General features: G+C 47.2%; 1 protein-coding gene and 2 pseudogenes across 2 annotated transcripts; 2 read left to right on the forward strand and 1 right to left on the reverse strand.

Moving 5' to 3' along the window:
• The first annotated feature begins 32,445 nt into the window (after positions 1-32,445).
• PKD2 (polycystin 2, transient receptor potential cation channel) lies at positions 32,446-240,782 on the forward strand. Of its 2 annotated transcripts, none has more exons than XM_063916973.1 (15): positions 32,446-33,159; positions 107,459-107,572; positions 119,427-119,560; positions 157,336-157,586; positions 158,920-159,144; positions 159,735-159,963; positions 168,783-168,953; positions 180,875-181,056; positions 182,447-182,567; positions 183,530-183,628; positions 213,393-213,514; positions 213,960-214,077; positions 233,848-234,011; positions 235,482-235,629; positions 236,852-240,782. In XM_063916973.1, exons 1-15 carry the CDS (start codon positions 32,604-32,606, stop codon positions 237,089-237,091), a joined length of 2,874 nt encoding a protein of 957 aa, XP_063773043.1. In that variant the 5' UTR covers positions 32,446-32,603; the 3' UTR covers positions 237,092-240,782. The 2 variants fall into 2 exon arrangements, with proteins under 2 accessions (XP_063773043.1, XP_063773052.1); XM_063916982.1 differs by having other exon boundaries at positions 233,851-234,011.
• LOC134944867 (5S ribosomal RNA) lies at positions 50,969-51,087 on the reverse strand (annotated as a pseudogene).
• On the forward strand, positions 53,657-53,775 carry LOC134944870 (5S ribosomal RNA; annotated as a pseudogene).
• Positions 240,783-288,358: the final 47,576 nt, after the last annotated feature.

Here is a 288,358-nt window from a genome sequence, read left to right on the forward strand (position 1 = left end):
GGTCGTCATACAATAGCCCTAAAGATTTCAAAAAGGCGTCTACAGACGATAAGGCCGGATCGTCTGTCTTTAAACCAAAAGCCCAGGTCTGAGGATCCCCCTGAAGCAGAGAAATTATAATTCCAACCCGCTGAGCCTCCGTACCTGAGGAAACTGGTCTTAAACGAAAATACAGTTTACAAGACTCTTTAAAATTAAAAAACTGTTTTCTATCCCCAGAAAAACGGTCAGGCAGATGCATTTTTGGTTCAGGGATGACCCTCGGGGAAGTCCGTAACAGATCTTCCTGTGAGCTTACCCGGAGGGACAGATCCTGAACCATCTGGGTAAGTTCCTGAATCTGACTAACCAAAAACTGGCCAGGATTTGGCCCAACACTGGTGGGATTCATGAGGCCGACAAAATTCTCCCAACTGGATAAGTGAAAAAATTAACTCCTGTTGAAAATTTTTTTCTTTTGTCTGGCCGGTGATAATGTTACGATTCCTGTACTCCAGACTGGAGAAGATCTTATGGCAGAGATCTGAGTACAGGAATGAAATACAGGTTGTGGGAGCTGGAGAGCCTAGTAACCCCTGGCGCCCTAACTCCGTTGTCTCGCCCGTGTTATCAGAAATCCCCTGCGAGACTATGGTTGCTTGAGCCCATGGCAGCCGCGTTTGAAGGGCGGATTATGTCTGCCCAACCCCGATGCCCCCGCAGGTCTTAATGGGAGACAAGGGGAAGTCCGAGACAGGGTGATAACAAGGGGCCCTCTGACTAAGCAACCAAGCTAGGGGTTACAAGCTAACTAAACTAAATCAAAAGGTATGTGCGGACTAGCCGCCAGGGAAAAGGACAACCAAAGATCCACGGATCCGACACTCCTATCCGGCACCGCTGGACACCAGAGTGGATCTTGTGGAAGCGGAATCCTCCGCAAAGCTCCAGAACTCAAAATAAACACAATAATAAATAGTAGCGGACAAGCCGCAACACACGGCTGCGCCGCGACTCACGAACGCCACCAGATGTTAAAGGTGCTCGATCAGACTCCAGGAACAGATGGTAACTTCCGAGTACAGGATCACTGAGAACAGGAACAAACGAACAGACCGGGACTGGGAACTCTCTCTGCAGCAGAATCAGGCAAACAGGAAGCTATCACCGGCGTCTGTGAGGAGTCCTGGGAGTGCTTTTAACAGAGAGTCTTCCAATCAGCTGTTTGGAGGCTGATTGGATTAAATGCCATGCAGCTGACAAGCTGCATGGCCAGGGAAACAGATGAGTGATAATTACAACATGATGTGCAGCTGCATGCTACACAGCCAGGAAACCAGTGATGATATAAACTTAGACCCAGCAACGGGGAACACGATCCGACAGTGGCGTCCCCGTTGCTAGGCGCCGGCCGCACTGACGAGCGGACCCTCGGCGCCTAACAACAACCTTCAGGTAATGACACACATAGTCGATAGGGAATACAGGCACAGATATCAGCAATCACATATTCCCCCATTCATGTATCATTAACTAAAATGTGCTTCCCCATTTTGTTACAACCACAGCCGAAAAGAGCTCGGTAAAGTTTGACAGCCCATCCACAGACCCGTACCACGGGATAAGAAGGAATTCAAATGTATACTTCGCAATACCTCGAAGCTTGATTTAAAACACGTACGGCACGATGATACATGACCCCCCAAACATGGATTCATACACACATGCTTCTGCTATCTCACTAGGTCATACCCTTTTTCCTACCTTCTCCTCTCCTCCCTTACCCAATCATGGAAATGTATTTACACTTGACATATATTTTTCTCGTTTTGAAATGTTTTAGGAAGTGGCAGTTATTGTTGACTGCCAAAGGGTGGACTGTCAAAGTCAGAAAAATATCACTATGCACACTGCCATATTTGCACTTCATACATGTCCGCTCTGCGCATGCGTACGCTCTCCCGTGCGTGCGCATACCCGCTGTTACGTGCACCCGCAGGCGCACGGGATGTGCATTTACGGTAGAGTTTATGTGTGCGTAGCGTGCGACTCAATCGTTACATATTTTAACCATATAATGTATTTTGTAGATCATGGTCCCTTTGATAGATTCTGAAAGTTTAGTTAATGTAGCATGTTCATGGACAGAGAGATCCCTCTTTGTCTGATACAAAGGGTCAGACAAGGATCATACAGTGGTGTTTAGTATCCATCGGAAGAGTATTTAATTAGCAATATTCCGGTGTTGGTTTGAAGCAGATTAATCGCTCGTGCGAATAGTTATGGACATAAGAAGTTTATGTCCATTTACTATTATTTGCACTTACTTATCCATGCGGCGGGAAACCTAGTTTCCCACCCACCTGAGCAGTTGGAAATGGTCTCAGCCCACCTGTATGAATCAACCTATGACCTCTTGTTTTAGTGCGAAGACGAATTCCTGTGTCCAATGAACAATGAGATTGTAGGGACCATTGAATTGTATTGTGTGTGGGGCATAAATAGACAAGCCGATCACATCCAGCTCTCACTCTTCAACGGTTCTCATTGCTGATAATCGGGAGCTGGATGTCCAGAGGCGCATGCGATCGTTCCCCTTTGTGCGTAAGTTTTTCTCCGCAATCATATTGTCTTTCTTGTTATTGTGAGCCATATCTCTCTCTCTTCTCTTTCTCTCTCGTTTCTCTTATATAGTTATTGTATTTCATGTGTAGTTGTCTGGTTAGGTAGTCTATGTTATATTGGTAGTGTATGACTTGTATTGTATTATTCTTTTTGAACGTTCATTCATTTCCTTAAAAGGCGTTAGACCCTTAGACCGGTATTGTGTGTTCATTATATCGCAGTGGGTAATAGGAGCGTCTCTATCGCTCAAACAGCTTTAGTGTAAACCAGCTTACACTGTGTTGCATTTTCACCTTATCACTACAAAAGGGTTTACAGTATAAGAATATCATTTCTGTGTGTTACATTCAAGGTCTACTGATTGTTATCTTGTGAGCGTCTGCGCCGCTCGTGATCTCCTCGTGGTCTCGAGCGTCCGCTACGCTGATAGCGTAGCATTACGGTAGTCGCTCACCTATAGTGTGCCCGATACCAACAGCGTATTCTCGCGAGCGTTTGTGTCGCTCGAGCGGCTCGCTCCCGATACAGCGTCCGCTACGCTAAGAGCGCACCCTTACGGTACCTCGTGCGCCGGTTGCGTACAGTGTTTCTTAACCTCTGTATAGTGTGTTAAATAGGATAAAAATTTGGCTTTATCTAGTCGGCAGCCTATAGCGTGCCTGCCTGTGATCCCTTGGCCGTAAGCGAACGTGACGCTCGAGCGTCTCGACTACGGCTAAGCGATTGTTACGCAACGTGCGTACCCTTACGGTATACCATACGTAAATAGCGTACTGTGTTCTTTGACCTCTTAAAGGGTTTTAAGTAAGATAAATATTTCGCTTTATCACTACATTCTATACCTGTGGTGCATTTTAGTTTTGCAGTTTGCTGACAGTGTCCACCAGTATACTATATATACTTATTGCAGTACGGTAGGCCACTGCTGTACCTACCTCTGTGTCGTCATCCATTAAGTATACTATCCATCTACATTCTATACCCGTGGTGCATTTTAGTTTTGCAGTTTGCTGACAGTGTCCACCAGTATACTATATATAGCAGTACAGTAGGCCACTGCTGTACCTACCTCTGTGTCGTCACTCGTCATCCATTAAGTATACTATCCATCTACATTCTATACCTGTGGTGCATTTTAGTTTTGCAGTTTGCTGACAGTGTCCACCAGTATACTATATATAGCATTACGGTAGGCCACTGCTGTACCTACCTCTGTGTCGTCACTCGTCATCCATTAAGTATACTATCCATCTACATTCTATACCTGTGGTGCATTTTAGTTTTGCAGTTTGCTGACAGTGTCCACCAGTATACTATATATAGCAGTACGGTAGGCCACTGCTGTACCTACCTCTGTGTCGTCACTCGTCATCCATTAAGTATACTATCCATCTACATTCTATACCTGTGGTGCATTTTAGTTTTGCAGTTTGCTGACAGTGTCCACCAGTATACTATATATAGCAGTACGGTAGGCCACTGCTGTACCTACCTCTGTGTCGTCATCCATTAAGTATACTATCCATCTACATTCTATACCTGTGGTGCATTTTAGTTTTGCAGTTTGCTGACAGTGTCCACCAGTATACTATATATAGCAGTACGGTAGGCCACTGCTGTACCTACCTCTGTGTCGTCACTCGTCATCCATTAAGTATACTATCAATCTACATTCTATACCTGTGGTGCATTTTAGTTTTGCAGTTTGCTGACAGTGTCCACCAGTATACTATATATAGCAGTACGGTAGGCCACTGCTGTACCTACCTCTGTGTCGTCATCCATTAAGTATACTATCCATCTACATTCTATACCTGTGGTGCATTTTAGTTTTGCAGTTTGCTGACAGTGTCCACCAGTATACTATATATAGCAGTACGGTAGGCCACTGCTGTACCTACCTCTGTGTCGTCATCTATTAAGTATACTATCCATCTACATTCTATACCTGTGGTGCATTTTAGTTTTGCAGTTTGCTGACACAGTGTCCACCAGTATACTATATATAGCAGTACGGTAGGCCACTGCTGTACCTACCTCTGTGTCGTCACTCGTCATCCATTAAGTATACTATCCCTCTACATTCTATACCTGTGGTGCATTTTACTTTTGCAGTTTGCTGACAGTGTCCACCAGTATACTATATATAGCAGTACAGTAGGCCACTGCTGTACCTACCTCTGTGTCGTCACTCGTCATCCATTAAGTATACTATCCATCTACATTCTATACCTGTGGTGCATTTTAGTTTTGCAGTTTGCTGACAGTGTCCACCAGTATACTATATATAGCAGTACGGTAGGCCACTGCTGTACCTACCTCTGTGTCGTCACTCGTCATCCATTAAGTATACTATCCATCTACATTCTATACCTGTGGTGCATTTTAGCTTTGCAGTTTGCTGACAGTGTCCACCAGTATACTATATATAGCAGTACGGTAGGCCACTGCTGTACCTACCTCTGTGTCGTCACTCGTCATCCATTAAGTATACTATCCATCTACATTCTATACCTGTGGTGCATTTTAGTTTTGCAGTTTGCTGACAGTGTCCACCAGTATACTATATATAGCAGCACGGTAGGCCACTGCTGTACCTACCTCTGTGTCGTCACTCGTCATCCATTAAGTATACTATCCATCTACATTCTATACCTGTGGTGCATTTTAGTTTTGCAGTTTGCTGACAGTGTCCACCAGTATACTATATATAGCAGTACTGTAGGCCACTGCTGTACCTACCTCTGTGTCGTCATCCATTAAGTATACTATCCATCTACATTATATACCTGTTGTGCATTTTAGTTTTGCAGTTTGCTGACAGTGTCCACCAGTATACTATATATAGCAGTACGGTAGGCCACTGCTGTACCTACCTCTGTGTCGTCATCCATTAAGTATACTATCCATCTACATTCTATACCTGTGGTGCATTTTAGTTTTGCAGTTTGCTGACAGTGTCCACCAGTATACTATATATAGCAGTACGGTAGGCCACTGCTGTACCTACCTCTGTGTCATCATCCATTAAGTATACTATTCATCTACATTCTATAACTGTGGTGCATTTTAGTTTTGCAGTTTGCTGACAGTGTCCACCAGTATACTATATATAGCAGTACGGTAGGCCACTGCTGTACCTACCTCTGTGTCGTCACTCGTCATCCATTAAGTATACTATCCATCTACATTCTATACCTGTGGTGCATTTTAGTTTTGCAGTTTGCTGACACAGTGTCCACCAGTATACTATATATAGCAGTACGGTAGGCCACTGCTGTACCTACCTCTGTGTCGTCACTCGTCATCCATTAAGTATACTATCCATCTACATTCTATACCTGTGGTGCATTTTAGTTTTGCAGTTTGCTGACACAGTGTCCACCAGTATACTATATATAGCAGTACGGTAGGCCACTGCTGTACCTACCTCTGTGTCGTCACTCGTCATCCATTAAGTATACTATCCATCTACATTCTATACCTGTGGTGCATTTTAGTTTTGCAGTTTGCTGACACAGTGTCCACCAGTATACTATATATAGCAGTACGGTAGGCCACTGCTGTACCTACCTCTGTGTCGTCACTTGTCATCCATTAAGTATACTATCCATCTACATTCTATACCTGTGGTGCATTTTAGTTGTGCGCAGTAAATATAGTAGTAGGCCATTGCTATTGATACTGGCATATAATTCCACACATTAAAAAATGGAGAACAAAAATGTGGAGGTTAAAATAGGGAAAGATCAAGATCCACTTCCACCTCGTGCTGAAGCTGCTGCCACTAGTCATGGCCGAGACGATGAAATGCCATCAACGTCGTCTGCCAAGGCTGATGCCCAATGTCATAGTAGAGAGCATGTAAAATCCAAAACACAAAAGTTCAGTAAAATGACCCAAAAATCAAAATTAAAAGCGTCTGAGGAGAAGCGTAAACTTGCCAATATGCCATTTACGACACGGAGTGGCAAGGAACGGCTGAGGCCCTGGCCTATGTTCATGGCTAGTGGTTCAGCTTCACATGAGGATGGAAGCACTCATCCTCTCGCTAGAAAAAAGAAAAGACTTAAACTGGCAAAAGCACAGCAAAGAACTGTGCGTTCTTCTAAATCACAAATCCCCAAGGAGAGTCCAATTGTGTCGGTTGCGATGCCTGACCTTCCCAACACTGGACGGGAAGAGCTTGCGCCTTCCACCATTTGCACGCCCCCTGCAAGTGCTGGAAGGAGCACCCGCAGTCTCAGTTCCTGATAGTCAAATTGAAGATGTCACTGTTGAAGTACACCAGGATGAGGATATGGGTGTTGCTGGCGCTGGGGAGGAAATTGACAAGGAGGATTCTGATGGTGAGGTGGTTTGTTTAAGTCAGGCACCCGGGGAGACACCTGTTGTCCGTGGGAGGAATATGGCCATTGACATGCCTGGTCAAAATACAAAAAAAATCAGCTCTTCGGTGTGGAATTATTTCAACACAAATGCGGACAACAGGTGTCAAGCCGTGTGTTGCCTTTGTCAAGCTGTAATAAGTAGGGATAAGGACGTTAACCACCTCGGAACATCCTCCCTTATACGTTACCTGGTCCGCATTCATCATAAGTCAGTGACAAGTTCAAAAACTTTGGGTGACAGCGGAAGCAGTCCACTGACCACTAAATCCCTTCCTCTTGTAACCAAGCTCCTGCAAACCACACCACCAACTCCCTCAGTGTCAATTTCCTCCTTACCCAGGAAAGCCAATAGTCCTGCAGACCATGTCACTGGCAAGTCTGACGAGTCCTCTCCTGCCTGGGATTCCTCCGATGCATCCTTGAGTGTAACGCCTACTGCTGCTGGCGCTGCTGTTGTTGCTGCTGGGAGTCAATCGTCATCCAAGAGGGGAAGTCGGAAGACCACTTGTACTACTTCCAGTAAGCAATTGACTGTCCAACAGTCCTTTGCGAGGAAGATGAAATATCACAGCAGTCATCCGGCTGCAAAGCAGATAACTCAGGCCTTGGCAGCCTGGGCGGTGAGAAACGTGGTTCCGGTATCCATCGTTAATTCAGAGGCAACTATAGACTTGATTGAGGTACTGTGTCCCCGATACCAAATACCATCTAGGTTCCATTTCTCTAGGCAGGCGATACCGAAAATGTACACAGACCTCAGATAAAGACTCACAAGTGTCCTAAAAAATGCAGTTGTACCCAATGTCCACTTAACCACGGACATGTGGACAAGTGGAGCAGGGCAGACTCAGGACTATATGACTGTGACAGCCCACTGGGTAGATGTATTGCCTCCCGCAGCAAGAACAGCAGCGGCGGCACCAGCAGCAGCATCTCGCAAACGCCAAGTCGTTCCTAGGCAGGCTACGCTTTGTATCACCGCTTTCCATAAGAGGCACACAGCTGACAACCTCTTACGGGAACTGAGGAAGATCATCGCAGAATGGCTTACCCCAATTGGACTCTCCTGGGGATTTGTGACATCGGACAACGCCAGCAATATTGTGCGTGCATTACATCTGGGCAAATTCCAGCACGTCCCATGTTTTGCACATACATTGAATTTGGTGGTGCAGAATTATTTAAAAAACGACAGGGGCGTGCAAGAGATGCTGTCGGTGGCCCGAAAAATTGCGGGCCACTTTCGGCATTCAGGCACCGCGTACAGAAGACTGGAGCACCACCAAACATTCCTGAACCTGCCCTGCCATCATCTGAAGCAAGAGGTGGTGGTAACGAGGTGGAATTCAACCCTCTATATGTTTCAGAGGATGGAGGAGCAGCAAAAGGCCATTCAAGCCTATACATCTGCCCACGATATAGGCAAAGGAGGGGGAATGCACCTGACTCAAGCGCAGTGGAGAATTATTTCAACGTTGTGCAAGGTTCTGCAACCCTTTGAACTTGCCACACGTGAAGTCAGTTCAGACACTGCCAGCCTGAGTCAGGTCATTCCCCTCATCAGGCTTTTGCAGAAGAAGCTGGAGACATTGAAGGAGGACCTAAAACAGAGCGATTCCGCTAGGCATGTGGGACTTGTGGATGGAGCCCTTCATTCGCTTAACCAGGATTCACGGGTGGTCAATCTGTTGAAATCAGAGCACTACATTTTGGCCACCGTGCTCGATCCTAGATTTAAAACCTATGTTGTATCTCTCTTTCTGGCAGACACAAGTCTGCAGAGGTTCAAAGACCTGCTGGTGAGAAAGTTGTCAAGTCAAGCGGAACGTGACCCGTCAACATCTCCTCCTTCACATTCTCCCGCAACTGGGGGTGCGAGGAAAAGGCTAAGAATTCCAAGCCCACCCGCTGGCGGTGATGCAGGGCAGTCTGGAGCGAGTGCTGACATCTGGTCCGGACTGAAGGACCTGCCAATGATTACTGACATGTCGTCTACTGTCACTGCATATGATTCTCTCACCATGGAAAGAATGGTGGAGGATTATATGAGTGACCGCATCCAAGTAGGCACGTCAGACAAGTAGGTACGTATACTGGCAGGAAAAAGAGGCAATTTGGAGGCCCTTGCACAAACTGGCTTTATTCTACCTAAGTTGCCCTCCCTCCAGTGTGTACTCCGAAAGAGTGTTTAGTGCAGCCGCTCACCTTGTCAGCAATCGGCGTACGAGGTTACTTCCAGAAAATGTGGAGAAGATGATGTTCATCAAAATGAATTATAATCAATTCCTCCGTGGAGACATTCACCAGCAGCAATTGCCTCCAGAAAGTACACGGGGACCTGAGATGGTGGATTCCAGTGGGGACGAATTAATAATCTGTGAGGAGGGGGATGTACACAGTGAAAGGGGTGAGGAATCGGAGGATGATGATGAGGTGGACATCTTGCCTCTGTAGAGCCAGTTTGTGCAAGGAGAGATTGATTGCTTCTTTTTTGGTGGGGGCCCAAACCAACCAGTCATTTCAGTCACAGTCGTGTGGCAGACCCTGTCGCTGAAATGATGGGTTCGTTAAAGTGTGCATGTCCTGTTTATACAACATAAGGGTGGGTGGGAGGGCCCAAGGACAATTCCATCTTGCAGCTCTTTTTTCTTTAATTTTTCTTTGCATCATGTGCTGTTTGGGGACAATTTTTTTGAAGTGCCATCCTGCCTGACACTGCAGTGCCACTCCTAGATGTGCCAGGTGTTTGTGTCGGCCACTTGTGTCGCTTAGCTTAGTCACACAGCCACCTTGGTGCGCCTCTTTTTTTCTTTGCATCATGTGCTGTTTGGGGACAATTTTTTGGAAGTGCCATCCTGTTTTGATTGACACTGCAATGCCACTCCTAGATGGGCCAGGTGTTTGTGTCGGCCACTTGTGTCGCTTAGCTTAGTCACACAGCGACCTTGGTGCGCCTCTTTTTTTCTTTGCATCATGTGCTGTTTGGGGACAATTTTTTGGAAGTGCCATCCTATTTTGATTGACACTGCAGTGCCACTCCTAGATGGGCCAGGTGTTTGTGTCGGCCACTTGTGTCGCTTAGCTTAGTCACACAGCCACCTTGGTGCGCCTCTTTTTTTCTTTGCATCATGTGCTGTTTGGGGACAATTTTTTGGAAGTGCCATCCTGTCTTGATTGACACTGCAGTGCCACTCCTAGATGGGCCAGGTGTTTGTGTCGGCCACTTGTGTCGCTTAGCTTAGTCAAACAGCCACCTTGGTGCGCCTCTTTTTTTCTTTGCATCATGTGCTGTTTGGGGACTATTTTTTAAATCGGCCATCCTGTCTGACACTGCAGTGCCACTCCTAGATGGGCCAGGTGTTTGTGTCGGCCACTTGGGTCGCTTAGCTTAGTCATCCAGCGACCTTGGTGCAAATTGTAGGACTAAAAATAATATTGTGAGGTGTGAGGTGTTCAGAATAGACTGGAAATGAGTGGAAATTATGGTAATTGAGGTTAATAATACTATGGGATCAAAATGACCCCCAAATTCTATGATTTAAGCTGTTTTTTAGGGGTTTTTGAAAAAAAACACCCTAATCCAAAACACACCTGAATCCGACAAAAAATTTTCGGTGAGGTTTTGCCAAAACGCGTCCGAATCCAAAACACGGCCGCGGAACCGAATCCAAAACCAAAACACAAAACCCGAAAAATTTCCGGTGCACATCACTAGTTTTAAGGGCAATATTCACCAACAGTAGCGGATCTTGCCACGGGCAAGCAGGACTTTTGCCCGGGGGCGCTGCCTTCCGGAGGGCGCCGCACCATGGCAAGATCCGCTACTGTTTGGCAGTGCCCCCGCTGTGTCCTTAGACCTCTAGTGTCTATCTATGCTGTGCTATGGGAGAGACGTCATGACGTCTCTCCCATAGATCCGAGGAGAGGAGCGGCGCCGGCGGAGGTCTGCAGCGATCGGGAATCAGGAGCGGGGATAGTAAGTATTCATTTTTTATTTATTTATTTTATTTTTGTAAGCGGCGCTACTGTACAGGGGGCACAAATGGGGGCACAACTCTACAGTAGAGATGAGCGCCTGAAATTTTTCGGGTTTTGTGTTTTGGTTTTGGGTTCGGTTCCGCGGCCGTGTTTTGGGTTCGACCGCGTTTTGGCAAAACCTCACCGAATTTTTTTTTGTCGGATTCGGGTGTGTTTTGGATTCGGGTGTTTTTTTCAAAAAACCCTAAAAAACAGCTTAAATCATAGAATTTGGGGGTCATTTTGATCCCATATTATTATTAACCTCAAAAACCATAATTTCCACTCATTTTCAGTCTATTCTGAATACCTCACACCTCACAATATTATTTTTAGTCCTAAAATTTGCACCGAGGTCGCTGGATGACTAAGCTAAGCGACCCTAGTGGCCGACACAAACACCTGGCCCATCTAGGAGTGGCACTGCAGTGTCACGCAGGATGTCCCTTCCAAAAAACCCTCCCCAAACAGCACATGACGCAAAGAAAAAAAGAGGCGCAATGAGGTAGCTGTGTGAGTAAGATTAGCGACCCTAGTGGCCGACACAAACACCGGGCCCATTTAGGAGTGGCACTGCAGTGTCACGCAGGATGTCCCTTCCAAAAAACCCTCCCCAAACAGCACATGACGCAAAGAAAAAAAGAGGCGCAATGAGGTAGCTGTGTGAGTAAGATTAGCGACCGTAGTGGCCGACACAAACACCGGGCCCATTTAGGAGTGGCACTGCAGTGTCACGCAGGATGTCCCTTCCAAAAAACCCTCCCCAAACAGCACATGACGCAAAGAAAAAAAGAGGCGCAATGAGGTAGCTGACTGTGTGAGTAAGATAAGCGACCCTAGTGGCCGACACAAACACCGGGCCCATTTAGGAGTGGCACTGCAGTGTCACGCAGGATGTCCCTTCCAAAAAACCCTCCCCAAACAGCACATGACGCAAAGAAAAATAAAAGAAAAAAGAGGTGCAAGATGGAATTGTCCTTGGGCCCTCCCACCCACCCTTATGTTGTATAAACAAAACAGGACATGCACACTTTAACCAACCCATCATTTCAGTGACAGGGTCTGCCACACGACTGTGACTGATATGACGGGTTGGTTTGGACCCCCCCCAAAAAAGAAGCAATTAATCTCTCCTTGCACAAACTGGCTCTACAGAGGCAAGATGTCCACCTCATCATCATCCTCCGATATATCACCGTGTACATCCCCCTCCTCACAGATTATCAATTCGTCCCCACTGGAATCCACCATCTCAGCTCCCTGTGTACTTTGTGGAGGCAATTGCTGCTGGTCAATGTCTCCGCGGAGGAATTGATTATAATTCATTTTAATGAACATCATCTTCTCCACATTTTCTGGATGTAACCTCGTACGCCGATTGCTGACAAGGTGAGCGGCGGCACTAAACACTCTTTCGGAGTACACACTTGTGGGAGGGCAACTTAGGTAGAATAAAGCCAGTTTGTGCAAGGGCCTCCAAATTGCCTCTTTTTCCTGCCAGTATAAGTACGGACTGTGTGACGTGCCTACTTGGATGCGGTCACTCATATAATCCTCCACCATTCTTTCAATGTTGAGAGAATCATATGCAGTGACAGTAGACGACATGTCCGTAATCGTTGTCAGGTCCTTCAGTCCGGACCAGATGTCAGCATCAGCAGTCGCTCCAGACTGCCCTGCATCACCGCCAGCGGGTGGGCTCGGAATTCTGAGCCTTTTCCTCGCACCCCCAGTTGCGGGAGAATGTGAAGGAGGAGATGTTGACAGGTCGCGTTCCGCTTGACTTGACAATTTTGTCACCAGCAGGTCTTTGCACCCCAGCAGACTTGTGTCTGCCGGAAAGAGAGATCCAAGGTAGGTTTTAAATCTAGGATCGAGCACGGTGGCCAAAATGTAGTGCTCTGATTTCAACAGATTGACCACCCGTGAATCCTTGTTAAGCGAATTAAGGGCTGCATCCACAAGTCCCACATGCCTAGCGGAATCGCTCCCTTTTAGCTCCTTCTTCAATGCCTCCAGCTTCTTCTGCAAAAGCCTGATGAGGGGAATGACCTGACTCAGGCTGGCAGTGTCTGAACTGACTTCACGTGTGGCAAGTTCAAAGGGCATCAGAACCTTGCACAACGTTGAAATCATTCTCCACTGCACTTGAGACAGGTGCATTCCACCTCCTATATCGTGCTCAATTGTATAGGCTTGAATGGCCTTTTGCTGCTCCTCCAACCTCTGAAGCATATAGAGGGTTGAATTCCACCTCGTTACCACTTCTTGCTTCAGATGATGGCAGGGCAGGTTCAGTAGTTTTTGGTGGTGCTCCAGTCTTCTGTACGTGGTGCCTGTACGCCGAAAGTGTCCCGCAATTCTTCTGGCCACCGACAGCATCTCTTGCACGCCCTTGTCGTTTTTTAAAAAATTCTGCACCACCAAATTCAAGGTATGTGCAAAACATGGGACGTGCTGGAATTTGCCCATATTTAATGCACACACAATATTGCTGGCGTTGTCCGATGCCACAAATCCACAGGAGAGTCCAATTGGGGTAAGCCATTCTGCGATGATCTTCCTCAGTTGCCGTAAGAGGTTTTCAGCTGTGTGCGTATTCTGGAAAGCGGTGATACAAAGCGTAGCCTGCCTAGGAAAGAGTTGGCGTTTGCGAGATGCTGCTACTGGTGCCGCCGCTGCTGTTCTTGCGGCGGGAGTCCATACATCTACCCAGTGGGCTGTCACAGTCATATAGTCCTGACCCTGCCCTGCTCCACTTGTCCACATGTCCGTGGTTAAGTGGACATTGGGTACAACTGCATTTTTTAGGACACTGGTGAGTCTTTTTCTGACGTCCGTGTACATTCTCGGTATCGCCTTCCTACAGAAGTGGAACCTAGATGGTATTTGGTAACGGGGGCACACTGCCTCAATAAATTGTCTAGTTCCCTGTGAACTAACGGCGGATACCGGACGCACGTCTAACACCAACATAGTTGTCAAGGACTCAGTTATCCGCTTTGCAACAGGATGACTGCTGTGATATTTCATTTTCCTCGCAAAGGACTGTTGGACAGTCAATTGCTTACTGGAAGTAGTACAAGTGGGCTTACGACTTCCCCTCTGGGATGACCATCGACTCCCAGCAGCAACAACAGCAGCGCCAGCAGCAGTAGGCGTTACACAAGGATGCATCGGAGGAATCCCAGGCAGGAGAGGACTCGTCAGAATTGCCAGTGACATGGCCTGCAGGACTATTGGCATTCCTGGGGAAGGAGGAAATTGACACTGAGGGAGTTGGTGGGGTGGTTTGCGTGAGCTTGGTTACAAGAGGAAGGGATTTACTGGTCAGTGGACTGCTTCCGCTGTCGGCCCAAGTTTTTGAACTTGTCACTGACTTATTATGAATGCGCTGCAGGTGACGTATAAGGGAGGATGTTCCGAGGTGGTTAACGTCCTTACCCCTACTTATTACAGCTTGACAAAGGGAACACACGGCTTGACACCTGTTGTCCGCATTTCTGGTGAAATAATTCCACACCGAAGAGCTGATTTTTTTGGTATTTTCACCAGGCATGTCAACGGCCCTATTCCTCCCACGGACAACAGGTGTCTCCCCGGGTGCCTGACTTAAACAAACCACCTCACCATCAGAATCCTCCTTGTCAATTTCCTCCCCAGCGCCAGCAACACCCATATCCTCCTCATCCTGGTGTACTTCAACACTGACATCTTCAATCTGACTATCAGGAACTGGACTGCGGGTGCTCCTTCCAGCACTTGCAGGGGGCGTGCAAATGGTGGAAGGCGCATGCTCTTCACGTCCAGTGTTGGGAAGGTCAGGCATCGCAACCGACACAATTGGACTCTCCTTGTGGATTTGGGATTTCGAAGAACGCACAGTTCTTTGCGGTGCTACTGCTTTTGCCAGCTTGAGTCTTTTCATTTTTCTAGCGAGAGGCTGAATGCCTCCATCCTCATGTGAAGCTGAACCACTAGCCATGAACATAGGCCAGGGCCTCAGCCGTTCCTTGCCACTCCGTGTGGTAAATGGCATATTGGCAAGTTTACGCTTCTCCTCCGACAATTTTATTTTAGGTTTTGGAGTCCTTTTTTTACTGATATTTGGTGTTTTGGATTTGACATGCTCTGTACTATGACATTGGGCATCGGCCTTGGCAGACGACGTTGCTGGCATTTCATCGTCTCGGCCATGACTAGTGGCAGCAGCTTCAGCACGAGGTGGAAGTGGATCTTGATCTTTCCCTAATTTTGGAACCTCAACATTTTTGTTCTCCATATTTTAATAGGCACAACTAAAAGGCACCTCAGGTAAACAATGGAGATGGATGGATACTAGTATACAATTATGGATGGACTGCTGAGTGCCGACACAGAGGTAGCTACAGCTGTGGACTACCATACTGTACTGTGTCTGCTGCTAATATAGACTGGTTGATAAAGAGATGTAGTAGTAGTATGTATGTACAAAGAAGAAAGAAAAAAAAAAACACGGGTAGGTGGTATACAATTATGGACGGACTGCCGAGTGCCGACACAGAGGTAGCTACAGCCGTGGACTACCGTACTGTACTGTGTCTGCTGCTAATATAGACTGGTTGATAAAGAGATGTAGTAGTAGTAGTATGTATGTATAAAGAAGAAAGAAAAAAAAACCACGGGTAGGTGGTATACAATTATGGACGGACTGCCCAGTGCCGACACAGAGGTAGCTACAGCCGTGGACTACCGTACTGTACTGTGTCTGCTGCTAATATAGACTGGTTGATAAAGAGATGTAGTAGTAGTATGTATGTATAAAGAAGAAAGAAAAAAAAACCACGGGTAGGTGGTATACAATTATGGACGGACTGCCCAGTGCCGACACAGAGGTAGCTACAGCCGTGGACTACCGTACTGTACTGTGTCTGCTGCTAATATAGACTGGTTGATAAAGAGATGTAGTAGTAGTAGTATGTATGTATAAAGAAGAAAGAAAAAAAAACCACGGGTAGGTGGTATACAATTATGGACGGACTGCCCAGTGCCGACACAGAGGTAGCTACAGCCGTGGACTACCGTACTGTACTGTGTCTGCTGCTAATATAGACTGGTTGATAAAGAGATGTAGTAGTAGTAGTATGTATGTATGTATAAAGAAGAAAGAAAAAAAAACCACGGGTAGGTGGTATACAATTATGGACGGACTGCCGAGTGCCGACACAGAGGTAGCTACAGCCGTGAACTACCGTACTGTGTCTGCTGCGACTGGATGATAAATAATGATATAAAAAATATATATATATCACTACTGCAGCCGGACAGGTATATATTATATAATGACGGACCTGCTGGACACTGTCTGTCAGCAGAATGAGTTTTTTATAGAATAAAAAAAAAACACCACACAAGTGAAGTCACACGACGAGTGTTTAACTTTTTCAGGCAATCACAATATAGTATACTATACTACTAACTATACTGGTGGTCAGTGTGGTCAGGTCACTGGTCAGTCACACTGGCAGTGGCACTCCTGCAGCAAAAGTGTGCTCTGTTTAATTTTAATAATAATATGTACTCCTGGCTCCTGCTATAACCTATAACTGGCACTGCAGTGCTCCCCAGTCTCCCCCACAATTATAAGATGTGTGAGCTGAGCACAGTCAGATATATACATAGATGATGCAGCACACTGGGCTGAGCAGTGCACACAGATATGGTATGTGACTGAGTCACTGTGTATCATTTTTTTCAGGCAGAGAACGGATATATTAAATAAAACTGCACTGTCTGGTGGTCACTGTGGTCAGTCACTAGTAAACTCTGCACTCTCTACAGTTCTACAGTACTCCTAATCTCCAGTAAATCAGGTCAATCTCTCTCTCTCTCTCTTCTAATCTAAATGGAGAGGACGCCAGCCACGTCCTCTCCCTATCAATCTCAATGCACGTGTGAAAATGGCGGCGACGCGCGGCTCCTTATATAGAATCCGAGTCTCGCGAGAATCCGACAGCGTCATGATGACGTTCGGGCGCGCTCGGGTTAACCGAGCAAGGCGGGAAGATCCGAGTCGCTCGGACCCGTGAAAAAAAACATGAAGTTCGTGCGGGTTCGGATTCAGAGAAACCGAACCCGCTCATCTCTACTCTACAGGGGGCGTAACTGACCACGCCCCTGTATGAAGCCACGCCCCTATTTTCGCCCGGGGCGCCACAAGGGCTAGAACCGGCCCTGTACACCAATCGCTGCCATACTAATTTAGCATCCAGCTTGATGTGAGTAGTATCAGTGGATACTAGAACACCGGAATATATTCAACATTGCTATGGTTCATGTGTGCAGACCTGTAACTACCTGGGTGCCAATTGATACTTGCCCACTGTGCATATGCACTGTGGGTGCTCCATCTGGCAGCACCACCTGCATGGCCGCTTTATCTAGTGTCACTCACCGCCACCCGTGGTCACCAGTTCGCGCCACCTGCCTTCCGCCACTGCAGGCCTTATGTGGTGTGCGCTCTGCTGCTGAGCGCACCCACTACAAGTTGCACAAGCTAGCGCTGCCGCCATTTAGCCTTCTCCGAGTACCCGGGCTGGCACAGATGCTCCGCCTCGGACTCCCCCCCACTCCCCCTAGCATGGTTGTATCGGGTCACTTTGCCGGTCTCTGCCCCCCTTTCACACAGAGTAGCAGATTACTGGGTCAATTTGCGGATCAAAACGGGTATTTCGTCTGTGTGAAAGGTCAACCCAGATTGAAATTCCCGGGTCTCCAACCCTGGTAAATTCCTGGGTCGAATTCCTGGGAATTTTAACCTGGGTTGACTCTTTCACACAGAAAAAGGACCCGTGTATTTCGGCAAATTACCGGGTAGAACTTCTTCACCCAGGAATTTGCCTCTCTGTCTGAAACTGGTATGAATGCTCTTTATCCTGGCACTAACATACTTGGGGGTACGGAAGCGAATTCTTGGATCAAGATTTTTATCCCAGGATTAGAGGTAGCAATTCTGGGTTTCTGGGATTAGTTAAATTAAAAAATGTTTCAGACCATGGGCAGGATGTAATGAAGTTTGAGTTGGACGGAGGTGCGGGTTCCCGGTCGAACATAGGGGGTAATTCAGACCTGATTGTAGCAGCAAATTTGTTAGGAATTGGGAAAAACCATGGGGGTCATTCCGAGTTGTTCGCTCGCAAGCTGCTTTTAGCAGCTTTGCACACGCTAAGACGCCGCCTACTGGGAGTGAATCTTAGCTTATCAAAATTGCGAACGAAAGGTTCGCAATATTGCGAAAAGACATCTCTGTGCAGTTTCTGAGTAGCTCGAGACTTACTCTGCCAGTGCGATCAGTTCAGTCCTTGTCGTTCCTGGTTTGACGTCACAAACACACCCAGCGTTCGGCCAGACACTCCTCCGTTTCTCCAGCCACTCCCGAGTTTTTCCCAGAAACGGTAGCGTTTTTTCACACACTCCCATAAAACGGCCAGTTTCCACCCAGAAACACCCACTTCCTGTCAATCACATTACGATCACCAGAACGAAGAAAAAACCTCGTAATGCCGTGAGTAAAATACCTAACTGCATAGCAAATTTACTTGGCGCAGTCGCACTGCGGACTTTGCGCATGCGCATTAGCGACTAAACGCTCCGTTGCGAAAAAAAAATAACGAGCGAACAACTCGGAATGACCCCCCATGTGCACTGCAGGTGGGACAGATATAACATTTGCAGAGAGAGTTAGATTTGGGTGGGGTGTGTTCAAACTGAAATCTAAATTGCAGTGTAAAAATAAAGCAGCCAGTATTTATCCTGCACAGAAACAAAATAACCCACCAAAATCTAACTCTCTCTACAAATGTTATATCTGCCACACCTGCACTGCACATGGGGGGTCATTCCGACCCGTTCGCACGCTGCTGTTTTTCACAGCGGTGCGAACGGGTCGGTTCTGTGCATGCCCGGAGGCCGCAATGCGCAGGCGTGTCGTTGCTCGTTGGGCAACGACAAAAAGAAAGCGTTCGCTTCCGCGATCGCAAGAAGACTGACAGGAGGAAGGCATTCTGGGGCATCAAACTTACCGTTTTCTGGGAGTGGTGAGTCCAACGCAAGCGTGTCCAGGCGTTAATGTAAGGGTGGCGACGCGGTGTAGTGCCTGCTGCCGTGCAGGTGTACCGCACTCCTTACCTCCAGTTGCTTTCCTCGTTCCCGACCGCGGGTTCGCTTCGTCTGGCGAAATCCTTCCTTATGACCTCAAGACGGGGACTCGGCCTGGAGGGTCGACGGCTAGAGGAGAAAGAGACACTATTACCGTGTGCCCACTCCTTCCACGACGGGGGAAGAAAGGCACACCGGGGTGGCCGTGACGTTCACCGGTTAGGTGAATGTCATCACTGGCCTGCGGGCCTCAGCCACCCAAACGTCACCTACTCGGCACTTGCGCACCTAGGTGAAAGCGAGTCCGCTAGGCCTAGCGGGATCTCGCAAACCGGCGCTCAACACGGACCAAGACACAGACTCACACATAGTATACTCACACTGGCACTCTTGTCAGCTTGCTTGCCGCGAGTCGCTGTTTCTGGAAAGAGAATGACAGCAGCCTCCCTACAAACTAATAAATGGCAAACAACGGAACTGAGCCAATTTACTATAATCTCTAAACAGTACAACTTGGTTAGCTACTTCACCTAACTCCAGCAAACAGTACAAGCAAATACAGGGTGACAGAATGACAATAGCACGAAATGTCAATTACCTCTCTAGTCCAGTCTGGTCAAGATTCAGCTGCTTCGCGCCTGGAGGATAATTGCCGGTGCAACCCAATTCCCTACGGGGGGCGCCGCTCACTCTAGAGTCACGGAATCGACCGTGGGAGGCCAGGCAGTCTCTCCACAGTTCCTCCGGACCCCCAAAGTGGTGACGGCGTGCCAACCCCGGACTAGAGCTCCCTACAGCAGAGATCACAACCCAATCCTATCCTTACCGTGGCCTACTGTTGATATTACCCCTCGGGCCTAATGCCCGCCTACCTAGGGCCACAATGCCTGCCTTTCAGGTGGGAGGTAGTCTTGGCCTAATGCCAAGACTACTTATACCAGTTGTGGCCTCCTTCCTCCTAACTGTGCCACAGGCCTAGTGCCTGACTGCAGCCTCAGGCCTAGTGCCTGCCTGCCAAGTGGGGTGTAGACTTGGCCTAATACCAAGTCTACTTATGCTGGTTGTGGACTCCTTCCTCCTGTGCCACAGGCCTTGTGCCTGACTGTAGCCTCAGGCCTAGTGCCTGCCTGCCAAGTGGAAGTGGGGTGTAGACTTGGCCAAATACCAAGTCTACTTATGCTGGTTGTAGACTCCCTCCTAACTGGGCCACAGGCCTAGTGCCTGGCTGTAGCCTCAGGCCTAGTGCCTGCCTACCAAGTGGGGTGAAATAGTAATCCTGGCCTAATGCCAGGATTACTTATTTGTGCGGGGCCCCTCTTCTCCTACCTGCTGCTCGGGCCTATTGCCCGTCTGTGGCCACAGGCCTACTGCCTGACACCCTGGTGGGGGGAGTATACGCTCGACACGAGGCCGCTTACCCTGGTCGTAGGGAGAGGCTGCAGGGGGGAGCTTCGTTAGCTCTTTTGCTACCCACACACTGCAGCACTCTCCGCCAGACCTCCGCGCTGGATCCCGGGCTCCGCTTCCTCTTCTTTCCGCTGCCGCTTCTTCCGCCGTCGCCGGGCCTTCTTCCGACGTCTTCTTCTCTTCTGGAGCTCTTCACCGCTCCGTCTCCGGCGCCCGACTGACCGCTCCCGCTCCGCAGCATCTGTTATATGACGCTGGGAGGGGGCGGAGCTATGACACAACGAGCCCTGATTGGCTCGTCGCGGCCCGTTCCTATTGGCTGACCGGGCACGAGCCGCGATTGGCTCACGCCCGGCGCCAAATTCAAATGCCCGCAATGCGATTGGAGGGGCTTGAATCCCAGCGGATGCAAGCCCCTCCGTGCCGGAAGCGCGCCGCGACGTCACTTCCCGCCACGTACCGCCGCTGCCTGCCCGGGGAAGACGGAGGTAAGAGACCTCCTTCATTCCCCCAGCCTGGTGCCCGCTCACATTTGCAGGGCCAGTGTCTGACGTCAATTCCGGGACCGGACAGGCTGAATACATTGCAGCGGGTAAGTTGAAAGCTACTCAGAAACTGCACAAAATGTTTTTGCATAGCATGGCTGCACAAGCGTTCGCAGACTTGCTATGCAAAAAAAAACCCCTCCCCCATAGGTGGCGTCTAGTTGATCGCACGGGCAGCAAAAAGTTGCTACGTGTGATCAACTCGGAATGACCCCCATGGTTTTGCCCAACTGCTAACAAATTTGCTGCTACGATGAGGTCTGAATTACCCCCTTAGACTTTTTTAATGTGGCAATCATTTACAAGGCATGGTCTTGCCATGTACATGACTGGCGCTTTAAAAATGTCAGAGTTCAGCCGGGAACACGCAGCTCCAGCCAACTCGGACTTCATTACATCCGGCCCCATGACAGAAACCTCGATATCCTCCACAGCGAGTGCTAAATTAACTTCCGGTTTTGGCAGCACTGGGCTCTTCTGGTGGCTCAAATGCGGCCTGGGCCACGACACATAAATGTCAATGTGACAGCATAGGGACAATGAATGTTTTCTTTTTTTCCTGTGGGGGACAATGAGTGTGGTTTTTCTATAGAAAATGGACAGAAAAATAATAATTTCATGGTACAATTCAATCTCTAGAATCCTGTGAATTGAGTTTAAAAAAAAAGAAACCAAAACGAATCCCAGGAATACAAAAATGAGGCGAGTTTGGGGTTTATACTATGGAGGATATTTGTTAGAAAGAGGGAGGTACCCTTTAGGGGCCTATTTATCAAATGATATTTGCAGGATGTTCCCCAAAAATGTACCATGGAGGGACATGCTGCAGTCCTGCCATTTCCAACGGCTCCAGCTCCCTCTCCTCCACCCCTGGTGATGCATGTGACCATCCGATGGAACCGAAATTAGGAAGCAGTATGATGGCATTACACTATCATGCTGTTACCATCTCTTTGCCTGGGATGTCTCTTATCGCGTGAAAATATTAATTTCACTTTGTGAATTTACGTGAAAAAATAGGATTTTAATACCTAACGGTAAATCCTTTTCTCGTAGTCCATAAGGGATATTGGGAGAAACTAGTACGATGGGGTATAGACGGGGTCCAAAGGAGCCAGTGCACTTTACATTTCTTCAACAGGGTGTGCTGGCTCCTCCCCTCTATGCCTCCTCCCACAGGCAGTTATAGGTAAAAACGTGCCCAAAGGAGAAAGGACATATATTAGAGAAGGAACATGATAACAAAGGGTGGTGAGATTTACACACCAGCACACCACAAACATAAAACAACCAGCAACGGCCGGTAACAACAACAGCAACAGCTGAACAGGTAACTATAGAACAAGAACCTACAGAAAAGTAAACGCACTGACGCGGGCGCCGAATATCCCTTATGGACTATGAGAAAAGGATTTACCGGTAGGTATTAAAATCCTATTTTCTCTAGCATCCATAATGGATATTGGGGGAAACTAGTAAGATGGGGACATCCCAAAGCTTCCAGAACGGGCGGGAATGCGGAGACTGCTGCAGCACCGCCTGCCCAAACTGTGTATCCTCTTTGGCCACGGTATCAAACTTGTAGAACTTCACAAAGGTGTTCTTCCCCGACCAGCTAGCAGCTTGGCATAATTGCAAGGCCGAGACTCCACGGGCAGCAGCCCAGGAAGTGCCCACTGATCTTGTAGAGTGGGCCGTGAGAGACTTAGGAACAGATAAGGCTGCCGACACATAGGCCTGTTGGATAGTAAGCCGAATACAACAAGCAATGGACTACTTTGAAGCAGTGCAACCCTTTTTCTGCGCATCATAGAGCACGAACAAGGAATCCGTTTTTCTGACCCAAGCCATGCCCTTGACATAGATCCTCAAAGCACGCACAGCATCCAAAGCCTCCGGAGGAGCAGAAGCGTCAGAAGCGGATGGAACCACAATAGGTTGATTCAGATGAAACGCGGAGACAACCTTCGACAGGAACTTCTGTCTAGTCTGGAGCTCTGTTCTGTCCTCGTAAAAGACCAAGAACGGACTTTTACACGATAAGGCCCCCAATTCTGAGACACAATGGAGCAGAAGCAAGGGCCAGTAACATCACCGTCTTCCACGTGAGGTACTTGTCTTCCACTCTCATAGTAGGTTCAAACCAGGAGGACTGTAGAAATATTAATACTACATCAATATCCCAGGGTGCCGTAGGGGGCACAAAAGGTGGTTGTATGCAGAGTACTCCTTGCAAGAAGGTCTGAATTTCCGGCAACACTGCCAATTTCTACTGGAAGAAAATGGAGAGGGCTGAAATCTGGACCTTAATAAAACCCAGACGTAAGCCCTTATCCACACCAGCCTACAGGAAATGTAGAAAACGTCCCAAGTGAAACTATGCAGGCAGATACTTGCGTTCCTTGCACCAAGATACATATCTCCTCCAGATATGATGATAGTGTTTTGACGTCACAGGTTTCCTGGCCTTAACCATGGTAGCAATAAACTTCTTGGAAAGGCCTTTATGAGCTAGGATGTTCCGCCCATCCTCCATGCCGTCAAACGAAGTCTCATATGTCCAGGTAGATGAACGGTCCTTGCTGAAGATCTCTTCTGAGTGGTAGAGGCCAAGGCTCTTCGATGGCCATGTCCAGAAGATCCACGTACCATGCCCTCCGAGGCCAGTCCGTGGCAATCAGAATTGCCTGAACACCCTGATTTCTGATGTGCACCCTTGGGAGCAATGGAATTGGAGGAAACAGGTAGACCAGCCGGTACGGCCAAAGCGACGCTAGTGCGTCCACTGCCCTCGTCTGAGGGTCCCTGGTGCGTGAGCAATGCCAGGGAAGTTTCTTGTTGGGACGAGAAGCCATCATGTCTATATGTGGGCAACCCCACCGGTTGATGATCTGCTAGAACACCAGATGGTGGAGCCCCCACTCCCCTGGTGGAGTTCGTAACGACTCAGGAAGTCCGCCTCCCAGTTGTCCACACCTAGAATGAAGATTGCTGACAGTGCTCTTGCATTTATTTCCGCCCAGATGAGTATCCTTAACACCTCTCACATGCAGGATCTGCTGTTTGTCCCTCCTTGTCGATATACGCCACAGATGTGGCGTTGTCCAACTGTACCTGGATTGCGTGATCCATGAGCAGAGGAGAGGCCTGAAGCAGGGCATTGTAGATCACCCGAAGTTCCAGAATGTTGATCAGAAGGAGGGCCTCGTGGGCTGACCACCAGCCTGGGAAATGCACCCCCTGAGTAACAGCTCCCCATCCCCATAGACTGGCATCCGTTGTGAGGAGGGTCCAATCCTGAATCCCGAAACTCCGGCCTTCCAGGAGATTGGAGGCCTGTAGCTACCACAGGTAGGGAAATCCTGGCCTGAGGTGACAGCTGAATCATCCGGTGCATCTGTAGGTGTGATCCGGACCACTTGCTCAGGAGATCCAACTGAAACGTTCTGGCATGGAACCTCCCATACTGGATCGCCTTGTATGAGGCAACCATCTTTCCTAACAATCTTATGCAAAGATGTATGGACACTTGAGTAGGTCGGAGCACCATGCGGATCATCTCCTGAAGAGTTTTCGCCTTGTCCTCTGGGAGAAATAGCTTCTGGGCCACAGTATCCAGTAACATCCCCAGGAACAGGAGCCTCTGAGTCAGCTCCAGATGGGACTTCTGCAAGTTGAGGATCCACCCATGGTCTAACAGAAGATGGATGGTGCGGTCGATATGGAGCAACAAAAGCTCCCTGGATCTTGCCTTTATCAGAAGGCCATCCAAATACGGGACCACATTGACCCCCTGGACCCGGAGTTGAAACATCATCTCCGCCATCACCTTCGTGAATACCCTCGGGGCTGTAAACAGGCCAAAGGGCAGAGCCTGGAACTGGAAGTGAACGTCCAGCAGGGCAAACTGCAGGTACGCCTGATGAGGCGGCCAAATCGGAATATGGAGATAGGCGTCCTTGATATCCAAGGAAACCATGAATTCCTGTTCCTCCATGCCCACAATCACTGCTCGCAGGGATTCCATTTTGAACTTGAAGACCCTCAAATAAGGATTCAAGGATTTCAGATTCAAAATGGGCCTGACCAAACCGTTCGGCTTCGGCACCACTAACAGGTTTGAGTAAAACCCCTTGCCGCGTTGCGGTAGTGGTACTGGAACAATGACGTGGGACTGGTTTCAACTTTTGGATAGCCAGTTGCAACGTAACCTGCATATCCTCCAAAGCTGGTAAGCTTGATTTGAAAAATTGTTGGGGGAAGTACTGTCAAACTCCCGCTTGTAGCCCTGAGAAACGAGCTCTCTGACCCAGGCATCCTGTCAGAAGGTCTCCCAGATGCGGCTAAAGTGACGCAGTCGTGCTCCCACCTCGAGGTCCCCTTGTGGTGGGTACCGTCATGCTGAGACCTTAGTGGAAGCAGAACTGGTGGACTGTTCCTGAGAACTGGTACTTGCAGGTTTTCTGGATTTACCTCTGGTGCCTCTAGCTGCATTAGAGGCACCTCTGGCCTTTGATTGAAATGTATGAGACCGAAAGGACTGGACAGACGGCCCCGTATAGGAGCATCTTGCCAGTGGGACCCCAGAGGGGAGAAACGTGGATTTCCCAGCCGCAACTTTGGAAATCCAGGTATCCAGTTCAACCCCAAAAAGCCATTCCCCAGAAAAGGGGAGGGATTCCGCATTATGTTTGGATTCTGCGTCCGCAATCCACTGATGCAACCACAAGGCTCTGTGCTCCGACACTGCCATGGCAGACGTCCGAGCATTGATGTTCCCCATCTCCTTGAGGGAATCACAGAGGACATGGGTAGTGTCCTGAATGTGCTTCAGGAGGGTTACTATAGTAACTAAGGGCATATCCCCCGAGAGGCCCCCTTGAATCTGCTTGGCTCAAGAATGAATAGCATGGGTCATCCAGCAATCCGCAATGACCGGTCTTTGTGAAAGGCCAGCTGCAGTGTATATAGATTTTAGGGTAGTCTCAATCTTCCGATCCCCTGAATCCTTCATAATAAAGAAGCCCGGGGCAGGCAGCACCGCCTTCTTAGATGAGAGACTGAGACATCCACCCCAGGGGGTTCCTCCCAACATTTTCTACTTTCAGGAGCAAATGGGAAAGTGCGCATAAACTTTTTGGACACTTGGAATTTTTTGTCTGGATTTTTCTAGGCCTGCTTGAATAAGTCATCTAACTCTGGAGAATCAGGGAAAGTGACATTGGGCTTGTTTTGGACAAAGAAAAATGACTGCTGTGATGCCGCGTCCTCTAGAGGGAGCTTTAACACATCCCTTATAGCCAAAATGAGGGGTTCAATACCCTGAGCAGCATCGGGATCCCCACTAACGGGATCCAGGTCATCCCCATCACCTTGTATATCATCATCTGTATCAGAGAGTAGAGCAGGTAATCCACGCTTCTGTGGACCTGCATGAGAGAGGGGGGGCTGTGCTGCATCTTCCTTAGCAGCTAAATCTGCAACAGCTTGTTGTAGTAGCTGAGTCTTCTGCACATTAGCAGTGAGCTGGAAAGACATATCTGACATCATAGTCTTAAGAGATCCTAACCAGTGGGGCTCTGGACCCTCTCCCCCAACCCCTTCACTGATTTGTGAAGGTTGACTGCATTGTTCACTGGAAACAGAATCATTAGATAATGGAGAGAATTTGGTCTGACATACACTGCACAGCTTGTGTTTACCCATTTCTCACAGTAAGCACAATAACATACACATACACACAGACAGTTATAATGCAAGCCCGCTCTACTGTATGTGAGAGGAGACACAGAGAAGAGAGGATACCAGCACACCCTGAGCTGTACATCCCCAGTGAGGCTGTCAGCTTTCAAAACACAGTAAACATTAACAATTTTTGTCCTACAGAGGATCAGGATAGTGTACACAAGCGGCTCTCCTCCCTTGCTACACCCTGTACTAGTTTTCCAGCGTGTCTTGTGAGGCAGGAAGCGCTGTGTGTGTGCTGTAGATGGCTGCAGTAAGCAGAGGAAGGCGCCAAAACACCTCAGGTCCCGCTCTGAGTTAGGCAAGTGTGTATGTAAGAACTGCGCTAATTATACCATGCAGCCCGGTAAGCTGGTTGCTGCTAATGAACTATTGGTGGGTGTACTACAAGAACCCCACCCTGAAGAGAATACAATTTAAAAAAAGGATGGTTCAGCGCATTCCTAGCTTGTTCAATATGTGTATTAAGGTTATATAAGAAATTTTGTAATGCCTATATTATGCAGATATAAGGGTTATACAAAATATGGACATAAAATCAATCACGTGTTGTGTAAAAATTATAATATATATATTTATTTATAAATTGATCAATGACATTTGATGATTAAAAATGATGGATTAAGTACCGGTACAAAACTCACAAACATATAACACATAAAACAAAAGACATACAGATAATGACGACAGGACCCTGTGGGTACACTGAAAGCGGTTTACCCCACTGGGAAATGTATGATTTACTGGGCTGGAGTGTTAATTGCCACTAAATTTATGCATGTCCTTATTTGATATATTATCCGCTTTAAAATTGGAGTAATTCAATGATATGCATAAGGTTTTAAATGCACAAAGTCCGCTTTAAAACTGGAGTACTTCAATTATATGCATACGATTTTAAATGCACAAAGTCTTCCTGTCGTTCTCACTGCCGCACAGCTGTTAATACTCACTCTACTGCACTTCAGTAGTGAGAGTGCTGGCTGGGAAGGAGTAAAAGTCGTCCTACCGTTTCACAGTGGATTTCCCTTTAGAGGTTCCTGCACGGAACAAACCAGTCACTTGGTTGCTGCCGTAGCCGCGGTATAGCGGTGGTGCAACGGATCCCGCTCTGCACAGCCCCACGGAAGCAAGTAACCAGAGAGCTACGGGGACGGGACGTCTGCCGGCAGACGAGCACCACCGCTATATGACAGCAACCAAGTGACTGGTTTGTTCCGGGTATTTACATCCAAATCAGGTAGGAACAGTGTAGAAATTACAACGGTTTCTATATGTAAATACCCTCAAATTAAAGCGGAAAGTCTGCAGTTAAAGCACATCTTGTTTGTTTCGTTTCAAATCTATTGTGGTGGTGTATAGAGCCTAAAATATGAGAATTATGTCGATGTCCCAATATTTATGGACCTGACTGAAATATATATATATATATATACATATATATATATATATATATATATATATATATATACACACTGCTCAAATAAATAAAGGGAACACTAAAATAACACATCCTAGATCTGACTGAATGAAATATTCTTACATAGTCGAATGTGCTGACAACAAAATCACACAAAAATTATCAATGGAAATCAAATTTATTAACCTATGGAGGTCTGGATTTGGAGTCACACTCAAAATTAAAGTGGAAAAACACACTACAGGCTGATCCAACTTTGATGTAATGTCCTTAAAACAAGTCAAAATGAGGCTCAGTAGTTTGTGTGGCCTCCACGTGCCTGTATGACCTCCCTTCAACGCCTGGGTATGCTCCTGATGAGGTGGTGGTTGGTCTCCTGAGGGATCTCCTCCCAGACCTGGACTAAAGCATCCGCCAACTCCTGTACAGTCTGTGGTGCAACGTGACGTTGGTGGATGGAGCGAGACATGATGTCCCAGATGTGCTCAATTGGATTCAGGTCTGGGGAATGGGCGGGCTAGTCCATAGCATCAATGCCTTCATCTTGCAGGAACTGCTGACACACTCCAGCCACATGAGGTCTAGCATTGTCTTGCATTAGGAGGAACCCAGGGCCAACCGCACCAGCATATGGTCTCACAAGGGGTCTGAGGATCTCATCTCGGTACCTAATGGCAGTCAGGCTACCTCTGGCGAGCACATGGAGGGCTGTGCGGCCCCCGAAAGAAATGCCACCCCACACCATTACTGACCCACTGCCAAACCGGTCATGCTGGAGGATGTTGCAGGCAGCAGAACGTTCTCCCTGGCGTCTCCAGACTCTGTCACGTCTGTCACATGTGCTCAGTGAGAACCTGCTTTCATCTGTGAAGAGCACAGGGCGCCAGTGGCGAATTTGACAATCCTGGTGTTCTCTGGCAAATGCCAAACGTCCTGCACGGTGTTGGGCTGTAAGCACAACCCCCACCTGTGGACGTCGGGCCCTCATACCACCCTCATGGAGTCTGTTTCTGATCGTTTGAGTAGACGCATGCACATTTGTGGCTTGCTGGAGGTCATTTTGCAGGGCTCTGGCAATGCTCCTCCTGTTTCTCCTTGCACAAAGGCGGAGGTAGCGGTCCTGCTGCTGGGTTGTTGCCCTCCTACGGCCTCCTCCAAGTCTCCTGATGTACTGGCCTGTCTCCTGGTAGCGCCTCCATGCTCTGGACACTACGCTGACAGACACAGCAAACCTTCTTGCCACAGCTCGCATTGATGTGCCATCCTGGATGAGCTGCACTACCTGAGCCACTTGTGTGGGTTGTAGACTCTGTCTCATGCTACCACTAGAGTGAAAGCACCGCCAGTTTTCAAAAGTGACCAAAACATCAGCCATAAAGCATAGGAGCTGAGAAGTGGTCTGTGGTCACCACCTGCAGAACAACTCCTTTATTGGGGGTGTCTTACTAATTGCCTATAATTTCCACCTGTTGTCTATTCCATTTGCACAACAGCATGTGAATTGATTGTCAATCAGTGTTGCTTCCTAAGTGGACAGTTTGATTTCACAGAAGTGTGATTGACTTGGAGTTACAATGTGTTGTTTAAGTGTTCCCTTTATTTTTTTTGAGCAGTGTATCAGGGACGTGCAGTCAGGGGAGGCAGGGGAGGCAGTGCCTCCCCTGTCATTAATGAGTAAGATAATACAAAGAAGATGCATATGACACATATTCTGTGTCATATGTATCTTCTTAATATTATTCTTAGGATTGCTCCCCTCTGTATGTGTTTGGGAGGCACCGATCGTGGTGCCTCCCGTTGTCACTGGGGAAAGTATGGGGAGCGGGGGGCGGGCACGGGCGGGGACTAGCCTTGGGCTGTAAAAGCCCATTGAAAATATATGGGAAAGCGGCACCATTAGAGGTGCCGCTTTCATACAGGGACGTGCTTTCAACCTATGAAAGCACGTCCCTGTCAGTGAGGCCACAGTGATTGGCCAGCGGATCCGTCACTGGATCCGCTGTCAATCACTGTGTGGGCGACGCTGGCGGAGGAGGTGCGGGCGGCTGGATGCGGTGATGGTGCGGGCGGCGGGATGCGGCGGTGGTGCGGGCGGCGGCGGTGCGGGTTGCGGCGGCGGTGGAAATGTACCTTTATCCAGCAGAGTTTGGCAGCGGAGCGGTTCCAGTTTCAAAAATGGCGCCTCAGCGTCATTTTTGAAATTCAAGATGGCCGCTGCGAGCCAATCACGGCTCGCCGCGTCATCGCCCCGCCCCCTCGGCTGACTTATATAAGTCAGCGCGAGGCGGAGGAGAGTCAGTCCAACGGCAGAGGAGGAGCTGTGAAGAGCTCCTGAAGAAAGAAGACGCCGCAAGTCCTGGCTGGGCGGCGGCTATGCAAAAGAGCTTAGCAGCCGCCGCCCACCAGGTGAAGAAGACGCTGGAAGCCCTGGGGAGGTGGCGCCCCCCACAGGTGAAGACGCCGGAAGCCCTGGGAAGGCGGCGGCCACGCAAAAGAGCTTAAAGTCCGCCGCCCCAAGGTGAAGGTCCGGTTTAATAAAGCTTATTTTCAAGACGTGTGGTGTTTTTATTTTAATATTTTCTTTACAGGTGGACTACAGGTGCCAGCGGGCCCTTTATGTCCGGGCATGCTGGCATTTGTGGTTCTCCAAGTGCCAGCATGCTGGGGCAGGCTTGCTGGGACCTGTAGGCTACCTGTAAAGAACAATATTACTATTCTTTGCAGGTGGACTACAGGTGCCAGCAGGCCCTTTATGTCCGGGCATGCTGGCACTTGTGGTTCTCCAAGTGCCAGCATGCTGGGGCAGGCTTGCTGGGACCTGTAGGCCACCTGTAAAGAACAATATTAACACAATGAACCCCGCACCCACCGCCACCAGGGGTGCGGGGCATAGCACTGGGCTATCAGCCCAGTGCTGGTTATTGCTCGGGAGGGGGGACCCCATTTTTATTTTTTGGGGTTCCCACTTTCCGAGGAATTCCAACCCTGGGCTGACTGGCTGGGGGGGCAGATTAATGTTATGGCAGGGGGACCCCACACTGAGTGTCTCCCCTGCTATGGCATTACTCCCCCTGGCTGGTTCTGCCTAGTGCTGGTTTTACTGATGTGTCGGGGGACCACACTTTTTTTTTTTTTTTTTTCGGGGGGCGGGGGGGGGGGGGGGGGTTGGAGGGCTTGTTAGCTGCCAGTGCCTCCCCAACCAGTGATCTCACCGCACGTCACTGCAGTGTATATATATATATATATATATATATATATTGTACCACACGATAATGACGAGGCGGCACTCAGAGTCTTGTAAAGTGACAAAAAACTGTATTGGTGCAGAGATCAACGTTTCGGGGTTTCCCCCTTCGTCAGGATAAATTTTATCCTGACGAAGGGGGAAACCCCGAAACGTTGATCTCTGCACCAATACAGTTTTTTGTCACTTTACAAGACTCTGAGTGCCGCCTCGTCATTATCGTGTGGTATAATACTAAGGGCATCAACCCTGGAGGAGGGCACCTGAGCAAGCCAGCCCCATAGCAGGGGATGAGCCGAGTGCCGGAGCGAAACTTTAGATATATATATATATATCTATCTTGACTTCCCTGTACTGTATGTCTTCCCTCTGCACTGTATGTAATAGGACAAAACATGTATTGATTTGTGGTTAACCATTATGATACAAATTGATTGCTATTGTAGCAGTTCCCCCAGAGGTTGTGATGGGTGACCTATCTGTAGTAACCAAGAGCTCTTGTAAAGGAACCAAGGTTATTTGCACTGTTACCTAGTAACCACCCAAACAAACATGTTTCCTGCATTCCCCACACATTGAGAAGACCCTGAGTCAGTGTTTTGCCCAACAGGAAAATAGACAACTACCAAAAATCTTTTTTTTTGGGTATGGATACAGCAGGTGTCTGTGTAAAGTTATTTTTGCACATAATATTCAAATATTAACCTGGTCAAGTTAATTATGAAATGGGTGTTTATTTAAACTGCAGAAACCCTGGGCTTGGCTTTGTCCTGCGTGTGGCCAGTCTAGGTTGGAGTATTAGATTATATATTAAGAGAGAGAGTAAAGGAGGGTGCAGGGGTTAAACTTTGGAAAGTTTCTTGTAGTTGTAAAGAGGAGGGGGGGGGGGGGTACAGTGCCAAGCTGGGAGCTCACACATAGGAGGGGAACATTGCATAGCGGATCTGTGCGAGGGAGGAGGAGGGCGGAGATTACAGGAAGGAAACGCAAAAAAGACCCTAAAGAAAACTAAAAAGTGTCTATAGTAAAATGGCTGCCGGGATTGGGGGGAAGGACTGCCAGAGTGTCGCGGTACCCCCTCGCCCCGCTGCAGCATGGTGAACCCTAGCAAAGTGAAGCCTCAGCCGCCGCCGGAGCTGGAGGGAGAGGAGAGGAAGAGAAGGAAGAAGCGGGATCAGCCAGAGAGAGTAGTGCCAGCCGCATCCTCCCCCAGCCTGCAACCGCCCCAAGCCATGCTAGAGATGGATACTTTGCCCAGGCAGGAACTACCCCCTGCCCAAGCCCCCACGCTGCCCCCTGGGGGATCTACTCCCTCGCCGCTATCCTCCTGCTCCCGTCAGGCGTGGAGCAGGGACAACCCGGGCTTTGAGGCTGAGGAGGACGGGATGGAGGAAGAGGAGGACGGGGAGGAGGGCATGGTGGTGGAGATGGATGTGGAGTGGCACCCCTCTGCTGGGCCTGGCAGGAGGTCTTCCTCCTTGGTGTCCTCCAGCAGTGGTGGCAGTACCGGGCTGGTGGGATATCATCATGATCCAAATGGCCAGGGACAGCGTGGGCGCCGGAGAAGGGGGGACCCTGGCAGACCTGGCCCGGGCGCTGAGCAGTCTCCAGGACAGGACGGGGTTGGCAGAATCCTGCACACGCTGAGAGGTGAGAGGGGCACCTGCGCACAGTTATGTATGATGTGTGTCATGTAAGTATATGCAGCAGCAGGTGGTAAGGCACTCTTGTGTCTGGTCTCCCTACAGTCTGCATGTATAATGGAGAATAATCATTTTATTTCTTAATCCATGTCAATCACATTATTATTATTATTATTTTATTTTATTTTTTTGAGAGAAAAGTTTTGTATATAGTGCTGTGGAAATGTGTGTCTTACAGCTGTAGACAAAACATTGTAGTTTATAGGAAAAAAATAATTTATATACGATGGACGCAATATGCCTTTCCGATACAGCAAATCGCACCCATCTACATCACAAGTTTTGCATCACACCCCATAGAGATGGGCAGGAAAACCTGGGATGCCAGGCATCACGGTGCTGAATTTTATCTTCCTTAAAAGATTTTAACAGTGCTTTATAGAGGGTATTTACCTGAAAGTATAGGAATTACGTTTTTTTTTTTTTTTTTTTAAATTACTATTATTGGTTAATATTCTTTTGGAGTACACCTGTGTCTGTGTGTGGATCATTAGATCGACAGTGTCTAGGTCGACCACTATAGGTCAACAAAGAAAAACAAACGTTAAAAGTAGGCGCAAACACTATAAATGAGTCCTTACATAAGTCTCCTTATGAACAGACAGGAGTGAGATCTTGGGTTAGTGTATGCTTCGTGTTCTTGGATCCCTTGTCCACACAGCTTCAATGATATAGAGTGCTTCTTTTTCTCAATAAAGAAGAAGAGGTCATAGTGCAGATCACTTTTCACAGGGATAACATATATATTTTACACAGAACACTCACAAAATTCATAAAACAACAAGCATGTAACCACTGCCAGTGGGAAGAAAAGGGGTGCTGATATGGGATATCTTCTAGTTATCCTCCCAAGATGGCACAAGGGGAAGCACCGGAGGTTCCGGACACCACAACGGTACCAGGGAAGTCGAAGTACCAGGATCAGTCCACCCACAGTCCAGAGATCAGCTAGCACCACCTGCTTAGTTGGCTGCATTCACATAATAGGCAGCGCATTTGTACAATAACTTCTTTGCACACTATAGGTCGACAGTCACTAGGTCAGCAGGGTTGGAAGGTCAACAGGGTTTCTATGTTGACATGTGCTAGGTCAAAAGGTCGACGTGAGGTTGTTTTTTTGGGGGGTTTTGTGTCGTTTTCTTCGTAGAGTGACCGGGAACCCCAATTAGTGCACCGTGTCCCCTCGCATGGCTCGTGAGCTTCAGCCAAGGTGCCTTGCTTCGCTCGGCACAGATTACCGTTCCAATCGTAGTCCACGTGGATCGTTAAGTATGAAAAATTTCAAAAAAGGGATAACGTGAAAAAATCATGTCGACCTTTTGACCTGTCGCCTTAGCACATGTTGACCTTCCAACCCTGTCGACCTTCCAACCCTGTTGACTTAGTGACTGTCGAACTATAGTGGTCGACCTAAACATTATCGACCTAGACCGTGTCGATCTTCAGACCGGATCTCCTGTGTCTACAAACTGGTAGGTTTTACTTTTGGAAGTATGAATGAAGAAATATGTCTTTATTTTGTGTGCGTTATGTAGGAGTAGAACAGGAAAAATTTGAAGTTTTGCTTTTTATATATGGATACTACTTGTGTCCTTTTACCAGGTATTACATCATTATAAGGTCTTTTAGTTAAATATATATTTTTTTATTTACCCTGGCGCTACTTGTCTTCTTTGTACAACATGGACCGGATGTAATAGCGCCGAGTTAGTTTTTTTTTAAAGGGGCAATTAAGTACAAGGCATGTACTTTAAAAAAAAAAAAAAAAAAAAAAAGGCAGAGTTCGGCCGGAAACCCGTATGGCCATCGAAATCAGATGCTATTGCATCCGGCCCAATATCTATTTTCACCAAGCCTTTGGGTAGAACTGGGGATAGGGCAGCTGTTGGATGAAGCTCTTAAGAGCAGGGCGTTCACCACACGATCCGTGGATTGGAGCGACATGTCGGGTACATTGTGTAGTGTGTACTCATGATATGTGCGTTCCCAGGGCCAACCAGGAATGAGACTAGGTCGCTAGTGTCCTTCCTGGTTGGCCCTGCAGCAGGGGCAACAGGGGATGTCGCTAGCGATGATATGCTGCTGAATGCAGCATATCACATGGCTCCCACAGTCGGACCTGGCATCGGCAAATGTGTGTGCATTTGCTGCATTCTGTGTCCTGTCGCCTGTCAGATCGGCTGGGTGCAATGGCGTAGCTACCATAGGTGCAGGGAGTGCAGCTGCTTTAGGGCCCAGAGCTGAGAGGGGCCACCTTCCCTATCACAGTTACATGTATTATATACAAGGGCGTAACTACCATAGGTGCAGGGAGAGCAGCTTCTATGGGGCCCAGAGCTGAGAGGAGCCACCTACCCTATCACATTGACATGTATTATATACAAGGGCGCAGCTACCATAGGTGCAGGGAGTGCAGCTGCTATGGGGCCCAGAGCTGAGAGGAGCCACCTTCCCTATCACAGTTACATGTATTATATACAAGGGCGCAGCTACCATAGGTGCAGGGAGTGCAGCTGCTATGGGGCCCAGAGCTGAGAGGAGCCACCTTCCCTATCACAGTTACATGTATTATATACAAGGGCGCAGCTACCATAGGTGCAGGGAGTGCAGCTGCTATGGGGCCCAGAGCTGAGAGGAGCCACCTTCCCTATCACAGTTACATGTATTATATACAAGGGCGCACCTACCATAGGTGCAGGGAGTGCAGCTGCTATGGGGCCCAGAGCTGAGAGGAGCCACCTTCCCTAGCACAGTTACATGTATTATATACAAGGGTGTAACTACCATAGGTGCAGGGAGTGCAGCTTCTATGGGGCTCAAAGCTGAGAGGTGCCACCTTCCCTGTCACAGTGACATGTGTTATATACAAGGGTGTAACTACCATAGGTGCAGGGAGTGCAGCTTCTATGGGGCTGAGAGGAGCCACCTTCCCTAGCACAGTTACATGTATTATACACAAGGGCGTAGCTACCATAGGTGCAGGGAGTGCAGCTGCTATAGGGCTCAGAGCTGAGAGGTGCCACCTTCCATGTCACAGTTACACCATTGGGTGATAGATAGGGGTCCTTACAAACTTTAGCCATGGGGCCTTCAATATATATATAGTTATTCCCCTTGACCTGCTCATTGTATTGCGGTATAATATGAATTGGAGGGCATTATGTTACATAATATGTACTGGGGCACTGTAATGTGGCACAATATGAAGTGGAGGCACTGTATGACATAATGTGAATTGGGGGGTACTGTGTTGCATAATGTGTACTGGCAGCCCTATAGGGTGACATTGGGCCTAATTCAGATCTGATCGCAGCAGCAAATGTGTTCGCTAACGGGCAAAAGCATGTGCACTGCAGGGGGAACAGATACAACGTGCAGAGAGAGTTAGATTTGTGGGAAGTCCTTTTCAAGTGAGATCAGGATCTAGTCCTCTTCCCTCACACTAAATGGTTGATTTAAGTAGCCTCTGGAGTGACATCCAATGGTTTTGCGTGTAACGCCTCAGAAGATATTTTCTGCTGGAAGCATATAGAGGTGTGCAATGTGAACTGGCGATGGCAAATTTCGGCTAGTTGTAAGTTGCTGTTATTGACTGTGACTATACTGAATGAGTTAAGATGCTTAATAACACAAGTTACTAGGTACTAAAAGTGAAATCCCCCCCACTGTTGGGAGTAATGTCACAGAGCATCCGGAAAGTATTCACAATGCTTCACTTTTTCCACATTTTGTTATGTTACAGCCTTATTCCAAACTGGAATAAATTCATTTTCCCCTCAAAATTCTACACACAATACCCCATAATAACAATGTAAATTATTATTATTTTTTTAGATTTTTTGCTAATTTATTACAAATAAAAAACAAAGAAATCACACGTACATAAGTATTCATAGCCTTTGCTTAATACTTTGTTGATGCACCTTTGGCAGCAATTACAGCCTCAAGTCTTTTTGAATATGATGCCACAATCTTAGCACACCTACAGTATCTTTGGCCAGTTTCGCCCATTCCTCTTTGCAGCACCCCTCAAGCTCAATCAGATTCAAGTCTGGGCTCTGACTGGGAAACTCAAGGACATTCACAGAGTTGTCCTAAAGCCACTCCTTTTGATATCTTAAATAATAAGGAGAGAGCGCGGATACATTTAGCATAAAAATGTAATTCACATATATAAAAAACAAAAAGATTAATGAATAATTGACACCTCCCGTGGAGACTTATATCACTGTCCGTTAGAAGTCCAAAGATTGAATAAAGAAGGCTTAAGAGCCAAGTATCAACGAGTCATAAATATATATGGATCCTCTAATAATGTTTGTTACACCAACAGGTGCTTGGTTTGTTAAATGTGCCACAATGTATCACAGCAGGACTGCAAACATTTGCCCTTAGGGCAGTGGTTTCCAAACTTTTTTGAATCACGGCGCCCTAGAATATCAGAATTTTCTTCACGGCACCCCTAGGCCAAAAATTTCTTATTGAGAAATTAAGAAAGAAATATTATGTTAAGTAGATCGTGTTTATATGTCATCCTTAAGGTCAGTTATGTGGTGAGGGACAAGATTTGCTTCTGTTTGGCCACATATTTTATGACTGCCAGCCACCAGCACTGGTTTTGCCTATTATATTGACCATGAATAATTTGAATTGGTCCTGGACTACCAACCCAGGGCACCCCTGCAAGTGTCTCGAGGCACCCCAGGGAGCCACGGCACACAGTTTGGGAACCTCTGCCTTAGGGTGTGTACGCACGGTGAGATCCCTGCTATGTTCGATTTTGACTTTGCGATTTCCCTTGAACTCCCCCAGAGCCCAGATAGCACAGATAGGACAGATTTTGACCATCTGTGCTTGAGATTTTGTCTATGTATGATATTGACTAAGTGCCAATTTTGACTATACTTTGTACCAGATAGTACACTAGATAGACTGTGCAGGCAAGTCAGTCTTGACTATCTAGCCTTACGATACGGACCCCATGGGAGCCCGCATCGGGATCGAATATGTATCGCAAGCTGCCTAGCACCATGAGATATGCACTAACTTTTCATAAGATTTTGACTATATAGTCAAAATCCCACAGATTTATCTCACCGTGTGTACACACCCTTACAGATAGTTGGTTAATGCTCATTGCTGCTGGAGATATTTACAGACCTCCTATCATTGGAGTTAGCGGTGTTAATCAGTGTTCCCCACAGGCAATCGATATGCATGGTGAGCCGTGACCGCACTGCCATACGTCTCCGGCGGCGGAGCGAAGCCTGATGTGTAGACCGGGGAGGAGAGAGGTGTACAGGCTGCTCAGGTAAAGGTGGTTAGCGTGATCCAATGAAGAGTCGGACTCCACGTAGGAAGGGCCTTGACTCGTTTCTCCGCTGTGCCCACAATGCGGTTTTCTCTGACGTCCTAGTGGATGCTGGGAACTCCGTAAGGACCATGGGGAATAGACGGGCTCCGCAGGAGACTGGGCACTCTTAAAAGAAAGATTAGGTACTATATCTGGTGTGCACTGAATCCTCCCTCTATGCCCCTCCTCCAGACCTTAGTTAGAATCTGTGCCCGGCCAGAGCTGGATGCACCTAGTGGGCTCTCCTGAGCTCACTAGAAAAGAAAGTATTTGTTAGGTTTTTTATTTTCACTGAGATCTGCTGGCAACAGACTCACTGCTACGAGGGACTGAGGGGAGAGAAGCAAACCTACCTGCTTGCAGCTAGCTTGTGCTTGTAAGGCTACTGGACACCATTAGCTCCAGAGGGTTCGAACACAGGGCCCGACCTCGATCGTCCGTTCCCGGAGCCGCGCCGCCGTCCCCCTTGCAGAGCCAGAAGACGGAAGATAAAGATGAAAAACGGCGGCTGAAGACTCCTGTCTTCATTAAGGTAGCGCACAGCACTGCAGCTGTGCGCCATTGCTCCCATAGCACACCACACACTCCGGTCACTGTTTGGTGCAGGGCGCTGGGGGGGGGGGCGCCCTGGGCAGCAATTAGTTTACCTTTTGGCACAAATAGCACATAATACAGTGTATAACACTGTATATGTGCAAAAAAATCCTGCCATTAACATTATAAAAAGCGGGAGAAGCCCGCCGCCGAGGGGGGGGGTGGGGCTATCTTTCTCAGCACAGCCAGCGCCATTTTCTCTTCACGGCTCCGCTGGAAGAACGCTCCCCAGGCTCTCCCCTGCAGTATCCAGTACAACAAGGGTAAAAAAGAGAGGGGGGGCACATAAATTTCGGCGCAAATTGGTGTTAAAAAGCAGCTATTGGGAAAAATCACTCAGTATAGTGAAAATCCCTGTGTTATATAGCGCTGTGGTGTGTGCTGGCATACTCTCTCTCTGTCTCCCCAAAGGACTTTGTGGGGTCCTGTCCTCAGTCAGAGCATTCCCTGTGTGTGCGCGGTGTGTCGGTACGGCTGTGTCGACATGTTTGATGAGAAGGGCTACGTGGAGGAGGAGCAGGAGCCGATAAGTGTGATGTCGCCCCCTACGGGGCCGACACCGGAGTGGATGGATATGTGGAAGGTATTAACCGACAGTGTCAACTCTTTACATAAAAGGTTTGATGACGTAACAGCCTTGAAACAGCCGGCATCTCAGCCCGCGCCTGCCCAGGCGTCTCAGAGGCCATCAGGGGCTCAAAAACGCCCGCTAGCTCAGATGGCAGACACAGATGTCGACACAGAGTCTGACTCCAGTGTAGACGAGGATGAGACAAATGTACAGTCCACAAGGGCCATCCGATGCATGATTACGGCAATGAAAAATGTGTTGCACATTTCTGACATTAACCCGGTTACCACTAAAAAGGGTATTAAGGCCCTCATTCCGAGTTGTTCGCTCGCAAGCCGTTTTTTGCAGCTTTGCACACGCTAAGCCTACGCCTACTGGGAGTGAATCTTAGCATAGTAAAATTGCGAACGATGTATTCGCAATATTGCGATTACACACCTCGTAGCAGTTTCTGAGTAGCTTCAGACTTACTCGGCATCTGCGATCAGTTCAGTGCTTGTCGTTCCTGGTTTGACGTCACAAACACACCCAGCGTTCGCCCAGACACTCCTCCGTTTCTCCGGCCACTCCTGCGTTTTTTCCGGAAACGGTAGCTTTTTTTCCCACACGCCCATAAAACTACCTGTTTCCGCCCAGTAACGCCCATTTCCTGTCAATCACATTACGATCGCCAGAACGATGAAAAAGCCGTGAGTAAAATTCCTAACTGCATAGCAAATTTACTTGGCGCAGTCGCACTGCGGACATTGCGCATTAAGCGGAAAATCGCTGCGATGCGAAGATTTTTACCGAGCGAACAACTCGGAATGACCCCCTATGTTTGGGGAGAAAAAGCAGCCAGTGACTTTTCCCCCATCTGATGAATTAAATGAGTTGTGTGAGGAAGCGTGGTGTTCCCCTGATATGAAACTAGTGATTTCTAAGAGGTTACTGATGGCGTACCCTTTCCCGCCAACGGATAGGTTACGCTGGGAGACATCCCCTAGGGTGGACAAGGCGCTCACACGATTATCGAAAAGGGTGGCACTGCCGTCTCAGGATACGGCCGCCCTAAAGGAGCCTGCAGATAGAAAGCAGGAGGCTATCCTGAAGTCTGCATATACACACTCAGGTACTATACTGAGACCTGCTATTGCTTCAGCATGGATGTGTAGTGCTGCAGCAGCATGGTCTGATATCCTGTCAGACAACATTGATACCCTCGACAGGGATGCTCTTTTGCTAACCATAGAGCATATAAAGGACGTAGTCTTGTATATGAGAGATGCACAGAGGGACATTTGCCGGCTGGCATCTAGAATTAATGCAATGTCCATTTCTGCCAGGAGAGTATTATGGACTCGGCAGTGGACAGGTGATGCTGATTCTAAAAGGCACATGGAGGTTTTGCCTTATAAGGGTGAGGAATTGTTTGGGGACGGTCTCTCGGACCTCGTATCCACAGCAACAGCTGGGAAGTCGACTTTTTTACCTCGGGTTCCCTTACAGCCTAAGCAAGCACCGTATTATCAAGTACAGTCCTTTCGGCCTCAGAAAGGCAAGCGGGTCAGAGGCGCATCCTTTCTGCCCAGAGGCAGGGGTAGAGGAAAAAAGCTGCACCAGACAGCCAGTCCCCAGGAACAAAAATCCTCCCCTGCTTCCACTAAGTCCACCGCATGACGCTGGGGCTCCACAGGTGGAGCCAGGTGCGGTGGGGGCGCGTCTCCGGAACTTCAGCGACCAGTGGGTTCGCTCACAGGTGGATCTCTGGGTTCTACAAGTGGTATCTCAGGGATACATGCTGGAGTGCGAGGCGACTCCCCCTCGCCGTTACCTCAAATCAGCCTTGCCAGCGGCTCCCAGGGAAAGGGAGGTAGTGCTGGCGGCTATTCACAAGCTGTACCTTCAGCAGGTGATAATCAAGGTTCCCCTCCTTCAACAGGGACGGGGTTACTATTCCACAATGTTTGTGGTACCGAAACCAGACGGTTCGGTGAGACCTATTCTAAATTTAAAATCCTTGAACACTTATGTAAGGAAGTTCAAGTTCAAAATGGAATCGCTCAGGGCGGTTATTGCAAGCCTGGAAGAGGGGGATTTTATGGTGTCGCTGGACATCAAGGACGCTTATCTGCATGTCCCCATTTACCCACCTCACCAGGAGTACCTCAGGTTTGTGGTACAGGACTGTCATTACCAATTCCAGACGTTGCCGTTTGGTCTGTCCACGGCACCGAGGGTATTTACCAAGGTAATGGCCGAAATGATGATACTCCTTCGGAAGAAGGGAGTTATAATTATCCCGTACTTGGACGATCTCCTTATAAAGGCGAGGTCCAAGGAGCAGTTGTTAGTCAACGTAGCACTATCTCGGGAAGTGCTGCAACAGCACGGCTGGATTCTGAATATCCCAAAGTCGCAGCTGATTCCTGTGACGTGTCTGCTGTTCTTGGGCATGATTCTGGAGAACAGAAGAAGGTGTTTCTCCCGCTGGAGAAGGCCCAGGAATTGTCATCTCTGGTCAGGGACCTCCTGAAACCAAAACAGGTGTCGGTGCATCACTGCACGCGAGTCCTGGGAAAGATGGTAGCTTCTTACGAAATTCCCTTCGGCAGGTTCCATGCAAGGATCTTTCAGTGGGATCTGTTAGACAAGTGGTGCGGATCGCATCTTCAGATGCATCGGCTGATCACCCTGTCCCCGAGGGCCAGGGTGTCTCTGCTGTGGTGGCTGCAGAGTGCTCATCTTCTCGAGGGCCGCAGATTCGGCATACAGGACTGGGTCCTGGTGACCACAGACGCAAGCCTCCGAGGTTGGGGGGCAGTCACGCAGGGAAGGAACTTCCAAGGACAGTGGTCAAGTCAGGAGACTTCCCTTCACATAAATATTCTGGAACTAAGGGCCATTTACAACGCCCTGAGTCGAGCAGAACCCCTGCTTCAAAACCAACCGTTGCTGATTCAGTCAGACAACATCACGGCGGTCGCCCATGTAAACCGACAGGGCGGCACAAGAAGCAGGATGGCAATGGCAGAAGCCACAAGGATTCTTCGATGGGCGGAGAATCACGTGTTGGCACTGTCAGCAGTGTTCATTCCGGAAGTGGACAACTGGAAAGCAGACTTCCTCAGCAGGCACGACCTCCACCCGGGAGAGTGGGGACTTCATCCAGAAGTCTTCACGCTGATTGTGAATTGTTGGGAACGGCCACAGGTAGACATGATGGCGTCCCGTCTCAACAAAAAGCAAAAAAAATATTGCGCCAGGTCAAGAGACCCTCAGGCGATAGCTGTGGACGCACTAGTGACACCGTGGGTGTACCAGTCGGTTTATGTGTTCCCTCCTCTTCCTCTCATACCCAAGGTACTGAGGATTGTAAGAAAGAGAGGAGTAAGAACTATACTCATCGTTCCGGATTGGCCAAGACGAACTTGGTACCCAGAACTACAAGAAATTATCTCAGAGGACCCATGGCCTCTGCCTCTCAGACAGGGCCTGTTACAGCAGGGGCCCTGTCTGTTCCAAGACTTACCGCGGCTGCGTTTGACGGCATGGCGGTTGAACGCCGGATCCTAACGGAAAAGGGTATTCCAGATGAAGCTTCCTACAGTCAGGAGTAACTATGGGCCTAAAATTAGGATCCATTAAGGTCCAGATTTCGGCCCTATCTATTTTCTTTCAAAAAGAACTGGCTTCACTGCCTGAAGTTCAGATGTTTGTTAAGGGAGTGCTGTATATTCAGCCCCTTTTGTGCCTCCAGTGGCACCTTGGGATCTTAACGTTGTGTTGGATTTCCTGAAATCCCACTGGTTTGAGCTACTTAAGACCGTGGAGCTAAAATATCTCACGTGGAAAGTGGTCATGCTATTGGCCTTAGCTTCGGCTAGGCGTGTGTCAGAATTGGCGGCTTTGTCGTTTAAAAGCCCTTATCTGATCTTCCATATGGACAGGGCAGAATTGAGGACTCGTCCCCAATTTCTCCCTAAGGTGGTATCAGCGTTTAATTTGAACCAACCTATTGTGGTACCTGCGGCTACTAGGGACTTGGAGGACTCCAAGTTACTAGATGTAGTCAGGGCTTTGAAAATATATGTAGCCAGGACGGCTGGAGTCAGGAAAACTGACTCGCTGTTTATCCTGCATGCGCCCAACAAGCTGGGTGCTCCTGCTTCAAAGCAAACTATTGCGCGCTGGATCTGTAGCACGATTCAGCAAGCTCATTCTGCGGCAGGATTGCCGCATCCTAAATCAGTAAAAGCCCATTCCACAAGGAAGGTGGGCTCTTCTTGGGCGGCTGCCCGAGGGGTCTTGGCTTTACAGCTTTGCCGAGCTGCTACTTGGTCGGGTTCAAACACATTTGCTAAGTTCTACAAGTTTGATACCCTGGCTGAGGAGGACCTTGCCTTTGCTCGTTCGTTGCTGCAGAGTCATCCGCACTCTCCCGCCCGTTTGGGAGCTTTGGTATAATCCCCATGGTCCTTACGGAGTTCCCAGCATCCACTAGGACGTCAGAGAAAAGAAGAATTTACTTACCGGTAATTCTATTTCTCGTAGTCCGTAGTGGATGCTGGGCGCCCGTCCCAAGTGCGGACTCTCTGCAATACATGTATATAGTTATTGCTTAACTAAAGGGTTATTGTTATGAGCCATCTGTTACTGAGGCTCAGTTGTTGTTCATACTGTTAACTGGGTATGGTTATCACGAGTTGTACAGTGTGATTGGTGTGGCTGGTATGAGTCTTACCCTGGATTCCAAATCCTTTCCTAGTAATGTCAGCTCTTCCGGGCACAGTTTCCCTAACTGAGGTCTGGAGGAGGGGCATAGAGGGAGGAGCCAGTGCACACCAGATATAGTACCTAATCTTTCCTGCGGAGCCCGTCTATACCCCATGGTCCTTCCGGAGTACCCAGCATCCACTACGGACTACGAGAAATAGAATTACCGGTAAGTAAATTCTTATTTTGTCAGCACTTTGGAATAAGGCTGTAACATAACAAAATGTGGAAAAAGTAAAGGGCTGTGAATACTTTCTGGATGCACTGTATGTAGCTCTAACACCGCAGACATTTAAACTCCTATTAGATATACATAACACTAGATCTAATAGTGGGCCTAATTCAAACCGATCGCTGCACCAACAGCGATCGCACTCTGAAGCCCTAAGTGTTGTGTGTAAGCGCAGTGGCCGCACTGCACGTGCGCACCCAGTGATTGACAGGCAGAGGCAGTTGCGGGGCGGGAGTTGCGTGCCAACGGCATTAGAAGGAGGACATGGTCCGTTGCCGGGGCTGGCCGTGGTGGCTGTGTGACGTCTGCGACCCAGAGCGTGGTGGGTGCGAAAGCATTGCCGCCGTGCGATGCTTTCACACCTGTGTGGGGGAGGGGGGGGGGTATAGGGCCCGCATGTCAGAGAATCTGATAGTAGATGTGCTAAATTTAGCACATCTACGATCTGCACTGCATCATCCCCAGTGTTTTTATAAGTGGATATTTGACCTGGACCTCCCCACGTTTCAAAAGGACCTCCACATGGGAAGAAATCCTGCTTCTGTTATATTTACATTAGTTTTCCTAGCAACCTTGCTGCACTGATTGTGCTCGTGCTGTGGCACTTCCACATAATGGCTGTGAGCAAATTGAATGTTGTGAACCAAATCAGTGTCACTGGCAGAAGGCTGTGTTTGCAGTATACACAACCTGCAGCTAGTTTTGGTAATGCTGCCCACCTTTTCTGTTAGGAGTTAACTATCTTATGAAATCGTACGCTATATTTGAGAATGGAAAGCACAGAGGTGCAGATGTATTAAGCCCGGAGAAGTGATAAAGCGGTGTTAAGTGCAAGGTGATAACGCACCAGCCAATCAGCTGGTAGAAGAGTGGTAGAAAGCCTGAATATAGTACTTTTCTGCTGATCTGCCGTTTTCAATGCATTTGGGATCAGTTAATCCGATGCCTGCACAATATTCAGAGCAAGACTGTTCCTGTCCTGTTTCTTCTAGGACAACATGTGAGCAATTTCTTACTAAATACACATTAATCACTTATCTGAACAAACCCTCAATAAATGTTACATGCTATCTAACATATGGAACACATCAGGGAAAAATGTTAACAGGTGTCAAAACCCATAGCAACCAGTTATAAATTTTGTTTTTCCAACAAATTGTGAGGTCATAGGTGAATCTGTTTTAAACCAATCTGAACTTGCTCTCACAGCAATCGCTGCCATTACCATAACATATCCCTCATGTCCAATAAAGTATGTAGCAGAGCTAAATCCTTTTGTTTTTGTTCAATCAGTAGCCAAGATGGATTTAGGAAAAATTAGGAGACCACTTGTAAGAGAATAACATGTTCTTCCATTGCTCAGTAGCTCATCATACTTACCACACCAGGTTGCACACTGGCTTGAGACATATGGAGCTCTTTAAAAAAGAAAATGACTATTTACAGTATTGTTTTATTTTTGAGAGCGTCTAAAGGTGGGTACACTACACACTAGACAATGTGCTCGATGAGCGACGTTGCCTACTGTTTCCCCTCCCGGGCCGGGCTGCCCGACGGCGGACATACACACTGTACGATATCACTAATGATATTGCACAGTGACTTCATGCCGAGGCCGGCCGGAGCATGCAGTTTTGGACGATGAGTCCAAATTGAGCTGCATGGACGGCCGAGACCCAGGGTCGTTAACGACTTGCGGGGCCGCACATCGCACTGCGGCATACGCACTTAGCGATAAAGTAAACAACATCGCTCAGGAAGAGTCAAAATGAGCGATGTCGTTTACTTTATCGCTAAGTGTGTACCCACATTTAGTTTACGTTTGTGGTTATACCTGTCTATGGTTGCCTAGGGTTCAGTATGATTTACCGATGGACACAATACTGAAGGTCATTATCCTGACAGCCATTGACCTACAGTCAAAATACTGACATGGTCAAAATACCGACATTCATTATACCAACATGTTCAAAATGCTGACATAGTCCGAATACCGACATTTGAACTGCTGACTTGTCAAAATACAGACATGGGTTTTTCTTTCTTTCTTTTTTTTGTCAGTGTCGACATAGGTTGACATGGACACCGTCTAAGTCGGGCATGTCCAAACTGCGGCCCTCCAGCTGTTGTGAAACTACACATCCCAGCATGTCCTGACACAGTTTTGCTGTCAGAGAATGCTAAAGCTGTGTCATGGCATGCTGGGATGTGTAGTTTCACAACAGCTGGAGGGCCGCAGTTTGGACAAGCCTGGTCTAAGTGTACCATGTCCCCTCGCATGCTTCGGGCACGGTGCCTCGCTATGCTTGGCACACTATAATATTCCCCCTCCAGATCCACTGGGATAGTATGGAAAGTATGAACAAATCTATTTTGAGGCAAAAATTGCTTAAAAATGCATGTCGGCATTTTAACATATCGGCATTTCAAATGTCTTTTCTCTAACGTCCTAGTGGATGCTGGGGACTCCAGAAGGACCATGGGGAATAGACAGGCGCCGCAGGAGACTGGGCACTCTAAGAAAGATTTAGTACTACTGGTGTGCACTGGCTCCTCCCTCTATGCCCCTCCTCCAGACCTCAGTTAGAATCTGTGCCCGGCCAGAGCTGGGTGCTTTTAGTGGGCTCTCCTGAGCTTGCTAATAAGAAAGTATTTTAGTTAGGTTTTTTATTTTCAGAGAGCTTCTGCTGGCAACAGACTCTCTGCTACGAGGGACTGAGGGGAGAGAAGCAAACCTACTAACTGCGGCTAGGTTGCGCTTCTTAGGCTACTGGACACCATTAGCTCCAGAGGGTTCGAACACAGGATCTTAACCTTGGTCGTCCGTTCCCGGAGCCGCGCCGCCGTCCCCCTCGCAGAGCCAGAAGACAGAAGCCGGCAGAAGCAAGAAGACATCGAAATCGGCGGCAGAAGACTCCTGTCTTCACATGAGGTAGCGCACAGCACTGCAGCTGTGCGCCATTGCTCCCACACTAACCCACACACTCCGGTCACTGTAGGGTGCAGGGGGGGGGCGCCCTGGGCAGCAATTAAGTACCTCCTGGCAAAAGCAGCATATATCCAGTTGGACACTGTTACATGCATGAGCCCAAGCCATTAATTTTACACAAAATCGCGGGAGAAGCCTGCTGCTGAGGGGGCGGGGCCTTCTTCCTCAGCACTCACCAGCACCATTTTCTCTCCACAGCTCCGCTGAGAGGAAGCTCCCCAGGCTCTCCCCTGCACGATAGACAGGGTGAAAAAGAGAGGGGGGGCACATAAATTTGGCGTAAAAACAATATATACAGCAGCTACTGGGTTAACACTAAGTTACTGTGTGATTCCTGGGTCATATAGCTCTGGGGTGTGTGCTGGCATACTATCTCTCTGTCTCTCCAAAGGGCCTTGTGGGGGAACTGTCTTCAATTAGAGCATTCCCTGTGTGTGTGGTGTGTCGGTACGTGTGTGTCGACATGTCTGAGGTAAAAGGCTCCCCTAAGGAGGAGATGGAGCAAATATGTGTGAGAGAGGGTGTCTCCGTCGACAACGCCGACACCTGTTTGGATATGTGTAAGCGCTGAGGTGAAATTATTGCACAAAAGATTAGAGAACAGACAGGAAATCTACCCATGTCTGTCCCTGTGTCACAGAGACCTTCAGAGTCTCACAATGCTCACTATCCAAAATAATAAACACTGATATCGACACGGAGTTTGTCTCCAGTGTCGACTACGATAATGCAAAGTTACAGCCAAGATGGCTGAAAGGTATTCAATATATGATTATTGTAATAAAAGATGATTTGCATATCACTGATGACTCATTTGTCCCTGACACAAGGGTACACATGTTAAGGGGAAGAAAGCTGAGGTAAATTTCCCTCCTCTCATGAGGAAAAAGAGCGAGAATCTCCAGACAAGAGACTGCAGCTTCCCACAAAAAATTCTCAGGCAGTATCCTTTCCCCACTAGGGCCAGGATGTGTTGGGAATCTTCCCCTAGGGTGTCCTGTTTGCACAGAAGGTAGCACTAGCTATTCTCAGGGATCCTGCAGATAGCGTGCACATTCTAGTATACTACTCAGACCGGCGATTGTGTCGCATGTCGGCATGGGTTTATAGCGCTGTGGCAGCGTGGACAGGTACCTTATCAGCAGAGATTGAGACCCTAGTATGCATATAACACCAGCATGTTCCTGGAAAAACTCAGGAACCCAGGTAACCTTCCCCCCTCATTTTGGCTCTGTACATGCGATGTCAGTAGCCTATACACAAATATTCCACATGCCAGGGGACTACAGGCTGTTCAAACACTCATTTCCAACAACCCCCACTATGAAGGTCCAGAAATATCCTTTTCTCTAATGTCCTAAGTGGATGCTGGGACTCCGTAAGGACCATGGGGAATAGCGGCTCCGCTGGAGACTGGGCACAAAAGTAAAAGCTTGAACTAGCTGGTGTGCACTGGCTCCTCCCCCTATGACCCTCCTCCAAGCCTCAGTTAGATTTTTGTGCCCGAACGAGAAGGGTGCATGCTAGGTGGCTCTCCTGAGCTGCTTAGAGTAAAAGTTTATTTTAGGTTTTTTATTTTCAGTGAGTCCTGCTGGCAACAGGCTCACTGCATCGTGGGACTAAGGGGAGAAGAAACGAACTCACCTGCGTGCAGAGTGGATTGGGTTTCTTAGGCTACTGGACATTAGCTCCAGAGGGACGATCACAGGTTCAGCCTGGATGGGTCCCGGAGCCGCGCCGCCGGCCCCCTTACAGAGCCAGAAGAACGAAGAGGTCCGGTGAAATCGGCGGCAGAAGACGTTCCTGTCTTCAACTAAGGTAGCGCACAGCACTGCAGCTGTGCGCCATTGCTCTCAGCACACTTCACACTCCGGTCACTGAGGGTGCAGGGCGCTGGGGGGGAGCGCCCTGAGACGCAATAAAAACAGAAATACCTTAGGATGGCAAAAGAAATACATCACATATAGCTCCTGGGCTATATGGATGTATTTAACCCCTGCCAGTTTTCCAGAAAAAAAGGGCGGAGCCTATCTCCTCAGCACACAAGCGCCATTTTCCCTCACAGTTCCGCTGGAAGGACGGCTCCCTGACTCTCCCCTGCAGTCCCTACAGAATCAGGGTAAAAACGAGAGAGGGGGGGCACTATTGGCAGCTAAATTATAAACAGCAGCTATAAAAGGGAGTAACACTTATATAAGGTTATCCCTATATATATATATATATAGCGCTCTGGTGTGTGCTGGCAAACTCTCCCTCTGTCTCCCCAAAGGGCTAGTGGGGTCCTGTCCTCTATCAGAGCATTCCCTGTGTGTGTGCTGGGTGTCGGTACGATTGTGTCGACATGTATGAGGAGGAAAATCATGTGGAAGCAGAGCAATTGCCTGTATTAGTGATGTCACCCCCTAGGGAGTCGACACCTGACTGGATGGTTGTATTTAAAGAACTACGTGACAATGTCAGCACTTTACAAAAAACTGTTGACGACATGAGACAGCCGACAAATCAATTAGTGCCTGTCCAGGCGTCTCAGACACCGTCAGGGGCGATAAAACGCCCGTTACCTCAGTGGGTCGACACAGACCCAGACACGGATACTGAGTCCAGTGTCGACGGTGAGGAGACAAACGTAATGTCCAGTAGGGCCACACGTTACATGATCACGGCAATGAAGGAGGCATTGAACATTTCTGACACTACAAGTACCACAAAGAAGGGTATTATGTGGGGAGTGAAAAAACTACCAGTAGCTTTTCCTGAGTCAGATGAATTAAATGAGGTGTGTGATAAAGCGTGGGTTTCCCCCGATAAAAAATTGCTAATTTCTAATAAATTATTGGCACTATACCCTTTCCCCAAAAGGGAGAGAAGAAGACTCTTTTGTGGGTGCACTCTTGTATGTTTAAGAGGTCTCAGAAGAGACAATAAGTAAAGATTATAAATGAATTTTTAAATATAACTTTTATTAACAATAATTGATAAAATAGTAGAGTTTACTGTCAAAAATTGGAGGTAGGGGTGGGGGGAAGGGTGGGGGGGAGTTGGGGAAAAGAAAGGGGGAACACAGAACTAATTAATTACAGTGTAAATACTGAATATTGTTCTGGAATGCCTGGGTGCGATAATAACAGCTGGAGACCCTGAAAATTGAAGCGTTTTTATTCTCTCATGAGCGATGATGAGGAGACAGATGGGATGATTAAAGATAGAATGAGCAAGATGAATCTGCTGTCAGTGTTAGACGCTGAGCAAAACCGTCCAGGAATTTCTACTAAACTGAGTATTCCTCGAGAGTCTCCCACTCGAGTACTGACCCAGCCCTACACTGCTTAGCTTCCAAGATCGGAAGGATTCGGGCGTTACCAGTGTGGTATGATAGTAGAAAAAATATTAGATATCGAGGGCTCGAGAATCACTGATGAGAGTTCACGAAAATGGAGAAATAAGAGAAAAGAAAAGACAAGAGAATGGGTGGAGGAGGAAAATAGGGGATCTGCTGCCACCGTTAGACCGGGATAATTACCCCTGAATCAGTGGTGAGAGTCCTGAAGATAGTATAAAGTGAGGAAAAGGAAACGATACTGATAGGTAAAAATTTTTTGAGATTGGTTGATAGACAATGGGCTGCTTGATTGCAGGATGCTGATAGTACCTATGATAAAGGTACTAGGTGTGATAAAAAGCAATTTGTACACAATTAGCAGTCAAATAAATTGATTAGACCCATACATCACCATCAATTTGCTACTATCAGATTATTACAATTATACCAAAATGGTATCAGGTGGAAAAAGAAGGAGAAAATTAACAACAATTTCTTATTTGTGTTCCGCTGTATGCAGAGCTGCAGAAATACTATATAATATGATTGCAAGATGCTGATAGTACCTATGATAAAGGTACTTGGTGTGATAAAGAGCAATTGTACACAATTAGCAGATAATTAAATTGATTGGAACCATGCATCACCATCAATTTGATGCTGACAGATTATTGCACATTGTACCAAAATGGTATCAGGTGAAAAGAGAAAGAGATAATGAACAACAGTTGATTATACAGAGCTGCAGCAATGCTATATAATACGCAGTATAGAGGATAGTGATAAATTGCTCAGCCAAATGATTAGATCAATATTAATGACTGAAAATAAAGGTTTAAACAGTATCCTATGTGGTATTAAGCCGCTAAATGCCGACTATCTGTAAAACGGGTACTTGCAAAAAACAGCTTGATGAATGCTATTATCAAATATAAATATGCAAAAAGATGCTGATATTGAGCAGATATTACCCGGAATTGTATGGAACGATCAGTCACTAATATGAGCAGGATACTTTCTGAGTGCGGAATGTCCGTGTCAAAGTCCAGGCAAATTGAAGATGCAGGATACACTGGTTCCCAGGAGCTGAGCAGTTCGTTTATAGCCGCACTGCCGATCAAAGTACCTGATGTATTGTGGAGACGTGGTCAGGTTGGCTGAGGAGAAGAGAGACACAATGTTCCTGGTCCCATCGCGGCAGTATCTAGCGGCGGCGGGTTGATGCAGCGGCTGCTGGGGAAAGAGCGGCTCGTGGTTCAGGATGTCCGGAATCAGCTGTCACACCCAGGCAGTGGGGGTAGGGAACGGAAAACTAGTTTCACCCGTTCACCGGGCTTGATCACTTCCTGTGTGATCAAGCCCGGTGAACGGGTGAAACTAGTTTTCCGTTCCCTACCCCCACTGCCTGGGTGTGACAGCTGATTCCGGACATCCTGAACCACGAGCCGCTCTTTCCCCAGCAGCCGCTGCATCAACCCGCCGCCGCTAGATACTGCCGCGATGGGACCAGGAACATTGTGTCTCTCTTCTCCTCAGCCAACCTGACCACGTCTCCACAATACATCAGGTACTTTGATCGGCAGTGCGGCTATAAACGAACTGCTCAGCTCCTGGGAACCAGTGTATCCTGCATCTTCAATTTGCCTGGACTTTGACACGGACATTCCGCACTCAGAAAGTATCCTGCTCATATTAGTGACTGATCGTTCCATACAATTCCGGGTAATATCTGCTCAATATCAGCATCTTTTTGCATATTTATATTTGATAATAGCATTCATCAAGCTGTTTTTTGCAAGTACCCGTTTTACAGATAGTCGGCATTTAGCGGCTTAATACCACATAGGATACTGTTTAAACCTTTATTTTCAGTCATTAATATTGATCTAATCATTTGGCTGAGCAATTTATCACTATCCTCTATACTGCGTATTATATAGCATTGCTGCAGCTCTGTATAATCAACTGTTGTTCATTATCTCTTTCTCTTTTCACCTGATACCATTTTGGTACAATGTGCAATAATCTGTCAGCATCAAATTGATGGTGATGCATGGTTCCAATCAATTTAATTATCTGCTAATTGTGTACAATTGCTCTTTATCACACCAAGTACCTTTATCATAGGTACTATCAGCATCTTGCAATCATATTATATAGTATTTCTGCAGCTCTGCATACAGCGGAACACAAATAAGAAATTGTTGTTAATTTTCTCCTTCTTTTTCCACCTGATACCATTTTGGTATAATTGTAATAATCTGATAGTAGCAAATTGATGGTGATGTATGGGTCTAATCAATTTATTTGACTGCTAATTGTGTACAAATTGCTTTTTATCACACCTAGTACCTTTATCATAGGTACTATCAGCATCCTGCAATCAAGCAGCCCATTGTCTATCAACCAATCTCAAAAAATTTTTACCTATCAGTATCGTTTCCTTTTCCTCACTTTATACTATCTTCAGGACTCTCACCACTGATTCAGGGGTAATTATCCCGGTCTAACGGTGGCAGCAGATCCCCTATTTTCCTCCTCCACCCATTCTCTTGTCTTTTCTTTTCTCTTATTTCTCCATTTTCGTGAACTCTCATCAGTGATTCTCGAGCCCTCGATATCTAATATTTTTTCTACTATCATACCACACTGGTAACGCCCGAATCCTTCCGATCTTGGAAGCTAAGCAGTGTAGGGCTGGGTCAGTACTCGAGTGGGAGACTCTCGAGGAATACTCAGTTTAGTAGAAATTCCTGGACGGTTTTGCTCAGCGTCTAACACTGACAGCAGATTCATCTTGCTCATTCTATCTTTAATCATCCCATCTGTCTCCTCATCATCGCTCATGAGAGAATAAAAACGCTTCAATTTTCAGGGTCTCCAGCTGTTATTATCGCACCCAGGCATTCCAGAACAATATTCAGTATTTACACTGTAATTAATTAGTTCTGTGTTCCCCCTTTCTTTTCCCCAACTCCCCCCCACCCTTCCCCCCACCCCTACCTCCAATTTTTGACAGTAAACTCTACTATTTTATCAATTATTGTTAATAAAAGTTATATTTAAAAATTCATTTATAATCTTTACTTATTGTCTCTTCTGAGACCTCTTAAACATACAAGAGTGCACCCACAAAAGAGTCTTCTTCTCTCCCTTTTGTTGTATGTCTTACCACTGACTCAGGGTGCACCACCAAACTCAAGATAACATTAGAAAACTCAGATTTTCTCGTTGTATTATGTATTTTGGTTCTAACAATATCTATTAGATACCTTACCATTCTCCAGTGCGGTATACCCCCAATACATTCAACTATACCCTTTCCCGCCAGAGGTTAGGGCGCGTTGGGAAACACCCCCTAGAGTAGATAAAGCGCTCACACGTTTATCTAAACAAGTAGCGTTACCGTCTCCTGATACGGCCGCCCTCAAAGAACCAGCGGATAGAAGGCTGGAAAATATCCTGAAGGGTATATACACACATACTGGTGTTATACTGCGACCAGCAATCGCATCAGCCTGGATGTGCAGTGCTGGAGTTGCGTGGTCGGATTCCCTGACTGAAAATATTGATACCCTGGATAGGGACAGTATATTACTAACTATAGAGCATTTGAAGGATGCATTACTATATATGCGTGATGCACAGAGGGATATTTGCACCCTGGCATCAAGAGTGAGTGCTATGTCCATTTCTGCCAGAAGAGCGTTATGGACGCGACAGTGGTCAGGGGATGCGGATTCCAAACGGCATATGGAAGTATTGCCGTTTAAAGGGGAGGAGTTATTTGGGGCCGGTCTATCGGACCTGGTGGCCACGGCAACGGCCGGAAAGTCCACCTTTTTACCCCAGGTCACCTCTCAGCAGAAAAAGACACCGTCTTTTCAAACTCAGTCCTTTCGTTCCCATAAGTACAGGCGGGCAAAAGGCCACTCATTTCTGCCCCGGGGCAGAGGAAGAGGAAAAAGACTGCACCAGGCAGCCTCTTCCCAGGAGCAGAAGCCCTCCTCTGCTTCTGCCAAGTCTTCAGCATGACGCTGGGGCTTTACAAGTGGACACGGTGAGGGCCCGTCTCAAAAATTTCAACGCGCAGTGGGCTCACTCGCAAGTGGACCCCTGGATTCTGCAGGTAGTATCACAGGGGTACAAACTGGAATTCGAGACGTCTCCCCCTCGCCGGTTCCTGAAGTCTGCTCTACCAAAGTCTCCCTCCGACAGGGAGGCAGTTTTGGAAGCCATTCACAAGCTGTATTCCCAGCAGGTGATAATCAAGGTACCTCTCCTACAACAGGGAAAGGGGTATTATTCCACGCTGTTTGTGGTACCGAAGCCGGACGGCTCGGTGAGACCAATTTTAAATCTAAAATCCTTGAACACTTACATAAAGAGGTTCAAATTCAAGATGGAGTCACTCAGAGCAGTGATAGCAAACCTGGAAGAAGGGGACTATATGGTGTCTCTGGACATCAAAGATGCTTATCTCCACGTCCCAATCTACCCTTCTCACCAAGGGTACCTCAGGTTTGTAGTACAAAACTGTCATTATCAGTTTCAGACGCTGCCGTTTGGATTGTCCACGGCACCTCGGGTCTTTACCAAGGTAATGGCCGAAATGATGATTCTTCTTCGAAGAAAAGGCGTTTTAATTATCCCTTACTTGGACGATCTCCTGATAAGGGCACGGTCCAGGGAACAGTTAGAAGTCGGAGTAGCACTATCTCAGTTAGTGTTACGTCAGCACGGGTGGATTCTAAATATTCCAAAATCGCAGCTGATTCCAACGACACGTCTCCTGTTCCTAGGAATGATTCTGGACACAGTCCAGAAAAAGGTGTTTCTCCCAGAGGAGAAGGCCAGGGAGTTATCCGAGCTAGTCAGGAATCTCCTAAAACCAGGCCAGGTGTCAGTGCATCAGTGCACGAGGGTCCTGGGAAAAATGGTGGCTTCTTACGAAGCGATTCCATTCGGAAGATTCCATGCAAGAACGTTTCAGTGGGATCTTCTGGACAAATGGTCCGGATCGCATCTTCAGATGCATCAGCGGATAACCCTGTCGCCAAGGACAAGGGTGTCTCTTCTGTGGTGGCTGCAGAGTGCTCATCTACTAGAGGGCCGCAGATTCGGCATTCAGGATTGGATCCTGGTGACCACAGATGCCAGCCTGAGAGGCTGGGAAGCAGTCACACACGGACAAAATTTCCAGGGCTTGTGGTCAAGCATGGAAACATCTCTTCATATAAACATTCTGGAACTAAGGGCCATTTACAATGCCATAAGTCAAGCAAAACCCCTGCTTCAGGGTCAGGCGGTATTGATCCAATCGGACAACATCACGTCAGTCGCCCACGTAAACAGACAGGGCGGCACGAGAAGCAGGAGGGCGATGGCAGAAGCTGCAAGGATTCTTCGCTGGGCGGAGAATCATGTGATAGCACTGTCAGCAGTGTTCATTCCGGGAGTGGACAACTGGGAAGCGGACTTCCTCAGCAGACACGACCTTCACCCGGGGGAGTGGGGACTTCATCCAGAAGTCTTCCAAGAGATGGTAAACCGTTGGGAAAAACCAAAGGTGGACATGATGGCGTCCCGTCTCAACAAAAAACTAGACAGATATTGCGCCAGGTCAAGGGACCCTCAGGCAATAGCGGTGGACGCTCTGGTAACACCATGGGTGTACCAGTCAGTGTATGTGTTCCCTCCTCTGCCTCTCATACCAAAAGTACTGAGAATCATAAAAAGGAGAGGAGTAAGAACTATACTCGTGGTTCCGGATTGGCCAAGAAGGACTTGGTACCCGGAACTTCAAGAGATGCTCACGGAGGACCCGTGGCCTCTACCTCTAAGAAAGGACCTGCTCCAGCAGGGACCTTGTCTGTTCCAAGACTTACCGCGGCTGCGTTTGACGGCATGGCGGTTGAACGCCGGATCCTAAAGGAAAAAGGCATTCCAGAAGAAGTCATCCCTACCCTGATAAAGGCCAGGAAGGATGTAACCGCGAAACATTATCACCGCATTTGGCGAAAATATGTTGCGTGGTGTGAGGCCAAAGAGGCCCCTACAGAGGAATTTCAACTGGGTCGCTTCCTACATTTCCTGCAAACAAGACTGTCTATGGGCCTAAAATTAGGGTCCATTAAGGTTCAAATTTCGGCCCTGTCGATTTTCTTCCAAAAAGAACTGGCTTCAGTGCCTGAAGTCCAGACGTTTGTCAAAGGGGTACTGCATATACAGCCTCCTTTTGTGCCCCCGGTGGCACCTTGGGATCTCAATGTGGTTTTGGGATTCCTAAAATCACATTGGTTTGAACCACTCACCACTGTGGAATTAAAATATCTCACATGGAAGGTGGTAATGCTGTTAGCCCTGGCTTCAGCCAGGCGTGTCTCAGAATTGGCGGCTTTATCTTATAAAAGCCCTTACCTGATTTTTCACACGGATAGGGCAGAATTGAGGACTCGTCCTCAATTTCTCCCAAAGGTGGTTTCATCGTTTCACGTGAACCAGCCTATTGTGGTGCCTGCGGCTACTAGGGACTTGGAGGACTCCAAGTTACTGGACGTAGTCAGGGCCCTGAAAATATATATTTCCAGGACGGCTGGAGTCAGGAAATCTGACTCGCTGTTTATCCTGTATGCACCCAACAAGCTGGGTGCTCCTGCTTCTAAGCAGACGATTGCTCGTTGGATTTGTAGTACAATTCAGCTTGCACATTCTGTGGCAGGCCTGCCACAGCCAAAATCTGTAAAAGCCCATTCCACAAGGAAGGTGGGCTCATCTTGGGCGGCTGCCCGAGGGGTCTCGGCTTTACAACTTTGCCGAGCAGCTACTTGGTCAGGGGCAAACACGTTTGCTAAATTCTACAAATTTGATACCCTGGCTGAGGAGGACCTGGAGTTCTCTCATTCGGTGCTGCTGAGTCATCCGCACTCTCCCGCCCGTTTGGGAGCTTTGGTATAATCCCCATGGTCCTTACGGAGTCCCAGCATCCACTTAGGACGTTAGAGAAAATAAGAATTTACTTACCGATAATTCTATTTCTCATAGTCCGTAGTGGATGCTGGGCGCCCATCCCAAGTGCGGATTGTCTGCAATACTTGTATATAGTTATTGTTACAAAATTCGGGTTATTATTGTTGTGAGCCATCTTTTCAGAGGCTCCTTCGTTTATCATACTGTTAACTGGGTTCAGATCACAGGTTGTACGGTGTGATTGGTGTGGCTGGTATGAGTCTTACCCGGGATTCAATATCCTTCCTTATTATGTACGCTCGTCCGGGCACAGTATCCTAACTGAGGCTTGGAGGAGGGTCATAGGGGGAGGAGCCAGTGCACACCAGCTAGTTCAAGCTTTTACTTTTGTGCCCAGTCTCCTGCGGAGCCGCTATTCCCCATGGTCCTTACGGAGTCCCAGCATCCACTACGGACTATGAGAAATAGAATTATCGGTAAGTAAATTCTTATTTTTTCTCTCATTATTGGAACTGACTCTCACAAAAAAAAATTTTTTGTTCAACAACGAGTTCTACTTGCAGGAACTCTGCTGCGCTATGGGTTCTGCGGCCGCTCCGGTGTACGCCAATGCTTTCATGTTCACCGTAGAACAATACCTGTTCTTCGATGTAGATGAGTCTAGAGGCAAGATAGCCTTCTACACTCGCTACATCGACGATATCTTTTATGATATGGACGGGATCCAAACAGCAATTTATCTCCATGATGGAGGAAGTTAACATACGGGACACTAACATCAAATTTACATATGAGATCCAGGAGCATAACATACATTTCTCTAACGTCCTAAGTGGATGCTGGGGACTCCGTAAGGACCATGGGGAATAGCGGCTCCGCAGGAGACTGGGCACATCTAAAGAAAGCTTTAGGACTAACTGGTGTGCACTGGCTCCTCCCCCTATGACCCTCCTCCAAGCCTCAGTTAGATTTCTGTGCCCGACGAGAAGGGTGCACACTAGGGGCTCTCCTGAGCTTCTTAGTGAAAGTTTTAGTTTAGGTTTGTTATTTTCAGTGAGACCTGCTGGCAACAGGCTCACTGCATCGAGGGACTAAGGGGAGAAGAAGCGAACTCACCTGCGTGCAGAGTGGATTGGGCTTCTTGGCTACTGGACATTAGCTCCAGAGGGACGATCACAGGCCCAGCCTGGATGGGTCCCGGAGCCGCGCCGCCGGCCCCCTTACAGAGCCAGAAGAGCGAAGAGGTCCGGAAAAATCGGCGGCAGAAGACGTTCCTGTCTTCAATAAGGTAGCGCACAGCACTGCAGCTGTGCGCCATTGCTCTCAGCACACTTCATACTCCGGTCACTGAGGGTGCAGGACGCTGGGGGGGGGGGCGCCCTGAGACGCAATAAAACATGATAAAAATACCTTACATGGCAAAAAATACATCACATATAGCTCCTGGGCTATATGGATGCATTTAACCCCTGCCAGAATATACAGAAAAACGGGAGATAAGGCCGCCGAAAAGGGGGCGGAGCCTATCTCCTCAGCACACTGGCGCCATTTTCCCTCACAGCTCAGTTGGAGGGAAGCTCCCTGGCTCTTCCCTGCAGTCACTACACTACAGAAAGGGTTAAAAAAAGAGAGGGGGGCACTAATTAGGCGCAGTATTAAAACATACAGCAGCTATAAGGGGAAAAACACTTATATAAGGTTATCCCTGTATATATATATATAGCGCTCTGGTGTGTGCTGGCATACTCTCCCTCTGTCTCCCCAAAGGGCTAGTGGGGTCCTGTCCTCTATCAGAGCATTCCCTGTGTGTGTGCTGTGTGTCGGTACGTTTGTGTCGACATGTATGAGGAGAAAAATGATGTGGAGACGGAGCAGAGTGTCTGTAACAGTGATGTCACCACCTAGGGGGTCGACACCTGAGTGGATGTACTGTTGAAAATTACGTGACAGTGTCAGCTCTGTATAAAAAAACAGTGGTTGACATGAGACAGCCGGCTACTCAGCTTGTGCCTGTCCAGACGTCTCATAGGCCGTCAGGGGCTCTAAAGCGCCCGTTACCTCAGATGGCAGATACAGACGCCGACACGGATACTGACTCCTGTGTCGACGGTGAAGAGACAACCGTGATTTCCAGTAGGGCCACACGTTACATGATTGAGACAATGGAAAATGTTTTATACATTTCTGATAATACGAGTACCACCAAAAAGGGGTATTATGTTCGGTGAGGGAAAAACTACCTGTAGTTTTCCTGAATCTGAGAAATAAAATGAGGTGTGTGATGATGCGTGGGTTTCCCCCCGATAACAATTGATAATTTCTTAAGTATTGGTGTATACCCTTTCCCGCCAGAGGTTAGGGTGCGTTGGGAAACACCCCCTAGGGGGGATAAGGCGCTCACACGCTTGTAAGAACAAGGGCTCTACCCTCTCATGATATGGCCGCCCTAAAGGATCCTGCTGATAGAAAGCAGGAGGGTATCCAAAAATGTATTCACACACATACTGGTGTTATACTGCGACCAGCAATCGCCTCAGCCTGGAGGTGCAGTGCTGGGTTGGCATGGTCGGATTCCCTGACTGGAAATATTGATATCCTAGATAAGGATAGTATATTTTCTCTATCGTCCTAAGTGGATGCTGGGGTTCCTGAAAGGACCATGGGGAATAGCGGCTCCGCAGGAGACAGGGCACAAAAAAGTAAAGCTTTACTAGGTCAGGTGGTGTGCACTGGCTCCTCCCCCCATGACCCTCCTCCAGACTCCAGTTAGATTTTGTGCCCGAACGAGAAGGGTGCAATCTAGGTGGCTCTCCTAAAGAGCTGCTTAGAGAAAGTTTAGTTTAGGTTTTTTTCTTTACAGTGAGTCCTGCTGGCAACAGGATCACTGCAACGTGGGACTTAGGGGGAAAGTAGTAAACTCACCTGCATGCAGAGTGGATTTGCTGCTTGGCTACTGGACACCATTAGCTCCAGAGGGATCGAACACAGGCCCAGCCGTGGAGTCCGGTCCCGGAGCCGCGCCGCCGACCCCCTTGCAGATGCTGAAGCGTGAAGAGGTCCGGAAACCGGCGGCTGAAGACTCCTCAGTCTTCATAAGGTAGCGCACAGCACTGCAGCTGTGCGCCATTTTCCTCTCAGCACACTTCACTGGGCAGTCACTGAGGGTGCAGAGCGCTGGGGGGGGGCGCTCTGAGAGGCAAATATAAACCTTATACAAGGCTAAAAATACCTCACATATAGCCCATAGGGGCTATATGGAGATATTTAACCCCTGCCTGACTGGAAAAATAGCGGGAGAAGAACCCGCCGAAAAAGGGGCGGGGCCTATCTCCTCAGCACACGGCGCCATTTTCTGTCACAGCTCCGCTGGTCAGAACGGCTCCCAGGTCTCTCCCCTGCACTGCACTACAGAAACAGGGTAAAACAGAGAGGGGGGGCACATTAATGGCTATATATATATATATATTAAAGCAGCTATAAGGGAGCACTTAATATAAGGATATCCCTTGTATATATAGCGCTTTGTGGTGTGTGCTGGCAGACTCTCCCTCTGTCTCCCCAAAAGGGCTAGTGGGTCCTGTCTTCATTAGAGCATTCCCTGTGAGTTTGCGGTGTGTGTCGGTACGTGGTGTCGACATGTATGAGGACGATATTGGTGTGGAGGCGTAGCAATTGCCAAATATGCAGATGTCACCCCCCAGGGGGTCGACACCAGAATGGATGCCTTTATTTGTGGAATTACGTGATGGTTTATCTTCCCTTAAACAGTCAGTTGAGGACATGAGGCGGCCGGACAATCAATTAATGCCTGTCCAGGCGCCTCAAACACCGTCAGGGGCTGTAAAACGCCCTTTGCCTCAGTCGGTCGACACAGACCCAGACACGGGCACTGATTCCAGTGACGACGGTAGAAATTCAAACGTATTTTCCAGTAGGGCCACACGTTATATGATTTTGGCAATGAAGGAGACGTTACATTTAGCTGATACTACAGATACCGTAAAACAGGGTATTATGTATGGTGTGAAAAAACTACAAACAGTTTTTCCTGAATCAGAAGAATTAAATGACGTGTGTGATGAAGCGTGGGTTGCTCCTGATAAAAAGTTGATAATTTCAAAAAAGTTATTGGCATTATACCCTTTCCCGCCAGAGGTTAGGGCGCGCTGGGAAACACCCCCTAAGGTGGACAAGGCGCTCACACGCTTATCCAAACAAGTGGCGTTACCCTCTCCTGAGACGGCCGCACTTAAGGATCCATCAGATAGAAAGATGGAAGTTATTCAAAAGAATATATACACACATGCAGGTGTTATACTACGACCAGCTATAGCAACTGCCTGGATGTGCAGTGCTGGAGTAGTTTGGTCAGAATCCCTGATTGAAAATATTGATACCCTAGATAGGGACAATGTTTTACTGTCGTTAGAACAAATAAAGGATGCATTTATCTATATGCGTGATGCACAGAGGGATATTTGCACACTGGCATCTCGGGTGAGTGCTATGTCCATTTCAGCCAGAAGAGCCTTATGGACACGACAGTGGACAGGCGATGCGGATTCAAAACGTCACATGGAGGTTTTGCCGTATAAAGGGGAGGAGTTATTTGGAGTTGGTCTATCAGACTTGGTGGCCACGGCTACTGCCGGGAAATCCACTTTTTTACCTCAAGTCACTCCCCAACAGAGAAAGGCACCGACCTTTCAACCGCAGCCTTTTCGCTCCTACAAAAATAAGAGAGCAAAGGGCTTGTCGTACCTGCCACGAGGCAGAGGAAGAGGGAAGAGACACCAACAGGCAGCTCCTTCCCAGGAACAGAAGCCCTCCCCGGCTCCTGCAAAAACCTCAGCATGACGCTGGGGCCTCTCAAGCGGACTCGGGGACAGTGGGGGGCCGTCTCAAAAATTACAGCGCGCAGTGGGCTCACTCGCAGGTAGACCCCTGGATCCTGCAGATAATATCTCAGGGGTACAGGTTGGAATTAGAGACGGATCCTCCTCATCGTTTCCTGAAGTCTGCCTTACCAACCGTCTCTTCCGAAAGGGAGAGGGTGTTGGAAGCCATTCACAAGCTGTACGCTCAGCAGGTGATAGTCAAAGTACCCCTATTACAACAAGGAAAGGGGTATTATTCCACTCTATTTGTGGTACCGAAGCCGGATGGCTCGGTAAGGCCTATTCTAAATCTGAAGTCCTTGAACCTCTACATAAAAAAGTTCAAGTTCAAGATGGAGTCACTCAGAGCAGTGATAGCGAACCTGGAAGAAGGGGACTTTATGGTATCCTTGGACATCAAGGATGCGTATCTACACGTTCCGATTTACCCCGCACACCAGGGGTACCTCAGGTTCATTGTTCAAAACTGTCACTATCAGTTTCAGACGCTGCCGTTCGGATTGTCCACGGCGCCTCGGGTCTTTACCAAGGTAATGGCCGAGATGATGATTCTTCTTCGAAGAAAAGGCGTATTAGTTATCCCATACTTGGACGATCTCCTAATAAGGGCAAGGTCCAGAGAACAGCTGGAGACAGCTTTAGCACTATCTCAAGAGGTGCTAAGACAACACGGGTGGATTCTGAATATTCCAAAATCCCATTTAATCCGACAACTCGTCTGCTGTTCCTAGGAATGATTCTGGACACGGTTCAGAAAAAGGTTTTCCTTCCAGAGGAAAAAGCCAAGGAGTTATCCGATCTGGTCAGGAACCTCCTAAAACCAGGAAAAGTGTCAGTACATCAATGCACAAGAGTCCTGGGAAAAATGGTGGCTTCTTACGAAGCAATTCCATTCGGCAGATTCCATGCAAGAATATTCCAAAGGGATCTGTTGGACAAATGGTCAGGGTCGCATCTGCAGATGCACCTGCGAATAACCCTGTCACCAAAGACAAGGGTGTCACTTCTGTGGTGGTTGCAGAAGGCTCACCTATTAGAAGGCCGCAGATTCGGCATTCAGGATTGGATCCTGGTGACCACGGACGCCAGCCTGAGAGGCTGGGGAGCAGTCACACAAGGAAGAAACTTCCAGGGAGTATGGACGAGTCTGGAAAAGTCTCTTCACATAAACATTCTGGAACTAAGAGCAATCTACAATGCTCTAAGCCAGGCGGAACTTCTCCTGCAAGGAAAGCCGGTGTTGATTCAGTCGGACAACATCACGGCGGTCGCCCATGTAAACAGGCAGGGCGGCACAAGAAGCAGGAGTGCAATGGCAGAAGCTGCCAAGATTCTTCGCTGGGCGGAGAATCACGTGATAGCACTGTCAGCAGTGTTCATCCCGGGCGTGGACAACTGGGAAGCAGACTTCCTCAGCAGACACGATCTTCATCCGGGAGAGTGGGGTCTACATCCAGAAGTCTTCAACATGTTAATAGACCGTTGGGAAAGACCAATTGTAGACATGATGGCGTCTCGCCTCAACAAGAAACTGGACAAATATTGCGCCAGGTCAAGAGATCCACAGGCAATAGCTGTGGACGCACTGGTAACTCCTTGGGTGTACCAGTCAGTGTATGTGTTTCCTCCTCTGCCGCTCATACCAAAGGTATTGAAGATCATACGGCAAAGAAGAGTAAGAACAATACTAGTGGTTCCGGATTGGCCGAGAAGGACTTGGTATCCGGAACTTCAAGAGATGCTCACGGACGAACCGTGGCCTCTACCTCTGAGAAGGGACCTGCTACAGCAGGGTCCCTGTCTTTTTCAAGACTTACCGCGGCTGCGTTTGACGGCATGGCGGTTGAACGCCAGATCCTAAAAGGGAAAGGCATTCCAGAAGAAGTCATTCCTACCTTGATTAAGGCACGGAAGGAAGTCACCGTGAAACATTATCACCGCATTTGGCGAAAATATGTAGCGTGGTGCGAGGATCGGAGGGTTCCGACGGAGGAATTCCAACTGGGTCGTTTCCTACATTTCCTGCAATCAGGATTATCTATGGGTCTCAAATTGGGATCCATTAAGGTTCAAATTTCGGCCCTGTCAATATTCTTCCAAAAAGAATTGGCCTCTGTCCCTGAGGTCCAGACTTTTGTCAAGGGAGTACTGCATATACAGCCTCCTGTGGTGCCTCCGGTGGCACCGTGGGATCTAAATGTAGTTTTAGATTTCCTCAAATCCCATTGGTTTGAACCATTGAAAAAGGTGGATTTGAAATATCTCACATTGAAAGTGACTATGTTACTAGCCCTGGCCTCTGCCAGGAGAGTATCTGAATTGGCGGCTTTATCTTATAAAAGTCCTTATCTAATCTTCCATTCGGATAGGGCAGAACTGCGGACTCGTCCGCATTTTCTCCCTAAAGTGGTATCAGCATTTCATCTGAACCAACCTATTGTGGTGCCTGCGGCCACTAGCGACTTGGAGGACTCCAAGTTGTTGGACGTTGTCAGAGCCTTAAAAATATACATTGCAAGGACGGCTGGAGTCAGAAAATCTGACTCGCTGTTTATATTGTATGCACCCAACAAGTTGGGCGCACCTGCTTCTAAGCAGTCGATTGCTCGTTGGATTTGTAACACAATTCAACTTGCACATTCTGTGGCAGGCCTGCCACAGCCTAAAACTGTAAAAGCCCACTCCACAAGGAAGGTGGGCTCATCTTGGGCGGCTGCCCGAGGGGTCTCGGCATTACAACTCTGCCGAGCAGCTACGTGGTCGGGGGAGAACACGTTTGTAAAATTTTACAAATTTGATACCCTGGCAAAGGAGGACCTGGAGTTCTCTCATTCGGTGCTGCAGAGTCATCCGCACTCTCCCGCCCGTTTGGGAGCTTTGGTATAATCCCCATGGTCCTTTCAGGAACCCCAGCATCCACTTAGGACGATAGAGAAAATAAGAATTTACTTACCGATAATTCTATTTCTCGGAGTCCGTAGTGGATGCTGGGCGCCCATCCCAAGTGCGGATTATCTGCAATACTTGTACATAGTTATTGTTAACTAATTCGGGTTATTGTTAAGGAGCCATCTTTAAGAGGCCCTTTCTGTTGTCATACTGTTAACTGGGTTTAGATCACAAGTTGTACGGTGTGATTGGTGTGGCTGGTATGAGTCTTACCCGGGATTCAAAATGCCTCCCTTATTGTGTATGCTCGTCCGGGCACAGTACCTAACTGGAGTCTGGAGGAGGGTCATGGGGGGAGGAGCCAGTGCACACCACCTGACCTAGTAAAGCTTTACTTTTTTGTGCCCTGTCTCCTGCGGAGCCGCTATTCCCCATGGTCCTTTCAGGAACCCCAGCATCCACTACGGACTCCGAGAAATAGAATTATCGGTAAGTAAATTCTTATTATTGCCTATAGAGCATTTAAAAGATGCATTTCTATATATGCATGATGCACAGCGGAATATTTGCCGACTGGCATCAAGTATAAGTGCGTTGTCCAATTCTACCAGTAAAATGGTCAGGTGATGCGGATTCCAAACGGCATTTGGAAGTATTGCCTTTGAAAAGGGACATTTGGGGTCGGTCTTTTAGACCTGGTGGCCACGGCAACAACTGGGAAATCCACGTTTGTACCCCAGGTCGCCTCTAAAAATAAGACGCCGTATTATCAGGCGCAGTCCTTTGTTGGCAAGCGGACAAAAGGTTCCTCTTTTCTGCTCGTGACAGAGGGAGAGGAAAAAGGCTGAAGAGATTAGCCAGTTCCCAGGAACAGAAACCCTTTCCCGCCTCTGCCAAGCCCTCAGTATGACGCTAGGGCCTTACAAGCTCAGGCACGGTGGGGGCCCGTTCTCAATGAATTTCAGTGCGCAGTGGGCTCACTCGCAAGTAGACCCCTGGATCCTTCAGGTAAAATCTCAAGGGTACATATTGGAATTCGAGACGTCTCCCCCTCGCCGTTTCCAAAAGTCGGCTTTACCGACGTCTCCCTCTGACAGGGAGGCAGTTTTGGAAGCCATTCACAAGCTGTATTCCCAGCAGGTGATAATCAAGGTACCCCTCCTGCAACAGGGAACGGGGTATTTTTCCACACTATTGTGGTACCGAAGCCAGACGGCTCGGTGAGACCGATTCTAAATCTAAAATCTTTGAACACTTACATACAGAGGTTCAAATTCAAGATTGAGTCACTCAGAGCAGTGATTGCGAACCTGGAAGAAGGGGACTACATGATGTCTCGGGACATCAAGGATGCTTACCTTCATGTCAAAATTTACCCTTCTCACCAAGGGTACCTCAGGTTATGGTACAGAACTGTCACTATCAGTTCAGACGCTGCCGTAGGGATGGTCCACGGCACCCCGGGTCTTTACCAAGGTAATGGCCGAAATGATATCCCTTCGAAGGAAGGGAATTTTAGTTATCCCTTACTTGGACGATTCCCTGATAAGGGTAAGATCCAGGGAACAGTTGGAAGTCGGTGTAGCACTATCTCAGGTAGTGTTGCGGCAGCACGATTGGATTCTCAATATTCCAAAATCGCAGCTGGTTCCGACGACTTGTCTTCTGTTTCCTAGGGATGTTCCTGGACACAGTCCAGAAAAAAAGGTGTTTCTCCCGGAAGAGAAAGCCAGGGAGCTATCCGAGCTAGTCAGGAACCTCCTAAAACCGAACCAAGTCTCAGTGCATCAATGCACAAGGGTTCTGGGTAAAAATGGTGGCTTCCTACGAAGCAATCCCATTCGTTAGATTCCACGCAAGAACTTTCCAGTGGAACCTACTGGACAAATGGTCCGGGTCGCATTTTCAGATGCATCAGCGGATAACCCTGTCACCAAGGACAAGGGTATCCATCCTGTGGTGGTTGCAGAGTGCTCATCTTCTAGAGGGCCGCAGATTCGGCATTCAGGACTGGGTCCTGGTGACCACGGATGCCAGCCTGCGAGGCTGGGGAGCAGTCACACAGGGAAGGAATATCCAGGGCTTAGGGTCAAGCCTGGATACATCACTTCACATAAATATCCTGAAGCTAAGGGCCATTTACAATGCTCTAAGCTTCGCAAGACCTCTGCTTCAAGGTCAGCCGGTGTTGATCCAGTCGGACAACATCATGGCAGTCACCCACGTAAACAGACAGGGTGGCACAAGAAGCAGGAGGGCAATGGCAGAAGCTGCAGGGATTCTTCGCTGGGCGGAAAATCATGTGATAGCACTGTCAACAGTATTCATTCCGGGAGTGGACAACTGGGAAGCAGACTTCCTCAGCACGACCTCCACCCGGGAGAGTGGGGACTTCACCCAGAAGTCGTCCACATGATTAAAAAACTCGACAGGTATTGCGCCAGGTCAAGAGACCCTCAGGCAATAGTTGTAGACGCTCTGGTAACACCGTGGGTGTACCAGTCAGTGTATGTGTTCCCTCCTCTGCCTCTCATACCCAAGGTACTGAGATTGATAAGATGGAGAGGAGAAAGCACTATATTCGTGGCTCCGGATTGGCCAAGAAGGACTTGGTAACCGGAACTTCAAGAGATGCTCACGGAAGATCCGTGGCCTCTACCTCTAAGAAGGGACCTGCTCCAGCAAGGACCCTGTCTGTTCCAAGACTTACCGCGGCTGCGTTTGACGGCATGCCGGTTGAACACCGGATCCTGAAGGAAAAAAGGCATTCCGGATGAAGTCATCCATATCCTGATCTAAAGCCAGGAAGGATGTAACCGCAAAAACATTATCACCGCAATTGGCGAAAATATGTTGCGTAGTGCGAGGCCAGTAAGGCCCGACGGAGGAAATTCAACTGGGTCGATTCCTAAATTTCCTGCAAACAGGAGTGTCTATGGGCCTGAAATTGGGGTCCATTAAGGTTCAGATTTCGGCCCTGTCAATTTTCTTCCAAAAAATAACTAGCTTCAGTCCCTGAAGTTTAGACGTTTGTAAAAGGGGTACTGCATATACAGCCTCCTTTTGTGCCTCCAGTGGCAATTTGGGATCTCAATGTAGTTTGGGTTCCAAAAGTCACATTGGTTTGAACCACTTAAATCTGTGGAGTTAAAATATCTCACATGGAAAGTGGTCATGCTGTTGGCCCTGGCCTGGGCCAGGCGCGTGTCAGAATTGGCGGCTTTATCCTGTAAAAGCCCTTATCTGATTTTCCATTCGGACAGGGCGGAATTGAGGACTCGTCCTCAGTTTCTCCCTAAGGTGGTTCCAGCGTTTTCACCTGAACCAACCTATTGTGGTGCCTGCGGGTACTAGGGACTTGGAGGAATCCAAGTTGCTGGATGTTGTCAGGGCCCTGAAAATATTTCCCGGACGGCTGGAGTCAGGAAATCTGACTCGCTGTTTATCCTGTATGCACCCAACAAGCTGGGTGCTCCTGCTTCTAAGCAGACTATTGCTCGTTGGATTTGTAGTACAATTCAGCTTGCACATTCTGTGGCAGGCCTGCCACAGCTAAAATCTGTAAAAGCCCGTTCCACAAGGAAAGTGGGCTCATCTTGGGCGGCTGCCCGAGGGGTCTCGGCTTTACAACTTTGCCGAGCAGCTACTTGGTCAAGGGCAAACACGTTTGCTAAATTCTACAAATTTGATACCCTGGCTGAGGAGGACCTGGAGTTCTCTCATTCGGTGCTGCAGAGTCATCCGCACTCTCCCGCCCGTTTGGGAGCTTTGGTATAATCCCCATGGTCCTTACGGAGTCCCCAGCATTCACTTAGGACGTTAGAGAAAATAAGAATTTACTTACCGATAATTCTATTTCTCATAGTCCGTAGTGGATGCTGGGCGCCCATCCCAAGTGCGGATTGTCTGCAATACTTGTACATAGTTATTGTTACAAAAATCGGGTTATTATTGTTGGGAGCCATCTTTTCAGAGGCTCCTCTGTTATCATACTGTTAACTGGGTTCAGATCACAAGTTATACGGTGTGATTGGTGTGGCTGGTATGAGTCTTACCCGGGATTCAAAATCCTTCCTTATTGTGTACGCTCGTCCGGGCACAGTATCCTAACTGAGGCTTGGAGGAGGGTCATAGGGGGAGGAGCCAGTGCACACCAGTTAGTCCTAAAGCTTTCTTTAGATGTGCCCAGTCTCCTGCGGAGCCGCTATTCCCCATGGTCCTTACGGAGTCCCCAGCATCCACTACGGACTATGAGAAATAGAATTATCGGTAAGTAAATTCTTATTTTCCTGGATGTCAATGTTAGTCATGATAATGAAACATTACAAACCTCCTTATACAGTAAACCAACTGACTGCAACAATTTATTGCTATCCTCCAGCCATCATCCTACCACCCTGAAGATGGGGCTTCCATACTCACAGTTCTTAAGAGTCCGACGAATATGCAGCAATCAGGAAGATGAATCTCAACAGATGAACATTATGACAAAAAAATTTCTACAAAGGGGATATCCTAATTCCCTTTTAATCAGAGCAAGACAGCGAGCAATCGAAGCGCCTAAAATGGTTAATACCGCCAAAGAAAGAAATAACAAAACAGCCCAATCCATTGCCTATGTCAACACTTTCTCTACAGCCACTAATCACTTGATTTCACGCGATTTTGGCCGATGGTACAGAACGATCGTGATCTACCCGCCCTTAAGGGGACCCCGTTACTACCCTGTTAGACACGGGGACGCAACATCAAGGACCGTATAATTCATACAGACATCTCCAATTTCACATCGACCACTGTCCCACATTTCCTGAGTAAAAAACAGGCAATTACAAATGCCTAGGGTGCACAACATGCCTTTATCGGAAACTGGCGACTCCATCTTACACCCACATTCCGGAGAAAGAATTAAAATTAATAAGGTCCTAACCTGTACATCTAAATACGTAATTTACTGCATCCGTTGCCCCTGTGACCTACTGTACATCGGAAAAACCACCTGTCAGTTCCGAGAAAGAATGGCACAGCATAGAAGTGCCATTAAACTCATATTAGAGGGAAAACAAATAGACCAACCAGCGGCCAAGCACTTTAAGTCGGCCAGACACACGCTGTCTGCCCTGCGATATAAAATGCTTGACCAAATCACGGAGACCAAACGGGGGGGCGACAGAGCAAGAGCCCTGCTCCAGCTAGAGGCACGCTGGATATACCGTTTAAACACTGTAGTTCCCCATGGACTAAATGAATTGATGACCCTTAATTGTTTTATCTAGCTACAGCTTTCATTTGGTTACTGCATTTATATTGTCTCCAACATGTAATCACTGTCACAGCCTACTTTGCAGCGTAAATACCAATAACGCACAGTTATTTTCTAATATTAGGCTGCTATATTTCAGTTATCTAAGGTTCTATCAAGCTTTTGTTTTCTGTTGTCAGGGTAACCTTGGTAACGGGTTCTATCCTGTCTCACTCTTTCACACGTCACACGTCTATCATTGGGAGGAACGGAACTGATGACGTGATGGCAGTTTCCAGCGGCCGCCCGGCCAACACGCTAGCACGGTGTCTTCTTTATCTATAAAGGTATGTTTTCACATGTATGTACTTTATGCCTGACGACGACTTTCATTAAATCGAAACGTAGCTTTACCTTGTTTCCAGTATATGATTGAGTTGAAGTCTCACGAGTGCCGCCTACCAACCGCTACACACTATCCCTATATATATATATATATATATATATATATATATATATATATATAGAGAGAGAGAGAGATCTATATGTATATATAGAGAGAGATCTATATGTATATATATATATATATATATATATATATATATTAAAGATGCTGTCTTAAGTGATAGATATATATATATAAAACATGCCCAAAGAGACATGAGTATACTGGGTCCTAGAGTCAAAGCTATGTCGATTTCTGCTTTACGTGTCCTGTAGAATATGCAAGGGACAGATGATGCCGACTTAAGAGGCATGTGGAAGGCTGAGGATTGTGTGGAGAAGGGTTCTCGGACCTGGTCTACACAGCTATAGCTGGTAATTCTGATATTTTGCCTTATATTCCTGCACAGCCTAGGAAAGCACGACATTATCAAATGCAGCCTTTTGAATAAAGAAACAAGAAAGTCCGAGGTGCGTCCTTTCTTGCCAGAGGCGGGGGCACAGGAAAGAAGCTGCACAACACAGCTAGTTCCCAGGAACAGAAGTCCTCCCCGGCCTCTACAAAAATCCACCGCAAGGCGAAGCTAGGCCCGGTGGGGGCACGCCTTCGTCAGTTCAGCCACAAGTGGGTTCACTCACTGTTAGATCCCTGGGCAATAGATATTGTGTCTCAGGGATACAAGCTGGACTTTGAGAAGATGCCCCCTCACCGACGGCCCTGCCGGCTTCCCCCCACGAGAGGGAAACAGTGTTAACTGCAATTCATAAATTGTATCTTCAACAGGTGGTGGTCAAGATTCCCCTCCTTCAACAAGGAGGGGGTTATTATTCGACCATGTTGTAGTCCCGAAACCAGACGGTTCGGTCGGACCCATATTGAATTTAAAATCCCTGAACATATACCTGAAAGGGTTCAAGTTCAAGATGGAATCGCTAAGAGCGGTTATTGCAAGCCTGAAAGGGGGAGATTTTATGGTGACTCGGGACATAAAGGATGCATACCTTCATGTCCCCATTTATCCACCTCATCAGGCGTACCTCAGAATTGCGGTACGGGATGGTCATTACCAATTTCAGACGTTGCCGTTTGGTCTCTCCACAGCCTTGAGAATATTCACCAATGTAATGGCGGAAACGATTGTGCTCCTGCGGAAGCAAGGTGTCACTATTATCACGTACTTGGACGATCTCCTCATAAAAGCGAGATCAAGAGAGCAGTTGCTGAACAGCGTATCACTTTCTCTGGAAGTGAAACGGCAACACGGCTGGATTCTATATATTCCAAAGTCGCAGTTGGTTCTTACAGCTCATCTGCCTCTCCTAGGCATGATCCTAGACACAGACCAGAAAAGGGTTTATCTCCCGATAGAGAGAGCTCAGAAGCTCGTGACACTGGTCAGGAATCTATTAAAACCAAAACAGGTGTCAGTGCATCACTGCACTCGAGTCCTGGGAAGGAGGGTGGCATCATTCGAGGCCATTCCCTTCGGCAGGTTCCATAGGTGGACCTTCCAATGGGACTTACTGGACAAGTGGTCCGGATCACATCTTCGGATGCATCGGTTAATCACCCTATCCCCCAGAGCCAGGGTGTCTCTCCTGTGGTGATTGCAGAGTGCTCACCTTCTCGAAGGTCGCAGATTCGGCATTCAGGACTGGGTCCTGGTGACCACGGATGCAAGCCTCCGAGGGTGGGGGGCAGTCACACAGGGAAGAAATTTCCAAGGGCTGTGGTCAAGGCAGGAGACTTGCCTTCACATCAATATCCTGGAACTAAGGGCCATATACAACGCCCTAAGTCAAGCGGAGACCCTGCTTCGCGACCAACCGGTTCTGATCCAGTCAGACCGCAGTGGCTCATGTAAACCGCCAAGGCGGCACAAGGAGCGGGGTGGCGATGGTTGAAGCCACCAGAATTCTTCGCTTGGCGGAGAATCACGTAAGCGCACTGTCAGCAGTGTTCATTCCGGGAGTGGACAACTGGGAAGCGGACTTCCTCAGCAGGCATGACCTCCACCCGGGAGAGTGGGGACTTCATCAGGAAGTCTTCACGCAGATTGCAAATCGATGGGAACTGCCACAGGTGGACATGATGGCGTCCCGCCTCAACAAAAAGCTAAAAAGGTATTGCGCCAGGTCAAGGGACCCTCAGGCGATAGCTGTGGACGCACTAGTAACACCGTGGGTGTTCCAGTCGGTCTATGTGTTTCCTCCTCTTCCTCTCATACCAAAGGTGCTGAGAATTGTAAGAAAAAGAGGAGTGAGAACAATACTCATTGTTCCGGATTGGCCAAGAAGGACTTGGTACCCGGAACTGCAAGAAATGCTCACAGAGGACCCATGGCCTCTGCCTCTCAGACAGGACCTGTTGCAACAAGGGCCCTGTCTGTTTCAAGACTTACCGCGGCTGCGTTTGACGGCATGGCGGTTGAACGCCGGATCCTAGCGGAAAAAGGCATTCCGGATGAAGTTATTCCTACGCTGATAAAGGCTAGGAAGGACGTGACAGCAAAGCATTATCACCGTATATGGCGAAAATATGTTGCTTGGTGTGAGGCCATGAAGGCCTCTACAGAGGAATTCCAGCTGGGTCGATTCCTGCACTTCCTGCAGTCAGGAGTGACTATGGGCCTAAAATTAGGGTCCATAAAGGTCCAGATTTCGGCCCTATCCATTTTCTTTCAAAAAGAACTGGCTTCACTGCCTGAGGTTCAGACGTTTGTTAAGGGAGTGCTGCATTTTCAGCCCCCTTTTGTGCCACCGGTGGCACCTTGGGATCTTAATGTGGTGTTGGGTTTCCTGAAATACCACTGGTTTGAGCCACTTAAGACTGTGGAGCTAAAGTATCTCACGTGGAAAGTGGTCATGCTGTTGGCCTTAGCTCCGGCTAGGCGTGTGTCAGAATTGGCGGCTTTGTCATGTAAAAGCCCCTATCTGGTTTTCCATATGGACAGGGCAGAATTGCGGACTCGTCCGCAATTTCTGCCAAAGGTGGTGTCATCTTTTCATTTGAACCAACCTATTGTGGTGCCTGCGGCTACATGTGACTTGGAGGATTCCAAGCTGTTTGACGTAGTCCGGGCTTTGAAGATTTAGGTAACCAGAACGGCTGGAGTCAGAAAGACTGACTCACTGTTTATCCTGTATGCATCCAACAAGCTGGGTGCTCCTGCTTCAAAGCAAACTATTGCTCGCTGGATCTGTAACACGATTCAGCAGGCTCATTCTGCGGCTGGATTGCCGCATCCAAAATTAGTGAAAGCCAATTCCACAAGGAAGGTGGGCTCTTCTTGGGCGGCTGCCCGAGGGGTCTCGGCATTACGGCTTTGCCGAGCTGCTACTTGGTCGGGTTCAAACACCTTTGCAAAATTCTACAAGTTTGATACCCTGGCTGAGGAGGACCTTGTGTTTGCCCATTCGGTGCTGCAGAGTCATCCGCACTCTTCCGCCCGTTTGGGAGCTTTGGTATAATCCCCATGGTCCTTACGGAGTCCCCAGCATCCACTAGGACGTTAGCGAAAATAAGATTTTACTCACCGGTAAATCTATTTCTCGTAGTCCGTAGTGGATGCTGGGCGCCCGTCCCAAGTGTGGACTTTCTGCAATACGTGTATTTAGTTATTGCTTAATAAAGGGTTATCTTATGTTGGCATCCATTGGTTGATGCTCTGTTGTTTGTTCATACTGTTAACTGGGTAAGTTTATCACAAGTTATACGGTGTGATTGGTGTGGCTGGTATGAGTCTTACCCTGGGTTCCAAAATCCTTTCCTTGTAATGTCAGCTCTTCCGGGCACAGTTTCCTTAACTGAGGTTTGGAGGAGGGGCATAGAGGGAGGAGCCAGTGCACACCAGTAGTACCTAATCTTTCTTAGAGTACCCAGTCTCCTGCGGAGCCCGTCTATTCCCCATGGTCCTTACGGAGTTCCCAGCATCCACTACGGACTACGAGAAATAGATTTACCGGTGCGTAAAATCTTATTTATTCTATGTTGGCATTTTGAACATGTCCGCATAATAAATGTCAATATTTTGGCTGCCGGGATTATGACAGTCGGTATTGTGTCCGTCGGTAAATCAACTGCTACCCGCCTTTTTGTGTGCCTGGACTTAAACCACTTTTCATGTTTTCCTTGTTCAGGAAATGCAGACATTTCTACTCCTATGTCATTTATCGACTGACCTTAATCTTGAAGATCTGCTATTAAACCATTTAAAAACAGAAAAAAAATGCAACCTGTTAAAACTCTAATACAGGTTGAGTATCCCATATCCAAATATTCCGAAATACGGACTTTTTTGAGTGAGAGTGAGATAGTGAAACCTTTGTTTTTTGATGGCTCAATGTACACAAACTTTGTTTAATACACAAAGTTATTAATAATATTGTATTAAATGACCTTCAGGCTGTGTGTATAAGGGGTATATGAAACATAAATGAATTGTGTGAATGTAGACACACTTTGTTTAATTTACAAAGTTATAAAAAATATTGGCTAAAATGACCTTCAGGCTGTGTGTATAAGGTGTATATGAAACATAAATGCATTCTGTGCTTAGACTTGGGTCCCATCACCATGATACCTCATTATGGTATACAATTATTCCAAAATACGGAAAAATCCCATATCCAAAATACCTCTGGTCCCAAGCATTTTGGATAAGGGAGACTCAACCTGTATTGCTTTAGTAAAATACTTTTAACTACTTAGGGGTGTATTCAATACCTGTCGTATCCTTTCCAACGGAAAGGATCCAACAGGTCAGCATTCAATGCCTTAAGAACTGAGGGGGTTATTATGGTTACATCGCTAAGCGATGCAGTCGCAATAGCCCCGTCTGCAGCTCTAGTGCGCACGCGCAGGTACCATCCCACGCATGCATTAGCAGCCAATGCGACCTGATCGCATTGGCTGCGAACATCTCTGCATGATTGACAGGCAGAGTGCTCGTGGGGCGGGTGGGAGGCGGTGACTGAGTGTTTTGGGGTGGGTTGGCGGCATTTTCGGGGCAGCTGCGGGACGTCACAAGCAGCCACTCTGATCAAGAATAGGGCAGCAGACGGCCTGCATATACAGCCTAGCTGCGATTGCAGGGGGCCGTCCACAGTCGCTGTGACCGCTGTCCATCATGCGATAGAAAGGATTGCAGATTCTGCTTTTTAGAAGAATCTGCACCTGAGTTTGGGAAATCCTGTGCTACACCATTCCCATAATTATATGATGAAACATAAATGTGCCTTACAGGGTTAAAACAATATAGATGTGAACTATATACACACAAAGCTATGTGGAGAACAAATCCCTAAATTCTGATTCTAAATCCACGTTATGCCGGATTATGGGTGATATATTCAGCGGCATCCCAACGTTTTTCCCTCCAGCCCCCCACCGCCTTATCCCAAACCTCCCAGCAGAATATCTCCCATAGCCTGACTGAGCCCTCCGGCAGTCTAACTCCGCCCCCCACAGCACCAGAACCCCCTGCAGCCTAACTCTACCCCACAGCTTAATTGAGCCCTCCCGCAGTCTGACTGAGCCCACCAGCAGCCTAACTCCCTCTGGTGCCTGATGTGTCCGGAAGTTGTACCTGTACTAAATACAACTGTGTCATGAGCAGAATCATTGCTGTATCTAAACACTTTCCAGAATCAGTACTGGTCACTGAAAAGGCCACTCAGGGAAATCTTACACAACATGAATGTGGTAATGCAATTCTACAAATGGTTTAGTAGTGCAAACCCTTGAATTGCACATTATCTGTGTGTATTATACTTTAATGTAGGTGCTATATTATAATTGTCTGCATTATGGCTTACTGAAGGTGCTATAATCTGTATTATGGATCCATGAATGAAAGATTGTGTTGTGCAGATGTGCTTATTGTTTTTATTGTCATTATGGATATTAGCTCAAAGCTCATTCAGATTTTAGGACTGATGATATGAGGGTTTGCTGTAGTTTTCCATTATATATTTGCATTCCACAAAACCAGTTACAGTATCCAGCCAAGTGTACAGTACTTGGCCTTCTGCATTACTTTGTCGTGAGTAATGAGCTCATGGTAGATCATGTGATGCATTATTCTTGTATATACCGCTGGTATTTTATTATGTATTAAAGGAAACCTTTCGTATTTTAAATAGCGTATTAATCCAACCACCTTGTAGATTAGTGAGAATGAGGCATACAACATAGCCATATATAGCGCACCATGGACTTTACAGCTAAGCTGCTCCATGTGTCCAGCCACACACTTTTGTACAAAATATTCCTCTTAAATAAATCACTGAGGTGACAAAAGTACAACGCATGGGTGCTCCGGATACTGCCACTAGCATTGCGTGTAGTTGCTGTGTGCGTCTCCGGTGCTAACCTGGGTAACAAATGGCAAAAAATTGGAGTGGTGTGGTAACAAAAGGGCGCTACCTAGTAGCTCATATATAACACATTTAATCCAGAAATAAAATAAAATACATGACATACATTAAAATAGGAATAGGTGTCCCATCAAAATATTGGTACAAGTTGGCATTGTACAAGCAAGGAGTCATACCAGAAAGGTTGAAGGGGAGCTGCAGGTCACGATGGAGTGCAGAGTAGTCCGGACTTACCCTGCACAAGCTCCCAGTCCTTACACGGCAAAATCTCTTGTGGTGTACCTGGAGGTGCTGTAGCCGACACGTTTCAGAACTTTGATGTTCCTTTTTCAAGGCATATGGTCCACGCCCCCTCCGAGGGGAAAAATGTGGCCAGCCCGTGAGGGACACTCTGCGCTCGCTGTCGGGATACCGCCTGTCAGTCTTATGACCGCCGGGATCCTGACCATCAGAATCCCATACTAAACCCCTTCAAGTATAGCACATGAGCGGACATGAGAACCTATGTATGCACATTTATCAGCGCCACTTGTTTCCAAACTGGGCATGTATAAGCATCACATAATGCCATTCTAGTATTGTGTTGTTTTCTTTTTCACAAAAAGTTTAGTTTGTACAGTGTCATAAATTGACAATGGATCTAAGTGCCTATGTCAGGCTATGGTTGTGCTATGCAAAAATACGGGTTCATAGGAGAAATCAATGTAGTGATAACCCCAGTTTCTGCAGTAAACTACAGAAAAAAGGTGTTATTGTTTCATCATAAATAGAGGGGACTATTTACTAAGCCTCGTATGGAGATAAAGTGGACGGAGATAAAGCACCAGCCAATCAGCTCCTAACTGACTTGTCACAGGCTGGGTTTGTAAAATGACGGTTTGGAGCCGATTGGCTGGTACTTTATCTCCGTCTACTTTACCTCCATCCAAACCTTAGTAAATAAACCCCAGAGCCCTTAATGCTCCTTTGTCATTGTGTGTAGAATTCTGGTCTAGTGTGTAGGGTACACACTAGACCAGAGGATCTCAAACGCGGTCCTCAAGGCACCCCAACGGTCAGGTTTTAGGTATGTCCATGGCTGAGCACAGAATGGTTAAATCAAATTGCCTAAGGTGCTAATTAAGTCACCTGTGGCCAGGCATAGATATACTTAAAACCTGGACCGTTGGGCACCTTGAAAAAGTTGTGTGAACACAACGAAACGCGTTGGTGTGAGCTGCTCCCCTGTATCACTTTCTGTACTTACAATACTTGGAGATCTGAGGACCTGAACCAAGCCCTTCATGGACTTTTGTTGGAGGTACACCATCTCAACTGAGGACACTGTCTTTCTACCACCATACCAAGGAACTGCAATACTGCGGAGTGTTGAGCCGCTTAACAACCCTTGGATACACCTGTGGTAACTATTGTCTACTTCAGACTACCAATTTGGTCCATCTGGACCTAGAAGGGGACTGTATTATAGGAACAGGTCCTATTATCTCCTCCATTCTCAGACAAATGTGATTGGGAGTAACGTTTTATACCCTTTTCAAGGGTTTTTTTCCATTCATTTTATCTATTTCATATGGATGTTTTATTGAATTTTATTATGAATTAAACATGTATATTATTGACCTGCTCATCTCATATATGACCGCTTAGCGCTGATTATATATTTGTTTGGACCGTTGGGGTGCCTTGAAGACCACATTTGAGAACCTTTGCACTAGAAGACACAGGGGTCTATTTACTAAGCATTGGAGTAGATAAAGTCGAAGGCGATAAAGTTCCAGCCAATCTGCCATGTCACAGACTGGGTTTGAAAAATGACAGTTAGCATCTGGTTGGCTGGTACTTTATCTCCGTCCACTTTATCTCCATCTAAGGCTAAGTAAATAGACCCCATAGTGGACATTTTATCATTTTGAGTTGAATTTGAATGACAAATCGTCCACATCGTCTAGTGCAGGCATTCCCAACTTCAGTCTTCAAGGCACACTAACAGTGCAGGTTTTAGTGATATACAGGCTTCAGCTCAGATGGTTAAATCAAAAATAACAGAGGTAACTGTAAGAACATGCGCTATGTGCGTTTTGCACATAGCGCAAGTTATATCCCGCTGTTACCGCTTCCCCTGAATGTAAGAAGCGGCTCTCAGCTGGGATTTAAAGAATGCACACAGCGCATTCAACAGTATCATCTGCCGCGCTAGGAAGGTGGTGGCTACCTTATGTATCACGGCTGAGATGGCTCTTTGCCTCACGTTAATCCCCCAGGTCACATCGCCAGGTCGGGGCTGGCGCTGCAGCACTGTTGCTGCTTTGATGTGTGTTTTTTTTTTTTTTTTTATAAAAGTTTGACAGCCCACGGCGTCCCTGCGCATGCGCCGGGTCATGTTGCCGGGAGCTGGGGCGATGGCGCATGCGCAGAGCCTGAGCGAACGGCACTAGGAAGCAGTGAGCTTCCTCACACAGCCTAATCGCGCATGTGCTGGAGGCCGCCAGTGGCGCATGCAAGAAGAAGGAAAGAAGTGCGCATGCGCAGAAAGCCAGTGGCAGCGATACCATCCCAGCCGATGTGGAAGGTGCACTATCACGGGATAGGTAAGATAACGCCCTCCCACATCGGCTGCCACACATGTAATACATTGTGGCGCAGAGTCCGGCCATATCACCACGATAATGTGGTGATACGGCCCCAGGCATATAACGTCCGTTAGGACGTTTTTCATACATCTCCCTCAACGTCACTTATGCTCATTCCTGAATATCACCAAAACCTGGACTGTCAGTGTGCCTTGAGGACCGCGACTGGGAATGCCTGGTCTAGTGTGTACCCAGCTAAACTCTCGCGTGCAGATTGTAGGCTTCTTAGCTATTCCACATGCCATTGGACTGAAACAAGCTCTAACTGCTGCTGGTAATCTGTAGGGTGGAGCTGCAGTCAGACAAGCCAAATATAGAATTTACTAATATTTAACATAGTTTGAATATTATCTGCCATTTATAAGATTTACTTGCTTAATGTTGTGTATCTTTCACAGTGTTAAATTAAATAAGTTAGTGCTTCCCCGGTCATGTATGGAACAGTGATGAGCACAGAAATTATTTTTGCTTATAATAGTTACATTTATCTTATCGTCGGTGGCCCTCAGATTGTTAAACTTCACGGTGATCTTGTTGCAGAGCTTCTAATTTCCATTTCACCATGTATTAGATTCCTTGCACATACCCATGTAATCAGTAATAGTGGTGCACGGCATGCATGCGGTGAGAATGAGGCATCCATATGTGGCTGAGGTGAAGGGCTTCCCTGTAGGTAACCACTTTTTGTTTTATTTGTTTGATTGGCGTGTTAGATTCTAGTTGTGCCTGCAATTCTGATGTGATACAGGAAGTGATGAGAACACTGGCTGGAGGGGTCATTTTTTTTGTACCACCTCTCCGGCAAATTGTCCAACAATGAATTCTGGCGCTTTACAATGATGAGCAGTGAAGCAGTAGGTGTGATAGTGTGTAAATACTTCTACACAAATAGTGAAAATTATGTGATTATGGTTCATTCAGGGGTTAATAAAAAATTTATATAAATTTCTCTATCATACATAAGGGATACTGGGGACACTTAGTACGATGGGGTATAGACAGGGTCCAAAGGAGTCGGTGCACTTTAAATTTCTTCAACAGGGTGTGGTGGCTCCTCCCCTCTATGCCCTCCCTCATAGCTCGGTTCTAAGTGCGGCATGATCACGGGGCCAGCATACGGCATCCCTTGGGGTGATCCCACATCCCCCCCTGTGTAAACTGGTCAGCGGTTGTGAAAATAGGTGTTGGTCCCTCATTTTACACACAATGGGAACTTTTGCCAGTATAAATATACATGTAGCTCCAGCGCCATTGCAAGGGGCGGAGCTTCTTCAGAGCAAGACCAGCGGTTTCCTGGCACCATTTCCTGCACTCTCAGCGTCATTTCCTGCACTCTCAGTGGACTGCCAGCTCCTCCAAGTGATTCTCCACGGCCAGACACTGGTACAGGGGTCTAGTTAAGGGGAAGAGCCTGCTGTTGGACCCTTGTATTAGGCTTCTCACGCACTGTACATCTAATTGCCTCTCTTCTAACCCTCAGTCAGGCGCAGCTGGCCTGACAGGCGCCGCAAAGCTGTTCTTGCTCCCCTCTCCACCCCAAGGGGGTGCAGGGGCCTGTCCCTTCTAGTACCTTCCTATCTCTAGGTATTGTTCAAAACCCCCCTAGTCGGTTTTCCCGCCGCCTGCGTGGAGTGCAGTAGTGACCCTCCTGGCCTCTCAGGCACACTACGCCCAAACTCCTCCGACTTTTGAAGGCTCGTTTCTCTGGCAGGGTCCACAGGTTATCCACAGGACAACAATGGGATATGATGAAAAAACTGCGGATTTGCACCAATCGGTCAAAGCTTTCCGGCCTCCCAGCATGCAACGGGCCCGTCCATATAGCCCCGCCTCCTTTCTCAGGCAAATCAGTTTTTTGTTTGGTGCGGTAGGAGCCGGACCATGGTCAGATGGCTGCTGGTTTTTAGCAGCCCTAAGCTTTATTTTATTTTTATAGTCTTACTATTTTTCTGAGCAATCTTTCTAAACAGCGTCTTATACATACCTTAGAAAATGTCGCTCCAACAACTCTCCACCGGGTTGCGACAACGCTTACCCACGAGTACAGTGCTGTTTCGGCGGGCATCTGTGTCGGATATACTAGCAGGTCCAGCAGACATTACCAGGACGGGCCGGAGTACGGGGAGAAGGTAAGGCATCGGTTCTGCTTAGAAGGGGAATACGGACACAGCCGCACTGTTTTGGGAGGGGACTACCAAACAGTCGCTGACGCGGCTGCCACCTCGGGTGCACCAGCGATAGGCCTTAGGGACCATAGGCTCCAGGGATAGTATGAGGCCGTGATCCCTAGGGTTGATGTCAGCACTGGGAAGTCAGACGCTCTCCTGGTCGCCCCTCCCCCCGGTTCATAACCAGTTTCCTCCGAGTCTCCCGCCATGAACTGTTTCCCGCTTCCGTCTCACGCTGTACACGAAGGGGACCCAGTCGCAGCATAGGCGGCTGTGTGACTGGTGCGTCTATGTTCACTGAGCGTCTGTGTTAATAAAGGTCCATGGAGCGGCAGTGTATACTAGTAGCGTCTGGATCCACTCAGCATTCGCTAACGTATTGATCTGTCCTGGAAGCGAGAATACAGCACTAAGTCTCTACCTTTTTGAGTATGAATAGTTAGATAAGTGCCTATTGCATATGAGTCTGTATACATTTACTGTTTCTTTCGCAATGCATCTGAATACGGTAGAACTGTTTAAACATGATTCAGTAATATGTTCTCCTACATACTTGAAATGTAGTTGTAATTGTTGATGTGCTCATATTGCTTATTATACTATTGTATATCATGTGACTGACTGCTAGTGTGATTGCTGACTTTACTATATTCTGTCAGTTTTGTTCTATTCTGATCCTCAATGCTGGTGAATGGGTAGGGTCGGATTGTATGTCACTTTAAAAAGCTTAAAGTGATTACAGTCACAAATTGTGTAGTACACTGTGGAAGTGTTGATTATTTATCATGTCTAAGAGCTGCAAAGGTGAGGAAAATACACTCACAGCAACACCAACACTCATATCATGTTTGTCTTGCAAAGCAGTGTTATCCTCTCAGGATCTGGTTCAGGATGGTTTGTTTGCAAATTGATTTAGCTATCACCAGGGATTCTTGAAAAATACAAGGCAGATTCAGGTGCAGGTTGATCCACCTTGGGCTATGTTTGCACAGACTTTATCCAGTATAGCTGAAAAGATAATTCCTCCAACTCCTGTACCGGGGATAGGTTACACGATTAACCCTTACATGCAGCTTCCCACCTGTGGTGAATCATTTCCAGCAGCTGCCTCTCAAAAGAAACAGGCTGATAAGCCGGTGGTAAGTAAATCTTCATCCTCACAGGCTACACATGGTTCAGATGAGGATTCATCCGAGGATGAAAGCTCAATTAATTCTACTTCGGCATACGAAGAGGAGGAGGAAGGTCTCAGCTCAGTGGATATAGCGGAGTTAATTAAAGCAATGAAAGCCATTCTATCCCTAGAGGATTCAGCGGAGCCTGTGTTAAAAACCAAGGCACCTGTGTTTAAACGTCCCAAAACAGTTAAGACTGAGTTTCCAGGGTCAGATCAGCTGACGGAAATTATGGAAGAGGCTTGGGCTACACCTAATAAGAAGTTTAGAATTCCTAAGAAATGGAATTCCAATTATCCTCTTCCAGCTGTGGATTGTTTAAAAAGGGAGGTGACTCCTAAAGTACGCATGTGATTCGATTTATGCGAAAATTTGCATTACCTTTGCTTTCAACATCATTAAATGATGTCATGGATAGGAGAGTGGATGGTTTCCTAAAAAAACATTTTTTTTCATGTCTGGGGCAGTCATGAGGCCAGCCATGGCTTCAGCTTGGATGGCAAAGGCAGTGGCTGCCTTGGCTGATGCATTTTTAGGAGGATTTTTCAATAGCATCTAGAGAGCAAAAATACCATATAGCACATATAAGACAGACTGCAATGTTCTTGGAAGAAGCAGCATTGAATATGGGTACTATTGCCTCCAGGGCATCAGCTTCAACAATAGTTGCTCGTAGAGCAGTTTGGCTATGTACGTGGAAAGCTGATTCAGAATCTAAGAAGGTTTTGGAATCTTTGCCCTTTTCTGGAGATATTCTTTTTGGTAAAGAATTGACAAATATATTGGAGTCAGAAGCAGACTCTAAAAAAGAAAAGTTTACTTCCACATAAAATTTCAAATCTAAGGTTCCGGCTTTTCGGCCCTTTCGATCTAAAAGGAAAAGCTAAAGGTAAAAGTGATAGCAGGCAGTCCCAGTACAACAAGTCTGGTAAGACTAAAAAGCATTGGGCTACCAGAGGACCGGTTGGTAAGACAGATAAGCCATCAGCCTGATGGTGAGGGACTCCACCTGGGGGATCCCAGGGTGGGGGGCCGACTTTTTCAGCTTGCACAGATCTGGCAGCAGTCTACAACAGATGCCTGGGTGCAGGAAGCTGTATCTCTAGGTTATGCTTTTGCCTTCAAGAAGCACCCTACTAGTTCAGAAATTGCTACAGTCAGGAGTAGTCATTCCAGTTCCTCATGCACAACGAGGACAGTGGTTTTACTCCAGCCTGTTTAGTTCAGAAGCCAAATGGGTAATTTCAGCCCATTCTCTGAACAAATACATTTGGGTACCTCTGTTTCACATGGAGACATTACGTTCCATCATTTTGGCCATGGAGCCAGGGGATTATATGGTATCCCTGGATATACAGGATGCTTACCTACATGTTCCTATAGCACTGTCCTATCAGTGCTATCTCAGGTTTGCTATCCTCCAACAGCATTTTCAGTTCCAGGCCCTACCTTTTGGGTTAGCCACAGCCCCCAGAGTATTTACCAAGATTATAGTGGTAATGGCAGCTTATCTCCGCCAGCAGGGGATTAGAATTTTTCCATACCTCTACGATCTTTTAATCCTGGCACAGTTGCAGGAATTGCTCCTATGTCATCTGCAACAGACAATGACGTGTCTGCAGAAGCACGGGTGGCTCATATAATGGGCAAAATTGTCTCTGGTTCTGTCACAGCATATGACTCACTTGGGGGCTAAACTGGATTCAAGTCTTCAGAGAGTAATGTTACCTCTAAACAAGATATCCAAGGTTCAGTCAAGGATTCAGGACTTGTTACACAGTCAAAAGGTATCCATTCACGCAGCAATGCGTGTGATGGGTTTGATGGTGTCAACAATCGACATGGTGGAGTATGCACAATTCCACTCGAGGCCTCTGCAGCGTCTGATTCTTGCCAAATGGAATAGGTTGCATCAGATGATAAAAACACAGACTATGATTCTTACGATAGAAGTAAGAAGGTCATTAGCCTGGTGGCTACAGCCATCCCAACTGGACAAGGGGAGACCCTTTTGGATATCAGATTGGGAAATTATGACGACAGATACCAATCTCCAGGGCTGGGGAGCAGTGTCAGGAAGGTTGTGTTTCCAGGGGCAATGGACCAAGGAAGAAGGTTGCCTGCCAATAAATATATTAGAACTTCGGGCCATATACATGGCACTGATTCAGGCAAAGGACATTCTTCAGGGAAAACCAGTCCAGATCCGCTCGGACAATGCGACGGCAGTAGCTTACCTCAACCATCAGGGAGGAACTTGCAGCTGAAAAGCGATGAAGGAGGTAAGTCACATACTAAAGTGGGCAGAACTTCATCATCCAGCCTTGTCCGCAGTGTTCCTTCCGGGAGTTCTAAACTGGGAAGCGGACTTTCTCAGTCGACACACCATTCAGGCAAGCGAATGGGCTCTGCACCCTGAGGTTTTCCAGACTCTAGTAGACAAGTGGGGTTTGCCAGAGATGGATCTCATGGCGTCCCGTCTGAACAACAAAGTTATCGCATACGGGTCAAGAACAAAGGATCCCAGAGCGATCTTTGTGGATGCCCTGTGTCACAACTGAGGGCCTGAGCTGACGGGAGGCAGCCTCAGTTGTAGGGGCTGAGATGTACCGGAACCTGGGAGGTTGTATCAGACCCCTGGACATGTAAGTAACATGAATAATAACTGCCCGTAGGCGTGACCACGACAACTTAGATAAAAGTCAATGATGTTTATTATGACAACTCCGCAACACAGCAGCAGTAAAAGAAAACGTAAAAGTCAGCAAAGAATAAATACAGTTCCTGGGTACTACAGGATGGCAGGAGCCACAGGGCACTGGTAGTGTGAGATAGTTCTTATGATCTTCTAGATGGAAAGTCCTTACCAGGCCTGACTGTAGCAATGGAGATAACCCAGGATTGTGCCAGCTGGTGTTCCAGGAAAAGCTGGGTTGCTGAAGATAAAACAGCTGCTGTGGATACTGGCTGGAACCAGACTGTTGTTAGCACGGAGTGGATACTGGCTGGAACCAGTTAAATAATAAATGAACTTGGGAGCGATGAAATATGAACTGAAATGTAGAACTTGAGAGCGGAGAAATAATAATACCGGTGGAGAGTGGTAAAGTGTAGAAAGGACACCGGCCCTTTAAGGGAAGCTGTACTCTGCTGGAAGCTGAGCTGGAAGCAGGTAATGTTGTAGCTGGAAACAGATGAATCCACAATGGATTGGAGAGTCAGGCTACACCGCAGGTGGAATGCTGGTGCGGGTCTCTATGGTGGAAGTCTTGAGACAGGAGCTGGAACCTGGAAGACAATCACAGGAGAGAGACAAACAGGAACTAGGTTTGACAACCAAAGCACTGACGCCTTCCTTGCTCAGGCACAGTGTATTTATACCTGCAGCAAGGAAGGGATTGGCTAGGCAATTATGCAGATTATCAATACTGAGAACAGATTGGTGGAAATGATCAGCTGACAGAATCCAAGATGGCTGCGCCCATGCAGACACTTGGAGGGAAGTTTGGTTTGTAATCCATGTGGTAATGAAAACAGTAATGGCGGCGCCGGCCACCGGAGACAGGAGGCGCCAGGCTGACAGATGCACATCCAACCACGCGGACACAGCGGAGGCCGCGGCTGACGTAATCGCCACTCAGACACTCTGCGTGCAGAAGTTCAGGGACGGCGGCGGAGGCCGCGGGAGACGCCATGCCAGGTGTAATATGGCGTTTACTGTGACAGCGTCCCAGAGTGACAGGAGAGGATACAGGAATGTACACATCAGGATACCAGATGGGATCCGGTCCTGGAGCGCTGAGCCAGCCTTAGGAGGCATCTGATGGGTAAGAAATGGCGTCCAGATACCCGGATCGTGACACCCTGTTGGTGAGATGGGACTTTCATCTGGCTTATGTGTTTCCTCCAATCACCCTATTACCCAGGGTGGTGAGAAAGATAAAGCAAGGGAAAGGTGCCGTGATACTAATAGCTCCGGCTTGGCCCAGAAGGCATTGGTACACAGATCTGCAGAGAATGTCGATGGATACTCCACTTCTGCTCCCTCAACGTCCAGATCTACTGATCCAGGGTCCTTGTTATCACAGACATCTCGATTGACTGTCTTTGATGGCGTGGCTCTTGAAACCTCTATCCTGAAGTCGATGATTCTCACAACAGGTAATTCAAACTATGCTCAGAGCAAGGAAACCTTCCTCAGCTCGCATTTATCACAGAATATGGCAAACCTATATTTATTGGTGCAGTGAATGGAAAATGGACCCTAAGTCTTTGAGTTTCCAGGGTCTTAGCATTCCTTCAGGCAGGAATTGATAAAGGTTTGAAGGTGGCTTCCTTGAGAGTGCAAGTGTCAGCATTGACTGTATGGTTCCAAAAGAAAATTGCCAACTTACAGGATGTGTATACTTTTTTCCAGGGAATGCTGCGCATTCAACCTCCTTTTTGTTCCTCCTACAGTGCCTTGGGACTTAAGTCTAGTCCTGAAAGCCCATCAAGTTTCCCCATTTGAACCACTTAATAAAGTGAATCTTAAATGGTTGACAGCTAAAGTTCTCTTTCTACTGGCTATGGCGTCGGCTAGAAGAGTATCCGATTTAGTGGCATTATCATGTCGTTCCCCATTTCTGATTTTTTTTTTTTACCCAGATAAAGCAGTTCTCAGAACTAGATCTGGGTATCTTCCGAAGGTGGTGTCTAAATTCACCATTAATGAAGAAATTGTAGTCCCGGCTTTCCAGGTACCGGGCCTTTCTGCGGGAGATGCATCGCTGGACATGGTCCGTGCATTAAGGATTTACATGGATCGTACCAGTGCCATCGGAAAGACAGATTCTCTTGTCACTCTCTACGGATTTCAAATGAGAGGATGGCCTGCTAATAGGCAGACACTGGCAAGATGGCTTCGGATGACGATTTCAGATGCATATTCTCAAGCTGATCTCCCTGTTCCGGCTAATGTCTCTGCTCACTCTACTTGTAAGGTAGGTCTATCATGGGCAGCACAACGTGGTGCTTCAGCAGAACAGATATGTAAGGCAGCCACATGGTCTTCCGTTAACACATTCATTAGACATTATGCCATGGATACCTTTGCGCCTCATGACGCTGAATTCGGGCGAAGGATTCTCCTGTCCAATCAGGAGCGTCCCCACCACTAAATTGCTTTGGGAAATCCCATTGTTATCCTGTGGATAACCTGTGGACCCTGCCGGAGAAATATACGTTATGGTAAGAACTTACTGTTGATAACGGTATTTCTCCTAAGTCCACAGGATCCACAGGGATCCCACCCTGACTCACCTGATTCGAGGATCCTTTTACTCACTAACCTCTTCCTTCCTTCTTGTATGGAAGGGTGTGCATGTGTGTTCTTATCGCTTGATTAGGGCTAATCTATGATGCTGCTGCCTTGAGCTATCGAATACAACTGATTTGCCTGAGCCAGGAGGCGGGGATATATGGACGGGCCCGTTGCATGCTGGGAGGCTGGAAAGCTTTGACCGATTGGTGCAAATCCGCTGTCGCTTCATCATATTCCATTGTTATCCTGTGGACTTAGGAGAAATACCGTTATCAACGGTAAGTTCTTACCATAACGTATATTTTTCCTTTTATTTTCATCTATTGTTTATTTTGCTCAATTTATTAATGAAAAGTACAAAGGTTGTGGATATTTTGCGGAAATATGTAACCTCTCAGGCACACTGCGCCCAAACTTATACTCATGTTCATGTTTGCTCTTTTTTGCTTCAGATTTTCTGCTGAAATGGCCGTAAAACCTGTGATTCCTCTCTCTGTAAGTCCTAATGAAGGTCACTGATCACTTTAAGAGCGTTAGAATTGAGTTAATTAGGTGCTAATGATGATTTTCTAACAGGCGCCTGAGCCAGGGAGTCCCAGAGGTGCGCCTGACGGAGGGTTAACTGTACAATTGTTAGTTTCAGGCTGTGTGCTGGTTCCTCCTCTCTGAGTCTCTCCACACATACTGGGCTAGGCAGACTTGCTTGTACTTGTGTCTCTGTGTATGTGTGTGAATGTAAATATCTTCTGTCAGCATGGTGACTATTTGTCACACCAGGTTTTCCCCTCCCCTGCAGATTCTCTTGTGTGTGAACAGTGTAGTCAGCCTTCACAAGGTAGTGGGGCTTCTGGGGGTGATTTCAATCTGAGGAGGAGGTGCCAGAGGTGGAAGAAGGGGAGGAGCTGGAATCTAATACTGAGTTAGATGATTCCTCTGCTGCACAGGGTGTAGACTCACTTATCATTGCAATAAGGAATGTCCTAAATATTCCTGGGAATGAGGCAGACGTGCAGCAATCCTTTTTCTCTGCACAGAAAAAGGTGCAGGTCACATTTCCTTACTCAAAGGAACTAGATGATCTTTTCAGGGAGTCATGGGCTACTTTTGACAAGAAATTCCAAGTGTCAAAACAATGGGTGGCCTTTCCTTTTGCTCAGGAGGGGTGAAAGGTCTGGGAAACTCCACCTGCTGTTGATGCGTCTGTCAAAAAAGACAGTACTGCCAGTTCCAGGGGCTATGGCCTTAAAGGAACCCGCAGTCAGGAAAATAGAGACAACCTTAAAATCTATTTATGTTGCAGCAGGGGCCTCTTAAAGACCTGTTATTGCAGGTTGTTGGGTGACTCACACCATACATACTTGGGCTGGTAACCTTCAGGAGAGCTTCACTCGGAATAAGTCCCTGGCTGATATGGGGACGTTGATTCAGCACATCCAAGAATCTGCCCGCTTCCTCTGTGATACCATCAAAGGAATTAGCATTATAAATGCCCGTACCTCTACCATGGTGGTTTCTGCACGCAGAGCGTTGTGGTTGCATCAGTGGGTGGCGGACACGGAGTCTAAAAGGAGTGTCAAGAAGGAACAATATATACAGCGCTTAGGAAAACTGGATATGGAAAAACCAAACAATATATTTTATTGTATAGAATTTGTTGCAACACTTAATCTAAAACTTCATAGATGTACATCAGATATATAAAAGAAATTTATATGCATAAAAGAAATATATATATATATATATATATATGTTTAAAAATTTGGGCAAGCACAGCAATTAGTCTGGTATATTACCATGCAGGAAGTTGAGCAGTCAGTTGGTGTGTATACTCCAAGGAACTTATGCCACAGTTCTGGGGGCAATTTACAATGCTGACAGATGAAAGTCCACAGAATTTCTTAGGACAGACCTTTGCTTTGTTCCGAGCAGCAACCCAGTCCTATTTGAAGCTTGGTCTCCTATGTTGTTAGTGGATGTCTGTCGAATCCCCGTTTTGGCTTGTATACGGACTTCTAGGCTTTTCCAGATATAAGGTAGTGGAGTCTGTAGTGCCCAACTTCTCTTAACCAACGCGTTTCGCTGTACCAACAGCTTTATCAAGGTATGTGAGCTGTAGAAGTGCCCTTTTCTCTATCGTCCTAGTGGATGCTGGGGTTCCTGAAAGGACCATGGGGAATAGCGGCTCCGCAGGAGACAGGGCACAAAAAGTAAAGCTTTTCCAGATCAGGTGGTGTGCACTGGCTCCTCCCCCTATGACCCTCCTCCAGACTCCAGTTAGATTTTTGTGCCCGGCCGAGAAGGGTGCAATCTAGGTGGCTCTCCTAAAGAGCTGCTTAGAAAAAGTTTAGCTAGGTTTTTTATTTTACAGTGATTCCTGCTGGCAACAGGATCACTGCAGCGAGGGACTGAGGGGAGAAGGAGTCAACTCACCTGCGTGCAGGATGGATTGGCTTCTTGGCTACTGGACATCAAGCTCCAGAGGGACGATCACAGGTACAGCCTGGATGGTCACCGGAGCCGCGCCGCCGGCCCCCTTGCAGATGCTGAAGTCAGAAGAGGTCCAGAATCGGCGGCTGAAGACTCCTGCAGTCTTCTAAAGGTAGCGCACAGCACTGCAGCTGTGCGCCATTTTCCTCTCAGCACACTTCACACGGCAGTCACTGAGGGTGCAGGGCGCTGGGAGGGGGGCGCCCTGGGAGGCAAATGTAACCTATATAAAGGCTAAAAATACCTCACATATAGCCCCCAGAGGCTATATGGAGATATTTAACCCCTGCCTGATTTCTCTAAATAGCGGGAGACGAGCCCGCCAGAAAAGGGGCGGGGCCTATCTCCTCAGCACACGGCGCCATTTCCTCTCACAGCTCCGCTGGTCAGGACGGCTCCCAAGTCTCTCCCCTGCACTGCACTACAGAAACAGGGTAAAACAGAGAGGGGGGGCAAATTTATGGCGATATTTTGATATAACAAAGCAGCTATAAGGGAGCACTTATTATAAGGCTATCCCTGATATATATATATAGCGCTTTTGGTGTGTGCTGGCAAACTCTCCCTCTGTCTCCCCAAAGGGCTAGTGGGTCCTGTCTTCGTTAGGAGCATTCCCTGTGTGTCTGCTGTGTGTCGGTACGTGTGTGTCGACATGTATGAGGACGATATTGGCGTGGAGGCGGAGCAATTGCCAAATATGAGGATGTCACCCCCTAGGGAGTCGACACCAGAATGGATGCCTCTATTTATGGAACTACGGGATAGTGTCAACACGCTAAAGCAGTCGTTTGACCACATGAGACGGCCGGACAATCAATTAGTGCCTGTCCAGGCGACTCAAACACCGTCAGGGGCTGTGAAACGCCCTTTGCCTCAGTCGGTCGACACAGACCCAGACACAGGCGATGACTCCAGTGGTGACGGTGACGAATCAACCGTATTTTCCAGTAGGGCCACACGTTATATGATTTTGGCAATGAAGGAGGCGTTACATTTAGCTGATACTACAGGTACCACTAAACAGGGTATTATGTGGGGTGTGAAAAAACTACCTATAGTTTTTCCTGAATCAGAAGAATTAAATGACGTGTGTAATGAAGCGTGGGTTGCCCCTGATAAAAAGCTGATAATTTCAAAGAAATTACTGGCATTATACCCTTTCCCGCCAGAGGTTAGGGAGCGCTGGGAAACACCTCCTAGGGTGGACAAGGCGCTAACACGCTTATCTAAACAAGTGGCGTTACCCTCTCCTGAGACGGCCGCACTTAAAGATCCATCAGATAGGAGGATGGAAAATATCCAAAAAAGTATATACACACATACAGGTGTTATACTACGACCAGCTATAGCGACTGCCTGGATGTGCAGTGCTGGGGTAGTTTGGTCAGAGTCCCTGATTGAAAATATTGATACCCTGGACAGGGACAATATTTTACTGTCGTTAGAACAAATAAAGGATGCATTTCTTTATATGCGTGATGCACAGAGGGATATCTGCACACTGGCATCACGGGTAAGTGCTATGTCCATTTCGGCCAGAAGAGCTTTATGGACGCGACAGTGGACAGGCGATGCGGATTCAAAACGGCATATGGAAGTTTTGCAGTATAAAGGGGAGGAGTTATTTGGAGTCGGTCTATCAGATTTGGTGGCCACGGCTACAGCCGGGAAATCCACCTTTCTACCTCAAGTCACTCCCCAACAGAAAAAGGCACCGACCTTTCAACCGCAGCCCTTTCGTTCCTTTAAAAATAAGAGAGCAAAGGGCTATTCATATCTGCCACGAGGCAGAGGTCGAGGGAAGAGACAGCAACAGGCAGCTCCTTCCCAGGATCAGAAGCCCTCCCCGGCTTCTACAAAAGCCTCAGCATGACGCTGGGGCTTCTCAAGCGGACTCGGGGACGGTGGGGGGTCGTCTCAAAAATTACAGCGCGCAGTGGGCTCACTCGCAAGTAGATCCCTGGATCCTGCAGATAATATCTCAGGGGTACAGGTTGGAATTAGAGACAGATCCACCTCGCCGTTTCCTGAAGTCTGCTTTACCAACGTCCCCCTCCGAAAGGGAGACGATTTTGGAAGCCATTCACAAGCTGTACTCTCAGCAGGTGATAGTCAAGGTACCTCTTCTGCAACAAGGGAAGGGGTATTATTCCATTCTTTTTGTGGTACCGAAGCCGGATGGCTCGGTAAGGCCTATTCTAAATCTGAAGTCCTTGAACCTGTACATAAAGAAGTTCAAGTTCAAGATGGAGTCACTCAGAGCAGTGATAGCGAACCTGGAAGAGGGGGACTTTATGGTATCCTTGGACATCAAGGATGCGTATCTCCACGTTCCAATTTACCCCTCACACCAGGGGTACCTCAGGTTCGTTGTACAAAACTGTCACTATCAGTTTCAGACGCTGCCGTTCGGATTGTCCACGGCACCTCGGGTCTTTACAAAGGTAATGGCCGAGATGATGATTCTTCTTCGAAGAAAAGGCGTATTAATTATCCCATACTTGGACGATCTCCTAATAAGGGCAAGGTCCAGAGAACAGCTAGAGATGGGATTAGCACTGTCTCAAGAAGTGCTAAAACAGCACGGGTGGATTCTGAATATTCCAAAATCCCAGTTAATGCCGACAACTCGTCTGCTGTTCCTAGGGATGATTCTGGACACGGTTCAGAAAAAGGTTTTTCTCCCGGAGGAAAAAGCCAAGGAGTTATCCGAGCTTGTCAGGAACCTCCTAAAACCAGGAAAGGTGTCTGTACATCAATGCACAAGAGTCCTGGGAAAAATGGTGGCTTCTTACGAAGCAATTCCATTCGGCAGATTCCACGCAAGAATTTTCCAAAGGGATCTGTTGGACAAATGGTCAGGGTCGCATCTTCAGATGCACCTACGGATAACCCTGTCTCCAAGGACAAGGGTGTCTCTTCTGTGGTGGTTGCAGAGTCCTCATCTATTGGAGGGCCGCAGATTCGGCATACAGGATTGGATCCTGGTGACCACGGACGCCAGCCTGAGAGGCTGGGGAGCAGTCACACAAGGAAGAAACTTCCAGGGAGTATGGACGAGCCTGGAAACGTCTCTTCACATAAACATTCTGGAACTAAGAGCAATATACAATGCTCTAAGCCAGGCAGAACCTCTGCTTCAAGGAAAACCGGTGTTGATCCAGTCGGACAACATCACGGCAGTCGCCCATGTGAACAGACAGGGCGGCACAAGAAGCAGGAGTGCAATGGCAGAAGCTGCAAGGATTCTTCGCTGGGCAGAGAATCATGTGATAGCACGGTCAGCAGTGTTCATCCCGGGAGTGGACAACTGGGAAGCAGACTTCCTCAGCAGACACGATCTTCACCCGGGAGAGTGGGGACTTCATCCAGAAGTCTTCCACATGCTGGTAACCCGTTGGGAAAGACCAATGGTGGACATGATGGCGTCTCGCCTCAACAAAAAACTGGACAGGTATTGCGCCAGGTCAAGAGATCCGCAGGCAATAGCTGTGGACGCGCTGGTAACGCCTTGGGTGTACCAGTCGGTGTATGTGTTTCCTCCTCTGCCTCTCATACCAAAAGTATTGAGAATTATACGGCAAAGAGGCGTGAGAACGATACTAGTAGTTCCGGATTGGCCAAGAAGGACTTGGTACCCGGAACTTCAAGAGATGATCACGGAAGATCCGTGGCCTCTACCTCTAAGGAGGGACTTGCTTCAGCAGGGTCCCTGTCTGTTTCAAGACTTACCGCGGCTGCGTTTGACGGCATGGCGGTTGAACGCCGGATCCTAAAGGAAAAAGGCATGCCGGAAGAAGTCATTCCTACTTTGATTAAAGCAAGGAAGGAAGTAACCGTGCAACATTATCACCGAATTTGGCGAAAATATGTTGCGTGGTGCGAAGATCGGAGTGCTCCGACGGAGGAATTTCAACTGGGTCGATTCCTACATTTCCTGCAATCAGGATTGTCTATGGGTCTCAAATTGGGATCTATTAAGGTTCAAATTTCGGCCCTGTCGATTTTCTTTCAAAAAGAATTGGCTTCAGTCCCTGAAGTCCAGACCTTTGTTAAGGGAGTGCTGCATATACAGCCTCCTGTGGTGCCTCCAGTGGCACCGTGGGATCTCAATGTGGTTTTGGAATTTCTAAAATCTCATTGGTTTGAACCACTAAAAAAGGTGGATTTGAAATATCTCACATGGAAAGTGACCATGCTTCTAGCCCTGGCTTCGGCCAGGAGAGTGTCAGAACTGGCAGCTTTATCTTACAAAAGCCCATATCTGATTTTCCATTCGGACAGGGCAGAACTGCGGACTCGTCCGCATTTTCTCCCTAAGGTGGTGTCAGCATTTCATCTGAACCAGCCTATTGTAGTGCCTGCGGCTACAAGTGACTTGGAGGACTCCAAGTTACTGGACGTTGTCAGAGCATTAAAAATATATATTGCAAGGACAGCTGGAGTCAGAAAATCTGACTCGTTGTTTATATTGTATGCACCCAACAAGATGGGTGCTCCTGCGTCTAAGCAGACGATTGCTCGTTGGATCTGTAGCACAATCCAACTTGCACATTCTGTGGCTGGCCTGCCACAGCCTAAATCTGTAAAGGCCCACTCCACAAGGAAGGTGGGCTCATCTTGGGCGGCTGCCCGAGGGGTCTCGGCATTACAACTCTGCCGAGCAGCTACGTGGTCAGGGGAGAACACGTTTGTAAAATTTTACAAATTTGATACTCTGGCTAAGGAGGACCTGGAGTTCTCTCATTCGGTGCTGCAGAGTCATCCGCACTCTCCCGCCCGTTTGGGAGCTTTGGTATAATCCCCATGGTCCTTTCAGGAACCCCAGCATCCACTAGGACGATAGAGAAAATAAGATTTTACTTACCGATAAATCTATTTCTCGGAGTCCGTAGTGGATGCTGGGCGCCCATCCCAAGTGCGGATTATCTGCAATAATTGTACATAGTTATTGTTAACTAATTCGGGTTATTGTTGAAGGAAGCCATCTTTCAGAGGCTCCGCTGTTATCATACTGTTAACTGGGTTTAGATCACAAGTTGTACGGTGTGATTGGTGTGGCTGGTATGAGTCTTACCCGGGATTCAAAATCCTCCCTTATTGTGTACGCTCGTCCGGGCACAGTACCTAACTGGAGTCTGGAGGAGGGTCATAGGGGGAGGAGCCAGTGCACACCACCTGATCTGGAAAAGCTTTACTTTTTGTGCCCTGTCTCCTGCGGAGCCGCTATTCCCCATGGTCCTTTCAGGAACCCCAGCATCCACTACGGACTCCGAGAAATAGATTTATCGGTAAGTAAAATCTTATTTTTAAAGGATATAGTTGAAATCTGTATTAGGTCAAATGTTTTCGGGGATACAACCCCTTCCTCAGGACCACACTAGTCTAAAAGGAGTGTGGAAGCCTTTTCCTTCACAGGTGATTTGTTGGTTGTTCGGAGGTGAATTAGATACCTGGATTTCGAAGGCTACTGCTGGAAAATCCACGTACCTCCCCTCTGCTGCTCTACCGGCTAGACGTTCTTACACTGGGCCTTCACTGCAGTCCTTTCAGACAGCGCGCTTTAAGGGTAAGGCAAGAGGTGCATCAAATGCGGCACGAGGCTCCAGAGGTAAGTCACGTAAACCTGCCACCACCAGGTTTCAGAGCTGACGCTCTGGTCCTATCTCCTCAAATCCCTCCGCATGACGGTGTCCCTCCGCTCCAGGGGGATCTCAGGGTGGGAGCTCATCTGAGATTCTTCAGCTCCATTTGGAACGGCTCCTGCCAGGATGCCTGGGTAAAAGACCTGATCTCCCAGGGCTACAAACTGTAGTTTGAAAGTTCTCCGCCTCACAGGTTTTTCAAGTTGGGTTTACCGGCTTCAGAAACCATGCGCTTCACGCTACAAGAGGCCATTCAAAAGTTAGCCCAAACCCAGGTCATTGTTCCTGTGCCACTTCAGCAACAAGGCGAGGGATACTATTTCATCCTTTTTGTGGTACCAAAACTGGACGGTTCAGTAAGGCCCATTTTGACCCTCAAATCGTTAAACCCATATCTGCGGATTTTCCGGTTCAAAATGGAGTCTCTGAGAGCAGTGATCTCTGGTCTGGAGGAGGGGGAGTTCTTGGCCTCTCTAGACATAAAGGACGCTTACCTCCATTTTCCCATATGGCCGCCTCATCAGGCCTTCCTCAGGCTTGCTCTGTTGGAGGAACACTACCAGTTCCAGGCGCTACCCTTCGTCCTATCCACGGTCCCAAGGGTCTTCACCAAAGTAATGGCGGAAATGATGTTCCAACTTAGGATTCAGGGAGTGAACATTGTCCCCTACCTGGACGATCTGCTGATCAAAGCAAGATCAAAGGAAATTCTGCTGGACAGCATCTGCCGCACGACATCCCTGTTGTCACACCACGGTTGGATTCTGAATTTTCAAAAATCCTACCTGGAGCCAAACCAGCATCTCCAGTTCTTTGGAATGATCCTGTACACTGTGGCTTAGAAGGTCTTTCTTCCTGCAGACAAGGTGAAGGCACTTCAGGAGTTGGTTTGGGGTGGTTCTGCAGCCAAACAGGGTCTCTGTACATCTTTGCACCCGTCTGTTGGGAAAGATGGTAGCCTCCTTCGAGGCCATTCAATTTGGCAGATTCCATGCAAGGATATTCCAACTGAATCTCCTGAAGAATTGGTTGAGTGATGGTTACGACCCTCCAACCTCTTGGAGGGGCGGAGCTTCGGGATCCAGGATTGGATTCTCTTGACCACGGACGCGAGCCTTCCAGGCTGGGGAGCTGTCACCCAAGGAGCTCAGTTTCAGGGCAGGTGGTCAAGCCTCGAAGCCTGCCTTCCTATATACATACTGGAACTCAGAGCGATATACAATGCTCTGCTGCAGGCTTCTCATCTGCTCCAAGGTCAAGCCATTCAGGTTCAATCAGACAATGCTACGGCACTGGCTTATGTCAATCAGCAAGGAGGGACGAAAAGCAGGGCCTGCATGCGGGAGGTATCCAAGATTCTCCTCTGGGTAGAGAGAAATGCAAGGGCGGTAGCGGCCATATTCATTCCAAGAGTAGACAACTGGGAGGCAGACTTCCTCAGTCATCACGACCTACACCAAGGAGAGGGGGGTCTCCACCCGCAAGTATTTAGACTGATAACAGATTGGTGGAGCTGTCCGCAGATCGATCTGATGGCCTCTCGGCTCAACAACAAGCTTCAGTGCTATTGTTCCAGGACAAGGGACCCTCTGGCAGCAACATTGGACGCGCTGTTAACGCCATGGTTTTACCGGTTGGTGTACCTGCTTCCTCGGATTCCGTATCTCCCCAGGGTTCTAAAAAGAATCAGAAGAGTGGGCGTTCAGGCAGTTCTCATTGACCCCAACTGGCCTCGTAGGGTTTGGTACGCAAATCTTCTGGCCATGGCAATAGAGGACCCCTGACCCCAGCCACTTCGGGAGGATCTTCTTCTGCATCTACCCAAACTTACGGTAGCTTCGTTTAACGGCATGGCGGTTGAGCGGAACCTTCTAGCTGAGAAGGGAATTCCGGGTAAGGTTATTACCACCGTGATTCAAGCCAGGAAAGCTGTCACGTCGAAGCATTACCACCATATCTGGAAACTATACATCTCCTGGTCTGAGGGACGAAAATATCCACCTGCGTATTTCAAGCTGGGACGCTTTGTGCGTTTCTTACAGGCTGGTGTGGATATAGGCCTAAGGTTGGGCTCTATTAAGGTTCAGAATTCGGCCTTGTCCATTTTCTTTCAGAAAAAAATGGCTGCTTTGCCTGAGGTACAGATGTTCCTGCAGGGTTTCCTTCACATCCAGACTTCTTTTGTGCCACCCATGGCACCTAGGGATCTAAAAGTGGTTCTGACCTTTCTACAGTCCTCTTGGTTTGAACCTCTGATGTCGGTAGAGGCCAAGTACCTTACGTGGAAGACGGTCATGCTCCTTACCTTGGCTTCCGCCAGGCGGGTTTCAGAACTTGGCGCTTTGTCCTGTAGGAGTCCCTACCTGGTCTTTCATAAGGACAGAGCGGAACTCAGGACTCGACAACAGTTCCTGCCTAAGGTGGCTTCTTCATTCCACCTTAATCTGCCTATTGTTTTTCTGGTGGCCTCGGCCACTTCCTCAATTCCTGAGTTTTTGGATGTGGTGCGAGCCCTGTGGATTTAAGTCAAGAGGACTGCTGCTGTCCGAAAATCGGATTCCCTCTTTGTTTTGTATAATGCTCCCAAAAAGGGTTGTCCTGCTCCAAAGCAGTCTATTGCCCGTTGGATTAGACTTACTATTCAACAGGCCTACGCTTCGGCGGCCTTGCCTATTCCTCGATCTGTCAAGGCCCACTTTACCAGGTCTGTGGGATCTTTCTTGGCGGCTGCCCGTGGTGTCTCAGCCTTGTAATTGTGCTGGGCCTCTACCTTGTCGGGGACAAACACGTTTGTAAAGTTCTACAGGTTTGATACCCTGGCTACAGAGGATGTCCAGTGTGTCCATCGTACTAAGTGTCCCCAGTATCCCTTATGGATTATACCTTTCTCATGCGTCCTAGAGGATGCTGGGGACACCATTAGAAACATGGGGTATAGACGGGATCCGCAGGAGACATGGGCACTTTAAGACTTTGAAAGGGGTGTGAACTGGCTCCTCCCTCCTGCAGACTCCAGTTTTAGAATTGTGCCCAGTGAGACTGGACGCACTAAGGGGAGCTCTACTGAGTTTTATTTTCAGGTAGGCTGCTGGCAACAGTCTCCCTGCTTCGTGGGACTTAGGGGAGAGAAGTATGACCCACTTCCAGTGAGTTCAAGGGCTCTGCTTCTGGCTACAGGACACCATTAGCTCCTGAGGGTTTGATCGCTGGGTACGCTCAGATGCTCGCTCCCACAGCCTGCCGTCACCCCCTTTCAGAGCCAGAAGTCAGAAGACAGGTGTGTAACCGAAGAAAAGAAGACTTCCCTTCAGTAACGGCATTTGCAGAGGTACCGTGCAGCGAGCAGATGCTGCGCGCCAAGCTCCCACTCACACTGCACTGTAGGGTGCAGGGCGCGGGGGTGGAGGGGGGGGGGGGTTGGGCTCCATGGGCAGCTGAAAACAATCCTCATAAGCACACTGGCAAGAGGGGACATTAGTGCCGCGGCACTGTCCCAACCCCCGCCAGTATAAATATAGAAAAAAGCGGGACTGAAGCGCGCCATGACGGGGGCGGAGCTTCTTCCTCACTGCTCACGGCGCCATTTCCTCTCCACAAGCTGCAGAGACGCTGGTCCCCCACACACACTGACAAGTACCAGGGGTGCAAAACGGAGGGGGGAGGCATATAAGTGGTGCAATATATATACATTATAATTATATATATATATACATATACATACATACATACATACATACATACATACATACACATATATATATATATATACACATATATATATATATATATATATATACACATGTGTGTATGTATATGTATGTGTGTATATATATATATATATATATATATATATATATACACACATATATATATATATATATATATATATATGTGTGAGTGTGTGTGTATATATATATATATATATATATCTCTACATATATATATATATATATATATATATATATATACATACACATATGTCGGGAAGACAGAACGAGCCTTTAAAGAAAGGATGGCAGCACATCGTAGCTCCATAAAAGCAGCCATCCTTAAAGGGGATAGCGAGCAGCCGGTAGCCCGACACTTTAGTCGAGCTAAACATCCATTAAGTATGCTGAGATATAGGATGATTGACCACATACCCCCCTTAATCAGAGGTGGCAATAGATCATTAAAATTAATGCAGCGTGAGTCAGAATGGATTTTTAGACTAGATACACTTAGCCCCAAGGGGCTCAACGAACATCTTGGCCAAAGTCAGGTCCCATTAGGGTCACAAAAATGTACGTTGGCCCAATTGGCAGACACTGATACCGACACGGACACTGTTTCCAGTGTCGACTATAGCGATTCCAGGTTAGACCCAAAATTGGCAAAGAGCATTCAGTACATGATTGTGGCGTTTAAAGATGTGTTACATTTCACTGAGGACCCAGCTATCCCTGATAAAAGGGTCTGTATGTATAAAGAAAGGAAACCTGAAATAACGTTTCCTCCCTCTCATGAACTGAACACCCTATTTGAAAAAGTTTGGGAAGGTCCTGACAAAAAGTTTCAGATTCCCAAAAGAATTATGGCAGCTTATCCGTTTCCCTCGACGGATAGGGAAAAGTGGGAGTCACCCCCCCACTGTGGACAAGGCCTTGTCTCGTTTGTCTAAGAAGGTGGCTCTCCCGTCACCTGACACGGCGACCCTTAAGGATCCTGCGGATCGTAAACAAGAAACTACGTTGAAGTCCATTTATGTGACCACGGGTACACTACTCCGACTTGTCATTGCGTCTGCGTGGGTAAGTAGTGCTATCGAAAAGTGGGCAGATAACTTGGTATCTGATATAGATACCCTAGATAGGGATAGCATCCTCTTGTCGCTGGGTTATATCAAGGACGCTGCAGCATACCTTAAGGAAGCTGCGGGAGATATTGGTCTTTTGGGATCAAAGGCCAATGCCATGGCTGTCTCAGCTAGGCGTGCGTTGTGGATTCACCAATGGAATGCTGATGCTGACTCCAAGAAAAGTATGGAATCTCTACCATATAAAGGTAAGGCCTTATTTGGAGACTGCCTTGATGATTTGGTGTCTACGGCTACCGCGGGTAAGTCCTCCTTTTTACCTTATGTTCCTCCACAACAAAAGAAAACGCACCATTATCAGATGCAGTCCTTTCGGCCCAATAAATTCGGAAAGGGCCAGGGTTCTTGCTACTAGAGGAAGGGGAAGAGGTAAACGATCACCAGCCTTGTCGGGCTCCCAGGAGCAGAAGTCCTCCAAGGCTTCGACCAATTCCACCGCATGACGTTGGGGCTCCTAGGCGGGAGTCCGCACTGGTGGGGGCCCGTCTAAAACTATTGTCAGTTTTGGGTTCGCTCGAACTTAGACCCTTGGATTTTACAAATAGTATCCCATGGGTACAAGCTGGAGTTTCAAGACGTCCCCCCTCGCCGTTTTTTCAAATCTGCCTTACCGGCTTCTCTTCCCGACAGGGAGGTAGTTTGCGACGCAATTCAAAAATTGTGTCAAAATAAAGTTATCATCAAGGTTCCCCAGTCACAACAGGGAGAAGGTTTTTATTCAAGCCTGTTTGTGGTCCCGAAGCCGGACGGCTCGGTCAGACCAATCCTAAACCTGAAATCCCTGAATTTCTACCTAAAGAGATTCAAATTGAAGATGGAGTCTCTCCGAGCAGTGATCTCCAGTCTGGAGTTAGGGGATTTTATGGTGTCGGTGGACATAAAAGATGCCTACTTACATGTTCCCATTTATCCTCCGCATCAGGCTTACCTGAGATTTGCAATTCAGGATTGTCATTACCAGTTTCAAAAGTTGCCGTTTGGTCTATCCACGGCTCCGAGGATTTTCACCAAAGTAATGGCGGAAATGATGGTTCTCCTTCGCAAACAAGGAGTCACAATTATCCCATAATTGGACGATCTACTGATAAAGGCGAGATCCAGGGACCAATTGGTCCAAAACGTTGCACTATCCATGACAGTTCTTCAAGAACATGGTTGGCTCCTAAACTTGCCAAAATCACAGTTGATTCAGACGACGCGGTTGTCGTTTTTGGGAATGATATTGGACACAAAACTACAGAGAGTCTTTCTTCCTGTGGAAAAAGCTCTGGAAATTCAGAGTCTGGTCAAACAAATTCTGAAACCCAACAAGAGTGTCGATCCATCAATGCATTCGGTTGCTGGGAAAGATGGTTGCGGCCTACGAGGCCATTCAGTTTGTCAGGTTCCATGCCAGAGTGTTCCAGTGGGACCTGTTGGACAAGTGGTCCGGGTCCCATCTACACATGCACCAGAGGATAATCCTGTCTTCCAAGACCAGGGTATCACTCCTGTGGTGGCTGCACAGCTCTCACCTCCTAGAGGGGCGCAGGTTCGGGGTACAGGACTGGATCCTAATGACCACGGATGCAAGCCTCCAAGGCTGCGGGGCAGTCACAATGGGAGAAAACTTCCAAGGGAGATGGTCAAGTCAGGAAACTTGTCTCCACATAAATGTTCTGGAGCTAAGGGCCATTTACAACGGCTTACTACAAGCGGGACATCTTCTTCGAGATCTGCCGGTACTGATCCAGTCGGACAGTCTAACAGCGGTAGCGTACATAAACCGTCAGGGCGGAACGAAAAGCAGAGCGGCGATGGCAGAAGCCACAAGGATTTTCCGTTGGGCGGAAAACTATACAAGCGCTCTGTCGGCAATCTTCATTCCAGGAGTGGACAACTGGAAAGCAGACTTCCTCAGCAGACACGATCTCCATCCAGGAGAGTGGGGCCTCCACCAAGAAGTCTTTGCAGAGGTGACAGGGCGTTGGGGAATTCCTCAAGTAGACATGATGGCTTCTCGTATTGTTCCAGGTCAAGGGACCCTCAAGCCATTGCAGTGGATGCTCTCGTGACACCGTGGGTGTTTCAGTCGGTGTATGTATTCCCTCCACTTCCTCTCATTCCAAAAGTTCTCAAGATCATAAGAAGAACAAAGATCCGAGCGATCCTCAATGTTCCAGACTGGCCAAGGAGGGCTTGGTATCCAGATCTTCAGGAATTACTCATAGGAGATCCCTGGCCTCTTCCTCTGCGCGAGGACCTGTTACAACAGGGGCCGTGCGTGTATCAGGACTTACCGCGGCTACGTTTGACGGCGTGGCAGTTGAATGCAAAATCCTAGCCCGTAAGGGTATTCCCAGTGAAGTCATTCCCACACTTATTCAGGCTAGAAAAGAGGTAACGTCTATACATTACCACCGTATTTGGAGAAAATATGTGTCTTCTTGTGAATCCAAGAAGGCTCCTACGGAAGAGTTTCACCTAGGACGGTTTCTCTATTTTCTACAAGCAGGTGTGGATGCGGGCCTAAAATTGGGCTCAATCAAGGTTCAGATTTCAGCCTTATCGATTTTCTTTCTTAAACAATTAGCCTCCCTTCCAGAAGTTCAGACTTTCGTGAAGGGCGTATTGCACATCCAACCTCCATTTGTGCCTCCAGTGGCACCATGGGATCTAAATGTGGTGTTGCAATTCCTTCAATCACATTGGTTTGAACCTTTACGGAAGCTGGAGTTAAAATTCCTCACTTGGAAAGTGGTCATCCTGTTGGCCTTGGCATCTGCAAGGCGGGTGTCTGAGTTGGCGGCCTTGTCTCACAAGAGCCCTTATTTGATCTTCCATGAAGATAGAGCTGAATTGAGGACACGTCAGCAATTTTTACCGAAGGTGGTTTCCTCTTTCCACATAAACCAACATATCGTGGTACCTGTGGCTACTGACGCCTTCGTTGAGTCAAAATCTCTGGATGTGGTCAGATCTTTGAAGATTTATGTCGCCAGAACGGCTAAGATTAGGAAAACAGAAGCTCTGTTTGTCCTGTATGCTCCCAACAAGGTTGGGTGTCCTGCTTCTAAGCAGACCATTGCACGCTGGATCTGTAACATGATTCAGCAGGCCCATTCCACGGCTGGATTGCCATTACCGGAATCGGTGAAGGCCCATTCCACTAGGAAGGTGGGCTCATCCTGGGTGGCGGCCCGGGAGGTCTCGGCATTGCAACTTTGCTGAGCAGCTACTTGGTTGGGGTCAAACACTTTTGCAAAGTTCTACAAGTTTGACACCTTGGACGATGAAGACCTTAAGTTCGGTCAATCGGTGCTGCAGAGTTGTCCGCACTCTCCCGCCCGTTCTAGAGCTTTGGTATAACCCCATAGTTCGAATGGTGTCCCCAGCATCCTCTAGGACGTATGAGAAAATAGGATTTTAATACCTACTGGTAAATCCTTTTCTCTTAGTCCGTAGAGGATGCTGGGCGCCCGTCCCGGTGTGTACTGTATCTGCAGTTAATAGTTATGGTTACACATATGTTGTGTTACGTTTATTGTCAGCCTGTTGCTGCAATTGTTCATGCCGTTGTCCTGTGTTCTGTTGAATGCCATGTTCTGCGGCATGGTTGAGGTGTGAGCTGGTATGAATCTCAGCAAGAAAAAACAGTATAGCAAATACTGGGCGCTGATAATAATTACAATGATGTTGAATATCAATGATTTAGGACTGCTGCTTCACCCAGAGGTCACTGCCAACCTCACAAACAAATACACAAAGATATATACAAAAATAATGAAGCGCTGTCCAAATCAATATATATTTAAAACATGTAACATTTAATTAACAATTACAAGACAAACATGAATCACACGGCCGGTGTTTGTTCTGATATCACTTAAAACATATATAATATATGCGGTAAATAATGTAGCCACTCCGGAATAATTATGCTTAATTGGTGGGCTGAATGTTAGTAGCCATTAGCATGCCATAATGGAAAGCGAAGAAAGTTTAAAAGCATGAAACTCTTTCAGCTGATAATTTGATTATGGTTCAAAGCTTGAAATTTGTTAGTAGCAAGCGTATTAGTGCAGGAATCTCCTTGCTTAATTGTAACAATTGCAGACAGTTTTTAGTATATTATTGTACTTATCGGTCCAGCGTGGCCACGCTAAACAAACAGCAGCTCGGCGTGTCTTCAGACCGTAGTGTGGTTTAGCCGGGGTGACGTCTCACTCCTTGTACTCCAGCCAGGTCCTCACGCTTGCGGTGCTGGTTGTAAGCAACAATTGATCCCAGCCGAGGATAGCACTCCTCTAACGCGTTTCCCTGCCTTTGTGCAGCTCGGCGGCTTCTTCAGAGAGAATAAATTTGTCAGCCTGTTGCTGCAATTGTTCATGCCGTTGTCCTGTGTTCTGTTGAATGCCATGTTCTGCGGCATGGTTGAGGTGTGAGCTGGTATGAATCTCACCTTAGTTTAACAATAAATCCTTTCCTGGAAATGTCCGTCTCCCTGGGCACAGTTCCTATAACTGGAGTCTGGAGTAGGGGCATAGAGGGAGGAGCCAGTTCACACCCCTTTCAACGTCTTAAAGTGCCCCTGTCTCCTGCGGATCCCGTCTATACCCCATGGTTCTAATGGTGTCCCCAGCATCCTCTACGGACTAAGAGAAAAGGATTTACTGGTAGGTATTAAAATCCTATTTTCCTGCAAGTTATTGTTCTTGTGTGAAGTTGTTTACATCAGCTGTTGCTGTTTCTTGTTTCACTAGCTGTTATTGGTATGTTTGATCTGATGTGTGCTGGTTCGTTAATCTCACCACTAGTTGTAGACTGAGCTGTGAGGGAGGTCATAGAGGGGAGGAGCCAGCACACCCTGTTGAAGAAATTTAAAGTGCACCGGCTCCTTTGGGCCCCATCTATACCCCATCGTATTAAGTGTCCCCAGTATCCCTTATGGATTACGAGAAAAGGATTTACCGGTAGGTAATTAAAATCCTTTTTTTTACAATGATATGATTTATTCTCTGTCAGTGTTAGTAAATCAGAGGTTAATATAGCTGAGGTTTCTGAAGGTCTAACATCATACAAATATCTGTAGATTGTATGCATACATCTATAATTGGTAATCCTTGGCACTAGTCACGTGTCATTGATAACTTCTAGCTGCATAACGAAGAGTGAGAAATCAAGCGTCTCCCCACAGTCATGTTTCATATACAGGTGTGTTAATTCTTATTCAGTTTAATGGGATTATTATTACTTACTGCTAAACTGAGATTTCATTTATAGCCGTATTTGAATAAATGTATTTAGGAAAACTCCTAAAAGGGTCATAAAAACCAATTAGCATTTATGTTTATCTCAATCTCATTTTACAGGTCTTTGGGGTACAAGATATACAGAGGATCGTATAACTACGAGAGAGAAATATCTCAAGAGTGTTCTCCGCGAGTTAGTCACTTATGCTGTGTTTCTCCTCATTTTATGTATTTGTAAGTACCTCCCTGTCTATTTCTAATTCATTACCCAAACTAGGTATTGCAGTTCTGGATGTAATTAGTATGATCAGTTTTTAAAATATACAGAAAAAAAATATACATCTATGTTTATTAGCCCACTAAGGGGTCTATTCATGAAGCAGAGAAAAATGTGGAGAAGTGAGCCAGTGGAGAAGTTGCACATGGCAACCAATCAGTGTTGAGTTAACATTTATAAAGTGCATTCTATAAAATTATACGTAGCAGCTGATTGGTTGGCATGGGCAACTTCTGCACCTGCTCACTTCTCCACACTTTTCACTTCTTCATGAATAGAACCCTCAAAGGGGTTGTTCACTCTAGGTCTAAAGACAGGGACATATCCTGCAGCAAAGGTTTCTCAATCAAACTCATTGTAGATCATCTTCTAGTCTCTGAATGACTTTTATGGAGCTCAATGTAACCGCTTCCATAGAGCACTGTAGCAAAGGTATGGCTGGACAGTCTGCCAGTAACGGCAGAAAACCATGGTGGTAATTCAGACCTGATCACTGTGCTGCTAAATTTGCGGTCCTGCGATCAGATAGTCGCCGCCCAATCGCATGTATACACCGTGCTAAAAAGATCCCTCAGCCAGCTAGCGGACAGCTGCAAATCCTCTCGCACCTCACTCACCATCAAATGATTTTACCAGTGTGTGCAGCCCAGGACTTACTCCTACAGTGCAATGAGAACAGGCTGATCGGGTCCGGATCTGACGTCACACCCCCCTCCTTGAAAACGCTTGGGAACACCTGCGTTTTCCCGGACACACCCAGTACGGTCAATTACCACCCACAAACGGCATCTACCGGTCAATCACCTTGCGAACGCCCCTGTGATTGAAAATTTTTGCACCAGCCTGTCGCTATTCGGTGATGCCTGTTGTTGTTTGGCGACGCGTGTGTGCATTGCGGCGCATGCGCAGTCTATGGATAATTGCGAAAACGCACAGCAGCAATCGGGTCTGAATCGGGACCCATGTGCACTGCAGGTGGGGCAGGTATAACATTTGCAGAGAGAGTTAGATTTGGGTGAGTTATTTTGTCTCTGTGCAGGGTAAATACTGGCTGCTTTATTTTTACACTGCAATTTAGATTTCAGTTTGAACACAGCCCACCCAAATCTAACTCTCTCTGCACATGTTACATATGCCCCACCTGCACTGCACATGGTTTTGTCCATTAGAAAAAAAAATTCTGCTGTAGTCAGGTCTGAATTAAGCCCTGTGACTCACATAAGAACGCATTCTCCTTCACAGCAGCATTAGCCGCCTCCTGTACCCGGAAGGAGGACGGGGAGGCAGACCACTATAGGAATGGCACACCGACCTCTCAGCACTGTGAGCTGTCATATAGACAGCGCCCAGCGCTGCAGCTGTTGGCTCTTCCACACACAGGCATTTTGGGTGAGTGCAGACCATGTGCCTGCACGGGAAATGCGCAGTGTGCAGGGCACCACCTGCACTACCCTAGTTACAACCCAGTGCGATACACATGTTGCTGTAAAACCCTTGTTACTCCTAACTCCTAAAACCCTTACTCTTCATATTTATATTCCAAAGAAAACACACGTATGCATAAGATAAAGTAGCAGCAGATTATCAAACAGAGCACTAGCTTTTTGACAGCATGGCAGTTTATTCCATTTTAGCCAACTCCTACATGTTTGTAGGCAAGATTGGCGTCAGAGAGGCCATGTCAGTAGGATCCTGTCATACTAATGCAGAAAGTCTGCAGTGCCTAAATACCTCTATATGAATTAAAATACCTGCCTACATACCACAAGTTTATTTACAGTTTTTTATATTAAGATTTGTCATTATTCTCTATTCTGCATTAAGTGATCAGAAACAGGATTTAAATCACCATACAATTACATTCATATATCCAGTGTTAACGTCCTGATCAGCAGGGTTGGTATCCTATGTTCATGTGAAGGCCAGCTACACAATAAGCATACTGAGCTTTAAAACTGCCTAAATGCCACTTACAGTACTTTTATGGGGATTTGTGCCTTCATGCTTCACTACACTGCAGGGATTTCTCTATTGAAATAAAATTTACAAGGGCCAGTGTGAAGCATTTGTGACTGTGTCGCCTGCATAGTGATTCTGGGAACCAAGGTCTTGGTCTGTAGAGCAAACACTATTAGACTTACCATTCTTACAAGTAAGATTCCTCTACTAGATGTTAAAGAGTAATCTAATTATCTGACCAAAGAAAAACAATATAGATAGAGTGCGCTGTCAACGGCAGCCTGTACAGGGAAGGTCAGTTCCCTTGATTATATGTAAAAAAAGAAGAAATAAGTACTGGCGCCGGCTGAAAGTCAGATATATCAAACAGCTGAGTCAATAGGTAAATTAAAAAATGATTATTTTTAATAAACTTTCATGAAGGAGATATCCTACTCCTTAAGTGTTTAAAACAATTGCAAAAGCACAATAGGAATTTAAAATGCCACAGGTACCCCTCCAAACACAGTGTCCACAGTCCCTGGCTAGGACAAAAAATCCACAATTGCCCACAAGTTCATTGGGTTGAAAGTATATTTTACCAGACGTATTTCCGGATGGTATCCCCTAGGTCTCCTGTGCAAATGGAGACCAGGTGGCAGATGGGGGCAAGTCCGAGTCTGTGAAGAACTTGTGTCGGAATTTAATCCAGTGGAGGCTGTCAGGTCCAGATATCGCCAGGGTGTGGATGAGGGTTCTGGTACTTGTGGTTCTGCAGGAAAGGACCAACGCATTTCACTGGTCTAATGGGTGCCAGCTTACTCAGGAGCACCCATTAGACCAGCGAAACGCGTTGGTCCTTTCCTGCAGAACCACAAGTACCAGAACCCTCATCCACACCCTGGCGATATCTGGACCTGACAGCCTCCACTGGATTAAATTCCGACACAAGTTCTTCACAGACTCGGACTTGCCCCCATCTGCCACCTGGTCTCCATTTGCACAGGAGACCTAGGGGATACCATCCGGAAATACGTCTGGTAAAATATACTTTCAACCCAATGAACTTGTGGGCAATTGTGGATTTTTTGTCCTAGCCAGGGACTGTGGACACTGTGTTTGGAGGGGTACCTGTGGCATTTTAAATTCCCATTGTGCTTTGCAATTGTTTTAAACACTTAAGGAGTAGGATATCTCCTTCATGAAAGTTTATTAAAAATAATCATTTTTTAATTTACCTATTGATTCAGCTGTTTAATCTAATTATCTGACCTGTTTAAGGTTTACCTGTCATCCATATGTAAAAAACAAAAGGACAAAATATATCTCATTACCTTTTCTTTAATGCACCCAGTTGCTGCTCGATTAGTAATTAACTCCTTCGCTGCTGAAGGTTTTCTCACCCTTGTGCTGAGGTCATATTCGATGTTATCGCTCGTTACATTCCAACATCAAAATCTCTGATTTTCATATGTGATACCCGCACAAATTATCCCTGTAATTGAAAGTACAAGAAAGACATTGTGGTTTCGCTATTAATCCACCTCTAAAATAGTAAAAATTAGGATTCTGCCATATGTGTATGTTTTGACAAAAATTCTGCACTTGAAATGATAATGCTTTTTTTTTTTTCCCCCCCCCGCTATTTTGATTTAAACACCTACTATATGTAGGGAGAATATTGTAGCCCAACAAGGCAACCCATTTTTCTCTGACGTCCTAAGTGGATGCTGGGGACTCCGTCAGGACCATGGGGAATAGCGGCTCCGCAGGAGACAGGGCACAAAAGTAAAAGCTTTAGGATCAGGTGGTGTGCACTGGCTCCTCCCCCTATGACCCTCCTCCAAGCCTCAGTTAGGTTTTTGTGCCCGGCCGAGAAGGGTGCAATCTAGGTGGCTCTCCTAAAGAGCTGCTTAGAGTAAAAGTTTTGTTAGGTTTTTTATTTTCAGTGAGTCCTGCTGGCAACAGGCTCACTGCAACGAGGGACTTAGGGGAGAAGAAGTGAACTCACCTGCGTGCAGGATGGATTGGCTTCTTAGGCTACTGGACACTAGCTCCAGAGGGACGATCACAGGTACAGCCTGGATGGGTCACCGGAGCCGCGCCGCCGACCCCCTTGCAGTTGCTGAAGAGAGAAGAGGTCCAGAAATCGGCGGCTGAAGACTTCTCAGTCTTCATGAGGTAGCGCACAGCACTGCAGCTGTGCGCCATTGCTCTCAGCACACTTCACACCAACGGTCACTGAGGGTGCAGGGCGCTTGGGGGGGCGCCCTGGGCAGCAATGAAAGTACCTATGCTGGCTAAAAATACATCACATATAGCCCCTGGGGGCTATATGGATGTATTTAACCCCTGCCAGGTTGTCAGAAAAACGGGAGAAGAAGCCCGCCGAAAAGGGGGCGGGGCCTATTCTCCTCAGCACACAGCGCCATTTTCCTACACAGCTCCGCTGCTAGGAAGGCTCCCAGGCTCTCCCCTGCACTGCACTACAGAAACAGGGTTAAAACAGAGAGGGGGGGCACTTATTTGGCGATATTATTATATATTAAGATGCTATAAGGGAAAACACTTATATAAGGTTGTCCCTGTATAATATAGCGTTTTGGTGTGTGCTGGCAAACTCTCCCTCTGTCTCCCCAAAGGGCTAGTGGGGTCCTGTCCTCTATCAGAGCATTCCCTGTGTGTGTGCTGTGTGTCGGTACGTGTGTGTCGACATGTATGAGGACGATGTTGGTGAGGAGGCGGAGCAATTGCCTGTAATGGTGATGTCACTCTCTAGGGAGTCGACACCGGAATGGATGGCTTATTTAGGGAATTACGTGATAATGTCAACACGCTGCAAGGCGGTTGACGACATGAGACGGCCGGCAAACCAATTAGTACCTGTCCAGGCGTCTCAAACACCGTCAGGGGCTTTAAAACGCCCATTTACCTCAGTCGGTCGACACAGACACGGACACTGACTCCAGTGTCGACGGTGAAGAAACAAACGTATTTTCCATTTGGGCCACACGTTACATGTTAAGGGAAATGAAGGAGGTGTTACATATTTCTGATACTACAAGTACCACAAAAGAGGGTATTATGTGGGGTGTGAAAAAACTACCTGTAGTTTTTCCTGAATCAGATAAATTAAATGAAGTGTGTGATGATGCGTGGGTTTCCCCCGATAGAAAATTATTGGCGTTATACCCTTTCCCGCCAGAAGTTAGGGCGCGTTGGGAAACGCCCCTTAGGGTGGATAAGGCGCTCACACGCTTATCAAAACAAGTGGCGTTACCGTCTCCAGATACGGCCGCCCTCAAGGAGCCAGCTGATAGGAGGCTGGAAAATATCCTAAAAAGTATATACACACATACTGGTGTTATACTGCGACCAGCGATCGCCTCAGCCTGGATGTGCAGCGCTGGGGTGGCTTGGTCGGATTCCCTGACTGAAAATATTGATACCCTTGACAGGGACAGTATTTTATTGACTATAGAGCATTTAAAGGATGCATTTCTATATATGCGAGATGCACAGAGGGATATTTGCACTCTGGCATCAAGAGTAAGTGCGATGTCCATATCTGCCAGAAGATGTTTATGGACACGACAGTGGTCAGGTGATGCAGATTCCAAACGGCACATGGAAGTATTGCCGTATAAAGGGGAGGAGTTATTTGGGGTCGGTCCATCGGACCTGGTGGCCACGGCAACAGCTGGAAAATCCACCTTTTTTACCCCAAGTCACATCTCAGCAGAAAAAGACACCGTCTTTTCAGCCTCAGTCCTTTCGTCCCCATAAGGGCAAGCAGGCAAAAGGCCAGTCATATCTGCCCAGGGATAGAGGAAAGGGAAGAAGACTGCAGCAGGCAGCCCATTCCCAGGAACAGAAGCCCTCCACCGCTTTTGCCAAGTCCTCAGCATGACGCTGGGGCCGTACAAGCGGACTCAGGTGCGGTGGGGGGTCGTCTCAAGAGTTTCAGCGCGCAGTGGGCTCACTCGCAAGTGGACCCCTGGATCCTACAAGTAGTATCCCAGGGGTACAGATTGGAAATTCGAGACGTCTCCCCCTCGCAGGTTCCTGAAGTCTGCTTTACCAACGTCTCCCTCCGACAGGGAGGCAGTATTGGAAACAATTCACAAGCTGTATTCCCAGCAGGTGATAATCAAAGTACCCCTCCTACAACAAGGAAAGGGGTATTATTCCACACTATATTGTGGTACTGAAGCCAGACGGCTCGGTGAGACCTATTCTAAATCTGAAATATTTGAACACTTACATACAAAGGTTCAAATCAAGATGGAGTCACTCAGAGCAGTGATAGCGAACCAGGAAGAAGGGGACTATATGGTGTCCCTGGACATCAAGGATGCTTACCTCCATGTCCCAATTTGCCCTTCTCACCAAGGGTACCTCAGGTTCGTGGTACAAAACTGTCACTATCAGTTTCAGACGCTGCCGTTTGGATTGTCCACGGCACCCCGGGTCTTTACCAAGGTAATGGCCGAAATGATGATTCTTCTTCAAAGAAAAGGCGTCTTAATTATCCCTTACTTGGACGATCTCCTGATAAGGGCAAGGTCCAGAGAACAGTTGGAGGTCGGAGTAGCACTATCTCAAGTAGTTCTACGACAGCACGGGTGGATTCTAAATATTCCAAAATCGCAGCTGTCTCCGACGACACGTCTGCTGTTCCTAGGGATGATTCTGGACACAGTCCAGAAAAAGGTGTTTCTCCCGGAGGAGAAAGCCAGGGAGTTATCCGAGCTAGTCAGGAACCTCCTAAAACCAGGAAAAGTGTCAGTGCATCATTGCACAAGGGTCCTGGGAAAAATGGTGGCTTCTTACGAAGCGATTCCATTCGGCAGATTTCACGCAAGAACTTTTCAGTGGGATCTGCTGGAAAAATGGTCCGGATCGCATCTTCAGATGCATCAGCGGATAACCCTGTCTCCAAGGATAAGGGTGTCTCTTCTGTGGTGGCTGCAGAGTGCTCATCTACTAAAGGGCCACAGATTCGGCATTCAGGACTGGGTCCTGGTGACCACGGATGCCAGCCTGAAAGGCTGGGGAGCAGTCACACAAGGAAAAAATTTCCAGGGAGTGTGATCAAGTCTGGAGACTTCTCTCCACATAAATATACTGGAGCTAAGAGCAATTTACAATGCTCTAAGCTTAGCAAGACCTCTGCTTCAAGGTCAGCCGGTATTGATCCAGTGGGACAACATCACGGCAGTCGCCCACGTAAGCAGACAGGGCGGCACAAGAAGCAGGAGGGCAATGGCAGAAACTGCAAGGATTCTTCGCTGGGCGGAAAATCATGTGATAGCACTGTCAGCAGTGTTCATTCCGGGAGTGGACAACTGGGAAGCAGACTTCCTCAGCACGACCTCCACCCGGGAGAGTGGGGACTTCATCGGGAAGTCTTCCACATGATTGTGAACCGTTGGGAAAGACCAAAGGTGGACATGATGGCGTCCCGCCTGAACAAAAAACTGGACAGGTATTGCGCCAGGTCAAGAGACCCTCAGGCAATAGCTGTGGACGCTCTGGTAACACCGTGGGTGTACCAGTCGGTGTATGTGTTCCCTCCTCTGCTTCTCATACCTAAGGTACTGAGAATTATAAGACGTAGAGGAGTAAGAACTATACTCGTGGCTCCGGATTGGCCAAGAAGGACTTGGTACCCGGAACTTCAAGAGATGCTCACAGAGGACTCATGGCCTCTGCCGCTAAGAAGGGACTTGCTTCAGCAAGTACCATGTCTGTTCCAAGACTTACCGCGGCTGCGTTTGACGGCATGGCGGTTGAACGCCGGATCCTAAGGGAAAAAGGCATTCCGGAAGAGGTCATTCCTACCCTGGTCAAAGCCAGGAAGGAGGTGACCGCACAACATTATCACCACATGTGGCGAAAATATGTTGCGTGGTGTGAGGCCAGGAAGGCCCCACGAAGAAATTTCAACTCGGTCGATTCCTGCATTTCCTGCAAACAGGAGTGTCTATGGGCCTCAAATTGGGGTCCATTAAGGTTCAAATTTCGGCCCTGTCGATTTTCTTCCAGAAAGAATTGGCTTCAGTTCCTGAAGTCCAGAAGTTTGTCAAGGGAGTACTGCATATACAACCCCCTTTTGTGCCTCCAGTGGCACTGTGGGATCTCAACGTAGTTCTGGGATTCCTCAAATCACATTGGTTTAAACCGCTCAAATCTGTGGATTTGAAATATCTCACATGGAACGTGACCATGATGTTGGCCCTGGCCTCGGCCAGGCGAGTGTCAGAATTGGCGGCTTTGTCTCACAAAAGCCCATATCTGATTGTCCATTCGGACAGGGCAGAGCTGCGGACTCGTCCCTAGTTTCTCCCTAAGGTGGTGTCAGCGTTTCACCTGAACCAGCTTATTTTGGTACCTGCGGCTACTAGGGACTTGGAGGACTCCAAGTTGCTAGATGTTGTCAGGGCCCTGAAAATATAGGTTTCCAGGACGGCTGGAGTCAGGAAAACTGACTTGCTGTTATCCTGTATGCACCCAACAAACTGGGTGCTCTTGCTTCTAAGCAGACGATTGCTAGTTGGATGTGTAGTACAATTCAGCTTGCACATTCTGTGGCAGGCCTGCCACAGCCAAAATATGTAAATGCCCATTCCACAAGGAAGGGGGCTCATCTTGGGCGGCTGCCCGAGGGGTCTCGGCTTTACAACTTTGCCGAGCTGCTACTTGGTCAGGGGCACACCCTGGCTGAGGAGGACCTGGAGTTCTCTCACTCGGTGCTGCAGAGTCATCCGCACTCTCCCGCCCGTTTGGGAGCTTTGGTATAATCCCCATGGTCCTGACGGAGTCCCCAGCATCCACTTAGGACGTCAGAGAAAATAAGAATTTACTTACCGATAATTCTATTTCTCGTAGTCCGTAGTGGATGCTGGGCGCCCATCCCAAGTGCGGATTGTCTGCAATACTTGTACATAGTTATTGTTACAAAAATCGGGTTATTATTGTTGTGAGCCATCTTTTCAGAGGCTCCGCTGTTATCATGCTGTTAACTGGGTTCAGATCACAGGTTGTACAGTGTGATTGGTGTGGCTGGTATGAGTCTTACCCGGGATTCAAAATCCTTCCTTATTGTGTACGCTCGTCCGGGCACAGTATCCTAACTGAGGCTTGGAGGAGGGTCATAGGGGGAGGAGCCAGTGCACACCACCTGATCCTAAAGCTTTTACTTTTGTGCCCTGTCTCCTGCGGAGCCGCTATTCCCCATGGTCCTGACGGAGTCCCCAGCATCCACTACGGACTACGAGAAATAGAATTATCGGTAAGTAAATTCTTATTTTTAAACTAGACTATCTACCACATTAAATGTGTGCCCACTTTTTTGTTTAACGTAAGATAGGGTGGATAAGGGCTTTAGATCACCCCCATCTATGGAAAAAAATTTGTGTACTGTCTCAATTATTGTCTGGTGATAAGGAGACACATAATTTGTAAGCCAGGGTGCCCCCATTTATGTGTGGGCCAGTATGGGGTTGATAGGGTACAATGTGCCTACCCCCACCTATGGAAAACTATTTTGTTCCGTAGTGCTGGGCGATATTATTTGGTGATCACCAGGCAATAGCTGCCAATGGTACAACTAATTTGAAAGTGGGAACTTCCCTCTTTTATATGTGAGTGACTACATATTTACAGGTGTAATTACGGTGGTGATAGGGCACTAATAGTGCACTCTCACCCATGTATGCGAAAATCCTCTATTTTCTGTAGTGCAAGGTAAAATTGTCCGGTGTGCATAGGTGATCACCTTACGATACGTACTAAGGGGGCCTATCATTTGACAGAAGGGACTGCCCTCTTGCCAAAATGGGTGCCCCTAATTTTATGGATGCCAGGTTGAGGGAAGAGCTTTCCCCATAACTGGACTTGATGATTTTTTTAATTTTTTTTTTGAAGTGCAGGGTGTGATCAGTGTTTTCTCCAGGTGTACAAAGGGACTTCCTGCTCTGGCATGGTGGCTGACAGGGTTCCCTATCTGTGTGGAAAAGGTTCAGCACCTCGATGTGGAGGACTGGTGAGGCTCATCCTCTGCAGTCTAGCTGTACATCCGGAGGACAAACCACACTTGCTAAATATCTCCTCCTCTTTTATTTGGTATTTGCATTACAGAACAACTAAAAACAATAAAGAGTGACATATTATTAACTGAATTAACTTAAACAGTTTCTGAAGAAATGGCTAACAATCTATAGATTATATTTAAACTGACCATTTGCAGAATTTAAGCTAATCTAGTAATATCTAACAGAAATGAGCTGTTGTTCCCCCTTAAAACATGTCTTCCTAAGTACTTATGCACTGGGTGTTTGCAGAGTACAAATGTAAGTGCTAGCATGAAGCAATGGAAAGGCGAAGAACTAAAAATGGAAAAAAGCAGCAGGCAGTGAAAATGGAAAATGCTGGTAATAGTCAGAGGCTTCTTCTGAAAAGCAGGAGAACATGAACTCCACTATTGTAACATTTCTAAATATTATAATTTTGGGTATTTCAAAAAGCAGCACCGTAAAGCTAATGCTATTTAGCAAACTTTTATGCGGGGTCTAAACTTGCTGCTGATTTGATGCTTGTGCCTAAAATGAAATATAAATGTTTGCCATTTAGTGTTTGGCTTGTCTGATAAAGAAGTCTGCTAGCGGTAAGCTGCATTTCGGGCATCACTGTGAGAACATATGGCAGAGATGCCATCACAGGCGTCACTTTGAGAACATATGGCAGAGATGCCATCTCAGGCGTCACTTTGAGAACATATGGCAGAGATGCCATCTCAGGCGTCACTTTGAGAACATATGGCAGAGATGCCATCACAGGCATCACTTTGAGAACATATGGCAGAGATGCCATCTCAGGCGTCCCTTTGAGAACATATGGCAGAGATGCTTACATACAGATGAGTCCGTTTACATCTAGCCTCCCTGCACGTTAAACAACCCTTCTAGTCATACCATAGATGTGAATACGTTGCATCTTCTGCAAAGAAAGACTCCCGACGCTATTGGATTTGAACCTGACCTTTCAGCTCACTCATGCCAGGCATCTCCTGCTACGTGGCATATTGAGACAAAATGTATGAGGACCCATCTGTACTAATGCCCAGATTTAGCAAACCTTGGACAGTGATAAATATCACGGCGATAAAGTCAGCTCCTAACTGATCAGGAGACCGCCAGTCACAATACCGACTGCTACATCCCGCCCCACTCTAAATCCCGACAGTCTGCATGCCGACTAGTAGGGACTATTCCCACTCGTGGGTGTCCACAACACCCATAGAGTGGGAATAGTCGTCACCGTGCCCGCAGCGTAGCGAGCGAAGTGAGCCTGCAAGGGGCTTCATTGCGCTCACACCCCTTCCGGCATTCTGCTGCCAGGATCCCACGGTCGGTATGCTGACCACCGAGATCCCCAGCGCCGGTAAGGCATACCCAACCCGCAGCCACCCTTACATCACAAATTGTGCCGAGACGTATCACTAGGCGTAATCTCTTGCATATTATTATGTATCCAATGGCATACCGCTGTCACTGCAGTGTTGTTACTAGGCATTTCAGCTGTCATTTTCGGTAACTACCGCTACTAGGGGATTCCTAGGCATTCCCCTGATGTTTTGCTGGTCTAATGCTATAACTACTACTGTTGACATATTGTTAGAGCTAAATGTTTGCACATTGCTGGTAATTTACAGTTTTCATGCAGCTGCTGCTAGTCTGTTGCTCCCTACTGATATTAGTATATTAGGTAAAACAAATTGGAAAAGCTATGTGTGACCATGTTGGCTAGGAGCCCCTGGCTCTGAGTGACTTCTCTATGGAAATGTGCAATTCAATGTTTTTCTTATTGCAGTAACATATGGAATGGTGACTTTAAGCATGTTTTACTATACAAAGGCTATGACCCAGCTTTTCCTGGATACACCTGTTTCAAAGACTGAGAAGACCAATTTCAAAACATTAATGACAATGGATGACTTCTGGAAGGTGAAGTACTGCACATTGTGTAAAGACTAAGGGGGATGCATGGCACTTTTAAACGTGCTGTTAATTTGCTCTTGTATATCAGTTGTGTGGGGGTTGTGGTGGTCTATGATTTTGTGTGAATGAGGAATCGGTAAGCAGGAGGTAATCATTAAGCTGGAGGACCTTCTAGGAGACTGATGGGTTTGTGCAGCGTTATTCAGTAGCAGTGCAGTGTTTAGATTGTCATCTGCTGTACTCCTAGGGTGCAGATGGGTAATCTATCAATTTCTTAAAGCCTATCATTGCTAGTGATCTTACATCACTGTTTTCCATCATGCAGTAACTTACTCGGCAATGCTTGCCAGACCTCCCACCATACCATCAGACCACCTTAAATGCCCATCAAATCTCTCCACTTAACACCTCCTCTCTATAAGACCCTGGTATGCATTGGTGTATCTATAATGTAAGCAATGTGCGCGGTGCACACAGACTCCTTGGTCCACGGGGACCACACTACACACCACTGATACTTACCTCTCTGGAGTCCCATTGCAGCCAGCGCTGCAGACAAAAATCACCAGAGAAAATGGCTCAGTGACCATTTCACCGGTGATTAGCCCATGCACAATAGAGATGTTCTCGGGAACAAGGCGCAGGCACCATTTTCCTGGAGACCTGCGCATGTGCAGTATACTCTGGCAAAAAGGCAGAGTCTACAGCACTGCCAGAGAGGGGGCCCACACGGAGCCTGCATGCGGGCCTCTTCTCTCTTAAAACGCCCCTACTGGTGTATCTATCATTTGATTCATATCCATCAAGGCCCCAAAAAGCTCCCATTATTTTTTGTTTGGCTTAAAAAAAAATCTATAATTGTCTTTCTCTGATTTTTTTATTTTTTTTATTTTGTCTGGTTTTTGGCCTTTGTTTTATTTTTTAAGATTATAATTATTAGAATAGATCTAAAAATGCATAATATAAGTTTTTGATCAGTTTAAACATGGTTTACATGTAAATAACACATTAATTTCTCTGACGTCCTAGTGGATGCTGGGACTCCGTCAGGACCATGGGGAATAGCGGCTCCGCAGGAGACAGGGCACAAAATTTAAAAGTTTGACCACTAGGTGGTGTGTACTGGCTCCTCCCCCTATGACCCTCCTCCAAGCCTCAGTTAGGTTTTTGTGCCCGTCCGAGCAGGGTGCAATCTAGGTGGCTCTCCTAAAGAGCTGCTTAGAAAAAGTTTGTTAGGTTTTTTATTTTCAGTGAGTCCTGCTGGCAACAGGCTCACTGCAACGAGGGACTTAGGGGAGAAGAAGTGAACTCACCTGCGTGCAGGATGGATTTGCTTCTTAGGCTACTGGACACTAGCTCCAGAGGGACGATCACAGGTACAGCCTGGATGGGTCACCGGAGCCGCGCCGCCGACCCCCTTGCAGATGCCGAATAGAGAAGAGGTCCAGAAACCGGCGGCAGAAGACGTCTCAGTCTTCATGAGGTAGCGCACAGCACTGCAGCTGTGCGCCATTGCTCTCCGCACACTTCACACCAGCGGTCACTGAGGGTGCAGGGCGCTGGGGGGGGCGCCCTGGGCAGCAATGTAATATACCTATTCTGGCTAAAATATATCACATATAGCCCCTGGGGCTATATGGATGTATTTAGCCCCTGCCAGGTTCCAAAAAAACCGGGAGAAGAAGCCCGCCGAAAAGGGGGCGGGGCCTATTCTCCTCAGCACACAGCGCCATTTTCCTGCCCAGCTCCGCTGCGAGGAAGGCTCCCAGGACTCTCCCCTGCACTGCACTACAGAAACAGGGTAAAAACAGAGAGGGGGGGCACTTATTGGCGATATTTATAATATTTGAGCTGCTATAAAGGGAACACACTTATTAAGGTTGTCCCTATATATATTTATAGCGCTTGGGTGTGTGCTGGCAAACTCTCCCTCTGTCTCCCCAAAGGGCTAGTGGGGTCCTGTCTTCTATCAGAGCATTCCCTGTGTGTCTGCTGTGTGTCGGTACGTGTGTGTCGACATGTATGAGGACGATGTTGGCGTGGAGGCGGAGCAATTGCCTGTATTGGTGATGTCACCCCCTAGGGAGTCGACACCAGAATGGATGGCTTTGTTTATGGAATTACGGGATAGTGTCAGCACGCTACAAAAGTCGGTTGACGACATAAGACAGCCGGCAAACCAGTTAGTACCTGTCCAGGCGTCTCAGACACCGTCAGGGGCTGTAAAACGCCCTTTACCTCAGTCGGTCGACACAGACCCAGACACTGACACTGAATCCAGTGTCGACGGTGAAGAAACAAACGTATTTTCCAGTAGGGCCACACGTTATATGATCACGGCAATGAAGGAGGCTTTGCATATCTCTGATACTGCAAGTACCACAAAAAGGGGTATTATGTGGGGTGTGAAAAAACTACCGATAGTTTTTCCTGAATCAGAGGAACTGAATGAAGTGTGTGATGAAGCGTGGGTTACCCCAGATAGAAAACTGCTAATTTCAAAGAAGTTATTGGCATTATACCCTTTCCCGCCAGAGGTTAGGGCGCGCTGGGAAACACCTCCTAGGGTGGATAAGGCGCTCACACGCTTATCAAAGCAAGTGGCGTTACCGTCTCCTGATACGGCCGCCCTCAAGGATCCAGCTGATAGGAGGCTGGAGAATACATTAAAAAGTATATACACACATACGGGTGTTGTACTGAGACCAGCAATCGCCTCAGCCTGGATGTGCAGTGCTGGCGTGGCTTGGTCGGAGTCACTGTCTGAAAATATTGATACCCTGGATAGGGACAGTATTTTACTGACTATAGAGCAGTTAAAGGATGCATTTCTTTATATGCGAGATGCACAGAGAGATATTTGCACTCTGGCATCAAGAGTAAGTGCGATGTCCATATCTGCCAGAAGAAGTTTATGGACGCGCCAGTGGTCAGGTGATGCGGATTCCAAACGACATATGAAAGTATTGCCGTATAAGGGGGAGGAATTATTTGGGGTCGGTCTATCGGATCTGGTGGCCACGGCAACGGCCGGAAAATCCACCTTTTTACCCCAGGTCACCTCCCAGCAGAAAAAGCCGCAGTCCTTTCGTTCCTATAAGAACAAACGAGCAAAAGGACATTCCTATTTGCCCCGAGGCAAAGGAAAGGGTAAGAGACTGCAACAAGCAGCTCCTTCCCAGGAGCAGAAGCCCTCCCCGGCTTCTACAAAGGCGTCAGCATGACGCTGGGACCTTACAAGCAGACTCAGGGGCGGTGGGGGGTCGCCTCAAACATTTCAGCGCACAGTGGGCTCACTCGCAGGTGGACCCCTGGATCCTGCAGGTAGTATCTCAGGGTTACAGGTTGGAATTCGAGAAGTCCCCTCCTCGCCGTTTCCTAAAGTCTGCTTTGCCAACGTCTCCCTCCGACAGGGCGACGGTATTGGTGGCCATTCACAAGCTGTATTCTCAGCAGGTGATAGTCAAGGTACCCCTCATACAACAGGGACAGGGGTATTACTCCACGCTATTTGTGGTACCGAAGCCGGACGGCTCGGTAAGACCGATTCTAAATCTAAAATCTCTGAACCTGTACATACAAAAATTCAAGTTCAAGATGGAGTCACTCAGAGCAGTGATAGCGAATCTGGAAGAAGGGGATTTTATGGTGTCCTTGGACATCAAGGATGCTTACCTTCATGTTCCAATTTGTCCTTCACACCAAGGGTACCTCAGGTTCGTGGTCCAAAACTGTCATTATCAGTTTCAGACGCTGCCGTTTGGATTGTCCACGGCACCCCGGGTCTTTACCAAGGTAATGGCCGAAATGATGATCCTTCTTCGAAGAGAAGGCGTCTTAATTATCCCTTACTTGGACGATCTCCTGATAAGGGCAAGATCCAGAGAACAGCTGGAGGTCGGAGTAGCACTAACCCAAGTAGTGCTCCAACAACACGGGTGGATTCTGAATTTTCCAAAATCCCAACTGATCCCGACGACACGTCTGTTGTTCCTAGGGATGATTCTGGACACTGTTCAGAAAAAGGTATTTCTTCCGGAGGAGAAAGCCAGGGAGTTATCCGATCTAGTCAGGAACCTCCTAAAACCAGAAAAAGTATCTGTGCATCAATGCACAAGAGTCCTGGGAAAAATGGTAGCTTCTTACGAAGCGATTCCATTCGGCAGATTCCATGCACGAACTTTTCAGTGGGATCTGCTGGACAAATGGTCCGGATCGCATCTGCAGATGCATCAGCGGATAAAATTGTCCACAAGGACAAGAGTGTCTCTGCTATGGTGGTTGCAGAGTGCTCATCTGTTAGAGGGCCGCAGATTCGGCATACAGAACTGGGTCCTAGTGACCACGGATGCCAGCCTGAGAGGCTGGGGAGCGGTCACACAGGGAAGAAACTTCCAGGGCGTGTGGTCAAGCCTGGAGACGTCTCTTCACATAAATATACTGGAGCTAAGAGCAATCTACAATGCTCTAAGCCTGGCAAAACCTCTGCTTCAGGGTCAGCCGGTGTTGATTCAGTCGGACAACATCACGGCAGTCGCCCACGTAAACAGGGCGGCACAAGAAGCAGGAGGGCAATGGCAGAAGCTGCAAGGATTCTCCGCTGGGCAGAAAATCATGTGTTAGCACTGTCAGCTGTGTTCATCCCGGGAGTGGACAACTGGGAAGCAGACTTCCTCAGCAGACACGATCTGCACCCGGGAGAGTGGGGACTTCATCCAGAAGTCTTCCACATGATTGTGGTCCATTGGGAAAGACCAATGGTGGACATGATGGCGTCCCGCCTCAACAAAAAACTGGACAGGTATTGCGCCAGGTCAAGAGACCCTCAGGCAATAGCTGTAGACGCTCTGGTAACACCATGGGTGTACCAGTCAGTGTATGTGTTTCCTCCTCTGCCTCTCATACCAAAAGTACTGAGAATTATACGGCAAAGGGGAGTAAGAACGGGAATTTCAACTGGGTCGATTCCTACATTTCCTGCAAACAGGATTGTCTATGGGCCTCAAATTAGGGTCCATTAAGGTTCAAATTTCGGCCCTGTCGATTTTCTTTCAGAAAGAATTGGCTTCAGTTCCTGAAGTCCAGACTTTTGTAAAAGGAGTACTACATATACAGCCCCCGGTTGTGCCCCCAGTGGCACCGTGGGATCTTAATGTAGTTTTGGATTTTCTCAAATCCCATTGGTTTGAGCCACTCAAATCGGTGGATTTGAAATATCTTACATGGAAAGTAACCATGCTACTGGCCCTGGCTTCAGCCAGGAGAGTGTCAGAATTGGCGGCTTTATCGTATAAAAGCCCATATCTGATTTTCCATTCGGACAGGGCAGAACTGCGGACGCGTCCTCACTTTCTGCCTAAGGTGGTTTCAGCGTTTCACCTGAACCAGCCTATTGTGGTGCCTGCGGCTACTAGCGATTTGGAGGATTCCAAGTTGCTGGACGTTGTCAGAGCATTGAAAATATATATTTCAAGGACGGCTGGAGTCAGAAAATCTGACTCGCTGTTTATACTGTATGCACCCAACAAGCTGGGTGCTCCTGCTTCTAAGCAGACGATTGCTCGTTGGATTTGTAGCACAATTCAACTTGCACATTCTGTGGCAGGCCTGCCACAGCCTAAATCTGTCAAGGCCCATTCCACAAGGAAGGTGGGCTCATCTTGGGCGGCTGCCCGAGGGGTCTCGGCATTACAACTCTGCCGAGCAGCTACGTGGTCAGGGGAGAACACGTTTGTAAAATTCTACAAATTTGATACCCTGGCTAAGGAGGACCTGGAGTTCTCTCATTCGGTGCTGCAGAGTCACCCGCACTCTCCCGCCCGTTTGGGAGCTTTGGTATAATCCCCATGGTCCTGACGGAGTCCCCAGCATCCACTAGGACGTCAGAGAAAATAAGATTTTACTTACCGATAAATCTATTTCTCGTAGTCCGTAGTGGATGCTGGGCGCCCATCCCAAGTGCGGATTGTCTCCAATACTTGTACATAGTTATTGTTACAAAAAAATCGGGTTGTTATTGTTGTGAGCCGTCTGTTCAGAGGCTCCTACGTTTGTCATACTGTTAACTGGGTTCAGATCACAAGTTGTACGGTGTGATTGGTGTGGCTGGTATGAGTCTTACCCGGGATTCAAAATCCTTCCTTATTGTGTACGCTCGTCCGGGCACAGTATCCTAACTGAGGCTTGGAGGAGGGTCATAGGGGGAGGAGCCAGTACACACCACCTAGTGGTCAAACTTTTAAAGTTTGTGCCCTGTCTCCTGCGGAGCCGCTATTCCCCATGGTCCTGACGGAGTCCCAGCATCCACTACGGACTACGAGAAATAGATTTATCGGTAAGTAAAATCGTATTTTAAATGCACAAACAAGCAACTAATAATACGTTATACTTTCTTTTAACAAAACACAGATTCCAGAAGACTTGGGTTTCAAAATATCTCTTTTTGTGGTAACATTTGCTTGCAAAAAAACAAATCTCCCAAAAAGTTTACAGATTTTCTGGATGACAATCTATACCCCTTTCACACTGCCAATGCCGGATCCCACCCGGGAATTGGAAACGAGTCCTTCCCGGGTGGTATCCGGCATTGGTCGTTGCTGCTGGCTTCCCTGACCCGGCATTATGCAGGGCCAGTTTCCATAGCGGCAGGAGGGGGGGGGGGGGGGGGAGATGAGATCATCTCCGCGCCGCCTCTCCCTGTTGTAGTGAACGGTCCTGGGTCGCATCGACCTGGGAACCCGTTTACGCTGCCATTGACCCGGTATTCAACCCGAGTATAACACTGCTTTATTCCTGGGTTGAAGTGCTGGGTCAGACAACCTGGGATTTCGACTATGGCGCTTTCACACCGCACGTCGATCCGACAATATGCCGGGGCGATACCGGGTTATTTGTGCGGTGTGAAAGGGGTGTTACACTTGCACAATTTGTCCCAGTCAGTATTTTTATTGTTAAAGCTCTTAAAATACTTTTTTCAAATTATACATCATGATTGGTCTTAAGATTAAAAAAAAAGAAAACAAAAAATACATAATGCATGCTTAAGTATTTAGGCCCTCATTCAGTAAAGGACACAAATGAGCAATTTTTGAGCATTTGCGCATGCACAGCAGCCGCAGAGCACGTTCGCGGCCATGCGAACACTGTGATTGACCGGGGGGGGGGGGGGGTGTTGGGATGGCGATGCTGCGTTGGGAGGGAGTGGTCCGGACAGTGAAGGCATGTCTAGGGGCATCAACAAGCATGGCAGCGGTCCGGGTGCGCGGTTCGCCTGTTTCCCATTCCGCAATACGATTGAATTAATGATCGCACCGTTGGCGGTGATTAGCATGCTAGGCGGCCCCCAGCATGAGATCGCAAGAAGTAGCAAATGCTGCTATTTGGCAGAATCAGCTACTCAGGCTGGATAGGGGCCTTAATATCTGTGCTGTGCATGCTCCAAGTTTACACAGATGAAAGCTATTTCTCTAACAGTTGACTTTCAATTAGCATCTACCTGTTCAGCATTAAAAAAAAGGCAGCTTTTATGGATAAAAAAAAAATCTGAAGGAAAGCTGTGGATTTGAAGACAAGAGAGCATTCTAAGAATATTAAAGATAATGGGGTTTATGTACTAAGCTTTGGAGAGAGATAAAGTACCAACCAATCAGCTCCTAACTGTCATTTTTCAAACACAGCCTGTAACATGGCAGTTGGGAGCTGTTAATCTGGTATTTCTCTAACGTCCTAGTGGATGCTGGGGACTCCGAAAGGACCATGGGGAATAGCGGCTCCGCAGGAGACTGGGCACAAAAGTAAAAAGCTTTAGGACTACCTGGTGTGCTGGCTCCTCCCCCTATGACCCTCCTCCAAGCCTCAGTTAAGATTTTGTGCCCGAACGAGAAGGGTGCAATCTAGGTGGCTCTCCTGAGCTGCTTAGAGTAAAAGTTTAAATAGGTTTTTTTATTTTCAGTGAGACCTGCTGGCAACAGGCTCACTGCATCGAGGGACTAAGGGGAGAAGAAGCGAACTCACCTGCGTGCAGAGTGGATTGGGCTTCTTAGGCTACTGGACATTAGCTCCAGAGGGACGATCACAGGCCCAGCCATGGATGGGTCCCGGAGCCGCGCCGCCGTCCCCCTTACAGAGCCAGAAGACTGAAGAGGTCCGGAAAATCGGCGGCAGAAGACGTCCTGTCTTCACTAAGGTAGCGCACAGCACCGCAGCTGTGCGCCATTGCTCTCAGCACACTTCACACTCCGGTCACTGAGGGTGCAGGGCGCTGGGGGGGGGCGCCCTGAGACACAATAAAAACAACTTTTTGGCAAAAAATACATCACATATAGCTCCTGGGCTATATGGATGTATTTAACCCCTGCCTATTTTTACATAAAAAAGCGGGAGAAAGGCCGCCGAAAAAGGGGCGGAGCCTATCTCAGCACACTGGCGCCATTTTTTCCTCACAGCTCCGTTGGAGGAAGGCTCCCTGACTCTCCCCTGCAGTCCTGCACTACAGAAACAGGGTAAAACAAGAGAGGGGGGGGCACTAAATTGGCATATAAATATATACAGCAGCTATATTAGGGAAAAACACTTATATAAGGTTATCCCTGTATATATATAGCGCTCTGGTGTGTGCTGGCAAACTCTCCCTCTGTCTCCCCAAAGGGCTAGTGGGGTCCTGTCCTCTATCAGAGCATTCCCTGTGTGTGTGCTGTGTGTCGGTACGTTGTGTCGACATGTATGAGGAGGAAAATGGTGTGGAGGCGGAGCAATTGCCTTTGTTAGTGATGTCGCCCCCTAGGGAGTCGACACCTGACTGGATGGTCTTATGGAAAGAATTACGTGATAGTGTCAGCACTTTACAAAAGACTGTTGACGACATGAGACAGCCAGCAAATCAGTTAATACCTGTACAGGCGTCTCAAACACCGTCAGGGGCTCTAAAGCGCCCGTTACCTCAGGTCGATACAGACACGGACACTGACTCCAGTGTCGACGGTGAGGAAACAAACGTATTTTCCAGTAGGGCCACACGTTACATGATCACGGCAATGAAGGAGGTTTTGAACATTTCTGATACTACAAGTACCACAAAAAAGGGTATTATGTGGGGTGTGAAAAAACTACCCGTAGTTTTTCCCGAATCAGATGAATTAAATGAGGTGTGTGATGAAGCGTGGGTTTCCCCCGATAAAAAACTGCTAATTTCTAAAAAGTTATTGGCATTATACCCTTTCCCGCCAGAGGTTAGGGCGCGTTGGGAAACACCCCCTAGCGTAGATAAGGCGCTCACACACTTATCAAAACAAGTGGCGTTACCGTCCCCTGATACGGCCGCCCTCAAGAAACCAGCTGATAGGAAGCTGGAAAATATCCTTAAAAGTATATACACACATACTGGTATTATACTGCGACCAGCAATCGCCTCAGCCTGGATGTGCAGTGCTGGGGTGGCTTGGTCGGATTCCCTGACTGAAAATATTGATACCCTGGACAGGGACAATATATTATTGACTATAGAGCATTTAAAGGATGCATTTCTATATATGCGAGATGCACAGAGGGATATTTGCACTCTGGCATCAAGAGTAAGTGCGATGTCCATTTCTGCCAGAAGAGGATTATGGACGCGACAGTGGTCAGGGGATGCGGATTCCAAACGGCATATGGAAGTATTGCCGTATAAAGAGGAGGAGTTATTTGGGGTCGGTCTATCGAACCTGGTGGCCACGGCAACGGCTGGAAAATCCACCTTTTTACCCCAAGTCACCTCGCAGCAGAAAAAGATACCGTCTTTTCAGGCTCAGTCCTTTTGTCCCCATAAGGGCAAGCGGGCAAAAGGCCACTCATATCTGCCCCGGGGCAGAGGAAGGGGAAAAAGACTGCAGCAGACAGCCTCTTCCCACGAACAGAAGCCCTCCCCCGCTTCTGCCAAGTCCTCAGCATGACGCTGGGGCCTTACAAGCAGACTCAGGCATGGTGGGGGCCCGTCTCAAGAATTTCAGCGCGCAGTGGGCTCACTCGCAAGTGGACCCCTGGATCCTGCAGGTAGTATCTCAGGGGTACAAATTGGAATTCGAGACGTCTCCCCCTCGTCGGTTCCTGAAGTCTGCTTTACCAACGTCTCCCCCCGACAGGGAGGCGGTATTGGAAGCCATTCACAAGCTGTATTCCCAGCAGGTGATAATCAAGGTACCCCTCCTACAACAGGGAAAGGGGTATTATTCCACGCTGTTTGTGGTACCGAAGCCGGACGGCTCGGTGAGACCCATTTTAAATCTGAAATCCTTGAACACTTACATAAAAAGGTTCAAGTTCAAGATGGAGTCACTCAGAGCAGTGATAGCGAACCTGGAAGAAGGGGACTATATGGTGTCTCTGGACATCAAGGATGCTTACCTCCATGTCCCAATTTGCCCTTCTCACCAAGGGTACCTCGGGTTTGTGGTACAGAACTGTCACTATCAGTTTCAGACGCTGCCGTTTGGATTGTCCACGGCACCCCGGGTCTTTACCAAGGTAATGGCCGAAATGATGATTCTTCTTCGAAGAAAAGGCGTCTTAATTATCCCTTACTTGGACGATCTCCTGATAAGGGCAAGGTCCAGAGAACAGTTAGAGGTCGGAGTAGCACTATCTCAAGTAGTACTACGACAGCACGGATGGATTCTAAATATTCCAAAATCGCAGCTGATTCCGACGACACGTCTGCTGTTCCTAGGGATTATTCTGGACACAGTACAGAAAAAGGTGTTTCTCCCGGAGGAGAAGGCCAAGGAGTTATCAGACCTAGTCAGGAACCTCCTAAGACCAGGCCAAGTGTCAGTACATCAATGCACAAGGGTCCTGGGAAAGATGGTGGCTTCTTACGAAGCGTTTCCATTCGGCAGATTCCACGCAAGAACTTTTCAGTGGGATCTGCTGGACAAATGGTCCGGATCGCATCTTCAAATGCATCAGCGGATAACCCTGTCTCCAAGGACAAGGGTGTCTCTCCTGTGGTGGTTACAGAGTGCTCATCTCCTAGAGGGCCGCAGATTCGGCATTCAGGATTGGGTCCTGGTGACCACGGATGCCAGCCTGAGAGGCTGGGGAGCAGTCACACAGGGAAGAAATTTCCAGGGCTTGTGGTCAAGCATGGAAACGTCACTTCACATAAATATCCTGGAACTAAGGGCCATTTACAATGCCCTAAGTCAGGCAAGACCTCTGCTTCAGGGTCAGCCGGTGTTGATCCAGTCGGACAACATCACGGCAGTCGCCCACGTAAACAGACAGGGCGGCACAAGAAGCAGGAGGGCAATGATGGAAGTGGCAAGGATTCTTCGCTGGGCGGAGAATCATGTGATAGCACTGTCAGCAGTGTTCATTCCGGGAGTGGACAACTGGGAAGCAGACTTCCTCAGCAGACACGATCTTCACCCGGGGGAGTGGGGACTTCACCCAGAAGTCTTCCACATGATTGTGAACCGTTGGGAAAAACCAAAGGTGGACATGATGGCGTCCCGCCTCAACAAAAAACTGGACAGATATTGCGCCAGGTCAAGGGGCCCTCAGGCAATAGCTGTGGACGCTCTGGTAACACCGTGGGTGTACCAGTCAGTGTATGTGTTCCCTCCTCTTCCTCTCATACCAAAAGTACTGAGAATCATAAGAAGGAGAGGAGTAAAGACTATACTCGTGGCTCCGGATTGGCCAAGAAGGACTTGGTACCCGGAAATTCAAGAGATGCTCACGGAAGACCCGTGGCCTCTACCTCTAAGAAAGGACCTGCTCCAGCAGGGACCATGTCTGTTCCAAGACTTACCGCGGCTGCGTTTGACGGCATGGCGGTTGAACGCCGGATCCTGAAGGAAAAAGGCATTCCGGATGAAGTCATCCCTACCCTGATCAAAGCCAGGAAGGATGTAACCGTACAACATTATCACCGTATTTGGCGTAAATATGTTGCGTGGTGCGAGGCCAGGAAGGCCCCTACAGAGGAATTTCAACTGGGTCGTTTCCTGCATTTCCTGCAAACAGGACTGTCTATGGGCCTCAAATTAGGGTCCATTAAGGTTCAAATTTCGGCCCTGTCAATATTCTTCCAAAAAGAACTGGCTTCTGTTCCTGAAGTTCAGACGTTTGTCAAGGGAGTACTGCATATACACAGCCTCCTTTTGTGCTTCCAGTGGCACCTTGGGATCTCAATGTAGTTTTGGGATTTCTAAAATCACATTGGTTTGAACCACTCACCACTGTGGACTTAAAATATCTCACATGGAAAGTGGTAATGCTGTTAGCCCTGGCTTCAGCCAGGCGTGTCTCAGAATTGGCGGCTTTATCCTATAAAAGCCCTTACCTAATTTTTCATACGGACAGGGCAGAATTGAGGACTCGTCCTCAATTTCTCCCTAAGGTGGTTTCAGCTTTTCACTTAAACCAGCCTATTGTGGTGCCTGCGGCTACTAGGGACTTGGAGGATTCCAAGTTGCTGGACGTAGTCAGGGCCCTGAAAATATATGTTTCCAGGACGGCTGGAGTCAGAAAATCTGATTCGCTGTTTATCCTGTATGCACCCAACAAGCTGGGTGCTCCTGCTTCTAAGCAGACGATTGCTCGTTGGATTTGTAGTACAATTCAGCTTGCACATTCTGTGGCAGGCCTGCCACAGCCAAAATCTGTAAAAGCCCATTCCACACGGAAAGTGGGCTCATCTTGGGCGGCTGCCCGAGGGGTCTCGGCTTTACAACTTTGCCGAGCAGCTACTTGGTCAGGGGCAAACACGTTTGCTAAATTCTACAAATTTGATACCCTGGCTGAGGAGGACCTGGAGTTCTCTCATTCGGTGCTGCAGAGTCATCCGCACTCTCCCGCCCGTTTGGGAGCTTTGGTATAATCCCCATGGTCCTTTCGGAGTCCCCAGCATCCACTAGGACGTTAGAGAAAATAAGAATTTACTTACCGATAATTCTATTTCTCATAGTCCGTAGTGGATGCTGGGCGCCCATCCCAAGTGCGGATTGTCTGCATTACTTGTACATAGTTATTGTTACAAAAATCGGGTTATTGTTATTGTGAGCCATCTTTTCGGAGGCTCCTTCTGTTATCATGCTGTTAACTGGGTTCAGATCACAAGTTGTACGGTGTGATTGGTGTATCTGGTATGAGTCTTACCCGGGATTCAAAATCCTTCCTTATTGTGTACGCTCGTCCGGGCACAGTATCCTAACTGAGGCTTGGAGGAGGGTCATAGGGGGAGGAGCCAGTGCACACCAGGTAGTCCTAAAGCTTTTTACTTTTGTGCCCAGTCTCCTGCGGAGCCGCTATTCCCCATGGTCCTTTCGGAGTCCCCAGCATCCACTACGGACTATGAGAAATAGAATTATCGGTAAGTAAATTCTTATTTTTATGCCTGTCCACTTTGCCATCATTCACATTGACATCATTGACATACATTCTATCAGTATTTTCACTTCTTTCTCTCTGCGTGTTGCAGCTATCTATTGTCCACCTGGGCAAACTATTTCTGGAACGTTTTTTCTGCCTGGCCCCCTCACTTCCTATCCTCTGACATCCCCATCATAGATGAAAGATGAATCTTCACTAGCAAGATAAATAATATTCAAAACTAAAATTAAAACTATCACATTTAAGTCATTTCGGACAGTTTACAGTTTGGCTGCGCTGCCGAAATGGTTTGTAGACTTAGACTACAATAGTTTGCTGAGAGCAAAAAACAAAAAGACTCTTTTGGGAGCACTCTTAAATATAACAGTGATCCAAAAATAATGATGAAATCGTAAACAGAAAAAGTGTAGAGGGTTTAAAATCTAACTTTTATTAATCTGCCGTAAAATTGCTTAAGTAGCCACTAGCATACTATGAAATAGTGTATGAAAAGAGATAAGGATTTACTATTCCCAATTGTAGTCCACATGGATGGTAAAGTATGAAAAAGTGTTTCTCTTACGTCCTAGAGGATACTGGGGTCCACATTAGTACCATGGGGTATAGACGGGTCCACTAGGAGCCTTGGTGACTTTAAGAAATCAATAGTGTGCACTGGCTCCTCCCTCTATGCCCCTCCTACCAGACTCAGTTTAGAAAATGTGCCCGGAGGAGCCGGTCATGCTTAGGGAATCTCCTGAAGAGTTTTCTACATTTCTTTTTTCTGTTTGTTGTTTTCAGACAGCGCTGTTTGGCAACAGTCTATCTGCTTCGTGGGACTTAGGGGGGGCACGGCCCAACCTCCTCCAGGGTTAATGGTCCCATTCCCCGCTGACAGGACACTGAGCTCCTGAGGGTCCTATTTGCAAGCCCCACCACTGCGAGCGTACGGTCCAGTAGCACGCCACCACCCCTAACAGAGCCAGAAGTAAGAAGAGTGGTGAGTAGGTGGCCTTTGTCCTGGTTAGCAGGTCACCGGCTGAATTGGCGGCATAAGGGTGTGGAGTGCAGCGCTGACAGGCAGGCTGCGCTCCAGGGCTCAGGATAACATGCTGTGTGCGTGTGTTCTGCTGTGAGGGGCGCGTTGAGCAATTACTTACATTACCCACACTGGCAAACTAGCTTACAGGGGTTCTAACCCACTGTTCAGCACCATGCATACCTCAGCCAGTATAAAAAAACTCGGGAAGACCGCGCGCCATTACGGGGGCGGGGCTTCACTGTGACCGGACCCAGCAACTCACCGGCGCCATTTTCCCTCTGCAGCTTTACACAGACCGAATGGCAGGGAAGCGCAGCCCCTCCGCAAGGACTCCAGCTTGTCTCAGCAGTACCAGGCGGTCAAAGCAAAGGGGGGGGAGCAGTATTAGAATACTGAGCCTTTCTTAAGAGGGCTTAGTTTGCCACCCAGTTAACCTTATAATTAGCTATAGGAGCGCTGTGTGGCTGGCTCCATCATACTCTGTGTCTCCCTAGAGGGCTCTGTGTGGGTTAACTGTGCTTTTAACCTATTCATCCTGTATGTGTGTGTGTGTGTGTGTGTGTGTGTGTGTGTGTGTGTGTGTGTGTGTGTGTGTGTGTGTGTTCTTTTACCTTTTACTATGTCAAAGGAGTGTGTTTCATGCACAGCAGAGTGTTTTTCTCACTCAGGGGGTGTACTCAAGATAGTACACATTTTCAGGATAGTGGGTCCGAACCAGTATGGTTGGATTCATTAAAAGGGATGATCTCAAATATTTCACATAAATTATCCCAAAATTAGAAGGAGACTTAATACTTAAGACAATCTGTGGATGACCTGATGAATAGAGATTCATTGGCCATTCCAGCATCTCAGACCCCTGCCATTTGTCCACAAAAAGCGTACACTGGCCCAAATCTTGCAGACTGATACTGATGATCATGATGTATCAGACGTTGAGGAGGGTGAGGTGGACTCGGGAGGGGGGGATGCAGCTTTGTCACAGGGAATACAGGACCTGATAGAGGCTATTAGAGATGTCCTGCACATTCCTGACAAAGCGACAGAGGATGATGAGGAATCTCATTTTAATGTAAAAAAGAAATCCTCTGCTACTTTCCCTGCATCTAAGGAATTCAGTTCCTTATTTGAAGAAACTTGGTCTAATCCTGACAAGAAGTTTCAGATCCCTAAAAGGTTACTCAAATCTTTTCCTTTTTCCTCAGGACAATAGAAAAAAATGGGAAAACTCACCGATTGTTGACGCATCGGTATCTAGATTATCACGTAAGATAGTTTTACCGGTCTCAGGGCAGCCTCCTTAAAAGATGCGGCAGACCGCAAGATTGAGACCACTCTCAAATCTCTGTACATAGCTGCGGGGGTGGCCCAGAGACCCACTATTGCTTGTGCTTGGATCACTAGGGCCATTAAAATGGTCAGGTAACCTAATTGAGGGGTTAAATTCCTTACCAAGAAGTGAGATGATTTTACTCCTGCAATATATACAGGACTCTGCAAATTGGATTGCTCAATGCATTCTCCACGGCCATGGCAGTGTCAGCACGCAGGAGCCTATGGCTACGTCAGTGGACGGCGGATGTGGATTCCAGAAAGGTGTGGAAAGCCTACCTTTCCCAGGCGAGGCCCTGTTTGGTGACGAACTGGATACGTGGATATCCAAGGCTACGGCAGGTAAGTCTACATATCCCTTCCGCAGCCCCACCAGCTACGAAGACCTACTCTGCTCCGACTCTGCAGTCCTTTCGGACGGCAAAATTCAAACATAAAGGGTTCTTCTACAGCCTTCAAAGGCAATAGAGGTAAACACAGAAAACAAGCAACTGCAAGTTCACAGGAACAGAACTCCGGTTCTGCTTTCTCAAAGCCTTCAGGCAGGTGGGACCCTGATTAAGAGATTTCAGTGACATATGGGTGACTATCTCTTTGACCCAGGGATCCTGGCATGACATCGCCCAGGGATACAGACTGGAGTTTCAGGAACTCCCACCTCACAGATTCTTCAAGTCAGGCTTACCAGCTTCTCAGGAGGCAAGTATAAATTTACAGGATGCATTTCAAAAACTGGTACAGACTCAGGTCATTGTTCCAGTTCCACCTCAGTTATGGTCCAGGGGTTATTATTCCAACCTGTTTGTGGTACCGAAACCGGACGGTTCGGTGAGACCAATTTTAAACCTCAAGTCATTGAACCCGTACTTACGGGTGTTCAAATTCAAGATGGAGTCTCTGACAGCGGTGATCTCCAGTCTGGAAGAAGGGGAATTCTTGGTGTCTCTGGATATCAAGGATGCATACCGTCATATCCCGATCTGGCCACCTCATCAGGCTTATCTCAGGTTTGCCTTACAGGACTGTCACTACCAGTTCCAGGCTCTGCCCCTTGGACTCTCCACGGCTCGGAGGTGTTCACCAAGGTAATGGCGGAGATGATGTTTCTCCTCCGCTTACGGGGAGTGAACATTATTCCGTACCTGGACGATCTGCTGATAAAAGCACCATCCAGGGAGCGGTTATTGGACAACATTGCCCTCTCAACTCGACTTCTCCGGGATCACGGGTGGATTCTGAACCTACCAAAATCTCACCTGGAACCAACTCGGAGGCTTCCGTTCCTGGGGATGGTTCTGGTTGCGGAGGTACAGAAGGTATTCCTTCCATTAGAAAAGGCAGTGGTGATCCAGTCAATGGTGCGGGATGTTCTAAAACAAATCCGGATATCTGTGCATCTCTTCTGGGAAAGATGGTAGCTGCTTACGAGGCACTGCAGTACGGAAGATTTCACGCAAGACCCTTCCAGCTGGACCTGTTGGACAAATGGTCCGGATCGCATTTAGACATGCACCAGAGGATTCATCTGTCGCCAAAAGCCAATATTTCTCTTCTGTGGTGGCTCCAGAATTGTCACCTGACCGAGGGCCGAAGGTTCGGGATTCAAAATTGGATTCTGCTAACCACAGACGCAAGCCTCAGAGGTTGGTGAGCAGTCACCGAGGGGGCACACTTCCAAGGAATGGTCAAATCAGGAAACCATTCTTCCAGTCAACGTTCTGGAACTAAGGGCCATATACAACGCCCTTCTGCAGGCAGCCCATCTTCTTCAAGATCAGACAATCCAGGTTCAGTTGGACAATGTGACAGCAGTAACGTACATAAACCGACAGGGCGGAACGAAGATCAGTGCAGCAATGTCAGCGGTAACATGGATTCTCCTCTGGGCAGAAAGACACGCTGTGGCGTTGTCGGCGGTCTTCATTCCGGGAGTAGACAACTGGGAAGCAGACTTCCTCAACAGACACGACCTCCACCCAGGAGAGTGGGGCCTTCACCCGGAGGTGTTCGGGTGTGTGACTTGTCGGTGGGGAATTCCACAAATCGACATGATGGCCTCTCGTCTCAACAAGAAACTCAGGCGGTATTGTTCCAGGTCGACAGACCGCCAGGCAGTGGCGGTGGACGCTCTGGTGACTCCATGGGTTTACCAGATGGTGTATGTGTTTCCACCACTTCCACTGATCCCAAGAATTCTCAAAAGAATAAAAAGAGAAAAGGTTCAAGCAATTCTCATTGCTCCGGATTGGCCAAGAACGGCTTGGTACACAGATCTCCTGGACATGATGCTGGAGGATCCATGGTCTCTACCTCTTCGAGAGGATCTTCTGCAACAGGGGCCGTTCGTCTATCAAGACTTACCGTGGCTACGTTTGACGGCATGGCGGTTGAGCGTCAAATTTTAGCCCGGAAAGGCATTCCGGACAGGGTAATTCCTACCCTGATCCAAGCCAGAAAAGGGTTAACGTCTAACCATTACCATCAGATTTGGAGGACGTATGTGTCTTGGTGTGAAAACAGGAAATTCCCTACGGTGGAATTTCAGCTGGGTCGTTTTCTGCTTTTTCTGCAGTCAGGAGTGGATGTAGGCCTACGCCTGGGTTCCTTTAAAGGTCCAGATCTCGGCCTTGTCCATTTTCTTCCAAAGACAGTTGGCGTCCCTCCCTGAGTTTTAGACGTTCTTGAAAGGGGTTCTACACATCCAGCTGCCGTTTGTGCCTCCCACAGCACCATGGGATCTCAACGGGGTGTTGCAGTTTCTACAATCTGAATAGTTTGAGCCTTTACAGGAGGTTGATGTAAAGTTTCTTACGTGGAAGACCGTTACATTGCTGACCTTGGCTTCGGCAAGACGTGTGTCGGAACTGGGGGGCGTTGTCTCACAAGAACCCATATTTGATTTTTCATGAAGATAGAGCTGAACTCAGAACTCATCAGCAATTTCTTCCAAAGGTGGTGTCTGCGTTTCATATCAACCAGCCTATTTTTTTTCCGGTGCTTACTAACACCTCTTCCACTTCAAAGTCCCTGGATGTTGTGCGGGCTTTGAAAATCTATGTCAAACGGACAGCTCATCACAGAAAATCGAACTCGCTGTTTGTACTCTATGATCCCAATAATTTGGGTGTCCTGCATCCAAGCAGTCTTTTGCTCGCTGGATCAAGCTTACTATCCAGCATGCTTACTCTACGGCAGGTTTGCCGGTTCCTAGATCTGTACATGCCCACTCTACTAGATCCATGGGTTCTTCTTGGGCGGCTGCCCGGGGTGTCTCGGCCTTACAGATCTGTCGAGCAGCTACTTGGTCTTGTTCGAACACGTTTGTTAAGTTCTACAAGTTCGATACTTTGGCCTCTGAGGACCTACAGTTTGATCAATCAGTTCTGCAGGACCCTCGGCACTCTCCCACCCGCTTTGGGTGTTTTGGTACATCCCCATGGTACTAATGTGAACCCAGTATCCTCTAGGACGTAAGAGAAAATAGGATTTTAATTACCTACCGGTAAATCCTTTTCTCGTAGTGCGTAGAGGATACTGGGCGCCCGCCCGGTGCTTCGTTTCTGCACTGTTACTTGGTTAAGTAATGTTGGTTCAGCTGTTACTGTTCCTGTTTCATGTTTGGTTAGCATGGCTTTCCTCTTGTTGTGTGTGCTGGTTCGGAATATCACCACTATCCTTACCTATCCTTCTCTCACGGTATGTCCGTCTCCTCGGGCACAGTTTCTAGACTGAGTCTGGTAGGAGGGGCATAGAGGGAGGAGCCAGTGCACACTATTGATTTCTTAAAGTGCCCAAGGCTCCTAGTGTACCCGTCTATACCCCATGGTACTAATGTGGACCCCAGTATCCTCTACGGACTACGAGAAAAGTAGGTAATTAAAATCCTATTTCTCTAACGTCCTAGAGGATGCTGGGACTCCGTAAGGACCATGGGGATAGACGGGCTCCGCAGGAGACATGGGCACTTTAAGAAAGACTTTGGATCTGGGTGTGCACTGGCTCCTCCCTCTATGCCCCTCCTCCAGACCTCAGTTTGATACTGTGCCCAGTGGAGACTGGGTGCTTTCAGGGAGCTCTCCTGAGTTTCCTGTAAAAGAAAGTATTTAAGTTAGGTTTTTTATTTTCAGGGAGCCTGCTGGCAACAGACTCCCTGCATCGAGGGACTGAGGAGAGAGAAACAGACCCACTTCTCTGAGTTTCAGGGCTCTGTTTCTTAGGCTACTGGACACCATTAGCTCCAGAGGGATCGGTACGCAGGTCTCACCCTCGCCGTCCGTCCCAGAGCCGCGCCGCCGTCCTACTCGCAGAGCCGGAAGAAAGAAGCCGGGTGAGTATGTGAGGAAAAGACTTCAGAGGCGGCAGAAGACATGATCTTCATCAGAGGTAACGCACAGCAGTGAAGCGGTGCGCCATTGCTCCCATTCACCTCACACACTTCGTTCACTGTAAGGGCGCAGGGGGGGTGCCCTGGGCAGCACTAAACACCTCAGGTGGCAAATATACACATATACAGCTGGGCACTGTACATGTATAAAAAGAGCCCCCCCATGTTGTTAGTAAATTTGAGCGGGACAGAAGCCCGCTGAGGGGACGGGGCTTCTCCCTCAGCACTCACCAGCGCCATTTTTTCTCCACAGCACCGCTGAGAGGAAGCTCCCCGGACTCTCCCCTGCTTGACACACGGTGAAAGAGGGTTTTAAAGTAGAGGGGGGCACATAATTGTCGCATATACATTATACATAAGCGCTACTGGGTAAATATTCTGTGTTTTCTCTAACGTCCTAGTGGATGCTGGGAACTCCGTAAGGACCATGGGGAATAGCGGGCTCCGAAGGAGGCTCGGCACTCTAGAAAGATCTTAGACTACCTGGTGTGCACTGGCTCCTCCCACTATGACCCTCCTCCAAGCCTCAGTTAGATTTCGTGCCCGGCCGAGGTTGGATGCACACTAGGGGCTCTCCTGAGCTCTTAGAAAGTTATAGTCTTAGAATTTGTTCTTTTCAGTGAGACCTGCTGGCAACAGGCTCACTGCAGCGAGGGACTAAGGGGAGAAGAAGCGAACTCGCCTGCTTGCAGCCGGATTGGGCTTCTTAGGCTACTGGACACCATTAGCTCCAGAGGGATCGACCGCAGGCCCAGCCTTGATGTTCGGTCCCGGAGCCGCGCCGCCGTCCCCCTTACAGAGCCAGAAGCAAGAAGATGGTCCGGAAAATCGGCGGCATGAAGACTCAGTCTTCACCAAGGTAGCGCACAGCACTGCAGCTGTGCGCCATTGCTCCTCTCACACACTTCATACTCCGGTCACTGAGGGTGCAGGGCGCTGGGGTTGGGCGCCCTGAGGCAGCAATAAAAACACCTTGGCTGGCAAAAATACCTCAATATATAGCCCCAGGGGCTATATATGAGGTAAATACCCCTGCCAGAAGTCCATAAAAAACGGGAGAATAGGCCGCGAAAAAGGGGCGGAGCCTATCTCCTCAGCACACTGGCGCCATTTTCCCTCACAGCTCCGTTGGAGGGAAGCTCCCTGGCTCTCCCCTGCAGTCTACAAGGGTTAAAAAAAGAGAGAGGGGGCACTAAATTTAGGCGCAGTAATGTCCATTCTGTCAGGAGGGTATTAGAGACCTGTCACTGGACAGGTGATGCTGACTTAAAAAGCGCATAGAGAGCCTTATAAGAGTGAGGAATTATTTGGGGATGGTCTCTGGGACCTCGTATCCACAGCAACTGCTGGGAAGAAATAATTTTACCTCAGGTTTCCTCACAGAAAAAGGTACAGTCCTTTCGGCTTCAGAAAAGCAAGCGGGTCAAATGGCGCTTCCTTTCTGTACAGAGACAAGGGTAGAGGGAAAAAGCTGCACCAGTCAGCCTGTTCCCAGAATCAAGATTCTTCCCCCGCCTCCTGTGAGTACACACCATGACGCGGGTGCTCCACAGGTGTAGCCAGGTACGGTGGGGGGCCGCCTCAAAAATTTCAGCAATTAGTGGGCTCGCTCACAGGTGGATCCCTGTTTCTTCCAAGTAGTATTTCAGGGGTACAAGCTGGAATTAGAGATGTCTCCCCCCAGCCGTTTCCTAAAATATGCCTTGCTGACAACTCCCTCAAGCAGGGAGGCTGTGCTAGAGGCAATTAATAAGCGCTATTCCCAGCAGGTAATACTCAAGGTGCCCCTACTTCAACAAGGACGGGGTTACTATTCCACACGGGTTGGGGTACCGAAACCGCATGGTTCGGTGTGACCCATTTTATATTTAAAATCCTTGAACATAAAAAAATTCAAGTTCAAGATGGAATCGCTCAGGGCGGTTATTGCAAGCCTGGACGAGGGGGATTACATGGTATCCCGGGACATCAAGGATGCTTACCTGCATGTCCCCATTTACCATCCTCGCCAGGAGTACCTCAGATTTGTGGTACAGGATTACCATTACCAAGTCCAGACACTGCCGTTTGGACTGTACATGGCACCGAGGGTGTTTTATCAAGGTAATGGCCGAAATGATGATACTCCTTCAAAAAAAGGGAGTTGTAATTATCCCGTAATTGGACAATCTCGTTATAAGGGCGAGGTCCAAGGAGCAGTTGGTAGTCGGGGTAGCACTATTTTGGAAAGTGCTACAACAGCATAGGTGGATTCTAAACAGTCCAAAGTCACAGCTGGTTCCTATGACACGTCTACTGTTCCTGGGGATGGTTCTGGACATAAACCAGAAATAGTGTTTCTCCCGGAGGAGAAAGCCAAGGAGTTGCCATCTCTAGTCAGAGACCTCCTGAAACCAAAATAGGTAGCGGTGCATCATTGCACGCGAGTCCTGGGAAAAATGGTAGCTTCTTACGAAGCAATCCCATTAGGCAGGTTCCATACAAGAACTTTTCAGAGGGACCTGTTGGACAAGTGGTCCGGATCGCATCTTCCGATGCATAGGCTGATAACCCTGTCTCCAAGGACCAGGGTATCTCTACTGTGGTGGCTGCAGAGTGCCCATCTTCAAGAGGGCCGCAGGTTCGGCATACAGGACTAGGTCCTAGTGACCATGGATTCCAGCCTTTGAGGCTGGGGGGCAGTCGCATAGGGAAGAAACTTCCAGGGACTTTGGTCAAGTCAGGTTATTTCCCTACACATAAATATTCTGGATCTGAGGGCCATTTACAATGCCCTGAGGCCAGCAAGGCCTCTGCTTCAAAACCAGCCGGTACTGATCCAATCAGACAACATCACGGCAGTCGCCCATGTAATCAACAGGGCGGCACAAAAAGCAGGATGGCGATGGCAGAAGCCACAAGGATTCTCCGATAGGCGGAAAATCATGTGTTAGCACTGTCAGCAGTGTTCATTCCCGGAGTGGACAACTGGGAAGCAGATCTTCTCAACAGACACGACCTCCACCCGGGAGAATGGGGACTTCCTCCAGAAGTCTTCCAATAGGATTGTACACCATTGGGAAAGGCCACAGGTGGACATGATGGCGTCCCGCCTTAACAAAAAGCTATAAAAGATATTGCTCCAGGTCAAGGGACCCTCAGGCGATAGCTATGGACGCTCTGGTAACACCGTGGGTGTACCAGTCGGTTTAGGTGTTCTCCCCTCTGCCTCTCATACCAAAGGTACTGAGAATAATAAGGCGAGGAGTAAGAACGATACTCGTGGATGGCCAAGAAGAGCTTGGTACCCAGAACTTCAAGAATTTATATCAGAGGACCAATGGCCTCTGCCACTCAGTCAGGACCTGCGGCAGCAGGGGCCCTGTCTGTTCCAAGACTTACCGCGGCTGCGTTTGACGGCATGGCGGTTGAACGCCGGATCCTGAAGGAAAAGGGTATTCCGGAGGAAGTAATTCCTACGCTTACTAAAGCCAGGAAAGAGGTTACAGCAACTCATTATCACCGCATATGGCGAAAATATGTTGCATGGTGTGAGGCCGAAAGGGCCCCAACAGAGGAATTTCAACTAGGTCGATTTCTGCATTTCCTGCAAGCAGTAGTGACTATGGGCCTTAAATTGGGTTCCATTAAGGTACAGATCTCGGCTCTGTCGATTTTCTTTCAAAAAAAGAACTAGCTTCAGTACCTGAAGTTCAGACATTTATAAAAGGAGTGCTGCATAGTCAGCCCCCGTTTGTGCCTCCTGTGGCACCTTGGGATCTCAACGTGGTGTTGAGTTTTCTTAAAATCACTTTGGTTTGAACCACTAAAAACCGTGGATCTGAAATATCTCACATGGAAGGTGGTTATGTTATTGGCCTTGGCTTCTGCCAGGCGAGTATCAGAATTGGCGGCTTTGTCTTGTAAAAGCCCTTATTTGATTTTCCATATGGATAGGGCAGAATTGAGGACTCGTCCCCAGTTTCTCCCTAAGGTGGTGTCAGCGTTTCACCTGAATCAGCCTATTGTGGTGCCTGCGGCTACTAAGGATTTGGAGGACTCCAAGTTGCTAGACGTTGTCAGGGCCCTGAAAATATATGTTTCCAGGACGGCTGGAGTCAGAAAATCTGACTCGCTGTTTATCCTATATGCACCCAACAAGCTGGGTGCTCCTGCTTCTAAGCAGACTATTGCTCGTTGGATTTGTAGTACAATTCAGCTTGCACATACTGTGGCAGGCCTGCCACAGCCAAAATCTGTCAATGCCCATTCCACAAGGAAGGTGGGCTCATCTTGGGCGGCTGCCCGAGGGGTCTCGGCTTTACAACTTTGCCGAGCAGCTACTTGGTCAGGGGCAAACACGTTTGCAAAATTCTACAAATTTGATACCCTGGCTGAGGAGGACCTGGAGTTCTCTCATTCGGTGCTGCAGAGTCATCCGCACTCTCCCGCCCGTTTGGGAGCTTTGGTATAATCCCCATGGTCCTTACGGAGTTCCCAGCATCCACTAGGACGTTAGAGAAAATAAGAATTTACTCACCGGTAATTCTATTTCTCGTAGTCCGTAGTGGATGCTGGGCGCCCATCCCAAGTGCGGTTTATCTGCATTACTTGTACATAGTTATTGTTAACTAAATCGGGTTATTGTTGAGCCATCTGTTGAGAGGCTCTATTGTTTCATACTGTTAACTGTGTTTCATATCACGAGTTGTACGGTGTGATTGGTGTGGCTGGTATGAGTCTTACCCGGGATTCAAAATCCTTCCTTATTGTGTACGCTCGTCCGGGCACAGTACCTAACTGAGGCTTGGAGGAGGGTCATAGTGGGAGGAGCCAGTGCACACCAGGTAGTCTAAGATCTTTCTAGAGTGCCCAGCCTCCTTCGGAGCCCGCTATTCCCCATGGTCCTTACGGAGTTCCCAGCATCCACTACGGACTACGAGAAATAGAATTACCGGTGAGTAAATTCTTATTTTTTCCTGGGTCATATAGCGCTGGGGTGTGTGCTGGCATACTCTCTCTCTGTCTCTCCAAAGGGCCTGGTGGGGAACCTGTCTTCAGAAAAAAGCTTCCCTGTGTGTGTGGTGTGTCGGTACGCGTGTGTCGACATGTCTGAGGTTGAAGGCTCACCTAAGGAGTAGGGGGAGTGTATGAATATTAGGTCTCCGTCGGCAGCGCCGACACCTGACTGGATGGATATGTGGAATGTTTTAAGTGCTAATGTTAATTTATTGCACAAAAGATTAGACAAAGCTGAAGCTAGGGTACAGTCAGGGAGTCAACCCATGTCTGTCCCTATGTCGCCGGGACCTTCGGGGTCTCAGAAGCGCCCACTATCCCAAATAGTGGACACAGATACCGACACGGATTCAGACTCCAGTGTCGACTACGATGATGCAAAATTGCAGCCAAGGGTGGCTAAATGTATTCGATATATGATTATCGCAATTAAAGATGTTTTGCATATTACTGAGGAACCCCCTGTCCCTGACACGAGGGTACACATGTATAAGGGAAAGAAACCTGAGGTCACCTTTCCCTCCTCACATGAGCTGAACGAATTATGCGAAAAAGCGTGGGAAACTCCAGACAAAAAACTGCAGATTCCCAAAAGGATTCTAACAGCGTATCCTTTCCCGTCACAGGATAGAATACGGTGGGAATCCTCCCCTAGGGTAGACAAAGCTTTGACACGCTTATCAAAAAAGATAGCGCTCCCGTCCCAAGATACGGCTACCCTCAAGGATCCTGCTGACCGCAAGCAGGAGGTTACCTTGAAGTCCATTTACACTCATTCTGGTACATTGCTCATGCCGGCAATTGCGTCGGCCTGGGTTTGTAGTGCTGTAGCAGCATGGAAAGATTCTTTATCAGCGGATATGTAGACCTTGATAAGGATACCATTTTAATGACCCTAGGGCATATAAAAGATGCTGTCTTATATATGAGGGATGCTCAAAGAGACATTAGTTTACTGGGTTCCAGAATAAACGCTATGTCCATTTCTGCTAGGCGAGTCTTATGGACCCGACAGTGGACGGGGGATGCCGACTCAAAGAAGCATATGGAGTTTTTGCCGTACAAGGGTGAGGAATTGTTTGGAGAGGGCCTCTCGGACCTCGTCTCCACAGCTACGGCAGGTAAATCAAATTTTTTGCCTTATGTTCCCTCACAATCTAAGAAAGCGCCTCATTATCAAATGCAGTCCTTTCGTTCAAATAAAAGCAAAAGAGTACGTGGATCGTCCTTTCTTGCCAGGGGTAAGGGCAGAGGAAAAAAGCTGCACAATACAGCTAGTTCCCAGGAACAGAAGTCCTCCCCGGCCTCTGCAAAATCCACTGCATGACGCTGGGGCTCCCCTGAGGGAGTCCGCTCCAGTGGGGGCACGTCTTCGACTTTTCAGCCACATCTGGGTTCAATCACAGGTGGATCCCTGGCCAATGGAAATTGTTTCCCAGGGATACAGGCTGGAATTCAAAGAGGTGCCTCCTCGCCGGTTTTTCAAATCGGCGCTACCAACTTCTCCCCTGGAAAGGGAGATAGTGTTACAGGCGATTCAAAAATTGTGTCTTCAACAAATGGTGGCCGAGGTTCCCATGCTTCAGAGAGGGAAGGGGTACTACTCAACCCTTTTCGGTTGAGAACCCTGTTCAAGACGTTTCGGTCAGACCCATTTTGAATTTAAAATCCCTGAACCTTTACTTAAAGCGGTTCAAGTTCAAGATGGAATCGCTCAGAGCGGTCATCGCCAGCCTGGAAGGGGGGGATTTTATGGTATCGCTGGACATAAAGGATGCATACCTGCATGTTCCCATATATCCTCCTCATCAGGCGTACCTGAGATTTGCGATACAGGATTGTCATTACCAATTTCAGATGTTGCCGTTTGGGCTTTCCACGGGCCAGAGAATTTTCACCAAGGTAATGGCGGAAATGATGGTGCTCCTGCGAAAGCAGGGTGTCACAATTATCCCGTACTTGGACGATCTCCTCATAAAAGCGAGATCACGGGAGAAGTTGCAGAACAGCGTATCCCTTTCACTGAAGGTGTTACAGCGACACGGCTGGATTCTCAATATTCCAAAGTCGCAGCTGGATCCTACGACTCGCTTGTCCTTCTTGGGCATGATTCTGGACACAGACCACAAAAGGGTTTTTCTTCCGGAAGAAAAAGCGCAGGAACTCATGACTCTAGTCAAGAACCTGTTGAAGCCGAAACAAGTGTCAGTGCATCATTGCACTCAAGTCCGGGGAAAAAAGGTGGCGACATACGAAGCCATTCCCTTCGGCAGGTTCCATGCAAGGACTTTCCAGTGGGACCTATTGGACAAATGGTCCGGGTCACATCTGCACATGCATCGGTTTCTCTCCTGTGGTGGTTGCAGAGTGCTCACCTTCTAGAGGGCCGCAGGTTCGGCATTCAGGATTGGATCCTGGTGACCACGGACGCGAGCCTCCGCGGTTGGGGAGCAGTCACACGGGGAAGAAATTTCCAAGGCCTTTGGTCAAGTCAAGAGACTTGTCTTCACATCAACATCCTGGAACTGAGGGCCATATTCAACGCCCTACGTCAAGCGGAGACCTTACTTCGCGACCGACCGGTGCTGATTCAGTCGGACAACGTCACCGCAGTAGCTCATGTAAACCGCCAAGGCGGCACAAGGAGCAGAGTGGCGATGGCGGAAGCCACCATGAATTCTTTGCTGGGCGGAGAATCATGTAAGTGCACTGTCAGCTGTGTTCATTCCGGGAGTGGACAACTGGGAAGCAGACTTCCTCAGCCGACACGACCTGCATCCAGGAGAGTGGGGACTTCATCAGGAAGTCTTCGCACAGATTGCAAGTCGGTGGGGATTGCCCCAAATAGACATGATGGCGTCCCGTCTCAACAAAAAGCTACAAAGGTATTGCGCCAGGTCAAGAGATCCTCAGGCGGTAGCTGTGGACGCCCTAGTGACACCGTGGATGTTCCAGTCGGTCTATGTATTTCCTCCTCTTCCTCTCATACCCAAGGTGTTGAGAATAATAAGAAAAAGAGGAGTGAGAACAATACTCATTGTTCCGGATTGTCCACGAAGGACCTGGTATCCGGATCTGCAGGAAATGCTCACAGAAGATCCGTGGCCTCTCCCTCTAAGACAGGACCTGTTGCAACAGGGTCCCTGTCTGTTCCAAGACTTACCGCGGCTGCGTTTGACGGCATGGCGGTTGAACGCCGGATCCTAGCGGAAAAAGGTATTCCGGATGAGGTCATTCCTATGCTAATACAGGCTAGGAAGGGCGTGACATCTAAACATTATCACCGGATATGGCGAAAATATGTTTCTTGGTGCGAGGCCAGGCATGCTCCTACGGAAGAATTCCATCTAGGCCGTTTTCTTCACTTCCTACAGACTGGAGTGAATTTGGGCCTAAGTTAGGCTCCATTAAAGTTCAGATTTCGGCCTTATCCATTTTCTTTCAAAAGGAATTGGCCTCTCTGCCTGAAGTACAGACTTTTGTGAAGGGAGTACTGCATATTCAGCCTCCTTTTGTGCCTCCAGTGGCGCCTTGGGACCTTAACGTGGTGTTAAGTTTTCTTAAGTCACATTGCTTTGAACCACTTCAAACAGTGGAGTTGAAATATCTCACTTGGAAGGTGGTCATGTTGTTAGCCTTGGCTTCGGCTAGGCGAGTTTCGGAATTGGCGGCTTTATCACATAAAAGCCCCTATCTGGTTTTCCATATGGATAGAGCGGAATTGCGGACCCGTCCTCAATTCCTACCTAAGGTGGTCTCATCCTTTCATATGAACCAACCTATTGTCGTGCCTGTGGCTACACGGGACTTGGAGGATTCCGAGTCCCTTGATGTGGTCAGGGCTTTGAAGATTTACGTGGCCAGAACGGCTAGGATCAGAAAAAGCACTGTTTGTCCTATATGCAGCCAACAAGGTTGGCGGCCCTGCTTCAAAGCAGACTATTGCTCGCTGGATCTGTAACACGATTCAGCAGGCGCATTCTACAGCAGGATTGCCGTTACCAAAATCGGTTAAGGCCCATTCCACTAGGAAGGTGGGCTCGTCTTGGGCGGCTGCCCGAGGGGTCTCGGCACTACAGCTGTGCCGTGCTGCTACTTGGTCGGGGTCAAACACCTTTGCAAAGTTCTATAAGTTTGATACCCTGGCTGAGGAGGACCTCCTGTTTGGTCAATCGGTGCTGCAGAGTCATCCGCACTCTCCCAGCCGTTTGGGAGCTTTGGTATAATCCCCATGGTCCTTACGGAGTCCCAGCATCCTCTAGGACGTTAGAGAAAATAAGATTTTAAACCTACCGGTAAATCTTTTTCTCGTAGTCCGTAGAGGATGCTGGGCGCCACGTCCCAAGTGCGGACTATTTCTGCCAGACTTGTATATAGTTATTGCTTTCATAAGGGTTATGTTATAGTTTCGTCGGTTATGGACCGATATGTTGTTGTTCATACTGTTAACTAGATTGTATATCACAGGTTATACGGTGTGATTGGTGTGGCTGGTATGAATCTTGCCCTTAGATTAACTAAAATCCTTTCCTCGTACTGTCCGTCTCCTCTGGGCACAGTTTCTCTAACTGAGGTCTGGAGGAGGGGCATAGAGGGAGGAGCCAGTGCACACCCAGATCCAAAGTCTTTCTTAAAGTGCCCATGTCTCCTGCGGAGCCCGTCTATCCCTATGGTCCTTACGGAGTCCCAGCATCCTCTACGGACTACGAGAAAAAGATTTACCGGTAGGTTTAAAATATTATTTTTCAGCGATCTACTTTTTGACTGTAAACCTTTTTAGAGTAGATTTTTAGACCGGATACCACTGCAGCCTGTGTGTTTGCCACATCCTGCCCCCAGGATTGATCCTACATAATGTTATCCATAATATCTGGTACTAAACAGTGCTATCTCATTGCCTGGAGCACTTCCAGCTGGACTCGGTCCCTATTATCAATTTGCTGTTAAAATAGTTGTGTCCTCATACACTTAAAGGGGGTACAAACGGAAAGAGCCGTGCTTAAATTCTAAGCAACATGACTAGATTGCTTAGATTTTAAGCACGGATCTCTGTGTGTATGCCCCACAGCAATAGCTGTAACTAGAATTGTGTGGGCCCCATAGCAAGATCTTTAAAGGACGTCCCCCCCCCCCCCCACCCTCCCATTGGCATACAGAGGTAAAAAAAAAAAAGGACCGCGCTATGTATATGAATAGCAGTTCCAAGAACTTATAGTTTAGAGCAGTGGTCGAAGTTGAAATTTTGAAGTGGGGGTATGGAAAAGTGAATGCTGTAATTATGCACGCCGAAGGCGTGCTCTGGAAAAAGTGGTGTGGCCACTCAAAAGGGGGCATGTCCTTAAGTGCAGTGTACCACGCCATGTACCCCTTATACACATTATGCACCACAGTAGTAAGACCCCTTATACTATCTAGTACCGGTGCCCATTACACATTATACCTCACGGAATGAGACAAAATTCACATTACGCCACACAGAATGAGCCAAATTTCACAACATGCCAACCAGTATGAGCCAAAATTCACAACCCAAACAGTTTCACTGTTACGTATTTTCTCTAACGTCCTAGTGGATGCTGGGGACTCCGTAAGGACCATGTGGATAGACGGGCTCCCAGGAGACATGGGCACTTTAAGAAAGAATTTAGGTTCTGGTGTGCACTGGCTCCTCCCTCTATGCCCCTCCTCCAGACCTCAGTTTGATACTGTGCCCAGACGAGCTGGGTGCTTTTCAGTGAGCTCTCCTGAGTTCGCTGAGAGAAAGTATTTTGTTAGGTTTTTTATTTTCAGGTAGCTCTGCTCCCTGCATCGTGGGACAGAGGGGAGAGAAGCAGCCCTACTCTCTGAAGCTAGGTCCTGCTTCTTAGGCTACTGGACACAATTAGCTCCAGAGGGATCGTACGCAGGATCTCACCCTCGCCGTCCGATCCCAGAGCCGCGCCGCCGTCTTCCTCGCAGAGCCGGAAGACAGAAGCCGGGTGAGTATGAGAAGCAAGAAGACTTCAAATCGGCGGCAGAAGACTCCGTTCTTCACTGAGGTAACGCACAGCACTGCAGCTGTGCGCCATTGCTCTGCTCCCACACACCTCACATACTCCGGTCACTGTAAGGGTGCAGGGCGCAGGGGGGGGGGCGCCCTGGGCAGCATTTGGATCCTCTTTTTGGCAAAAGTAAACATATATACAGTTGGGCACTGTATATATGTATGAGCCCCCGCCAAGAAAATGCATATTTAAGCGGGACAGAAGCCCGCCGTCGAGGGGGCGGGGCTTCTTCCTCAGCACTCACCAGCACCATTTTTTCTCCACAGCTCCGCTGAGAGGAAGCTCCCCAGGCTCTCCCCTGCAGATTCACGGTAGGAGAGGGTAAAAAGAGAGGGGGGGCACATAAATTAGGCGCAAAAACACAATATAAACAGCAGCTACTGGGTTAACATTAAGTTACTGTGTTATTCCTGGGTTATAGCGCTGGGGTGTGTGCTGGCATACTCTCTCTCTGTCTCTCCAAAGGGCCTTGTGGGGGAACTGTCTTCAAAAAGGGTATTCCCTGTGTGTGTGGTGTGTCGGTACGCTTGTGTCGACATGTCTGATGAGGAAGGCTATGTGGAAGCAGAGCGGGAGCAAGTGAATGGTGTCTCCGCCGACACCTGATTGGATGGATATGTGGAAGGTTTTAAATGATAATGTTAATTCCTTGTATAAGAGGTTAGATAAAGCTGAAGCCTCAGGACAGTCAGGGTCCCAACCCGTGCCTGATCCTATGTCGCAGAGGCCGTCAGGGTCTCAGAAGCGCCCACTATCCCAAATTGTTGACACAGATACCGACATGGATTCTGACTCCAGTGTCGATGACGATGATGCAAAGTTACAGCCAAAGTTGGCTAAATCACTCCGATATATGATTATAGCAATTAAGGATGTTTTGCACATCACAGAGGAAACCCCTGTCCCTGACACAAGGGTTTATATGTATAAGGGAAAGAAACCTGAGGTAACTTTCCCCCCCTCCCACAAACTGAATGAGTTATGTGAAAAAGCTTGGGAATCTCCAGATAAAAAAAATGCAGATTTCCAAACGGATTCTTATGGCGTATCCTTTCCCGCCAACGGACAGGTTACGATGGGAATCCTCCCCTAGGGTGGACAAAGCTTTAACACGCTTATCCAAAAAGGTAGCGCTACCGTCCCAGGATACGGCTACCCTCAAGGATGCTGCTGATCGCAAACAGGAGGGTACCCTGAAGTCCATTTATACATATTCAGGTACCTTGCTCAGACCGGCAATCGCGTCGGCCTGGGTCTGTAGTGCAGTAGTGGCATGGGCTGATACCTTATCAGAGGAGTTGGATACCCTAGATAGGGATACTGTTTTATTGACCCTGGGGCATATTAAAGACGCTGTCCTTTATATGAGAGATGCTCAAAGAGACATTAGTCTACTGGGTTCTAGAATAAATGCTATGTCAATTTCTGCCAGAAGGGTCCTGTGGACTCGGCAATGGACAGGTGATGCCGACTCAAAAAGGCATATGGAGGTTTTACCTTATAAGGGTGAGGAATTGTTTGGGGAGGGTCTCTCGGACCTGGTCTCCACAGCTACTGCTGGAAAGTCAAATTTTTTGCCATATGTTTCCTCACAGCCTAAGAGAGCACCGTATTATCAAATACAGTCCTTTCGATCACAGAAAAACAAGAAAGTCCGAGGTGCGTCCTTTCTTGCCAGAGGCAGGGGCAGAGGAAAGAAGCTGCACAACGCAGCTAGCTCCCAGGAACAGAAGTCCTCCCCGGCCTCTACAAAATCCGCCGCATGACGCTGGGGCTCCACAAGCGGGGCTAGGCCCGGTGGGGGCGCGTCTTCGAAATTTCAGCCACAAGTGGGTTCACTCCCAGTTGGATCCCTGGGCAATAGAGATTGTGTCTCAGGGATACAAGCTGGAATTCGAGGAAATGCCACCTCACCGATACCTCAAATCGGCCCTGCGAGCTTCCCCCCACGAGAGGGAAATAGTGTTAACTGCAATTCACAAATTGTATCTTCAACAGGTGGTGGTCAAGGTTCCCCTCCTTCAACAAGGAAGGGGTTATTATTCGACCATGTTTGTAGTCCCGAAACCGGACGGTTCGGTCAGACCCATATTGAATTTAAAATCCCTGAACATATACCTGAAAAGGTTCATGTTCAAGATGGAATTGCTGAGAGCGGTCATCGCAAGCCTGGAAGGGGGGGATTTTATGGTGTCTCTGGACATAAAGGATGCATACCTTCATGTCCCCATTTATCCACCTCATCAGGCGTACCTCAGATTTGTGGTACAGGATTGTCATTACCAATTTCAGACGTTGCCGTTTGGTCTCTCCACGGTACCGAGAATATTTACCAAGGTAATGGCGGAAATGATGGTACTCCTGCGGAAGCAAGGAGTCACAATTATCCCATACTTGGACGATCACCTCATAAAAGCGAGATCAAGAGAGCAGTTGCTGATCAGCGTAGCACTTTCTCTGGAAGTGTTACGGCAACACGGCTGGATTCTAAATATTACAAAGTCGCAGTTGGTTCCTACGACTCGTCTGCCTTTCCTGGGCATGATCCTAGACACAGACCAGAAAAGGGTTTATCTCCCGATGGAGAAAGCTCAGGAACTCATGACACTGGTCAGGAACCTATTAAAACCAAAACAGGTGTCAGTGCATCACTGCACTCGGGTCCTGGGAAAGATGGTGGCATCATACGAGGCCATTCCCTTCGGCAGGTTCTATGCGAGGACCTTTCAATGGGACTTACTGGACAAGTGGTCCGGATCAGATCTTCAGAAGCATCGGTTAATCACCCTATCCCCCAGGGCCAGGGTGTCACTACTGTGGTGGCTACAGAGCGCTCACCTTCTCGAGGGCCGCAGATTCGGCATTCAGGACTGGGTCCTGGTGACCACGGACGCAAGCCTCCGAGGTTGGGGTGCAGTCACACAGGGAAGAAATTTCCAAGGTCTGTGGTCAAGTCAAGTGACTTGCCTTCACATCAACATCCTGGAACTAAGGGCCATATACAACGCCCTACGTCAAGCGGAGAACCTGCTTCGCGACCAACCGGTTCTGATTCAGTCAGACATCACCGCAGTAGCTCATGTAAACCGTCAAGGCGGCACAAGGAGCAGAGTGGCGATGGCGGAAGCCACCAAGATTCTTCGCTGGGCGGAGAATCACGTAAGCGCACTGTCAGTAGTGTTCCTCCCGGGAGTGGACAACTGGGAAGCAGACTTCCTCAGCAGACACGACCTACACCCGGGAGAGTGGGGACTTCATCAGGAAGTCTTCGCACAGATTACAAGTCGGTAGGAACTGCCACAGGTGGACATGATGGCATCCCGCCTCAACAAAAAGCTACAGAGGTATTGCGCCAGGTCAAGACACCCTCAGGCGATAGCTGTAGACGCCCTGGTGACACCGTGGGTGTTCCAGTCGGTCTATGTATTTCCTCCTCTTCCTCTCATACCCAAGGTGCTGAGGATAATAAGAAGAAGAGGAGTGAGAACAATACTCATTGGCCCTCATTCCGAGTTGTTCGCTCGCAAGCTGCTTTTAGCAGCATTGCACACGCTAAGCCGCCGCCTACTGGGAGTGAATCTTAGCTTATCAAAATTGCGAACGAAAGGTTCTCAAAATTGCGAATAGAAATTACTTAGCAGTTTCTGAGTAGCTCGAGACTTACTCTTCCAGTGCGATCAGTTCAGTGCTTGTCGTTCCTGGTTTGACGTCACAAACATACCCAGCGTTCGCCCAGACACTCCTCCGTTTTTCCCAGAAACGGTAGCGTTTTTTCACACACTCCCATAAAACGGGCAGTTTCCGCCCAGAAACACCCACTTCCTGTCAATCACATTACGATCACCAGAACGATGAAAAAACCTTGTAATGCCGTGAGTAAAATTCCTAACTGCATAGCAAATTTACTTGGCGCAGTCGCAGTGCGAACATTGCGCATGCGCAATTAGCGGAAAATCGCTGCGATGCTAAGAAAATTACCGAGCGAACAACTCTGAATGACCACCATTGTTCCAGATTGGCCACGAAGGACTTGGTATCCAGATCTGCAAGAAATGCTCACAGAGGACCCGTGGCCTCTTCCTCTAAGACAGTACTTGTTGCAACAGGGGCCCTGTCTGTTCCAAGACCTACCGCGGCTGCGTTTGACGGCATGGCGGTTGAACGCCGGATCCTAGCAGAGAAAGGCATTCCGGATGAGGTCATTCCTACGCTGATAAAGGCTAGGAAGGACGTGACAGCTCAACATTATCACCGTATATGGCGAAAATATGTTGCTTGGTGTGAGGCCAGGAATGCTCCTACGGAGGAATTCCAGCTGGGCCGTTTCCTTCACTTCCTACAGTCCGGAGTGAATTTGGGATTAAAATTGGGTTCCATTAAGGTCCAGATTTCGGCCCTATCCACTTTCTTTCAAAAAGAGTTGGCTTCTCTGCCTGAAGTTCAGACGTTTGTAAAGGGAGTACTGCATATTCAGCCCCCTTTTGTGCCTCCAGTGGCACCTTGGGATCTTAACGTGGTGTTGAGTTTCCTGAAATCCCACTGGTTTGAACCACTCAAAACGGTGGAGTTGAAATATCTCACGTGGAAGGTGGTCATGCTATTAGCCTTGGCTTCGGCTAGGCGTGTGTCAGAGTTGGCGGCTTTGTCACATAAAAGCCCCTATCTGGTTTTCCATGCGGATAGAGCAGAATTGCGGACCCGTCCACAATTCCTACCGAAAGTGGTTTCATCCTTTCATATAAACCAACCTATTGTGGTGCCTGTGGCTACTACTGACTTGGAGGTTTCCGAGTTACTTGATGTGGTCAGGGCTTTGAAGGTTTATGTAGCCAGAACGGCTAGGGTCAGGAAAACAGAGTCTTTGTTTATCCTGTATGCTTCCAACAAGCTTGGTGCTCCTGCTTCAAAGCAAACTATTGCTCGCTGTATCTGTAACACGATTCAGCAGGCTCATTCTGCGGCTGGATTGCCGCTGCCAAAATCAGTTAAGGCCCATTCCACTAGGAAGGTGGGCTCTTCTTGGGCGGCTGCCCGAGGGGTCTCGGCATTACAGCTTTGCCGAGCGGCTACTTGGTCAGGTTCAAACACTTTTGCAAAGTTCTACAAGTTTGATACCCTGGCTGAGGAGGACCTTGTGTTTGCTCAATCGGTGCTGCAGAGTCATCCGCACTCACCCGCCCGTTTGGGAGCTTTGGTATAATCCCCATGGTCCTTACGGAGTCCCCAGCATCCACTAGGACGTTAGAGAAAATAAGATTTTACTTACCGGTAAATCTACTTCTCGTAGTCCGTAGTGGATGCTGGGCGCCCGTCCCAAGTGCGGACTTCTTCTGCAATACTTGTAAAGAGTTATTGCTTCAATAAGGGTTAAGTTATGGTTGAATCAGGGTTGGACCTGATGCTCTCTTTTTTGTCATACTGTTAACTGGTTGTTATCACATGTTATACGGTGTGATTGGTGTGGCTGGTATGAGTCTTGCCCTGGATTACCAAAATCCTTTCCTTGTACTGTCAGCTCTTCCGGGCACAGTTTCTCTAACTGAGGTCTGGAGGAGGGGCATAGAGGGAGGAGCCAGTGCACACCAGAACCTAAATTCTTTCTTAAAGTGCCCAAGTCTGCTGTGGAGCCTGTCTATTCCCCATGGTCCTTACGGAGTCCCAGCATCCTCTACGGACTACGAGAAATAGATTTACCGGTAAGTAAAATCTTATTTTTTTTACAGGCGATCTAATTGGATAGCCTGTAAGAAAGAAAAAAAAATATCGATGAAACATTGGGGAGGGGAAAAGTGTGAAAAATGACTGTTTTTCGCATCCCAATGTTGTGATACCCCTTTAGTCTGGGAGAGCCTTATCCCGTGTCTGGCCTGTTTTTACTCTCTTTACCTAGAAAGCATGTACGTGCCAATATTGGGACATGACAGCAAACTTGTTCTCCTGGCGCTAAAGCAATGTTCTTACTGAGCGCCTTGAGGGGGTGACCCCAATCATGGTGGGCAGTGATCTGTGGGTTTTGTGTGACCCCTTAACTTTAACAAATTTGTCCCCCACATAACATAACTCCTGTAGTTCATAATTTTCCCTATCCACTGCCGCTCTTACCTTCTGGCAGCAGAAGGGGGGGGGGGGGGGTATTCCTGTTATTACACACCATGCTGCTGCTCACGCTACTTATTCTCCATCCAGGGGTGTCATGGACCCTCCCAGAGGGAGAATAGTTGTCTGTATACCGGCGGCCAGGATCCCAACAGCCGGTATATTGAGTTCCACCCATTAATTACACAGGTTCTGTGGCTGGCTGACTTCTAGACTCCATTTCACCTGGTTTTTATCAGCCACAGAAGATGTGTAATTAATGTGTGTTCCAGAATTAAAGGGATGAGGTGGTAACCCTAGTCATGATAGGCTGTGTTTGAGAGAGGTGCCTGCCACAGGGAGATCACAGGCTGTTATTTCATACCCAGCTGTATTGAGCAGCAATATTTGTTTGAAGTAAAGTGTATTCAAATGTTTATGCAGATAACAAATGTACATGTCAATGTCCTCTCAGCGAAGAGTTATACATACAGGTGAAATTGAATACCTCCTTTTTCAGTTTTCTCTTTTGAGTCTATTTTTCTTTCTGTTGCAGTTTGCAGAAGGCCCCCTTTTAAATGGTTTATACTGGGACATGTGGTACAACAACAGGACTGTGGCAGAAAATCAAAGCTTTATCTATTATGAGAACCTGCTACTTGGGTTACCGCGTCTTCGCCAACTCAGGATAAAAAATGGGTCCTGCACCGTACCAGAAGACCTGAGGGATGAAATAAAGGACTGCTATGACATGTATTCTGTCAGGAATGAAGATACTGCCCCTTTTGGATTACGCATTGGAACAGCGTATGTACCTCTGACTTTCCATGCGCTCTTTCTGTTTATTTCACCATCCACCCATGGATAATCTTTAACACCTCAAAAATGAATGCCTTAAACAATTATATAGCATTCCTACCAAACCATCCCAAAAAAATAGTAACAAAGTGTAACTTCTAATTTTACTCAAAACCTATTACAATAATCTTATGATTTTTATTTATTTATTTTTTTAAGTGTAAATGTTGATCTGCATTATCAATACTGATGTAACCACGTGTCTTCTCTTCCACAGCTATTGTGCAGTATTTAGCATTTATACAAGTCAGGGAGGAATCTGCCACTTACTGCATGTTCCTGACACACAACCAAAGCCACATATTTTTCGTTTTTAAAAATAAAAATATCTGCTGGTTTTGCAAACTAGCCATAGTTGTCTGGAAACTAGCCTCTCTGGCAGCACCGATTTTGCCGTTTGATTTTATAAAACCGTATTACTATTCTAACACTTAGTTGAACTTAGTGTTTTATATGGTTTGAGTTCTATGGAGCTCATGCAGAATAAGTTAATTCCACAAGCATGGTTACTTTCTCTCAGACTAGTGGAGGGCAACAGGTGATGTTATAACATTTACTACTGAAAAGAAAGGAAGGTGCTTGGAACAGATGTCTAGCAGATGTATTAAAGGATTTACAGGGAAAAAAAAGGATAACTATGCCCTGACAATTATTTATGATGATAAAGCCTATGACATGGGCTATAATAGTTTAGGGTTTGCAGTTTGGTACTGCAAATCACCCGCCTTATCCCCTGCCGGCATTCTAAAACCCAAACGCCAGTCACCCATATCCAACCCATACAAAGTTATGCTGGGTACACACTAGGAACGTCGTTTACAGACATATTGCTGGTACACACCCGCCAACGCGCCCACAATATATCAGCCGTTCAGTTGAACAGCCGACAAATCGACCAGTGTGTATCCAGCTTAAGTGGCAGGTAGTCTGTGTTTGGGTGGAGATAATGTGGGGTGGCTAGAAAAATGCAGGTGTGTCGTGACTGTTTTCTTGGCTTGCCATAGTCTGCCACTGAGAATGGAGAGGTAATGGAGACAGCATAGGGTTGCTCGGAGGGTTGATGGTGTGCCCGATTTTCCCAGTGTTTTTCCGCTTTTGTACATTAACAGCAGATATGAGCAACTCTATTCCCAAGATGGCATCTGAGAAATTTTCTCTAGTCCGCTACGTACAAAATTGCAGCTGCACATGCAACTCTGAATCAGGCCCTATGTTCCACAGAGAGTATTCTACAATTTACTGTATGATTGTCATTCTATACTCCTATGTCTTGTCTCTACAGATGGACCTACACCACAGAAAAGAATCTAAACGGCAGCAGTCAGTGGGGTCTTATTTCCACCTACAGTGGAGCTGGGTATTACTTGGACCTCTCAAGGAGCAGAGAGGAGGCTGCTGCTCAGATTGCAACCCTGAAGAATAACCTGTGGTTGGACAGAGGCACCCGCGCAGTCTTTATTGATTTTACAGTGTACAATGCAAATATTAATCTCTTCTGCGTTTTCAGGTATTTCCCTTTATTGTGAAGATTTTACATTCTGGAGTAATCTGGATTAAGATGAATAGAGATGTAATACAACTTTGATGGATATGACATTTTACATCTATTAATACTCTAGATGTCAGGTCTGCTGTTACTATTTTATAGGCACTGATCAAAACCATAGAGAACAGTATTTTTACATTTAATTACATTTTATTACACAATGTGTGAGATTCAAATGATATTTCACGCCCAATTTACTTTCTGAAATGATCTCCGTTATCACGCATATTGCGCCCATAGTAATCAGGTTTATTGGGTAAAGGGTTGGGTGCCTCACTACTCCGGGGGTAGCGTGCTGAAATAATGATACAATGTCCTTGAGGGCAGAAACAGAACGAGTGTGGAAAGGGGTGAAAAGAATTGAATCCCGCCCAATGTATATTATTTTGATTAATCTAAATGTAATGAAGAAAATGAACAAATTGATGTTTGTCCTTTGTCATTTTAATTCTTATTTGTTTTTAGATGCATCTTCTGATTACTTTCCTTCTGTTCTGTTGCCTTTGAGGTGGGTATGAACAGTGTGTGATGCTAACCTCTGTCTCATTTAGGTTGTTGGTGGAGTTCCCAGCAACTGGTGGGCTAGTCACGTCCCTACAGTTTCAGACCGTAAAGCTGATCCACTATGTTTCCGTGTTTGACTATTTCTTGGCTGCCTGTGAGATAGCATTCTGCTTCTTCATCCTGTATTACATGGTGGAGGAATTCCTGGAGATCCGCATTCATCGCCTGCACTACTTCCGCAGCCTCTGGAACTGTCTGGACATTGTCATCATTGTGGTGAGTATCACACCTGACTAGCGGCCAGAGCCACAACAGCTGCGTACAGTACATATAGCTAGTAGGTGCAACTCCCTTTTCTCTATCGTCCTAGTGGATGCTGGGGTTCCTGAAAGGACCATGGGGAATAGCGGCTCCGCAGGAGACAGGGCACAAAAGTAAAGCTTTCCGATCAGGTGGTGTGCACTGGCTCCTCCCCCTATGACCCTCCTCCAAGCCAGTTAGATTTTTGTGCCCGGCCGAGAAGGGTGCAATCTAGGTGGCTCTCCTAAAGAGCTGCTTAGAAAAGTTTAGCTTAGGTTTTTTATTTTACAGTGAGTCCTGCTGGCAACAGGATCACTGCAACGAGGGACTTAGGGGAGAAGAAGTGAACTCACCTGCGTGCAGGATGGATTGGCTTCTTGGCTACTGGACATCAGCTCCAGAGGGACGATCACAGGTACAGCCTGGATGGTCACCGGAGCCTTGCCGCCGGCCCCCTTGCAGATGCTGAAGTAAGAAGAGGTCCAGAATCGGCGGCAGAAGACTCCTCAGTCTTCTAAAGGTAGCGCACAGCACTGCAGCTGTGCGCCATTTTCCTCTCAGCACACTTCACACGGCAGTCACTGAGGGTGCAGGGCGCTGGGAGGGGGGCGCCCTGGGAGGCAAATGAATACCTATTTTGGCTAAAAATACCTCACATATAGCCTCCGGAGGCTATATGGAGATATTTAACCCCTGCCAGAATCCGTTAAGAGCGGGAGACGAGGCCGCCGAAAAAGGGGCGGGGCCTATCTCCTCAGCACACAGCGCCATTTTCCCTCACAGAAAGGCTGGAGGGAAGGCTCCCAGGCTCTCCCCTGCACTGCACTACAGAAACAGGGTTAAAACAGAGAGGGGGGGCACTAATTTGGCGTTAGAAATATATAAAAAAGATGCTATAAGGGAAAACACTTATATAAGGTTGTCCCTATATAATTATAGCGTTTTTGGTGTGTGCTGGTAAACTCTCCCTCTGTCTCTCCAAAGGGCTAGTGGGTCCTGTCCTCTATCAGAGCATTCCCTGTGTGTGTGCTGTGTGTCGGTACGTGTGTGTCGACATGTATGAGGACGATGTTGGTGAGGAGGCGGAGCAATTGCCTGTAATGGTGATGTCACTCTCTAGGGAGTCGACACCGGAATGGATGGCTTATTTAGGGAATTACGTGATAATGTCAACACGCTGCAAGGTCGGTTGACGACATGAGACGGCCGACAAACAATTAGTACCGGTCCAGACGTCTCAAAAACACCGTCAAGGGTTTTTAAAACGCCCGTTTACTTTAGTCGGTCGACACAGACACAGACAGGGACACTGAATCCAGTGTCGACGGTGAATAAACAAACGTATTCCTTATTAGGGCCACACGTTAAAGGCAATGAAGGAGGTGTTACATATTTCTGATACTACAAGTACCACAAAAGAGGGTATTATGTGGGATGTGAAAAAACTACCGTAGTTTTTCCTGAATCAGATAAATTAAATAAAGTGTGTGATGATGCGTGGGTTCCCCCCGATAGAAAATTATGGGCGGTATACCCTTTCCCGCCAGAAGTTAGGGCGCGTTGGGAAACACCCCTTAGGGTGGATAAGGCGCTCACACGCTTATCAAAACAAGTGGCGGTACCGTCTATAGATAGGGCCGTCCTCAAGGACCAGCTGACAGGAGGCTGGAAAATATCATAAAAAGTATATACACACATACTGGTGTTATACTGCGACCAGCGATCGCCTCAGCCTGGATGTGCAGAGCTGGGGTGGCTTGGTCGGATTCCCTGACTAAAAATATTGATACCCTTGACAGGGACAGTATTTTATTGACTATAGAGCATTTAAAGGATGCATTTCTATATATGCGAGATGCACAGAGGGATATTTGCACTCTGGCATCAAGAGTAAATGCGATGTCCATATCTGCCAGAAGATGTTATGGACACGACAGTGGTCAGGTGATGCAGATTCCAAACGGCACAAAGGTGTATTGCCGTATAAAGGAAGAGGAGTTATTTGGGGTCGGTCCATCGGACCTGGTGGCCACGGCAACTGCTGGAAAATCCGCCGTTTTTACCCTAAGTCACATCTCTGCAGAAAAAGACACCGTCTTTTCAGCCTCAGTCCTTTCGTCCCTATAAGATCATATCTGCCCAGGGATAGAGGAAAGGGAAGAAGACTGCAGCAGGCAGCCCATTCCCAGGAACAGAAGCGTTCCACCGCTTCTGACAAGTTCTCAGCATGGCGCTGAGACCGTACAGGACCCCTGGATCCTACCAGTAGTATCCCAGGGGTACAGATTGGAATGTCGAGACGTTTCCCCTTCGCAGGCTCCTGAAGTCTGCTTTACCAAGGTCTCCCTCCGACAAGGAGGCAGTATGGGAAAAAATTCACAAGCTGTATTCCCAGCAGGTGATAATTAAATTACCCCTCCTACTACAAGAAAAGGGGTATTATTCCACACTATATTGTGGTACTGAAGCCAGAAGGCTAGGTGAGACTTATTCTAAAAAATTTTTTGAACACTTACAAAGGTTCAAATCAAGATGGAGTCACTCAGAGCAGTGATAACGAACCAGGAAGAAGGGGACTATATAGTGTCCCGGGACATCAGGGATGCTTACCTCTATGTCCCAAATTTGCCCTTCTCACTAAGGGTACCTCAGGTTCGTGGTGCAGAACTGTCACTATCAGTTTCAGACGCTGCCGTTTGGATTGTCCACGGCACCCCGGGTCTTTACCAAGGTAATGGCCGAAATGATGATTCTTCTTCGAAGAAAAGGCGTCTTAATTATCCCTTACTTGGACGATCTCCTGATAAGGGCATAGTCCAGGGAACAGTTGGAGGTCGGAGTAGCACTATCTCGGATACTGCTACAACAGCACGGGTGGATTCTAAATATTCCAAAATCGCAGCTGATCCCGACGACACGTCTGCTGTGCCTAGGGATGATTCTGGACACAGTCCAGAAAAAGGTGTTTCTCCCGGAAGAGAAAGCCAGGGAGTTATCCGGGCTAGTCAGGAACCTCCTAAAAACAGTGCATCATTGCACAAGGGTCCTGGTAAAAATGGTGGCTTCCTACGAAGCAATTCCATTCGGCAGATTTCACGCAAGAACTTTTCAGTGGGATCTGCTGGACAAATGGTCCGGATCGCATCTTCAGATGCATCAGCGGATAACCCTATATCCAAGGACAAGGGTGTCTCTCCTGTGGTGGTTATAGAGTGCTCATCTTCTAGAGGGCCGCAGATTCGGCATTCAGGATTGGATGCTGGTGACCACGGAGCCCAGCCCGAGAGGCTGGGGAGCAGTCACACAAGGAAAAAATTTCCAGGGAGTGTGATCAAGTCTGGAGACTTTTCTCCACATAAATATACTGGAGCTAAGGGTAAATTTATAATGCTCTAAGCTTAGCAAGACCTCTGCTTCAAGGTCAGCCGGTATTGATCCAGTGGGAAAAACATCACGGCAGTCGCCCACGTAAACAGACAGTGCGACACAAGAAGCAGGAGGGCAATGGCAAAAACTGCAAGGACTTTTCGCTGGGCGGAAAATCATGTGATAGCACTGTCAGCAGTGTTTCATCCCGGGAATGGAAACTGGGAAGCAGACTTCCTCAGCAGGCACGACCTCCACCCGGGAGAGTGGAAACTTCATCGGGAAGTTTTTTCCACATGATTGTAAACCGTTGGGAAATACCAAAGGTGGACATGATGGCGTCCCGTCTGAACAAAAAACGGGACAGGTATTGCACCAGGTCAAGAGACCCTCAGGCAATAGCTGTGGACGTTCTGGTAACACCGTGGGTGTACCAGTCGGTGTATGTGTTCCCTCCTCTGCTTCTCATACCTAAGGTGCTGAGAATTATAAGACGTAGAGGAGTAAGAACTATACTCATGGCTCCGGATTGGCCAAGAAGGACTTGGTACCCGGAACTTCAAGAGATGCTTACAGAGGTCTTATGGCCTCTGCCGCTAAGAAGGGACTTGCTTCAGCAAGTACCATGTCTGTTCCAAGACTTACCGCAGCTGCGTTTGTCGGCATGGCGGTGGAAAGCCGGATCCTAAGGGAAAAAGGCATTCCGGAAGAGGTCATTCCTACCCTGGTCAAAGCCAGAAAGGAGGTGACCGCACAACATTATCACCACATGTGGCGAAAATATGTTGCGTGGTGTGAGGCCAGGAAGGCCCCACAAAGAAATTTCAACTCTGTCGTTTCCTGCATTTCCTGCAAACAGGAGTGTCTATGGGCCTCAAATTGGGGTCCATTAAGGTTCAAATTTCGGCCCTGTCGATTTTCTTCCAGAAAGAATTGGCTTCAGTTCCTGAAGTCCAGAAGTTTGTCAAGGGAGTATTGCATATACAACCCCCTTTTGTGCCTCCAGTGGCACTGTGGGATCTCAACGTAGTTCTGGGATTCCTCAAATCACATTGGTTTAAAACCAGTCAAATCTGTGGATTTGAAGCATCTCACATGAAAAGTGACCATGCTCTTGGCCCTGGCCTGGACCAGGCGAGTGTCAAATTGGTGGTTTTTTCTCAAAAAAGCCCATATCTGTTTGTCCATTCGGACAGGGCAGAGCTGCGGACTCGTCCCCAGTTCTCTCCCTAAGGTGGTGTCAGTGTTTCACCTGAACCAGCTTATTGTGGTGCCTTGCACCTACTAGGGACTTGGAGGACTCCAAGTTGCTAGATGTTGTCAGGGCCCTGAAAATATGTTCCAGGACGGCTGGAGTCAAGAAAACTGACTTGCTGTTATCCTGTATGCACCCAACAAACTGGGTGCTCTTGCTTCTAAGCAGACTATTGCTAGTTGGATGTGTAATACAATTCAGCTTGCACATTCTGTGGCAGGCCTGCCACAGCCAAAATATGTAAATGCCCATTCCACAAGGAAGGTGGGCTCATCTTGGGCGGCTGCCCGAGGGGTCTCGGCTTTACAACTTTGCCGAGCAGCTACTTGGTCAGGGGCAAACACGTTTGCTAAATTCTACAAATTTGATACCCTGGCTAAGGAGGACCTGGAGTTCTCTCATTCGGTGCTGCAGAGTCATCCGCACTCTCCCGCCCGTTTGGGAGCTTTGGTATAATCCCCATGGTCCTTTCAGGAACCCCAGCATCCACTAGGACGATAGAGAAAATAAGAATTTACTTACCGATAATTCTATTTCTCGGAGTCCGTAGTGGATGCTGGGCGCCCATCCCAAGTGCGGATTATCTGCAATACTTGTACATAGTTACAAAAATCGGGTTATTATTGTTGTGAGCCATCTTTTCAGAGGCTCCGCTGTTATCATACTGTTAACTGGGTTTAGATCACAAGTTGTACGGTGTGATTGGTGTGGCTGGTATGAGTCTTACCCGGGATTCAAAATTCCTCCCTTATTGTGTACGCTCGTCAGGGCACAGTACCTAACTGGCTTGGAGGAGGGTCATAGGGGGAGGAGCCAGTGCACACCACCTGATCGGAAAGCTTTACTTTTGTGCCCTGTCTCCTGCGGAGCCGCTATTCCCCATGGTCCTTTCAGGAACCCCAGCATCCACTACGGACTCCGAGAAATAGAATTATCGGTAAGTAAATTCTTATTTTTACAATGTGTATGTTGTATATAGACCTTAGCAGAGGAGAATTTACTTTCTCTTTCATCCACTAGGGACCACTGGAGTCCTATACAGTAGGGGTGTGAAGCTTGCAACCGGAGGTGTGACACAATCTAAAATTAGCATTGTCTGCACAGCCGGCTCCTCCCCATTCACATCCCTCCTCCCTCAGTTTGGAAAATTGTTCCAAGGAGGTAAAAGGCACAGAAGGGAGCTCCTGCTCCATGAAGATTTATTTATTTATTTAGTCATTTATGACTGGCCCAATCCCCCCTAACTAAAGGGAGGGTGCAGGTTTTTAAAGGAAAAGATGGTAAATGCCCGATCCCACCTAAATGAAAGGGGGTGCAGGCTTTACCAGACGGAGAAAAAAAATAAAAAATTCTGCGTCCCCCTAATGAAAGAGGGACAAAGTTCAGGTTTAAGAATAGTGCTGCGTCCACTAATGAAATGGGGGACAAAGCCAAGATGATTTTGAGAGACAAGATCCCTTGCATCTCTCTACAGGAGATCAGCATCTGTAAGTACTGGTCGTATATGAGATCCCTTAGCCTAAAGATCCCTCAGCCTAAAAACCCTCCTTAAGTGATAGTAAAGTGCCCTGACAGTGGACACTGGCCTCCCCTGTTAAACTGTGGGGAGATCAGAAGCGCCGCACATAGCTCCCGTTTAACTAGCAGATGCGCTGCCCGGAGCCATTTCAGAGCAGAGGGCGGGCCAGCCGGAGCGCACAGCTCATTTACAGATAGAGCTGCGCTCCGGAGGACGGCGGGGAAAGCACCGCTATGCGTAGACGGGGGCAGCGAGTGTCGGGCGCTTCTCAGTTACACACGCTGTGGGGGGCGGATCCACTGCACGCAGCGCCCCACAGACAGCCGGATCCGAGTTTGTTAAAATGGAGGAGGCTGGTAGCAGAGCAGCAATAAAGAGGTTTATTTAATAGCGGCCCCCTAATATCTATTAGGTACTGGGTACACATATGGATGTTACCTCATAATTTGAATGGCGGCCATTTAGAAATACAGTTTTGGCGCAAAGTTAGTTACAGGGGGGGTTACTCCCTCCCTAAGGAAGTCAGCCAATTAGCTCAGGGGGTGGGGCCCCTACATTAATTCAGGCTCCCTCTGCTGTTGAACATTATATAGGGAGATGCTAAAAGGGATCTCCTGTATTTTCATCATTCAATTTTATATTTATATTTTCAAAGGACTTCCATGACAAGGATCCTGAAGAAAATATGAGGAAGCAATTGAACGTCAACCCCAACATAACAACTGAATACAGTTGGGTGTGAGAGTGGGGCAAGACGGCTGGTGTTTTTATTTTGTTTTTAAATTCTTTATTATAACTTTATTTTTTGTCCTGATCCTTTTATGTAATTCCAGCCGAATCCGAAAGGTGTAATGGAACCGTCGCTTCCGTCATTTCTCACAGTCTTTCTCTTCCTAGTTTAAAGGGGGAAAGCGCTGCGTAATTACCTAGTAAGGGGTTTAAACAGCATGTCTAAAGCACCAACCAAGCCTCCAAGGCCTGTTCTGTTTGTACGAAAAGTAACAGGAAAGGCACGTGGGTTGGCAGCTACGGGGTGGGCGATTCCTGCTAAGACAAGGACGCTCCACCTGAGAGCAATGCTATGGCTAAGATCACAACCTTACAAATAGAATCTCCAAGGAGATGGCGGAATCACGCAAGCAGCAATCGGAATAGGCTGCGGGATTCTCAAAGACGATGGAGGATTTTCTCATCAGGTTAACGCCGCCCGCACAAGCAGAAACAATTGTGCGCAGGGCAGTTAAAAGATCTCTTCCTATTAGGTGAGTTAATTGAATCTAACCTAGACGCCGAATTCCCAGAGAAGACACGGCAATCTCGGGTCTTGATTCTTTAATTGAAGCGGTGACGGAGATCCTAAACTTTAAAGCAGAAAAAGTAAAGGAGCCAGTAGAATTCGAATTGTTCGAATCCCAAAAGCCGCATTCTGCAGTTTTCCCATTCCTACATCCCTCAAATCTCAAATGGAGGAGGCTTGGAAACAACCTGACACACGCTTTCAATTTCCGAAAAGGGTTTCAAGTAACTTATCCCCTACCTAAGGGTGTAATGGATAAGTGGGAGACTCCACCTGTAGTGGATTCGTTCCTAGGACGGTTGTCGGAGAGGACAATTTTCCCAATTCCTAATGTAACGACTTTAAATCTAAGGCATCCTTTAAAGTCAATTTTCGTAGCAGCAGGTGCAGCACAGAGACCTGCGATCGTCTGTGCTTGGATCAACAAGGCCATGGGAACATGGTCTGGGCGTATTGTACAGGCTATTAAAAAGTTCGCTTGGAATCCATTTCTCTGAATCCTCTAGGGGACACTGGACGCCCGCCTCAATGCTGTCAACCTGCTGTGTCAAAGTTCTTGTTCAAACAGTTCGTGCAAACAGCGTTAGTTTTTTTTCGGTAAGAGTTTCTTGGGTGCTGTTTGATTTGATGTACGGTTCGGTTCCTCGCCAGGTGGTCTAGTATCATGTCCTATTCTCTCAGTCAAATTTTCCAAACTGAGGGAGGAGGGGTGTGAAGGGGGAGGATCCGGCTGTGCAGACAATGCTAATTTTAGATTGTGCCACACCTCCGGTTGCAAGCTTCACACCCCTACTGTATAGGACTCCAGTGTCCCCTAGAGGATTCAGAGAAATGGATTTATCGGTAAGTTTGAAAATCCTCTTTTTTTAGGTTATCAAGTACTGTGGCATGTAAAGTGTTACTACGTCAAGTTATAGCACAGAGATAGGAAAGGACATTTATTTACATGACGTGCAGTAATTGTAATTTCATATGTTGCTATTTTAAAAAAAATGATCGTAATATTATATGATACAAGCCTAGTTTGTGTAAAGCTAATTTTCTGTAGCATAAGGTCTTATAACCTGATACGATTGTGATATTTTTTTAAAGAATGTTTACTTGATTGACAGAAGACATGCTTTCTGAAGTACTGTATATAGCTTCTGTAGTACTGTCATGCATTAAACAGTATTTCTCAGTCATCCCTGGGGGACACTGGAGACCATGGGTATAGTGGAGCATCTGTAATGAATAAAACCAATATATTTGTAATATCTAATTTTTAGTGTGTCTATTGGCCCAGTAGTCAGTCCCAATGTGAAACATTACTGTAAGAATTGAGCATTTGCTTACTCCGACATCTCTCTTGCCTGCAGCTCTCTGTGGTGGCGGTGGCAATCAACCTACACAGGATGTCTGCTGTGGAAGGACCACTGAAGGACCTCTTAGTGGACATGAATGTTTTTCCTAACTTTGAATCTATAGCCTACTGGCAGAAACAGTTTAATAATGTTGCTGCTGTAACCGTGTTCTTTGCTTGGCTTAAGGTAATAGTTCATGTAATATTTATAGCACGTATTTAATTTACTGTATGTGCTATCGCTTGTACACAAATTAGGCTGCAGATGTCTCACAACAGGGATAGCATCAGATAAGAAAATGAAGCACACATAAAGCACAGACATACAAGGTAGAGGACAATATACATACAGACCTGAAAAGTAAGGGCCTGCTCATGAGAGAGTTTTTAGCAGGCCTGGTCAACCTGTGGCTTTCCAGCTGTTGTGAAACTAGAAGTCCCAGTATACCCTCCCACTGATCAACTGGTAAAGCATGTCATTTCACAATGACAAAACCAGAGCTCTGACCTACTAATGATATAAAACTTTTAATAAATGAACCAAATAAAATTGAGGGAAAAATAGTCTCAACAAAGTATACAACTACACAAAAACAAACCAGAAACATATATACTGTATAATTAAAAGGGTGTTGCATTCAGATGTTCACCCAATAGGTAAAGTCACAATGCTGACAATATGCACTTCTGGCTTGAAAACACACACACTGATTAAGATACCAAGGTTATTGAGTTTAGTATTTGTAACGGCTTCAGTGATATGAACCAAGAAATGTTGGATAGCCGTGATCAAACGCCCATGGATACCAATGTTGGGAGAATTTCGAGTGTAATGTACATACCAGTTGCATGAAACAGGGCCTAAGACCACAATGATTTAGATACCAAATTAATTAGATTGAATGTTTTATGGCGGCTCCAACAATTTGAGACAATAATACCCATTTTACACTCGCATGAAAATCCCGGGATTTTGCACGTGATTGCGCATCATCCCGGGATTTTTCTCAGTGTGAAAGGGTACAGGGTCAATTTCCCGGGACGAGCATCCCGGGATTTCAACCCAGGTCTCGACCAGGGTTGGTCCCGGGACTATCCCGGGAAGCTGTCCCGGGATTCACTATCCTGGGATTGTTAAAAGGCCTCGGTTTGGAGCTTTCTTGGGCTCAGAAAAGATGATGTCATCTTTCTGAGCCCTGGGGAGCGTCCAGGAAGCGTAAGAGAAAGCCGCTGCGGCCGCTATACTCTGTACACAACCTACGTACTTTGTACACCGTTTGCGTACAGAGTCCCGTACCGTGTACGGACTTTGTGTACAAACGCCGCGCTGGGGGTACGCTATTGTTCATAGGACCGCTATTGTTCAATATTTTCATTAACGACCTAACAGAAGGTCTAGAGAGCATGGTGTCAATTTTTGCAGATGATACCAAATTGTGTAAGGCTATAAATACAGAGGAGGATGCCGAGTCTCTTCAGAACGACTTAGTTAAATTAGAAGCATGGGCAGCCAAATGGAGAATGCGCTTCAACACAGACAAGTGTAAGGTAATGCACTGTGGTAACAAGAACAAAAATTACACCTACCTACTAAATGGGGTAAAACTAGGGGATTCTGTACTGGAAAAGGACTTAGGTGTCCTCATAGATAGCAAGCTAAGCAGTAGTACCCAAAGTAGGACTGCAGCAAAGAAGGCTAATAAGATATTAGCATGCATAAAACGGGGTATTGATGCTAGGGACGAGAGTATTATACTCCCATTATATAAATCACTAGTGAGGCCACACCTTGAATACTGTGTACAGTTCTGGGCACCGTACTACAAAAAGGATATCCTGGAGCTTGAAAAGGTACAAAGGAGGGCGACCAAACTAATTAAGGGCATGGAGACGATGGAATACAAGGAAAGGCTTGAAAGACTAGGCATGTTTACATTGGAAAAGCGGAGACTAAGAGGGGATATGATCAACATCTACAAATATATAAGGGGACAATACTCAGAGCTTGCGCGGGACCTGTTTTTGGTTAGATCAACACAGAGGACTCGTGGACACTCGCTCAGGTTAGAGGAGAGGAGATTCCGCACAATACGGCGTAAAGGCTTTTTCACGGTAAGGACAATACGTGTTTGGAATTCCCTGCCCGAGGGAGTTGTAATGGCGGAATCTGTCAACACCTTTAAGAATGGGTTAGATAAATTCCTATTGGATAAGGATATCCAGGGGTATGGCGCATAGTCATGCATTATAGTTACTATTTAGTCAAATCATCATGCAGAGGACACCACAAAGAGGTTGAACTCGATGGACAATTGTCTTTTTTCAACCTCAGATACTATGTTACTATGTTACTATGTTACACAGCGCAAAACACCCAGAGATACACCGCAAACCCTATAAAAATAGAAAAAAATGAATTCGCCAAACATGTTGTGTTGATTCTTCTTCACCCCTCCCTTTGTTGACTAGTGTGACCTCATCTATGTGAGCCAGAAAAAGGCCATTCCTAATGACATACATATACATTTGCAGGGATATCCCGGGATCAGTGTAAATGGGGCTGTCCTGGGTCGATCCCAGGTCTTAGTGCAGTGTGAAAGGGGTCAGTCCCGGGAATGCATCCCGGGAGTGACCCGGGAGTGCGAGTGTAAAAGGGGTATAAATGTCAGATAGCCATGATCAAACACCCATAGATACCAAAGTTGGGGAAAATTCCAAGCATAAATGTAAAGTATGTGGGAGTTGAGTAGTTTCCTACACAATGGCCCTCATTCCGAGTTGATCGCTAGCTGCCTTTGTTCGCTGTGCAGCGATCAGTTAAAAAACCCGGCAAATCTGCGCATGCGTATGCACCGCAATGCGCACGCGCGGTGTACGGGTACAACGAGCATCGTAGTTTTGCACAGGTTCTAGCGACGCTTTGTCGCACTGGCGGAAGCAAGGAGATTGACAGGAAGTGGGACTTCTGGGTGTCAACTGACCGTTTTCTGGAAGTGTTTGAAAAAACGCAGGCGTGTCTGGGCGTTTACTGGGCGGGTATCTGACGTCATTATCGAGTCACTCGTCGCAGCAATTATCGCACAGAATAAGTAACTACAGGGCTGGTCTTGTTTTGCACAAAATGTGTTTGCAGGCGCACTGCTGCACAGGCGTTCGCACTCCTGCTATGCTAAAATCCACTTCCCCGTGGGCGGCGACTATGCGTTTGCACGGCTGCTAAAAGTAGCTCGCGAGCGATCAACTTGGAATGAGGGCCAATAACCTAAGGTAAAGATGATAAAGGATAATAGGCAACGTATAAAGGTAAGCTCCTAAGGATAGCCTGTAAATGAAAGTTAGCACCAAAAACAAATGTTGCCCTATAATATGGATTGCATACAGGTACACTGCGTGATATCTTATATGCAAATTAAGCCCATTAATATGACTCGCCAAGCACATATATATAGTACCCATGTTAGGCAGGTAAAAAATATTTATTGGGAAAATTTTGATTTATTTCTCTAGCATCCATAAGGGATATTGGGGACACATTAGTACGATGGGGTATAGACGGGGTCCAAAGGAGCCAGTGCACTTTACATTTCTTCAACTGGGTGTGCTGGTTCCTTCCCTCTATGCCCCCTCCCACAGGCAGTTTAGGAAAAACTGCCCTCAGGAGAGGATGCGCACTCTGCTAGCTCCAGAGTTTTCTTCAGTTTATTTTAAAACTTTTATTTGTTTTCAGTATGCTGTTTGGGCAACAGCATACCTGCACTGTGGGAGTTGGGGTGGGGGTGGCGGTCACCGGCCTTGTGAGGTGCAGAGCCGCTTCCCCACTGCGGGGTTGTTTGTTCAGCGGGGCACTGCACCTTGGCTGTCTCAACTGCAGCACACCCCTAACACTGCCTGCAGGTGATAGTCGGTGAGTACAAACCAGGGGCCCCGCTAGGGGGGGGGTCCCCTGGTGCGGGTGAGGCATATGGGTCCCTCCTGCGGGGGACCCGCTATAGCCCCCTGCGTGAGACTGGCTAGCGATGGCTGTACTTAACATTTATGTGAGGCTACAGCATGATTAGGAGACATGGCCAGTATAGCTATATATCTGTAGCTCCGGCACCATTACGGGGGGCGGAACTGCATCAGAGCGGGCTCAGCGGCATTTTGGCGCCTTCCTCTGCATAAGCAGCAGCCTCACACAGCTTCTCCAGACTGTCACACGCTGGATCACTGATACAGGGTGTAGCTGGGGGAGAGACGCTATTTGTGCAAAGATACTATTCCTCTCGGGATTCATTATATAAACAGTTTTCACTGATATATAGATATATATAGATATATATATATAAAACCGCTGACAGCCTCACTGGGGCTCTGCAGCGTTGGGTGTGCTGGTGTCCTCCCTTCTTCCGTGTCTTCTCTCAGATGCAATAGGACAGGCTTACATTGTAAATCAGTCTGTGTTGTATGTGTATTGAGTGTACTTCATAATGGTAAAACACAAGTTATGCAGTGTATGTAATACCAGATTCTCCCCTCTTTCACATGGTTCCTTATCATGTGAGCAGTGTAGTCAGTCCTCACAAAATGCTGAGGACAATGTGGGGGAGAGTCACGAACCCTCCTGGCTGGGGGCTATTAAAACTATGATGTCTGATATGTCGTCTCAGCTCACTGCAAATGCCAACAAAACACAAGAACTGCAACAAGCAGTAGCAGATCTACAGTAGCTGCCAGGGCTGAGGTTCCCCATCCACCCCTGTCTAATACAGGTGTGCATAAACGCGCTTTACCTGCACTAGTCTCAGGTACTGATGATGATTTACAGGATGATGTGGATCCCATAAGTGGGGATTCCACCCCTATACAGGGTATTGAACCCCTCAATTTGGCTATAAGGGATGTGCTAAAGCTCCCCTTAGAGGACACTGCTAATCAGCAGTCGTTTTTCCTCCCACAAGACAAACTGACTGTCACATTTCCTGATTCCAAAGAATTAGATGATTTATTTTAGCTTGTCTGGAAAAATCCAGATAAGAAATATCAGGTGTCAAAACGGTTTTTGCATACATTCACCTTTGCCCCGGAGGGCAGAAAGTTCTGGGAAGAATCTCCGGCTGTAGACGTCTCAGTCTCTTCCCTCTCTAAGAAGGCAATACTCCCGGCTCCGGGCTCCTTTACAGTAAAGGACACAGGGGATAGAAAAATTGAGACCACACTGAAATCTATCTACATTGCTGCAGGGGTATCTCAAAGACCGGTCATTGCAGGTTGCTGGATGACACTTGCAATTCATTCCTGGGCAACTCAAATTCAGGAGGGTCTCTCGGGTGATATGACCCTGGTTACTACGGTGACTTTCCTAAAGCACATTCAAGACACAGCAAGAGTCCTCTGTGACTCCCTAAAGGAGATTGTCAATATTAACGCTAGGATCACTGCTATGGCTGTGTCTGCACGCAGAGCCATATGGTTGCTTCAGTGGATTGCAGACGCTGACTCCAAACGCACTGTGGAATCTCTTCCCTTTACAGGTGAATGGCTCTTCGGAGGTGAATTGGACGCATGGATCTCCAAAGTTACTGCTGGAAAATCCGCATTTCTTCCTTCGGGGACTCCGCCTGCTAGACGTACCCACCCGGGAACGTCTACTCAGTCCTTTCGGTCCACCAGATTTCGATCTAGGGCCAGGGGTGCATCAAATGCAGCTAGAGGCACCAGGGGTAAACCTAAGAAACCAGCCGTTACCGGCTCTCAAGAACAAACCACCAGTTCAGCTTCCGCAAAAACCTCAGCATGACTGTGCCCGTCCACCCCGGGAGGATCTCGAGGTGGGAGCCCGGTTACATCACTTCAGCCACATCTGGGAAAGTTCCTGCCAGGATGCCTGGGTAAGGGACCTTATTTCTCAGGGTTACAAGCTGGAGTTCGACGGTGCTCCTCCCCAACGATTTTTCAAATCAAGCTTACCAGCTTTGGAAAATATTACACTACTACAGGCCATCACAAAGTTGGTCCAGTCCCAAGGCATTGTTCTAGTACCCCTGCAACAGCAAGGACAAGGTTACTACTCCAGTCTGTTCGTTGTGCCAAAACCAGACGGGTCTGTGAGGCCAATTTTGAATCTGAAGTCCTTGAATCCTTACCTAAAGGTTTTCAAATTCAAGATGGAATCTTTGAGAGCAGTGATCGCAGGCCTGGAACATCAGGAATTCCTGGTGTCCCTGGATATCAAGGACGCCTACCTCCATATTCCAATTTGGCCTCCTCATCAGGCCTATTTGAGGTTCGCTCTGCTGAACGATCACTACCAGTTCCAGGCATTAACCTTTGGCCTGTCTACAGCTCTGAGGGTGTTCACGAAGTTGATGGCGGAAATGATGCTCCAGCTCAGGGTCCAGGGGGTCAACGTGGTCCCTTTCCTTGACGATCTCCTGATAAAGGCGAGTTCCAGGGAGCTCCTACTGCTCCATATAGATCGCACTATCCAACTTCTGTCACACCACGGGTGGATCCTCAATATACAGAAGTCCCACCTGGAGCCATCTCAGCGGCTCCTGTTTCTGGGAATGATACTGGATACTGTAACGCAGAAAGTGTTCCTCCCAGAGGACAAAGTGAGAACTCTCCAGGAAATGGTTCACATGGTTCTCTGGCCGACTCAAGTTTCCATTCATATTTGCATAAGATTGTTGGGAAAGATGGTAGCCTCGTATGACGCCATTCAGTATGGAAGGTTCCATGCCAGACCCTTTCAATTGGACATCCTGAACAAATGGTCCGGTTCCCATCTTCAGATGCACAGGATGATTAAATTGTCACCCCAGGCCAGGTTTTCACTCCTGTGGTGGCTGCAGTCTTCCAATCTCCGGGAAGGTCGACGCTTCGGGATTCAGGATTGGATCCTCCTCACGACGGATGCGAGTCTGAGGGGGTGTGGGGAGGTCACCCAAGGGGTGCAGTTCCAGGGCAGGTGGTCTGCTCAAGACGCCCTACTTCCGATCAACATCCTGGAACATCGGGCCATCTACAATGCTCTGATTAAGGCCTCCCTTCTGCTCCGGGATCAGGCAATCCAGGCCCAGTCGGACAACACCACGGCTGTGGCGTACATCAATCGACAAGGAGGGACAAAAAGCAAGGACTGCATGCGAGAAGTATCAAGAATACTCCTCTGGGCGAAAAGAAATGCAATAGCACTGTCCGCAATCTTCATTCCGGGAGTAGACAACTGGGAAGCAGACTTCCTGAGTCGCCACGATCTCCACCCAGGGGAGTGGGGCCTACATCCTCAAGTATTTCAGCAGATCGTTGACTGGTGGGGTTGCCCCCAGATCGACATGATGGCGTCTCGCTTTAACAAGAAACGTTGCTGCTATTACTTGCGAACCAGAGACTCTCAGGTGTGAGCAGTGGATGCACTGATGTCACCTTGGCCTTACCAGCTGGTCTACATATTCCCTCCGATCCCGTTGATCCTAAAGGTGCTCAAGAGGATCCGGCATCAAGGAGTACAAGCAATTCTATTTGCCCCGGAGAGCGTGGTACACGGATCTTCTGGACATGTCCGTCGAAGACCCTTGGCCTCTACCACTCAGAAGAGATCTTCTACCACTCAGAAGAGATCTTCTTCAACAAGGACCGTTCATCTACCTGGACTTACGGCGGCTTCTTTTGATGGCATGGAGGTTGAGCGGAACATCCTAGCTCACAAGGGACTTTCCAAAAAGGTCATTGCCACTATGGTTTAAGCCAGGAAACCTGTGACGTCAAAACACTATCATAATATCTGGCAGAGATATGTCTTCTAATGCGAGGAACGCACATATCCAGCTGCCGAATTTCACTTGGGAAGATTTCTTCGTTTCCTGCAGGCTGGAGTGGATCAAGGCTTACGTCTGGGATCCATTAAAGTTCAGATTTCAGAAATCTTCTTCTAAAAGAAGTTGGCTCTACTGCCTGAAGTCAGGGCCGTCTTTTCGTATTGGCTCAATGGGCTCTTGCTCAAGGGCCCTAGGCTGATAGCTAAGGGTCCCCTCTTTCCAGGGGTACCAGATTTTTGAAAATCAGCCCTGGGGAACCGGAGATATCCGACTTGAAAGCTGTGGTCCCCATCCAAGCCTGTTAATTGCTCTTCCCAGCCAGATATCGCAGGTTCTGTCCTACTTAGAGTTTTTCTGAGGGTATAATCCAAAAGATGTGACCCTCCCCTTTTGGTGGACACTTGCACCTTGTCTCTACTATGCCCAGAACCAGAGATATCAGCCTTCAAGCAGCTGGTCTCTGCTCCAGCTCTACACGCCTAATATGCAGTTTTAGATTTTCATTGGTGAATTTCTCTGGCTCCTGAACTCTGATCCCCAAGTCCCCAGTCCCTCCTGAAAGGTGGGACTCTCTCTAGTTTTTTATCCCATTCAAAGCTAAGAAATATATTTTCAGGAACTTGAGATATCTGCAGTCAAGCAAGCTTCCCTCCCACCGGAAAATGAAAAATGTTAAACCCACTCTACTATCCACCTCTCCCCTATGTACTAAACACCCCCTACCACCCTGGAAGTCATGTACCAGGGCTTCTTCATTCAGCCCAATGTCCCCTTCTACAGTTTAGCCCATCTGTGCAGTAAAGGAGTAATTAGCAGAAATTACTGCTCCAGGTCCTACATGCTGAGCGGAAGATATAACAAAACCTACTGCCCATGGGACATCAAAGCTGCCATTGATAGCACCCCCCACCCCTACCGCTGGAGGATGGGTAGGGGGCCCAGGGCATTGCTGTGCCCAGGGGCCTACACTGCTGTTAAGATGGCCCTGCCTGAAGTTCAGACCTTCTTGCAAGGGGTGCTTCACATCCAACCTCCGTTTGTGCCGCATACGGCACCTTGGGATTTGGATGTGGTATTACAATTTCTACAGTCCTCCTGGTTTGAACCGCTGATGACGGTGATGTTACTGAACCTGGCTTCTGCTAGACGTGTCTCAGAATTGGGGGCCTTATCGTATAAAAGTCCATACTTTGGTCTTTTACAAGGACAGAGCGGAGCTCAGAACTAGGCAGCAGTTTCTGCCGAAGGTCATCTCTGCGTTCCACTTGAATCAACCTATTGTGATCCCGTCAAATTCTGGCGCTTCTGCCCCTCCGGAGGCATTGGATGCTGTGCGAGCCTTGAAGATCTATGTCATGAGGACGGCTCGGGTCAAAAAGATGATTCCTTGTTCGTGCTATATGACGCACAGAAAAAGGGTTGCCCTGCTTCAAAGCAGTCCATTGCTCGCTGGTTTCGGCTCACTATTCAGCAAGCCTATGTGGTGGCAGCCTTACCTGTTCCACAGTCTCTGAAGGCCCGCTCTAGAATATCTGTGGGGTTTTCTTGGGCGGCTGCCCGTGGAGTCTCAGCCCTGCAACTGTGCCGAGCGGCTACCTGGTCGGGGATCATCACCTTTTGTGAAGTTCTACAAGTTTGATACCCTGGCCAAAGAGGATACCCAGGCGGTGCTGCAGATGTTTCCACGCGTTCCTGCCCGTTCTGAAAGCTTTGGGACATCCCCATCGTACTAATGTGTCCCCAATATCCCTTATGGATGCTAAGAAAATAGGATTTTAAATACCTTCCGGGAAATCCTTTTCTCGTAGTCCATAAGGGATATTGGGCGCCCATATCTGTGTGGTGACTTTCTGCAGGTTCTCTGTTATGTGTTACCTGTTCAGCTGTTTATGTTGCCAGCGGTCGCTGTCCCAGTTATGTTATGGTGTGCTGGCGTATAACTCTCACCATACTTCTAGTTGTTATGTTCCTTCTCTCAAGTATGTAATTTCTCCTTCGGGAACTGTTTTACCTATAACTCCCTGTGGGAGGGGGCATAGAGGGGAGGAGCCAGCACACCCAGTTGAAGAAATGTAAAGTGCACTGGCTCCTTTGGACCCCGTCTATACCCCCATCATACTAATGTGTCCCCAATATCCCTTATGGACTACGAGAAAAGGATTACTGGTAGACATTTAAAATCCTATTTTTTCAACATAGTCCCCTTTTAGCTCGATACACTTGGTCCAACGATATTCCAACTTTTTCAAGCCCTCCAAAAAATAGGATTTGTCGAACTCTCGAAATAGTCTTTAGTTTCGGCAATGACCTCGTTCGATGCAAATCTCTTTCCACCGAGCCATTTTTTCATGTTTGGAAACAGGAAGAAGTCGCAGGGGCCAAATCTGGAGAATACGTGGATGCGGCAGCAATTCGTAAACCAATTTCACTGTGGTGACGTGGGATGAGTGTGCCGGTGTATTGTCGTGGTCACTTTTCTTCGCCAAGTGGGGCCTTTTTCTCTTCGATGCGTTGTCGAACCTGCCCAAGAATCATTCTTCCCTTTTCCAAATAGTCGATGAAGATTATGCCTTTTGAATCCCAGAAAACGGTGGCCATGACCTTTCCGGCCGAAGGAACCGTCTTTGCCTTCTTTGGTGCACGTTCGCCGGTTCCATTGTTTTGACTGTTCCTTCATTTCCGGTCGTGTAGTGATGGATCCAAGTTTCATCATCAGTCACGAAACGGTGCAGAAACTTATTCGGATTGTGCTTAAACAGGTCCAAACACTGCTTCGAAGTGAACATTCGATTCTGCTTGTTGTCCACACTGAGCAAACGTGGCACCCATCTTGCCTATAGCTTTGTCATGCCCAAATGTTCATGTAGGATATTCTGCACACGTTCAAATGAGATGCCTACAATCTCAACAATATCTCTGATCTTCACTCGCCGGTCTGCCAATACGATATCATGGATTTTGTTGACCTTTTCATCCGTAGTCCCCTCAATTGGGCGACCTGGACGTCCTTCATCAAGGACGAATGTACGACCACGCTTGAATTCATTGAACCAATATCTGATGGTTGTCATCGAAGGTGAAAGGTCCCCATAAACGGCTTCCCACCTTTCTTTAATTTCCTCACACGTCTTTCCACCCAAAAACAAGAATCTAATCAACTTTCTCCATAGTTAGAAAAAAAAATGCAAATTTGCTCACTTCCAACAGCTACCAAAACAAAAGTACACCATGAATTTATCTGAAATTCTGACAGTCTTTGTTTGACAGATGACACTAAACTATGATGTACAGGTTTGACGTCAGTGGCGCCATCTGTCTTCAAACACGGGTACTTATCAATCACTGTGTGTGTGTGTGTGTGTGTGTGTGTGTGTGTGTGTGTGTGTGTATATATATATATGTGTGTGTGTGTGTGTGTGTGTGTGTGTGTGTGTGTGTGTGTGTGTGTGTATATATATATATATATATATATATATATATATATATATATATATGGGGAGAGAAAAATATATAGAAATCAGAATGGTCAGGTATGTAGATTATCCCATTGACTAGACACACTGCAGACTGCTGCTGCTTATTGTGTGCCGAGCAGTGAATAATATGTAAGCGGGCTGCTAAGTGTGTCAATGTGATGAATATTGTAGATAGATAGACATCTCCTCCCAGTAGTGTGCCTGTTACACATGTATTGTAGGCACCTATCTGTGACAGAATGCACAATGAGAGTGCCTGAATATGAGTTTTAGGACGGCGTGGAATGAACATACCATTGTGATGCTGTTTCCTCAGAGTGTGGCATGAACAGTAAGCTCTTGTTGAGCGATCCCTAATTGTAGAGGATTATTGCTAGAGTGAATTCTTTAAATGCTTAGGGATCAATCTCTTATATCGGGATATTTGCAATTTTATAAGGCGCTCCATATAGGGCATGGTAGTTGAAGTTATTTATATTGTACGTTGATAATACACAGCACTTTACAGAGGCTGCTCATTCACCTCAGTCCCTGCACCAGTAGAGCTTACACTCAGTTGTCCTACCATGTAGGTCTTTGGTGTGACTAAACCTATGCAAACAAGTAGGGCCCTGAGACAGCAATGCTAACCGCTGTGCTTACTTTACATTATGTATAACACACTCTATATTAACTTGAAGGTGGAGCTTTTTTTTACACTGACAATCTCCCCAGTGAATGTATATAGCTGTAGCCTGTGACATGTTGGGACGTTGTGATATGAGATTTGAGATCACCACAATAAAGGCAACTGTACCTGTATAGTGATGCATCTTATTCTTCACTGACAGCTATTCAAGTTTGTGAACTTCAACAGGACCATGACCCAGTTATCTACAACGATGTCTCGCTGCGCCAAGGACATCCTGGGCTTCTCTATTATGTTCTTCATCATTTTTCTGGCATATGCCCAGTTTGCCTTCTTAGTGTTTGGCAGCCAGGTTGATGACTTCCGTACCTTCCAAGATTGTATGTAAGTAGTTCCACCACATTGTCTATATAATCACTATCCATGCTCACCAGAGGCGCTTTAAGAGAGGAGGGAGTCCGTGTGCAGGCTCCGATCAGGCCCCCTCCTCTCCAGCAGTGCATTAGACTCTGTCATTGTGCTAATCTACTGCGCATGAGCAGGTCTCCGGGAACATGGAGCCCGCCCGCCTTCCTGGGGACATCTCTATTACACATGTGCGAATCACCTTTTTCCCAGTGATATTTGCAGCTTTGCAGCCAGTGCCGGACTGACTGAGCAGTAAGTATAATTAAATGGATGCAGGGTGTGCGGTCCGTGGGTCCCCCTGGACCATGTGCACCGCACACCTTGCACCCATTATAGATACGCCAGTGATACACACCCATCCTTATGTACAGTTTAATTTTTCATGAGGATTTATGTTAAGTATTACTAAGGGGATAAACACAAAACCTCATAAAAAAAAAAAATAGGATGTGAGTACTTTGTATAATTGTATGTATTTCTTCATGCTAATATACGAACATAATTATTAAAGCAGCATTGTGAAAGGAACACAGCATAACGGCACTCTGGAAATTCTTCATTAAAACATGTTAAGGGCAAGCTAGTATCCAGCCATTTCTGTGGTATTCTGCCACTTTTATCATTTATTTCTGTATCCATAGCAGATACATTATTGTACTGATTGGAGGAACATTTGAAAAGGCAGGGCACCAACATACTTTACCACTCTACCCTCAAAAAGTGACATTGCTTATGCTGGACGGTTAGACAAAATGTCAGTCAGACCACAAAACATTTTATCTGACAGCCTAACACCCAGCAGATAATGTGGCCATATGCTGTGAGATATCTCAGTGACTATGGCCACGATATCTGCGTTCCTCCCCTGTGGAGGAGACATTTCCCCTGTGAAAGAACAGGAGACATGTCTGTCTGTTGACTGTGACAGTGCATCCACTGCCCGATGTGGCCTACCAATTATCAGATCTATCAGACATGCGTGACTGATAGACCGATTACTGTTCGTCACGCAAATGTATCTGCTGGTGGGTCGACCGGATAATTGTGTAATGTATGCCCAGCATTGTGCTTATTACATGGAGATATATGTGAGAAGCATACTTTTACTTTAGCTTTCTATACAAACTAGGAGGGTTGTAAGTCTTTTATGTCTGCTCAGTACTTACTAGTCACATAGGAGTCTTATATATCCACACTTGCATGTTCTAATAAAAAGCTCTTACGTTTTCACCTATTTGGTAGTGTACTACTGGATTACATATACCATATTTACATTACACAGCAGCTCTGATTTAAATGACTTTCACCAGAAAAACAAAATATCTGTTCTTTTAACAAATTAATTAGTATCGTTTCTTTATTTCAGTTTCACCCAGTTCCGTATTCTTTTGGGAGATTTTAACTTTACTGAGGTTGAGGAAGCAAATCGCATCTTGGGACCCATATACTTCACATCCTTTGTGTTCTTTATGTTCTTCATACTGTTGGTACGTGCTTCGTATTCTTTGTTGTGTTTTCTCAGATTGTCCTTTTATAATTTAGATCTCTTTCAATGTTTCCTTTGGTATAGTGTTGTTTCATAGAAGTTTGATTTGATTGTTTTTTTGTTATGATTTCAGGAGATCACACTTCTATCTAACACTAATGCTGTACTAATGGTTGTATAATCTCATTTTGAATGGCCAAACTTTATCATTTATCTCTCTAAATTATTTTGTAGAATAGCCTTACTGTAATAGCACTTCAAGCAAGTATTTAATAACCATGGGGTAGGCAAACTGTGGAACTACACCAGTATACCCTGCTTCAGTTGTAGCATGAAATAACAGCAGAACTGGTAGGCCATGCTGGAATGTTAGTTCCACAGCAGCTGGCTTACCACATGTTGTCTACACATGTTATGTGTTATAACCTATGTTATGCCCCAGCTTTAAAACTTGGAGCAAGATCTGGAATACGCAAGAAAATGGGGGATTTTTTAAATGATTATTATTATGGCTGCATGATGTACTACATATGTGTGCAGGATAGTAAGCAGGAACTCCTGTATTTGATATATGCATGCAAGCCGTGGCAAAACAGGTCATTGCAAAGCCTCATGAATAAATTTGGGGAGGGCCTGGAAATTTCTGTTAACCTTCCCCTGATTCTGTCTATAGTATGCATGGGCCTGTGCCCCCTCTTCTCTGGGCATCATTGTGGAAGTTCCAGCATTGTACGGGAGTCCATTTCTGTATAGACTGTAAGGGGCTAATTTAAGTTAGTCAATGTTGGCTGCTTGCATATCTGCCCATTACAGACATCATGATCTTTCTGCGCACATTTAGGGGGTTCCAGAATAGCGCATGTTGGCCATCATGTTTAATTGAATCAACCCACATGCATGTGTAAGGTTGTTACATTCAATTTGTTTTAGTTATCACGTATTAACAGATTCTTTCATTAACAGAACATGTTTTTGGCCATCATCAGTGATACCTATTCAGAAGTCAAGACGGACATGGCTCAGCAAAAAAGCGAAATGGAATTGGCTGACCTCATTAAAAAAGTAAGAGACAATTTTTACCATGAGAGTGCTCGGTGATAAGTTATGCTGCAGTACACTTAGCAAACCTCACTGGCTCTCCGTTAATAAAACAAACGTCATTATCCGCTTCCACATGTTCTACCTCCCATTCTCAGTCACTTTGCTGGACAGAAAAAAAAGCACATATCCTGAAAAACTGTTTAGATGCAGTTGAGTATGGCCAGATAATTTACTTTTATTCTACAAAACTGTACTCTCAGACAAGCATGAAACTAACAAAAGGTTGGTAGAACAACCTAAGGTCAATTAAATAATTCAAATGTTAACTGCAGAACAGAGTATTTCAGCTTAGTCTGCTACTACTTATATTAAAAGGAGCTATACACCACATATAGCCAATCCAGCCTTCTAAATATTAAGCACACAACATGGTAACGTGCCCTGGTGTTGGAAGATTGTGATATAACAAAGTTTATACATTGATCTTGTTTCTCACTAGCTCTGAACTAAAGATGCATACACACTAGACAACGTCGCTCTATGAGCAATGTCGTCTAGTGTCTCCCCTACCGGGCTGGGCGGCCGGCCATACACACTGAGCGATAGACTGTTCATATCGCTCAGTGACATCACCTGGACGACAGTCCAGATTGAGCATGCGTGCACCACCAACACGAGGGTCATTAACGGACGTCGTCACCTGCATACGCATTTGCCGAGAAAGTGAACGACGTCGCTCAGGAAGGGTGAAAATGAGCGGCGGCGTTCATTTTATCGGCAAGTGTGTATGCACCTTTATACATGATCCTACAGGAGCAGTATGTTCTTTATTTAATAATCAGATACTTGATAATAAATATTTTGATTAGTGTTAAAAAGCATTTGTCATAATCTTGTGCATAACACACATTATTGAATGCCTATAGCAGGAGTAGAGCCCATTTTTCTCTTATGTCCTAGAGGATACTGGGGTCCATTTAGTACCATGGGGTATAGACGGGTCCACTAGGAGCCATGGGCACTTTAAGAATTTGATAGTGTGGGCTGGCTCCTCCCTCTATGACCCTCCTACCAGACTCCGTTTAGAAAATGTGCCCGGAGGAGCCGGTCACGCTGAAGGAAGCTCCTGAAGAGTTTTCTACATTTATTTTTGTTATTTTCAGGCAGGGCTGGATGGCACCAGCCTGTCTGCTTCGTGGGACTTAGGGGAAAAAACGGCCCAACCGCTTGAAGGGTTAAAGGTCTCATTCCCCGCTGACAGGACACTGAGCTCCTGAGGGACCTATTCGCAAGCCCATCACGGAGATCGTACAGTCCCGCAGCACGCCACCACCCCTAACAGAGCCAGAAGAATGAAGAGTGGTGAGTACTGATTCGGCGCCCCGGCTAGCGGGGTGCCGGCCATTATGGCGGCATGAGGGTATGGAGACGCACGGCTTCTAAACGGGACGGAAAGCGTCTCCGGACACAGTACACAGCTGCGTTCCCGTACACTGTACACAGTACCCATACTGGCACAACAGCCTTAAAACGGTTCTCTCCATTATAAGCACCAGATTACTCAGCCAGTATAAAAAAAGCGGGAAGACAGCGCGCCATTGAAGGGACAGGGCTTCACTATGAGAGGATCCAGCAGCTCACCAGCGCCATTTTCCCTCTACAGTGGACACGGACGCTGACTGACAGGGATGCACAGCTCTTCCAGTGTGACTCCAAACTACCTCAGTGGTACCATGGGGTCATAACAGAGGGGGAACGATTACTAGTGTACTAAGTCCCCTATCAGGGTACTTAGTCTGCGACCCGGCTAAGCTTGGCATTAGTGGCACGGGCGCGGTGGGGACTGGCTCCAAACAACTCTGTGTCTCCCTGAAAGGCTCTTTGTGGGTTAATTGTACTTAACCTTTACTCTGTGTGTGTGTGTGTGTGCTGTCACATCACATTATGTCAGGCAAAGAGTGTGTGTCTTTTACCGCAGAGTGTTCCTCTTCATCAGGGGGCTCACTACTTGGTACTCAGGGTTCACAGACTAGCGGGGCTGAACCGGAATGGGTTAATTCTCTTAAGGGAATGATCTCAACTCTTTCTACAAAAGTGTCCCGCAATGAAAAAAAGATGCAATACTTAAAACAGACTGTGGATGAGTATATGAACAGAGACTCAGTCCCCAAGACAGCGTCTCAATCCCCTCCCATTTGTCCGCAAAAGGGATCTCTGGCCCATATCCTGCAGTCTGGCTCTGATGCTGACAGGTCAGACATGGAGGAGGGGGAGGTGGACTCGGGGGTGGGGGGGTGGGGATGCAGGTCTGTCACAGGGAATAGAGGCTCTTATAGAGGCTATCAGAGATGTTCTGCATGTTCCTGATAAGGTGTCAGAGGAGTGTGAGGAATCTTATTTTAATATAAAAAATAAGTCCTCAGTCACTTTTCCTGCGTCAAACGAATCGAATACCCTGTTTGAAGAACCTTGGGTTAATCCTGATAAGAAGTTTCAGATCCCTAAAAGGTTGCTCTCATCTTTTCCTTTTCCTCTGGAGGATAGGAAAAAATGGGAAAATCCTCCGATAGTGGACGCATCAGTCTCTAGGCTGTCACGTAAAATCGTATTGCCTGTTCCTGGTGCAGCCTCCCTGAAAGACATGGCTGATCGTAAAATTGAGACTACACTCAAATCATTGTACACAGCTTCTGGGGTGGCCTAAAGACCCACTATTGCATGTGCGTGGATCACTAAAGCCATTGCTAAATGGTCAGGTAACCTAATTGATGGGTTAGATTCCTTATCCAGGGGCGATGTTGTCTTACTCCTGCAGCATATACAGGACTCTGCTAACTTTATGGTGGAAGCCATAAAGGAAATAGGAGTGCTTAAAGCACGCACCACCGCTATGGCAGTGTCAGCACGCAGAGGCTTGTGGCTACGCCAGTGGACTGCTGACGCGGATTCCAGGAAAGGCGTGGAAGGCCTACCATTCACAGGAGAGGCCTTGTTCGGAGATAAATTAGACAAATAGATCTCCACAGCTACAGCGGGTAAGTCTACGTATCTTCCTTCCACAGCCCCCCCAACCAGGAAGACTTATTCAGCTTCTAAGTTACAGTCCTTTCGGATGGCCAAGTTCAAGAGCAAATCCAGAGGTGCTTCTACGTCCTCCAGCGGCGCAAGAGGTAAACCACACAAACCAGCAACTGTAGGTGCTCAGAAACAGAGCTCAGACTCTGCTTCCTCAAAGACTTCAGCATGACGGTGGACCGCAATGCCTGGAAGGCTGTCAGGTGGGAGCTCGCCTACAATTCTTCAGTCAAATTCGTGCCAGGATCCCTGGGTCATAAATCTTGTTTCCCTTGGCTGCAGACTGGAGTTCCAAGAGCTCCCACCTCACAGATTCTTCAAATCAGGCTTGCCAGTTTCACAAGAGGCAAGTATAACTTTACAACATGCCATCCACAAACTGGAACAGACTCACATCATTGTTCCAGTTCCACCTCATCAGCAAAACAAGGGGTACTATTACAACTTGTTTGTAGTACCGAAACCGGACGGTTCAGTTAGACCAATTTTGAACCTCAAGTCGTTTAACTCGTACTTGCGAGTGTTCAAATTCAAGATGGAGTCTCTGAGAGCGGTAATCTCAGGTCCGGAGGAGGAGGAATTCCTAGTGTCTCTGGATATCAAGGATGCGTACCTTCTCATTCCGATCTGGCCGCCTTATCAGGCTTATCTACGATTTGCACTGCAGGACTGTCAGTACCAGTTCCAGGCCCTGCCATTTGTCCTCTCCACGGCACCGAGGGTGTTCACCAAGGTGATGGCAGAGATGATGTTTCTACTCAGCAAACAAGGAGTGAACATAATTCCGTACCTGGACAATCTCCTGATAAAAGCACCGTCCAGGGAAAGGTTGCTAGACAGCATTGCTCTCTCAACCAAACTTCTCCAGGATCATGAGTGGATTCTGAATCTTCCAAAATCTCACCTAGAGCCAACACGGAGGCTCCCATTCCTGGGAATGATACTGGAAACAGAGTCGCAGAAGATTTTCCTTCCGTTGGAAAAGGCATTAGTAATCCAGTTGATGGTTCGGGATGTCCTGAAGCCAATCTGGATATTGGTGCATCTATGAATTCGCCTTCTGGGGAAAATGGTGGCCTCTTATGAGGCTCTTCAATACGGAAGGTTTCACACAAGACCCTTCCAGCTCGATCTGTTGGACAAATGGTCCGGATCGCATCTTCACATGCACCAGAGGATCCGTCTGTCGCCAAAAGCCAGGATCTCCCTTCTGTGGTTGCTACAAGACATCTGGGAAGCAGACTTCCTCAGCAGGCACGACCTGTACCCGGTGGAGTGGGGAATTCACATGGAAGTGTTCAGGTGCTTGACAAGTCGATAGGGATATCCACAGATCTTCATGATGGCCTCTCGTCTCAAGAAGAAGCTCAAGCGGTATTGTTCCAGGTCGAGAGACCCACAGGTGGTGGCGGTAGACGCCCTGACGACTTCATGGGTCTATCAGACGGTGTATGTGTTTCCTCCCACTTCCTCTGATCCCAAGAATTCTAAAGAGAATAAAAAGGGAAAAGGTTCAAGTAATTCTAATTGCTCCGGACTGGCCAAGAAGGGCCTGGTACATGGACCTTCTGGAGATGCTCCTCGAAGATCCGTGGCCTCTACCTCTTTGCGAGGATCTTCTGCAACAGGGCCCGTTCGTCTATCAGGACTTACCACGGCTACGTTTGACGGCATGGAAGTTGAATGGCTGATTCTAGCCAGGAGAGGGACCCCTAACAAGGTTATCTCGACTATGATCCAAGCCATGAAGGGGGTAATGTCTAAGCATTACCATCGTATTTGGAAGAAATACGTCTCTTGGTGTGAGAGCAGAACATTTTCTGCGGTGGAATTCCATCTAGGACGTTTCCTGCTTTTTCTACAAGCAGGAGTAGATGTGGGCCTATGTCTGGGCTCCATAAAAGTCCAGATTTCGGCCTTGTCCATTTTCTTTCAGAAACAATTGGCTTCTCTCTCTGAGGTCCAGACGTTCTTGAAAGGTGTTCTGCACATCCAACCTCCCTTTGTGCCTCCCACGGCTCCTTGGGATCTCGATGTGGTGCTGCATTTCCTTCAATCGGACTGGTTTGAGCCGTTACAGGAGGTGGACGTAAAATATCTTACGTGGAAGACCGTCACACTGTTGGCCTTGGCTTCAGCAAGATGTGTGTCGGAATTGGGAGCTTTATCTCAGAAAAGTCCCTATTTAATTTTCCATGAGGACAGAGCTGAACTTAGAACTCGTCAGCAATTTCTTCCCAAGGTGGTGTCTGCGTTTCACATCAACCAACAGATTGTGGTCCCGGTTGTCACCGACACCTCTGCTACTTCAAAGTCTTTGGATGTTGTGAGGGCTTTGAAGGTGTATGTGAAAAGAACAGCTCGTCACAGAAAGACGGACTCGCTGTTTGTTCTTTATGATCCCAATAAGATTGGGTGTCCTGCTTCAAAGCAGACGATTGCACGCTGGATCAGACTTACTATCCAGCATGCTTATTCCACGGCAAGTTTACCATGTCCAAAATCTGTACAGGCCCACTCTACTAGGCCGGTGGGTTCTTCCTGGGCAGCGGCCCGGGGTGTCTCGGCTTTACAGCTCTGCTGAGCAGCTACTTTGGTCAGGTTCAAACACGTTTGCAAAGTTCTACAAGTTCGATACTTTGACCAAACTGAAGGTCCTCAGAGGCCAATCAGTTCTGCAGGAACCTCAGCACTCTCCCACCCGGTTTGGGAGCTTTGGTACATCCCCATAGTACTAAATGGACCCCAGTATCCTCTAGGACGTAAGAGAAAATAGTATTTTAATTACTTACCGGTAAATCCTTTTCTCGTAGACCATAGAGGATACTGGGCGCCCGCCCAGTGCTTCATTCGTCCTGCACTGTTACTTGGTTAAGTAATGTTGGTTCAGCCGTTGCTGTTCCTGTTTCAAGTTTGGTTAGCTTGGCTTTCCTCTTGTTGTGTGTGCTGGTTCGGAATCTCACCACTATCCCTATCTGTCCTTCTCAAAGTTGGTCCGTCTCCTCGGGCACAGTTTCCTAGACTGAGTCTGGTAGGAGGGGCATAGAGGGAGTAGCCAGCCCACACTATCAAATTCTTAAAGTGCCCATGGCTCCTAGTGGACCCGTCTATACCCCATGGTACTAAATGGTCCCCCGTATCCTCTATGGACTATGAGAAAAGGATTTACCGGTAGGTAATTAAAATCCTATTTTCTCTAACGTCCTAAGTGGATGCTGGGGACTCCGTAAGGACCATGGGGGGGGGGATAGCGGCTCCGCAGGAGACTGGGCACATCTAAAGAAAGCTTTAGGACTATCTGGTGTGCACTGGCTCCTCCCCCTATGACCCTCCTCCAAGCCTCAGTTAGATTTCTGTGCCCGACGAGAAGGGTGCACACTAGGGGCTCTCCTGAGGTCTTTGTGAAAGTTTTAGTTTAGGTTTATTATTTTCAGTGAGACCTGCTGGCAACAGGCTCACTGCATCGTGGGACTAAGGGGAGAAGAAACGGACTCACCTGCGTGCAGAGTGGATCGGGTTTCTTAGGCTACTGGACATTAGCTCCAGAGGGACGATCACAGGTTCAGCCTGGATGGGTCCCGGAGCCGCGCCGCCGGCCCCCTTACAGAGCCAGAAGAGCGAAGAGGTCCGGTGAAATCGGCGGCAGAAGACGATCCTGTCTTCAGATAAGGTAGCGCACAGCACCGCAGCTGTGCGCCATTGCTCTCAGCACACTTCACACTCCGGTCACTGAGGGTGCAGGGCGCTGGGGGGGCAGCGCCCTGAGACGCAATAAATCGATAAAAACCTTATATGGCTAAAATAAATGCATCACATATAACTCCTGGGCTATATGGATGCATTTAACCCCTGCCAAAACATACAGAAAAACGGATGATAAGGACGCCGAGAAAGGGGCGGAGCCTATCTCCTCAGCACACTGGCGCCATTTTCCCTCACAGCTCAGTTGGAGGGAAGCTCCCTGGCTCTCCCCTGCAGTCACTACACTACAGAAAGGGGTTAAAAAAGAGAGGGGGGCACAAATTAGGCGCAGTATAAACAATACAGCAGCTATAAAAGGAAAAACACTTATATAAGGTTATCCCTGTATATATATAGCGCTCTGGTGTGTGCTGGCAAACTCTCCCTCTGTCTCCCCAAAGGGCTAGTGGGTCCTGTCCTCTATCAGAGCATTCCCTGTGTGTGTGCTGTGTGTCGGTACGTTGGTGTCGACATGTATGAGGAGAAAAATGATGTGGAGACGGAGTAGAGTGTCTGTAATAGTGTTGTCACCCCCTAGGGGGTCGACACCTGAGTGGATGTACTGTTGAAATTGCGTGACAGTGTCAGCTTTGTATAAAAGACAGTGGTTGACATGAGACAGCCGGCTACTCAGCTTGTGCATGTCCAGACGTCTCATACAGGGGCTCTAAAGCGCCCGTTACCTCAGATACAGACGCCGACACGGATACTGACTCCTGTGTCGACGGTGAAGAGACAACCGTGATTTCCAATAGGGCCACACATTGCATGATTGATGCAATGGAAAATGTTTACACTTTTCTGATAATATGAATACCACCAAAAAAAGGGGTATTATGTTTGGTGAGGAAAAACTTCCTGTAGTTTTCCTGAATCTGAAAAATAAAATGAGGTGTGTGATGATGCGTGGGTTTCCCCCCGATGACAATTGATAATTCTAAAAAGTTATTGGCAGTATACCTTTTCCCGCCAGAGGTTAGGGTGCGTTGGGAAACACCCCCTACAGGGGATAAGGCGCTCACACGCTTGTAAGAACAAGGGCTCTACCCTTTCTTGAGATGGCCGCCCTTAAGGATCCTGCTGATAAAAAGCAGAAGGGTATCCTAAAATGTATTTACACACATACTGGTGTTATACTGCGACCAGCAATCGCCTCAGCCTGGATGTGCAGTGCTGGGTTGGCGTGGTCGGATTCCCTGACTGGAAATATTGATATCCTAGATAAGGACAGTATATTATTGCCTATAGAGCAATTAAAAGATGCATTTCTATATATGCATGATGCACAGCGGAATATTTGCCGACTGGCATCAAGTATAAGTGCGTTGTATTCTACCAGTAAAGTGGTCAGGGATTCCAAACGGCATTTGGAAGTATTGCCTTAAAAAAGGGGATGTACCCTAGGTCGCCTCTCAAAATAAGACGCCGTATTATCAGGCGCAGTCCTGGTTGGCAAGCGGACAAAAGGGTTCCTCTTTTCTGCTCGTGACAGAGGGAGAGAAAAATGGCTGCAGAGGTCAGCCAGTTCCCAGGAACAGAAACCCTTTTCCGCCTCTGCCAAGCCCTCAGTACGACGCTAGGGCTTTACAAGTTCAGGCACGGTGGGGGCCCGTTCTCAGTGAATTTCAGTGCGCAGTGGGCTCACTCGCAAGTAGACCCCTGGATCCTTCAGGTAATATTTCAGGGGTACAAATTGGAATTCGAGACGTATTCCCCTCGCCGTTTCCAAAAGTCTGTTTTACCGACGTCTCCCGCTGACAGGGAGGCAGTTTTGGAAGCCATTCACAAGCTGTATCCCCAGCAGGTGATAATTAAGGTACCCCTCCTGCAACAGGGAACGGGGTATTATTCCACACTATTGTGGTACCGAAGCCAGACGGCTCGGTGAGACCGATTTTAAAATCTAAAATCTTTGAACACTTACATACAGAGGTTCAAATTCAAAATTGAGTCACTCAGAGCAGTGATTGCAAACCTGGAAGAAGGGGACTACATGATGTCTCGGGACATCAAGGATGCTTACCTTCATGTCAAAATTTACCCTTCTCACCAAGGGTATCTCAGGTTATGGTACAGAACTGTCACTATCAGTTCAGACGCTGCCGTAGGGATGGTCCACGGCACCCCGGGTCTTTACTGAGGTAATGACCGAAATGATGATATTCCTTCGAAGGAAGGGAATTGTAGTTATCCTTTACTTGGACGATTCCCTGATAAGGGTAAGATCCAGGGAACAGTTGGAGACCGGTGTAGCACTATCTCAGGTAGTGTTGCGGCAGCACGATTGGATTCTCAATATTCTAAAATCGCAGCTGGTTCCGACGACTTGTCTTCTGTTCCTAGGGATGATCCTGGACACAGTCCAGAAAGAAGGTGTTTCTCCCGGAGGAGAAAGCCAGGGAGTTATCCGAGCTAGTCAGGAACCTCCTAAAACCGAACCAAGTCTCAGTGCATCAATGCACAAGGGTTCTGGGTAAAAATGGTGGCTTCCTACGAAGCAATCCCATTCGGCAGATTCCACGCAAGACTTTCCAGTGGAACCTACTGGACAAATGGTCCGGGTCGCATCTTCAGATGCATCAGCGGATAACCCTGTCACCAAGGACAAGGGTGTCCCTCCTGTGGTGGTTGCAGAGTGCTCATCTTCTAGAGGGCCGCAGATTAGGCATTCAGGACTGGGTCCTGGTGACCACGGATGCCAGCCTGCGAGGCTGGGGAGCAGTCACACAGGGATGGAATATCCAGGGCTTATGGTCAAGCCTGGAGACATCACTTCACATAAATATCCTGAAGCTAAGGGACATTTACAATGCTCTAAGCTTAGCAAGACCTCTGCTTCAAGGTCAGCCGGTGTTGATCCAGTCGGACAACATCACGGCAGTCACCCACGTAAACAGACAGGGTGGCACAAGAAGCAGGAGGGCAATGGCAGAAGCTGCAAGGATTCTTCGCTGGGCGGAAAATCATGTGATAGCACTGTCAGCAGTATTCATTCCGGGAGTGGACAACTGGGAAGCAGACTTCCTCAGCACGACCTCCACCCGGGAGAGTGGGGACTTCACCCAGAAGTCTTCCACATGATTAAAAACTCGACAGGTATTGCGCCAGGTCCAGGGACCCTCAGGCAATAAACTGTAGACGCTCTGGTAACACCGTGGGTGTACCAGTCAGGGTATGTGTTCCCTCCTCTGCCTCTCATACCCAAGGTACTGAGATTGATAAGATGGAGAGGAGGAAGCTCTATATTCGTGGTTCCGGATTGGCCAAGAAGAACTTGGTAACCGGAACTTCAAGAGATGCTCACGGAAGATCCGTGGCATCTACCTCTAAGAAGGGACCTGCTCCAGCAAGGACCCTGTCTGTTCCAAGACTTACCGCGGCTGCGTTTGACGGCATGGCGGTTGAACGCCGGATCCTGAAGGAAAAAAGGCATTCCAGATGAAGTCATCCCTATCCTGATCAAAGCCAGGAAGGATGTAACAGCAAAAACATTATCACCGCAATTGGCGAAAATATGTTGCGTGGTGCGAGGCCAGTAAGGCCCGACGGAGGAAATTCAACTGGGTCGATTCCTACATTTCCTGCAAACAGGAGTGTCTATGGGCCTGAAATTGGGGTCCATTGAGGTTCAAATTTCAGCCTCCTTTTGTGCCTCCAGTGGCACTTTGGGATCTCAATGTAGTTTTGGGTTCCAAAAGTCACATTGGTTTGAACCACTTAAATCTGTGGAGTTAAAATATCTCACATAAAAAGTGGTCATGCTGTTGGCCCTGGCCTGGGCCAGGCGCGTGTCAGAATGGGCGGCTTTATCCTGAAAAAGCCCTTATCTGATTTTCCATTCGGACAGGGCGGAATTGAGGACTCGTCCTCAGTTTCTCCCCAAGGTGGTTTCAGCGTTTCACCTGAACCAACCTATTGGTGGTGCCTGCGGCTACTAGGGACTTGGAGGCCTCCAAGTTGCTAGACGTTGTCAGTGCCCTGAAAATATATGTTTCCAGGACGGCTGGAGTCAGGAAATCTGACTCGCTGTTTATCCTGTATGCACCCAACAAGCTGGGTGCTCCTGCTTCTAAGCAGACTATTGCTCGTTGGATTTGTAGTACAATTCAGCTTGCACATTATGTGGCAGGCCTGCCACAGCCAAAAATCTGTAAATGCCCACTCCACAAGGAAGGTGGGCTCATCTTGGGCAGCTGCCCGAGGGGTCTCGGCTTTACAACTTTGCCGAGCAGCTACTTGGTCAGGAGCAAATACGTTTGTAAAATTCTACAAAATTGATATCCTGGCTGAGGAGGACCTGGAGTTCTCTCATTTGGTGCTGCAGAGTCATCCGCACTCTCCCGCCCGTTTGGGAGCTTTGGTATAATCCCCATGGTCCTTACGGAGTCCCCAGCATCCACTTAGGACGTTAGAGAAAATAAGAATTTACTTACCGATAATTCTATTTCTCATAGTCCGTAGTGGATGCTGGGCGCCCATCCCAAGTGCGGATTGTCTGCAATACTTGTACATAGTTATTGTTACAAAAATCGGGTTATTATTGTTGTGAGCCATCTTTCAGAGGCTCCTCTGTTATCATGCTGTTAACTGGGTTCAGATCACAGGTTATACGGTGTGATTGGTGTGGCTGGTATGAGTCTTACCCGGGATTCAAAATCCTTCCTTATTGTGTACGCTCGTCCGGGCACAGTATCCTAACTGAGGCTTGGAGGAGGGTCATAGGGGGAGGAGCCAGTGCACACCAGATAGTCCTAAAGCTTTCTTTAGATGTGCCCAGTCTCCTGCGGAGCCGCTATCCCCCCCCATGGTCCTTACGGAGTCCCCAGCATCCACTACGGACTATGAGAAATAGAATTATCGGTAAGTAAATTCTTATTTTTTTTTCTCTCTGTTATTTGACTGTGTTCAGGTCTCACTGAGGCAGGGTTCACGCACCAGGGGCCTGCCCTTCGCTGGGTATGCAGGCCACACTTCAGTCTTTGGTTTGAAGAGGCTCTAGCATGCTAAATGGGTCTCCTCTATGAGGGAAGGAGGTTAAGCAGAAGGGAAGGCACAGCCGCCAAGTAGAAGAGCGCTGCCAAGGGGAAGGGTAGGGAGGTGCTGTAGGTGGGGGAGGAGCAGAGGAGTGGGGGCTGCAGATGGGGGAGGGGTCCGGAGGCACTGCAGGTGGGGGAGGGGCAGGGGTGCCACGCATGCGCACAGCGTCTATTTAGTGGAGACAGGAGAAGAGGGGGCATACCAGCAGCTCACAGAGCGCTGGGCATGCCCCCTCACTGACGAAAATGGAGGCGTGGCTCGCGATCGCGGGTCCTCCACGAATCCACGCCCCCTTATCGGTGACCACGCCCCTTTTGTCGCACGTGTGTCCCTCCTTCTGCCTGAAGACAGTTGGGAGGTATGCACCCCTGCCTGTGCCATGCCCATACCATCTGCTTCTGCTCCTGCTCCTAGTCTCCTATAGATTTGCCCAGATCTGTGACTCATTTGACTAACTCCGCCCAGCGTTGTGACTCCACCCAGCGTTAGCAAATGAGGCACAAAGTCACAGATCTGGGCTAATATATAGGAGATTGAATGGTGCTAACTATTAAATGTTTTCTCTGACGTCCTAGTGGATGCTGGGACTCCGTAAGGACCATGGGGATATAGCGGCTCCGCAGGAGACAGGGCACAAAATAAAAGCTTAAGGATCAGGTGGTGTGCACTGGCTCCTCCCCCTATGACCCTCCTCCAAGCCTCAGTTAGATTTTTGTGCCCGGCCGAGAAGGGTGCAATCTAGGTGGCTCTCCTGAGCTGCTTAGAATAAAAGTTTAGTTAGGTTTTTTTATTTTCAGTGAGTCCTGCTGGCAACAGGCTCACTGCATCGTGGGACTAAGGGGAGAAGAAACGGACTCACCTGAGTGCAGAGTGGATCGGGTTTCTTAGGCTACTGGACACTAGCTCCAGAGGGACGATCACAGGTTCAGCCTGGATGGGTCACCGGAGCCGCGCCGCCGTCCCCCTTACAGAGCCAGAAGAGACGAAGAGGTCCGGTGAAATCGGCGGCAGAAGACATCCTGTCTTCAGACTAAGGTAGCGCACAGCACCGCAGCTGTGCGCCATTGCTCTCAGCACACTTCACACTCCGGTCACTGAGGGTGCAGGGCGCTGGGGGGGGAGCGCCCTGAGACGCAATATAACAGAATACCTTAGGTGGCAAAACAGAATACATCACATATAGCTCCTGGGCTATATGGATGTATTTTAATCCCCTGCCATTTTACACAAAAAAGCGGGAGATAAGGACGTCGTGAAGGGGCGGAGCCTATCTCCTCAGCACACAAGCGCCATTTTCCCTCACAGCTCCGCTGGAAGGACGGCTCCCTGACTCTCCCCTGCAGTCCTGCTTCAGAATCAGGGTAAAAAAGAGAAGGGGGGGCATTGTTGGCAGCAAATAACAATAATTAACAGCAGCTATAAGGGAATAACACTTATATAAGGTTATCCCTGTATATATATATAGCGCTGGGTGTGTGCTGGCAGACTCTCCCTCTGTCTCTCCAAAGGGCTAAGTGGGGTCCTGTCCTCTATCAGAGCATTCCCGGTGTGTGTGTGCTGTGTGTCGGTACGCGTGTGTCGACATGTATGAGGAGGAAAATTATGTGGAGGCGGAGCAGTTGCCTGCGTTGGTGATGTCACCCCCTAGGGAGTCGACACCTGACTGGATGATTGTATTTAAACAATTAAGTGATAATGTCAGCAATTTGCAAAAAACTGTTGACGACATGAGACAGCCGGCAAATCAGTTAGTGCCTGTCCAGGCGTCTCAGACACCGTCAGGGGCGCTAAAACGCCCGTTACCTCAGTGGGTCGACACAGACCCTGACACAGATACTGAGTCTAGTGTCGACGGTGACGAGACAAACGTAATGTCCAGTAGGGCCACACGTTACATGATCACGGCAATGAAAGAGGCATTGAACCTTTCTGACACTACAAGTACCACAAAGAAGGGTATTATGTGGGGTGAGAAAAAACTACCAATATTTTTTCCTGAGTCAGAGGAAATAAATGAGGTGTGTGAAAAAGCGTGGGTTTCTCCCGATAAAAAACAGCTAATTTCTAAAAAATTATTAGCATTATATCCTTTCCCGCCAGAGGTTAGGGCGCGTTGGGAAACACCCCCTAGGGTAGATAAGGCGCTCACACGTTTATCTAAACAAGTAGCGTTACCGTCTCCTGATACGGCTACCCTCAAAGAACCAGCTGATAGAAGGCTGGAAAATATCCTAAAAAGTATATACACACATACTGGTGTTATACTGCGACCAGCAATCGCCTCAGCCTGGATGTGCAGTGCTGGAGTCGCATGGTCGGATTCCCTGACTGAGAATATTGATACCCTGGATAGGGACAATATTTTGTTAACTATAGAACATTTAAAGGATGCATTATTATATATGCGTGATGCACAGAGGGATATTTGCACCCTGGCATCAAGAGTAAGTGCTATGTCCATCTCTGCCAGAAGAGCGTTGTGGACGCGACAGTGGTCAGGGGATGCGGATTCCAAACGGCACATGGAAGTATTGCCGTATAAAGGGGAGGAGTTATTTGGGGCTGGTCTATCGGACCTGGTGGCCACGGCAACGGCTGGAAAATCCACCTTTTTACCCCAGGTCACTCCACATCAGCAGAAAAAGACACCGTCTTTTCAATCTCAGTCCTTTCGTTCCCATAAGTACAAGCGAGCAAAAGGCCACTCCTTTCTGCCCCGGGGCAGAGGAAGAGGAAAAAGACTGCACCATGCAGCCGCTTCCCAAGAGCAGAAGCCCTCCCCTGCTTCTGCCAAGTCTTCAGCATGACGCGGGGGCTTTACAAGCAGACTCAGATATGGTGGGGGCCCGTCTCAAAAATTTCAACGCGCAGTGGGCTCACTCGCAAGTGGATCCCTGGATTCTACAGGTAGTATCGCAGGGGTACAAACTGGAATTCGAGGCGTTTCCCCCTCATCGTTTCCTGAAGTCTGCTTTACCAAAGTCTCCCTCCGACAGGGAGGCAGTTCTAGAAGCCATTCACAAGCTGTATTCCCAGCAGGTGATAATCAAGGTACCCCTCCTGCAACAAGGAAAGGGGTATTATTCCACGCTGTTTGTGGTACCGAAGCCGGACGGCTCGGTGAGACCAATTTTAAATCTGAAATCCTTGAACACTTACATAAAAAGGTTCAAATTCAAGATGGAGTCACTCAGAGCAGTGATAGCGAACCTGGAAGAAGGGGACTATATGGTGTCTCTGGACATCAAAGATGCTTATCTCCACGTCCCGATATACCCTTCTCACCAAGGGTACCTCAGGTTTGTAGTACAAAACTGTCATTATCAGTTTCAGACGCTGCCGTTTGGATTGTCCACGGCACCTCGGGTCTTTACCAAGGTAATGGCCGAAATGATGATTCTTCTACGAAGAAAAGGCATTTCAATTATCCCTTACTTGGACGATCTCCTGATAAGGGCAAGATCCAGGGAACAGTTAGAAGTCGGAGTAGCACTATCTCAGGTAGTGTTACGTCAGCACGGGTGGATTCTAAATATTCCAAAATCGCAGCTGATTCCAACGACACGTCTACTGTTCCTAGGAATGATTCTGGACACAGTCCAGAAGAAGGTGTTTCTCCCGGAGGAGAAGGCCAGGGAGTTATCCGAGCTAGTCAGGAACCTCCTAAAACCAGGACAGGTCTCAGTGCATCAGTGCACGAGGGTCCTGGGGAAAATGGTGGCTTCTTACGAAGCGATTCCATTCGGAAGATTCCATGCAAGAACATTTCAGTGGGATCTACTGGACAAATGGTCCGGATCGCATCTGCAGATGCATCAGCGGATAACCCTGTCGCCAAGGACAAGGGTGTCTCTCCTGTGGTGGCTGCAGAGTGCTCATCTACTAGAGGGCCGCAGATTTGGCATTCAGGATTGGATCCTGGTAACCACGGATGCCAGCCTGAGAGGCTGGGGAGCAGTCACACAGGGAAGGAATTTCCAGGGCCTGTGGTCAAGCTTGGAAACGTCTCTTCATATAAACATTCTGGAACTAAGGGCCATTTACAATGCCCTAAGTCAAGCAAAACCTCTGCTTCAGGGTCAGGCGGTGTTGATCCAATCGGACAACATCACGTCAGTCGCCCACGTAAACAAACAGGGCGGCACGAGAAGCAGGAGGGCAATGGCAGAAGCTGCAAGGATTCTTCGCTGGGCGGAAAATCATGTGATAGCACTGTCAGCAGTATTCATTCCGGGAGTGGACAACTGGGAAGCAGACTTCCTCAGCAGACACGACCTTCACCCGGGAGAGTGGGGACTTCACCCAGAAGTCTTCCACCTGATTGTAAACCGTTGGGAAAAACCAAAGGTGGACATGATGGCGTCACGTCTAAACAAAAAACTGGACAGATATTGCGCCAGGTCAAGGGACCCTCAGGCAATAGCAGTGGATGCTCTGGTAACGCCGTGGGTGTACCAGTCAGTGTATGTGTTCCCTCCTCTGCCTCTCATACCAAAAGTACTGAGAATCATAAGAAGGAGAGGAGTAAGAACTATACTCGTGGTTCCGGATTGGCCAAGACGGACTTGGTACCCGGAACTTCAAGAGATGCTCACGGACGAACCGTGGCCTCTACCTCTAAGAAAGGACCTGCTACTGCAGGGGCCTTGTCTGTTCCAAGACTTACCGCGGCTGCGTTTGACGGCATGGCGGTTGAACGCCGGATCCTGAGGGAAAAAGGCATTCCAGAAGAAGTCATCCCTACTCTGGTCAAAGCCAGGAAGGACGTAACCGCAAAACATTATCACCGCATTTGGCGTAAATATGTTGCGTGGTGTGAGGCCAAGAAGGCCCCTACAGAGGAATTTCAACTGGGTCGTTTCCTTCATTTCCTGCAAACAGGACTGTCTATGGGCCTAAAATTAGGGTCCATTAAGGTTCAAATTTCGGCCCTGTCGATTTTCTTCCAGAAAGAACTGGCTTCAGTACCTGAAGTTCAGACATTTGTAAAAGGGGTGCTGCACATACAGCCTCCTTTTGTGCCTCCAGTGGCACCTTGGGATCTCAATGTGGTGTTGAGTTTTCTAAAGTCACATTGGTTTGAACCACTTTCCACTGTGGACTTAAAATATCTCACATGGAAGGTGTCGATGCTGTTAGCCTTGGCTTCAGCCAGGCGTGTGTCAGAATTGGCGGCTTTATCATATAAAAGCCCTTACTTGATATTTCATTCTGACAGGGCGGAATTGAGGACTCGTCCTCAATTTCTACCTAAGGTGGTTTCTGCATTTCACATGAACCAACCTATTGTGGTACCTGCGGCTACCAGGGACTTAGAGGACTCTAAGTTGCTTGACGTTGTCAGGGCCTTGAAAATATATGTTTCCAGGACGGCTGGAGTCAGAAAATCTGACTCGCTGTTTATCCTGTATGCACCCAACAAGCTGGGTGCTCCTGCTTCTAAGCAGACGATTGCTCGTTGGATTTGTAGTACAATTCAGCTTGCACATTCTGTGGCAGGATTGCCACAGCCAAAATCAGTAAAAGCCCATTCCACAAGGAAGGTGGGCTCATCTTGGGCGGCTGCCCGAGGGGTCTCGGCTTTACAACTTTGCCGAGCAGCTACTTGGTCAGGGGCAAACACGTTTGCTAAATTCTACAAATTTGATACCCTGGCTGAGGAGGACCTGGAGTTCTCTCATTCGGTGCTGCAGAGTCATCCGCACTCTCCCGCCCGTTTGGGAGCTTTGGTATAATCCCCATGGTCCTTACGGAGTCCCAGCATCCACTAGGACGTCAGAGAAAATAAGATTTTACTTACCGATAAATCTATTTCTCGTAGTCCGTAGTGGATGCTGGGCGCCCATCCCTAGTGCGGATTGTCTGCAATACTTGTATATAGTTATTGTTACAAAAATTCGGGTTATTATTGTTGTGAGCCATCTTTTCAGAGGCTCCTTTGCGTTTATCATACTGTTAACTGGGTTCAGATCACAAGTTGTACGGTGTGATTGGTGTGGCTGGTATGAGTCTTACCCGGGATTCAATATCCTTCCTTATTATGTACGCTCGTCCGGGCACAGTATCCTAACTGAGGCTTGGAGGATGGTCATAGGGGGAGGAGCCAGTGCACACCACCTGATCCTTAAGCTTTTATTTTGTGCCCTGTCTCCTGCGGAGCCGCTATATCCCCATGGTCCTTACGGAGTCCCAGCATCCACTACGGACTACGAGAAATAGATTTATCGGTAAGTAAAATCTTATTTTTTTTTTTGCAGTAATAAATGTTCATGTCTGCAATAATAAGATTTTATTTACCGGTAAATCTATTTCTCGTAGTCCGTAGAGGATGCTGGGACTCCGTAAGGACCATGGGGAATAGACGGGCTCCGCAGGAGATAGGGCACTTTAAGAAAGCTTTGGACTCTGGGTGTGCACTGGCTCCTCCCTCTATGCCCCTCCTCCAGACCTCAGTTAGGGAAACTGTGCCCAGAGGAGATGGACAGTACGAGGAAGGATTTTTGTAAATCTAAGGGCGAGATCCATACCAGCCACACCAATCACACCGTATAACTTGTGATAAACTACCCAGTTAACAGTATGAACAACAACATAGCCATGGTTCAACCGATAAACTATAACATAACCCTTATGTAAGCAATAACTATATACAAGTCTTGCAGAAGAAGTCCACACTTGGGACGGGCGCCCAGCATCCTCTACGGACTACGAGAAATAGATTTACCGGCAAGTAAAATCTTATTTCTCTAACGTCCTAAGTGGATGCTGGGGACTCCGTAAGGACCATGGGGATTAGCGGCTCCGCAGGAGACTGGGCACAACTACAAAGAAAGCTTTAGACTACTGGTGTGCACTGGCTCCTCCCACTAAGACCCTCCTCCAGACCTCAGTTAGATTCTTGTGCCCGGCCGAGCTGGATGCACACTAGGGGCTCTCCTGAGCACCTAGAAAGAAAGTATATTTAGGTTTTTTATTTTCAGTGAGATCTGCTAGCAACAGACTCACTGCAGCGAGGTACTAAGGGGAGAAGAAGCGAACCTACCTAACAGGTGGTAGTTTGGGCTTCTTAGGCTACTGGACACCATTAGCTCCAGAGGGATCGACCGCAGGACCCGACCTTGGTGTTCGTTCCCGGAGCCGCGCCGCCGTCCCCCTTACAGAGCCAGAAGCACGAAGAAGGTCCGGAAAATCGGCAGCAGAAGACTTCAGTCTTCACCAAGGTAGCGCACAGCACTGCAGCTGTGCGCCATTGCTCCTCATGTACACCTCATACTTCGGTCACTGATGGGTGCAGGGCGCTGGGGGGGGGCGCCCTGAGGGCAAAAGATAACACCTTGGCTGGCAAAATATGCATCATATATAGTCCCAGGGGCTATATAGATGCAAAATTACCCCTGCCAGTATAACAGAAAAAGCGGGAGAAAGTCCGCCGAAAAGGGGGCGGGGCTTCTCCCTCAGCACACTGGCGCCATTTTTCCCTCACAGTTCCGCTGGAAGGAAGCTCCCTGGCTCTCCCCTGCAGTCTGAGAAAACTACAGAAGGGTAAAAAAGAGAGGGGGGGGCACTAAATTTAGGCGCAGTATAGATATATATATATATGTAATATATATAAAAAAAGCAGCTATAGGGAAAACACTCATTGATAGTGGGATCCCAGTGTTATATAGCGCTCTGGTGTGTGCTGGCATACTCTCTCTCTGTCTCTCCAAAGGGCTTTGTGGGGTCCTGTCCTCTGTCAGAGCATTCCCTGTGTGTTTGCGGTGTGTCGGTACGGCTGTGTCGACATGTTTGATGAGGAGGCTTATGTGGAGGCGGAGCAGATGCCTGTAAATGTGATGTCACCCCCTGCGGGGTCGACACCTGAGTGGATGGTGCTGTGGAAGGAATTACGTGATAGTGTCGACTCCTTACATAAAAGGTTTGACGACATACCTAATGTGGGACAGCCAGCTTCTCAGCCTGTGCCTGCCCAGGCGTCTCAAAAACCATCAGGGGCTCTAAAACGCCCGCTAACTCAGATGGTTGACACAGATGTCGACACGGATACTGACTCCAGTGTCGACGACGATGAGACTAATGTAACTTCCAGTAGGGCCACACGTTACATGATTGAGGCAATGAAAAATGTGTTACACATTTCTGATGTTACCCCCGGTACCACAAAAAAGGGTATAATGTTTGGAGAGAAAAAACTACCAGTAGCTTTTCCTCCATCTGAAGAGTTAAATGAAGTGTGTGAAGAAGCGTGGGCTTCCCCTGATAAAAAGATGGTAATTTCTAAGAGGTTACTAATGGCGTACCCTTTCCCGCCAGAGGATAGGGCACGCTGGGAAACATCCCCTAGGGTGGATAAAGCGCTCACACGCTTGTCAAAGAAGGTGGCACTACCGTCTCCGGATACGGCCGCCCTGAAGGAATCTGCTGATAGAAAGCAGGAGGCTATCCTGAAATCTATATATACACACACAGGTGTGATACTGAGACCGGCTATAGCTTCAGCCTGGATGTGCAGCGCTGCTGCTGCTGCGTGGTCAGATTCCCTGTCAGAAAATATAGATACCCTAGATAGGGACACTATTTTGCTGAACGTAGAGCATATAAAAGACGCACTTTTATACATGAGGGATGCACAGAGGGATATTTGCCGGCTGGCATCCAAAATTAGTGCAATGTCCATTTCTGCCAGGAGAGGGTTATGGACTCGGCAGTGGACAGGTGATGCAGATTCCAAACGACACATGGAAGTTCTGCCTTATAAGGGTGAGGAATTGTTCGGGGATGGTCTCTCGGACCTCGTTTCCACAGCAACAGCTGGGAAGTCTACATTTTTGCCCCATGTTCCCTCACAACAAAAGAAAGCACCGTATTATCAGGTACAGTCCTTTCGGCCCAATAGGGGCAAGCGGGTTAAAGGCGCGTCCTTTCTGCCCAGAGGCAGAGGTAGAGGGAAAAAGCTGCAACATACAGCCAGTTCCCAGGAGCAAAAGTCCCCCCCCCGCTTCCTCAAAGTCCACAGCATGACGCTGCGGCTCCACAGGCAGAGCCAGGTACGGTGGGGGCCCGTCTCAAGCATTTCAGCAAGCAGTGGGCTCGCTCACGGGTGGATCCCTGGATCCTTCAAATAGTATCTCAGGGGTACAAACTGGAATTCGAGACGTCTCCCCCCCCCCCCCGTTTCCTCAAATCTGCCTTGCCAACCACTCCCTCAGGCAGGGAGGCAGTGTTACAGGCAATTCAAAAGCTGTATTCACAACAAGTGATAGTAAAGGTGCCCCTACTTCAACAAGGAAGGGGTTACTATTCCACAATGTTTGTGGTACCGAAACCGGACGGTTCGGTGAGACCCATTTTAAATTTGAAATCCCTGAACACATATATAAAAAAATTCAAGTTCAAGATGGAATCGCTCAGGGCGGTTATTGCGAGCCTGGACGAGGGAGATTACATGGTATCGCTGGACATCAAGGATGCTTACCTACATGTCCCCATTTACCATCCTCACCAGGAGTACCTCAGGTTTGTGGTACAAGATTGTCATTACCAATTCCAGACGTTGCCGTTCGGTCTCTCCACGGCTCCGAGGGTCTTTACCAAGGTAATGGCGGAAATGATGATACTCCTTCGAAGGAAGGGAGTTTTAATTATCCCGTACTTGGACGATCTCCTGATAAAGGCGAGGTCCAGAGAACAGTTATTGGTAGGGGTAGCACTATCTCGGGAAGTGCTGCAACAGCACGGCTGGATTCTAAACATTCCAAAGTCACAGCTGGTCCCTACGACACGCCTGCTGTTCCTAGGGATGGTTCTGGACACAGAACAGAGAAAAGTGTTTCTCCCGGAGGAGAAGGCCAAGGAGCTGTCATCTCTAGTCAGAGGCCTCCTAAAACCAAAACAGGTGTCGGTGCATCACTGCACGCGGATCCTGGGAAAAATGGTAGCTTCCTACGAAGCGATTCCATTCGGCAGGTTTCATGCAAGAACCTTTCAGTGGGACCTGTTGGACAAGTGGTCCGGATCGCATCTTCAGATGCATCGTCTGATAACCCTGTCTCCAAGGACAAGGGTGTCTCTGCTGTGGTGGCTGCAGAGTGCTCATCTTCAAGAGGGCCGCAGATTCGGCATACAGGACTGGGTCCTGGTAACCACGGATGCCAGCCTTCGAGGCTGGGGAGCAGTCACACAGGGAAGAAACTTCCAAGGACTATGGACAAGTCAGGAGACTTCCCTGCACATAAATATTCTGGAACTAAGGGCCATTTACAATGCCCTAAGTCAGGCAAAACCCCTGCTTCAAAACCAGCCGGTACTGATCCAGTCAGACAACATCACGGCAGTCGCCCATGTAAATCGACAGGGCGGCACGAGAAGCAGGACGGCGATGGCAGAAGCCACAAGGATTCTCCGATGGGCGGAAAATCACGTGTTAGCACTGTCAGCAGTGTTCATTCCGGGAGTGGACAACTGTGATGCAGACTTCCTCAGCAGGCACGACCTCCACCCGGGAGAGTGGGGACTTCATCCAGAAGTCTTTCAAATGATTGTAAACCAGTGGGAAAAACCACAGGTGGACATGATGGCGTCCCGCCTAAACAAAAAGCTAGAAAAATATTGCGCCAGGTCAAGAGACCCGCAGGCGATAGCTGTGGACGCTCTGGTAACACCGTGGGTGTACCGATCGGTTTATGTGTTCCCTCCTCTTCCTCTCATACCAAAGGTACTGAGGATAATAAGGAGAAGAGGAGTAAGAACTATACTCATTGTTCCGGATTGGCCAAGAAGAGCGTGGTATCCGGAACTTCAAGAAATGATGTCAGAGGACCCATGGCCTCTACCGCTCAGACAGGACCTGCTGCAGCAGGGGCCCTGTCTGTTCCAAGACTTACCGCGACTGCGTTTGACGGCATGGCGGTTGAACACCGGATCCTGAAGGAAAAGGGCATTCCGGAGGAAGTCATTCCTACGCTGATAAAAGCTAGGAAAGAAGTAACCGCGAACCATTATCACCGCATATGGCGAAAATATGTTGCGTGGTGTGAGGCCAGGAAGGCCCCAACGGAAGAATTTCAGCTGGGCCGGTTCCTGCACTTCCTACAGTCAGGGGTGACTATGGGCCTTAAATTGGGTTCCATTAAGGTCCAGATTTCGGCTCTGTCGATTTTCTTCCAGAGAGAATTGGCTTCACTACCTGAAGTTCAGACTTTTGTTAAGGGAGTGCTGCATATTCAGCCCCCTTTTGTGCCTCCAGTGGCACCTTGGGATCTCAACGTGGTGTTGGATTTCCTAAAGTCACATTGGTTTGAGCCACTGAAAACCGTGGATTTAAAATATCTCACGTGGAAAGTGGTCATGTTGTTGGCCTTGGCTTCGGCCAGGCGTGTTTCAGAATTGGCGGCTTTGTCATGTAAAAGCCCTTATCTGATTTTCCATATGGATAGGGCAGAATTGAGGACTCGTCCCCAGTTTCTCCCCAAAGTGGTATCAGCTTTTCATCTGAACCAACCTATCGTGGTGCCTGCGGCTACAAATGACTTGGAGGCTTCCAAGTTGTTGGATGTAGTCAGGGCCCTAAAAATTTGTTTCCAGGACAGCTGGAGTCAGGAAGACTGACTCGCTCTTTATCCTGTATGCGGCCAACAAGTTGGGTGCACCTGCTTCTAAGCAGACTATTGCTCGCTGGATCTGTAGTACGATTCAGCTTGCACATTCTGCGGCTGGACTGCCGCGTCCTAAATCAGTAAAAGCCCATTCCACGAGGAAAGTGGGCTCTTCTTGGGCGGCGGCCCGAGGGGTCTCGGCTCTTCAACTTTGCCGAGCTGCTACTTGGTCAGGGGCAAACACGTTTGCTAAATTCTACAAATTTGATACCCTGGCTAAGGAGGACCTTGAGTTCTCTCATTCGGTGCTGCAGAGTCATCCGCACTCTCCCGCCCGTTTGGGAGCTTTGGTATAATCCCCATGGTCCTTACGGAGTCCCCAGCATCCACTTAGGACGTTAGAGAAAATAAGAATTTACTCACCGGTAATTCTATTTCTCATAGTCCGTAGTGGATGCTGGGCGCCCATCCCAAGTGCGGATTGTCTGCAATACTTGTATATAGTTATTGCTTAACTAAAGGGTTATTGTTGAGTTATCTGTTGAGAGGCTCAGTTGTTATCATGCTGTTAACTGGGTATTGTATCACGAGTTATACGGTGTGATTGGTGTGGCTGGTATGAGTCTTACCCGGGATTCAAAATCCTTCCTAATTGTGTCAGCTCTTCCGGGCACAGTATCCTAACTGAGGTCTGGAGGAGGGTCTTAGTGGGAGGAGCCAGTGCACACCAGTAGTCTAAAGCTTTCTTTGTAGTTGTGCCCAGTCTCCTGCGGAGCCGCTAATCCCCATGGTCCTTACGGAGTCCCCAGCATCCACTACGGACTATGAGAAATAGAATTACCGGTGAGTAAATTCTTATTTTTCTCTAATGTCCTTGAGGATGCTGGGACTCCGTAAGGACCATGGGGATTATACCAAAGCTCCCAAACGGACGGGAGAGTGCGGATAACTCTGCAGCACCGATTGAGCAAACAGGAGGTCCTCCTCAGCCAGGGTATCAAACTTATAGAACTTTGCAAAGGTGTTAGACCCCGACCAAGTAGCTGCTCGGCACAACTGTAATGCCGAGACCCCTCGGGCAGCCGCCCAAGAAGAGCCCACTTTCCTAGTGGAATGGGCCTTAACCGATTTCGGTAACGGCAATCCTGCCGTAGAATGCGCCTGCTGAATCGTGTTACAGATCCAGCAAGCAATAGTCTGCTTTGAAGCAGGAGCGCCAACCTTGTTGGCCGCATACAGAACAAACAGAGCTTCAGTCTTCCTGATTCTAGCCGTTCTGGTCACATAAATCTTAAAAGCCCTGACCACATCCAGGGACTCGGAATCCTCCAAGTCCCGTGTAGCCACAGGCACGACAATAGGTTGGTTCATATGAAAAGATGAGACCACCTTTGGCAGAAATTGAGGACGAGTCCTCAACTCTGCCCTATCCACGTGAAAAACCAAGTACGGGCTTTTATGTGATAAAGCCGCCAATTCTGAAACACGTCTAGCCGAAGCTAATGCCAACAACATGACCACTTTCCACGTGAGGTATTTCAACTCCACAGTTTTGAGTGGTTCAAACCAAGGTGACTTGAGAAAACGTAACACCACGTTAAGATCCCAAGGTACCACCGGAGGCACAAAAGGGAGGCTGAATATGCAGCACCCCCTTCACAAAAGTATGTACTTCAGGAAGAGAGGCTAATTCTCTTTGAAAGAAAATGGATAAGGCCGAAATTTGGACCTTTATGGACCCTAATTTTAGACCCAAAGTCACTCCTGTTTGAAGGAAGTTAAGCAGACGGCCCAAATGGAACTCCTCTGTAGGAGCAGCTCTGGCCCCACACCAAGAAACATATTTCCGCCATATACGGTGATAATGTTTTAACGTCACGTCTTTCCTAGCCTTGATCAGGGTAGGAATGACTTCCTCCGGAATTCCTTTTTCCGCTAGGATCCGGCGTTCAACCGCCATGCCGTCAAACGCAGCCGCGGTAAGTCTTGGAACAGACAGGGCCCCTGCCGCAGCAGGTCCTGCCTTAGAGGAAGAGGCCACGGATCTTCTGTGAGCAACTCTTGCAGCTCCGGATACCAAGTCCTCCGTGGCCAATCTGGAACAATGAGGATTGTTCTGACCCTGCTCATTCTTATTATTCTCAAAACTTTGGGTATGAGAGGAAGAGGAGGAAACCCATAGACCTATCTGAACACCCAAGGTGTCACCAGAGCGTCTACCGCTACCGCCTGAGGGTCCCTTGACCTGGCGCAATACCGCTTTAGCTTTTTGTTGAGACGGGATGCCATCATGTCGATTTGAGGCAGTCCCCATCGATCCGTGATCTGTGCGAAGACTTCTTGATGAAGTCCCCACTCTCCCGGATGCAGGTCGTGCCTGCTGAGGAAGTCCGCCTCCCAGTTGTCCACCCCCGGGATGAACACTGCTGATAGTGCGCTTACATGGCCTTCCGCCCAGCGTAGAATCCTGGTCGCTTCTGCCATGGCCACTCTGCTCCTTGTTCCGCCTTGCCGGTTTATATGAGCCACTGCCGTGACGTTGTCCGACTGAATCAGAACCGGTTTTCTCCGAAGCAATTCCTCCGCTTGACACAGGGCGTTGTATATGGCCCTCAACTCCAGGACGTTGATGTGGAGACAAGTCTCTAGGTTTGACCAGAGACCTTGGAAATTTCTTTCCAGTGTTACTGCTACCCAGCCTCGGAGGCTTGCGTCCGTGGTCACCAGGACCCATTCCTGAATGCCGAACCTGCGACCCTCTAGCAGGTGAGCACTGTTCAGCCACCACAGGAGAGATACCCTGGTCCTGGGAGACAGGGTGATCCTTTGATGCATTCGTAAATGGGACCCGGACCACTTGTCCAAGAGGTCCCATTGAAAGGTCCTCGCATGGAACCTGCCGAAAGGGATGGCCTCGTATGAAGCCACCATCTTCCCCAGGACCCGCGTGCAATGATGCACTGAAACCTTTTTTTTTTTTTTTCAGAGGTTCCTGACCATGGCTATGAGCTCCTGAACCTTTTCGATCGGAAAAAAACCTTTTTCTGGTCTGTGTCTAGAATCAGGCCCAAAAAGGTCAGACGCGTTGTAGGGACTAGCTGGGACTTCGGTATATTGAGAATCCATCCGTGTATCTGCAACGTCTTCATGGACAGAGACACACTGTCCAGGAACTTCTCCCGAGATCTCGCCTTTATGAGGAGATCGTCCAAGTATGGGATAATTGTGACCCCCTGCCTGCGCAGGAGCACCATCATTTCCGCCATTACCTTGGTGAAAATCCTCGGGACCTTGGAAAGCCCAAACGGCAACGTCTGAAATTGGTAGTGACAGTCCTGCACTGCAAATCTCAGGAATGCCTGATGAGGGGGGAATATCGGAACATGAAGGTATGCATCCTTTATGTCCAGGGACACCATCCAATCCCCCCCCTCCAGGCTGGCGATGACCAGTACAGGTTCAGAGATTTTAGGTTTAAAATGGGTCTGACCGAACCGTCCGGTTTCGGAACCACAAACGGGGTCGAGTAATATCCCTCTCCTTGCTGGAGATGAGGAACTGTGACAGTCACCTGTTGAATATCCAATTTTTGGATTGCCGCCAACACTAGCTCCCTCTCTTGACGGGGGAAGCCGGCAGAGCCGATTTGAAAAACCGGCGAGGAGGCAAGTCTTCGAATTCCAGCCTGTATCCCTGAGAAACAATCTCTAATGCCCAGGGATCCACCTGCGAGTGAACCCAGACGTGGCTGAAAAACCGAAGACGAGCCCCCACTAGATCTGCCTCCCCACGGGAAGCCCCAGCGTCATGCGGTGGACTTTGCAGAGGCAGGGGAGGACTTTTGCTCTTGGGAACAGCTGTGTGCAGCTTCTTTCCCCTACTTTTCCCTCTGGCAACAAAGGACGATCCCTGTACCTTTTTGTTTTTATTGGAATGAAAGGACTGCATTTGATAATGAGGTGCCTTTTTTGTATGCTGCGGGGGGACATAAAGTAAGAAATTCGACTTACCAGTCGTAGCCGTAGAGACAAGGTCCGAGAGGCCGTCTCCAAACAACTCCTCCCCTTTGTAAGGCAAGGACTCCATATGCCGCTTTGAATCTGCATCTCCCGTCCACTGGGGGTCATTCCGAGTTGTTCGCTCGGTAAAAATCTTCGCATCGCAGCGATTTTCCGCTTAATGCACATGCGCAATGTCCGCACTGCGACTGCGCCAAGTAAATTTGCTATGCAGTTAGGAATTTTACTCACGGCTTTTTCATCGTTCTGGCGATCGTAATGTGATTGACCGGAAATGGGTGTTACTGGGCGGAAACAGGCCGTTTTATGGGCGTGTGGGAAAAAACGCTACAGTTTCCGGAAAAAACGCAGGAGTGGCCGGAGAAACGGAGGAGTGTTTGGGCGAACGCTGGGTGTGTTTGTGACGTCAAACCAGGAACGACAAGCACTGAAATGATCGCAGATGCCGAGTAAGTCTGGAGCTACTCAGAAACTGCTACGAGGTGTGTAATCGCAATATTGCGAATACATCGTTCGCAATTTTAAGATGCTAAGATTCACTCCCAGTAGGCGGCGGCTTAGCATGAGCAAATCTGCTAAAATCCGCTTGCGAGCGAACAACTCGGAATGACCCCCACTGTCGGGTCCACAAGAGCCGCCTAGCAGAAATAGACATAGCATTTATTCTGGAGCTTAATAAACAAATGTCTCTCTGAGCATCTCTCATATACAAGGCAGCATCTCTGATATGCTCTATGGTCATTTGAATAGCATCCCTATCTAAGGTGTCAATCTCCGTAGATAAGGAATCTGCCCATGCCACAACCGCACTACAAACCCAGGCCGACGCCATAGCCGGTCTAGCAATAGTACCTGAATGAGTGTAAATGTGCTTCAAGGTAATTTCCTGCCTGCGGTCAGCAGGTTCCTTGAGGGAAGCCGTATCCTGAGAAGGCAGTGCCACCTTTTTGGACAAGCGTGTCAGCGCCTTGTCTACGTTAGGCGAAGATTCCCAGCGTATCCTATCAGTTTGTGGAAAAGGATACACCATAAGAATCCTTTTGGGAACTTGTGGTCTCCTATCCGGAGATTCCCAAGCCTTTTCGCACAATTCACTTAGTTCAAATGAGGATGGAAAGGTGACTTCAGGCTTTTTCCCTTTATACATGTGTACCCTCGTGTCAGGGACCGGGGGTTCTTCAGTAATATGCAAAACCTCTTTAATGGCAATAATCATAGAGACATAGAGAGAGTATGCCAGCACACTCCCCAGCGCAATGATCCTGGAGACCAACACAAAATGTTTTTCCCCAGCAGCGCTGTATAATATGTTATCCGCCAATTATGTGCCCCCCCCCCCCCCCCCCCTCTCTTTTAAACACCCCTTCATTGTGTGTAAGCAGGGGAGAGTCCGGGGAGCTTCCTCTCAGTGGTGCTGTAGAAAGAAAATGGCGCTGGTAAGTGCTGAGGGAGAAGCCCCGCCCCCTCGGCGGTGGGCTTCTGTCCCGCTCAAACTTACAAAAATATGGCGGGGGCTCTTTTATATACATGTACAGTGCCCACCTGTACATGTATATTGTCTTTTGCCATAAGAGGTGTTTATATTGCTGCCCAGGGCGCCCCCCCCCTGCACCCTGCACCCTTACAGTGACCGGAGTGTGTGAGGTGTATGGGAGCAATGATGCACAGCTGCAGTGCTGTGCGTTACCTCCGTGAAGCTGAAGGCTTCTGCCGCCTGACGACTTATGTCTTCTGTTCTTCTAGCTCAGTGAGGAGAACGGCGGTGCGGCTCCGGGAGTGGATGCCCAGTAAGAACCTGCGTTCACCCCCTCTGGAGCTAATGGTGTCTAGTAGCCGAGGAAGCAGAGCCTATCTTAGACAAGAAGGTCTGCTCCTCTCTCCTCAGTCCCTCGATGCAGGGAGCCTGTTGCCAGCAGTGCTCCCTGTGAAAAAGTAGAGAAAAAATCTTTTAGGCAGAGAACTCAGGAGAGCTCTCTGCAGTGCACCCATCCTGCTTTGGGCACAGTGTAAAACTGAGGTCTGGAGGAGGGGCATTGAGGGAGGAGCCAGTGCACACCCAGAGTCCAAAGCTTTCTTAAAGTGCCCTATCTCCTGCGGAGCCCGTCTATTCCCCATGGTCCTTACGGAGTCCCAGCATCCTCAAGGACGTTAGAGAAACATATTTTCATTACCTACACCTCAGTGTATGGAATATGGAATTATATGGTGGAAACATTAACTAGTAATTTTCCACTCTGCTTTCTTGATTTTGTTGTTTACAAATGCAAATTACAGTATAGGTAAAACACAACTAAACATATTTATATATAATCTTCCCAGGCGTTTAGTAAGGCAATGGTGAAACTTAAGCTGAAAAAAAGCGCAGTGGATGATATTTCGGAGAGCCTCCGGCAAGGTGGGGGAAAGCTGAACTTTGATGAGCTACGACAAGACTTAAAGGGGTAAAATGATTTTTCTCACTGACCTTTTCCTTATCTTATTGAACAGATCAGCCCAGATTCCCCATATGTACAGTGCCATCTGTCTATTTATATAACATGTCCCACTGTTTTCTCTGGTAACTTCCTTGTTTTTGTATTAGAAAAACCACAAAAATATAGAACTCTATTTTTTTTGGGGGGGGGGGGGGGGGAAATGACATGATAACTAGATAGTGATTATGAAAAGTCAGATCACGCAGTAATTAGGAAAGTGGAATGTGATTGACATTGTAGCTTAGAATTCTGACTGATCATATTTATTTGGGGTTTATTTTACTTAGACGTTCATCTTTATTTCTGCATTCTTCATTACTGAATGCTCTTCTACAGTCAGAATTCACTATTAGGGAATCTACTGAGAAATACTATGCACACTCTTCTCATCTGCGTATTGCTCTCATTTCAGGAAAGGACATACTGACGCAGAAATTGAGGCCATTTTTGCCAAATATGACCAAGACGGGGACCAGGAGCTTACTGAACATGAGCATCAGCAGATGCGGGATGACCTGGAGAAAGAAAGGGTGAGCTACATTAAGTTGAGAATGTGTCTACTTTATTTTTTATTAAACATTGGGAGTTACAAGGATTGTGATATCTGTGTTGTGACAGGAATGATAGGTTGAGCACTGTGTTCTGTGTGTAACTTTTCTCTTTCGTCCTAGAGGATACTGGGGTTCCATTTAGTACCATGGGGTATAGACGGGTCCACTAGGAGCTATGGGCACTTTAAGAGTTTAATAGTGTGGGCTGGCTCCTCGCTCTATGCCCCTCCTACCAGACTCCGTTTAGAAAATGTGCCCGGAGGAGCCGGTCACAGCTAGGGGAGCTCCTGAGGAGTTTTTCTAGATTTATTATTTTGAGTTTGTTATTTTGCAGGAGGCTGATTGGCACCTGTCTGCCTGCTTCGTGGGACTTAGGGGGGAGAATGTCCCAACTTCCTAAAGAGTTAATGGTCCCGTTGCTCCGCTGACAGGACACTGAGCTCCTGAGGGAGTCATTCGCAAGCCCCACCATGGCGAGCGTACCCTCCCTCAGCACGCTGCCACCCCTAACAGAGCCAGAAGATATGAAGAGTAGTCAGTACAGCGCCGGCGTCCCGGTTAGCGGGTCGCCGGCGGGTATGGCGGCACAAGAGTATAAGCGCAGCTCTGGATGCAGGCTGCTCTCCAGGAGGCTCAGACAGCATGTGTATGTGGACGCTTGTGAGGGGCGCGCTGAGCCACCGCTGAACCCTACACTGAAATACAAGGTCTGACAGGTGTTCTAACCCGCTGTCAGACATAAATCACCTCAGGCCAGTATAAAGAAAGTGCGGGAAGCCGCGCGCCATTACGGGGGGGCAGGGCTTCACTCGTAGCGGACCCAGTGGCTAACCAGCGCCATTTTCTCACTGCAGATCTCACTACAGGATGCTGACAGGGAAGCGCTGCGCCTCCAGACAACTCCAGCATACCTCTGTGGTACCAGGGGGTTATAGAGGGAAGGGGGGGAGCAAGTAAATAGTACTGACTATCCTATTAAGGGTAGTTAGTCTGCGCCTGGCTTTTATAACTATATTAACTATATTAGGCACTGTGTGGCTGGTTTCCTCATACTCTGTGGCTCCCTGAAGGACTCTGTGGGAAATTGTGTATGACATTTTCCTGTGTGTGTGTATGTGTGCATATACCGTATATACTCGAGTATAAGCCGAGTTTTTCAGCACATTTTTTGTGCTGAAAAAGTTCCCCCTCGGCTTATACTCGAGTGATGCTCCGGAGCAGAGCGTAGAGAGCTCTGGGAAGGAGGGAAGGAGGAGGAGGGAGGGGGACACGGGAGCCGCAGCAGCGCACTGTAATTGGTGCATCAATCAGTGACGCTGCTGCAGCCGTCCGTCTCCCTCTCCCTGCTCGCTGAAGCACCGCCGCGCCGCCCGCCTCCTCAGCCGCTGCAGACTTTCCTGTATGACCTAAGGCCGGCCACCGATGCCCGCACCGCCTGCTGCTGCCCGCATTCCGCTGCCCCTTCATTCGTTTACACATAGCCCGTCAATGGTGAGTAGAGACAGGCGGCGGCAGTGGGGGGGTGGGGGGGGGGGGTTGGGGGCTGTGCATATCTGGCACCATGAGGGTATATCTGGCACTGTGAGGGCATATCTGGCACTGTGGGGGAATGTGTAGCACTGTGGGGGCATATCTGGCACCGTGGGGAAAATCTGGCAGTATGAGGGCATATCTGGCACTGTGGGGGCACATGTAGCACTGTGGGGGTATATCTGACACCGTGGGGGAATATCTGGCAGTATGGCACTGTGGGGGCATATCTGGCACTGTGGGGGCATATCCGGCACTGTGGGGGCATATCTGGCACTGTGGGGGCATATCTGGCAATGTGGGGGCATATCTGGCAATGTGGGGGCATATCTGGCAATGTGGGGGCATATCTGGCACTGAGGGCTGTGTACGGCTAGACTTGCATTTCCCACCCTAGGCTTATACTCGAGTCAATAAGTTTTCCCAGTTTTTTGGGGTGAAATTAGGTGCCTCGGCTTATATTCGGGTCGACTTATACTCGAGTATATACGGTATCTCACATTAACATGTCAAAGGACTGTGTGTCTTCTACAGCAGAGTATTTCTCTTCACCTGGAGAGTCTATACAATGTACTCAGAACAGTACACATTCTCAGGCTTCTGGGTCCGAACCCCATTGGGTGGACTCCACAAGGGGGATGATTTCAAATATTTCTACCAAATTAGCCCATACTGAGACGGAGATGCAGTTTTTAAGAAAATCTGTGGAGGATCTGATGAAGAAAGATTCAGCCCTCTCAACTGCACCTCTCACCCCACCCACGTATCCACAAAAGCGTACACTGGCCCAGATATTGCATGCTGACACTGATGACGATGCCTCAGATACAGGGGACGGTGAGGTGGATCTGGAAAGGCGAGGGAGTGGGAAGGGGGGGGGGGGGGACGCAGCTCTCGCCCAAGGGCTGCAAGCTATGATTGAGGCCATTAGGGATGTATTGCAAATCACAGAGAAGATACCTGTTGAAGACGAGGAATCTGAGTCTTATTTTAATGTAAAAAAAGCAATCCTCTGTTACTTTCCCTGCATCATAGGATCATAGGAGTTAAACTCGTTATTTGAAGGAACCTGGGAAAATCCAGAGAAAAAATTCCAGATCCCTAACAGGTTACTCATATTTTTCTCTTTACCTCAGGAGGATAGGAAGAAGTGGGAAAACCCACCTGTTGTGGATTCCTCTGTGTCTAGATTATAAAAAAATGTTGTTCTACCTGTCCCTGACGCAGCCTCCTTAAAGGATACAGCTGACCGCAAGATTGAGACTACACTCAAATCACTGTACACAGCTGCAGGCGTTGTCTCAGAGACACACTATTGCTTGTGCATGGATCTCAAGGGCCCTTGTAAAGTGGTCAGGCACCTTAACTGATGATTTAGATTTCATGAATAGGAGTGAAATTGACTTGCTTTTGCATCACATACAGGATTCTGCAAGCTTCATTGTGGAGGCCATGAAGGAAATTTGCCTGCTTAACGCACGGGTTACAGCTATGGCAGTTTCGGCACGCAGAGGACTGTGGCTACGCCAATGGACTGCGGATGCAGACTCCAGGAGAAGCGTGGAGAGCCTGCCCTTCACAGGTGAGGCCCTGTTTGGGAATGCACTGGATACGTGGCTATCCAAGGCAACTACGGGTAAGTCAACATATCTTCCTTCCGCAGCTACACCGGCTAGGAAATCATATCCTGCATCTACACTGCAGTCTTTTCGGACCGCAAAGTTTAAAAACAAATCCAAAGGTCCCTCCACTTCCTTTAGAGGAGTTCGAGGGAAATCCAGAAAACCTGCAGCGGCAGGTTCCCGGGAACAGACCTCAGGTTCTGTTTCCTCAAAACCTTTGGCATGACGGTGGACCACACTGCCTGAGAGTCAGGCAGGTGGGAGCAAGGTCACATCTGGGCAATATCATGCCTATACCCCTGGGTCAAAGATATTATTGTCCAGGGGTACAGACTGGAATTTTAAGTACTCCCACCTCACAGATTCTTCAAATCAGGCTTACCAGCTTCTCAGGAAGACAGTACAATCCTGCAGGAGGCTATTAAAAAATTGGTTCTGACACAGGTTATTGTTACAGTTCCACCTCAACTACAGAACAAGGGTTATTACTCCAACCTGTTCGTGGTACCGAAACCGGACGGTTCGGTAAGACCGATATTAAACCTAAAATCCTTGAACCCCCTACTTGCGGGTATTCAAGTTCAAGATGGAGTCTCTGAGAGCGGTAGTCGCAGGTCTGGAAGAGGGGGAATTCCTGGTATCTCTGGATATCAAAGATGCGTACCTTCACATTCCAATCTGGCCGCCTCACCCGGCCTATCTAAGGTTTGCACTACAGGACTGTCACTATCAGTTCCAGGCACTACCATTTGGCCTCTCCACAGCACCAAGGGTGTTCACCAAGGTCATGGCAGAGATGATGCTCCTCCTCCGCAAGCAGGGAGTGAACATAATTCCATACCTGGACGACCTACTGATAAAGGCATCTTCCAGGGAGAGGTTGTTGCAGAGTATTGCTCTCTCAACTCCAACTACTTCAGGATCATGGATGGATTCTGAATCTTCCAAAATCACATTTGTAACCGACAAGGAGACTTCCCTTCTTGGGGATGATACTCGACACGGAAATACAGAGGGTGTTTCTTGCATTGGAAAAAGCGTTGGTGATCCAGTCAATGGTCTGGGATGTCCGGAAGCCAGCCCGGGTATTGGTTCATCAGTGCATTCGTCTTCTGGGGAAGATGGTAGCCTCCTACGAGGCACTGCAGGATGGAAGATTCCATGCAAGATTCTTCCAGCTGGATCTCCTGGACAAGTGGTCCAGATCACATCTTCACATGCACCAGCAGATACGCCTGTCGTCGAAAGCCAGAATTTCGCTTCTCTGGTGGCTGCAGACTTCTCACCTTATCGAAGGCCGCAGGTCCGGGATTCAAAATTGGATGCTTCTAACCACAGATGCAAGCCTCAGAGGTTGGGGAGCAGTCACCCGGGGGGGAAACTTCCAAGGAAAGTGGTAAAGTCAGGAAGTCATCCTTCCAATAAACATTCTGGAACTAAGGGCCATATGCAAAGCCCTTCTACAAGCGGCACATCTTCTGCAAGATCAAGCCATTCACGTTCAGTCGGACAATGTAACGTCGGTTTCCGACAAAAACTGACGAAGAGCAGAGCTGCAATGTCAGCAGTAACTAGAATTCTTCTCTGGGCAGAAAGACACGCAGTGGCGCTGTCGGCAATCTTCATTCCAGGAGTGGACAGCTGGGAAGCAGACTTCCTCAGCAGACACGATCTCCATCCAGGAGAGTGGGGCCTCCACCCGCAGGTGTTCGTGGAGGTGACAAGCTGGTGGGGAGTATCTCAGATAAACGTGATGGCCTCTCGTCTCAACAAGAAGCTCCGGCGCTACTGTTCCAGGTTGAGAGACCTGCAAGCAGTGGCGGTGGACGCGCTGGTAACTCCGTGGGTGTTCCAGTCAGTGTACGTGTTTCCTCCGCTTCTACTCATCCCAAGGATTCTCAAAAAAACAAGGGTTCAGGCGTTCCTCATTGCTCCGGACTGGCCAAGAAGGGCTTGGTATGTGGATCTTCTGGAATTACTGATAGAGGATCCGAGGCCTCTTCCTCTTCGCGAGGACCTTCTACAGCAGGGGCCGTTTGTCTATCAAGACTGACCACGGTTACGTTTGACGGCATGGAAGTTGAGCGTCAGATTTTAGCTCAGAAGGGGATTCCGAACAAGGTGATTCCTACTCTGATCCAAGCTAGGAATGGAGTAACGTCTAAGCATTACCATAGTATTTGGGAAAAATATGTATCTTGGTGTGAGGCCAAGAAGTTTCCTGCGGTGGAGTTTCAACTGGGACATTTCCCCCTCTTTCTGCAAGCAGGTGTGGATGTGGGCCTACGCCTGGGCTCCATAAAGGTCCAGATTTCGGGCCTTATCCATTTTCTTCCAGAAACAATTGACTGCCCTCCCTGAGGTTCAGACTTTCTTAAATGGGGGTTCTGCACATCCAACCGCCCTTTGTGCCTCCTACGGCTCCTTGGGATCTTAACGTGGTTTTGCAGTTCCTGCAATCGGATTGGTTTGAGCCTTTACAGGAGGTAGATGTAAAGTTTCTTACGTGGAAGGCTGTCACACTGTTGGCCTTGGCATCAGCAAGACGTGTGTCAGAGTTGGGGGCGTTGTCTCACAAGAGCCTCTACTTAATTTTCCATGAGGGTAGAGCTGAGCTCAGAACGTGTCATCAGTTTCTTCCTAAGGTTGTGTCGGCTTTTCATATCAACCTATTGTGGTGACAGTGGCTACTGACACCTCTGCTACTTCGAAGTTCTTGGATGTTTTGAGGGCCTTAAAGGTATATGTGAAGCGGACAGCTCGCCACAGGAAATCAGACACGCTGTTTGTGCTTTTTGATCCCAACAAGATTGGGTGTCCTGCTTCAAAGCAGACAATTGCTCGCTGGATCAGGCTAACTATCCAGCATGCATTTTCCATGGCGGGATTGCCGAATCCAAGATCTGTACAGGCCCACTCTACTCATTCAGTGGTTTCTTCCTGGGCGGCTGCCTGGGGTGTCTCGGCTCTACAGCTTTGCCAAGCGGCTACTTGGTCTGGTTCGAACACGTTTGCTAAGTTCTACAAGTTCGATACTTTGGCCTCTGAGGACCTAAAGTTTGGTCAATCAGTTCTGCGGGAAATTCGGCACTCTCCCTCCCGTATTGGGAGCTTTGGGACGTCCCCATGGTACTAAATGGAACCCCAGTATCCTCTAGGATGTAAGAGAAAATAGGATTTTAATTACCTACCGGTAAATCCTTTTATCGTAGTCCGTAGAGGATACTGGGCGCCCGTCCAGTGCTTCGTGTTTCCTGCATCCTGCATAGTTACTTGATTAAGTATTGGTTCAGCTGTTGCTGTTCATGTTTCTTGTTTGGTTAGCATGGCTTTCCTTTGGTTATGTGTGTGCTGGTTCGAATCTCACCACTGTCTGTGTAATATCCTTCTCTCGAAGTATGTCAGTCTCCTCGGGCACAGTTTCTAGACTGAGTCTGGTAGGAGGGGCATAGAGGGAGGAGCCAGCCCACACTATTATACTCTTAAAGTGCCCATGGCTCCTAGTAGACCCGTCTATACCCCATGGTACTAAATGGAACCCCAGTATCTTCTACGGACTACGAGAAAAGGATTTACCGGTAGGTAATTAAAATCCTATTTTTGTAACAGTGGTGGTGCCTACATTTTACAGCTGTGTTCTGAGTGCAGGGATAAAGCTGGGTATAGGGTGAGCATTAGGACCGGGCACCAAACAGTTTTAGCTTTGTACTCCGGGTAGCTCAGTCTTCTCTTCTCCTATACCCCGCCCCAGACCCAATTGGCCCAGTACTTTCCGGTCTGCATATATAATGTCACCCAGTATAATAACTCCTGATTCCAGCCAGTGCTGGCTACTCACCCATGGAAGCTATCATAATGCGCCATTGGCTTAGGCATGCATCAGTAGAGAATTTATATAAAGATGGGAAATCCTGTGATTCTTCTTTATTATACCAATATTAACTATTGATGGTTAACACTTTAAAAGCAAAAATATGCGTTTTATAGCCTCCTTTGTACAAGTATGGTTAAACAGAAAATGTAAAAAAAAAAATTAAAATTAAAGTTCAGTTGCTCAAGAATGTAATAGATGATATTTCTCATACGTCCTAGAGGATGCTTGGGACGCTTCAAGAACCATGGGGTATAGACGGGATCCGCAGGAGACATGGGCACTTTAAGACTTTGAATGGGTGTGAACTGGCTCCTCCCTCTATGCCCCTCCTCCAGACTCCAGTTAGATTCTGTGCCCAGTGAGACTGGATGCACACTGAGGAGCTCTCCTGAGTTTCTCTGAAAAAGACTTTATGTTGGGTTTTTTATTTTCAGGGAGCACTACTGGCAACAGGTTCCCTGCATCGTGGGACTGAGGGGAGAGAAGCAGACCTATTTCTGTGAGTTTCAAGGCTCTGCTTCTTAGGCTACTGGACACCATTCGCTCCAGAGGGTCTGATCGCTAGGTACGCCTAGATGCTCGTTCCCGTCACCCCCCTTGCAGAGCCAGAAGTCAGAAGACGGGTGAGTAGAAGAAGATCAGAAGACTTCAGTGACGGCTTTGAGGTACCGCGCAGCGCGCCATGCTCCCACACACACACACAGCAGCACTACAGGGTTCTGTTTTATTCATATTAAAAGCGCTAACAGGTCTGAGGCATTATATTAAACGTTTCAGAACCGGGATAGGCGCTGGGTTGTGAGCTGGCAAAACTCCCTCTGTGTTTCTCTAACAGGCTTTGCTGTGGGTCTGTCCCCTATAGCCCCAGTGTGGTTGTGGGTGTCAGTACGCGTGTGTCGGCATGTCTGAGGCTGAGTGCTCTTCCCAGGAGGAGGCTGGAGTGGGGACAGAAAAGACTGTGGGAGTGAGCCTGTCGGAATCGCCGACTGCTGATTGGGTAAATGTTTTGAGTGTTTTGAATGCAAATGTGGCTCGATTGAATAAGAGATTAGATAAATCTGAGTCACAGAACCAGGCATGGAGAAAATCCATGGAGGATGCATTGTCACAAGTCCAGACCCCCTCGGTGTCACCGAAGCGTTCATTTACCCAGATAGCGGATACAGATACCGACACCGACTCTGACTCCAGTGTCGACTATAGTGATGCCAGGTTGAATCCTAAACTGGCTAAGAACATTCAGTACATGATTGTGGCGATAAAAGACGTATTACATATCACGGAAGACCCTGCTGTTCCTGAGACAAGGGTCTGTATGTATAAAGGAAAGAAACCTGAGGTAATGTTTCCTCCCTCTCATGAACTGAACACTCTTTTTGAAAAGGCTTGGGAAAATCCTGACAAGAAGTTACAGATTCCTAAGAGAATTCCGGTGGAATATCCGTTCCCCTCTGGGGACAGGGAAAAGTGTGAGTCAACTCCCACTGTGGACAAAGCTCTATCGCGTCTGTCCAAAAAGGTGGCGCTTCCGTCTACTGACACGGCAGCCCTAAAGGATCCTGCGGATCGTAAACAGGAAAATACATTGAAATCCATTTATGTCACTACGGGTACGCTGCTCAGACCTGCCGTTGCATCGGCATGGGTGAGTAGCGCTATTGAGAAGTGGGCAGATAACTTGTCATCTGATATAGATTCCCTGGATAGGGATAGCATTCTTTTGACACTGGGTTATATCAAGGACGCTGCAGCCTACCTAAAGGAAGCTGCGTGGGATATTGGCCTTTTGGGATCAAGGGCCAATGCCATGGCAGTCTCGGCTAGGAGGGCATTGTGGATTCATCAATGGAATGCTGATGCTGACTCTAAAAAGGCTATGGAGTCTCTGCCGTATAAAGGTGGTGTCTTGTTTGGTGACGGCCTCGCTGACCTGGTATCTACGGCTACCGCGGGTAAGTCATCATTTCTACCTTATGTCCCTGCACAACAAAAGAAAACGCCCCACTATCCGATGCAGTCCTTTCGGCCCAATAAATACAAAAAAGGACAAGGGTCTTCCTTTCTTGCTACTAGAGGAAGAGGAAAGAAAAAAAGGTCACCGGCTGTGGCAGGTTCCCAAGACCAGAAGTCCTCCCTGGCTTCTGCCAAATCCACCGCATGACGCTGGGGCTCCTCTGCGGGAGTCCGCACCGGTGGGGGCACGTCTCCAACTCTTCAGTCAGGTCTGGGTTCGCTCGGCCCTGGATCCTTGGGTATTTGAAATAGTAGCCCAAGGGTACAACTTGGAGTTTTAAGACGTGCCCCCTCACTGATTTTTCAAATCGGCCTTGCCAGCTTTTCTTCCGGAAAGGGAGGTAGTATGCGCTGCAATACAAAAGCTGTGTCAAAATCAAGTCATTGTCACGGTACCCCTGTCACTGCAGGGAGAAGGCTTTTATTCGAGCCTGTTCGTGGTCCCGAAGCCGGATGGCTCGGTCAGACTGATTCTAAAATCCCTCAATTTCTATCTGAAAAAATTCAAATTCAAGATGGAATCTCTCCATTCAGTGATCTCCAGTCTAGAGGAGGGGGATTTTATGGTGTTGGTCGACATAAAGGATGCCTACTTACACGTCCCCATATATCCTCCACATCAGGCTTACCTGAGGTTTGCTGTTCAGGATTGTCATTACCAATTTCAGACGTTGCCGTTTGGTCTGTCCACGGCTCCGAGGATTTTCACCAAAGTAATGGCGGAAATGATGGTTCTTCTGCGCAAGCAAGGAATCACAATTATCCCGTACTTGGACGATCTCCTGATAAAGGCGAGATCCAAGGAGCAATTACTGAAAAACGTTACGCTCTCCCTGACAATTCTGAAACAACATGGTTGGCTCCTAAACTTGCCAAAATCACAGTTGGTTCCGACAACACGGCTGTCATTCTTGGGTATGATTCTGGACACAGAATTACAGAGAGTCTTTCTTCCAGTGGAAAAGGCTCTGGAAATCCAGAACATGGTCAAACAGATTCTGAAACCGGCAATATTGTTGATTCATCAATGCACTCGGTTGCTGGGGAAGATGGTAGCGGCCTACGAGGCCATTAAGTTTGACAGGTTCCATGCCAGGGTGTTTCAGTAGGACCTGTTGGACAAGTGGTCCGGGTCTCACCTGTACATGCACCGGAAAATAATCCTATCTTCCAGGACCAGAATCTCTCTCCTGTGGTGGCTGCACAGTTCTCACCTCCTAGAGGGACGCAGGTTCGAGATCCAGGATTGGATCCTGGTGACCACGGATGCAAGTCTCCGAGGCTGGAGAGCAGTCACACAGGGGTAAAATTTCCAGGGAAAATAGTCAAGCTTGTCTGCACATAAACATTTTGGCATTAAGGGCCATTTACAACCGCCTTCTGCAAGCGGAACATCTTCTTCGCGGTCTGCCCGTCTTGATTCAGTCGGACAACATAATAGCAGTGGCGTACATAAACCGCCAGGGCGGAACAAAGAGCAGAGCGGCAATGGCGGAGGCCACAAAAGTTCTTCGCTGGGCGGAAAGACATGCAAGCGCTCTGTCAGCAGTCTTCATTCCAGGCGTGGACAACTGGGAAGCAGACTTCCTCAGCAGACACGATCTCCATCCAGGAGAGTGGGGTCTTCATCAAGAGGTCTTTGCAGAAGTGACAAGTCGTTGGGGAGTTCCTCAAATAGACATGATGGCGTCTCGCCTCAACAAGAAACTTCAGAGATATTATTCCAGGTCGAGCGACCCTCAAGCAATAGCGGTGGACGCCCTAGTGACACCGTGGGTGTTTCAGTCGGTCTATGTGTTCCCTCCACTTCCACTCATTCCAAAGGTGATAAGAAGAACAAGGGTTCAGGCGATACTCATTGTTCCAGACTGGCCAAGGAGGGCCTGGAATCCAGGACATCAGGAATTACTCATAGGAGATCCCTGGCCTCTTCCTCTACGAGAGGACCTGTTACAGCAAGGGCCGTGCGTGTATCAAGACTTACCGCGGCTGCGTTTGACGGCATGGCGGTTGAACGCCAAATCCTAGCCCGAAAGGGTATTCCCAGTGAAGTCATTCCCACACTACTTCAGGCTAGAAAAGAAGTAACGGCGAGGCGTTATCACCGTATTTGGAGAAAATATGTGTCTTGGTGTAAATCCAAGAAGGCTCCTACGGAAGAATTTCAGCTGGGGCGTTTTCTCCATTTTTTGCAAGCAGGTGTGGATGCGGGCCTAAAGTTAGGCTCCATTAAAGTACAAATTTCGGCCTTGTCAGTTTTCTTTCAGCAAGAATTGGCCTCCCTTCCAGAAGTTCAGACCTTCGTGAAAGGAGTGCTGTACATCCAACCTCCCTTTGTGCCCCCAGTGGCACCATGGGATCTTAACGTGGTGTTGCAGTTTCTGCAATCTCATTGGTTTGAACCTTTACATAAGGTTGAGCGCAAATTCCTCACTTGGAAAGTGGTCATGCTGTTGGCCTTGGCATCCGCAAGGCGGGTGTGTGAATTAGCGGCTTTGTCTCTAAAGAGCCCCTATTTGATATTCCATGTAGATAGAGCGGAGTTGAGAACTCGCCGGCAATTTCTACCAAAAGTGGTTTCATTGTTTCACATGAACCAACCTATTGTGGTGCCAGTGGCTACTGAAGCCTTGGCGGAATCGAAGTCTCTCGATGTGGTCAGAGCTTTGAAAATTTATGTCGCCAGAACGGCTCAGATTAGGAAAACGGAGGCTCTGTTTGTCCTGTATGCTCCCAACAAGATTGGGGCTCCTGCTTCCAAGCAGACTATTGCACGCTGGATCTGTAATACGATTCAGCATGCTCATTCTATGGCGGGATTTCCGTTGCCGAAATCGGTGAAGGCCCATTCTACGAGAAAGGTGGGCTCATCTTAGGCGGCTGCCCGAGGGGGCAATACAGCTTTGCCGAGCGGCTACTTGGTCGGGTTCAAACACTTTTGCTAAGTTCTACAAGTTTGATACTGAGGAGGACCTCATGTTTGGTCAATCGGTGCTGCAGAGTCATCCGCACTCTCCCTCCCGTTCTGGAGCTTTGGTATAAACCCCATGGTTCTTGAAGCGTCCCCAGCATCCTCTAGGACGTATGAGAAAATAGGCTACTGGTAAATCCTTTTCTCTTAGTCCGTAGAGGATGCTGGGTGCCCCTCCCAGTGCGGACACTATCTGCAGTACTTGTTTAATAGTTATTGCTTGTGTTACACAAAGGTTGTGCTTTGGTTATGGTCAGCCTGTTGCCGACTTTGTTCATGCCGTTGACTGGAATTCTGTCAAATGCCAGGTTGTACGGCGTGTTTGGTGGTGTGAGCTGGTATGTATCTCACCCTTAGTTTAACAATAAATCCTTTTCCTCTAAATGTCCGTCTCCCTGGGCACAGTTCCTATAGCATAGAGGGAGGAGCCAGTTCACACCCATTCAAAGTCCCATGTCTCCTGCGGATCCCGTCTATACCCCATGGTTCTTGAAGCGTCCCCAGAATCCTCTACGGACTAACAGAAAAGGATTTACCGGTAGGTATTTAAATCCTATTTTTCCACCCATCTCTAAGCTGTGCTTGACCTGTAGGTCACTTGAGTGTTTTATACAGTTTTATTACATTAGCTTTATCTGTGAGAACCACATGTTCATTACTTTGTGCAGTTCCTAGTGTGAATAATCTCAATTGCATGCACTTGCCCTCATATAACTGGCTAATTAGTAACTTACAGTTAGACATCTAAGAAATATCTTCCTAAACTAAGTGGATTTAAAGCTGGTAGCACAAAACAATATAAAACAAAAGACTGTAAAGCTTGTAAAGTGCAAGTCATACTAAGATTATAATGCCACAAGACAATCACATTACGTCACCTTAAATTTAATGGCTTTTACATGACAACTATACTAATATTTGATGGAACAGGTCATTATATTATGAAGGTGAGTTAGTATAACAAAGTTTTGATATAGAGTTTAGAGATCCTTTTTATATTTCACACTGCAAATAAAACTGCAGTTGCTACTTCACAACATTAGATGGCAGAAGATGCCAGTCATAAACTATGTGGCAAATCCTGTCCCTCGCCACGTAACTGACCCTAAAGCCGGGTACATATTCAGGTACATCGTCTAGTGTGTACACATAATATGCGAGTCCCCACGGGTCGTTAACGACATCCCCATTTGACGCTGCAAAGAGGGACAATGGGGCATGTCACGCCTGTTCTCCATCCCACCCCTCATTGCATCCGGATCGACAAGTGTGTATGCACTTGTGGCATGTCTGGTTCCGTCGGCAGCGATGTCGTGCTAGGTACACATTGCCTAGTGTGTACACAGCCTTAGGAAGACATATACATATAAAATAAAGACCACAGATAGAACAAAAGGTTACAAGCAGGGACAAATGTAACTTCTATATTAGTGTCAATAGAAGTCGACTGTAGGTAAATTATGTTAATGTATAAGTTGGGAGGCTTTATAAATAAAGAACAATTACAACATAAAAAGGACTATATAAGTGGTTCCCAAACTTTTTTGTTTCACGGCGCCCTAGAGTTTCTGAATATTTTTCACTGCACACCTAGGCCAAAAGTTTCTTATTGAAAAATGTAAAAATCTATACAAAATTAAGTAAATTATGCTTTTCTATTACGTCCTAGAGGATGTTGGGGTCCACATTAGTACCATGGGGTATAGACGGGTCCACCAGGAGCCATTGGCACTTTAAGAGTTTAACAGTGTGGGCTTGCTCCTCCCTCTATGCCCCTCCTACCATACTCCATTTAGAAAATGTGCCCGGAGGAGCCGGTCACAGTTAGGGGAGCTCGACAGAGCTTCTTTAGAAAGGTTTTTTTTAAAGTTTATTATTTTACAGGGAGGCTGCTGGCAACAGCCTCCCTGCTTCGTGGGACTAAGGGGGGGAAGTAGTGTCCGCCCTGCGGGGTCTGAGCCACTATCTCCGCTGACAGGACTCTGAGCTCCTGAGGGGTAGATCGTTCCCCACCACAGGGGATCGCTCACCCCAGCAGGGTATGGAGCGCAGTACTAACTGCGCTCTGGGGCTCAGCGGTACTTAGTGGGGCGCCCTGAGCCAGCGCCTACACCCTACACTGAACTTCCAGCCTGTCGGGGTCCCTGGATCGCTGCCAGCATAATTCCTCAGGCCAGTATAATCTTCTGAAGAGCGGGAAGACAGCGCCATTTTGGGGGCGGAGCACTCCTCAGAGGGGATCCAGCAGTGTTCAGCGCCATTTTCCTGCTTGCACAATGCTGTCAGTGAAGAGCAAGTCCCTCCAGAACAACTCCAGCTATCTCTCACAGTGCCAGGGGGTTGTAGAAGAGGGGGGAGGCTGTATACAGGCTGTGTAACCTATTAAGGTGCATAGTCAGCGCTGGTGGGGGGTCTCCCTTTACCTAAAAAGTGCTGTGTGTGGGTTGGCTCCAATCTCTGTGTTTCTCTTGCCATTCTTGGGGGTGAAACTCTGTCTGCCCTCCCCTGTGTGTGTGTGTGGCGTGTCTGTGGTCTCCATTAAGCTATGTCCAGGGGCTCTGTGTCATATGCTGCGGAGGATATGTCCTCTCAGGATGATCCCATTCCATGTATAAGGATTGCACTGTTTTAGCACAGATACCAGCAAGGGAGCCTGAGTGGTTATCCTCTATCAAATCTATGATTTCTCAGATTTCTGATAGGGTTGCACAGAATGAATCTGCAACTCAGGCTTTACAGAACTCTATGGCAGTATGGCCCAGTTCTGTTACCTCAGGGCTGTATATTCCCAAAAATGTGCTCTTGCCCAGATTATGTAAAATGACACGGATACCGATTCTGACACTGAGGACGGTGATGGGGATGTGTTGAGGGGGGCAGCATCTCTTGCAAAAGGGGTGCAGTTGATGATAGTGGCCATTAGGGATTTGTTGAATATTACTGATACAACACCTGAGCAGGTTGAGGAGGCTTCTTTCACTAAAAATAAGAAAGCCTCGCTAACCTTCCCTGCGTCAAAAGAATTAAATGCTATTTTTGAAAAAGCTTGGGAAAACCCTGAGAAAAAATTCCAGATCCCTAAAAGGGTCCAGGTGGCGTTTCCTTTCCCTGTGGAGGATAGGAAAACCCGCCCATTGTTGACACGTCTTTATCCAGACTCTCAAAAAACGTGGTTTTACCTGTTCCAGGATCCACCGCCTTGAAAGATCCGGCTGATCGTAAAATTGATAATACGCTCAAATCCATGTACACGGCTTGAGGGGGCTATACTACGTCCCACTATTGCCAGTGCTTCGATTGCCAAAGCTATAGTAAAGTGGTCAGGCACGTTACTTGAAGATTTGGATACTATGGATAAATCTGATGTTGAATTGTTTTTGCGTAACATTCATGATTCTGCAGGATTTCTGGTTGAATCCATGAAAGACATGGGTTCCATAACTGCAGGAATTTCTTCCATGTCTGTCTCAGCTTGTCGAGGACTGTGGCTGCGACAGTGGTCTGCCGACGCGGAATCCAGGTGAAGTGTGGAGACCCTACCCTACACAGGTCAGGCTCTCTTTGGGGAAGCGTTAGATGCATGGATCTCCACGGCTACAGCGGGTAAGTCACCTTTTCTTCCCTCAGCTGCACCTGCTACGGAGAAACCCTTTTCTTCAACTGCATCACAGCCCTTTCGGGCTGCCAAGCTACGAAAGGCCAGACCGTCCAACACCTTCTTTAGGGGAGGTCGGCCCAAATCCAAGAACCTCCTGCTGCGGGTTCCCAGTATCAGAAACCTGCTTCAGGTACGCCGAAGTCCTCCGAATGACGGTGGACTGCACGCCCCGGAGGTGGGGCCGGTGGGAGCGAGACTCAGGCATTTCTGTCACATCTGGGTGTCGTCCAGCCTGAATCCCTGTGTGCAAGATATCATGTCCCAGGGGTACAGGCTGGAATTTCAAGATCTCCCTCCTCACTGATGTTTCAAATCAGGCTTGCCAGCTTTGCTGGCAGACAGGGCTGTCCTGTAGGCAGCCGTCCAGAAGTTGGTGGAGGCACAGGTTATTGTACCGGTCCCTCCTCATATGCAAAACAAATGTTACTATTCAAACCTTTTCGTGGTACCGAAACCGGATGGTTCAGTCAGGCCCATTCTGAACCTAAAATCGCTAAATCCCTTTCTGAAGGAGTTCAAGTTCAAAATGGAGTCTCTAAGGGCGGTGATATCAGGGGGAATTCCTGGTATACCCTGGATATCAAGGATGCGTACCTCCACATTCCGATTTGGCCGCCGCATCAGGCTCATCTCCGATTCGCACTGTTGGACTGTCACTATCCTTTCCAGGCTCTGCCATTTGGCCTCTCCACAGCACCGAGGGTATTCACCAAGGTGATGGCGTAAATGATGGTTCTCCTCTGCAGACAGGGGGTGAACATAATTCCATATCTGGATGATCTGCTGATAAAGGCATCGTCCAAAGAGAAGCTGTTACAGTCCATCCTTCTCACGACCCACCTGCTCAGGGAACACTGTTGGATCCTGAATCTTCCAAAATCAAATTTGGAACCAACCAGGAGGTTGTCCTTTCTGGGAATGATCCTCAACAGGGAAGTGCAGAGGGCGTTTCTTCCAGAGGAAAAAGCGTTGATGATACAAACAATGGTCCGGGATGTCCTGAAGCCAGCCCGAGTGTCTGTTCATCAGTGCATTCGCCTTCTGGGAAAGATGGTGGCCTCTTACGAGGCTCTACAGTACGGGAGGTTTCATGCTTGGTCCTTCCAACTGGATCTCCTGGACAAGTGGTCGGGATCCCATCTACATATGCACCAGAGAATACATCTGTCACTAAAGGCCAGGATTTCACTCCTCTGGTGGTTGCAACTACCTCGCCTTCTGGAGGGCCGCATGTTTGGGATTCAGGACTGGATCCTTCTAACCACGGATACAAGTCTCCGGGGCTAGGACGCAGTCACTCAAGGGGAGTCCTTCCAAGGAAGGTGGTCAAGTCTGGAAGCCGGCCTGCCGATAAACATTTTAGAACTAAGAGCTGTCTACAACAGTCTTCTCCAAGCGGCCCATCTTCTAAGAAATCGGGCCATTCAAATACAGTCGGACAATGTAACGACAGTGGCTTACATCAACCGACAGGGCGGAACGAAGAGCAGAGTTGCAATGTCAGAGGTAAACAGAATCATCGTCTGGTCAGAAAAACACGCGTTGGCGCTGTCAGCAATCTTCATTCCAGGAGTAGACAACTGGGAAGCGGACTTCCTCAGCAGACACGATCTCCATCCAGGAGAGTGGGGTCTCCATCCGGAGGTGTTCAAGGAGGTAACAGATCTTTGGGGTGTACCTCAAATCTACATGATGGCCTCTCGTCTCAACAAGAAGCTTCGGCGATATTGTTCCAGGTCAAGGGACCCGCAAGCAGTGGCGGTGGATGCCCTAGTGACTCCGTGGGTTTTCCAGTCGGTGTACGTGTTTCCACCACTTCCACTCATTACCAGAGTGCTAAAGCTCATAAGGAGAACAAGGGTTCAGGCGATCCTCATTGCTCTAGACTGGCCAAGAAGGTCTTGGTACGCGTATCTTCTGGATCTACTACTAGAAGAGCCGAGGCCTCTTCATCTTCGGGAGGACCTGCTGCAGCAGGTGCCGTTCGCCTATCAAGACTTACCGTGGCTGCGTTTGATGGCATGGAGGTTGAACGCCAGATACTAGCTCGGAAGGGCATTCCGAACAAGTTTTTTCCTAACCTGATACAGGCTAGGAAAGGGGTTATGTCTAAGCATTACCATCGTATTTGAAAAAAATATGTATCTTGGTGTGAGTCCAAGAAGTTTCCTACGGTGGAGTTTCAACTGGGACGTTTTCTCCTCTTCCTGCAAGCAAGTGTGGATATGGGCCTGAGGTTGGGATCCATAAAGGTCCAAATTTCGTCCCTATCCATTTTCATCCAGAAACAGTTGGCTGCCCTCCTTGAGGTTCAGACTTTTTAAAGGGAGTTCTGCACATCCAACCTCCCTTTGTACCGCCTGCGGCACCCTGGGATCTTAACGTGGTGTTGCTGTTCCTCCAGTCGGACTGGTTTGAGCCTCTACAGGAGGTTGAGGTCAAGTTTCTCACGTAGAAGGCTGTTACTTTGTTGGCCTTAGCTTCTGCTAGAAGTGTGCCGGAGTTTGGGGCTTTGTCATGTAGAAGCCCATACTTGATCAACCAACCTATTGTGGTTCCAGTTGCGACTAACTCCTCAATTTCATCAAAGTCCTTAGATGTTGTAAGGGCTCTAAAAATCTATGTGAGGAGGACTGCTCGTCACAGAAAATCAGACTCGCTATTTGTCCTGTATGATCCCAAGAAAATGGGGTGTCCTGCTTCTAAGCAGACGATCTCTCGCTAGATCAGGTTCACTATCCAGCATTCGTATTCTACGGCGGGATTGCCGTGTCCTACGTCTGTTAAGGCCCACTCTACTCGTAAGGTGGGGTCTTCCTGGGCGACTGCCCGGGGTGTTTCGGCGTTACAACTTTGCAAGTAGCAACTTGGTCTGGGTCGAACACGTTTGCAAAGTTCTACAAGTTCGATACTTAGACCAAACCTCAAGTCCTCAGAGGCCAATCTGTTCTGCAGGAGCCTCCACGCTCTCCCTCCCGTTCTGGGAGCTTTGGTACATCCCCATGGTACGAATGTGGACCCCAGCGTCCTCTAGGACGTAAGAGAAATAGGATTTTGGTTACCTACCTGTACCAGTAAATCCTTTTCTCGTAGTCCATAGAGGATGCTGGGCGCCCGCCCAGTGCTTCGTTTTCCTGCTATCATTATTTGGTTCAGTACAACTTCGTTTTAGTTGAGTACTGCATTGTTACTTGGTAAGTAATGTTTCAGTGGTTGCTGAGTTTCAAGCTAGTTAGCTTGATGTGCCTTGTATGTGTGAGCTGGTGTGAATCTCACCACTATCTGTGTATATTCCTTCTCTCGAAGATGTCCGTGTCCTCGGGCACAGTTTCTAGACTGAGTCTGGTAGGAGGGGCATAAAGTGAGGAGCCAGCCCACACTCTCAAACTCTTAAAGTGCCAATGGCTCCTGGTGGACCTGTCTATACCCCATGGTACTAATGGTACTACACGTGTGCGATTTTGAGGCATTTTTCGCCAATGCCTTTTCACACAAAAAAAAGGTGAAAAGGCATTGGCGAATGTTTCCATAAAAAAATGGGTAAAAATGGCCTCAGTTGAATAGGCATTGTGGTGAAATCAGTAGCTCCGAGATTACCGGAGCTAATTGCATCCCCTCCCATATAGTGGTGGTGTTTCATTAAATTAGGTATTATGACTTGATTTATGACTGTACTTGTTGCCATAGTACCCTTACTCATATACAGCGCTTATGTTACCGTAGTAGTGGTTTAGAGTTTTTAATCCTTTTTCCCCTTACTAGCTTGCTGATTTTAGTAACCCAATTCATTACCTCTCTCATTTATTAAGTACCTTATTAGTCATAACTGTTTTTAGGATATTGCTCTTTAAGAATACATTTCTCCACTCTATGTGAGGAGACCTGGAAAACATGCAATGTTAGTATTCCCTTAGGACTGGAATTGGAAAAAAAATGTTATGTGTTCATTTCATTACTCAGATCTGTATTTTATTATTTATTCCTTAATAAAAGCATTGCATAAAAAAATGAATGTGCTACTTTGTATGTTTTCCACTCCTCATGACCATCAATCAGTAGCTGCCTGTTTGTTTCCCACAAGGAGGACTTGGAGCTGGACCGGGGCTCTCTGCCTCGTCCCATGAGTGGCCGTAGTTTCCCACGCAGTTTAGATGACTCAGAAGAGGATGATGATGAGGACAGTGGGCACAGCTCCCGCAGAAGAGGCAGCAGCTCCAGTGGTGTCTCCTATGAGGAGTTCCAAGTGTGAGTGCACCTGTTACATTTCTGTAGAAAGTGGTTACCCAGAGAAACGCCTTACATCTGTAACTCAGGGAAGCAACTGAGCATGCCCATAAAAAAAAAAAAAAAAAAAAAAAAAAAGATCTACATTGTTACAATGTTTTTTCTTTTTGTCCATTTGCCAATAGACTGCACAGCTGTCAGTATTACATTGTGGAAGATTTCATGTTCAGCTGTAGATTCACTTTAAACTATAGAAAACACTGTAACCTTTATAGTGCACCCAAGATGACTGCCTCACCTGGTATGCCCGTGGGTGGGATGAAAAAAATACATGGGTCTGTTGGCTATGTAACAGCTTAGCTTTAGTGTGCAGCAACTTTCCCATTTTGTGTCATCTCCTCCAGGCATTGCCTATTCCACCCATGGTAGCATTTGTAGTGGGTTCAAAATGGCTGCCTCATCTGTTATCCTTCGTGAGTGGGATAGATAACCCATGAAAGTTAATGGTTACACCAGTCCCTACATTATGTCCACTGTATCAATTATGTTCATTGTTTTGGTTTTCTTTTTCTGTAATACTAAACCCTGTGCTTTGAGCCCTGATGGAGGAAATCGCTACATAAATATATTTATTATTATTATGGAATAGAAGCAGTGACCACATAAATGTACCATATGATGTAATGGACTTTTCCTACTGTCATGGACAGTTTATGGTGGACATAAAGAGAATTCATATCAAAGAATAGATTGGGTCGGACATGTGCTGTGTACATTCAGATATAAGGGTATATTCATTGAGTGTCGGAAGCTGCCGTCTTGTCGGAAAGACTGCAGCTTCCGTCAGATTTAGGTCGTAAAAGGTTCCGACCTATTCAATGACTCTTATTTTTTTCCCGACAAGTCGGGAATTCCCAACTTGTCGGAATCCACATACTGTTGGAAGCGCGGCCAAACCCGCTCCCCCTTCCGCAGCAGCCATGCACCTCCACCACCGCCGAGCCACCAGGTGACGAGGAGAGCTGCTGGGGGCTGAGCACTTCCACCCCCGAGGCCCAGGAGGACTCATCATGTCACGGATCGCTCGCGGCGACTCCCGGAGGACGCGGCTCCTTGATGAAGACCAGCTGGGGGGCGCCACCGCTGCTGCCGTTAGAGGGCGGGGGTGCTGCTGCTGCTGGCAGTGGGTGCTGGAAGTAGAGGCGCAGGGTGAAGCGGGTGCCTTCAGACGCACGCAGCGTGCCACCCTCTAGGGATACCCGGCAGGTCGGATTGGCATTGTCGGAAACGGCCAAATCCTATCGGATTTGGGCGTTCATTGAATGCTGCTTTGTCGGATCCTCAGAAAGGATCCGACAAGCATTGAATATACCCCATAATGTTGCAAAAGGCAATGACTTGTTAATAGTAGAGTTTCTCATAATTGTTTTGTCTATCAGTGTCCTTAGTGCTTAGTGTGTGCTCCTGCATTGTCTTGTCATTCCCCTACAGCCTAGTAAGACGAGTTGATCGGATGGAACACTCAATTGGCAGCATTGTGTCCAAAATCGATGCAGTGATTGTTAAACTGGAAGCCATGGAGAGGGCAAAAATGAAGCGCAGAGAGGTTCTAGCAAGACTTCTGGATGGAGTCACTGAGGTATATTGTCATTTTCATAATTTCATTACATGTATGTATTTTTAATGACGCATATGTAATGTCCACTTCAAGCTGAGTTTTATTTGCTGCCCATTCTACATCTGAATAATTTAGGGCAATACCCTGCAGATAACACAGCTGTAGTGACCAGGAAAGGCAGAACATCTGACTTTGTACAGTAAAATACTGCTAACCTTCCTCCTTACATAATGGCTCTCCATAGCATGTAGTATGTCATAATGGTATTTATAGATGCTATGTCATGTAACACATTCCCATCCAAAAACTCTGATGGATTGGAACACTGAATAAAGGTAAAAATTAGCCCTCTTAATATTTACATTGAATTATAAAGTAAACATTTTTGTCCTAGAGCATTATGCATGCATGCAGGAATCCAGAAAGTATATATCAAAAATCAGCATTTTGGACCTGTCATTTGCCATGTCACTAACGGTTGTGCACTTTTTGGCATTCTTCCCCCACCTACCCATCTCTTTCTCTACTGCTCTTTCCCTGTATCTCAACCATTTCTGCCCTCTACCTCCCCCCCCCCCTTTTTTTCCCCTCTCTTTCTCTTCTATGATACCACTACCATCACGTGTTACTTCTACCTCTTCTTTTTTAAATTTGTATTCCTGTCTGTTTTATTAAAAATACTTTTTACTTCACTATTTGTGTGTTCTCTGATCATTTCACTCTGTGTTGCTTTGACGTGTTTTTTCTCTGCTCAGCCTGTATTTTTATTTTAAATTTGCAGTTGTAACAAGTATTATTTTTATTACCACCACAGTGGTGTTTATTATTTGACAGTGATTCATAGTAACTATATATCTATCTCTGCTATTCTCTCTCCACTCATTTCCACTTCTTAAGTGTACCTCGTTAACATTGCAATAGATACTGTATCTGTGGTCAAGCACATAACATGTTAATGGGTACATCACAGTGCCACCGTCAGGGAACAGCTTGCTGGATCTGTCCAGCTGCATTTAACAGGTGAAGAATTTTATTTCAGAGTATATAAAAAGTGAGTCTGTGTTAGGCCTTGGGAAAGGTGGTAATGCTGGGAATAAAGTAGCAGGTCCCTGGTGGCAGTGGGAGCTTTGAAATGTAACCTCAGTTACAGTAGGTTCTCCCTGTGCATGTAAGGGACAGACCTTTTTGTGCATTATGTATTAGATAAGTAATATTAAGTGTAAATTTACGTTTTGGTATGCAGGATGAAAGACTTGGCCGGGATAATGAGGTGCACAGAGAACAAATGGAGCGGCTGGTGAGAGAAGAGTTAGAGCGATGGGAATCTGATGACACCGCTTCCCAAATGAGTCATCGCTTGGGGACCCCTAGTGGAGCCAATGGTCAGCCACGCTCCAGAAACTCCCGCCCTCCATCTTCTCAGTCTACAGAAGGCCTTGATGGGGGAGGAGTGGCTGCCAGTGTTGCAAATAGCCAGATTTAATTATATGGTTGGTAATAAAAGCATAATCTCTCTTACAGTAAGATGCACGTCGGCTAGAAAAGGTTAGCCTGTGGCTTTTCAGCTGTTCACCAAACTGGCAAAGCCGTAGGTCACCCTATGCGATTTGTTCATACAGAATATTGTACAAGCTTATGCTCACAGGTGGTTTAATATGTGTCTGTAGTGCCCCTTCATCTGCTGCGTTGGTGAACAGTCTAATTACCTGAAAATGACCATTTGATCAGTATGAGGACTGCATTGTAGGTACTCGCTGCTTTTCCTCCAACTTACTGTTGGTCTATCCAGCAAGCAGAGAGTAATACACCAAGCATTCCTCCTAGTGAGCAGTTACACTTTGTGTCCTGGGAGTACTGTGCTAGGCAATGCACCCTGGGCAGAATTATAGACATCTGTGAGTACATATCTAAAGTGTAGCAGTAAAATATTATCATATAGCTGAAAGTATATTTTAATGGTACTTTGTGCCACCATGTATGTGTTCTTGCAAGTTTTACACATAACATTACTTTTTATGTTTGTGCCTTGTAAATATGCATATAAAGTGTTTAGGTTGCTTTAAAACTTCTGACAAAAGAACATAGTGATTTAAACCACAAATAGCATCTGCAGTAAGCTCCAAGCCGTCACTTGCTAATTATGTATATTAGGGAACATTACAACACATAACAAAAGGTATACTTAAAATGAATAATTATATATATATATATATATATATATATATATATATATATACACACACACAAAAGAAACTTGACTATTGCACTAAGAGCTCTCTTTAGTGGAACTATATTCCATGTCATATCAACTACAGATACGTGACATTACTGCTTGTGTTCTAATACTTTTATACTATCTACCTTTTGTTGACTATACTATTTTTATAACCGTAAAAGGGCTTAATAGAAATTTTTCCAAACTGGAACATTTAATTTCACCATATTCCTTGCTATGACTTGTGCTGGAGCCTAGCCTAAGGTGCATGTACACATAGCATAACTAACAACCAGTACGCTTGTTTTAAACCTAATAGGCTTAAAGAATATTTGATCTGGAAATATTCATTATTAATTGCAACTAACAAAAGCCAGTCTGACAAAGATCAAGAAACATGTCTTGAAGTTGTCCAAATACCTTAGTTGTGTCTCACTAGGGGGTAAATTTACTAAGGTTGGAGCTTTTTAGAGCTGGTGATGTTACTCATAGCAACCAATCAGATTAATCAGATTCTGCTTAACATTTATCTAGCTGCTTCTAGAAGATAATATATAGAATCTCATAAGTTCTAACAAAAAACTCCCTTCTTAGTAAGTTAACCCGTAGATCTAGCTTGAGCACAAACCAGCATGACATGTCTGATTCATATGTGGACATAGAAATGATCAGTGCTGCGACGATTAGCTGCATTTCTGAGAAGGTATGTATATGATACAGGTGTTGTCTTTTGGATTTTGATGCCCATATGTGGCTTCTCATATCTGCTGCGTGTCCGAAGACGCTTAGGTTGCACAGTATGATCAGGCTGTTCACACTGCTGGAGCCAGAAAATCTGCATCCTAAGATGCAGAACCTGTGTTTGTCACTCCCATAAAACTAGGGCTATGCCCCTATATTCAGGAACATTGTCCAGCTCTGCCCACCGCCAAGCACCATCGACCTGTCAGGCTGCGGCTTGAGGGCACTGCGTGTGAAGACCTAGAACGGGACCTGTGCAGCTGTCCCACCATTGGAGCTGTATTTAAACCAGTGGGTTTATGTACATCTCTGAACCAGGCCCTGACTTGCATGACTTAAGCAACTGTCCTATGTAACAAAGCCTTAATGCCTTGTGTGTGTGTATATATATATATATATATATATATATATATCCGATATCTCCTGCATTATGTAAATTAACACTGCAAAACCCCGTTTTTTACAGGGGAGGTTGTGGTATGGCTCTATTTCACAAGCTTCCAAAAGCATAGCTTGGCCCAGTTAGTTATCGCCATTGTAGCATATGGGCTATTACAGTATTGCTGGAGAGGGATATTCTGATGGACATCAGCCATCAATGATCTGACACCATTGATGTTTGTTCAGGTGTTTAATATCAGCTTGCAGGAGATCGAATGCAGCCATAGTCTGCGCCTGTGCTGCAGGTGGTTATTGGTGGATCAACAGTCAATGGTTTGTCCTTGATGGTTTAAAACCATTAACAGTTGTGTCGGCGATGGTGATACCTATGGGAAACCTTTCTACAGGAGCGGTGTCACAGTAAGCAACCATTGTTAAATGGAGCTAAACAATGCACATGTCCCTTAATAAGCTAATAGTAGCACAATGATACTAAATGTACAGAAATTATATCTGCTCCAGGTCTAACGCCAGCAGAGATGGATTTAAAATACATTTTAAATACTAAGGTTTTCTTGAAAAAGTCAACACATTAATATCAGTAAAAAAACCTATAATTATGAACAAAGCTTGTTCAGCCAATTTATTACTTCTCATAACATTGTTTGACGGGATAAAAACGCGTTGTAAATATGTCTGTAACATGTTGTTACGGTTTTATTTTGTGAACAAACTTCATCTTGAAGTGCTTAAAGTTTAATGGATATCCGTGTAAGGTTTATAATTGTGCTAGAGTGTGAGAACTAGCCATATTGAACAGAGATGAATATTTTCTGCATCACACAATGGCCCTCATTCCGAGTTGATCGCTCGCAAGGCGAATGTAGCAGAGTTACACACGCTAAGCCGCCGCCTACTGGGAGTGAATCTTAGCTTCTTAAATGTGCGACCGATGTATGCGCAATATTGCGATTACAAACGAGTTAGCAGTTTTTGAGTAGCTTCATACTTACTCTGCCTGTGCGATCAGTTCAGTGCTTTTCGGTCCTGGCTGACGTCATAAACACACCCAGCGTTCGCCCAGGCACACCCACCGTTTCCCCGGCCACTCCTGCGTTTTCTCCGGAAACGGTAGCGTTTCCAGCCACACGCCCCTAAAACGCCGTGCATCCGCCCAGTAACACCCATTTCCTGTCAATCACAATGCGAACGTCGGAGCGATGAAAAAGCCGTGAGTAAACTTACTTTCTTCATAGTAAAGTTACTTGGCGCAGTCGCAGTGCGAACATTGCGCATGCGCACTAAGAGAATTCTCACTGCGATGCGATGAAAATCTCCGAGCGAACAACTCGGAATGAGGGCCAATGTTTTAGGTCAGCTGTATCTGCCAGCATCACGTGCTGCTTTAGTTTAGGTGAGCGGGCCGCTGGCACTGGTCTTTACATTTGCCAGAGACTACAACTGGAAGTAGTAGCTTAAATGGAAACCTATACATAGATTGAATGATTTAATTAAGGCCTTGCTAATGAACCTGAATATCTGTGTAACCAACACTGCAGACCAGCAACTTGCATAATGTTACTGCTAGATACATAGGGGTCTATGTACTAAGCCTTGGTGAGTGATAAAGTGGAGAGAGTTAAAGGACCAACCAACCAGCTCCTGTCATTTTTCAAACACCACCTGTAACATGGCATTTAGGAGCTGATTGGCTGGTACTTTATCTCTCTCCAAGGCTTACTGTAGTACATAGACCCCATATTATGATTTTGAACCTATAGGCACAGTATGTTACACTATGCACTTTAAAATAAAAGGTTTTGTATCTTTTTGGAAATTGTAGTGTCTTGTGTGTTATTGTCAATGCCTACAACTTAAATGAAGCTCCAGAATTCAAGCAGTCAGTGTGGGGTAAAAAAATGATGGAGGTACTATAAGCAGTTTTTGGTGCCTTCCTTATCCCTCTCTTTTTTTTTATTTTTTTATTTCTTCGAGAGATTCAATTGTTTTCCTGCACCCTGACGGGAGCCATTCAATTGTTTGTGTATATGGGAGTGAACACAGCAGACTTTTCCTATATTTCTGTTCCCACCCTCCTGCAGTGGTAAGCAGAAATAGCCCAAAAAAAGGGCACCTGCAGAAGTTGTGCCTGATCAGAGCAACAATTATTTAGCTGTGTCGCACTCGCATATTACTTCTACAATTGAATCTCCCCACTTCTTGAGTCCAAGCTATTTCAGGTTCTGCCTCTTTTTTTTTTTTTCAAAATGCTCTCCCCTCCACTGATGTCAGATATTAATATGCAGTAATGAGTGATTTCTTGGAAAATTGCTAAAACAATGGGATTGATTTAATTAGGCACGACTAATTGCAGCTATATGGACCATATATACATACGGTGCTGCCGGACTTGCTGATTTTTGGTATAAAAATTCACGAGACCAGGGTGAGAACGGGCTGTGAGCTGGACGAGTTCAACTGCCGTTTCTACACATTTGTAACAGCAATTCTTTCCTAATTGAATTGACCCCAATGTGTTTCCTTATGATCAACGGGCCTAATTCAGAGTTGATCACATCAGCAAATTTTTTTGCAGTTGGGCAAAACCATGTGCACTGCGGGGGGGGGGGGGGGGGGGGGCAGATGTAACATGTGCAGAGAGAGTTAGATTGGGTGAGGTGTGTTCAAACTGAAATCTAAATCGCAATGTAAAAATAATGCAGCCAGTATTTACCCTGCACAGTAACAAAATAACCCACCCAAATCTAACTCTTTCTGCACATGTAATATCTGTCCCCCCTGCAGTGCACATGGTTTTGCCCAGCTGCTAACAAATTTGCTGCTGCGATGAACTTGGAATTACCCCCCATGTGGTGTAACAGATATAATTGTAAACTGCACCAACAATCACTCTGTATTGCTGAATTTTGAGTGAGCCACAACAGTTGTAATAAGTAAAAAAGGAAAGCTAAATATGCATAACTAGTCTGTACATGTGTTGTTTCCCTTTTAAACACCACAAAACTTCAGTGAAATTCTGAGAGACTTTCAAATAGCTGCAGTAAATTTACTGCAGTTAATTGATCCCCCAGGTGCCGGCAGTTATCGGGGATAACTCCCTGATATTGGGGATAAGTCCTCAATAAATTACCTGTTTTCGCAATTGCAAACGCACAAGGGTCCGGAAACCGGTCAGATGTAGTGCTCATTGTTGCTGCTGCTGCACCATACAGGCGTCCTAGTCTCGCCATAGAAATAGTGCATGTTGGCAAAGTAAGGCATGATAAGGCGCTAGAGGATCCACAGCATGCAATATACAACTTTACCACTGGGTGGCGATTGCTCCACTAATGACAACTACAGTACAGTGAAGAATAGCAGTGGATGGATTTGGAACCACAGAATACTGTACAATGCAGCAAGCCCTGACAAGGTTCAAGCGGGCCAGTGCACAGTACTACATTAATTAGAAATGTGAACACTGAAAAAGATTTGCTCAGCATCTACGAATCACACAAAGAAAAGTTCAGTTCAGAGGTCCACACGGCTCTTACAATCAGTGATAGTTGTAACACACAGCACTATAAAAAAAATAAAAAATAAGATTTTACTTACCGGTAAATCTATTTCTCGTAGTCCGTAGTGGATGCTGGGGACTCCGTAAGGACCATGGGGAATAGACGGGCTCCGCAGGAGACAGGGCACTTTAAGAAAGAATTTGGATACTGGTGTGCTCTGGCTCCTCCCTCTATGTCCCTCCTCCAGACCTCAGTTAGAGAAACTGTGCCCGGAAGAGCTGACAGTACAAGGAAAGGATTTTGGAATCCAGGGCAAGACTCATACCAGTCACACCAATCACACCGTATAACTTGTGATAAACTTACCCAGTTAATAGTATGAACAACAACGGAGCATCAGATCAACCCTGATGCAACCACAACATAACCCTTATTTAAGCAATAACTATATACAAGTATTGCAGAAGAAGTCCGCACTTGGGACGGGCGCCCAGCATCCACTATGGACTACGAGAAATAGATTTACCGGTAAGTAAAATCTTATTTTCTCGTAGTCCGTAGTGGATGCTGGGGACTCCGTAAGGACCATGGGGATTATACCAAAGCTCCCAAACGGGCGGGAGAGTGCGGATGACTCTGCAGCACCGAATGAGCAAACACAAGGTCCTCCTCAGCCAGGGTATCAAACTTGTAAAACTTTGCAAAAGTGTTTGAACCTGACCAAGTAGCTGCTCGGCAAAGCTGTAATGCCGAGACCCCTCGGGCAGCCGCCCAAGAAGAGCCCACCTTCCTTGTGGAGTGGGCTTTTACTGATTTTGGAAGCGGCAATCCAGCCGCAGAATGAGCCTGCTGAATCGTGTTACAGATCCAGCGAGCAATAGTTTGCTTTGAAGCAGGAGCACCCAGCTTGTTGGATGCATACAGGATAAACAGCGACTCAGTTTTCCTGACTCCAGCCGTTCTGGCTACATAAACATTCAAAGCCCTGACCACATCCAGCAACTCGGAATCCTCCAAGTCACGAGTAGCCACAGGCACCACAATAGTTTGGTTCATATGAAAAGATAAGTATACAGATGTGGATAAATCCACAGGGAACCAGCGCTCAAACCCTATTTGTAGTGGTGAATGATACTGTTATAAAGTGAAACTAAAATCAATAATGAAAAAGCAGGTAATATACTTAGGGTTGTTATTCTAAGATGCTGAGATACTTTCTTTCCCAACAGGTATAAATTCGGTTTAAAAGTCAATCAGTGATTGGGGCACGCTCCTGGTTTGAGCTTAAATTCTGAAGTGTAAGGTTCAATTGATAGAACAAATGCTGTAATCTTTGTAAAGTCAAAAAAAAGAAAAAGAAAAAAAGAAAAATGCCACAAAAAAATAATGATATGTACTAAAGTCCAAACGGTTTACAAGTCTATACAGACTGCGGCGTCCCGCTAATCTGTGCTCTGAAGTGAAGGATTCTCTTGTGAAGTGATGAACAGTTGACAGCGGTAGTGTATGCTTTGGTTAGAGTGGAGAATTAGGACCCTGGACTGGCGCTATTTCTCCTGCAGCACGTCCCACAGTAGAGCACCCGAATCAGGCCCGCTCTGTGGGGCCGCTGACCTGGGGTGTGCGCCTGTCACAGAGGCGAAGTGGACACGGCCGGAGCTCTCCGAGCGGCTGGCCGCGCCTCTCCTCCTCCTACAGGGACTTACCTTCTCCCTTCCCCTCCGCCTTCCACTCTCCGCTGTCTCGGGCTTCTTCCGTCGCCTGGCAACCGGTTGCTTCCGGAACTCCGGATCACGTGACCGGATGGTTTGCGGAAAGGATTAGCAGTACTGTCCTTCTTTGTAGTGAATATTCGTCCTCAGTCCAATGTAGTATAGATGGGTAGCTCCAACGCGTTTTGACCTGTTAGGGTCTTCCTCTGGGAGTCATTTGTGTGTTTAGGTTGCAGGAATTTAAGGTGTCCTGATAGGGTGGGATCAATTCCCATTGGTCCTCTGATCTGGCTTTGTGATTGGCTCACAGCTTGTCAATCGAAGTTTATGGGAGGATGTGACATCATCACAGTGCTTTAGAGTGTGCCCAGTATTATCTGGCTTTGTGATTGGCTCACAGCTTGTCAATCGAAGTTTATGGGAGGATGTGACATCATCACAGTGCTTTAGAGTGTGCCCAGTATTATCTGGCTTTGTGATTGGGTCACAGCTTGTCAATCGAAGTTTATGGGAGGATGTGACATCATCACAGTGCTTTAGAGTGTGCCCAGTATTAAAAAAAGGAAAATAATGGAAAAATATATCCGTAGTGAAAAGGATATATATAAAGTTACAATATAGCAGTTATATGAATCAATCTTGCAGAATGGTGTTAATACTCAAAATAATGAACCTTGGGATATTTTGAGGCTATGTTCAAACGCATGAGAATAATGATTAACCCTCTACAGCATTAACCAATGCCTGTCACTACTTTGATGTAAGATATCATAGAATAGTGAATGTAGCTGCTGTTGAATTGATTTGAAATGGGATATGTCTTCATTTGCATATGACAGACCTAATTTCGTTGTCAATGTTGAGCCCTTTGGGGGCCAGTGTCCCTAAGTTAATCATCATGCACAGTTCTTCCTTATTGATTCTGGAGATGTAATCACCTCCTCTCCAGTTCTTTTTGACCTCTTTTACACCAGTGAACTTAAGTAGAGCAGGGTTTGAGTTGTGAAACTCTTTGAAATGTTGGGATAATGGGTGGTCTTCTGTGCCTTTCCTAATGTTGCGTACGTGTTCCCCAATTCTGACTTTCAGTGGTCGTATTGTTCTTCCTACGTATTGTTTAACACATGGGCATTGGAGGATGTATATAATGCCCTTGCTGTGGCATGTCAACCTATCCCTTATCTTATACTCATGTGTATTCGCCTCAGATATTATGCTATATGTTGGTGTAGTACTCCTGGAATTGGTTACCTTACAACCTACACATGTCCCGCAATGGAAAAACCCTCCTTTGCTATGTGAGCCATCAATGGTAGTCTGTGTGGTGTTTGTCGGAGGTATGCAGCTATGTATAAGTTTTTGTTTTATGTCTGGAGCTTTTTTGTATACTACCTTAGGATTCTGTGGTAGTATCTCTGCCAAGGTGTCATCTTGTAGTAATATTGGCCAGTGTTTTTTGAGGATCTTCTTGACTTTATGTGCCTGGTCAGAATATTGTGTGATGAATATAGGTCCTTCAGTCATATTTTTTTGTGCAGATTTGTCCTTGTAGTCCAAAAGTGTTGAGCGATCATTTGCTCGAACTGTGTCAAAGGCCCTTTTTACCAAGTCAGGGTGATAATTTTTCTCTTTGAATCTTTCACTCAAGGTGTGTCCCTGTGTGTCGTAATCATTTAGCCTAGAGCAGTTGCGTCTAAGTCTTTTAAACTGGCCCATAGGGATACCGTTGAGCCAGGTAGGATGATGTCCACTTGAGGCTAGTATAAAGCTGTTTACATCAACTGCTTTATTGAATGTGTTGGTGTGCAACGTCCCTTCCTTTACAAAGATATTGAGATCTAGAAATTCCACCTTTTCTTGACTGTAATGTGAGGTGAATTGCAGATTGCGGTCATTGTTGTTGAGATGTGATAGAAAGCTCTTAAGTGATTGTTCGTCCCCTTTCCAGATGAAAAAGACATCATCTATATACCTGGTCCAGAGGACGAGATTTGCGCCAAGGTCTGGGTCTGACCATATGATGTCGTCTTCCCATTTACTCATAAAGAGGTTTGCGTAACTTGGCGCAAATCTCGTCCCCATGGCGGTCCCTGTGGTTTGCAGAAAGAAATCGTTATCGAACCAGACATAGTTGTGAGTCAGTATGTAGTCTATTCCTCCTAGAATTAATTCCCGCTGTTCTATCTTCATGTCTGGGTCCTTGTCTAGGAAATGTTGTATGCTACGTCGTCCCTGTGTGTGATCTATAACTGAGTACAAGGATGTTACATCGCTTGTAGCTAGCCAATAATTGTCTTCCCATGAAATAGATTGCAGTTTCTGTAGGATGTCTGTGGTATCTTTGAGGTACGATTTTTGCTGTTTAACATACGGCTGCAGGAAAGTGTCAATGTACTGTGATAGATTGGAACTGTTGGAACCTATGCCGGAAATAATAGGTCTACCTGGTGGTTTGGTAAGATGTTTATGAATTTTTGGTAAGTAATAAAATACCGGTATTATGGGATGTTGTGTATCCAGGTAAGTGTGTTCCTGTGTGGATAGAATGCCTATGTCTAGTCCCTCTTTGAGCAGAGTTTGTAATTGTTGTTTGAACAAGGTTGTGGGGTCTCCTTTAAGTTTCTTATAGGTGTTAGTGTCATTAAGGATCCTATTTGCCTCCTCCATGTAGTCTGCTTTATTGAGAAGTACTATCCCCCCTCCCTTATCAGCTGGCTTTATGATTATATCAGTATTTTTACTTAGATCAGAGATGGCTCTCCTTTCCTTATTGGTCATGTTCAATTGTCTGGGCCTGGGATTCTATCTATCTAGTTTCATGATGTCCTTTTCCGCCATGCTGGTAAATGTGGCTATGTGGTTGCCCGTCATGTAGCTGGGATAGAACTGCGATTTGGGTTTTAAACTGGTATGTACAAATGGGTCATTGCTGGTGGGTTTATGTTGCGGTATCGGTGTCTTATGAAAAAATTTCTTGAGTGTCAGTTTGCGGGTGAATTTTTGGATGTCCATGTAGGTTTCAAATTTATTGAGTGATCTAGTTGGTGCAAATTTAATTCCCTTATCCAGGGCACTAACTTGGTGAGTGTCTAAGATGACGTTACTAAGGTTGAAAATCCCTTGTCCTTTCTTGTCAGTGTTAGTCACGGCCCGTGTCTGCCTTTTTTGTCCTCCCCTGCATCCTCGTCTGGTTCTGACAGTTTCCTTTTCGATGATTTGTTGTGTGTTATGACAGACCCTTCCTGGTAGATGCGGTCTGTCATTGTTCCTAAAAAATCCTGATCTGCACATTGGAGTAATGTGCCAACCTCTGCTGACTCAATGTTAATTGTAGCGGTGAGTGTGTTCTTTTCGGTTTGGTCTATGTGTAGAGGTAAGGAGTTAAGTGCTGCTAACTCGGTGTCCAGCCACCCTTGTTCTAGAGAGTGTCTCGCTAGTTCATGTGGTATTTCCTCTTCAATGTCGTATACAGAGAAGGAAGTGTCACAGTCTGTACTGGTAGTGGAATCCAGTGATGTATCGATTGTCTTATGTTGTAGATTCTTGCAAGTTTCTTTGGGGGTTTTTGAGTATAACTTTGTCATGTACTGTTGATATGTTAATCTTTTGTAAACGGGTGTCCTGGGATTTCCTGATTTCTGAATGTTGTCCGCTGTCACCTTGTTTGTAATGTTAGTATGCCATTGTTTTTGTGTCCCTTTGGTTCTGTTCTTTGGTCGTGTTTTGTGATGTATACCAAATTTGTCCCTGAGTATCTTATTTTTCTTGACTAATATTATTTTCTCCTCTCCTTGTCTTACCCTACTGAGAGTGAGTTCTGTTAGTGTGTGAAATTCCTGATCCTGTTCGAATGGTTCAAGCTGCACATTCAATTGTTTGATACTTGTTTCTAGTCTGGTTAGTTCTCCAGTGTGAGTGTCTATCAGGAGCTGTATTAGTTGGTGTGAGCAATCATTCAAAATCGTGTTCCATCTGTTGATGAAAGTTGGATCTGGGTTGTGTAATGCTGGTGCCTTCTTTAATTTCAGACCCTTTGGTATAACCTTGTTAGCTTTATACCAGTTCAGTGTTTGCACATCCCACCATAACTTGTTCTCTTTTGTAATCAGTTTCTCCAGCTGTGTAAAGTGTTTGAAGAAAGCACTGGTGTTATGTGTAATGGTGGGAGTGTCGTTAAATTGTGCGAAAAGTGTATGGGCTCTAAGTTCCCTATCCTGTTGGTTGTCTAGAATACCCATAAGGGTATGTGGTTAACCTCTTGCAGCAGATTCGGAACAAGAATTGCAGATATACGGAAATGGGTTCTCTGCGCACTGAGGTGTTAGTCTGAGGCGGGGTGTGCTGCTGGTAATGAGGGGTGTCCCGCCCCCCCTTAAATGGTAAGTATACAGATGTGGATAAATCCACAGGGAACCAGCCTAGAGACTAGAGACAAGTATCAAACAATTGAATGTGCAGCTTGAACCATTCGAACAGGATCAGGAATTTCACACACTAACAGAACTCACTCTCAGTAGGGTAAGACAAGGAGAGAAGAAAATAATATCAGTAAAGAAAAATAAGATACTCAGGGACAAATTTGGTATACATCACAGAACACGACCAAAGAACAGAACCAAAGGGACACAAAAACAATGGCATACTAACATTACAAACAAGGTGACAGCGGACAACATTCAGAAATCAGGAAATCCCAGGACACCCGTTTACAAAAGATTAAGATTAACATATCAACAGTACATGACAAAGTTATACTCAAAAACCCCCAAAGAAACTTGCAAGAATCTACAACATAAGACAATCGATACATCACTGGATTCCACTACCAGTACAGACTGTGACACTTCCTTCTCTGTATACGACATTGAAGAGGAAATACCACATGAACTAGCGAGACACTCTCTAGAACAAGGGTGGCTGGACACCGAGTTAGCAGCACTTAACTCCTTACCTCTACACATAGACCAAACCGAAAAGAACACACTCACCGCTACAATTAACATTGAGTCAGCAGAGGTTGGCACATTACTCCAATGTGCAGATCAGGATTTTTTAGGAACAATGACAGACCGCATCTACCAGGAAGGGTCTGTCATAACACACAACAAATCATCGAAAAGGAAACTGTCAGAACCAGACGAGGATGCAGGGGAGGACAAAAAAGGCAGACACGGGCCGTGACTAACACTGACAAGAAAGGACAAGGGATTTTCAACCTTAGTAACGTCATCTTAGACACTCACCAAGTTAGTGCCCTGGATAAGGGAATTAAATTTGCACCAACTAGATCACTCAATAAATTTGAAACCTACATGGACATCCAAAAATTCACCCGCAAACTGACACTCAAGAAATTTTTTCATAAGACACCGATACCGCAACATAAACCCACCAGCAATGACCCATTTGTACATACCAGTTTAAAACCCAAATCGCAGTTCTATCCCAGCTACATGACGGGCAACCACATAGCCACATTTACCAGCATGGCGGAAAAGGACATCATGAAACTAGATAGATAGAATCCCAGGCCCAGACAATTGAACATGACCAATAAGGAAAGGAGAGCCATCTCTGATCTAAGTAAAAATACTGATATAATCATAAAGCCAGCTGATAAGGGAGGGGGGATAGTACTTCTCAATAAAGCAGACTACATGGAGGAGGCAAATAGGATCCTTAATGACACTAACACCTATAAGAAACTTAAAGGAGACCCCACAACCTTGTTCAAACAACAATTACAAACTCTGCTCAAAGAGGGACTAGACATAGGCATTCTATCCACACAGGAACACACTTACCTGGATACACAACATCCCATAATACCGGTATTTTATTACTTACCAAAAATTCATAAACATCCTACCAAACCACCAGGTAGACCTATTATTTCCGGCATAGGTTCCAACAGTTCCAATCTATCACAGTACATTGACACTTTCCTGCAGCCGTATGTTAAACAGCAAAAATCGTACCTCAAAGATACCACAGACATCCTACAGAAACTGCAATCTATTTCATGGGAAGACAATTATTGGCTAGCTACAAGCGATGTAACATCCTTGTACTCAGTTATAGATCACACACAGGGACGACGTAGCATACAACATTTCCTAGACAAGGACCCAGACATGAAGATAGAACAGCGGGAATTAATTCTAGGAGGAATAGACTACATACTGACTCACAACTATGTCTGGTTCGATAACGATTTCTTTCTGCAAACCACAGGGACCGCCATGGGGACGAGATTTGCGCCAAGTTACGCAAACCTCTTTATGAGTAAATGGGAAGACGACATCATATGGTCAGACCCAGACCTTGGCGCAAATCTCCTCCTCTGGACCAGGTATATAGATGATGTCTTTTTCATCTGGAAAGGGGACGAACAATCACTTAAGAGCTTTCTATCACATCTCAACAACAATGACCGCAATCTGCAATTCACCTCACATTACAGTCAAGAAAAGGTGGAATTTCTAGATCTCAATATCTTTGTAAAGGAAGGGACGTTGCACACCAACACATTCAATAAAGCAGTTGATGTAAACAGCTTTATACTAGCCTCAAGTGGACATCATCCTACCTGGCTCAACGGTATCCCTATGGGCCAGTTTAAAAGACTTAGACGCAACTGCTCTAGGCTAAATGATTACGACACACAGGGACACACCTTGAGTGAAAGATTCAAAGAGAAAAATTATCACCCTGACTTGGTAAAAAAGGGCCTTTTACACAGTTCGAGCAAATGATCGCTCAACACTTTTGGACTACAAGGACAAATCTGCACAAAAAAATATGACTGAAGGACCTATATTCATCACACAATATTCTGACCAGGCACATAAAGTCAAGAAGATCCTCAAAAAACACTGGCCAATATTACTACAAGATGACACCTTGGCAGAGATACTACCACAGAATCCTAAGGTAGTATACAAAAAAGCTCCAGACATAAAACAAAAACTTATACATAGCTGCATACCTCCGACAAACACCACACAGACTACCATTGATGGCTCACATAGCAAAGGAGGGTTTTTCCATTGCGGGACATGTGTAGGTTGTAAGGTAACCAATTCCAGGAGTACTACACCAACATATACCATAATATCTGAGGCGAATACACATGAGTATAAGATAAGGGATAGGTTGACATGCCACAGCAAGGGCATTATATACATCCTCCAATGCCCATGTGTTAAACAATACGTAGGAAGAACAATACGGCCACTGAAAGTCAGAATTGGGGAACACGTACGCAACATTAGGAAAGGCACAGAAGACCACCCATTATCCCAACATTTCAAAGAGTTTCACAACTCAAACCCTGCTCTACTTAAGTTCACTGGTGTAAAAGAGGTCAAAAAGAACTGGAGAGGAGGTGATTACATCTCCAGAATCAATAAGGAAGAACTGTGCATGATGATTAACTTAGGGACACTGGCCCCCAAAGGGCTCAACATTGACAACGAAATTAGGTCTGTCATATGCAAATGAAGACATATCCCATTTCAAATCAATTCAACAGCAGCTACATTCACTATTCTATGATATCTTACATCAAAGTAGTGACAGGCATTGGTTAATGCTGTAGAGGGTTAATCATTATTCTCATGCGTTTGAACATAGCCTCAAAATATCCCAAGGTTCATTATTTTGAGTATTAACACCATTCTGCAAGATTGATTCATATAACTGCTATATTGTAACTTTATATATATCCTTTTCACTACGGATATATTTTTCCATTATTTTCCTTTTTTTAATACTGGGCACACTCTAAAGCACTGTGATGATGTCACATCCTCCCATAAACTTTGATTGACAAGCTGTGAGCCAATCACAAAGCCAGATAATACTGGGCACACTCTAAAGCACTGTGATGATGTCACATCCTCCCATAAACTTCGATTGACAAGCTGTGAGCCAATCACAAAGCCAGATCAGAGGACCAATGGGAATTGATCCCACCCTATCAGGACACCTTAAATTCCTGCAACCTAAACACACAAATGACTCCCAGAGGAAGACCCTAACAGGTCGAAACGCGTTGGAGCTACCCATCTATACTACATTGGACTGAGGACGAATATTCACTACAAAGAAGGACAGTACTGCTAATCCTTTCCGCAAACCATCCGGTCACGTGATCCGGAGTTCCGGAAGCAACCGGTTGCCAGGCGACGGAAGAAGCCCGAGACAGCGGAGAGTGGAAGGCGGAGGGGAAGGGAGAAGGTAAGTCCCTGTAGGAGGAGGAGAGGCGCGGCCAGCCGCTCGGAGAGCTCCGGCCGTGTCCACTTCGCCTCTGTGACAGGCGCACACTCCAGGTCAGCGGCCCCACAGAGCGGGCCTGATTCGGGCGCTCTACTGTGGGACGTGCTGCAGGAGGAATAGCGCCAGTCCAGGGTCCTTATTCTCCACTCTAACCAAAGCATACACTACCGCTGTCAACTGTTCATCACTTCACAAGAGAATCCTTCACTTCAGAGTACAGATTAGCGGGACGCCGCAGTCTGTATAGACTTGTAAACCGTTTGGACTTTAGTACATATCATTATTATTTTTTTGTGGCATTTTTCTTTTTCTTTTTTTCTTTTTCTTTTTTTCGACTTTACAAAGATTACAGCATTTGTTCTTTCAATTGAACCTTGCACTTCAGAATTTAAGCTCAAACCAGGAGCGTGCCCCAATCACTGATTAACTTTTAAACCGAATTTATACCTGTTGGGAACGAAAGTATCTCAGCATCTTAGAATAAACAACCCTAAGTATATTACCTGCTTTTTCATTATAGATTTTAGTTTCACTTTATAACCGTATCATTCACCACTACAAATAGGGTTTGAGCGCTGGTTCCCTGTGGATTTATCCACATCTGTATACTTACCATTTAAGGGGGGGGCGGGACACCCCTCATTACCAGCAGCACACCCCGCCTCAGACTAACACCTCAGTGCGCAGAGAACCCATTTCCGTTCCTATGAAAAGATGACACCACTTTTGGCAGAAATTGTGGACGGGTCCGCAATTCTGCCCTGTCCATATGGAAAACCAGATAGGGGCTTTTATGTGACAAAGCCGCTAATTCTGACACACGCCTAGCTGAAGCCAAGGCTAATAGCATGACCACCTTCCACGTGAGAAATTTTAACTCCACGTTTTGAGTGGCTGAAACCAGTGTGACTTCAGGAAACTCAACACCACGTTAAGATCCCAAGGTGCCACTGGAGGCACAAAAGGGGGCTGAATATGCAGCACTCCCTTTACAAACGTCTGGACTTCAGGAAGAGAAGCCAGTTCTTTTTTGAAAGAAAATGGATAGAGCCGAAATCTGGACCTTAATGGAACCCAATTTCAGGCCCAAAGTCACTCCCGACTGTAGGAAGTGAAGGAAACGGCCCAGCTGGAATTCCTCCGTAGGGGCATTCCTGGCCTCACACCAAGCAACATATTTTCGCCATATACGGTGATAATGTTTAGCCATCACGTCCTTCCTAGCCTTTATCAGCGTAGGAATAACCTCATCCGGAATGCCCCTTTCTGCTAGGATCCGGCGTTCAACCGCCATGCCGTCAAACGCAGCCGCGATAAGTCTTGGAACAGACAGGGCCCCTGTTGCAACAAGTCCTGTCTAAGAGGCAGAGGCCATGGGTCCTCTGTGAGCATTTCTTGCAGATCCGGATACCAAGTCCTTCTTGGCCAATCCGGAACAATGAGTATTGTTCTCACTCTTCTTTTTCTTATGATTCTCAGCAGCCTTGGTATGAGAGGAAGAGGAGGAAATACATAAATCGACTGGAACACCCACGGTGTCACTAGTGCGTCTACTGCTATCGCCTGAGGGTCTCTTGACCTGGCGCAATATCTCTGTAGCTTTTTGTTGAGGTGGGATGCCATCATGTCCACCTGTGGCAGTTCCCACCGCCTTGCAATCTGCGTGAAGACTTCTTGATGAAGTCCCCACTCTCCCGGGTGGAGGTCGTGCCTGCTGAGGAAGTCTGCTTCCCAGTTGTCCACTCCCGTAATGAACACTGCTGACAGTGCTCTTACGTGATTCTCTGCCCAGCGAAGAAATCTGGTGGCTTCTACCATCGCCACCCTGCTCCTTGTGCCGCCTTGGCGGTTTACATGAGCCACTGCGGTGATGTTGTCTGACTGAATCAGAACCGGTTGGTCGCGAAGCAGGGACTCCGCTTGACGTAGGGCGTTGTATATGGCCCTTAGTTCCAGGATGTTGATGTGAAGGCAAGTCTCCTGACTTGACCACAGCCCTTGGAAATTTCTTCCCTGTGTGACTGCCCCCCACCCTCGGAGGCTTGCATCCGTGGTCACCGGGACCCAGTCCTGAATGCCGAATCTGCGACCTTCGAGAAGGTGAGCACCCTGCAGCCACCACAGGAGAGACACCCTGGCCCTGGGGGATAGGGTGATTAACCGATGCATCTGAAGATGTGATCCGGACCACTTGTCCAGTAAGTCCCATTGGGAAGTCCTCGCATGGAACCTGCCGAAGGGAATGGCCTCGTATGATGCCACCATTCTTCCCAGGACTCGAGTGCAGTGATGCACTGACACCTGTTTTGGTTTTAATAGATTCCTGACCAGTGTCACGAGCTCCTGAGCTCTCTCTTTCGGGAGATAAACCCTTGTCTGGTCTGTGTCTAGGATCATGCCTAGGAGAGGCAGATGAGCTGTAGGAACCAACTGCGACTTTGGAATAGATAGAATCCAGCCGTGTTGCCGTTACACTTCCAGAGAAAGTGATACGCTGTTTAGCCACTGCTCTCTTGATCTCGCTTTTATGAGGAGATCGTCCAAGTACGTGATAATAGTGACACCTTGCTTCCGCAGGAGCACCATCATTTCCGCCATTACCTTGGTGAACATTCTCGGGCCCGTGGAGAGACCAAACGGCAACGTCTGAAAATGGTAATGACAATCCCGTACCGCAATTCTGAGGTACGCCTGATGAGGTGGATAAATGGGGACATGAAGGTATGCATCCTTTATGTCCCGAGTCACCATAAAATCTCCCCCTTTCAGGCTTGCAATGACCGCTCTTAGCGATTCCATCTTGAACTTGAACCTTTTCAGGTATATGTTCAGGGATTTTAAATTTAATATGGGTCTGACCGAACCGTCCGGTTTCGGGACTACCACATGGTCGAATAATAACCCCCTCCTTGTTGAAGGAGGGGAACCTTGACCACCACCTGTTGAAGATACAATTTGTGAATTGCAGTTAACACTGTTTCCCTCTCGTGGGGGGAAGCCGGCAGGGCCGTCGGTGAGGGGGCATCTTCTCAAAGTCCAGCTTGTATCCCTGAGACACAATATCTATTGCCCAGGGATCTAACAGGGAGTGAACCCACTTGTGGCTGAACTTACGAAGGCGTGCCCCCACCGGGCCTAGCTCCGCCTGTGGAGCCCCAGCGACATGCGGTGGATTTTTGTAGAGGCCGGGGAGGACTTCTGTTCCTGGGAACTAGCTGTGTTGTGCAGCTTCTTTCCTCTGCCCCCGCCTCTGGCAAAAAAGGACGCACCTCGGACTTCCTTGTTTCTTTGTTCGAAAGGCTGCATTTGATAATGTCGTGCTTTCCTAGGCTGTGCAGGAATATAAGGCAAAATATCAGAATTACCAGCTATAGCTGTGGAGACCAGGTCCGAGAACCCTTCTCCACACAATCCTCAGCCTTCCATATGCCTCTTAAGTCGCAGTCCTCAGCCTTCCATATGCCTCTTAAGTCGCAATTATCTGAGTATATTCTACAGGACACGTCAAGCAGAAATCGACATAGCTTTGACTCTAGGACCCAGTATACTCATGTCTCTTTGGGCATGTTATATATATATATATATATATATCTTAAGACCGCATCTTTAATATATATATATATATCCCTATATATATATATATATATATATATATATATATATATCTACATACTAGGGTCTCAATCTCTGCTGATAAGGTACCTGTCCACGCTGCCACAGCGCTATAAACCCATGCCGACACAATCGCCGGTCTGAGTAGTGTATTAGAATGTGCACGCTATCTGCAGGATCCCTGAGAATAGCTGTTACGTCAGGGCTACCTTTTGGGCAAACGTGACACCCTAGGGGAAGATTCCCGTCCTATCCTGGCCCTAGTGGGGAAAGGATACTGCCTGAGAATTCTTTGTGGGAAACTGCAGTCTCTTGTCTGGAGATTCACGCTCTTTTTCATCATGAGAGGAGGGAAATTTACCTCCGCTTTCTTCCCCTTAAACATGTGTACCCTTGTGTCAGGGACAGATGAGTCATCAGTGATATGCAAATCATCTTTTATTACAATAATCATATATTGAATACTTTTCTGCCATTTTGGCTGTAAGTTTGCATTATTGTAGTCGACACTGGAGTCAACCTCCGTGTCGATATCAGTGTTTATTATTTTGGATAGTGAGCATTGAGAGACTCTGAAGGTCTCTGCGACATAGGGACAGACATGGGTAGATTTCCTGTCTGTTCTCTAATCTTTTGTGCAATAAATTCACCTTAGCACTTAATTACACATATCCAAACAGGTGTCGGCGTTGTTGACGGAGACACCCTCACACACACATATTGGCTCCATCTCCTCCTTAGGGGAGCCTTTTACCACAGACATGTCGACACACACGTACCGACACACCACACACTCAGGGAATGCTCATCTGAAGACAATTCCCCCATAAGGACCTTTGGAGAGACAGAGAGAGAGAGTGTGCCAGCACACACCCCAGCGCTATTAACCCAGGAATAACACAGTAACTTAATGTTAACCCAGTAGCTGCTGTTTATATTGATTTTTGCGCCTAATTATGTGCCCCCCCTCTCTTTTTACCCTCTTTTACCGTGTAACTGCAGGGGAGAGACTGGGGAGCTTCCTCTCAGCGGTGCTGTGGAGAAAAAACATGGCGCTGGTGAGTGCTGAGGAAGAAGCCCCGCCCCCTCGACGGCGGGCTTCTGTCCTGCTTTCATGTACAATTTTGGTGGGGGCTCATACACATATATACAGTGCCCAACTGTATATTATGCAAACTTTTGCCAAAGAGGTCTCTAATTGCTGCCCAGGGCGCCCCCCCCTGCACCCTGCACCCTACAGTGACCGGAGTATGTGGGTTTAATGTGGGAGCAATGGCGCACAGCTGCAGTGCTGTGCGCTACCTCAGTGAAGACTGGAGTCTTCTGCCGCCGATTTCGAAGTCTTCTTGCTTCTTTCACCGGCTTCTGTCTTCCGGCTCTGCGAGGGGGACGGCGGCGCGGACCTGGGATCGGACGACAAAGGGTGAGATCCTGTGTACGATCCCTCTGGAGCTAATGGTGTCCAGTAGCCTAAGAAGCAGGACCTATCTTCAGTGAGTAGGGCTGCTTCTCTCCCCTCAGTCCCACGCTGCAGAGACTCTGTTGCCAGCAGAGCTCCCTGAAAATAAAAAAACCTAACAAAATACTTTCTTATAGCAAGCTCAGGAGAGCTCACTAAGTAGCACCCAGCTTGTCCGGGCACAGATTCAAACTGAGGTCTGGAGGAGGGACATAGAGGGAGGAGCCAGAGCACACCAGTATCCAAATTCTTTCTTAAAGTGCCCTGTCTCCTGCAGAGCCCGTCTATTCCCAATGGTCCTTACGGAGTCCCCAGCATCCACTAGGACGTTAGAGAAAAGACAGTAAGCGGCATCACTATGTCACTGCAGATGTCAGTAACCTGTCTCCGTGGCTTTCTTGGCATAATGGTATCGCCGATGGTTACCATGCCCGTGAGGTAGGGTTCGATTCCTGCCAAGTACAAGATGCTTAAAAAAACAATTTAGAACACTTTTCTGTTATGTATTTTATGCTGGATATACTGTATGTTATACATTGCAAGTCTCATTTTATTACACACTGCGACTTGTGCAGTACTCATTGTACAGCAAGCGCCAATCATCAATTTCTGCAGTGTGCTCACATAATGCTAACATGCCTTACAAAATGAGCGCTGGGCCCCAGGATCGCTGTATAAAGTGATCACACACTGTAACTAAGAATGACAACACAGAAAAAAATCTTGTATTAAACTGTGTGTCTCTGATGCACACAACCAGCAATACCGTATATGTATCACTATGCTAATAGGATGCACAAGCAGCTTCTGCTGATTAAAATGTGACATGCCTATATTCACTGTGCGAATGCGGCTGTATTTGCATACAAAATGCTACGTTACAGTGATATCCAGGAAAACACTATAACATAGAAGAAGTACAGTAACTCATTCTCATAAAGATAACACTTGTAATCTGAAAAGCCACACTTGTATACCTGTATAAAAAGTGGCAAACACAGCTTTTTTCCAGTTTTCTCAAAACAAGTTCTGTCATGCTTCTTGTACAGACTCAGACATGCATACAGCTATGCCAGTCCGTTGCGAAAAAAGCTGTGTTTGCTACTTTTTACACAGATATAGGGGGTAATTCTGAGTTGATCGCAGCAGCAAGTTTTTTAGCAACTGGGCAAAACCATGTGCACTGCAGGGGGGGCAGATATAACATTTGTAGAGAGAGTTAGACTTGGGTGGGTTATTTTGTTTCTGTGCAGGGTAAATACTGGCTGCTTTATTTTTACACTGCAATTTAGAGTTCAGTTTGAATACACCCCACCCAAATCTAACTCTCTCTGCACATGTTATATCTGCCGAACCTGCACTGCACATGGTTTTGCCCAACTGCTAAAAAATTTCCTGCTGCGATCAACGTGGAATTACCCCCATAGTGTGGCTCTTCAAATTATCAGAGTGGTGTCTTTATGAGACCATTCCCCCCCCCCCCCCCCCTCTTCACCCAATGAGACTTGTGATTTCACAATCCGTGAAATCACAATACAGCCAGTACACTATGTAAATAATAGGCTCATGCTGGCTTTGGTTGGGGGAATGAAACCCAGGAGGCATGTTAGCATTGTGCATGCACCGCAAGATTGCTGTACCTGCGCTGTGCTGTGTGAACAGAGGAGGAGGCTCTGTAAGCCACTGTGAGCCGGAAGTCGGTCGGACGTGCATGTGAGGTCAGGAGGAGGGGAGTGCGGTGGTGCTAGAGTGCGGGGACCGGAGTGCGGTGGTGCCAGAGTCCGGGGACCGAACCGGGACCGGAAAAGTTGAGTTGTGTGGGGCTGTATATTGAGGGGCTGAGACCTTGTGAGTGGGTTTGTGAGGGGCTAAGACTTATGTGTGTGTGTGAGGGGCTGAAATTTTGAGTGTGTCTGAGGGGCTGAGTCTCTTGAATCTGTGATGGAGGTGGTGAGTTTTTGGGTGCGTGGGGCTGCCTTTTTTGTTTGTGTGTGTGTGTACTAGGTACTGCCCAGTGAGGCTGCTGCAAGTTACTGCCTGTGGGGTCAGAACCTACGGCTGAACTGCACAAGGGGACGGAGTTTGCTGCTGCAACCATCAGAGGAGAGGACGGAGCCAGCTACCGCTGCATAAAAGAGGAGGATCAAGGGGGTGCACAAGCATAGATAAGTATAAGGCCAACTTCAGTATTGTATAAATAAGTGTTTTTTTTTTTTTTTTATACTATTCAATTACTGTCTACTGTTGTATATTCTTCTAGTCACAGCTGGGCTATAGTACTGTATTGCATTGTTTGGATTACATTGTTTTGCATCTTCATTTTCTCCTGAAGGTAGCAGGGAGTTAGGCCTTACAAACAAGATGGGTGGGGCTGTGATTGGGGAGCTCACTCAGTGCATGTCGTGCATGATGTGTGCGCACCTGAAGCAACCGTCCCAGTGTGATTACATCTGCACGAGGTGTGTGCGAACGGTTGCCCTGGAAACCCAGGTAACTGATTTAGAGCAAACCGTTCCGCGACTGAGGGAGATTCACAATCTCGAGCGAGAATTAGATAGAACGGTGGAGGAGCTGCGGGAAGGGTCACCGGTAGAAGAAGTCAATCAGGTAGACAGCTGAGTCACAGTTAGAAGGAAGAAAAAGAGGGGTAGGCTCGACAACTCCGAACTATCAAACCCGAATAAATTTGCACGACTGGACAAGGATTCGGAGGATGATAGTAAGGAAATGACGGTGCCGGAGGAGATTGTTCCCTCTAGCATCCAGAGGAGCGGTCCCTCTGGCGCAGTTGGGATAAAAGATAGTACCTAGTCAGATTGTTGTGGTAGGGGATTCTATCATCAGGAAGGCAGATGTGGCAATCTGCTACCGGACCGTGATCGCCGTACAGTCTGTTGTCTCTCGGGTGCGGCACATCGCGGACCAGGTAGATAGATTGTTGGGAGGGGCCGGGAAGGACCCGGCGGTCGTGGTGCATGTTGGCACCAATGACAACGTTAGCGGAAGATGGGATGTGTAACACCCTGTGAAAGCACCTATGTACCTAGCAAATAAGGTATAGTTATAACTGAAAATGTACATGTTATATTTACTGTATTAGAAAAGAATGTATATTGGTATATATGTATATATTCTCTCACCAAGGGATATTGGGGCCCTCTACCTAAATGGGTCTCATAAAGAGAGGTATAGTTTGGGTCTCCCTCATAGAGGGGAGTCGGAAACAGTTGTCTGGATGCCAGAAGTACAGACTGTGTCCACCTACAAGCACATGAAGGAGGGACAGCACGCGACTATAGTGCTGTAGGCCAGCTCGCGGGGAACAGCCACAGGCAGGACTGATCCGGGTACCCTGGGGGAGCCTATAAGTGGACTGTAACGGTCTGTTTGGGCGGTTGCTGGAGTTTGCGCAAGAGAAGAGGACAAAGACGGCGGCTCTGCGTTACCCCAGAGAAAAGTGCAACATCACGGAGGCGGCTCGATCCTGGTCCTGGAGTGGGGTCGCTGGAAGATCCGTGCCTCGAAGCTACACTTCTCAGAAGCGGAAACGGCGGGGGGCGGTAACAGGCTCCGGCCGCAGGGACCACTACGGAGCGGCGAGGGCTGTGCCGGGCCGCGATGACAGTGGGTGGAGACCTCCGCTGACGGCTACTGCTGCAGAGACAGGGAAGAGGCGGCGCCGACCCGTATGACCAACCGTGGTTGACGCCCCACGGAGCGGAGAGTGACAGCCGGAGGCGGGGTTTCTCACTACAGAGCCAAATGAAAGAAGCCTCGGTGGGGAGACTGATTGAGGGAGAGCCGTCCAGGAAAGTGCATCCCTGGTCGCAGTCACCGGCGCAACTGTAGCTGTATACAGGTACTTACCACTGCACGTCCATCACATAGGATAATCACTACTGGGCACAGAACAGTGTATTCACCCACTTGCGCCAGACTTCGGAGTTTGGTCCTAGGTTAAGCCCTCGTCCCCTCCTAAACGGTTCAGGGAGGCTGTAGCAGTTCTCAGCAGCGATTACTTGGCAGTAGAGACTGATAAATTACACTTAAAGTCCCCTTACTCTTCTCATTACACAGCTAAAGGACAAATAGGAATCTACCTTTTTGCCGGCAAACCTGATAGTGAGCTTAGCATTTCCGAGATTTGAAAGGACGAACAGGGAGACGCTATACCTTACTGAGTGTCGCAGCATCCGCGATCTTCCCAGCGAAATATCAACCCCTATGTGTAGCAGTTCCAAAAGAACAATCATTTATCCAATTATTAGCCCGAAATACTAAGTTACTTAGATTTGCGCTCCTTGGAATATTAGGTACAGAGCAGAATCCCCGCAGCTACATCATCTCTTAATTGGGAGCAACACCCCGTTGGAATACAATAATTCAGGCAGTCCCCTTGGATTTCTAACGCGAATAGCACTTAGGAAACCTGTTAAGGTAGCCTAAAAGTGAGGAGACTGTGAAATAGGACCAAGCCTTATAGACTTCATCCAAGCAACCAGAGGCTAAACGGGGTAATTTAACACACCAGCGTAGCAGTTGAATTGTGCACCAACGGAAGTCAAAAGAGTACTCAGGGAACACGGGATACATTTATTTTTGTTTGAAACGGTAGCTACCCATACAGTTAACGGCAACCATAGTGGCCGATTTGTTTTATTGATATAGTGTAAGTGTAGTGTTTCATTAGTTTATATGTAAAGTTGCTTACACAGTGTTTTTCATCTATTTGTATAAAGTGATTGTCAAGCACGCCTACCTAACCTTTTTGCCCTAGGGAGAGCTGATACAACAAAGGGTTGTTATAACCCCGACAAGAATTCCAGTCAAATAAATATTATTTTATTGATCAACTTTGTCGTGAACATGTTAGATCGAGTTGTTTAGATTAATAATTCCATTATTGCAAGTATCCACATTTCTGTAAGTTGGAAAGAACATTTATCATTAAATATTCCTTAGAACACTTCTTCACTGATTGGTGTGAAATTATTGAAATACTCCGGAAGTGGATCAGAAAGGAAAACAAACTGGAACATCGGGGAGAAAACAGGTAACGAGTAATCTGTATTAATACTGAAGGAGTAACTGAAAAAGGGCAACCTAGTTCTACGTGACCTGAGATACACTGGTTGTTACATTTTTGGCGTCTACGAACAGGATCTCTGTAAAATGTCGGCTCCACAAACTCCTATATCGACATCAGGCCGGAGGCACCTGCCAGCGTCCCCCGGAAGGGGAAATTTGACTACTGCATCGGCATCACCTATAACCATGCCGTACTATTTCGGGGCACCATGGTTACCGACCTATGCTGGAAATGTTCGTTCCGCTGGTTCAAGTAAGCTTAAGGATTTCAAAGATAAGATGTATTCAATGTTTCGCCTATATCCTCTTAGCGAGAAACAGCGGATAGAGATCGTAATGGGACAACTGAAATACCCTGCATTGCGTGAGGTGAAGGCTTGGGAGGACCATGAAAAAGAAACCGTGGAGGATATTTTCAAGAAGTTAACAAATTGTTTCGATGCTAAAACAGCGGAATGGAAAAGTCGTCTTTATGCGAGAAAACAACACTCCAATGAATCCCTGCGAGAGTTTGCCCTCGGTCTTCAAGAAGCAATGAAGGCAGTTAAAAATCTTGACGCCCGAGAGATCGAACAAGCCGATGAGACGTTGATTAACCTCTTCATAGAAGGAGCACAAGGAGAATCTGTTAGATCTCAATTGAGAATGTGGAGACGGCAACAACCAAATTGTTCGTTCTCAGAATTTAAGGAGGCCATCTTTCAAATCATGGGGTTAAATCAGAGCGACAGTGCGGAGGGCGATGCGTTTTCCGAAAAACTCAATGAGGAAATCCCCCAGGAAGTCAAACTGTGCACTAAATTGGAAACTTTGATACAAAAAGGAACGGTTGCTCAACAGGCCCAGGCTCCTTCCGGGAACGACCCCATAAGCATGCTAGGTAGTAAACTCACAGAACTTACGTTAAACCTGGCTCGTATGGATCAAAGGCTAGATGAACTGAGCCGTACGCAGAATGATAATCAGCGAAGGGAGTGGCGCCAAGGACGTGGTGGTAGGAACCGACCCCGTTAGGACATCCCCGGGGAATCAGGCTGAAGACCTACTGATCAGTTCGATCCTCAAGGAAGGCCAATTTGCAGAGGCTGCCAGCAAAGCGGACACATTGAGCGAAACTGTCCCAATGCTAATTTAAACAGAGAGACCCCGAGGCAAGGGACCGACCCTCGGGAGGAGGCTCATTAACCGGTCCGTCGTCGCAAGGGTGGTGGCCCAGGTATGTCAGTGAATGTCCCCATTTGAAAATCTGGATTAATGGGGTTGAAATAACAGCTCTCTTGGACACAGGTTCGCAAGTGTCGACCATTCGGCTCGCGGAGTTTCGTCAACATTGGGATGAGGCCGACATTGTAACCCCACCAACTACCTGGCTCCACCTATTGGCAAGCAACGGACAGCCAATTACTTATCAAGGCTATTGGGAACCAGACATGAGGACAGGCAAAGCCAAACTATTCAGACAAGGATGCCTCGTTACCACCACCCATAATGCACATCTACCTCCGGTAATTTTGGGCATGAACATATTAAAAAATTGTCCAGATGAGTTAGATGCCCTGCGTGGTGAGATGAGAATTGCAGCTCCTATGGAAAGGAGGGTCTTGCAGCAGACGGTACGGTTGCTTGAAAAACAGAAGTGTTTTGCCAACATGCGGGGGGAGGTCGGAAAGGCCCGAATTACTGATCAACAGCCAGTCCTGTTAAATCCCCGGTCCGAGCATGTAGTGTGGTGTAAGACTCGGATTGGTCCTCTGGGTCGAGATTACGAGGCCTTAATAGAACCCTGCGACCCTAGTGGTCAACAGCCGTTCGTGGTGGCCAGGACCTTGGCCAAAGTGGAACATGGTAGAATACCTGTACGGATGCTGAATCCACATAACTACCCTATCCGGCTGTACAGGCATTATCCAGTGGCGAGGGTACTTCAAGTAGATTTTCAGGATGTAGTGGTGCAGAACCTAACGACAGTCTCACAAAGAACGACTTCAGAAGAACAGCTGAAAAATAACGATGGGGCATCCTGGTGGGCTGACATCCAGATTGGTGACGAGAACACCCCAGAAGACCAGATAGAAGGGGTCCTCCAAGTAGTGCGGCAACACGCCAGGGTGTTCAGCCAATATCCAGCCGATTTCGGAAAGGCAGAAAGAGTGTTTCATCATATTTCTACCGGAACGACCCCTCCGATTAAGGAACGACACCGACCTTTACCCCCCGCCATGTACCAACCGGTACGGAATATGATAGCCGAAATGAAGGAAGCCGGAGTTGTCCGGGAAAGTCATAGCCCATGGGTGGCCCCAGTAGTGATAGTAAAAAAAAAAGGACAGAAGTCTTCGTTTCTGTGTCGATTATCATAAACTAAATGCTGCGACACACAAAGATGCATACCCACTCCCACGAATCGAAGAGTCCTTAACGGCCTTGAAAACGGCGGCCTTTTTCTCAACATTAGATCTCACCAGTGGGTACTGGCAAATCCAAATGGCTCCTGAGGATAGAGAGAAGACCGCTTTCACGACCCCGATGGGTTTGTTCGAATTTGACCGGATGCCGTTTGGACTCTGCAATGCTCCAGCCACATTTCAACGTCTGATGGAACATTGTCTTGGTCACCATAATTTTGAGACGGTTCTATTGTACCTCGATGATGTTATCATTTTCTCCCAGAGTTATGAATAACATTTACGGCATCTGGAGGAGGTATTCGAGTTACTGGCCCGGGCCGGACTGAAACTCAAACCGGCGAAATGCCATTTGCTCAAGCCCAAGGTGCGATACCTCGGTCACGTGGTTAGCGCCGAAGGGGTAAGACCTGATCCGGAGAAGATTAACGTTGTGCAGAGTTGGCTCACACCCAAAACGGTTAGGGACGTCCAGAGTTTTCTTGGGTTTGTTGGCTACTACCGACGTTTCGTTGTAAATTTCGCCAAGGTGGCAGCCCCATTACATGAGCTTTTAAGGGGCAAGACAGGCATTGAAAGATGAGGCTCATATTCCGTTGATTGGAGGCAGGAACATCAACAGGCCTTTGGCCAATTGAAGGTCGCATTAACTGAAGCTCCCGTACTCGCCTATCCTGACTACGACAAACCATTTGAAGTGTACACGGATGCCAGCCACCGTGGGTTTGGAGCTGTATTGTCCCAAAGGCAGGACGGTCGGGAGAGAGTCATTGCCTACGCGAGCAGAGGTCTCCGTAAGACAGAGCGTAATAGCGAAAATTATAGTACTTTCAAATTAGAATTGCTTGCGCTCGTCTGGGCGATTACGGAAAAGTTCAAAGACTACTTGGCCGCCGCACCGTTTATTATCATGACTGATAATAATCCCTTAGCTCATCTATCCAATGCACGGCTCGGGGCCCTGAAGCAGAGATGGGTATTTCGCCTTACCAACTTCAATTACACGGTATCATACCGAATCGGGAAATCCAATGGCAATGCGGACGCTCTATCCCGTCTCCCCACTACAGAGCTTGCAGAAGAAATTAATGATGTGAATGAAGACATTGAGACTCCTGTATTTAAATGCCGGGGAACCGAGGAGACAGTCATTTCAGGGCCGGTAGTCGTCTCGGACAACCCACTGCGTGAGAAGCATTTGGGCAACACACCCATCGTCGACTGGACAGAAATCCAACAACAAAGTCACATATTGAAAGAACTCGGGAGAATGATCCAACAGCAACATGGGTTGAATAAAACCCAGCGAGCTGAGGCTGATATAGAGCTAGTGAAGTTATTAAGACACCGTGATCGTATTCAGTACAGACAGGGTCTCCTGGTACGTACTAGCCTCGACCCTAGTACCCATCAGAAAGTCACCCAGATTATCATTCCTAGAGATTGGGCCACCATAGTATTAGAAGCCTACCACAATAAATCTGGACACTTTGGCACGCAAAAAACAGAGGCTATATTGAGAAAACGATATTTTTGGGTAGGCATGAGGAGAGACGTCGAAGAATGGTGTAGAGCTTGCGTGCCATGCAACCTCAAAAGACATCCCGACCTTAATCAAAGAGATCATCTCCATCCTATTAAGAGTTCTTATCCACTACAGATAGTTGCCTTGGATCACGTAAAACTCGAACCCAGCAACAGCGGGTACCAGTATGACTTGACTATGATCGATCATTATAGTAAATTCCTGGTAGTACCAGCCAAGGATACAACAGCAAAGACTACTGCCGAGCTGTTCTTAAAACACTTTGCCCGGCCCTATGGATACCCTGACTGTATTCTGACAGATCAGGGCTCTGCTTTCGAATCCTAACTTTTCCATGAGTTTTGTTCTTACTGCGGATGCCGAAAGTCGAGAACCACTGCTTACCACCCACAGGGGAACGGACTATGTGAGCGGGCGAATCAGACCATTATCGGAATGCTAAGAAGTATGACAAAAGAGGTTTGGGCTAGGTGGCCGACTCTATTACCCGAGCTCGCTTACCTATACAATAATATCGAACACTGTTCCACAGGATTTACTCCTCATTACCTCCTGTTCGGTAGACTGGGTAAACTACCTCAGGATCTGGAATTGACACATCCAGTAAATCATACCGAACACCCCAAAACGGACTGGGTCCGCGAACATCAACGGAGAATTAAAGCAGCTCATGCCATTGTGGAAAAGAGAATGGAGTTGGTACACCAGCGTCAGGAAAGGAATTATAACGCACACAACCGACCCATACCTCTTAAAGTGGGAGATTTGGTCTGGAGGAGACTGAACCGTCGCTCTAGTAAATTAGATCCTATGTGGGAAGTCCGTCCTTATGTGATAATCAGAGTGCCGGACCGTGAACATTATACTTAAGAGATCCGTCGCGATCCGGAGGAACCAGTCAATGTTGTATCCCGTGACCAAATTAAACTTTATACTGCGGAAACCGCTGGAGAAAAGCCAGACATGTCTGAAACGGAGGAGTTGGAAAGCTCAGAGTTCATCCCCTTAAATGATCCCGTTGAACTCTTGCTCTTTATGGGAAATTCAGCGACTCAGTATTCAGACAGACGAGAAGTCACAGACTCGGATGTAAGCAGATCAACAAAGGTTGACAAAACACCTGAAGATACGGAAGATAGAACCAAAGGTGATATACCTACTTTATCAGTTAGGAGGTCAAAACGCACTAACCAAGGTATGCTACCGTTGAGGTATCAAGACTAAAGTAGTTCCATGGCCGGCTATTGACCTGGGCTAATACCCGGGGCGGGAAAGGGTAACTAAAGCTACGCCACGTTTTATGTATCAAAATTCAGAGGCCACCTCAGCTGATTGATGAACCAGTTGGGAAAGACGTGATGAATAAGGTAGAAGAATGCGTGCGGACACGCATATTTCCAGTGGGGAAGAATGTAACACCCTGTGAAAGCACCTATGTACCTAGCAAATAAGGTATAGTTATAACTGAAAATGTACATGTTATATTTACTGTATTAGAAAAGAATGTATATTAGTATATATGTATATATTCCCTCACCAAGAGATATTGGGGCCCTCTACCTAAATGGGTCTCATAGAGAGAGAGGTATAGTTTGGGTCTCCCTCATAGAGGGGAGTCAGAAACAGTTGTCTGGATGCCAGAAGTACAGACTGTGTCCACCTACAAGCACATGAAGGAGGGACAGCACGCGACTATAGTGCTGTAGGCCAGCTTGCGGGGAACAGCCACAGGCAGGACTGATCCGGGTACCCTGGGGGTGCCTATAAGTGGACTGTACAGGAGACTGTTAGGGCGGTTGCTGGAGTTCGCGCAAGAGAAGAGGACAAAGATGGCGGCTCTGCGTTACCCCAGAGAAAAGTGCGACATCACGGAGGCGGCTCGACCCTGGTCCTGGAGTGGGGTCGCTGGAAGATCCGTGCCTCGAAGCTACACTTCTCAGAAGCGGAAACGGCGGTGAGCGGTAACAAGCTCCGGCCGCAGGGACCACTACGGAGCGGCGAGTAGGAGAGGGCTCTGTGCCGGGCCGCGATGACGGTGGGTGGAGACCTCCGCTGACGGCTACTGCTGCAGAGACAGGGAAGAGGCGGCGCCGACCCGTATGACCAACCGTGGTTGACGCCCCACGGAGTGGAGAGTGACAGCCGGAGGCGGGGTTTCTCACTACAGAGCCAAATGAAAGAAGCCTCGGTGGGGATACTGATTGAGGGAGAGCCGTCCAGGAAAGTGCATCCCTGGTCGCAGTCACCGGCGCAACTGTAGCTGTATACAGGTACTTACCACTGCACGTCCATCACATAGGACAATCACTACTGGGCACGGAACAGTGTATTCACCCACTTGCGCCAGACTTCGGAGTTTGGGTCTAGGTTAAGCCCTCGTCCCCTCCTAAACGGTTCAGGGAGGCTGTAGCAGTTCTCAGCAGCGATTACTTGGCAGTAGAGACTGATAAATTACACTTAAAGTCCCCTTACTCTTTTCATTACACAGCTAAAGGACAAATAGGAAGCTACCTTTTTGCCGGCAAACCTGATAGTGAGCTTAGCATTTCCGAGATTTGAAAGGACGAACAGGGAGACGCTATACCTTACTGAGTGTCGCAGCATCCGCGATCTTCCCAGCGAAATATCAACCCCTATGTGTAGCAGTTCCAAAAGAACAATCTTTATCCAATTATTAGCCCGAAATACTAAGTTACTTACCTTCCCAGATTTGCGCTCCTTGGAATATTAGGTACAGAGCAGAATCCCCGCAGCTACATCATCTCTTAATTGGGAGCACCACCCCGCTGGAATACAATAATTCAGGCAGTCCCCTTGGATTTCTAATGCAAATAGAACCTAGGAAACCTGTTAAGGTAGCATAAAAGTGAGGAGACTGTGATATAGGACCAAGCCTTATAGACTTCATCCAAGCAACCAGAGACTAAACGGGGTAATTTAACACACCAGCGTAGCAGTTGAATTGTGCACCAACGAAAGTCAAAAGAGTACTCGGGGAACACGGGATACATTTATTTTTGTTTGAAACGGTAGCTACCCATACAGTTAATGGCAACCATAGTGGCCGATTTGTTTTATTGATATAGTGTAAGTGTAGTGTTTCATTAGTTTATATGTAAAGTTGCTTACACAGTGTTTTTCATCTATTTGTATAAAGTGATTGTCAAGCACGCCTACCTAACCTTTTTGCCCTAGGGAGAGCTGATACAACAAAGGGTTGTTATAACCCTGACAAGAATTCCAGTCAAATAAATATTATTTTATTGATCAACTTTGTCATGAACATGTTAGATCGAGTTGTTTAGATTAATAATTCCATTATTGCAAGTATCCACATTTCTGTAAGTTGGAAAGAACATTTATCATTAAATATTCCTTAGAACACTTCTTCTTCACTGATTGGTGTAAAATTATTGAAATACTCCGGGAGTGGATCAGAAAGGAAAACAAACTGGAACATTGGGGAGAAAACAGGTAACGAGTAATCTGTATTAATACTGAAGGAGTAACTGAAAAAGGGCAACCTAGTTCTACGTGACCTGAGATACACTGGTTGTTACAGATGTCCTTAAGACTATAGGGACTATAGGAAACTATAGGACTATAGGAAACTTAAGGCAAGCACATCTAAGGTAATATTCTCTGAAATATTACCCGTGCCACGCGCTAGTCCAGGGAGGCAGAGGGAGATTATGGAGGTAAATGTGTGTCTTAGGGATTGATGCAGGAAAGAAGGGTTTGTGTTCTTGGAACACTGGGCGGACTTCTCAGTCAGGCACCATCTTTTTTGTCGTGATGGATTGCACCTGAATGAGGAGGGGGAAGTGGTGCTGGGGGGTAGGATGGTTAGAAGGTTGGAGGAGATTTTAAACTAGGAGCCCGGGGGGAGGGATTAGCTAGAAACTACGGGTCATGCAGTGAGAATAGTGGGGATGGCGGTAGTAAACGAAATGGGGGTGAAGTTGGGAGGAAGGTAAGAGCAGCTGGTAAGGGTATTAACGGGCACTAAAAGAGGTTTTAGCAAAGCACTATCTAATAACGAATACGGGTCATCGTTGCTACATAAGGTGAATGATGTCCCTAACGCAAGGAGAAATACTTATCTTAGTTGTATGCATGTGAACGATAGAAGCCTAACTGGTAAAAAGGGGAACTAGAAATACTTGCAGCAAGCAAACCGTATGATATTATAGGCATTACTGAAACTTCGTGGGTTGAATCTCATGATTGGACAGTCAATCTAGAGGGCTATACGATTTTTAGGAGAGACAGACTAAATAAAAGGGGTGGAGGGGTGTGTCTTTACGTAAAAAAATTTTAAAACCTGATATATGGGAAGATATTCAGGAGGGGACTGTAGACACTGCCGAGACGTTATGGGTAGAAATTGCATGCGGGGAAAAAGGAATAAAAAAGTTATTATTGGTTGTATGCTACAGGCCGCCTGGTATTAATGTATCTGATGAGGAATTGTTACTGAAGCAAATTGAAATAGCAGCAGGTGTAGGTGACATAGTGATGGGAGATTTTAACTATCCGGAGATTAACTGGATTCATGTGACACTGCTAGGGGTAATATGTTTTTAAACACACTAAACGATAACTACTTATTTCAACTAATTGAAGAACCTACCAGGTACAATGCAGTCTTAGACCTGGTATTAACAAACAATGGGGAATTGGTATAAGGTATTACAGTAGGGGAACCCATAGGAAACAGTGACCACAATATGGTCACATTCAGTATCAGTTTTCATAAACAGTCCTATATTGGCTGAACTAGGACTCTAAACTTTAGCAAAGCCAACTTTGAAATGATGAGGGAAGCTTTAAGGGTTATTGAATGGGATGATTTGTTTCTAGGATTACATACTGTGGAGAAATGGGATATATTAAAATCACTACTTGCTAACAATACTCTCAAATTTATCCCTATGAGCAGCAAAAAAAGATTAAGAATCATAAACCGATGTGGCTTAACAAAAAGATAAAGGTACTTATGGGCAAGAAAAGGCGAGCTTTTAAAAAATACAAATCTGATGGGAATGCGGAGTCATTTCAGCACTGTAAGGACTGTAACAAAATATGCAAAAAAGAAATAAGAGCGACTAAAGTAGAAACTGAAAAACTAGTAGCAAAGGAAAGCAAAGTGAATCCCAAAAAAATCTTCAAATATATCAATAGCAAGAGATTAAAGAAGGAGAATATAGGCCTTTAAAAGACAAGTTGGGAGTCTTAGTCAAAAATGATAATGACATAGCGGACACACTAATTGAGTTTTTTTTTTAACAGTATTTACAAGAGAGGACCCAATTCAGGGACTAAATCACAATCTCAATAATGAGAATATCCCACTGATAGGTACTTATTTAAGCGAGGAAGTAGTCTGCAACCGATTAAAACATTTAAAGATTAATAAATCACCAGGTCCCAATGGAATTCACCCAAGGGTTCTAATGGAGCTTCACTCTGAACTTGCAAAACCGCTATTTTTTTTTTTGTATAATCTGTTTTTATTTAGGACAATATAAGGATTGCATCACATTTTGACAAAAGAAGAAGGAAATAGTCAGGACACAAATGAAGGTCTAATACATCATAGCCTTAAAGAGTAGGGTAGCGTATCGTCCCCATCGCTGGGGGTTAGTATAGGCACTGGCGTTAGTAGGTGATTCTGTAACATCCATTTGGTATCCTTTCGCCATCTATCCATACTATAATGCAATCGTAATATCTTAAATAGCATTGTGGAGAAGTTGTAGAAAAGAGAGAGGAATGAAATGAGAGAAATAGAAGGGAGAGAACATAGTGTGACCAAACTGGGGGAAGCTATCGAATTGGGGGGGGAGTTGTGGTACAGTCTATCTATTCGATCAATTGCGCAGTGATAAAGCCTAATTTCTCTATCGTCCTAAGTGGATGCTGGGGTTCCTGAAAGGACCATGGGGAATAGCGGCTCCGCAGGAGACAGGGCACAAAAAAGTAAAGCTTTTACCAGATCAGGTGGTGTGCACTGGCTCCTCCCCCCATGACCCTCCTCCAGACTCCTGTTAGATTTTGTGCCCGAACGAGAAGGGTGCAATCTAGGTGGCTCTCCTAAAGAGCTGCTTAGAGAAAGTTTAGCTTAGGTTTTTTACTTTACAGTGAGTCCTGCTGGCAACAGGATCACTGCAACGAGGGACTTAGGGGAGAAGTAGTGAACTCACCTGCGTGCAGAGTGGATTTGCTGCTTGGCTACTGGACACTAGCTCCAGAGGGACGATCACAGGTACAGCCTGGATGGTCACCGGAGCCGCGCCGCCGGCCCCCTTGCAGACGCTGAAGAGAGAAGAGGTCCAAAATCGGCGGCTGAAGACTCCTGAGTCTTCATAAAGGTAGCGCACAGCACTGCAGCTGTGCGCCATTTTCCTCTCAGCACACTTCACACAACAGTCACTGAGGGTGCAGAGCGCTGGGGGGGGCGCTCTGAGAGGCAAATAAAAACCTTATTAGAGGCAAAAAAATACCTCACATATAGCCCACAGAGGCTATATGGAGATATTTAACCCCTGCCTAACTTCAAAAATAGCGGGAGACGAGCCCGCCGTAAAAGGGGCGGGGCCTATCTCCTCAGCACACAGCGCCATTTTCTCTCACAGAAAAGCTGGAGAGAAGGCTCCCAGGCTCTCCCCTGCACTGCACTACAGAAACAGGGTTAAAACAGAGAGGGGGGGCACTGATTTTGGCGATATTGTATATATATAAAAGATGCTATAAGGGAGAAACACTTATATAAGGTTGTCCCTATATAATTATAGCGTTTTTGGTGTGTGCTGGCAGACTCTCCCTCTGTCTCCCCAAAGGGCTAGTGGGTCCTGTCCTCTGTCAGAGCATTCCCGGTGTGTGTGCTGTGTGTCGGCACGTGTGTGTCGACATGTATGAGGACGATGTTGGTGAGGAGGCGGAGAAATTGCCTGTAATGGTGATGTCACTCTCTAGGGAGTCGACACCGGAATGGATGGCTTATTTAGAGAATTACGTGAGAATGTCAACACGCTGCAAGGTCGGTTGACGACATGAGACGGCCGACAATCTATTAGGACCGGTCCAGGCGTCTCAGAAACACCGTCAGGGGTTTTAAAAACGCCCATTTACCTCAGTCGGTCGACACAGACACAGACACGGACACTGAATACAGTGTCGACGGTGAATAAACAAACGTATTTCTCATTAGGGCCACACGTTAAGGGCAATGAAGGAGGTGTTACGTGTTTCTGATACTACAAGTACCACAAGAAAGGGTATTATGTGGGAGTGGAAAAAACTACCTGTAGTTTTTCCTGAATCAGATAAAATAAAATGAAGTGTGTGATGATGCGTAGGGTTACCCCGATAGCAAATATTGGCGTTATACCCTTTCCCGCCAGAAATTAGGGTACGTTGGGAAACACCCCTTAGGGTGATAAGGCGCTCACACGCTTATCAAGTGGCGTTACCGTCTCCAGATACGGCCGCCCTCAAGGAGCCAGCTGATAGGAAGCTGGAAAAATATCCTAAAAAGTATATACACACATACGGTGGTTATACTGCGACCAGCGATCGCCATCAGCCTGGAGATGCAGTGCTGGGTTGGCTTGGTCGGATTCCCTGACTGAAAATATTTTATTCATGTAGAGCATTTAATAGGATGCATTCTATATATATGTATGTGAGATGCACAGAGGGATATTTGCTCTCTGGCATCAAGATAAGTGCGTTGTCCATATCTCCCAGAAGATGTCAGGGACACGACAGTGGTCAGGTGATACAGATCCCATACGGCAGATGGAAGTATTGCTGTATAAAGGGAAGGAGTTATTTGGGGGTCGGTCCATCGGACCTGGGGACCACAGCAACAGCTGGGAAATCCAACCTTTTTTACCCCAAGTTACATCTCAGCTAAAAAAGACACCGTCTTTTCAGCCTCAATCTTTCCTTTCCCATGAGGGCATGCAGGCAAAAGGCCAGTCATATCTGCCCAGACATAGAGGTAAGGGAAGTAGACTGCAGCAGGCAGCCCTTTCCCAGGAAAAGAAGCCCTCCACCGCGTCTGCCAAGTCCTCAGCATGACGCTGGGGCCGTGCAAGCGGACTCAAGGTGGGGGGGTAGTCTCAAGAGTCTCAGGGCGCAGTGGGATCACTCGCAAGTTGACCCCTAGATCGTACGAGTATTATCCCAGGGGTAAAGATTGGAGAGTCGAGACATCTTCTCCTCGCAGGTTCCTGAAGTCTGCTTTACCAACGGCTCCCTCCGACAGGGAGGCAGCATTGGAAACAATTCACAAGCTGTATATCCAGCAGGTGATAATCAAAGTACCCCTCCTACGACAAGGAAAAGGGTATTATTTTTCCACACTATATTGTGGTACTGAAGCCAGACGGCTTGGTGACACATAGTCTAAATCTAAAATGTTTTGAACACTTACATAAAAGGTTCAAATCGAGATAAAGTCACTCAGAGCAGTGATAGCGAACCGGAAAAAAGGGGACTATATGGTGTCCCTGGACATCAAGGATTACCTCCATGTCCAAATTTTGTCCTTCTCATCAAGGGTACCTCTGGTTCGTGGTACAGAACTGTCAATATCAGTTTCAGACGATGCCGTTTGAATTATCCACGGCACCCCGGGCCTTTTTACCAAGGTAATGGCCGAAAAGATGTTTCTTCAAAGAAAAAAGGCATCTAAATTATCCCTTACTTGCACGACCTAAAAAGGGCAAGTTCCAGAGAACAGTTGGAGGTCGGAAGAGCACTATCTAAAGTAGTTCTTCGACGGCACGACTGGATTCTAAATATTCCAAGAATCGCAGCTGTTTTCCGACGATACGTCTGCTGTTCCTAGGGATGATTCTGGACACGGTTCAGAAAAAGGTTTTTCTTCCCGAGGAAAAAGCCAAGGAGTTATCCGACCTGTCAGGAACCTCCTAAAACCAGGAAAGGTGTCTGTACATCAATGCACAAGAGTCCTGGGAAAAATGGTGGCTTTTTACGAAGCAATTCCATTCGGCAGATTCCATGCAAGAATTTTCCAAAGGGATCTGTTGGACAAATGGTCAGGGTCGCATCCTCAGATGCACCTGCGAATAACCCTGTCGCCAAGGACAAGGGTATATCTTCTGTGGTGGTTGCAAAAGGCTCATCTATTGGAGGGCCGCAGATTCGGCATACAGGATTTGATCCTGGTGACCTCGGACGCCAGCCTGAGAGGTTGGGGAGCAGTCACACAAGGAAGAAACTTCCAGGGGGTATGGACGAACCTGGAAAAGTCTCTTCACATAAACATTCTGGTACTAAGAGCAATCTAAAATGCTCTAAGCCAGGCGGAACCACTCCTGCAAGGAAAACCGGTGTTGATTCAGTCGGACAACATCACGGCGGTCGCCCATGTAAACAGACAGGGCGGCACAAGAAGCAGGAGTGCAATGGCAGAAGCTGCCAAGATTCTTCGCTGGGCGGAGAATCACGTAATAGCACTGTCAGCAGTGTTCTTCCCGGGCGTGGACAACTGGGAAGCAGACTTCCTCAGCAGACACGATATTCACCCGGGAGAGGGGGGTCTTCATCCAGAAGTCTTCCACATGCTAATAAACTGTTGGGAAAGACCAATGGTAGACATGATGGCGTCTCGCCTCAACAAGAAACTGGACAAGTATTGCGCCAGGTCAAGAGATCCACAGGCAATAGCTGTGGACGCACTGGTAACACCTTGGGTGTACAAATCAGTATATGTGTTTCCTCCTCTGCCTCTCATACCAAAGGTATTGAAGATTATACGGTGAGGAGGAGTAAGAACAATACTAGTGGCTCCGGATTGGCCAAGAAGGACTTGGTACCCGGAACTTCAAGAGTTGGTCACGGACGACCCGTGCCCTCTACTTCTGAGAAGGGACCTGCTACAACAGGGTCCCTGTCTCTTTCAAGACTTACCGCGGCTGCGTTTGACGGCATGGCGGTTGAACGCCAGATCCTAAAAGGGAAAGGCATTCCAGAAGAAGTCATTCCTACCTTGATTAAGGCAAGGAAGGAAGTCACCGCGAAACATTATCACCGCATTTGGCGAAAATATGTCGCGTGGTGCGAGGATCGGAGTGTTCCGACGGAGGAATTTCAACTGGGTCGTTTCCTACATTTCCTACAATCAGGATTGTCTATGGGTCTCAAATTGAGATCTATTAAGGTTCAAATTTCGGCCCTGTCAATATTCTTCCAAAAAGAATTGGCCTCAGTTCCTGAGGTACAGACTTTTGTTAAAGGAGTACTGCATATACAGCCTCCTGTGGTGCCTCCGGTGGCACCGTGGGATCTAAATGTAGTTTTAGATTTCCTCAAATCCCATTGGTTTGAACCATTGAAAAAGGTGGATTTTAAATATCTCACATGGAAAGTGACTATGTTACTGGCCCTGGCTTCCGCCAGGAGAGTATCTAAATTGGCGGCTTTATCTTATAAAAGCCCTTATCTAATCTTCCATTCGGATAGGGCAGAACTGAGGACTCGTCCGCATTTTCTCCCTAAGGTGGTATCAGCGTTTCACCTGAACCAACCTATTGTGGTGCCTGCGGCCACTGGCGACTTGGAGGACTCCAAGTTGTTGGACGTTGTCAGAGCCTTAAAAATATACATTTCAAGGACGGCTGAAGTCAGAAAATCTGACTCGCTGTTGATACTATATGCACCCAACAAGTTGGGTGCCCCTGCTTCTAAGCAGACGATTGCTCGTTGGATTTGTAACACAATTCAACTTGCTCATTCTGTGGCAGGCCTGCCACAGCCTAAATCTGTTAAGGCCCATTCCACAAGGAAGGTGGGCTCATCTTGGGCGGCTGCCCGAGGGGTCTCGGCATTACAATTCTGTCGAGCAGCTACGTGGTCGGGGGAAAACACGTTTGTAAAATTCTACAAATTTGATACCCTGGCAAAAGAGGACTTGGAATTCTCTCATTCGGTGCTGCAGAGTCATCCGCACTCTCCCGCCCGTTTGGGAGCTTTGGTATAATCCCCATGGTCCTTTCAGGAACCCCAGCATCCACTTAGGACGATAGAGAAAATAAGAATTTACTTACCGATAATTCTATTTCTCGGAGTCCGTAGTGGATGCTGGGCGCCCATCCCAAGTGCGGATTATCTGCAATACTGTACATAGTTATTGTTAACAAATTCGGGTTATATTGTTAAGGAGCCATCTTTAAGAGGCTCTTTCTGTTATCATACTGTTAACTGGGTTTAGATCACAAGTTGTACGGTGTGATTGGTGTGGCTGGTATGAGTCTTACCCGGGATTCAAATTGCCTCCCTTATTGTGTACGCTCGTCCGGGCACAGTACCTAACTGGAGTCTGGAGGAGGGTCATGGGGGGAGGAGCCAGTGCACACCACCTGATCTGGTAAAAGCTTTACTTTTTTGTGCCCTGTCTCCTGCGGAGCCGCTATTCCCCATGGTCCTTTCAGGAACCCCAGCATCCACTACGGACTCCGAGAAATAGAATTATCGGTAAGTAAATTCTTATTATTTATCTTATTTAAAACACTCTAAAAGGTTAAAGAACACAGTACGCAATTGGCGCACGAGGTACCGTAAGGGTACGCTCTTAGCGTAGCGGACGCTGTATCGGGAGCGAGCCGCTCGAGCGACACAAACGCTCGCGAGAATACGCTGTTGGTATCGGGCACACTATAGGTGAGCGACTACCGTAATGCCACGCTATCAGCGTAGCGGACGCTCGAGACCACGAGGAGATCACGAGCGGCGCAGACGCTCACAAGATAACAATCAGTAGACCTTGAATGTAACACACAGAAAGGATTTTCTTATACTGTAGACCTTGTACTGAAACACTGTAGCGATATAACGCTGCTTAACCTTGTTTACACTAAAGCTGTTTGAGCGATAGAGACGCTCCTATTACCCTCTGCAATATAATGAACACACAATACCGGTCTAAGGGTCTAACGCCTTTTAAGGAAATGAATGAACGTTCAATTGCAAAAGAATAATACAATACAAGTTATACACTACCAAGATAACATAAAATACCTAACCAAGTAACTACACATAAAATACAATAAAGATACAATTACTTTAAAAAGGGAAAAGGAGAGAGAGAGAGAGAACGAGAGAGAATGGCTTATAACAATAAAGACAATATGATTGCAGAGAAACTTACGCAAAAAGGGAAAACAATCGCATGCGCCTTCTGGATATCCAGCTCCCGATTATCAGCAATGAGAACCGTTGAAGAGAATAGAGAGCTGGCCCAGATCGGCTTGTCCTTTTATACACTACACACAATACAGTACAATGGTCCCTATATTCTTATTGTTCATTGGACACAGGAATTCGTCTTCGCATTATAACAAAAGGTCATAGGTTGATTCATACAGGTGGGCTGTGACTATTTCCAACTGCTCAGGTGGGTGGGAAACTAGGTTTCCCGCCGCATGGATAATAAAGTGCAAATACAGTAAATGTTCATAAACTTCTTATGTCCATAACTATTCGCACGAGCGAGTTATCCGCTTCAAACCAACACCGGAATATTGCTAATTAAATACTCTTCCGATGGATACTAAACACCACTGTATAACCCCTGTCTGACCCTTCGTATCAAACAAAGAGGGATCTCTTTGTCTATGAACATGCTACATTAACTAAACTTTCAGATTCTATCAAAGGGACCATAATCTACAAAATACATTATATGGTTAAAATATGTTACGATTGAGTCGCACGCTAGACGCATACAAACTCTACCGTAAATGCGCATACCGTGCGCCTGCGGGTGCACGCAACAGCGAGTATGCGCACGCAGGGGAGAGCTCATGCACACGCAGCGGGGACACGCATGAGGTGCAAATATGGCAGTGTGTAGCGTGATATTTTTCTGACTTTGACAGTCCACCCTTTGGCAGTCACCAATAACTGCCACTTTCTAAAACATTTCAAAAAGAGAAAAATATATGTCATGTATAATACATTTCTATGATTGGGTAGGGGAGGAGAGGAGAAGGTAGGAAAAGGGTATGACCTAGTGAGATAGCAGAAGCATGTGTGTATGAATCCATGTTTGGGGGGTCATGTATCATCGTGCCGTACGTGTTTTAAATCAAGCTTCGAGGTATTGCGAAGTATACATTTGAATTCCTTCTTATCCCGTATTAAGGGTCTGTGGATGGGCTGTCAAACTTTACCGAGCTCTCTTCGGCTTTTGGTTGCAACAAAATGGGGGAGCACATTTTAGTTGATGATACATGAATGGGGGAATATGTGAGTGCTGATATCTGTGCCTGTATTCCCTATCGACTATGTGTGTCATTACCTGAAGGTTGCAGAGATGAAGATAAGAAACAATTATGGTAAATGCAGTGATATTCTATGTGAGGTTAATATACATTTGTTGATTGAAGTCTTGTCTGAAGTCTTGTCTGATGTACATGTTGACTGTAGTCTCTTTGTGCTTTTGCCAATAAACGCAAGCAAAGCTTTATCAATGTCCATAGACTTACAAAAAGTGTTGGGCTAGCGTCAAATTAAAGGTACTAGGGATATGGGGGTCTATGGCATAGTCCATCAGTTGTCTGTGTACAAGGTTGTCAGACTTCTTCTTTAGTCCATCTGTTGTCTGTATACAAGGCTGTCAAAATCCTCTTCCAAGCGGGTCTTTTTACCTTGGAGAAAAACAAAGGAGAAACGGGTGAAAGAAACGGACCGTAGAATCACATTTTCATCACATCATTGTCTCTATCGTTGGGTCATAAATCGCATCAGTCGTTGTTATTACAGTATCTTCACTCCTTAAACTCATCACTCGGGCGCTACGTTTACACTTTGTTAAAACCCGAACGCATCTAAATATTAGACCGACTAATATGATGACACCCAGAACACACAAAAGGAATTTCCCTACATCCATGATAATTCCTTGAGTCCATTCTCCTAAACCAGAGAACCAATTTCGTGGGTTCAACCATGACACCCAACTGGTCAGCTCATTACCCACAGCGGCAAGGGTGAGATTGTGTTTCCTTCGGAACTCCCATTTTAATTGGAGAATGTCGTCCATCTTTTGGTCTATGACCTCGACCGGGTCCTCGGTGCTGTTTGTGATATACGTGCAGCACTTTATTCCATACTGAGTTGCTAGGGTGACACAATACCCACCCGTCACAGCTGTGAGATAATTGAGAATCATCCTATGCTGAACCAGTTCTGTTTTATAAGCTTGGAGCTCCCTTCCAGTATACCTGAATGTGTCATCATACATTTCAGTGATGTTGTCTAATAAATTTGCAAGCGCAGATATATATTTATAATTTATCACTCCTCTGGCGGTACGAGTGATATCTAACGCGATTAGAACTTGAATCCCGGTGGATTCATTGATCAGGTCAGAGGCCGGATGCTCTGTCCTTTCTATCAGGTGCCGTTTAACGATGTGCTCGTAATGAGTGTGAGTATAAGGAGCTTGGGCACTGCGGTGAATATCTTTCATTTTAGTATGTGATACAGTCATTACTTCAGGCAGTACTTTTCCAATATAACACAACCCTTCTGAGTTTGGGGCAAGCCACTTATACGCCTTCCTCCCGCATATGAAATATGCATCATCGGGGAGAACATATGGGACGGAGTAGGACATTACCATATTACACATTTTCCATATGAAATCTCCTAACCCTAATTCTCCCATCTGTTTAGTACACGTATCGGTTTGTACGATGTGTGCACAGTATCCTGGTGATACCTCTCCAACTCTCATGGTCCTACTTCCTAGGGTATACCTATATCGGAAATATTTTCCACTACCGGCTATGTGGCGTATGAGTTCTGTATCTGTTGGCATTCTATCGGCTCTGTATGAAAAGGTCATGGTTTGGTTATTCCATGACACTTCCCAATTTCCCGGCTTTCGGGGATTGGAAATGTTAAAACGTACTAGGGATCTATCCACATGATATTGGTGGAGCTTCAAACTAGGAGGACTGGAGATATTAAACCTCCTGTCCACCGGTCTCCCACCACTTAGCTCAAGTACCTCCCCTACCGTTAAAGGAAATGGTACTAGTCCTGGCTTGCTGTGGCCTTGAGGTACTTGAGAGCATACCCAACAATCTGTCTGATTTAACACTTTACCCACTAAGGAGTGATAGTCACTTCAATGGATGCCGGTCCATGTGGATATTAAAACTGGACTGACATTTCTTGATGCACCCATCCTCAACTATCACAGTGTCTACAGATACAGTTCTCTTTTCAGCTAACAATCCTTCACAATGTTTACAAATAACATGGCTGTTAGATCGTTTCCGGTACTCGCCTTTGCTTGGTGATTGTGTTGCTATTGGAAATTTACACCTCCGTCTCAGTCATCAGTAATCCATTCTGGATCCTTTCTCGACCTCACTTGTACTCTCACCGAAACAGACTGCTCTGGTCAACATCAGGGTCAACATGAAAACGCGGCTCACAGTCTCTCGAGGCGAGTCCATCTTACAGGAGGAGAAAATGAGAAATTTGTAATGGGGGTACAGGAAAACAGTTTGAGGGGGAGAGAAACTTGTTACGATAATTAGTTCTCTAGTCTTGTTGTTCTTCTTGTTCTGCTGTCATCTCAAAGGTGCTGTCTCTCAGTCTTCCAACCGAACATTCCAGTGATGCAATATTTCTTCCAAACCAGCGATCTTTCTGTAAGGAGCAAAAATCTTGCATTACCATTTGTCTAACTGATGTGTGACATACCATCTTTAAAACATGAAAACATGAATGAGAAGAGAGAAAACAAAAAAAAAAAACAAAAGAGAGAGAGAACAATTCATATACATATATATTACATAAACCAACAATAAACAACAACAGGAAAAACATTTTTCAAACATTTTAAAACATTGCTCATCAGGCTGTCATATCTACATGTCCAATGGTATCCTTGCACAGTCCCTCCCACCAGCACCTCCATACTCTACCCTTTGTATCTGGCCAGGATACATTGATGCGGGTAGGTCATGCTGGGGTTTGGTAGACTTCTGCAAGGACCAAGTAGCTATGCAATGTTTGAGTCCTGCCGATGACTGTCAGAGATGGGGAAAGATAAATCATTTCACAGATACATTACAAATTTTACCCGGTCATTCCTGTGTCCTCAAGGAATGACCTCCCAATTTGTTAACAATAACCTCAGGCTTACCATCAGTCCTAGTGATCACCTTTCCTGACTACATATCATGGGTGTGGGCCAAAATTTTTCCTATCTGATCCCTGATTATAATTTGATGTGTCATAACTTTGCTCGTGTTCTTGTCTGGGGGGGTCTGACTTTATGTGAGCTGTTACAGTTACTGGCATAATGCCCTTCTCTTTTACAAAGATAACAAACCCTGGGCTTCCTCCAAGTGTCAGTGACCTGAGGTCTTGGTTGATTTGATGCCTCCTCAAACGCTCGGATGCTCATCACCATCAACCGTTTTCCCTGTACTTCCCTGACTCCTTGGGTACCATGGTTATGTTGTTGTCTAGGGGGTTGATATGACTTTTGTCTACTTCTTGATCTACAATCTGTTGCAAAGTGTCCCTCTTTATGACAATTGTAACAGACTTCCACATTTGAATTTCTCGCAGGGGTTTGGGGCTTATGCTGGAGTGGTCTTGTGGTTAGGGCCTGTATACTTACGGCCATTAACTTATCACTTTGTGACTCCCGGTGTCTGGTGATATTCCGATCATGATCAATAGCGGCCTCTCTTAATGCGGCCACCGAGATATTTCTCCAGTTTGGGTTGGTGGTCTGTACCCTTGTTCTCAATTCCTCCTTTAAACCATTCATTAACACAGATACTGCTACTTCTCTATGATTTACATTTGTCTTGATGTCCGTGATCCCAGTGTTTCTAGCCATTACTTGCAGTGCTCGATTAAAATAATTGGAAATACTTTCCCCTTCGTTTTGTCTTATGGAGAAAATTTCATTCCACTTGACAATGGCAGGGAAATATACTCCCAACTGTCGGTTGATCCGCTTAATACACTCCTGATTGTGTTCCTCCGTACAAGGTACCTCCGTGTCTAATTGACAATCAGCAATAAATTTCGCAGGGTCAACACTGGAGGGCAAACATGCCCTCAGCACTGTCCGCCAATCTTTGTTGGTGGGTTCTGTTGAGTTTCCTAGTTCTTTAATGAACCTTTGACATGCGACTAGATTTTTCCTAGGATCAGGAAATTCAGACATAATTGCTCTCAATTCCATCCGGGACCAGGGACGGCGCATTGCACTGTCCTTGACGGGAATGCTTCCCTGATCGTCAGTCTTCTCATTGGGGACTGTGATCACCCTGACAGGACTAAATTCAATTACATCACCTTGTGTTGGTCTTACAATATGAGGTACATTTGTTTGTGCGTGATATATAACACCGTACGTACCTGTGGACACGACCTCACCTGACCCTCCGTTAGGGGGTTTGATTACTGCCTTTACCGATTTGGTCGCGTCCACCTGGATGTCTTGTAGGATGGCTTCTGGAAGAGGTACCGACATCGTGCTGGGCTCACTTTCTTTCTTGTAGTCCTGAGGGAAGTTTAACATGGGGTGCGACTTGCACAGGTTAACATTTGTAATTTTTACACTTTCATTTTCATAAACATTATTACATTTGTTACTTTCATTCTTAATACAGTTACTAAGTGCATTTTTATCGTACCCCATTGCGCCATTCTCTGCAACCATAATCCTCTCCATTGCCATGTCTCTCTTCCCAAGATGAGAGTCAGATATGTAAGTTAAGTTTCTTTGTATTTCACTTTCCTTTTGCCATAACTTTAAACAATCATAATGTTTGATCCGTCTCTTTGCTGATTTAATGAGACATATCCTTCTCCTTAGATTTTGTAACACATCTGGGCTAAAGCTACCTACCCGGGGAAACTTCTCCTCGTCATGCACAGTCTTTCTTTCCCATTCATCACATAAAACCTCTGTGTGTGAACCATATTTTTAACACATTACATACCTTGCCGACCCGATTGGTCGGTTCACTAAATCAACCCGAACCAAGGTTGATCGCCCCCTACCTGAACAACTGGCCCCCATACTTGCAGGTGTTGCTTTCTTCAGCGAACCCTTACAAAAACCAAGATGTCCGGGGCAGGCCGGCGGCGAAGTTTACCGAGTACTCCACTCACTCCTCGCCCACGTTGGCCAGTACTGCAATCACTGATTCAGAGCTGCTGTACCCAACTTAGGGCACCTATGAACCTTTACTTACTGGGGCGTGTTGGACCTACCAGTCCCCAGCAAGTATCGGTTGTTGGATAGTTCCCGAGTGACCAGCGAACCTCCCTTAAAATAAAAAAATTACACAAATCACGTTAGAGTGTACAAATAGCGTTTATGACCCCTTTCGTACGCAAATGGTACTGGTCAGGTTACTAACTAATGCACACAATCACGTGCGGTACAATCGTTCTGCACATAAGCAACTAATCTTATGTGCGGAGCGACCAGTGGAATCGAAAATTGTGGCTGCGAATTCCTTCAGCCTGAGCTTCAATGGCCTATATGGGTTCCGCACCAACCCTTCCTGGTGTTGTGCTACTTCTCTATAGCGGACTTCTTAGTCTGCTGTACCTAGACCACCTGGTCTGTTCCGGACCTCCTGGTCTGTGCTACAGTAGACCTCCTGGTCTGCTATACTCTAATGCTCAAATTTATGTTTAACAAGGGATGCCTCCCCAGTCACCATGCACGTCACTTACATGTATGTACCTCACGAGAACTCGACTTCTTGTGGTTCAACCCAAAAATTGTAAAAACTTATATATACAAACACTCACCACATGTACACTTTAATTTTATTTCTGCGCAGAAATTCCTTTCATTCAGTAAATAGTCTAGACCAGATGAGTCGCAAATTGGAGAAGGATCTATTAGCTTAAAATTTCGGACACTAAAATTGACTTGCGCTATTTATCGCGTTGCCTCCTTTTCGCCTGTTAAAAATAATACTACCGTGTGTTTTGAATTATGTGGGCGTACCCGGACGCTCCGTTTGCGTAATATACGCTACGTGCGTCGGCCTTTGTGTTGCGTACACTAGTCTCACCCCTTTTGTTAGAGACACGTGTATGCCAGCCAGATATGTCCACAGAAATACAATTAACACGTTTATCAATGTAGATGATCTTTAATTGTATTCATCTACCGAGCACCACACAGGTCTCTCAAAGCTGTGTGCGTGCTTTACAAATTACCCCTTAATGTATTACTTTTACTCTTTAACTACTAATAGCAACAAATCTTTCCTAGCACGTTATCAATTGTGAAATGGCAAACAGGAGAGTGATATGTGAAAATACACGAATGAAAAGAAATGCAGATGTGTGCGTGCGTGCGTGCGTGCGTACGCAAGACAGAACAGAAAAAAAAACAGTTTTAAAAGACACTAGCGTATTGTTCTTACCTCCGGTTCCGGATTCCTTCAGCACCCTTTACTAAGCGAAGCAGACGCTTATCTTGGTCAGCACTATGAGGAATATTACCTCCCGCCCTTTGCTGACCGATAATGTCTGCTGAAATTACCTAGTGCAGATATGTGAAGGACGGACGAGCCGCCAATTGATAAAGCCTAATATTTATCTTATTTAAAACACTCTAAAAGGTTAAAGAACACAGTACGCAATTGGCGCACGAGGTACCGTAAGGGTACGCTCTTAGCGTAGCAGACGCTGTATCGGGAGCGAGCCGCTCGAGCGACACAAACGCTCGCGAGAATACGCTGTTGGTATCGGGCACACTATAGGTGAGCGACTACCGTAATGCCACGCTATCAGCGTAGCGGACGCTCGAGACCACGAGGAGATCACGAGCGGCGCAGACGCTCACAAGATAACAATCAGTAGACCTTGAATGTAACACACAGAAAGGATTTTCTTATACTGTAGACCTTGTACTGAAACACTGTAGCGATATAACGCTGCTTAACCTTGTTTACACTAAAGCTGTTTGAGCGATAGAGACGCTCCTATTACCCTCTGCAATATAATGAACACACAATACCGGTCTAAGGGTCTAACGCCTTTTAAGGAAATGAATTAACGTTCAATTGCAAAAGAATAATACAATACAAGTTATACACTACCAAGATAACATAAAATACCTAACCAAGTAACTACACATAAAATACAATAAAGATACAATTACTTTAAAAAGGGAAAAGGAGAGAGAGAGAGAGAACGAGAGAGAATGGCTTATAACAATAAAGACAATATGATTGCAGAGAAACTTACGCAAAAAGGGAAAACAATCGCATGCGCCTTCTGGATATCCAGCTCCCGATTATCAGCAATGAGAACCGTTGAAGAGAATAGAGAGCTGGCCCAGATCGGCTTGTCCTTTTATACACTACACACAATACAGTACAATGGTCCCTATATTTTTATTGTTCATTGGACACAGGAATTCGTCTTCGCATTATAACAAAAGGTCATAGGTTGATTCATACAGGTGGGCTGTGACTATTTCCAACTGCTCAGGTGGGTGGGAAACTAGGTTTCCCGCCACATGGATAATAAAGTGCAAATACAGTAAATGTTCATAAACTTCTTATGTCCATAACTATTCGCACGAGCGAGTTATCCGCTTCAAACCAACACCGGAATATTGCTAATTAAATACTCTTCCAATGGATACTAAACACCACTGTATAACCCCTGTCTGACCCTTCGTATCAAACAAAGAGGGATCTCTTTGTCTATGAACATGCTACATTAACCAAACTTTCAGATTCTATCAAAGGGACCATAATCTACAAAATACATTATATGGTTAAAATATGTTACGATTGAGTCGCACGCTAGACGCATACAAACTCTACCGTAAATGCGCATACCGTGCGCCTGCGGGTGCGCGCAACAGCGAGTATGCGCACGCACGGGAGAGCTCATGCACACGCAGCGGGGACACGCATGAGGTGCAAATATGGCAGTGTGTAGCGTGATATTTTTCTGACTTTGACAGCAGTTAAGTCATTTGACAACATAGACATAGTCCTTGTAGTCTTTGGAGGACATATACTCTATCCAGGGCATCCATATGGTCATGAACTCCGAGAGTTTGTCTCTGGAGACCAGGAAGATGTTTTCCATATTCATATAGTAACTAATTCTGTTAAACCATAGTTTCCTTGTGGGTGGGAGTTGAGATCTCCATAGTGTGGGGATGACTGCCCTCGCTGCATTAGACAGGTGGCGGAGTAGCGATGTTTTATGCTGAGCCAGTGAGATTGGGGAGTGGGAAAGCAACCAGAAGGCTGGGTCTGTGGGGACGGGAGTGTGAAGTATGTCTTGAGAGATGGATAAAACATCAGTCCAGAATGGTTTTAGTAGGGGACAGTTCCACCAGATATGCATTAGGGAGCCTGTGGTGTTGAGACATCTCCAACATCTGTCCGGCACTCCAGGATACATGAAGTGGAGGAGAGAGGGGTGCCTGTACCATCTCATTAAGAGCTTATATTGAGTTTCTCTGACTTGTATGCAGACTGAGCTTTTATGGGATTTGAGGAATATCATCTGCCAGTCTTTGTCTGTTAGGGGAATCCCGAGGTCTCTTCCCCAGGCCAGCTGGAAGGGTGTGGGCTTCTGAGCGTTTGGGGTCTGCAGTAGTCTTTAAAGTGAGGAGATGGTGTGCTGGGGGGGGCATGTGGCGACGCACATCCTCTCAAACTGTGTTAACTCTCGTGAGGCCCGGATATATCTACGCTCAGAGTGCAAAAAAAGTGTCTAA

Source organism: Pseudophryne corroboree, chromosome 1 (genome assembly GCF_028390025.1).
Source record: "Pseudophryne corroboree isolate aPseCor3 chromosome 1, aPseCor3.hap2, whole genome shotgun sequence".
Lineage (NCBI taxonomy): Eukaryota > Metazoa > Chordata > Amphibia > Anura > Myobatrachidae > Pseudophryne > Pseudophryne corroboree.

Coding starts and splice junctions, on each gene's coding strand:
- PKD2 (XM_063916973.1), top strand. CDS start 32,604: ATGGTGAACCCTAGCAAAGTGAAGCCTCAGCCGCCGCCGGAGCTGGAG. Junction 33,160..107,458: donor AATCCTGCACACGCTGAGAG/GTGAGAGGGGCA, acceptor CTCATTTTACAG/GTCTTTGGGGTACAAGATAT. Junction 157,587..158,919: donor GGATTACGCATTGGAACAGC/GTATGTACCTCT, acceptor TTGTCTCTACAG/ATGGACCTACACCACAGAAA.